The sequence below is a fragment of the Physella acuta genome, unplaced genomic scaffold, assembly GCF_028476545.2.
Source record: "Physella acuta isolate Inbredline_101_S28 unplaced genomic scaffold, ASM2847654v3 ptg000579l, whole genome shotgun sequence".
Lineage (NCBI taxonomy): Eukaryota > Metazoa > Mollusca > Gastropoda > Physidae > Physella > Physella acuta.
In genome coordinates this window covers 296,424-583,392 of record NW_026732098.1, presented here as the reverse complement: position 1 = coordinate 583,392, position 286,969 = coordinate 296,424, and the positions used below count along the sequence as shown (strand labels likewise).

The following is a 286,969-nucleotide window of genomic DNA, read 5'->3' as shown; positions in this document are numbered from 1 at the left end:
AGAAGCTGTTCAACTTACCTGAAACTTATAACATTTGACTGAGAGGCTGTCCAACTTACCTGAAACTTATAACATTTGACTGAGAGCCTGTTCAACTTACCTGAAACTTATAACATTTGACTGAGAGCCTGTCCAACTTACCTGAAACTTATAACATTTGACTGAGAGCCTGTCCAACTTACCTGAAACTTATAACATTTGACTGAGAGCCTGTCCAACTTACCTGAAACTTATAACATTTGACTGAGAGGCTGTTTAACTTACCTGAAGAGTCAGAGCTGTCGGAGCTGTCTGAGGATGAACTGCTGTCTGCCTCCTCCTCCTCCTGTTTCTGCTGTACGTTGTGTTTTGTGACTACCTTCAAATGTTCTCTCAGATCATCCCTGGAGAGAGAAAAACATTGCTGGTACAGATTCTAACATTTACCTAGAGCAAGCAGATGATTCAAACATTTACCTAGCGTAAGCTGATTCAAACAAACAATGTTGCACCAGGCCAAGACCAAAATGACCACACAGATATCAACTTACGTGAGTCCACCAAGACCAAAATGAGCAAACAGAATCCAACTTACGTGAGTCCACCAAGATCAAAATGAGCAAACAGAACCCAACTTACGTGAGTCCACCAAGACCAAAATGAGCAAACAGAATCCAACTTACGTGAGTCCACCAAGTCCAATGGTGGTGAAGAAGTTGATGGAGAACCTGGTGTTCTTGGGGTTGTCTCGTGGCATGATGCCAGCAAAAAATGGAGACAGTGTTCTACAAGAGGAACAGTTACAGACCTTTATGGCATGTTGTAATAGACAGTGTTCTACAAGAGGAACAGTTACAGACCTTTATGGCATGTTGTAATAGACAGTGTTCTACAAGAGGAACAGTTACAGACCTTTATGGCATGTTGTAATAGACAGTGTTCTACAAGAGGAACAGTTACAGACCTTTATGGCATGTTGTAATAGACAGTGTTCTACAAGAGGAACAGTCACAGACCTTTATGGCATGTTGTAATACACATAAATAGAATTGACAAATTTGTAATTAAGAAATTAAAAAAAAAACTCATTAGTTTTGTAACATATAAGGTAGAGTGAGTGGACTTACGGGTCTTTTAATCTCTCGTTCAGCTTAAACAAACCCATAAACTCCGAGAGCTCTTGAAATAAAATCTTTAAGAATATGCGACTGGCTGATGTGGTGTCCTCTACAGTAAGTTTTATAACACTCAGAACCTGGGGAGAGAGTTTACAGCATTTGTTGTCTAGATGAACACAATAATGGTCACAGGTGCTCAACGGTACATTTTATAGTTGGGCAAGGAGCAAATGTGCCAAGAATTTAAAGAAAATTGTCTTACACCCCATGAAATAGCATCAGTGTAGAGCAAATGTGCCAAGAATTTAAAGAAAATTGTCTTACACCCCATGAAATAGCATCAGTGTAGAGCAAATGTGCAAAGAATTTAAAGAAAATTGTCTTACACCCCATGAAATAGCATCAGTATAGAGCAAATGTGCCAAGAATTTAAAGTAAATTGTCTTACACCCCATGAAATAGCATCAGTGTAGAGCAAATGTGCCAAGAATTTAAAGAAAATTGTCTTACACCCCATGAAATAGCATCAGTATAGAGCAAATGTGCAAAGAATTTAAAGAAAATTGTCTTACACCCCATGAAATAGCATCAGTATAGAGCAAATGTGCCAAGAATTTAAAGTAAATTGTCTTACACCCCATGAAATAGCATCAGTATAGAGCAAATGTGCCAAGAATTTAAAGAAAATTGTCTTACACCCCATGAAATAGCATCAGTGTAGAGCAAATGTGCAAAGAATTTAAAGAAAATTGTCTTACACCCCATGAAATAGCATCAGTATAGAGCAAATGTGCCAAGAATTTAAAGAAAATTGTCTTACACCCCATGAAATAGCATCAGTGTAGAGCAAATGTGCAAAGAATTTAAAGAAAATTGTCTTACACCCCATGAAATAGCATCAGTATAGAGCAAATGTGCCAAGAATTTAAAGAAAATTGTCTTACACCCCATGAAATAGCATCAGTGTAGAGCAAATGTGCAAAGAATTTGGCCACATTCCTCAGCTTGTTGGTCTCCAGCCTATGGATGGTCTGGTACTGGTCTACAAAGATTTGCTGGAATGGGTCGATGTATTTCTTGTCTATCTGACAGAACCTCTGCAACACAAACAATCATGTTGAGTCTGGATACCACACAAGTATGTTGAGTCTGAATACAACACAAACAATCATGGTGAGTCTGGATACAACACAAACAATTATGTTGAGTCTGGATACAACACAAACAATTACGCTGAGTCTGGATACAACACAAACAATTATGTTGAGTCTGGATACAACACAAACAATTATATTGAGTCTGGATACAACACAAACAATTATGTTGAGTCTGGATACACCACAAACAATTACGTTGAGTCTGGATACAACACAAACAATTACGTTGAGTCTGGATACAACACAAACAATTACGTTGAGTCTGAATACAACACAAACAATTATGTTGAGTCTGGATACAACACACACAATTATGTTGAGTCTGGATACAACACAAAGAATTATATTGAGTCTGGATACAACACAAAGAATTATGTTGAGTCTGGTGGATACAACACAAAGAATTATATTGAGTCTGGATACAACACAAACAATTACGTTGAGTCTGGATACAACACAAACAATTAAGTTGAGTCTGGATACAACACAAACAATTATGATGAGTCTGGATACAACACAATCAAGTTGAGTCTGGATACAAAACAAATTTACAAACAAGCCATACCTGTGCCAGGAGACCAAAAAACTTTTCATAAGTTCTTAGCTGTGCGCAGCAATCCAAGATCATGTTGCATAGCTCAATCTGGGCAGAAACAAGGAGACAAAATATACAGGTGTGTAACATATACAGGTGTGGAACATACACAGGTGTGTAAGTTAATTACATGTGTTTAAATTAATCACAGGCATGTTAAGTAATGACAAGTGTGTAAATTAATCCTGTCAAACATGCTATTTATTGACAGCGCTACTATGAAATAATTGTGAAAACTTGCTTACCTCTTGCCCAGGCTTGAGATCCATCTTCAACATTTTGTGTGCACATTCATTATGGTCCAAACTGGACTGAACAGTCAGATAAATTGTCCTGCGCAAGGCAATGAGATTGGTTTCTGTTTGGTCAATGATGGTCTGTTGTTCTGCATCTGGAAGAAAGACAAACCATCTAAGCTGAGCCCTTCACCACATGCTATTGGAAGCTTGAGCAGAATTTCTATCTTCCAAGTTGACAGCTCCCTACGACGGGAACAGGGCATTTCCCCCCTGTCAATTACCCCCCGGACATTACCCCCCAGAGTAATTACCCCCCTGTCAATTACCCCCCGCCCAGTAGGATATTACCCCCCCCCCCCGAACAGGGTTAGGGTTAGGGCTAGGGCTAAGGCTAGGGCTAGGGTTAGGGCTAGGGTTAGGTTTTTGGGGCTAGGGGTAGGGTTAGGGTTAAGATTAGGGTTAGGGCAGGGGTCTCCAAACTTTTCAGTCCGAGGGCCGCATTGACTATCAAATTTCAGTTCGGGGGCCAATTTCTTCCAGTCCTGTCTTTGATTTTTCTGGGCAAAGTTCCTCAGCTATCACCAACAAACGTTTTTTCCGTGGACAAAAAGATCTCCGCGGGCCGGATGAGAGGACCTCGCGTGCCGCATCCGGCCCGCGGGCCGTAGTTTGGAGACCCCTGGGTTAGGGCTAGGGTTGTGCCTAGCGTTGGTTTTGGTTTTGTGTGAATGCTTAGGTTTTGGTGTTTTTCTTAAGGTTTGGATTAAAGTAGTATATAGGTATAGAATTCTAGTTAGAGTTAGGATTCTAACTTGAGAGGGGGGGGGGGGGGGGTAATTCCCCGGGGGGGGGGGGGTAATTGACAGGGGGGTAATTGACAGGGGGGTAATTACGGGGGGGAAATGTCCGGGGGGGAATTTTCCAGGGGGGTAATGTCATGTAGCCCCCTACGACAGGGTGGGAGTGTGTCTAGTGAGGTCTAGTCTGTAGAAAAGGTTTCACTTACTTAACTTTTCTTGGGCCTCTTCATCATCTTCACTGTCTGAGGACCCAGAGCCTGAAGATTCATCAGATTCCTCGCCAGAGCTTTCTTCATCCAGAATCTCTGTGTAACACAGTCAAACAATCAATATACAGGAATGACAAAAATAGCATAAATTCACAACAATCACAACAATAGTATAAATATATAGCAATGACAAATACAGCGTAACAGACTGATGTGTTTTATAATTGACAACTCCTGGGTTGGTAAAATGATTTACCTAAACTATGAGTCGTCTGCTGTGTTAAATGGGATGTAAAAACATTTTATACTCTGGCAGTGAATGGTTAAACTTATTACAAGTACTTTAAAAACAGAGAGTATATTAAGTAGTATGAGTAGGATTATAATTATTAAAATAATATGTGTGCAACACTTATTTTTTCTATCTTCATACCTTTCTTCAATGCCTTATATTTTTCTTCACTTTCAGCAAAGTTAGGATCTTCCTTGAAAATATCTGAAGAAAATAAGAGATTTTTGTGAGAGTCAATATTAACAAATATTATCAACACCAGGAAATCTCATGTAACCTAACAGAGCACTACATAACTCAACATTTGGATCACTAGTAAAACTCATGAAATGTAAAAAAGTGTAAAAAAAATCTTTCTGAACATCATTTAATAAAATAATTTTTTTTCCCTTTAGTAGTAAAAGCACTGGTTGTCCATGAAATCATTGAGTATCAGTACTGATTTCTCTTGTTCTCTCCTACGGCTATTAAAATTAAATATAGTATCCTGTAAATTAATTAACACCACTAATTTAATATCTAATTAGGCTGAAAGATATTCTTGCGTCGTTATCCAATACAAATTAACCTGGAAACAAAATCACTCCATTAGAAAATAGAGTGTTTGTCCCAGACTGCCATACAGAGAGAGACAGTAACAATGCACCTACAGACTGCCATACAGAGAGAGACAGTGACAATGCACCTACAGACTGGCATACAGAGAGAGACAGTAACAATGCACCTACTGAGCATCTCATCCCCTGTGACAGCGTCCTCCAGCTGCAGTAAATGTGTGAACTGCTCCTCCTCCTCCACCAGATCTAGCTCAGCCAACACAGCTGGGTGGTCCTGGGAAATGTACACAAGTCTTTAAACTCTTCTTACACCCAAAGTTACATTTATTTTTGTTGATAGAAGAAAAGTATTAACACCCTCTTGACCATGGCCCCTATTTTTGCTTCCTCACACCTGAGACATGAATTTCTTTTACATGAAGAAGACTTCATTTAATTACCTGTTAACACCCCCCCCCCCCCACCCACATAAAAAATAAATATGTTTGAGTTATGACTTGTAAATGACAAAAGTCTAAGATGAACTTACTTTAAGTTAGAATGTTAGACAAGAATAAGACTATGTTATGTAAACAGCTTACCTTGAAGCCATCTTTACGTATGGCAAACATGACTTCCACCATATACTGAACTCTGACATCTAGTACACCCTCGTGCAGGGTGTTGCGCAGGCGTTCAAATATTGCTGCAGGAGAAATTAATAATCTTCAAATACCAGGTTTTAAAAAGTGTAATAAACATAAAATTAGTAATAAAAATAATTTTTAAAATGTTGATCTTGGTAAACTTGCAGGGAATGTTACAGCATGCTCACCAGTCCACTGGACTACTATTTAACCAGTAGATTTTAGGATCAGATTTCTAGCTAGAGTAAAGCTAAAGTACAAAGAAAGATAAGAAAAAAGTGACCTACAGTTGACTCCACGAGGTGAAACTTCAGTCAGCTTTTGTCCACATTCTTTGAGAAAACCAATGGCCACTTCCACAGAATCATCCGTTGGTGTTTCCAGTAGGAGGGTTAGGATTTCAAGCGCCAACACTTCATGGGCCTGTTTAGATAAACAAACATCTCATAGAGACCACAAGTAAGTGATAAAACTACAGGAAAACTTGAAAAATATGCACAAGTCAAAGTTAACATCCATGGCCTCAAAAACATTGTGAAATTTTCACTAGGTAAGTATAATTTAAAAATTAAAACAATAAATCCGACTTGATTCAATTAATGCCTGAATGATAGTGTGTCAAAGCTTAGTTGGTCAAAGCTTTAGTTTGCTAGTTTCTCACTTCCTAATGGATGAGAGATGAAGAGTCAGCTATTACCAGGCAACTAAAGACCACTAAACTTAACAAAAATCAGTGCCTGAATGATAGAGTTGCTCTCTCTCTAATTTTCTAGTGTATGGAGATGAAAAGACAGTTGCTACCAGACAACTAGAGACTAACTAATAACACATTGGACAAAGTAGACAAATTTAAAACAGAAAATTTAAATGTATTTAGAGTGCAATCCTAGACGAGATGTGAATGTTTAAAAATGAAAGTGGAATAAAAATGATATTTTTAATCTGAGGATAACAAGGAGTAGAATATTTAAATGGCTCATTCTGTCTGTAGCTGGCCATAAAAAATTGTTTTGATTGAAACTATGGTTATTTCTGCAATATAGCTTGTGGCTAACTATAATAATAAAAAATGTTTGTAACAATACTGGTAGAATTTAACAGTCTAAACATCAAGTCAAGTATTCAAACAACTGCAACATTGACAATGTTAAATCATCTATGTACCTTACCTGCAGTGCCATTTTGCCAACCACTTTAATCAGTGACTGAAGGCAATCTTCTCATTCAGCCACATCAGCACCACACTTTTTCAAGCTTAATTATTCATAGCCTGAAGTGGTTCACGCGTGTGGCAGATTCCAGGTTGGGTTGATGACTAGCACATATTAAATAAACACACAGATGGCCACAGAATGGAGCACCCATGTGTTGAGGTGCTAGTCTGATTGTGGGTTGGTTGAAACAAGCAACTCATTCCTGAGTTCCTCAAACAGATGATCTACAAGGAAATCATCTGTAGATGAATTACGTTGGCTGAAGACAGATGAGAGACTTGAACAGTAGGCGTATGTAGCCTTGTAAAACTGACAAAGGATGTTGGTCAGTTCACAACTGTGGTCACAAGTATCTGGTCCAGCTTCACCTACAGAATTCAGCTCCTTGAATCACCAGTCTTGGTCCTGACCAAGTGTACTGATGTGGTCTGGACCAACTGGTAATTCTCTGGTCTTGACCAGCTGGTGATTCTGTGATTTGACCAGCTGGTGATTCTGTGATTTGACCAGCTGGTGATTCTGTGATTTGACCAGCTGGTGATTCTGTGATTTGACCAGCTGGTGATTCTGTGATTTGACCAGCTGGTGATTCTGTGATTTGACCAGCTGGTGATTCTGTGATTTGACCAGCCGGTGATTCTGTGATTTGACCAGCTGGTGATTCTGTGATTTGACCAGCTGGTGATTCTGTGATTTGACCAGCTGGTGATTCTGTGATTTGACCAGCTGGTGATTCTGTGATCTTGACCAGCTGGGGATCTTGACCAGCTGATGTTGCTGTGGTCCTAACCAGCTGCTGTTCTTGATCTCTGATGTGAAAGGTCAGTTTTTCCTGACCAAAACTTGATGGGTGTTGTTCCTCAAAAGGCCAGTTGCATTAACTGACCAGACGTTCCACTGGCAAGTTCTGGCGAAGGCCAATTTTTTCGCCAACATTACCAGACACAAATGTGAAAAAACATCTGCGACTGCATCCATATTCGTTCTCCATCTCCATTTAGAGGGAGAAAAACAAAGATGCCTTTCAGGGGGCATAACTCACCACTTGTTGGTTGACCAGATGAGCAATGAATCTGGTGGCTGACAAGCAAATGCTCTTGTCATTCCTGCGGTAACCGCGTCGGAACATCAAGATCAGGCGACGTAGAATTAGCTCTCCATTTTGTGGAAACTGAAATTGAATTATTACTTTTCAACAACAATTGTAACAGTCATCAGTAAAGTATGTTCAAAATTAGGGCCATTTTTTTAAAAATGTGCTTTTAAAAATAACCAATTTTAAAAATGTGAAAGTGTGTAAATTTTAAGAAATAAAGTTGACCGGCACTCAAAATTAAAGATACAAAAATAATAGATGTAAAAATAGATTTTCCAAAATTAAGTAACAAAATACTAATTTAAACAAATGTATAAATGACATTTGTTAGATGACTTAAGAAACATGATGACAATTCTTGCAATATAAAAAAATGACATATACATCTCAACAAAAAGTGCAATATTTTCAGAACTGGTAGACGTGTTGATACTACTGAGAGACTCACCTTGGTATTGATGATGGCCACTAAAGCAGCATAAACATGGGTAAATGTTGGTGAGGCCGCCTGGGCCTGGATCACAGATCGAGCCAACAGACCCCTAACAAGAGTTGGAAGTAGAATTAGCAATCAACATTCGAATATTTGTGTGGCTATAAAGCTGTTGGTTTATTATATACCTACAACCATTACAAACCTACCTTAAAGGAAAAAAATTATCTTGTCCCAAAAGCAATACATTTGATGAATTAGCTCTATCACCTATGTTTAGCTTGATTTTTAATATATGTTTTTTTTTAACACAAACCTTGACAAGTTGGTTTTTTTTTTTAAATTTCATTTTAGTTTATTATTCAACATTCAGATTAGAGCTTTACTTTTATAACTGTAATAGTTAACAAAAACAATTTTGCACCAGTTTTAAACTAAAAAAAAAACCAATTTAACTTACCGCCCACGCACAATATTTTCCTGGAAAAGTTCTTTAATAATGTTGATAAGGTTGGAAACGTTAACCTTGTTGATAAGACCATTGATGCTTTTCTTCAACGCCTCCCATGACATCCTCTGATAGGCAACACTGAGAACAGTTGGCAAGAATAAAATACCAGGTCACATGATTCCCTGTAGGATCACTATCACAACCTCACATCTAGCTTACCTGGTCTTATCGGTAATTGCCTCCTGCATCATTCGCAGCTTAGCAGGTGGGATGTAAGCACCACCTGTCCGTGTTGTTATGTCCACTTCTGCTTTCTTACCTGACTCTGCTGCCTCTTTTGATTTATCCATAGTACTGCACATAAAAACAAAGAACATTATTTAAACAAGACTACCAATAAAAAAATTTAAAGATATATTCCAGATCAACACTGTTAATTCAATTTCTAGAAATAAAAAGTAGCTAACGACAATAAAAGGCACAATATAAGGCACAATATACCAAAACTAATTTTAAATAACATTTTATTACCTTGCGTCTTTCTTGTCATCTGCATCAACTTTTCTTCTTTTGTCATCATCATTGACAACACGCCTCTGCCTTCTATCATCATCATCATTGACAACACGCCTCTGCCTTCTATCATCATCATCCCCTCGCCTGTCAAAGTGATCACGCCGTGTTCTCATGTCATTTCTATAGCTGCCCCTGCCATCATCTCGTCTCTGCCTCTCCACAGATCTGCGCTTGGCCTCTCGTCTATCATTTTCTTTTTTCACCAGAGACACTGAGCTACCAACATGGCTCCTCAGCACCGCCCTGCTATCTTCATCCTCACTGTCACTCTCTAATACAGGTCTTTTTCTTAAGCTATAATCCTCTGTTTCATCAACATCCTTATCACTGAAATCATGACTGTCTGTCCTTAACATTGCACCAGCAGGAGCTGGTTTCTCTGTACCTGTTTTTTCTAATGCTTGTTTTGACGTGGACTTATCCTCTTCCTCCTCAGATTCAGAGGTTGTGACTGGGGCTGGAGGGGTGTGGGGTGGCTCCACAAGTTCCTGTTTCACAACTACACTAACATCATGACCATCTTCACTGCTGATATCTGATATATCCTCACTGTATAGAAAAACAAACAAATAATTAGTATATTCAAACTAGATTTAGTGAAGTTTTTTTTCCCCAAAATACACATTTTTAAAAACGACTGAAGAACAAAATTACCTGAGTGCTATGATTGGTTTGACTAATGAAGGATCCTCCTCTTCTTCTGATAGTTCACCTTCTTCTTTCTCTCCACCATCATCATCTTCATCATCATCACTGTGGCCTGCAGCATCTGTTTTATTGACCTTTTCAGGTGTGTCACCAAGCTTCTCCTTGGGTTCCTCACTACGTTTGGTCACCGGGCTCTTGTTTTCTTTACCACTCTCTCTAGCATTTTTACTCGCAGCAGCATCAACACTTTCAAAAGTCTCAGATTCATCTGTGTTTTTTTTAGCATTTTTAGACACACTAGTGACAACTCTGATTGTTCTATCCTCATCTTCTGAATCATCATCATCATCATCAGAACTTTCTTTTGACTGCTTGTCTTTTTTCTTGGTCAGCGCCACTGATTGTTCTTTCCGCTTGAAGTCACTCTCTACCTCAGCTTTTGTCTGTTTACTGTCCCTACCACTGTCAGAATCATCAGAGCTGTCACTGTCCTCACTACTGCTACTGGTTGAGGTTTTCCTTTCTTTCACTTCCTTCTTGCTGCTCTTGGAAGTCTCTTCTCTGGTCCTGGAGTTCTTGTCTTTACCAGGTTGAGCTGCATCTTTTCTAGAGACGACTTTTTCTGTTTTATTCTTCTCAATATCCCCTTTCTCTCTTGAGCTTTGACGAGTTGTTTTTCTCTCTTTTTGTTTCTCAGCTTCTCGTTCACTCTCTCTCACAGCCTCATTATTTCTTGTATTTTCTTCTCGTCTATTATCTTTTCTATCAACAGAACGGCGCCCCCTATCTGAGCGAGACTCTCTGTATGGCTCATCACGATCTCTTCTATGGCTGTACCTGTCATCTCTTCTATTGTGTCTGTACTCTTCTCCTCGATCTGATCTTTTTTCTCTGTGATCATCTCTGTTCTCTCTTTTACTCACTACCTCTCGACTACTATGATGTTCATCCTCTCTTCTGTTTCTTTCTCTACCACTTTCTTTCCCTGAATCCTCCTGTCTCCTACTTTTTTCTCCATGTTGTGATGAAGGCCTGCTCCCTGAATCTCTTGCTCGACTGGAAGATGATTTGGTAGAACTGCCTGAATGATGAGCATTTTTGTTCTCTGAAGATTTCACATTTTCTGGTGGGCTTGACTTTACATTGGAAGCTGATTTTGAAATTTTATGAGAACTACGGGGGTGTGGGGAAGAGTCAGAAGAATCTGTAAAATAAATTAAATAATTAGTTAGAAAAGATATTGCTAAGAGAAAAAAATATATAGTCAGTCGATTACATACAAATTTAAAAAATGTGATTAAAGTAAAAAAAATTGTGCTTATTCTGCTTAAAGAGTAGTTGTTTGTTTTTAAAAACAACGGAGATTCAAGTTAAATGCTGCCAAGTTTAAGTGAAAACTTATTTCAATTCTGGCTTAAAATGTATGTGAAACATAATATACTAAAATGTACGCTTTGTTAAATGAATGAGGCTGAAATAAAAAATAAGTTGTCAAACAAAGGAAAAAATTATTAGCATACATAATTAAATCATCTTAAATTATAAACAACTAAGGACCTAACGTTTAAAAAAACGAATACAATTTTTATCACATTGTATAAAACATAATTTAGTAAAAAAAAAGTACTCAAAACTAATCAAATAAAGTCTTGATGATTAATCCCTGTAATAATTAGATCAGAGAACAGTACCTTCTGAAGAAGATGAATCTGAACTGCTGCTCTCATCACTGTCATGTCTTCTGCAATACAAAAAAAAATCAATCAAGCTTCACAAATAGGCCTACCTACAACACATTAAATTTGAATATATGCTAAATATAAATAGTTAAATAAAAAATAGTTGAATTAATTTCAGCTTGTTAACATTCCCAATTTTTATGGTTTTTCTTGTGTGGAGGAGGGTAAGGTTGCCAAAAAATGGGCACTTTTGGTCATAACTTGCTGTCTAGGCCTTATGGTCTATTAAGAGCTAAGGCTATGGAGCCATATTATTTTAAATTTTAACCCCTGTGACATCTGATCACTAAAGAAAAAATAAAACACCATCAATGAATGAATGGCATCTTTTCCCAAAACAGGATACGTCATGCTTTACGCTAGAGCGTGCTTATCGTAATTAAGTACCATATTTATTATTTTGTATCACAAAACTACAGCAGGGACTCATTGTATTTAAATTAAACTAAATTTAAATAGTATGCAACCAGAGATAAAAGTTTGGGCGAAGGTGTTCTTACTCGCATTCTATGCAGTCACTATTTAATTTGGCCTATTAGCCGATTAGTTAGGCCTATACTTTATAATTTTGTGTCAAATTAGAAAATAATATGATTTAAAATTAAGTAAGATATACTATCTCTGACTCTACTGATCAAAATAGGTTATCAAATTGCACTAGCTCTTTCTTTTCATTTTGAAACAGAGTGACAGTGACACACTGCAAGTGCAGTGACTGGTCTCAGTCTGAGTAACGTACTCGATGTACAAGCTCTAGCAAAGTAACAAGCCTAGATCTATCTGTATTTAATAGTGGTTTAAGATCTAAAGAAAATAATAACTATATAAAACAACTGGGAGTATGAGATAGATAAAGTAAATAAATTTGTTTACTTTCTTGGCATGGTTTTGTAGGATGAACCAACCAATTTTACAAAGGCAATACGATGAGTGGAAACCGGAAGATACCAATCTCGTAATATCTCGCGAGTTTACATACACAAGTTAAAAAGTATAATTAGTAATAGAACTGATTTTAGAGAAAGAAATCACAAATTTAATTCACTGCCTTGATTTTATTTTTCAAATAGGCATTTTTCTTGTATAAAAGAAAACTCATTTAGCGAATTTCGGGGCAACAAATCAAATAATTTAAATAAGCGATCCCCCCTCCCTTACTTTAGATACATTTTCTACCAAACATTTTTCGCTTGAAATGTATTTAAATGTAATGTACAATCCGAATTTTTTTACAGTGGTTACCACTGGGGTATTTACAAGAAATTGATTCTTTCCACCAGGAAAACACTGAGTATGCCTGGTATTTATTGTCAGACATTGTGCCATCTGTTTCAGGCTAAGGGTAAAATCCTTAACTGGTTTAAGGTGGTCAGTTGTATTTCTATAGAAACTATATATAACAATTGTCACTCCCCCCCCCCCCCCCAGGGGCGGAACTACAGTGCCGCCAGACCCCGCAATGCGGGGGGGGGGGGGGCCCAGGCCGTTTAGGGGCCCAGAGATGACCATAATCAATTTTTTTATAGTTAAAAAATAATTTTCTAGTAAAAACAAAACAGATCTATAATACAGTAGTGATGTTCTACAGTAGCTAACACATGCTATTTCGTAAAGGAAAAAAAAATATATAGGCTACATGACTTGTAGTGTGAAAGATAGGCAAACGTTCTAACCACTCCCATGACTTATTTCCCTTTTTTAAATAGTCAAATATGTGTGCTCTTAATTTTTTTTTATAGATTTGCACTAAACAAATTAAAAAGCAATTACTTCTCTTAATTATTATTTTTTTAAACACATAATAAAAATGACATAGTATAAAAAGGAAATGTATTAAAAACTAATAATACAAATACTAAAAACCTAAAAATAATCATAAGGCGAGAAACCATTACACATACAAAGCTTTTCTGCTTCATATTCTTTTGACCGACTTGTAAAAAATTGTACTTTAAAAAAAAAAAAAAAAAACATATTTTAATTTAAAATAAAAACTAAGAATTTTTACTATTTTTCGAATTTCGGTCAAGCCCGTATTGAGTATTCTATGTACGTATTTCGTATTTTCGTATATAGGATCCCATTTTATATATATATATATATATATATATATATATATATATATATATATATATATATATATATATATATATATATATATAGGGCCCAAAAAATGTTTTTGCGGGGTGGCCCATTTTTTCTAGCTCCGCCACTGCCCCCCCCCCCCCAGCTAATTGTCTGAATGAAACCCTGGAATTTAAATCCCTGAGTTAATACAATGAGGCAACAAAAACCTGAGAGGATTAAATTATACGAGCCGACCCGCGGCTTATCATATGCCGCTATTTAGTTGTTTTATTTTCTACTTTTCAGTAATTCATAATTTGTGAAATCGACAGTACCAATGCTGCCACTGAAAATATTTGCTTTAAAACACTATCAGTAGGTCGTTAAGAACGATACTACCCCCACCTTCCTTTCCCCCAACCCTACACCCCCCCCCCATGAAAGCAGCCTCCTCTTAGTTACCTCCCCTAAGTTTAAAATGGTTTCAAACTAAATTATATGCCCCTAATAGCCGTCACTAAAACCGGCTCTACGAATGTAAACATTTAGCGTGAAACACAGCTCACCAGACCATGTAGGGGTGGGGTGGTAGGGAGCGTGCTTACAGCTTGTTTTCTAGCGTCTCCCAAAGAAAATTATATATATATAGATTTTGGGGAAGTTACCTTAAATTGGGTAATTTTTTAAAATTACTTTCTTCCATTTGAATCAATGTTTTGTAAGCCTGCTTATGAAATTGTGGATCTATCTCATTACAGTGCCGACTAATTAGACCAAGAATCAGCTAAATCAGTCCTAAAGTGGACTTACCAACCAGCCCATATTAAAATAAAATATACCAAGAGCAGTCACATGACTTATAGCTATACTACCAGCTTCCAGCAAGCTAAAAATTATTTCTGACTTATACTCCATGACACAGATGAAAAATTATTGAGATATGGTCACTTCTGACTTATACACCATGACATAGGTAACAAATGAAAAAATATAACAAGACACTCATTATTTAATTTTTTAATTTACGAAAAAAAAGTTATATGTACAGACACAAATACATCAAATGGAAATAATCTCAAACTATTAACCAGATGCTGACACACACCCGAGGGAGTCTCACATTATACTGGAGGACGCTGACAAGAAATCTCTCCACACTGTCTCTAGAGGGAGTCCTGTAGAGGAGTCTGGCGGCATACCAAAAGTCTGGCGGCATACCAAAAGTCTGGCAGCATACCAAAAGTCTGACAGCATACCAAAAGTCTGGCGGCACACCAAAAGTCTGACAACATACCAAAAGTCTGGCAGGATACCAAAAGTCTGACAACATACCAAAAGTCTGGCAGCACACCAAAAGTCTGACAACATACCAAAAGTCTGGCAGCACACCAAAAGTCTGGCGGCACACCAAAAGTCTGGCGGCATACCAAAAGTCTGGCAGCATACCAAAAGTCTGACAATATACCAAAAGTCTGGCAGGATACCAAAAGTCTGACAACAACTGAGGCTGAAAGTCTCCTGACAACAGCCAGTGGAAGGTAAAAGACAACATGAACTATCACCCATTTGTGTTGAGGTAAGAATTCAATAAACAGATCTACTTCACTTGATAACTTTAAATCTATCTACTTTTCATAACGTAGTATTGTTATATGAACTATTATATGGAGCTTAGAATTGGGGGACAGATTACTTTTTGAATGTAAACATACCCCATTGTTTTTTCAAACTGAAAAAGTTATTTCCTATAAGTAGTAGAACAAAAGTTCAAAAAAGGGAGTGGTTAGCTAGTTAGTTAAACAATGGTGCAGCAATTAGTTTAATTAACAATTTCTAAGACTGAAAGAACAGCAGTTCTCAGAGAACTATTTTGTACTGTCTAGGACACCATTCGCACATACCCCATTAGGAACACCACGTTTTTAGGTCCAAAATTTTGGAACTGTTAAGGGAAGCATTTATTATCCAGGTGTTTTTTAGGTCATAAAAAAAGAAAGAATTACTGACAGACAACAGTAGATAGAAAAATATAAAATTAAACCTTTTTACATTAAAAGTTTCTTTCAAAACACAAAAGCTAATGTTTTAAAAATTGAAACCAGCCCCTAGCAAGTAGTTCTTCAATGCAGATGATACCATTTTAAATGAAAACCATGAGGCTAGAAGAAAAAATCAACAACAGACACTACCTGCCCCTATTACATCGTCAACAAGATAATGGCAGTTAAAACATGTTTTTGTTGCTCACTTTCCTTGAGCAGTAAGATTCATAGTGAACTAATGTTCACAAACACTCCTTGCAGCTAACAAATTTAAAAAGTATAAGTATAAGTGTAAAACAATTTAATAGGACAAATTATTTTTGTGGCCTATTTTTTTCATTTCAACAAAAAGTGACCTGTGGTCAGCATTTAAAACATAGGATAATTATAAAATTAATCAACTTAATTCCTTGTTTACACTGGTGGGTTATAACCAAGGCAATCTTTCAACTAAATCTGGTGATGTACCTGAACAATAAGACAAGCAGGTTGTAATTCAACCCTTCTGCCTAAACAACCAATGCCAACCTGGACAAATGGAACATCAAACTTGACCACAACAACAGCCAGTAACTCAACTTTCTCAATTGTCTTGTTTCACATTTCTGCTAGCTCAGAGCTATTTCAACACCAACATACAAACACATCTGATACACACACCATCACACCCTCATACAAAACCACTCACACAAAAATGTCACTGTACATATTGTTATCTCCTTTTGAAGAAATTTCAGACTTAATATTAATATTTACAAAAACAAATACCTACTTCTGTTTTTTAGCTGTCATATTATAATTACAACTTCATCATTATGATTAATTTAACTTTTAAATAATGGAAAGTTAAGAAATTTGTAACAAATTCAAAGAAGTTAATTTAAATTACATAGTATGATAAACATGTCAAGCAAACCTAAGGAAAAAATGCATTGATATATAAATTAATTTTGTAATAAAAAAATTTTTTTTTGGTTAGAAAAAGTCTGCTTCTTTGCAAAAAGAAATAGTAACAATATGTTGACATGACATCATCATGGCCATTCTAAAGGCATCACGTGGCATATCGCTTGGTCCATTGGCGTGCAATGCGATCATGTTCTTCTCTGTTTGTCAAATACTGCTGAGCAATGCTGCCCACTAGTGGGTCGTTGGGATTACAGTCAGTCAGCAATGAACAGATGGAGAGTAGGACCTGGAAGCAAAGACAGAAGGCATAAGACATTTACCAGCATGAGACTGTAGGGATACAGAAATTATACAATAGGCACAAGGGTCAAATATGGTAGCTTAAGTGTCACAGGAACATTTTATATTATACGTTTTTATTTCATGTATATAATATATAGTGAAATATTAGCAGCAATACAAAGTGGAGGCCTTAACTTTAAATGGACCTAATTAAATTATACAAAACATTAAGTGAAAAAACAAAACAAAATGTGTTTTAGGTCAGCGAGAGGTACATATAAAAAGTTCAACGTAAAAGACATCAGTAAGAGAATTTTGTTAAACCAAGATGAGATGTTTACCAACCTTTGAAATAGTGATCAGTAAGAGAATTTTGTTAAACCAAGATGAGATGTTTACCAACCTTTGAAATAGTGATCAGTAAGAGAGTTAAACCAAGATGAGATGTTGACCAACCTTTGAAATAGTGATCAGTAAGAGAATTTTGTTAAACCAAGATGAGATGTTGACCAACCTTTGAAATAGTGATCAGTAAGAGAGTTAAACCAAGATGAGATGTTGACCAACCTTTGAAATAGTGAGAGCTGGACTCCAATTATCTTTGAGAATATCTAAACAAATGGCACCTTGACTGTTAATGTTGCAGTGGTAGATTCGAGTTCGGAAAACAACCTAAAACATTTGGGTAAAGTTAATAATTTTTTGCTGAGTGAGACAAAGATGATACTCCCACAAACAAGAATAATGACATTACCCTTGGTGGCTTGAAAGGATAGTCTGTTGTGAACTGTATATCCAAGAAAAACACACCACCTTCATACACTGAAGCTTTTGGTCCAAGGATAGTTGAGCTCCATTCATACAAATTGTCCCCCTTAGGACCCGCACTTGATTTGAAAATATTAAAAACAATCGTAAATTTTTCAAATGAATATTTCCAACAGTTCTAAGATATACAAAATGTATTGACCTTAAACCATTAACATAAAAAGTGTCACATCACAGCCAAAATACTGTGTAATAACTCTTATAAGACAGGTCACATGAATATTTCCAACAGTTCTAAGATATACAAAATGTATTGACCTTAAACCATTAACATAAAAAGTGTCACATCACAGCCAAAATACTGTGTAATAACTCTTATAAGACAGGTCACATGGACAGATGGAGAGGTTTCTGTGCACATGTTTTGGCCAAATTATTTCACTTACATCCAGGCCCCATCACACCTGGGTGGACAGTGGATATCATACACACCTAAGTGCAGGTTGTCTTACAAACATGAGTGCCAGGTGGATGCGAGGTTGTACTACAGACCCAGGCTGAAGATAGAATTACCACTAACTTCCTCAACCCATAACTGTTACAAAATGTTACCCATTGAGCCAATAATTTAGGATAATTCAAATTACTGCAGCTGCAATTCCCCAATGTTAAAATAAATTTTCAAAAAAATTACCTGCAATTCGGTGGAGGATCTAAAGTTATCTCTGCTAACTCTCTTTGAAGTCTTAAAAAAGAAATAAATCTGTTAATAATCTGATAGTTTACATCTACGCTAAAATAAAATTTGCTAATTAAAACATTTTTTTGCAATAAAACAAACAACGGATGTATAATATAACAGAGTTAAAAGAATGGACCTTCTGCCTGATGTGCTGTGGTTTTTTGCAAATTTTGTGTTGGATTTGTTGGCACTTGGTGAGCCACTGGTACCCTCTGTAGTACCAGCCCTGGCGCGACTACCTGCCTCTGCCATCCTCTGACCTTCTAGCCTCAGGCTATGTTTCTTCTCTACAGGATACCTAGTGCAGTAACTAAGGAAACCTGAAAATTAATGTTTAACACTGGTTTGTTAACTAAGTTAAAGTGATTTTAATGTAATGAAACCAATGTTCTCAGTAATTACCATTCCAATTTAGTATTTTACTTAAAATTCATTGAAGATTTTATGCTTAACTAATGGTACAGTTCTAAACACTTTTATTGTATATTTTTTATTGTATATTGCAAATCAACAAATGCCCATAGAACTGTAAAGCAACAAGCATTTTTCTTTAATTTAACTGCTAGACCAACCATTCCAAGTACCATGGCTTTTCCCCCCATCAATACCAGATATTAGGATAGAAACACCAGTCAAAAAAAACCTGAGGTTAAATAAAATTTCTGAAAATAAATAAGCCTTAACCAACCCCTTCTCCCACAATATATTTACACAGCAAAATAGAGCCAACTCAGTCTGTAATTCCCAGTCATATAGGCCTAGATCTTGTCAGTTGTTTTACAGTCTATAGTGCAGTCTATTAGCACCAGTTCTCTATTGTATGGTCTATATCACAATGCTATACATTTGAAATTACCTTAAATTATTGATGAGAATTGAACAAAGTAAACTCATCATTTTTTTTACTTTTTAAACATTAAATACATACATTTAGAGTGTAATTGTAGTATACATGTTAAACTTTGTTAGGAGCCTAATACAAATTGATAATCATATCTAATCATTAGCCTACCCATCACAATAAAATTATTTTTCCCCAGAGTAAATTTAATTAAGCCAAGTTAATTAAGTTTAAATAAGTTTAAAATTTAAAAAAGATCTTTAAAAAAGTGGCTAAAGACTTGTGCCTTAAGGTCTGTATTTTATTTACTATTTTACTATTTATTAGTAATAATAGTAATAGTACAGGCCTATTAAAAATTATTTAACGATTTAATTGCAGTAGCCTTTTATATATTTATTATTTTATTCTTTTGTTTAGAACGTTTTTTGACAAAAGATTTGCTAAGGCTAACTAAGTCATTAAGTAAGTGACTAAAGATAAAAGAAAATAGAAAGAAGTAAAAGTGCATTCTAGACACAGCTGAGTTTGTGACAGTAGTCAAGACAGTACTACTAGATCTAGATTTCTAGATCTAGATTTAGATTCTATTCAGTAGGCCTATTCACTTTGTCAGATAAAAAGCACCCTGCTACAGTACTAGATCTAGTACAGAGACAGACAGATCAGAGAAGTTGAGCAGCAGCGAACAATGAATGAAGCTACAGAGTAAAACGGGACCTTCTTTATCCGCGTCAACAGGCAGCGTTTAATGACTAATTAAAAACCAAAACAAGAGTGTGATTTATCAAATTACATACTTAATAGACGATCAGTATTTACCAAATTGTATAGAATGCCCTAGATAGGAGGACCTAGAATGTCGACTGAAGTTCAGACAGGAAGCGAGATTTTCCAGCGATTTTGTTTCGTTTCTTACAAGTTAGCAATTTCAACCGTTTTTACTAGATCTCGACCTAGGCCTATCGTGATTTTTGTAGTAAAACTGAGCGTTTCAGTAAATTAGCCTAGCTTTAATTTGCCATTTTAATTTTTTTAAAGTTATTTTTTGTAATCCATTAAAATATATATTGCTAAAATTTAGATTCTCTACGGTGTTACAAGATTTTTGAAGTGTGGCTATCAAAGGCATACAGCGAAATAGCGAAAGCAATCTTGGTCTCTAACAAAGACTATTGCAAATCTCATGACATGATCGGTTTATTAACGGCAGTGTCGCTGTTAGGCTAACTGGCCGTAAACCGCTTTCTTCGGGAGTCGTTGACCTCTACCATTAGAAGTGGCAAAACTACTCACAACTCTCCACTACCACACAATGAACATACATGGTACATATGCTTGCTTCAACACAGAGGCGTAGCGACCCTTCCCGGCGCCCGGGGACAAACTTTTCGATTTGCACCCCCCCCCTTCGAGATTTCTATTTGCACCCCCCCCCCCTCAAACTTTCGATTTGCACCCCCTCGACCTTTTAGTTTATTTTTCCAGCCCATTTTGGCGCCCCCTAAGGTCGGCGCCCGGGGACATATGTCCCCCGCCCCCCCCCCCTCGCTACGATACTGCTTCAACAACCTTGGCGCCATAATCCATTGAAAGAAAGGGTTGGCACTGTTAATGACGTCTAGCTTTTAAAACGATTTTTACAACCTCCTCCCTTCCCCTCCTCACACATTGCCATAAAAAGCCAGCCCCCCCCCCCCTGTATTGATGTCACACCCCAGCCTACAACTCCCTAAAAATTGCATTTTTAATAGGGTTTTTTTAAAAATATTTAGACCTACTAAGCTCGGCCAGCATTGAGTAGATCCTAAATTTTAATTAACCCTTTTTTCTCCCTCGTCACCAGTCTGACCCCCCCCCCCTCCCCCCACGTCTACGAGTGTGACGTGTACGGAGGAGCCTTATATCATTATATTTTACCGTTTATTAGCAGCAGTTAACTTATCTGCCACCATCATATATTACTCACCCTACCAGTTAACTTATCTGCCACCATCATATTACCCTACCAGTTAACTTATCTGCCACCATCATATATTACTCACCCTACCGTACTGTGTCACACGAGGATGGGGGGCGGGGGGTTTCTTTCAGACATTTTTTTCTAGCACTTGAAACGTGCGTGGGAGACAGACACATTTCCGGGGACACTGATCGAAGTATATGTTATATAAGGTTTATTTTTCGTTCGACTCCCCCCCCCCACACCACGAAGAGATGCTTGAAAGAAACTTAGTCATAATCTTAGAAGAAATCTGTTACTAAGTATTAAGAATACAGAGGAACGGTAATTGTTGTTGTTGTGATACTTCCTACTCCACCTCCAGACTGTTGTCATCAGAGTTTCTTCCAGGCATCTCTTCGGGGGGGGGGGGGGGGGCAAAGCCCCACCCCCTGAAATATTTTTACCGCCCCCCCCCCCCCGAACGAAATGAAATTTATATAATTTATATAGAAAATATATACTTTTAACAGTGTCCGCCCCCCCCCCCTCCGAAGAAAGTCTACCGCCCCTTCCCCCCCCCCCCCCCCCCCCGAAAATTTCAAGTGCCCCCCGGAGAAAAAAAGTCTGGAAGAAACACTGGTTGTCATACTTGCTACTTCACCTTCAAACTGTTGTCATACTTGCTACGTCACCTACAAACTGTTGTCATACTTGCTATGTCACATTCAGACTGTTGTCATACTTGCTTCGTCACCTACACACTGTTGTCATACTTGCTTCGTCACCTACAAACTGTTGTCATACTTGCTACGTCACCTTCAGACTGCTGTCATACTTCCTACGTCACCTTCAGACTGTTGTCTACGTCACCTTCAGACTGTTGTCATACTTCCTACGTCACCTTCAGGCTGTTGTCTACGTCACCTTCAAACTGTTGTCATACTTGCTACGTCACCTTCAGACTGTTGTCATACTTCCTACGTCACCTTCAGACTGTTGTCTACGTCACCTTCAGACTGTTGTCATACTTCCTACGTCACCTTCAGACTGTTGTCTACGTCACCTTCAGACTGTTGTCATACTTGCCACATCACCTTCAGACTGTTGCCATACTTGCTACGTCACCTTCAGACTGTTGTCATACTTCCTACGTCACCTTCAGACTGTTGTCTACGTCACCTTCAGACTGTTGTCATACTTCCTACGTCACCTTCAGACTGTTGTCTACGTCACCTTCAGACTGTTGTCATACTTCCTACGTCACCTTCAGACTGTTGTCTACGTCACCTTCAGACTGTTGTCATACTTCCTACGTCACCTTCAGGCTGTTGTCTACGTCACCTTCAAACTGTTGTCATACTTGCTACGTCACCTTCAGACTGTTGTCATACTTGCTACGTCACCTTCAGACTGTTGTCATACTTGCTACGTCACCTTCAGACTTTTGTCATACTTGCTAAAGGGAAATAACCGCCACTCCATTTTTTATCATCACCACTCTACTAAAACATTTTGTCGAGTACAAAAAGGTCACTTTAATATCTCAACATTCCGCTTACTGTTTTGTGTGTGTATGGGTTGTGTGTGTGTGTCGGAAGGCGGGGGGGGGGGGGGCGTGTAAACATGTGTACCTTTGTATGTGAACACAAAACTCTTAAGCTGAGGTTGGTGTACGGTCCGGTATCGACTACAGCCAACACGCTATAACGTGCAGCCATCGACTACGTGAGATAAGCTTTAACACGCTGGTATCGACTACAGCCAACACGCTATTACTTGTTAGTATCGAGTACATGAAGCCTGATTTAAGAGGCCAGTATCGACTACAGCAAACACACTAAACTTGCTGGCATCGACTTCGCGAGACAAGCTTTAACACATTGGTATCGACTACATACCGCAGCCTGAATATCGATTGCCGCAGTGCCAGCCTGGCAGAGAGGGCTGATATAAATAGACTTGTGTACAGAGTACACTGACATTTCCACACGAAAGATTTCTACGCTTCACTTGACTACCACACCTGTCTAGTACCTGAAGGTAAGTTGCTATTTACTGCTAATTATTAGGATATATTTTTACACACAGACACACGTATTTAATATATACATACATATGTATATAGGCCTATATGTATATATACATATATATAGGTTGATATATATATATATATATATAAATATATATATATATATATATATATATATATATATATATATATATATATATATATATATATATATATATATATATATATATATATATATATATATATAGGTATACATACATAGATCTATATATTATGTCATAATATAATATATAATATCAAGTGCCCCCTCCCATCGGAGAAAAAAGTCTGGAAGAAACACTGCTCAAAACTGCAGTTTAATTTAATTTTAACAATAATTTCTCCTGCTTCCGTGGTACCGCAATAGAAATGATCTAGTAGATGTAGCCAGTATATTACCAGTTTCCCAACTCATGTCAAGTACAGATTAGAGCTGATTAGACTCGTGGCACTGGCAGACTCACTGTGTATTTCGTACTTTTGTAAAAGCTATATCACTAAAACTAAAAGCTATATCACTAAAACTAAAAGCTATAAAAGGCACTATAAGGGGGTCATCCATAAATGACGTCATGCTTTTTTTGACGATTTTTACCTCCCCCCTCCCCTCCGTCACACGTCGTCACAAAAAGCCAGACCCCCCCCCCCTTAAAATGACGTCACGCCTCAGCCTACAACCCCCCCCCCCTCAAAATTGCAGTTGAATTTTTTTAAACAGCTATTTTTTTTTTCCAAAATCTTGTCTGAACTCTGTCAAAATAGAGTATTTTAATCAATTCCTATTACAATTTATTAAATCAGTTTTCTAAAACGCAAAATAACGTCTAAGATTCGTTTTCTAACATTGCTTTTTTATAATGCAAAAGTGTGACGTCGCAGCATCTGACCCACCCCCCCCTCATCACACACCGTCACAAAATTACGGACCCCCCTCCACCCTACGAGTGTGACGTCATTTATGGACGACCCTTAAAAGGCATAAAAGCTAAATCACTAATTATAACAGATGAGTGGGGCGAGTGTATTAAAATTAGCAATCTAAACCAGTAATGTTCCTCAATTGTTTTTGTTGAAAGCTACATAATCCACTAAGATCAAAAATGATTCTGTCGATTTTATAATTTGACGTTTATGTTTATTTTTTAATGATTTTATATTAATGTTCATATTAACTGGTCGTCGTCTGAAAGTTAGATGTTTAATTTTACTGTTTTCAGAAGCCTTTCTTTCAAGATGGCGTCTAAAAGTGAGAATTTTTCTTCCATTGTCGGTTTTAAATTTAATTTCACAAAAACATTTGTGTGTTTTTCTGTCCTAACGTTTTAAAAAAAAAATAGATGTACACTCACCATGATTATTGCTCTTAAATGCTTCTTGCTTATCTCTCCTCCATCAATCCGTTTATTACCTCCCTTGAAAATAGATCAGTTGTGTTAATTAAGGCTACTATTAATAATAATTAACACAATGGACGGTTGCCAACTATTTAGTAATAGATCTTATGTCATGCAAGTTTTACTTTTCGGTAATTAGATATTCAAAGATCAATTCTGTGGTATTGAACTGCAATTACTGCTTTAAAATTCAAGATCTTGATTATACTAGATAACGTGAACGTTTTTAAATTTTGTAGGTAGATAAAGCCATAAAGGGACGTCCTTTGTAAAGCGTGGCAGGGGTGGGTGGGTTTTTTAAGTGTAAGACGAGGGGATGGGGCGTGTGTGTAATGTAAGAACCGTGATAGTACTGATAGTCGTGATAGTCATAGTTTAATAGTTTATCAATAGCTGCATAGATCTAGTAGTAGTTAAAAACAAATATTGTAAGTATTTATGATTTGATGGGTAGTAAATTTTTAAAAATATAATATTTAATTTAAGGCCTATATTGTTGATATTATTAACCTGTGGTTATTTAATATTATAAATTATGGAATGTAGGCTAATAATTAAATAATTAATTATTAATTCATATATAAATGATTTTAATATATGTATAGGTATTTATATAGGCCTATATGTAGGCCCTATTATATATTTTATATTTATATATATATATTATTATATATTAACAAACCACCCCTCTTCACAGTATATATATATATATATATATATATATATATATATATATATATATATATATATATAATATGATTAGGGCCTATAGAGAATCTATTTAACATTTAACCAACAATGTGAACTTAAAATTAGCTTTTACATTTATTATTCAGTTGACAAATATTTTCTTTGTTAAAATGTTGAGGTTGTTTAAGTGGGTTAAAAACTGCATGTTAGTTGGTTTGTAGATACAGATTTTAGCAGCTAGTGTTTGTTGTAAGTAAAAAAACTGTTAACAGTTGTCAAAGCTGCCTTAGCGTATAGTTAAAAATATTAACTGCTGTTTGTTGTAGTGTAGATAAAAATGTTAACTGCTGTTTGTTGTAGTGTAGATAAAAATGTTAACTGCTGTTTGTTGTAGTGTAGTTAAAAATGTTAACTGCTGTTTGTTGTAGTGTAGTTAAAAATGTTAACTGCTGTTTGTTGTAGTGTAATTAAAAATGTTAACTGCTGTTTGTTGTAGTGTAGTTAAAAATGTTAACTGCTGTTTGTTGTAGTGTAGTTAAAAATGTTAACTGCTGTTTGTTGTAGTGTAGTTAAAAATGTTAACTGCTGTTTGTTGTAGTGTAGCTGTACCACGTACAAGTCATGTAGTTGATGAGTGTTTGGGAGGGAAGAATATCTACTGTAAACAACGTGTACTGGGACCAGTTCCATTAGCCACGAGACTAAAACCAAACAAACTAGAATTGATTTGATTCTAGGTTCCATATTACAGTAGAGCATCATGGGAAGTTCAAATACCAGTAAGATTTTACTTTACATTTCTAGTTTTTTACTTCAGAAAAATTGTAGTATTAAAAAAAAGATTTTTTCCATGAAACTAATTGACTAAACAGTAGCTGCATGCTAATGCTATGACCCTCTCTGCAAATAACATTAAAACATTAGAATTTCAATAGTTACACATTAGTATTGATTTTGGTATTTACTGGGTGAAGTTTTTAAAAGCTTTTGCAATTTGTCTGTTAGCTTTGATGTCCAGAGCTGATCTCTTTTAGTCTGACCAAGGCACTCCCTTATTTCTCTTCTGTCATGCAATGAGTTGAATCAGGATAGTACTCTTACAGTTTACAGAATGAGAGGACGTTGTTACAAATACAATATTCTACACTGTCATTAACGTCCTCTTGTTTACTACCCCCCACACTTCTAAAAATAAAAATATTTTTTTTTTAAAATTATTATTTTGTCCTTCAGTCTTTATTCTGAAACATTACTCATTATGGAATAAAGTCACCATATTTGCATTTAGATATTTTTTTACATGAGTGAGAAAATGCTGCTGCAAGTCACACTTTTATTTTTAATCTATATATTTTTATTAATGGCTTTTCTAACACAATTATTTTTTAGAGTACATTAGTGTCTAACTATTGTTTCATTATGTTAACATTCTTTCTATTTCAGTAGTGTGAATTTCATTATTATTGTGTAATACTGAGTATTGTTAAAAAATGTAACATAATTTTAAATTTCAAATTAGAAATTTACAATATGAAATTAAACTAAAGGTAACAAATTATGATTAATGTCTTAAAATTTTATGTTGAAATTTTTAAAAAAATATTCAATTAACTTAACAATAATAAAAGGAAATAATATTGCTTAAACGATTTGTTATAGAATAGTAATTTTGTACTAAACAACCTGTCTGCTGGTTGAATATAATAATATTGCTTAAACAATTTTTTACAACCATAATAGCAGTTTTGTAGTAAAGAACCTGTCTGCTTGTTGAATAAGCTATGAAATAATTAATTTAAAATATACAATAATGGAAATTATTTTATTATTTTGTTAGCTGAAATTGTTTTAGTTGTTAAAAGTTTAAGGCAAAAGTTTTTAATTCTTAGATGATATCTCAAAGGTTTAAGTTAAATCATTATTAAAGTTTAAGGTTAAATTTGTGCAAATTTTAAGGCTAAATTACAGTAAAGGTTAAGGTTAAATAATTGTTCTATTTTTGTCTAGAATCCCAGGATGTGAAGAAAAAACCTGAAAAGAAAAAACCTGACAAGAAGAAGAAAAAGGAGTCTGATGATGGTGATGATGCAGGCGGTGACGATGGAGGCGGTGATGACGCAGGTGGTGATGATGGTGCTGGAGACTATGGCGGTGATGACAGTGGAGGCGGTGATGGTGGCGACTACAGTGGTGGTGTAGACTACAGCGGTGGTGGAGACAACTACAGCGGCGGCCATGACAGCCACGGGCATCATCATACAAGTGGGGGGTGCCATGATACTGGGGGCTCAAGCAATGACTACAGCGGCGGAGGTTATGATGGGGGTGGTGGGGGTTATGATGGGGGTGGTGGGGGTTATGATGGGGGTGGTGGGGGTTATGACGGGGGTGGTGGAGGTTATGATGGAGGAGGTGGTGGTGACAGTGGAGGAGGTGGCTGGGGTGGAGACTAAACCTCCCGTAACCACTACAAGGAGTCGACTGACTCTTGTATTTCTGTTTGCTGTGCTCAATTTCAAACATTATTTCTTGTGATAGTTGTATGTGGATAGTTTAAACCTTTTTTTTAAATTTTAGATTTAATTATACGAACATTCCTTCATATAAATTTATTTTAAAATTATTGTTCTTTTATGCATTTTATTTTATTTAACCAAATGTGATAACATAATTTTAAACATTTTAATATATTTTTCTATGAGTGGTCTTTTTACATTGTACTTAATTGATCTCTATACTGTTTACAATCAATACCAAGTAATTATATTCAATTGGTACACTTTTGTTTGGTTGTTTACAACTGTATTAAAATATTTTCTCTACTCATTTTTTTTGTTTCTCTTATTGCTAATTATTAATTAATTAATTGCTGAGTAGTGGCGTCATTAGGTGGGCGTGATGGCTCTAGTATGTTGAGCAGTGGAGTCATTAGTTAGGACGAATCCAGTGCATGTAGTCATGACACCATGAGGGTGTGACTCCTGAACTCTGTGCCACTGGGTGAGTTGATCTGACACAGGGAGCAGTGGCTGCCACTGGGGTGACAACATCCCTGACACCAACTAGGGGTGGGGTGACAACATCCCTGACACCAACAAACCAACTGGGGGTGGGGTGGCCCACACCAACATACCAAAAGAAAACAATGAAGATTTGATTAGGTGAGTTTTTATTTTAGTGATCTTAGATCTAGTCAGACAATAATGACAGCTGATCAGATTCTATTATATACGATATTAAATAATTGACATTAACAATTGACTTTACCCACTGAGTCAGTGATAGACGAATAGAGCTTACATCACTACAATCAAATCAACAACAACACTTCGTGTATAACTTCACTACTTTTATTCGTCTCACTGCATTCAAGCGTACCAGAACAGCCCTCGTCCTAACCGCTACTAACCCGCTGACTGCCCCCACAATCGTTCACTCCCCCTTTTATACCCGCATTCGACCTTGGGATTACAAGACATAAACACACAAGGGTAACTACACAGTAAGGTGAACTCCACTCACACAGGCACTCTCCCCTAGTTCTAGACTATTCTAACCTATTCTAAACTAACCTACAACTGGCCCGTAACAATCTGTAATTGATATCATCAAAATGGACCATGTAGACTACTATTTAGAAACAAATGCGATAAAATCGATCAAGGTTAAACAAATGATATGGGAGGCTACTAGCTTACGAGCTGCGAAAAGGTAAAGTTATCATTCCTGTTTTTCTGAACTAGCAGTTTGAGAAGAATATTATGAACGATTACTTCCCTTGGTATTAAGTTATACGTGTAAGGGGTCTTAATTATTAGTTGTTTTTTTTTTTTTAGTTGTTTACCGAACAACTGTTAAAATCGAATTCGGATTTAAATAGAGATCGTTACTATGAACCACATTTTACAGTGTACAGGGTTCAAGTGGGACAAAACAGCTTGATACCCTCACAAAACGTAGATCTCTATAGACCTATACAAGCCTATACAAGGTTTATACAGACCTATACAGACCTGTAGAGTATGAAGACGACGTGTACCATATGAAGATTGACTAAACCTCTGCGCTGTTGTTTGACTCGCCTTTAAACATAACGTATGTATAGATGAGTTTAGTGGTGCCAATGTTTCAGTGGCGTGCAGAAGGGGAGGGGGGGGGGGTACGGACTGGGCCTAAAACCACGGGCATCCTCTTTGGGAGGGGGGGGGGATTTAACGGGGTGAATATTTTCTAACACCCCTTTTACACTCACATTCCTACCCCCCCCCCTCCTAAATGAACACCCACCAAAAAAACCTGTTTAAGCATTTGATATTTAACCAAAAACTCTATACATACAGACAGACATAGAAATATACATACACTAACACACACACTGTTTCTTCCAGACTTTTTTCTCCGGAGGGGTGGGGGGGCACTGTTAAAAGTATATATTTTTTATATACATTCCATTAAAAAAACTTTCGAATGGGGAATAGGGCCTACGTTACTCGGGTCACATCTGTTCATTGCTGTGTTGTATGTGTTGGATGATTTCATTGGCTGACCAAGTTCACGCCTTAGAAAGCCAATAATAATGACGTCACCATGACGACGTGAATTATTTACTTCTCGCGCGCCACTCTGACGTGACCAAGGTTTGACTCTACATTTTTAAGTAGGTACGTTTTACTGTAAATCATCTTCTTTAGGCTGTTGTTAGGCCACAGGAGGGGGGGGGGGACGTAACTCCTCCATAAATGACATCACACTTTGAATGATGAATGGGGTGGGGGGGCATATTGTGTAACGTCGCTCTTATTTTTGTAATGTATGTAAAAAAAAAAGTAATGTTTAAAGCTGCATTTTGTAAACAATTGATTTAGGGATCTTCACCTAGCTCACCTTTAAGGTGAGAAGGGGATAGGGAAGGTTTGACTTTTTGTGAAGATGTAATACGCGATTCGGAGTGAGGTAGAATCACAAATAAATATATATTGGCGATCACTTCAGGTGGGCATTTTAAGAATATTGCTTTTTTAAAATTTGGAATCGTTTGTACTTTTTTCGGGGCAGGGCTACACCTAGTAAGGTGAGGTCAAGGTTAGGTTTATGGCTACTGAATTAAATTATTTTAAGTCCTCTCCTCACTTTCTGCCTCAATCCTAACCCTCACACCAACTGTAGCCTTAACCCTCACTTAGGGGAGAGCGCTCCTTTAACTGCTACAGTTTGACTCGGAACTACACACGATTGAACACACAAACGTCGACACGCAATCTATTTATTACAGTTAAAAGAAAACAAGAACGATAATAATTTTCTAGTTATAAAATCCTGGATGTTGGTATGATTTAATAACTTTTTTTTATAATATCGTTGGTTACAGTAACCGTAGTTTAGAGAGTTTCAGTAATCAACCGCTTGTTGAGAATTTATATTGGATCATTATCTAGGTCAACAAGTCACGGTTGGTTGGTCATCGTCGCGAGGTCTGGTGCCAATCAACAATAATAATCATTAAAAAAGTTTTAAAAAACCCACGTTTTCTGATTGAACTAAAAAGTAGAAAATAAATACTATACATCACAATAATGCAAGCGATCACTCTACTATAAGCGATGAAAAACGTGGGGCGCCGAAGTAAAAGTTATATTACTATTGATTAGATAATACTATTGACTTTTATTAGGGAGCTTGTAGAGAGTCAACAGTATTAGAAACTGTAAGAAAATCACGGCGCCCCACGTTTTTGATCGCTTATAGTAGAGTGATCGCTTGCATTATTGTGATGTATAGTATTTATTTTCTACTTTTTAGTTCAATCAGAAAACGTGGGTTTTTTAAAACTTTTTTAATGATTATTATTTTCTACTTTTTAGTCTTTGTCTGTTTGTTTGCATTAAAATCTTGCTATCGATTTTATCTTTTCACTTTTTTTTTGGGTAAACGAAGACAACTCGTAAAAAGACAACTCGTAAAAAGACAACTCGTAAAAAGACAACTCGTAAAAAGACAACTCGTAAAAAGACAACTCGTAAAAAACACGTTGTTTGAATACGTTACTGACTAGAACACATAGATTTGAACCCGTGTCGAGTGGGATAGCAATCGTGTGCCCAACCACTCGACCATATCGTCTCCCCCAAACTGGCCTACCTCCTGTAAGTTTAAACTCGGTTCAAGCTAAATTACCTGCCCCTAAGCCTGTGGCGACATGTGATCGTTCGCTTCACTGCGCGCGAGGTACGCGTCGCTGGTTTTTTTTCTAATGGCTAGCAGAGGAGAATTATATATATAGATTATATAGCGGTCTAAAATGCTCAATAAAATGTTTCCATTGATCAATTTAGTAATAATAACAATTGAATATTCAATGGTCATCCAAAAGAAAGCTTCCCTGAAAATTTCAGCGCGCTAGCTATCTGGGAAGTGCCAGAAATTTCGATCGCAAGATTTGATTGGAAAGACAAACAAACAGAGAAAGCAAGTTAAAGAAAACGTGGGAAAAAACAGGTTGTGACAGGGAACAACAACTGAAGCAGACGATCTTTGACAGGGAACTAGGACGTCACTGTACTATTAGCTGGCCAGTGACGTCCCATACCATCAGCTGACCAGTGACGTCACTGTACCATCAGCTGACCAGTGACGTCACTGTACTATTAGCTGGCCAGTGACGTCCCATACCATCAGCTGACCAGTGACGTCACTGTACCATCAACTGACCAGTGACGTCCCATACCATCAGCTGACCAGTGACGTCCCCACACCATCAACTGACCAGTGACGTCCCCGCACCATCCAGTGACGTCGCCGCACCATCAGCTGACCAGTGACGTCACCTCATCATCAGCTGACCAGTGACGTCCCACACCATCCAGTGACGTCCCCGCACCATCAACAGACCAGTGACGTCCTGCAACATCAGCAGATAAGCGGTTCTCACGTCCCGTACCACGGCCCACTAAGTGGATCAACAGGACCCTAACCACGGCAGAGTAAAGAGACATGTCGTGCTAGACTCTAGTTAACTTCATACAGTATTGGTTCTAGATCTTGCGCCATTAAAACATTCACCAAAAGACTCTAGTTCACATCGTACAAAATCGGCTCTAGACCTTGCGCCATTAAAACATTCACCAAAAGACTCTAGTTCACTTCGTACAATATCGGCTCTAGACCTTGCGCCGTTAAAACATTCACCAAAAGACTCTAGTTCACTTCGTACAAAATCGACTCTAGACCTTGCGCCATTAAAACATTCACCTAAAGACTCTAGTTCACTTCATACAATATCTGTTCTAGAACTTGCGCCATTAAAACATTCACCAAAAGACTCTAGTTCACTTCATACAATATCGGTTCTAGATCTAGATCTTGCGCCATTAAAACATTCACCAAAAGACTCTAGTTCACTTCTTACAATATCTGTTCTAGACCTTGGGCCGTTAAAACATTCACCAAAAGACTCTAGTTCACTTCATACAATATCGGTTCTAGATCTAGATCTTGCGCCATTAAAACATTCACCTAAAGACTCTAGTTCACTTCATACAATATCTGTTCTAGATCTAGACCTTGCGCCATTAAAACATTCACCAAAAGACTCTAGTTCACTTCTTACAATATCTGTTCTAGACCTTGGGCCGTTAAAACATTCACCAAAAGACTCTAGTTCACTTCATACAATATCGGCTTTAGACCTTGGGCCGTTAAAACATTCACCAAAACACTCTAGTTCACTTCATACAATATCGGCTCTAGACCTTGGGCCGTTAAAACATTCACCAAAAGACTCTAGTTCACTTCTTACAATATCTGTTCTAGACCTTGGGCCGTTAAAACATTCACCAAAAGACTCTAGTTCACTTCATACAATATCGGTTCTAGATCTAGATCTTGCGCCATTAAAACATTCACCTAAAGACTCTAGTTCACTTCATACAATATCTGTTCTAGATCTAGACCTTGCGCCATTAAAAAATTCACCAAAAGACTCTAGTTCACTTCATACAATATTGTTTCTAGACCTTGCGCCATTAAAACATTCACCAAAAGACTATAGAACTCATAGAAATGGCCCCAAAATATGGCATCGATGTCCTTTTTTGTTTCTGTGAGTCTTGGGTACCAAGATAGACGGCCAATAAGTCTGCGTTTTTTTATAAAGTTTGTGTTTTCTTCAGTGGCGGAATTAGAAAAAAAGGGCCACCCCGCAAAAATATTGTTTAGGCCCCCCATATATATATATATATATATATATATATATATATATATATATATATATATATATATATATATATATATATATATACGAACATATGATACACATTACTGGCCTGTTCGGGTTTTGAGGAAAACAAATTTCAATTAAATCAAATTACAACATCATGTCATGTGTGTAAGTGCGTTAGTGTGTTTTGTGAAAATTAGTTTTATTTTAACTCTGATACAAGACCTCGCTTTAGTCGGTATAAAGAATATAAAACATGAAAGCTTCGTAAAAGTAATGGTGTCTCGTGTTATATATTTTTCTGTATTTATATTATTAATTTTAAATTCATTTTCTTTTTGTACAATATCATTCTTTAGTCAATACTTTATGATAAAAAATAATTAAGAGAAGTAATTCCTTTTTAATTTGTTTAGTACAAATCTATTAAAAGGAGCTTATATTTGACTATTAAAAAAGGGAAATAAGTCATGGAAGTGGTTTGAACGTTTGCTTATCATTGATAAGTTTGATTGTCTGAGAAAGAGGACTCGGCTTTCACAGTGGTTTAAAAACAAAGGGAAAAAGAATATACATGAGCCTGGGGTGGTATAGAATAAAGATAATCCAACGGCAGCTACGGTAATCTTTTTGCAAAACAACCATCAAGTCAAAAATGCTAGAAAATTATTTGCTTTAACTATAAAAAAAATAAATTATGTTTGGCTGTGGGCCCCTAAATGGCGCGGGCCACCCCGCATTGCTGGGTCTGGCGGCACTGTAGTTCCGCCCCTGGTTTTCTTGTATGGATATCTTAGATGTTACATACAGGCAGTGGCGTAGCGAGGTCGGGTGTCACCCGGTGCGGCACTTAATGGTGTCACCCCCCAGAGGCGTAGCGACCCTTCCAGGGGATAAACTTTCAAATTTTCGATTTGCACCCCCCCCCCATCAAAGTTTCGATTTGCAACCCCCCCCCCCTCAAATTTTCGATTTGCACCCCCCCTCAAGTTTTTCTCTATATATTTTGCTATTTTTTGCCTTGGTGTCACCCCCCTAAATGGTGTCACCCGGTGCGGTCCGCACCCCCCGCCCCCCCCCCCCTCGCTACGCCCCTGCATTCAGGCACGATGGCCCGTTAGAAAACTTTGCAACAAATTTACCTGTCTACATTAATGGCGCATTTGTGTGAACGTTATCCCAGCCTAAAACATATTAGCACCCCCAGCACAGTACCCCTCGGGTCCGCCCCAGCCTACCCCGCCCCACCCCTAAACACTTCAGTACAAGTCAGCGAACAATGAATGCCATGTTCACCGACGACATCCAATGAAGCGTAACAATGTTGTTGTGATCGATCATTAGACCTGATCCAATAATTGGACTTGAGAGAGTCAGACAAAAGATGGCTGATAAGTTGCCAGGTAAATATAAAATATTTACTGTCACGATTTTGTTTGGTTGATTACACCCCCCCCCCTTACACACACACCCCACCCCACACACATACACACAACAAGTTTTGTAACGTTAGCAAAAAAAAAAAAGACCCTAGAGTTGTTCAATGATGATTGTAGCTATTCGATTAAACATGTCTGATTTTTCCTATTGATTTTACATCGATCAGGGGACAAAATGTCACGCCAGACCAAGTCAGTGCACTGTCACTGGTGTCAGGGCGCATACGGTCCAGGCGTAGTGCACTTGGGAGGGCTTATAAAGGCAGTTTGAGTGCAGGTGTTTGGTCGAGGAGGACATCCATTTAAACGTGAGTTTATTTTTTTTTACTTGAGGCGGTAATTGACTGACCTGACCTCACGTCATAATCTACCTGACCTCACGCCACGTGATAATCTCATCTATCTGACCCCAACGGATAATTTCATCTACCTGACGTCACGTGGTACTCTCACGTTTCTGACCAGACATCACGCGACAATCTCATCCACTGACCTACACAACGTTCCCTCTAACGAGAAAAAGCTGGTGGACAACGTGTATTTCGCGGTGTCCTCAAAGTCTTATAACAAGGATTATTCAAGGATATATGTATTTTACTAAAAGACTTCAAAACTACTGCGCGGCCGCGCAACTTAGAGGGAACATTGGTCAGCATTTTGATCAGCCGCCTTTATTGTCCCTAACGTGAGCTGGTTGGGCTCAGGGACGTTCTACTGACTTGAACACGGATCCGAACTCGAGACTTTCGGTGTTAGCAGTCTAGCGCCCTACCACTAGAGAACGACTAGTTTCCTATAATTTCTTTCTAACCTTTTATGTTGACTATGATCTTGTATGTATGTTTGAATGTTTGTATGACTATGTGTGTGTCTATGTGTGTGTGTGCGTGCGTGCGTGTGTGTGTGTGCGTGCGTGTGTGTGTGTGTGTACGTGCGTGTGTGTACGTGTGCGTGCGTGCGTGTGTGTGTACGTTTGTGTGTATGTATATGTGCGTGTGTGTAGGTGCGTATGTTTGTGTGTGTGTGTATGTGTGTGTGTGTGTGTGTGTGTGTGTGTGTGTGTAAACGCTTGTCCTTTTGTTGGCCCGCTAATAACATTCCCACAATGCATTTTTTCAAATAAAAAAAATCATTACCGTAAGTTTAATGAATTATTTTTAAAAAAATCAATATGTAATCATCGATATCTTTTATGTCTTTGTTCTTTAAGGTAACTGTTTTGACTTCACCGCGTAGTTATGGGTTGCGGGCTTTCTACAATGGGTAAGTAGCGGCATTAAGTTCTGTCCCCTTTACAATCGCCAGCTTTAAGTTAAGTTGTGTCCCCTTCATAGTGCCGCTGTAATTCCACAATATTCCATTAGAATTGTAATGCTAAGTTTAAGAATTGATTACACACCAATGATGGGGCATCCATTATGCCTTCTAGAAAATTGTCGAATTTTAGCTCCAAATTTTACGTCCATCATAGAACGATAGTCGTACTACAGGAACTAATAAAATTATAGATACGTTGATTTCACTACACGCTGAGCTGGAGTAGGCCTATAACACGAATACTACAATTTACCTATCGTTTAAATTTTAAATGTAAACGTGTTTAAGCAGATGAAATATTTTGTGTTTGTTACAGAATTCTCTAGTATAGTTGGTTAAGTTAGTCCGTAGCTAGAGTTGATATGTAAAGGGGAGCAATCAAAGAAATACAGAACAAAAATTAAACTTTTCAGGGCGATATGGAAAAAGGGAAACCGAAAATAAAAATGATTTTTCCATATATATATATATATATATATATATATATATATATATATATATATATATATATATATATATATATATATATATATATATATATATATATATATATATATATATATATATATATATATATATATAAATATATATATATATATATAGGGGCCTATATATATATATATATGTATATATATATATATATATATATATATATATATATAAATATATATATATATATATATATATGTATGTATGTATATATATATATATATATGTATATATATATATATATATATATATATATATATATATATATATATATAGGCCCCTATATATATATATATATATATATATATATATATATATATAGGCCCCTATATATATATATATATATATATATATATATATATATATATATATATATATTTATATATATCTTTAAGTGCCCCCCCCCCCCCCCGAGAAAAACACTGGAGAGTAGAAGTGGGTAATTCTAACCCGCTAAGGAAAAAAAATATTTGAAAAGAAAGTTTTAAGTTGGAAAATTATTGTTTATTCACAAAAAAGACCAAATAATCAAGATTTACAAAACATGCTAGCTACCAGCATCCACTATACACTCCACCGACCCGTCAGCTTGCCCTTTATAGTCCACTGTCATTCTACACTCCACCACCAGCATCCACCCCACAATCCACACACGCCATACCACCCCAGTCAACCAACCGTGTCCGTCAAGCCTGACCACACAATTTATATCGACTTTATTGATAAAGTTATCGAACGTTCCGCTCCGGTGGCTTTAGATTAACAAACGGAGAAAAACACCAACAACATTTAGGAGGGCCTGTGTATTAGGAGATCATTGAATTAGGGCGTGTCTTACACACAGATTAGAATTAACTGGGTTACTCACAAACACATAGACAAACAAACAAACACACACACACACACACACACATATATATATATATATATATATATATATATATATATATATATATATATATATATATATATATATATATATATATATATATATATATATATATATATATATATATATATATATCAATGGGTGACAATGATTTTTAAAAAAAATTATTTCAGCCAAGCCAATACATTTGTCATAATAATTTGTTAATATAACTGAGTTTCATTTTATCAAAGTTTGTGTTAGATCTATATGGTAGATTACTCATTAACATATTTGGCAGTTCTAAAATTGTAGACTTATTTTTATTCAAAAATAAAATTACAGCGAGTATGGCTGACAAGGGTCATGGCCCATTTGGGGGTCACGGTCATGGACACAGTGGCTCAAGGGGAGGTCAAGGTCACGGTCACGGTCAAGGACACAATAACAGGGGCAGCAAATAGCATCTCCACGCCCCCCCCCCCCCCCACACACACACACCTTTTGTGTGGGGTGACAAGATGTTTGTGTGGACGAGTGAGGGACATGAAGGTCAAGATGACCTTAGGAATCAACCATGGCACTGCTGTGATGACTAATTTTTAAAATTTGTGTAATTTTATATTCATCACAATCTTAATTCAACGTCTATACAGTATAAAGGTATTGCCTTAAATACATAAGCATACACATTTTAAAAATATATAAAGCTTAATACAATTATTTAATGCAAAACTGTAGTTTTACTCCAGTTAAACACATATAACTCACACACATCAAAATGTTATTGACTCTATTCTATGTTTACTAAATATGTTTTTACACTGTTCATTTCATTAAATTTTTTCTAACTACGATCCTTTAAATAAACATTGAGAATAAATCTTTACTAAAAAATTCATTAAATGTCTTTAAGTTTGTATTTAAAAACGTTGTCGTGCTGTTAGTTGTACCGAACCAGTATTTGACAATGTGAACGGCCCTTTGTCACACACATACTATAGGGATGGCACTTACACATAGACACATAAACATAGACACACACTTACTATAGGGAAGTAGTATATTAGGTCCCTTTTGGGTCGCATGGGTGAAGGAGCCATGGGTGAGCAGGAGCAGGAGCAGGAGCAGGAGCAGGATGCGGAACAAAGGATATATAGTAAAATACTCACCCACCTGGCGGAGGGTGAAGGAGCCGGCGGGACAATGAGATATAGTAAAATACTCACCCACCGGGGTGAGGGTGGGTGAGGGCGAAGGAGCAGGCGCAGGGTGAAGGAGCCGCAGGCGCAATGACATATAGTAAAATACTCACCCACCTGGGTGAGCAGGTGGGTGAGGGTGAAGGAGCCGCAGGCGCAAAGGCATATAGTAAAATACTCACCCACCCTAGGGTGGGGTGAGCAGGTGGGGGAGTAGGTCAGTAGGTCACCACCGGTGACCTTGTGACGTAATCAGTGACCTTGTGACGTAATCAGTGACCTAGTTACGTAATTTTAATGAGTTTTTTAATTAGTTTGAATTTAATTAATTTGATTTTAATTAATTTTTATTAACGAGTTACGTAATTTGATTATTTGTTTGTATTTTGTTTTGTTTAATTTGTTTAATTACTTTGTTTATATTGTGTAATTTTTATTAACGAGTTACGTAATTGGATTATTTGTTTACTTTTTAATTATTTTTATTTTGTTTATTTTTTAATTTTATTTTATTTTATAATTAGTTAAATTATTATTAACTAGTTACGTAATTTGATTTTAATTACTTTTGTTTATTTATTTATTTGATATATTTCTTTTCTTTGATGTATGGTATTTAAAATAAAAGACACTGTTTATTTGATTGTATGTATGTTTAATAGTAAACCAATAGGGGTGTTGGTGGATGAGAGGGGGAGTAATGATGGGGTTTGAGGGTAGGGGTGCGTTAGCGTGTACTTTGTGAATAACATCCATTAACCAGACATGTAACACCTGTTACGTATCGACCGCCCGCGAAGTTTTCTCGGCGCTGCCCGTTTTAATGGGAATGTATTGATCGCACCCACTGGGCCATCACAGCATGATGTCCCACCTAATTAAATTTTTGTTATGCTTCACCGAGTTTCCCCCGCTCGGTTTGAAAGGTCATGGTAATTAACGACGTACATTAAGTGGCTTTCCGCGAAGTACGTAGGTCATTATGCAACAGCTGTGTAATATCGATCGCATCCACTGACCATCACACCTAATTAAATTGGTCACGCATCGTAAGTGTAGCGACATCGGTAACTATTCGCTTATAGCGAGGTCAGCGAACACCGATCGATTTGTCAGCTCCGTGAAGCCCTTAGGTAACAGCTGGTGCTGTAATTAGTCACGGCTCTCGGCTTTTTTCATTAGATTACAGCTGTCCATGAACTATGTTCACATATCGTACGCCCGGTCATTCTTTGATCAAATTAAAAAATTTTGTTTCCACATGTCCTACGAACCGTCCCTTGCTATGTATGAAAGATTAATGGTTGTAACTATTCGCTTATAGCGAGGGTCAACGAAAACAAAATATATTTAAGGGTCGGAATTTTCTTTCAACCACCGTTAAATCAGGTTTTGAGACGAAACGAAGTCTCGGTAGGTTCATGCTTTTTAATGGGCGACAGGGGCGACTTAGTGCGTTGGTACGTAAGGTATGCGGGGGGTAGACATGTTTTTTTTTACAAGTCTGGAAAAGTAATTAAGTTTTTTATGACCGTTCCGATTTTCTTTTGATCTGACCACCATTTGACCACCCTGAGCCAGATAAATTTAACAAATGTGCAATACATAGTTGCTTATAGTAACATGGGTGAGGGGTGTAAGCAGGCGGGTGACGGTGTGAACAGGTGGGTGAAGGGGGAAATATTAACAAATGTTCAATACATACTCGCTTATAGTAACATGGGTGAGGGGTGTAAGCAGACGGGTGACGGTGTGAACAGGTGGGTGAAGGGTGAAAGGTGGGTGAAGGTGGAGAAGGTGGGTGAAGGGGGGAACACGAGTAGGAGTAAAGGATATATAGTAAAAGACTCTACCACCTGAGTGAGGTGGGTGAGGAGGCGGATTTTAATTTTAATTTTTTATTTTATTTTTTCAGCATCTGTTAACTTTAAGGTTCTATAACTCTATATATTTAAATACGTTTTTTGATTCAAATGAGTTTACTCCTCCTAACGTAAGTACATGTAAAGAGGGATTTCCTATAGTTCTGTAATGAAGTAGGCCTTCTTGACTATGACTGATTGTCCAGGTGTTGACATGATACACTTATTTTGAGATACATGTACACACACACACACACACACACATACACACACACACACACGCACGCGCGCGCACGCGAAATTCATACTAGGTCGGTAAAGGCGGAGAGAACTTATAGGTATACATTATCATGGCGACAACAAAAGCGACCCTTATTTTATTTACATGAAAGCGTGTTTTCCAAAAAGTGTCACCAGGCCATTGTCATTTTCGCAGCGGGGTTTATTTTAAGTGCACCCCGTGCACGGTTGTTTACATTTTAAAAGACGTGTTGCGTGTCTTCCCCATAGGTCTTCCCTAATAGAGAAACGAAAGGAAAGACAACTGTTCTAAAATTAGAACAGCCTTGTCTACAGACACGAGTATCGTCCCTTGTGAAAAAATTCGCGTCAGAATCCTTAACTAAACAGTCAATTTCTTTAACAAGTTAAAAAATAATTTAGGAAGACAAGGGTTAACAACATTAGACGCCACCGTTTTTGTTTCCTGTGACAAGGCTCAATACACTTTTGTATTTTATGTCTCAAGTAGAGGGGTGGGATATTTTTTCTTTGTAAGCGTGTTGTAAACAATAGGTAGAGGAAGCGATTACTAGATAAGAGACAAAGGCTGTATGACAATCCTACAGACAAATATGAACCTACCGAGACTTCGTTTCGTCTCAAAACCTGATTTAACGGTGGTTGAAAGAAAATTCCGACCCTTAAATATATTTTGTTTTCGTTGACCCTCGCTATAAGCGAATAGTTACAACCATTAATCTTTCATACATAGCAAGGGACGGTTCGTAGGACATGTGGAAACAAAATTTTTTAATTTGATCAAAGAATGACCGGGCGTACGATATGTGAACATAGTTCATGGACAGCTGTAATCTAATGAAAAAAGCCGAGAGCCGTGACTAATTACAGCACCAGCTGTTACCTAAGGGCTTCACGGAGCTGACAAATCGATCGGTGTTCGCTGACCTCGCTATAAGCGAATAGTTACCGATGTCGCTACACTTACGATGCGTGACCAATTTAATTAGGTGTGATGGTCAGTGGATGCGATCGATATTACACAGCTGTTGCATAATGACCTACGTACTTCGCGGAAAGCCACTTAATGTACGTCGTTAATTACCATGACCTTTCAAACCGAGCGGGGGAAACTCGGTGAAGCATAACAAAAATTTAATTAGGTGGGACATCATGCTGTGATGGCCCAGTGGGTGCGATCAATACATTCCCATTAAAACGGGCAGCGCCGAGAAAACTTCGCGGGCGGTCGATACGTAACAGGTGTTACATGTCTGGTTAATGGATGTTATTCACAAAGTACACGCTAACGCACCCCTACCCTCAAACCCCATCATTACTCCCCCTCTCATCCACCAACACCCCTATTGGTTTACTATTAAACATACATACAATCAAATAAACAGTGTCTTTTATTTTAAATACCATACATCAAAGAAAAGAAATATATCAAATAAATAAATAAACAAAAGTAATTAAAATCAAATTACGTAACTAGTTAATAATAATTTAACTAATTATAAAATAAAATAAAATTAAAAAATAAACAAAATAAAAATAATTAAAAAGTAAACAAATAATCCAATTACGTAACTCGTTAATAAAAATTACACAATATAAACAAAGTAATTAAACAAATTAAACAAAACAAAATACAAACAAATAATCAAATTACGTAACTCGTTAATAAAAATTAATTAAAATCAAATTAATTAAATTCAAACTAATTAAAAAACTCATTAAAATTACGTAACTAGGTCACTGATTACGTCACAAGGTCACTGATTACGTCACAAGGTCACCGGTGGTGACCTACTGACCTACTCCCCCACCTGCTCACCCACCCTAGGGTGGGTGAGTATTTTACTATATGCCTTTGCGCCTGCGGCTCCTTCACCCTCACCCACCTGCTCACCCAGGTGGGTGAGTATTTTACTATATGTCATTGCGCCTGCGGCTCCTTCACCCTGCGCCTGCTCCTTCGCCCTCACCCACCCTCACCCCGGTGGGTGAGTATTTTACTATATCTCATTGTCCCGCCGGCTCCTTCACCCTCCGCCAGGTGGGTGAGTATTTTACTATATATCCTTTGTTCCGCATCCTGCTCCTGCTCCTGCTCACCCATGGCTCCTTCACCCATGCGACCCAAAAGGGACCTAATATACTACTTAGGGATGGCACTTACACACAGACACATAAACATAGACACACACATACTATAGAAATGGCAGTTACATATAGATACATAAACATAGACACACACATACTATAGGGATGGCACTTACACATAGACACATAAACATAGACACACACTTACTATAGAGATGGCACTTACACATAGACACATAAACATAGACACACACATACTATAGAAATGGCAGTTACATATAGATACATAAACATAGACACACACATACTATAGGGATGGCACTTACACATAGACACATAAACATAGACACACACTTACTATAGGGATGGCACTTACACATAGACACATAAACATAGACACACACATACTATAGAAATGGCAGTTACATATAGACACATAAACATAGACACACACATACTATAGGGATGGCACTTACACATAGACACATAAACATAGACACACACATACTATAGGGATGGCACTTACACATAGACACATAAACATAGACACACACATACTATAGGGATGACACTTACACATAGACGCATAAACATAGACACACACATACTATAGGGATGGCACCATCGATGTTTTCGGTTTCATATACACCTAGACACTTACACATAAACATAGACACACACATACACTCACAAATAACTACACACATACATACATCGACTCCATATATCGAATAAAATGTGCTGGAATTTGCAGAATGACGACCGACCGTTTCTCAAACAATTTGCTTGAACTACATTTGATAAAAGAGAAGTCATAGATCAAGAGTAATCGACGGTTAAAAAACCCGATACCAGCGACAGACGACATCGGCTGGGTGGTAACCTACAACCTTGGGTTTCTGTGTCACGTGACTCCCGTAAGCACACATCATAAATCTTACTACTACAGTCACAATCTTAACCCCCCCCTTCCTCTCCCACCCTCCCATACGTTCCCTGTACATACTCAGGCAGAAAAAAACAACTATGAATGGCTATTAATAGAACAACTCAAATCATGTTGTCAGATTTGTCCATTTCATTCTGTACAAACGTGGGTCGGGCAGATGGGTCGGGAAATTTGATGGTGAACGTACCCACGTTTTTTGTCAGTCATCACAAGAACCTGCACAGCTCGAGGAAGCACAAAAGAAAAAATCATTTTCTACTTTTTAGTCCACAAGAAAAACGTGGTTTTTTAAAAAGTTTTTTTAAAGTATTTTATTTTGCTGTTGTTGTTGGGCTGTTGTTGTTGGACTGTTGCTGTTGGGATGTTGTTCATTATGTTGAGGTTTAAATGATGTTGATGAAAAACTCTTTGTCTCGCACGTCCAACCAGCATGTCTGACCAACATGTTTGACCAACATGTCTGACCAGCATGTCTGACCAGCATGTCCAACCAGCATGTCTGACCAGCATGTCCAACCAGCATGTCTGACCAGCATGTCTGACCAACGTGTCCAACCAGCATGTCTGACCAGCATGTCTGACCAGCATGTCCAACCAGCATGTTCAACCAGCATGTCTGACCAGCATGTCCAACCAGCACGTTCAACCAGCATGTCCAACCAGCACGTCCAACCAGCATGTCCAACCAGCATGTCTGACCAGCATGTCTGACCAGCATGTCTGACCAGCATGTCCAACCAGCATGTCTGACCAGCATGTTCAACCAGCATGTCTGACCAGCATGTCCAACCAGCATGTCTGACCAGCATGTCTGACCAGCATGTTCAACCAGCATGTCTGACCAGCATGTTCAACCAGCATGTCTGACCAGCATGTCCAACCAGCATGTCTGACCAGCATGTTCAACCAGCATGTCCAACCAGCACGTCCAACCAGCATGTCCAACCAGCATGTCTGACCAGCATGTCTGACCAGCATGTCCAACCAGCATGTTCAACCAGCATGTCTGACCAGCATGTCCAACCAGCATGTCCAACCAGCATGTCCAACCAGCACGTCCAACCAGCATGTCCAACCAGCATGTTTGACCAGCATGTTTGACCAATGTGTCTATATGTTTAAGTTAAACTATGACAAACAATTCACCTTTGAAACAAAAATCAATCGATACGACAGAAAGAATTCGTGGAGCGCCAATGATGTATGACATCAGCACGCTCGTACTATCTGCGTCACAGTTTATTGTAAACATAAATCACAAGTAGGTTATTTTTTTACCCCCATTCCTTAAAGTACCCCTTCACCCCCACCCCCACCTCCCCACCCGATCTTGCATAACCTAAAAGTGGAACAACGCCCCTAGATACCGAGCCACAACAAACACCCCCCCCCCCTTCCCCCAGCGGTGTAGAACTCTAGCGAGCCAATAAATTGTGCCAGATTTTTCTGATTGATTCCGTATCAATCAACGTGTATAAAAACGATGAAGATTAGTTAGTCGGCAACTTTTTTGGAGAGAGAACATCGTGGCTGGTAAGTAAAACAATCAAGATAGATTTACCCAATGTTATTAATTGATGTTTCTGTTTGTCTGCTTTGCTGGTAAGGTCATGATGATTTCTTCCTATATTTTACTGCCGTAGAAAATTCTAATCGATATTGTATGTGTGGCATATTTATCTTTGGAATAACATCATGATGTTTTTTCTATCCTGGAGTCACGTCAATATGTCTGGAGTCATAGTGGTTGTGTTCCTGGAGCTATATCTGGAGTCACGTCATAGAGTCTTGTCTATCCTGGAGTCACATCGTTATATCTATCACAGAAACCATCATGTCCAATCTTCTATTTTAACTCCAGCAGTCTGTACCTTCAATGTTTTGTGATTTAGAAAGCCTTTGTTGTTTAATACAAATATTTCCTGTGTCAAACTATGATTAAAGCTTTAAGCTAAAAAAATTGACTTTTAGTCTAAGCTGAATGGGTGATAGGTGTGAACATGTTTCTATATTTAACGTCGCGTCTTTAATTATTTGAAATTTGAACAAGTTCACAACAGTTAAAAACGTTGACAAACTTCTCAATAAATTTGCATGGAACAAACAAAGTAAACATTGCGACCAAGTGGCTTGGTAGGCTATTTAAAGAGTTGCGGCCTTTGCAATAGCTGTTAGTGTGTGTGTGGGGGGGGGGGGGGAATGGAAACCTCCCAGATTTACGTGGTGCTCCTTAAAATACTTTTGGACATGACTGCCCATACGGTATATGTAGGGTTCACTTGTTATTGTGACCTCAGGACAAGAAGAGATAGTGGGGGGGGGGGGGGGACAGTGGGGGGACAGTGGGGGACAGTGAGGGGGCTGTGGGAGACAGTGAGGGGACTTTGGGAGACAGTGAGGGGACTGTGGGAGACAGTGAGGGGACTGTGGGAGACAGTGAGGGGACTGTGGGAGACAGTGAGGGGACTGTGGGAGACAGTGAGGGGACAGTGAGGGGACTGTGGGGGACAGTGTGGGCTGTGAGGTCAATCCCATAACCTGCCCTATTTACCTGCCCTACTTGAGCTAAGTAAGTCACCCAACACAATTCTGCGGACATATGGACTTTCCTGTTAGTAGTCGTGCGCTCTAACACCAGACCACGCCGTCCCATATTCAAAGCGAGGCTAAAAACACCCGCACGTCTGTCTTTTGACCTCTGACCTCAATGTCTCGATACAGGTCACATGGCTATGTCTTGCTTAATTTAAATATACGTTGATCCTGTTTTCACTATTAAAATGTTCTCAGTCACAGCCCCCCCCCCCCCCCATCCTAAGACCTACATTTTTATTTACGACATAGACGGTAAAAAGACATAAGCTAACCAAGAAATCAATAACAGCCTAAAAATCGATATCTGGGATTCGATTTGAATCTGATTTTATTTTCTCTTTCAGGTGACTTTTTTGTGTTGAACTTGACCTTGACTTTTGTGTGTGTTGAACGTGACCTAAATTATTTGCTATGGGCTGTGGATCGTCAACAATGAGTAAGTTGGGTTTGTTGGTTGTTGGTCGTTGTTGTTTGTTGGTTGTTGGTCGTTGTTGTTTGTTGGTCGTTGTTGTTTGTTTGTTGGTTGTTGGTCGTTGTTGTTTGTTGGTTGTTGGTCGTTGTTGTTTATTTGTTTGCTGCTAGAGTATTGTTAGTGATTTGTTGGTTGTTATTTGTTCGTTGATGGTTGTTGGTTTGTTGTTGGTTTGTTTGGGCTTATCCTAAAATCCGCCAAAGATGGAAACAGAAAGTATCGGATCAATATAGATGAAGTGGAGAACGGCTGATCATTAGACTTAGAGGAGTGGATGATTGGCGACCAAGGGGCGACACGCTCTAGTAAACACTTGAGGAACCTATCACGTCAGTTTAGATATGGCGGGGGGGGGGGGGGTAAATATTAGGACGTTAAAATAAAAAGAGATCGCAGTCAAACCCTCAAGTCACGCTTCACCAGAGGACCGTAACGGATCCATGCGCCTACATAATGACACTCCAATCACACATTACTAATTAGGTAATCAAGCACCTGCTTCAATGCTAGCCTAGCGACGAGAAAAATACAAACAATCAGAGCGTACACGTGTATGACGTCATCAACACCAACAACGTTCTGACGCGCAAATAAATATTTCATCCAGCAAAGTCTGACAGACGCCAAACTATTTGGCCCCCCCCCCCTCCCCCGCGCCTGAGAATTTTTTTTTTAAATGATGACCGTAGTTATGTAACTGATGTTAAGTTAAAACTACACGTAACTGATTAACTGATTAATACGTCACTCCTACGCTGATCCGGATGTTGACTCGTATGATAAATGTTCCGTCTTACTTAAACTTATGCTCATAATAACATATGTCCAAAATTTAAGATTATAATTATTGAAGGCACCACATAAAAAATCACACCCTCTCTATGATAATTTGGTACATAATTTCTCAAAAAAAAAAACACAACTTCTCTTGTGAGTTAACTGTCCTGCCTTACTTAAACTTATTCTCATAATAACATGTTCAAAATTTAAAATTATATTGAACGCACTATATAAAAAACAAACATGTCCTCTATGATTATTTGGTACATCATCATTTTCTTTAAACTTCCAGAGGCTTTGGGCTGTCACCCAGGTAAAGGTCACGGCAATGGTGGAGGTCATGGCCACGGACGCCGAGGTTCAAACGACTCCAAGGGAAGTCACGGACGGGGTCATGGCCACGGTCGTAAGGGCAGCAAATAGAGGCTCCCCGCACAACTTTTGTGTGACGTCCTGCGCAGGTTGAATGTGTCGTCATGTCCGGTCACTGAACCAATCATCAAGTCTTTGACCCATTTCATTCATCACATAACGATGTCGCGAGTGTGCTACAAGAATTTGTGTGTGAAAAGGTGGTTGTCTAACGAGTAACAGATATTCATGTTAAATGAACTTTGTAGAGCTTTTACATGAAAAAGACAAAAGTATTAACTTGTGTAGAATACACTTTTGTAATTACTGTTTGTATATATTTAAAATGTAATAAACATTTTCAAACCATTTTGTTTGTTTATTGTTAAAGTCAGGGTCTATGTTCAGGAGTAGATCTTACTGTTCCTGAATTCAAAACCCTGTTTTGCCTCCCCTGTTTTCAGTTCAACATTTAAAAATAGGCTCCTGGTCCCACTTCACCCCCTCCCCCTCCTAGCAACGCCACTGCCCTGTGATCAGACTATGAACGAGCTAGCTATGCTGCTCACCTGATACAGGAATAATATCAAGAAATGTGGGGGTTTTTTTTTGCAACAAGATCAAGTAAAACTACAAGTTGGGTGACATAACAGGGCCACTCTACATATAGGACGACATGGTCACTCTTTGGGTGATATGGCCACTCAAATGGGGGGGGAGGTGACACTGTCACTCTACAGGTGGGCAACATGGCTACCTACAGGTGGGGTGACATGTTAAGTTGTAATACGTTAAAAATGTTAAAGTAATCACATTAAAAAAAATTATACTCGCTGAAGTGGCAGATGCTTTACCAAGATGGCAACGACCTTGAAAGACGGATGCCCTTGATACAGTAGATAGCTCCGTGACGTAGGTTGTGATGCGAGGGCCAAGTAGTCCCGCTGTGATTACTCGTTTGGCGTGTCACAAATGTAACGCGCTCATTGATTGGCTGCTTTGTGAGCACGGGGTAGAATTACTTCCCCTTCTCACTGACCTAGACGTCTGACAGGGGAAGACAACCCTAACAATGATAGCCTCGGCTCGGATTACAATTTCAATTTTATTCGGACCGACAGACCGACGGGTATCCTCCATCCAACAAATCTGTCTGACAGGTACACACCCATCAGACACTTTCACACGCTGTACAACAAAATAACCTCACAACTTTTGCTGGCTGTCATAAAAATGGTCAGATAACCCACAAGAATCTTTAAATAATTATACCGATTAAATCCCTTGGTACGTTTAAAGGTATCCCAGCATTTCAATAGTGCGTCAAGGGAAGTAACTCAAACATATCGCTTACACTTCACAGTAATCTCCCCTTACCAAAAGAAGGTTGGGTTCACAATTTTCTCAGTGAACTGATACAATTTAGTTCATGCTTTAGTAGAGAGGGCACGTAGGACATAGCTTGATATTAAATTAGTTTTTAAAATGTTGGTTTATTCCAGGGTGGTGTGAGGAATTATTGCGTGTTGACCTGAGATCAAATACTGACCTTTTAACTGAAAGCGTCTCTGGATTGTTGATGTCATTTAATACAATGTTTTTCTTCTTGGTGTATCCCCCTTTCCTCCGATCCATATGAACCACCTAGTAAATTTTTAGATAGGCCTACTGCACACCAACCAGGCACAAAATCTACATTTTCATGAAAATAGAAAACAAAAATGACAGTAAAGGAAGGTAATCAGAAATAATGTTTAGTGAAGAGGAGTTGCGTCCCTTGTAATACATTTAAAAAAAAAATTATAATAAAAGATGTAATTCAGCTGACATTTTTGACTGAAGAATAAAAAAAAAACCTACCCTTTTGACCTTTATATTTTAACACACAAGATGCTTTAAAAATGACTTAAAGATGACTTAAAGATGACTTAAAGATGACTTAACACCGGCATTCCTCTATTGACAAAATTAACAAATGTGCTGAAGGAACCACCAACTTAAATGTTTTACTGTACAGCAGGAGAAGCCAGCAGGAAAGTTTCAAACTAAAGCTGACATACAGTTAAAAACAGCGGGTTAAAGCAATACTGCTGGTGAGATCGTAATATTCTCTCAATATTTTAACAACACATTTCAATAAAAGGTAGTGATGTCAGCCAACTATCGGCCACAGATGACACTAAGGACAACCCCTTATGACACTAAGGACAACCCCTTATGACACTAAGGACAACCCCTTATGACACTAAGGACAACCCCTTATGACACTAAGGACAACCCCTTATGACACTAAGGACAACCCCTTATCAACGTAGCATCAACAACCACTTCTTCAGCCACCTTCCGATACAGACAACCATTAAGCCTGCAGACCTGCTAGCCAACCTACACATCACCTAAGCAACCTACACATCCAAACCAACCTACACATCACATGGCCAACCTACTCACCACCAAACCAACCTACACATCACATGGCCAACCTACACATCACCAAACCAACCTACACATCACCAAACCAACCTACACATCACCAAACCAACCTACACATCACATGGCCAACCTACTCACCACCAAACCAACCTACACATCACCAAACCAACCTACACATCACATGGCCAACCTACACATCACCAAACCAACCTACACATCATATCCCCAACCTACACATCACCAAACCAACCTACACATCATATCCCCAACCTACACATCACCAAACCAACCTACACATCATATCCCCAACCTACACATCACCAAACCAACCTACACATCATATCCCCAACCTACACATCACCAAACCAACCTACACATCACCTAAGCAACCATCACATCACCAAACCAACCTACACATCACACGGCCAACCTACACATCACCAAACCAACCTACACATCACATGGCCAACCTACTCACCACCAAACCAACCTACACATCACCAAACCAACCTTACACATCACCAAACCAACCTACACATCACATGGCCAACCTACTCACCACCAAACCAACCTACACATCACCAAACCTATCTACACATCACCAAACCAACCTACACATCACCAAACCAACCTACACATCACCAAACCAACCTACACATCACCAAACCAACCTACACATCACCAAACCAACCTACACATCACATGGCCAACCTACACATCACCAAACCAACCTTACACATCACCAAACCAACCTACACATCACCAAACCAACCTACACATCACATGGCCAACCTACACATCACCAAACCAACCTACACATCACCAAACCAACCTACACATCACATGGCCAACCTACACATCACATGGCCAACCTACACATCACATGGCCAACCTACACATCACCAAACCAACCTACACATCACCAAACCAACCTACACATCACAGGCCAACCTACACATCACCAAACCAACCTACACATCACATGGCCAACCTACACATCACCAAACCAACCTACACATCACCAAACCAACCTACACATCACATGGCCAACCTACACATCACATGGCCAACCTACACATCACATGGCCAACCTACACATCACATGGCCAACCTACACATCACCAAACCAACCTACACATCACCAAACCAACCTACACATCACAGGCCAACCTACACATCACCAAACCAACCTACACATCACATGGCCAACCTACACATCACCAAACCAACCTACACATCACATGGCCAACCTACACATCACATGGCCAACCTACACATCACATGGCCAACCTACACATCACATGGCCAACCTTCACATCACATGGCCAACCTACACATCACCAAACCAACCTACACATCACCAAACCAACCTACACATCACCAAACCAACCTACACATCATCAAACCAACATACACATCACCAAACTAACCTACACATAACATGGCCAACCTACACATCACATGGCCAACCTACACATCACATGGCCAACCTACACATTACCAAACCAACCTACACATCACATGGCCAACCTACACATCACCAAACCAACCTACACATCACCAAACCAACCTACACATCACATGGCCAACCTACACATCACCAAACCAACCTACACATCACATGGCCAACCTACACATCACCAAACAACCTACACATCACATGGCCAACCTACACATCACCAAACCAACCTACACATCACCAAACCAACCTACACATCACATGGCCAACCTACACATCACCAAACCAACCTACACATCACATGGCCAACCTACACATCACCAAACCAACCTACACATCACATGGCCAACCTACACATCACCAAACCAACCTACACATCACATGGCCAACCTACACATCACCAAACCAACCTACACATCATCAAACCAACCTACACATCATCAAACCAACCTACACATCACCAAACCAACCTACACATCACATCGCCAACCTTACACATCACCTAACACACCTACAGGAAACGTGTAGACAACATGAACCAACCCACTACCTGTCTCCACCCCCCCCCCCCCCACAACGTCTCCGTGCTGAGGGTCACGTCCGACGGGGGGGGGGGGGTGGGGGGGGGGCTAAACAAACAGTCGGACAGCCCCGGGCTACACACGAGCAACAGGGCTCAAGTGATATCCATAAACCTGACTACATCCGTCTGTACGTCTGTATGTCGGTACGTCTGTACGTCTGTACTCAATTGTACCTGACCAAGCTCGTATTGTTTTATGCTTACAGTTCACAACTCGCTAGATAGATACCGCGGATCCACTCGACAACGTGATATAAGGTGTAGACCCCAGCAACGACCCCATCCTGTTATATAACATTAGCTCCCCCCCCCCCTCCACCATAAATCATGATACAGCCCAGTAAAACGAAAAGGTTTGCCACCTATAAAATAAATTATGGGTATCACGTGGCTATAGAGATAATCTCTTCATAAGTCCTCGTGAGATGATCTCTTCATACATCCTCGATAGATTAGACGTGTATTGTGTTAAATACATGGTGTTAGCTTACACGCCAAGCCAGTCTAGAAAAACACAAAGACAAGGATAATCTTATTAATCTTATATTAAAAAAAAAACCCTGTGATAATGCCCTAACAATTTTCAATACCACTTACAAAAAAATGATAAAACATCCCCCCCCCTCATGACCCCCAACAATTAGTAGACCACTGCAGACCCCAGAATATTGTATAACATTTCTAGAAACCTCTCTCTCATCTCACACACCCTCACACCCCCACAAACAACAATATATTTTAGCACTCGACATTTATTGACAAGGGGGGGCGGGGGATGTAGTCTTGGGTTCAAATCCTGGTCTTTTTATACACGAATCCTGTTTGCTCACTCAGCTGAGATGAGTACCCTTCATTAATTGGATTAAAATAAGAGACTACTCATTCTTTTTGCCTCAGCTGTTATAATGCACTTGTTTATTAGTTAGCTCTACAGCTGACACATCCCCATTTAATAAAGTTTATCCTTAAACACATCCTAGAAACTATGGTATTTGTTTGCTATTCTCATGCTACACTTATCTCTATATCCTGTAATTTACCAAACGTGCAGGTACCAAAAATAATGTATGGAGATATTTCATTGTTTACGTGAAGAGCAAGAGGAGGAGGGTGTAATAAGGACACATTGTGTTTTTCAATACTAATTTCTATTTTGATAGAGGGATACCGAGTCGTTTGTTTTATTAGTTTAGATGATTTATAAAAACATTAGTTGTTTATACGTGTAAATAAAAATATTTTTTAAAGTTTACATTATAAACTACTTTAAAGAAAACAAAAAAAAAAACCACGAATTAAAAGATAATTGTCTCATTAAAATTGCCTAGGCCTGGTAAGCGATTCTCTGTAGACCTACTTAGCCCCGCCCATTTAACTTTCAGTCGTCAATGAATGTACTATAGACATTATGTTAACTCCATTATATTGTTTACATTATATTAAACAAATAATTCTATAAATAATATTAAATCAATTTACATTTGTTAATTTTAATTAGCCTATGTCTAAAGAGAAAAATACAATTAATTTTTTTTTTTGAGTTGGCCCGCTGTCTCCCATTTCCCCAGTTCCCTCCCCTGTCGACCTAAAAACTTGAACTGCGCGAGACGAATATTTCCACAGCCACTGCTGTCACTCTAGTCGCGCGGGCAGCAGCACACAGCGAGATCAGAGTTCACGCCAGTGTGTACTGTAAACAAAGCTAGGATTGGTTGGGACCGACACATTTTTCGCTTTTTCTAGTTTGTGTCAGGCTTCGAAAGTTTCCCAGTGAAGTTCAGCTAGGAATAACTCAAAGAAACAGACTAGCCCGCCATGTGAGTAGTTATTTTATCGTTTTTTAAATACTTGAGACAACTTTTACCCAACTTTTTAATAACGTTTCGACTTTTTCGTTGTCTCACGTTTGGCCTAGCCCGTTCGTGTCGTGTTGTGCTTCTCACACTGACACAGGCCTACGCTCATTAGGCCCCCTACTCTGCGTTTACTAACCGGGTCGACGATTTTTCTTTTTAATAATCTGTCTAGATCTAGATATAGTAGATTCTATATAGATCTAGATCTATATAAGTCTAGTCTTAGTCCTTGTCTTTTTGACACATTAAGAATTTATTATTCAACTTGACTTACAACAATTAGATCAGCAAGATTCTAGATCTAGATCTGAGTGAAATCTGATTGTGGATTTTTTTTTAGGCCTAAATTGCCCTAAATACAAAATATGAAAATAATAATATCATGGGCTAGGCATAAATAAGTCCACTTTTACAATTGGAAGTGTAGTAGGCCTAAGTAAATAGATCTAGATCTAGATCTAATCTAGATTTCTAGATCTGGGCATAACCAAACGTTTGTTACAGTTTTAAACCCGGATGGGGTGGGCACTAAGACAATTTCTAATCCCATAAAAAGCATTAGTTTAGGCCATTCTTAATTAAATACGTTAGGTCTAGCTTTACGCCCTAGTCGATATTTATTATTATATTATAGGTCTGTAGACTATGATGTTGTTATCACTAATTATTAAATTATTCTAGATTTACCTTTTTCACTGTAAGGCCTAGTCGGTTATACAATTAGGCCTATTATTATAAATTTCTAATTAAAATGTTCAACCTACAATTCACTAAGTGACTAAAGTAGATAAAAATAGCATTGATGTACCATAATTACCAGTAACGGTTTGGTATGTTTTATTGTGGGCCTCGATAAGTGTTGCGTAGTTTAATGATGGGGAAATGCAGAGGGATGTACTCACCCATGCGTGACGTTATTAAAAACAACTTACAGACAACGCCCACTCTTTACTACTAATATGTCGGATCTGTTTTTGTCACCTAACACACAACTTTCTAACCAATAGTAACAATTGTAATGGGCCATTGTAGTAAGTTATTTTAAACCTTGTGGAATACCCCACATTAATATCTATCAAATGTAATGCTCTCCTGAATGTGGTATTTCTGCCATCCTTCAACACATTATCTCCCAATCGCCTGTTTAATTTTTGTCCAATGTCTACCTTGTAATGTCCATCTTAGTAAACACTGAACTTTATATGCGTGAATAATAACAATTTGATATGGTTCATCTTTATTGTATGTGAATGTACCTTCTTTGTATCAACATATGTTAGCCAACGTGTGTCGATTCCCAACATACATACATTTGATATTCCCCAGCGTCCCTCACAGAGTAGCGCCTATTGTTCTATTATAAAGGCTTCCCACATACCCTCGAAAGCTGTCACATAACATGAACATTTTCAATGATAATCATGGGGTGTGGGGAAATTGCGAGACGCGAAAAGCGAAATGGCGAGGCGGGAAAATGCGAGAAGGGCGCGAAAACGGTCGGTCACGTGACTTTTTGTCTCGCATTTTTCCACAACCCGATACTAACGCTGGATGGTGTTGAAATGCTAAGATTTCTGCGAAAAATTTACCGCACCCGATTTTCAGTGGTATTTGGTCCAGACTTCAAAGACGTTTCGTTTACATTGTTAAAACTTCCGATTTTTCCGTCGCTAGACATACTGATGATTTGTCAACTCCCCCCATCTTTTGTGTCGACTTAGAATACCACCTTGTTCGAAACAGATGGAAATACCGCCGACTTCTGTCTTTTGTGTGGAACGCCGAGGCCGCCTGATTTACCGTCTTTGAAGATCGCCGTGCCCGAATCCGCTGCCGCCGCAAACATATTTTGTATTGTTGCATAAAAATGTGTGATGAGGGGGAGGGTAGATGTTGTGACGTCAGTTTAAAAAAGCAATGTTAGAAAAAGAATTTTAGACGTTATTTTGCGTTTTAGAAAACTGTTTTAATAAATTGTAATAGGAATTGATTAAAATACTCTATTTTGATAGATATCAGACAAGATTTTTGAAAAATATCGATGTTTAAAAAAAAAATTCAACTGCAATTTTGAAGGGGGTTCTAGGCCGAGTTGTGACGTCATTTTAGTGAAAATGTGTGACGGAAGGGGGGGGGGGGGTAAAAATCGTCAAAAAAAGCGTGACGTCATTTATGAATGACCTCTTTTAGCTATTAAATGGTAGTTTTGTCGATAGCGGACTTTATTCAGATTATCTACACACGCACATTTTTTTTCTTTCTGTTCATATTCGTGTTCTGTGTTAGCGCAGTATAAATGGGAGTCTAATGAACTGAATATATCTGCTGCTGACAAGATTATACCAATTCACAATGATACAGCTCACATTTGTAAAAACATGAGCGGGCTAGATTTTTAAAATTAATGCCGACTGAGACGGGATTTTCCTCTCGCTAACGAGAGCGGGCGATGACAGTAGCACAGCAACGATGTTAGGATTTTTTAAATAGATAGATCTAGATATAGATCTATCTTCTTAGTATCTATCTAGATCTATATGTATAATAAAATCTAGATACAAAAATAACAACATACAACCTCGTGTTAAAGGGTATGGCTACATGCTTGTTTGCTTTAAAACAAAAAAATAATTTAAATAAATAAAGATGAAGAAAGTATGATAAAAAACTTTTTTTTCGCAAAAAGGTGTCTCGCTATTTCCCTTGATTCCGCAGGTATGTCTCGCATTACCTTCTCGCATTTTCCCGCCTCGCCATTTCGCTTTTCGCGTCTCGCAATTTCCCCACACCCATAATCATGGCCTATCATAAGCTCGCCATACAAGCCAGCCTAGCCTAATTAGACACCTCAGTGTTTTATCTCCGCCATTATGACAAGTGTGAAGTGACCAGCTTAACTTGACCTCTGTCACGTGATGCTGATTGTCAGGATGTATCTGATGTGTGTAGTAGGCTCTGGGGTTAGTAGTCTACCCGGCTATGACCAGTTGTTTAAAACAAGTTTATGTAGCCCGTGTTCTGCCAACCGTTGTTTGAACAGGTTAGGCGTGTAGTTGTGGTAGACCAAGGTCTGGGTGGGGTCGAGTGATCCTGAAATCTGATGCAACTCGGGACGGAGTTGCGAGCATCAATGATTTCATCAGTTTTTAGACCTAGCGAACACGGGATTTCGTTTCTCAGAGAAGTTTTGAGTGGCGTCAGTTCATGCGTGAAGCGTTAACTCACTCCATGCCTGAACCACTCATCTGTCAAGCTTCACCCACTGGTCGTATGTCGGTCAAGGTTGAGTTGGGTTAGGACAACCTTGACTTTGTGTGGATGGTTTAACCAGTTGATTCCATAACGACGTCGATCTCGTAGGCCCGACGTGAAAATAGTCCACAGTTAGCTTGGTCGTAGGGTCGGGACAAACTTTTTTGATAGGTGTTTCTAGTATTATGACCACGGTATGCCGCAGTTCACTGTTAACTGATCATTGTATGTCTAATCTTTCAACGACTCATCTATCGAGAGTTAAATTTTTACAGGAATTAACATCTTCCCTCTAGTTGTATCAAGTAACATTGTGTACACAATTTGTACGCTAAGCGTAATGTGATGTGTACAAACCGCCTCGCTCTCTGAAATCTTAGCCTCTAGAGCTCGAGTATAAAGTGGTGAGGGGCGGTAACTCCTCCTCCCTGTTAGGTAATAAAGCCCCCTGATTTTTGCTTTTTCTAAATATTTTTCTGCTTGTTCTTTGGTGGGTTGCACGAGATTTACTAAAAGAACACAGCGGTTACGCTACATGTGAAGTTCTTATAAATCTGGCGGCGGGGAGATGTGTTGGTTTGACTACCCCTAACTTGTATGTAGATGTATTGTGTATGTCGATTTTTTGTATGGGTAGTGGATGTTGTGATTGTTCTGTATGAGTACGTCTACAACAGGACATACCCTGAGGTGTGCAAATGTTGGTACATTACGTCCAAAAGAAAGTATTGAAAGTACGTTTCCATTTAAAAAGTTTCAGCCTCATACATGCGATATTCCAAACGATTGTAGGTAAAAAAGTCACAGGAAAAAAAAAAAACACAGGAAAAAAACACAGAAAAAAAGTCACAGGAAAAAAAGTCAAAAATATATATTTGCTTGATATTTGGTAATACTTTTGTGTATTAAATATTTAGAGAGTGCACATTAACTTAGGATTAATTAAATTTAATGTAATGTGTGTAGGCTGTATACGCATAGTAATTTTTATAATTCATCTAAAAATATTTAGTAAGAAGTATGAACATTGTAATTATTTTAAACTTAAGATTAGTAGCATTTAATAGAATGCTCCAATGTCCACGGTTTTCATCATGTTTTTTTTAAATACCAACATTAAATTACCGTGAAATGGTAAGTTCATCTGACTTGCTGTCCTCAACTCACGGCAACAATAGTTACGCTCAGTTCAACCACCTTTACTGCCCACATTTATCACGCTCATTACATAACAAAACTTAGGATCAAACAGAAAGCCGACAAGGTTCAAAGGCTGTCATTGACGCATAACGTCAACAACACAAAATATGTTCGGACAATGCCTACTGAGGAGAGGCCGACCAGGTGAATAGCCTACGGCAAAATTTGCTTAAATTTCTTTTATAAACTTTTCTACCGCGTATTTAACTAAATACGTAGCAAAAGTTGAGATTGTTGTGTAAATTATCTTAGAGTATTTTTTACTTACAATTGTTATAAACCATAATGCTTTTAACGTCTATAAATAATTTATGCTATCAAAAATACAACCCACAAAAATAAACATACAAAATTATACAATTCCTAACAAATAAATCAAAATATTTCTAAAAAGATTTTTGTGACTTTTTTTCTGTGACTTTTTTTCCGATAAAATTTTTCCACTGTGACTTTTTTTCTGTGACTTTTTTTCTGTGACTTTTTTTCCGTTTACCAATCCAAACACCTTACATCACACGTATCAACATCTCAGTGTACAATCTAGCTTTTAGACCGTGGATGGTGGTTTATGATAATTAGGACCACGTGGTCTGTCGTGTTTCACGTGCGTGTGCTAAGTGACGTCATTTCGGATTTTAGAATGGCCGTTATTGTTTATGCAAACGATTTTATAGACGACAACAAAGTCGCACCGAGTGGCTCCCCGTATGTTTACTTAGTGTTTGGTGATATCGTCACAAGGACCTCATTCATCGCGGTATCTTCATTAAAGGTGGCATTCATAATTGGGGCGCGTTGGTCTAGACCTGTGTTAGACCAGGGGAGGGTCGGGTTAGTGTGTCCTGTATGTCCGTGGTGTGATTGGTCAGTTTGGGGCTAGACAAGCATCCTGTAGGCCTATGACCGTGATATTTGTTAGGGTCTAGGCTAACGTATCCGTGATGTATTTGGTATTGTGTGATGGTCGACTAAGTCTGGGCCGTTATGCAGACGTTATGTTATTTATTGGCGACGATCGGGCACACCTGTCATGTTCTATTTTGTCTTCTAATGAGTAGACCTACCAGATAGAAGTTGATTAAATATTGAAGCGCTCGTAAGCCGCGAGCATGGAATGTGTGTTACACGGAATGTGTGTTACATGGAATGTGTGTTACGTGGGATGTGTGTTACATGGAATGTGTGTTGCGGGGTCAGGTTTAGTTGGTGAGGTAGATTGATCGGGCGTGTGTTGTCAATACTGGCGTGACACGGGTTTGTTGTGACACTGCTCGCTCGTGTTGATGTTACAACACGTCTGGTGTTGTCATTGTACTCGTCGTCACCAGCACACGACTAGACGATACCAGCACATGTGTCGGCTGCTTCTACACAAACATCTGTGTTCGGGACCTTAATTAGCACGGCCCTAATTAGACCTGACGATAGATGTAGTGTTGTTGTAGTGTTCTAGACCTGACGATAGATGTGGTGTTGTTGTAGTGTTCTAGACCTGACGATAGATGTGGTGTTGTTGTAGTGTTCTAGACCTGACGATAGATGTGGTGTTGTTGTAGTGTTCTAGACCTGACGATAGATGTGGTGTTGTTGTAGTGTTCTAGACCTGACGATAGATGTGGTGTTGTTGTAGTGTTCTAGACCTGACGATAGATGTGGTGTTGTTGTAGTGTTCTAGACCTGACGATAGATGTGGTGTTGTTGTAGTGTTCTAGACCTGACGATAGATGTGGTGTTGTTGTAGTGTTCTAGACCTGACGATAGATGTGGTGTTATTGTAGTGTTCTACGTGTTATAGGCTATATATATATTATTTAAAAAGTTAATGACAACGTGGGGGGGGGTGGCAAAGTTGTTGTAAATGTGTCAAGGTCACTCTCTTCTTGTAGTAGGCCTTCATGAGCACGTGGGTTTGGTACGCTGTGTTAGGCAAGTTTTGAGGCGTATCCCTCCCCCCCTCCCAACATGTCTGATGGCGTACCCCCGCCCCAACCCCTGCACTCGTCTTGAGAATACTCCGTCTCTTTGGCCTCTTCACCGCCCCTCCCCCTCCCCTGGGGACTGACAAGAAATCGTGCCGCACACATGGTGTCCATTCAGCGAGCCGTAGCTTGACCGCCCCTCCCCTCGCTACACGGTAAGTGTAAGCATCGCCTCACCGCCTAGTTTGTAGATGGTGTCACGCTCAACCCTCGCTTGTTAGCCTGAGGTGTGGGGGGGTGATACCTCTTGTACTCAGGGATGGTAATTCCACCAAGATGGCTACTGTTTCAGTCCAGCAGACAAGTTTTCATCACGATTGGTTTAGTTGAAAGAGTTAATAGAATTCACTGACCATCAAACTCTCACGGCTAGGGAGAAAACAAACGCTACCATTAACCCTACAGATATCAGAAACTTGAACAATTACACAAATCTATGTTTACAATTATCATCACGTGTATTAACTGTTTATCACCGACTAAGCAACGCCATCTTTATGCTGCTAGATGTACATCTTTAACCTCACATATACTTGCAAATGATTCTCTAGCAGCACAAAGTAAACATAAATACAATATTCAGAAGCATTCTCGATACTTTTTTTCTTGTCAACGGTAAACGGTAGGCTATGGACCAAAAACTTGATTGCGCATGTAAGCTTACTAACAAATACATAATTTGTAGAGTTGATGTCTACAATTTCTCCATCTTTATCGTGGTCTCCATGACAACGGCGACCTGTTTTCACTGGAGAGGTCAATGTCACCCACTTGACACGTTCACACTGTGATAACGTTCCACCACCGAGTGGATTGTTCACACTGTGATAACGCTCCACCACCGAGTGGATTCATTGGATATCTCAGACACCGTGGATACCATCTTGACGTGCCGGCATCCACATCAGTCCAGCGGATACGTTGTTACAGACATCCGTGTGGATACAATGTTTACAGGCCGTCATCCACACCACAGACACAACACCGCATCCACACCACAGACATAACACCGCATCCACACCACAGACATAACACCGCATCCACACCACAGACACAACACCGCATCCACACCACAGACATAACACCGCATCCACACCACAGACATAACACCGCATCCACACCACAGACATAACACCGCATCCACACCACAGACACAACACCGCATCCACACCACAGACATAACACCGCATCCACACCACAGACACAACACCGCATCCACACCACAGACATAACACCGCATCCACACCACAGACATAACACCGCATCCACACCACAGACACAACACCGCATCCACACCACAGACATAACACCGCATCCACACCACAGACATAACACCGCATCCACACCACAGACATAACACCGCATCCACACCACAGACACAACACCGCATCCACACCACAGACACAACACCGCATCCACACCACAGACATAACACCGCATCCACACCACAGACATAACACCGCATCCACACCACAGACATAACACCGCATCCATACCACAGACATAACACCACATCCACACCACAGACATAACACCGCATCCACACCACAGACATAACACCGCATCCACACCACAGACATAACACCGCATCCACACCACAGACATAACACCGCATCCACACCACAGACATAACACCACATCCACACCACAGACATAACACCGCATCCACACCACAGACATAACACCGCATCCACACCACAGACATAACACCGCATCCACACCACAGACATAACACCGCATCCACACCACAGACATAACACCGCATCACGTGGACACTGTAACTCTATCAGTGGTCAGCTGACCTGATGAGCTGTTATGGCGAGGGTTTCTGGTATGTCATTGTCCGAATGTTTCAGAGCTCTGTTGGATGTAACCCTCCCCTCCCCTCCACACATGCTCCATATCTAAACGTCTCGTCCCGCTCCCCGGGCAGGTTTATCTCTAGCCCCGGGGGTGACCGGCGGCACAAGGACTCCACAGCCTGTGGGAGATCAGTAGGGCAAGTGTGTATGTACCGGCCCGTGGTGGGGATCACATGAGAGGGGTAGTGCTAGAGGGACTGGATGAGGGGGGTAGTACCAGAGGGACTGGATGAGAGGGGTAGTACCAGAGGGACTGGATGAGAGGGGTAGTACCAGAGGGACTGGATGAGAGGGGTAGAGCCAGAGGGACTGGATGAGAGGGGTAGAGCCAGAGGGACTGGATGAGAGGGGTAGTGCTAGAGGGACTGGATGAGAGGGGTAGTGACAGCCCCTCTTTGTCTACACTCCAACACAACAATTAATTTGCCATCTTTTGAGTACAGTGGACAGACCTAGGTCTACGCGTCGTAACTTTCATCGTCACTCAGGGGGTGGTGTGGTATGGGGGCAGGGCGGGGTATCGTTCTCGTGGGGGGTGGGGGGTGTGTCGGTGAATTATCCCGCCGACAGGTGGAAGATGTTTACCTCTCCCCGCCGGTCCCGCGTCTGTTGAGTGACGTGTAGGTATTTTCTTATCACCCCAACCCGGTCACGTGATGCGGACAGCGGTCAGCCCTTGTTGGCAGACGACATTCCATTCACGCCGGCTGGTCAGTTTCCCGCCTCTCGTGGCCTTGTGGGCTGACCTAGTTTGATACGGTTTGTTGGCGGGGATACAAGAGGTGTTTGCTGTGGTGGTGGACGACTGGCTAGTTGCTGGAAGACTGGCTAGTTGCTGGACGACCGGCCAGTTGCTTAACGACCGGCCAGTTGCTGGACGACTGGCCAGTTGCTGGACAAGCTCGCCTGACACGAATGATGTAGTGCAACTTATCTGTTGGACGTGCAACTTATCTGTTGGACGTGGCTTATTAAATCAGTGACTGGCGTAGATTATGATGGATGAAATCTCGCCGGATTAGCCCACAGCGTCGGCTCGTGATGTATCGGCTAGCGAGATCAACGGATGAAAGTTCAATCTAGGCTCTACCTGTGTCAGGTGTATGCTGGGGGGGGGGCGTATAATGTAGGATTTAGAAGCTGAGCATGTCTAGACGGTGTCAACTGAGACCTGTGTTTGTGGTGGGACACGAGTCTCACGGTGGTACACGCCTTTGTGGGACAATTCTATCAACCACCAAATCATAAGATAAAAAAGTTCCTACTTAGTAAAGGCCGATACAGCGGTTAGTTCAAGATCTGTCAACACTATCTTGGCAAAACAAACAGTTAACACACATTTACGTGTCATGTTGTCCAAATATTGAAAAAATAAAATGGCAATACTTTTCTGTGAATAGATGAGTACTTGCACTGATGGACTGTAGCAGACGAGAGCAGATGGTATCAACTGGACACTGGCGCCACCTGACTTGGGTTTCATCAAGGGTGGGGGGGGGGGGGGGTGGGGGGGCACCGTCCAGTCTGATCTGTATCTCATTGGTAGCGTCCGGACAATGATGCAACTCTACCCCTCCAACCCCCACCCCCTGATATCGTCAGTACCACGAGGCCTACTCCCTGGTCACGTCCATCCCATGATGCAAGGCGTAACTCCCCCCCCCCCCCATAAGGCGTCCAGCTTTGTTTGGGCCTATCTGCCGGTCCATCCTATGATGTAACTGTTACCCCCCCCCCCCCAGATGGCGATGGCGCTTGGTCCCGTCCGGCCCATCAGCCTATGAAAACTATGATGTAACACTTGCCAGCCGTTTGACCCGAGTCACGAGACAACAGATAAGGCACCACGAGTGTCGGAACTACATCACGACCCGTTACGTCATTGACGTTAGTCTTCCGACTGGAACTGTTGGGGGGGGGGGGGGGGGAGCTCGTGTCGTCATCAGCAGCTGGGGGTGTGGTGGGGGTGGGTCAGTGAGGAGATAATTAGTCAGCCGATACAAGTCTGTAACTTACCGAGTTTGTCCAGTTAGTTTCCCTAAAAAAACCAATCGTCTGCTCGCACGATCCACGTAGGTCAGTGGCCTGTATTCCCAGTCTTCACTTCTGCTTCTTATCTGTGTTTACAGTTTTTTTATTATCTGTTTCTCTTTTTTTTAATGTCCTGTTTTCTTAATAGTAGATAGTACTTCTCCACGATTACACTAAATCTGGTGTTTGGTTTATAGTAACCTTAAGACCAAGTCCAGAAAACGTTTTTTTTTTACCACAATAAAGCAGATATATGTAGCGCGATATAATAACCTTCTGGGGTGGGGGATGTGAAGGGATTTTATAAATTTAAGGGGGGGGGGGGGGGGGTTCGCTGAGTGAGAAATCTGAATGACGCTGTGTGATCACCCTAACGGCTGTGTGATCGCCCTAACACGGCTGTGTGATCGCCCTAACACGGCTGTGTGATCGCCCTAACACGGCTGTGTGATCGCCCTAACACGGCTGTGTGATCCACCGTGTGATCGCCCTAACACGGCTGTGTGATCCACCGTGTGATCGCCCTAACACGGCTGTGTGATCGCCCTAACACGGCTGTGTGATCGCCCTAACACGACCAGGTATTTGAACCATAATTTTCTCACCACAACCGGGACGTCGGTGTTAACGACTACACCTAATTAATGATGAGAGCCCACAACTGCCTGTCGTATCATTAGTTCTCACCTGTATCATTAACCTACGACACCTGTCTCGCGTGTTATCCCACCTGTCTCATTAGCTTACCCCACCTCCATTACCCACACAGCTAATTAACATTGCGTCATTGTTTATCTTAAGTCTCTTACATTTAATTACACGACTTCGATCCCCCACCCCACTCCGATGGTCAGCCGATTAGACGACAATAATCAGACAGATACACACGGTATGGCTGTTTGACTCATTAACTTGCTGAAGGCTAATTGGGCCTGACACCAAGACCGGTCTAAAAATAGCTTATCTGTTCCGTACTCTTTGGCCGATTCTTCAGATGGGACGTTGATGATGTAAGATGTTTGTCATGTTACGTCATCGGACAGTCACGAGGTCCACGTCACGTGAACACGCAATGGGACAACAATCACGTGAAGACGGTGGTCAGTAGCACGTGGTGGACGTTAGCCACTTCAACACTGGTCACACACCGTCAGGGTACAGGCTAGCCAGTCAAATAATGACCAGACACCGTCAGGGTACAGGCTAGATAGATATGGGAAACTGGTATAATTACATCAGATTTCTACATCAGTAACCCCACCCCCCCCCTCCCCTGATTTATCCCGGGAGAGGACGTCATCCACTCTGATATACGTCATAATTTACATCATTCTGCTTTGGCGTCATATTTCCCGCTCTAACTAATACAACTGCTGTGTTGTTTGACTGGTGTGTTGACTGGTGTGTTGTAACACCCGTGTCAAGAATGGAAATCCATTGACACCTGTTGTCACCTTGACCATACGTGTGGGGGGGGGGGAGCATACGTAAATGTCACAGCATCAACTTGAAAACTTGTCAAAGTTGACACCTCAAGCTTTGGCCGGGTGCTGAACTAATGAATGGCTAATCAACAAAAATTAATTATAAATCTTTTTTTACAGTTCGAAAAATCCATTTTTGAAACATTGTTAAAGTTAATTCAAGGTTAATATAAATATTCCGTCTCTTCTGAAGTGATAGGGTTTTTTTCCTATTACTTTTCCATGACTTTTTACTCTGATCAGCTTAAATGTCCACCTGCCGTTATTTTTTATTGTGCTAGTTTTTAAACTTGTAGTTTTAAACCTACCCTAAAAACCTACCCGCTCCTCAGTTCAAACTAACCCAGTTGTCCCTGGCTGTATGCAGACCTGTTTTATTACCTCCCTTTAAAGTCTGATTTACGGTTTACCTACCTGTCTGATCTACGTTTTAATTGAATTGATTCTATTTTTAGACTCCTAAAGTGTGTGAACGATTGTCACCGATTCGTGTTTTTTTTTTCGACTGGTAGGCCTAGAGGGAGAGTAAGAGATTCTGGTTGTAATCGGTTGGCTGGTGGTATATGAAGGGATGTAGGGGTGGGCTTTCTAGAACATTGTAACGTTTTGTGATCGATTTTTGTAGCAATGTGTAATTAGTGAATGTTGATGTTTAACTACCTGTAAATGTTGATACTGTGTCATTTGACTACCTGTAAATGTTGATACTGTGTCATTTGACTACCTGTAAATGGCCACGTCCATCCCATGATGCAAGGCGTAACTCCTCCCTCCCCCCCCCCCCCCCCCACACAAGGCGTCCAGCTTTGTTTGGGCCTATCTGCCGGTCCATCCTTTGTAACAGTTACTCCCCCCCCCCCCCAGATAGCGTCTGGGCCGGTCCATCCTATGATGTTGATACTGTGTCATTTGACTACCTGTAAATGTTGATACTGTCATTTGACTATCTGTAAATGTTAATACTGTGTCATTTGACTACCTGTAAATGTTGATACTGTGTCATTTGACCACCTGTAAATGTTGATACTGTCATTTGACTACCTGTAAATGTTGATACTGTGTCATTTGACTACCTGTAAATGTTGATACTGTGTCATTTGACTACCTGTAAATGTTGATACTGTGTCATTTGACTACCTGTAAATGTTGATACTGTCATTTGACTACATGTAAATGTTGTTAATTTTGACTACCTGTAAATGTTGATACTGTGTCATTTGACTACCTGTAAATGTTGATACTGTGTCATTTGACTACCTGTAAATGTTGATACTGTGTCATCTGACTACCTGTAAATGTTGATACTGTGTCGTTTGACTACCTGTAAATGTTGATACTGTGTCATTTGACTACCTGTAAATGTTGATACTGTGTCATCTGACTACCTGTAAATGTTGATACTGTGTCGTTTGACTACCTGTAAATGTTGATACTGTGTCATTTGTCTACCTGTAAATGTTGATACTGTGTCATTTGACTACCTGTGTCGACCAGGTGAACCTCACACCTGAGCTGTGTTGACTGTGGGCGTACCTGTAGTTGTGGACTTTCATCTCCTCCGTCCCAACAAATCTCTAGCCCAGAGTTCTCAACATTTGTCTCATGTACCCCATACTAATATCCACACGAACCCCATACTGGTTATCCATATGTGTGTCTTTAAAACCCTCCCAATTGCTGTTAACAAAATTTTCTTCCTCGGTCGTTGTCTGATTTCTCACTAGACCCAGGTCTATTGTTTTGTTATGAAGACCCCCCCCCCCCCATGTTCTCCGCCGAGCTAGTTTGAGAAGCGCTGACGAGTTGGTCACGTATGACGTCACCAGCTATTATCTGTGAACAAGTTAGTCCTGAAGTGCTGCAGACGACGACCCACCAAAGCTGTGGTGGTGATAGAAACCAAATACCTGGTCACTTGCTGAACACCTCACATCGTTATCTGACCTTTTTTTTTTACACCTGGCCAGGTAGAGAGTGAGGAAGTGGGATCTGCCCACGATTTTTGATAGGTGTAAAAAACAAAACAAATAGCGATGATTATGGTGATAAACCCAACTTTTCCTTAAAATTAGATTACCAAATTTGTACACATAATCCTCACAAGAGAGGCAGGTTGCGTATTAGACTAGAGAGCCCAAACCTGGAGGTTTAGGTTGCCTTATAAACCTGTGCATCGTTGTTGCATGACAGGTTTGTAGGTGTGTCACCGCCTTCAGATATGTTACAAAACAGCTGCCTTTTACAGTTAGGATGATAGAAACATTTCTAGTCTAGCAAAATGTAGGTATATACAAGCCTAGCTAAATATAGGAATACATTTTTTTATTTACAATTCATTTAGCTCCGTTGTAAAAAAAGTGTACTCGGTGACTTAAGTGTAGGTTTTGACATGTGGACTGGACAGTGTGACATGTGTGTGACATGTGCTAAGTGACATCAACTCTATAAGGTTTTAGTCCCCCCCCCCCCCCCTGAAAGTACAACCCTAATCACACAAACACCTTGCGTCTTCTGTTGTTGTTGTAGCCCAACTAGACGGTAGATAGTGTAGCAACTACCTGTAACGTAGGACCAGCTATCACTCAGTGTAGCAACTACCTGTAACGTAGGACCAGCTATCACTCAGTGTAGCAACTACCTGTAACGTAGGACCAGCTATCACTCAGTGTAGCAACTACCTGTAACGTAGGACCAGCTATCACTCAGTGTAGCAACTACCTGTAACGTAGGACCAGCTATCACTCAGTGTAGCAACTACCTGTAACGTGGGACCAGCTATCACTCAGTGTAGCAACTACCTGTAACGTGGGACCCGCTATCACTCAGTGTAGCAACTACCTGTAACGTAGGACCAGCTATCACTCAGTGTAGCAACTACCTGTAACGTAGGACCAGCTATCACTCAGTGTAGCAACTACCTGTAACGTAGGACCAGCTATCACTCAGTGTAGCAACTACCTGTAACGTAGGACCAGCTAACACTCAGTGTAGCAACTACCTGTAACGTAGGACCAGCTATCACTCAGTGTAGCAACTACCTGTAGGACCAGCTATCACTCAGTGTAGCAACTACCTGTAACGTAGGACCAGCTATCACTCAGTGTAGCAACTACCTGTAACGTAGGACCAGCTATCACTCAGTGTAGCAACTACCTGTAACGTAGGACCAGCTATCACTCAGTGTAGCAACTACCTGTAACGTAGGACCAGCTATCACTCAGTGTAGCAACTACCTGTAACGTGGGACCCGCTATCACTCAGTGTAGCAACTACCTGTAACGTAGGACCAGCTATCACTCAGTGTAGCAACTACCTGTAACGTAGGACCAGCTATCACTCAGTGTAGCAACTACCTGTAACGTAGGACCAGCTATCACTCAGTGTAGCAACTACCTGTAACGTAGGACCAGCTATCACTCAGTGTAGCAACTACCTGTAACGTGGGACCAGCTATCACTCAGTGTAGCAACTACCTGTAACGTAGGACCAGCTATCACTCAGTGTAGCAACTACCTGTAACGTAGGACCAGCTATCACTCAGTGTAGCAACTACCTGTAACGTAGGACCAGCTATCACTCAGTGTAGCAACTACCTGTAACGTAGGACCAGCTATCACTCAGTGTAGCAACTACCTGTAACGTAGGACCAGCTATCACTCAGTGTAGCAACTACCTGTAGGACCAGCTATCACTCAGTGTAGCAACTACCTGTAGGACCAGCTATCACTCAGTGTAGCAACTACCTGTAACGTAGGACCAGCTATCACTCAGTGTAGCAACTACCTGTAGGACCAGCTATCACTCAGTGTAGCAACTACCTGTAACGTAGGACCAGCTATCACTCAGTGTAGCAACTACCTGTAGGACCAGCTATCACTCAGTGTAGCAACTACCTGTAACGTAGGACCAGCTATCACTCAGTGTAGCAACTACCTGTAACGTAGGACCAGCTATCACTCAGTGTAGCAACTACCTGTAACGTAGGACCAGCTATCACTCAGTGTAGCAACTACCTGTAACGTAGGACCAGCTATCACTCAGTGTAGCAACTACCTGTAACGTGGGACCCGCTATCACTCAGTGTAGCAACTACCTGTAACGTAGGACCAGCTATCACTCAGTGTAGCAACTACCTGTAACGTAGGACCAGCTATCACTCAGTGTAGCAACTACCTGTAACGTAGGACCAGCTATCACTCAGTGTAGCAACTACCTGTAACGTAGGACCAGCTATCACTCAGTGTAGCAACTACCTGTAACGTAGGACCAGCTATCACTCAGTGTAGCAACTACCTGTAGGACCAGCTATCACTCAGTGTAGCAACTACCTGTAACGTAGGACCAGCTATCACTCAGTGTAGCAACTACCTGTAACGTAGGACCAGCTATCACTCAGTGTAGCAACTACCTGTAACGTAGGACCAGCTATCACTCAGTGTAGCAACTACCTGTAACGTAGGACCAGCTATCACTCAGTGTAGCAACTACCTGTAACGTAGGACCAGCTATCACTCAGTGTAGCAACTACCTGTACGACCAGCTATCACTCGATATTTTTAGAAACCGTTACCTAATCGCCTCGCACTTATATCGGTGAACAAAAGGAAAGATGCTACGTTTGTCCTAATACGACGAATGACCATGCACTACATCATCTAGAATTTCCTATGTGTCGGATAGAAACGTCTGACCGTATCATTTAACCGGCTATTGGTGGTTATTCTGATTGAGATAGTTCAAACAAGTGGTAGTAGATTTACATATTTTAGCACCAGGAGTTAAAGGATTAATAAAATATTTTAGCCCTAAAAGTCGATAGTTGAACTAAACTAAGCGAGACAACTCAAGCGATGGAGACGAGTCAAACAAGGGCGCTAACTGTTCACGGACGTGACTAGCCAACGTTTCGTTGAATTTGTCCAATCTGCTGCAAGCTTTGTACATCACGTGCCGAGGTCTTGCCAGACTTTTTTCTTTTTTTCTGTCGTATTGTCTTTTTTTTCTGTAGTATTGTCTTTTTTTTTCGATCTACCACGAGGAGATGACTCTATACAAACCTCGAGATGAGGCGATTGTACAGTCAGTGTAATCTTACATAGGTGTAATGTCGGTAATCTTACATAGGTGTAAGGTCGGTAATCTTACATAGGTCGGGCTAACACCACATAATCACCAGGTCAAGTTGTCCTCTAACCTGAGTGCTCACTGCTCTAATCCAGGCAGCAAAGCCTTGTCACTTTAATGTCCATACCAAATTATGTAACACCATTCACCCTACATCCTCACCATTCACCCAACCTCCACACCATTCACCCAACCTCCACACCATTCACCCAACCTCCACACCATTCACCCAACCTCCACACCATTCACCCAACCTCCACACCATTCACCCAACCTCCACACCATTCACCCAACCTCCACACCATTCACCCAACCTCCACACCATTCACCCAACCTCCACACCATTCACCCAACCTCCACACCATTCACCCAACCTCCACACCATTCACCCCCACCCTCCACACCAGTGACCCCCACCCTCCACACCATTCACCCCCACCCCCAACCTCCACACCAGTGACCCCCACCCTCCACACCAGTGACCCCCACCCTCCACACCATTCACCCCCACCCCCAACCTCCACACCAGTGACCCCCACCCTCCACACCAGTGACCCCCACCCTCCACACCATTCACCCCCACCCCCAACCTCCACACCAGTGACCCCCACCCTCCACACCATTCACCCCCAACCACCACACCATTCACCCCCCTCCCAACCACCACACCATTCATCCCCCTCCCAACCACCACACCATTCACCTCCAACCACAACACCATTTACCTCCAACCTCCACACCATTCACCCCCACCTCCTCACCAGCGACCCCCACTCAATCCAACCCCCACCACATATTTTAAATCCCCTTTATTCAAGCCCACCGCCCTCTATTTCTAGCTGAGAATATCCTAGGCTTGCATCTAAAGAAACGCGTCAACCCCCCCCCCCCCTCTCCCCATCACCTCTTTGTTTTAACGGCCAAAAGTGTTAGGCCACAGAGGACCTACAACCTGTTGCGTAAGGCTCTCTAGGGCCCTTGCAGGGAGGAAGTTTGGGGGGGGGGTGCCTGGACAAATTGAGTCAAGGCTTGCCAGTGTTTGACCACGTCGTCAGCCCTCATCCCCCAGCTTGTTTGATCACAGGCTCCCCCCCCCCCTCTCTGTCCCCCCTCTCTGTCCCCTCTCTGTGCTGATCACGTGATGACCGTACTAGGAGTTGCCTTGAGCTCAAGTTTTATGTTCGCGATAGTTTCATTGTTATCTCTACCATCTCACAGCGTCTCACACTATCGTATACCTCCAACTTATTCAGATCTCAAACACGATATTTGATATTTGAACTTGCAATAGATTTTTTCAAGTCATAAGTTAGACTTTTGCACCCTAATATGTCTGAAAAAGAACGTCGGCTTTTTCATTTAACAATACATTGCATGCACCTCAAATGATGGAACATTTTTTTTTAATTTAAATTTCCAAAAGTTCAAATCGCAGCCCCATTAAATTGGATTGTTTGTGGGACTTTAAATTTGCGGGTGTGGGTAGGATGGTGTACTGCAATCACAAGGACAGGAAGGTTTTTTTTTACCATGTCACCATGACATTCAATGGTCTGTCCACCCCCCCCCCCCCCCACCCCCCAGGTCTACTGTAGGACGACGAAAATCTCGATGTTGTGGGCTGACGTTTGACCTCCGACCTTCTCACAGCTTCGGGAGCTGTTGACACCTAAGGTAAAACCACATGACCTTTACACTCGCGGGGAAGGGGAAATTATCACGTGGTTGTCGGAGTTTAAACTCTGGTTGTCTGCAGGTTGTTGGTACCTGGTAGTCTGCAGGTTGTTGGTACCTGGTTGTCTGCAGGTTGTTGGTACCTGGTTGTCTGCAGGTTGTTGGTGATTTAAATCCCACTCACATTCAAATTTGTCATTTAGACGCTGGAGTCTATAAATAACGTCTCAAAATGTTTAAAATTTGTATTTATTTTCGGGCTGATTATTTAGATTAGGATTAAAAATAGCACGCGTTTAAGTAAGTCCATTGCGCTTGCACTCAAGAAACAGGCGATCAAACATAGACTGTCGAATCTTTTAAAAAGCTGTCAGTCTGCTGTAGTGTAAGTCGCCGTGTCGGGTCTCGTCTGCTCCGTGACCCACAGGTCACCGTTTGTCTGATCTGATAGGTATGTTGGTCAGTAGGTTAGCCAGGTCAATAGGTGGGTTGGTCTCGTGGTTTCGTAGCCCTGACACATATTGACGAAATGTTGTCCTTAAGTTGACCGCTGAGACATACGTTAATAACCTGCCGAGGTCAAGATATACTGTATGGAAAGCTGACCACATTACCTGTAGTAAAAAGTTGTCCTGAAGTTGACACATTGGACACACATTACCTGCAGTGAAAAGTTGTCCTGAAGTTGACACATTGGACACACATTACCTGCAGTGAAAAGTTGTCCTGAAGTTGTATAGACACATGGGACACACATTACCTGTAGTGAAAAGTTGTCCTGAAGTTGACACATGGGACACACATTACCTGTAGTGAAAAGTTGTCCTGAAGTTGACACATGGGACACACATTACCTGTAGTAAAAAGTTGTCCTGAAGTTATATGGACACATGGGACACACATTACCTGCAGTGAAAAGTTGTCCTGAAGTTGACACATGGGACACAAATTACCTGTAGTGAAAAGTTGTCCTGAAGTTGACACATGGGACACACATTACCTGTAGTGAAAAGTTGTCCTGAAGTTGACACATTGGACACACATTACCTGCAGTGAAAAGTTGTCCTGAAGTTGACACATGGGACACACATTACCTGCAGTGAAAAGTCCTGAAGTTGTATAGACACATGGGACACATTACCTGTAGTGAAAAGTTGTCCTGAAGTTGACACATGGGACACACATTACCTGCAGTAAAAAGTTCTCCTGAAGTTGTATGGACACATGGGACACACATTACCTGTAGTGAAAAGTTGTCCTGAAGTTGTATGGACACATGGGACACACATTACCTGTAGTAAAAAGTTGTCCTGAAGTTGTATGGACACATGGGACACACATTACCTGTAGTGAAAAGTTGTCCTGAAGTTGTATAGACACATGGGACACACATTACCTGCAGTGAAAAGTTGTCCTGAAGTTGACACATGGGACACACATTACCTGTAGTGAAAAGTTGTCCTGAAGTTGACACATTGGACACACATTACCTGTAGTGAAAAGTTGTCCTGAAGTTGTATGGGAACATGGGCGCCTTCAGGAAACGATAAAGTTTTGTTGAATTTTATGTTGATAGATGTTTCAAAAACATTAGCTTACAATACACACGCTTGGGCTTACATTTGATTGGTTGTTATCTTTTCATTTTGTTGTGTCTTTTTCCCTGTGGAAATAACACATTTCGAGCAAACTTTTATTACCTTTAATTTTTTTCTAAATAATTTTATTTCCCCATATCTTGCAGCGGTATATGTATTATTTGCTGGGGGAATCTCTCTCTATAAGAATTTAAGATGTAGGATGTGATGTATGTTGTTGTGGTTGGTATTCTGAAGATTCACATTCACATCGGCAGTGACCCCCGCCCTCGCTAGGATGTCGTTCATACACCTCATTGTATCCTAGTCTCGTAATACCATCCCTAAATCTATTTATAACACCGGGACACAGGTCTAGTGTGGCTGTAAGTACAAGCTTGACGTGTATTTTGTGACACAGGGTTTCTTTCATTGGATCTGTTTTGTTTTGAATTTTTATGTTTGATATTCGTAAATAAGTTACCCCACATATACTTATACAATCTGCCTACGTATAACTGGGCTTGGTGTGTAAAAAGATATTTTCGGCGACCAAAATATTAGTCGGGCTTAAATCCCTTTGTCCCCCAACAAGGGACATAACTTATCCTCCAAGGTACATAACTTATATTAAAAAGTGAAAAAAACTTTTAACACAGCCGAAAGAGGGACTGCGCTCATGGAAAAATAAAATCTACCTTTGCAAAAATGGCAAAAAAAAAAAAAAAAGGCATGCCACGAATACCTGTCGGATTTGAGCAGTTTCATCTATTGTAATTTCCCGTGTACGACCCGCATGTTTGTTTCCGTGTGTCACACGCTGTTGTGCTATTTTTAGACCAACTTCCGTTTAGCTAACTCAACACAGACCCGGCTGTACGGCGTAACAAATTATTTATCTCGCGTCCGGGTGGCGTTCTATAGGGCAGCGCTTCTATAACTGGTGACCGGTGAATCTGTTGTGTAGTCCGGCACTGACCGGTGTCTAGTCCGGCACTGACCAGTGTCTAGTCCGGCACTGACCAGTGTCTAGTCCGGCACTAACCGGTGAATCTGTTGTGTAGTCCGGCACTAACCGGTGAATCTGTTGTGTAGTCCGGAACTAACCGGTGTCTAGTCCGGCACTGACCAGTGTCTAGTCCGGCACTAACCGGTGAATCTGTTGTGTAGTCCGGCACTAACCGGTGAATCTGTTGTGTAGTCCGGCACTAACCGGTGTCTAGTCCGGCACTAACCGGTGAATCTGTTGTGTAGTCCGGCACTAACCGGTGAATCTGTTGTGTAGTCCGGCACTAACCGGTGAATCTGTTGTGTAGTCCGGCACTAACCGGTGTCTAGTCCGGCACTGACCAGTGTCTAGTCCGGCACTGACCGGTGAATCTGTTGTGTAGTCCGGCACTGACCGGTGACTAGTCCGGCACTGACCGGCGTACGGTCGTGTTGGTGGTCAAACACTGACCCCTGTACCCAAGGAGCCTTTGAGAACCTCTGACCCATATACCCAAGGAGCCTTTGAGAACATCTGACCCATATAAACACGGACATAAATAGTTTGAGATCCTCTGACCCATATACACACGGACATTAATAGTTTGAGAACCTCTGACCCATATAAACACGGACATAGTTTGAGAACCTTTGACCCATATAAACACGGACATTAATAGTTTGAGAACCTCTGACCCATATAAACACGGACATAGTTTGAGAACCTTTGACCCATATAAACACGGACATTAATAGTTTGAGAACCTCTGACCCATATAAACACGGACATAGTTTGAGAACCTTTGACCCATATAAACACGGACATTAATAGTTTAAGAACCTCTGACCCATATAAACACGGACATAGTTTGAGATCCTCTGACCCCTGTAGCCAGGGACAATTATCGCCCGGCTTGCCTTATATCGCCCACACTAGACGATATCCCAGTCTACCTACTGCCTTATATCGCCAGGCTTGCCTTATATCGCCCACACTAGACGATATCCCAGTCTACCTACACGTGAAAAATGTGGTGATAGGACTACAGATAAGTGGACAATAATCTCGACTAGTTCAGTGTTTGATACAGCTGTGTCACCTGTATCTTACATGACCTGTCGGTAGAAAACTTGATGTGTATTGAACTAGATGTTGTGATTGGCTATGGTGTATCACCTGTATCTAACATGACCTGTCGGTACAAAACTTGATGTGTATTGAACTAGATGTTGTGATCATCTATAGTATATCACTTGTATCTAACATACCTCTGTCTGTATTGAACTAGATGGTGTTTTGAACATTATCGGTCATTTAATTTCCACGAAATTCGTACAGATTTTATTATTTAAAAACTGAATACATTCTTGTAAACTTAACGCAGTTGTTTAAAAAAAATGTAGTCTAATGAAATAATTGTCCAAAAATAGTCTTACATGAACAGACAATTAAAACAAAACGTCGAATATTGTAAAAGATGAAGCCCTGGATGAAATTGTTTCCACCAAAACACGATAAGCCGTGCACTATAGCTTGTAGATGTGTAGGCTACTTAGTACACCTACTAGTTACAGTACACTAGGTTTAAGTACTACACAAGTAGGTTCTGCGTACTGTTATATTGGGAATGCACTTTTTAAGGATACATGAAAAGTACACTCAATGTTGGATTGGAAGGATAAAATATATTGAACTTGTAGTACTCTGAACTTACAGTACAATGTATAGTGCAATGTAAAAATAGTACTATAGTACACAGTAGAAGCTACAATACAATGTAACAAGAAGTTACACAGAAGTTACAGTACTTTGTAAAACAAGTACTATAGTACACGGTAGCAAAAAAAAGTACTAGAGTACACGGTAGCAATGAAGGCGTGTCTGTGGCTGGAATGTGCAAATAAACGTCGGCTTTTGTCGACTTACGTGTGTAGATAGACGGAGGTTAAATATAGCCATGCATCTATGTGACATAACATTTGTAGTGGGGTATTTTATCACTGCTTCCAGTTTACATCTATGTGACATAACATTTGTAGTGGGGTATTTTATCACTGCTTCCAGTTTACATCTATGTGACATAACATTTGTTGTGGGGTATTTTATCACTGCTTCCAGTTTACATCTATGTGACATAACATTTGTTGTGGGGTATTTTATCACTGCGACCAGTCCACATCTATTTCAGTTGTACTACATTATAAACAGGTCCAGACAGCTGGGTACATTGGGCAGAGGAAGTAGAGTTTATATGTTTCTAGGCATATACAGCGATATTGCGGTGAGCACTGTCCAGCCACCTTTCCCTGGTTTTATTTGTGCTGACAGTTGATAACGTTAACCTGTGGTAGAAACGTCGATCTGACTGATGGAATAATCTGTCCAGCCTACATAGCCTGTTGTCACATGTGTCATGACACACCCAGTGTGTCACTGACAACTCAAGTTGTGCTACCTCCACCAGCTGACATGTATGCCACTGACAACTGACGTTGTGCCATGTCGCATACAACTAAAGTTGTGCCGCCACCACCACCAGCTGACATGTACGCCACTGACAACTTGTGCCACCACCACCAGCTGACATGTACGCCACTGACAACTTGTGCCACCACCACCAGCTGACATGTATGTCACTGACAACTGAAGTTGTGCCACCACCATCAGCTGACATGTGTCACTGACAGACCATCAGCTGACATGTGTGCCACTGACAACTGAAGTTGTGCCACTACCAGCAGCTACGGGCCACCCAATGTTGCTGCAATTATCAACTCACAACAGGCGTCAATTATCGCACCTATTAGCACGTGTGGTTGCTGGCTGGCTTGATGGAAGGTTGTGTGTACACATGCAGTTTTTCATTGTGTGTACGCATGCAGTTTTTCATTGTGTGTACATGCAGTTTTTCATTGTGTGTACATGCAGTTTTTCATTGTGTGTACACGTGTAGTTTTTCATTGTGTGTACATGCAGTTTTTCATTATGTGTACATGCAGTTTTTCAATGTGTGTACACATTTATGCAGTATATTTTGGTTGTGTACACAGTTTTAGACTTGACTATAGCTCCATACACCATTGTAACACGGTCTCTGAGAAAAATCAAGTAACCACAGACAAATCTACAAGTACACACTGGTTTAATGTACACTCTCAATAGGTTGTCATCAAAAGTAAAGGGAAGGAATAGAACGATACATTAGTGGGTTGTCGTTCTTGGTGTGTTTTCGTTTTGTTTTTCTTGCTGGCTTTAAACTTACCCGCTCGCCCCCCCCCCCCCCCACCCCCCCGCACGTTCAACCTCACACCCATATCTACAGTCACCCTATTACAGTAAATATTTGAGAGAGATATAAATTAATAAATTAGATAAGATATAAATTAATAAATTAGATACATGTTTTGGAGTCACCGCAAGCATCGTCCTAACTTCAACATCACTAAATTGCTCTTGGGTTGGTTTTTTGTTTTTAAGCTGACTGGGCTATTTTTATTGTTTTAAAACCAAATTTAAATCAACCTGCCGTCCATTGTTTGCCTGTGTTTTATTGTGGTATAAACTTCAACTCCTCTGGCTGGGAGGCGCCACTCCAACGTGCATGAAACAATAGGCCATTAAGCTGGGAATGGGTTTACGACTTCTTGGGCTGATCTATAAATTAAGAAGGCGCATAGGTTGGGGCTGAGGGTTCCAACGGTTCTGTGTGTGACAGGTAGCACTGAGGCTCTAGGTCGCATCGAGGCTCTAGGTAGCCGGTAGCACTGAGGCTCTAGGTCGCATCAAGGCTCTAGGTAGCCGGTAGCACTGAGGTACGAGGTAGCAATCATTGCAAGGAAATTACTCTCGTCATTGTCGGTGACCTTTAGCGAGCCAATTAAAAATAAATTTAGATCTACTGCCCAATTTAGCAGACGTACGTCTATGTGCCTTATGTCATGTCGACCATGATGGCATGACATCCGCCATGTCGACCAAGATGGCCGTCATAAATTAGGTCTAGCGTCTTGTTTGGTGTTGGGAGGTTGGAGTGACTTCCCCTTCCCCCTGCCTACGTTACGTTAGCGTTGTTGACAGACGTAGAGTCTTACAGTGCAAGGACATGGTGACCCCATGCGTGACCTTAGTTTCTCGAGTTATCTAAACCTGTCTTCATATTTTATACATACATCAGACATTAAAGTAGATTGTCTTTATCTTCATGGCGGTGGTTCAGAAATTTTGAGGCCTGTGGGCGTAGCCCAATGGTTTTTACATTAGACATTATTTTAGAATCTCATTAATATTATAAGCCTATACGTTCGTTGTATTGCAACTTTCATTATCGCTTTCCGGATATCCCAGGTATAGGGGACATAATCGTAGCCTGAATAAATTTGTTACGTCCCATGGGACCAGTAGTTAAAAAAAAGTTAAGATAAAATACGATTGATCTTGGACTTAAAAAGAAATGAAAGCACAATATTATTAAATTATATTTTACAGTATAACAAATTATATTCACAATTGTGCAGAAGAAAATGGTTAATATAATTTTTCTAGGAGGGCTTAGCAATTACAACTTAAGTTGCATGCAATGACAGACGGTAAGTGAACACTGAAAATCAGGAGGAACAAATTTGATGTAGCAGTGGTTTATGATTCAACTTTAAGTATTCAAAACAAAATATTTATAAGCCATTTTTTTTTTCATTTAAATTTTAAGTTTTTATTTCTGTATTCTTTTGTTCATGATCTTTTGTCCCAAATCTTGAAATAAATCTAAGTAAATCTGTACAATACTAGCAATAGCCAGTCACCGCCAGGCTCCTAAATGATGATTTATTTATGACCACAGGTCTATCGGGGCTATTATAGGCGGCGTGCCGTCACTCAAAAAACTTCAAGGAGCAAGTAACGACGACTGGGTGGACAGGCTAAACCATGTATGGACAGTCTTTCTTCTGGCTCTGTTCGCCATTGTGGTCAGCACCGGTCAGTTTGTGGGTGACCCCATCCACTGCTGGTGCCCCGCAGAGTTCACTGGCGCCTATGTGGACTACGCCAAGAGCTACTGTTGGATCAAGAACACGTACTACATCCCCATGGACACGCCCATCCCTGTGGAGCACTCTAACAGGGAGTCAGAGGAGCTGACGTACTACCAGTGGGTGCCACTCATCCTCCTCTTCATGGTGAGTACTGATGTGTGACATAAATGGCTCACGTTATGGGCTGATGATTTACTTCATTATTGTGGTTACCAGTCTTGTACAACACTTACAAGTACCATAGATATTGAAATTAAAGGTATTTTGTGTTTGTTTGATTTTGATATGTTCCCGTTTAGGTTTTTGATATCTTCCTGTTTAGGTTCAAGTATCTGTTACTTGTCTATCATTTTGATTGTTCCCTCTGTTCAGATTTTGATTGTTCCCTGTGTTCTTGCCTTTGTTCCCTGTGTTCAGATTTTGATTGTTCCCTGTGTTCTTGCCTTTGATTGTTCCCTCTGTTCTTGCCTTTGATTGTTCCCTGTGTTCAGATTTTGTTCCCTATGTTCCAGGCCTTCATGTTCAAGTTCCCCAATATCCTGTGGCGCCTGTTTAATGGTGGGTCTGGCATAAACTTGGACAAAATAGTGGACATGGCAGAGAAAACCCAGCTCGGATCACCCGATGACCGGGACAAGACCATTGACCACATCTCTAAATATATGGACAGGTCAGTCTATATAACATAATCTGTATGACAAGACCACATCTCTAAATATATGGACAGGTCAGTCAATATAACATAATCTGTATGACAAGACCACATCTCTAAATATATGGACAGGTCAGTCAATATAACTTAATCTGTATGACAAGACCACATCTCTAAATATATGGACAGGTCAGTCAACATAACATAATCTGTATGACAAGACCACATCTCTAAATATATGGACAGGTCAGTCAGTATAACATAATCTGTATGACAAGACCACATCTCTAAATATATGGACAGGTCAGTCAATATAACATAATCTGTATGACAAGACCACATCTCTAAATATATGGACAGGTCAGTCAACATAACATAATCTGTATGACAAAGACCACATCTCTAAATATATGGACAGGTCAGTCAATATAACATAATCTGTATAACAAGACCACATCTCTAAATATATGGACAGGTCAACAATATAAACTGGTTTTATAAACAATTCTAACATGATCTGTATATTGCTTAGATCTATGATGTATGCGGATAGCGTTTGAGAATAATAAATAGTGTGGTACTACCTTTAAACATGGAAACAAATTACTTTTAAATTAGCAGTAAACATTTGTCACATTTTTTTTTACAAACTTATTTATATGATCATGGATAAAACACTTAACTTGAGTAGAACTGACTGAATTGGACCAAAAATGACTGAATTGGACCAAAAATGACTGAATTGGACCAAAAATGACTGAATTGGACCAAAAATGACTGAATTGGACCAAAAAATGACTGAATTGGACCAACCGTGACTGAATTTGACTAAAAAATTTTTTACTGAATTCAACCAAAAATGATTGAATTCAACTAAATGACTGAATTTGACTAAAAATGACTGAATTAGACAAAAAAAATTTACTGAATTCAACCAAAAACCACTGAATTCAACTATAAATGACTGAATTTGACAAAAAATGACTGAACTTGACCAAAAATGACCAACCGTGACTGAATTTGACCAACCGTGACTGAATTTGACAAAAAATGATTGAATTTGACAAAAAATGACTGAATTTGACCAACCGTGACTGAATTTGACCAACCGTGACTGAATTTGACCAACCGTGACTGAATTTGACCAACCGTGACTGAATTTGACCAACCGTCAATTAATTAGACCAACCGTGACCGCCTGTGTTTGTGCCTGCAGATGGCTGGAGACACACAGGGAGTACCACTGGAACCGACTGGTCAGGGCCAAACAATTCCTGGCCAAAATTTGCTGCTTTTTCTGCAACAAGCGTGCCGGAACTTACCTGACAGCATTTTACCTGTTCATCAAGGTCGTCTACTCCGCCAATGTCATCGCCCAGTTTTTTATTCTCAACGCCTTCCTCTCTCAGGACTACAACCTCTATGGTTTCGAGGTAGGTTTGGTTTTAATCTCTTCACGCTTATTAAAAAAATTGGCCTGTTAATTATACTGACATTTTTGACTTGTCAAATTATTTTTTGAAAAACAAATCCATTTTGTATATTAACTTTAAATTAAAATTATTATTTTTTTGCTTTAAATAAATGTAATATAACAAGACATTTGTCTGCTTGCTAGTCAGAAAATATGATACGCTGATGGATAAACTTAAAAAAAAAATAACCAGGAAATTGACACGATTTAATTGCCTTGTTTTGGCATCAGAGATATAAGAAAACTAAGAGATTTATGTAGTTACACTTTAACTGGTCAGTACATGGGTCAGATGAGGTGCAGATGAGGGGACAAAGTGGTCAGCATTCAGGTTCTAGAGATGTTGGCATGAGCTAATGGTGTAAACTTTGCTCAGGTTCTAGAGATGTTGGCATGAGCTAATGGTGTAAACTTTACTCAGGTTCTAGAGATGTTGGCATGAGCTAATGTTGTAAACTTTGCTCAGGTTCTAGAGATGTTGGCATGAGCTAATGGTATAAACTTTGCTCATGTTCTAGAGATGTTGGCATGAGCTAATGGTGTAAACTTTACTCAGGTTCTAGAGATGTTGGCATGAGCTAATGGTGTAAACTTTACTCAGGTTCTAGAGATGTTGGCATGAGCTAATGGTGTAAACTTTGCTCAGGTTCTAGAGATGTTGGCAGGAGCTAATGGTGTAAACTTTGCTCAGGTTCTAGAGATGTTGGCATGAGCTAATGGTGTAAACTTTGCTCAGGTTCTAGACAGCATGAGCTAATGTTGTAAACTTTGCTCATGTTCTAGAGATGTTGGCATGAGCTAATGGTATAAACTTTGCTCATGTTCTAGAGATGTTGGCATGAGCTAATGGTATAAACTTTGCTCATGTTCTAGAGATGTTGGCATGAGCTAATGGTGTAAACTTTGCTCATGTTCTAGAGATGTTGGCATGAGCTAATGGTATAAACTTTGCTCATGTTCTAGAGATGTTGGCATGAGCTAATGGTGTAAACTTTGCTCAGGTTCTAGAGATGCTGGCATGAGCTAATGGTGTAAACTTTGCTCAGGTTCTAGAGATGTTGGCATGAGCTAATGGTGTAAACTTTGCTCAGGTTCTAGAGATGCTGGCATGAGCTAATGGTGTAAACTTTGCTCAGGTTCTAGAGATGTTGGCATGAGCTAATGGTGTAAACTTTGCTCATGTTCTAGAGATGTTGGCATGAGCTAATGGTATAAACTTTGCTCAGGTTCTAGAGATGTTGGCATGAGCTAATGGTGTAAACTTTGCTCAGGTTCTAGAGATGTTGGCATGAGCTAATGGTGTAAACTTTGCTCAGGTTCTAGAGATGTTGGCATGAGCTAATGGTGTAAACTTTGCTCATGTTCTAGAGATGTTGGCATGAGCTAATGGTGTAAACTTTGCTCAGGTTCTAGAGATGCTGGCATGAGCTAATGGTGTAAACTTTGCTCAGGTTCTAGACAGCATGAACTAATGGTGTAAACTTTGCTCAGGTTCTAGAGATGTTGGCATGAGCTAATGGTGTAAACTTTGCTCAGGTTCTAGAGATGTTGGCATGAGCTAATGGTGTAAACTTTGCTCAGGTTCTAGAGATGTTGGCATGAGCTAATGGTATAAACTTTGCTCAGGTTCTAGAGATGTTGGCATGAGCTAATGGTGTAAACTTTGCTCAGGTTCTAGAGATGTTGGCATGAGCTAATGGTGTAAACTTTGCTCAGGTTCTAGAGATGTTGGCATGAGCTAATGGTGTAAACTTTGCTCAGGTTCTAGAGATGTTGGCATGAGCTAATGGTGTAAACTTTGCTCAGGTTCTAGAGATGTTGGCATGAGCTAATGGTGTAAACTTTGCTCATGTTCTAGAGATGTTGGCATGAGCTAATGGTGTAAACTTTGCTCAGGTTCTAGAGATGTTGGCATGAGCTAATGGTGTAAACTTTGCTCAGGTTCTAGAGATGTTGGCATGAGCTAATGGTGTAAACTTTGCTCATGTTCTAGAGATGTTGGCATGAGCTAATGGTGTAAACTTTGCTCAGGTTCTAGAGATGTTGGCATGAGCTAATGGTGTAAACTTTGCTCAGGTTCTAGAGATGTTGGCATGAGCTAATGGTGTAAACTTTGCTCAGGTTCTAGAGATGTTGGCATGAGCTAATGGTGTAAACTTTGCTCAGGTTCTAGACAGCATGAGCTAATGTTGTAAACTTTGCTCATGTTCTAGAGATGTTGGCATGAGCTAATGGTATAAACTTTGCTCATGTTCTAGAGATGTTGGCATGAGCTAATGGTATAAACTTTGCTCATGTTCTAGAGATGTTGGCATGAGCTAATGGTGTAAACTTTGCTCATGTTCTAGAGATGTTGGCATGAGCTAATGGTATAAACTTTGCTCATGTTCTAGAGATGTTGGCATGAGCTAATGGTGTAAACTTTGCTCAGGTTCTAGAGATGCTGGCATGAGCTAATGGTGTAAACTTTGCTCAGGTTCTAGAGATGTTGGCATGAGCTAATGGTGTAAACTTTGCTCAGGTTCTAGAGATGCTCGGCTCCAGTAACAGTGAGTGGAAGGAGTCTACACGCTTCCCCCGTGTCACCCTGTGTGACTTCAAGATCAGACAGCTACAGAACGTACAGACGTGGACCGTCCAGTGCGTCCTGCCCATCAACCTGTTCAACGAGAAAATCTTCATCGTCATCTGGTTCTGGCTTGTCTTTGTGGCCACACTGACCTGCATCAATCTAGTCAGGTGGGTGACCTTTTGGTTTAATTAGTTCATCTAGGTGACGTCATAGTACAGTCAGTGTATCTAAAGATGCTCATCTGATTGCATGTTTGATACACTAAAAAAAAAACAATTCTAGAGAAGCAGGAAGTATAAAAAAATGTGTTCAGACCACCAGGTCTTCCCTGAATAAGGTCCCAAGTTGTCTGGGTGCACTCTCTGCTTTATAAGGCAGATCTTGCATTCAAATTTTTTACAAAGTTTAGAGACAAATAGTCAATTAAAAAGCTGGTCAGCAGATGTTTCATGGCATTAGTTGAGTAGTTGAGCAGGTCCACAAACCATTTGTTATGTGATGCAAGTGAAATATTTAAATTTTCAGTCTTTGAGCTGAAATAGTTCAGCTGTAATTAGTAGTTCTAACATCATTCATGTAAACAATTATTTGAAAGTAGCACTCAAGTAACACAAGACATTTTGTGCCTGTAATCAAACATCCCATTCATTAAAACATATTCTAAAAAGTATTATAATTTTATAATTAATCATCTTAATCCTCAGTAATCAAAATATAGACATAAGACATATAAAAAAATTATTAGAATTATTGAGTTGTAGAGTATTGAATTTATTGGTTATTACCCATTTATAAAATATTGCATTTTAAAAATTTCCACCTTTTACAATGTAGTCTAGTCACAACTAACACAAGGCGTTACCGTTTATTTCCAGCTGGTTGTATCGAGTCATCTTCAAGAGAAACCGCGCAGGCTACATCAAAAAATACTTGAAGATCAACAACGAAATCCAGTCAGGTTTTGACAAGAAGCTGTGTCAAAAGTTTGCTGACGAGTACCTTCGAGATGACGGGGTTTTCGTGATCCGCGTCATAGCTAAAAACTCAACCGATCTTGTGGCCATGGATCTTGTGGATAAACTGTGGAAGCTGTACAAAAACAAGCGGATGAAGCGTGACGAGGAAGAGCCGCCCGCATTTGACGCTTCAACTCTTCCAGTCTCAGATAAAGAAAGAGAAGCGCTGAATCCAAAATAGTCCATGGCTTTTATACTTTAGATTTTAAAAGTAGCTTAGCTACAGCTAAATGTCATTCTGTGCACAAAAAACGTAGTGGTTTGATTCAAACAATTTAGCAAGGCACAAATCAATTAGGTTTAATATTTAAAGTTGAGACAGCTAGTGCCTGTCTTGTATCCTGTCTTCAACCTCGGCATTATTCTTGCAATTAGTTTAGTGGGCATTTCTGTGAGAGATTTTTTCTAGCTTCAGGGCTGATCAATTTTAAACCTAACCTATCTAGTCTAGGCTAAACCTACATCTCAGTTGTTTAATTCTCAGGCATTAAATAGACTGGCATTCAATTATAATTTTATTAGAGTGACAATCAAAACACAATAAACCACCTATTTAATGAGTCAGCTGGCTAACTGGTCACTGTTAATTAATCACCTATTAACTGTTTAATTGGTAACCTGCCTGGTTAATTAGTCACCTATTAACTGGCAACTTGGTTGACTGGTCACCTGGTTGATGTTTAAAATAAGCCGCTGACCAATTAGTAATTAGTTACTTAACTGACCACTAGAACAACTCAAATTTTGGATGTCTTGTCCATGATTAGTGTAACAAATAATTAATTCAGATTCTTGTTTTATCAAGTTTTCAAATAGCCAAAGGTTGTGACTACATCAAATTGCGATGCTGAATCAAAACTTGTACAATCTTCTTCCGAAAACATGAAATTTCATTGTTAAATCAAAATTTGTACAGTCCTTTTGCGATAACATGAAATTTCACTGTTAAAGTTAAATAAAAAGTTGACAATCTTCCTGATCCATATTTTATACTGCAGCATATATTACCCATAGTGCCTTAGTTTTTCAGGTGTTTGAAACTGCTGAACTTTACATTACCATTAATTTAGAACATAATACTCTGGTTCACATTTTGATGGTGCCTAGCGTCTTCATTTTAAAAGACAGAATGTTAATCAAATGTTGTAAAGCCTAAGTGACCTTCCCTCTCATTTGTGTAAATATCCATTGAATAATTACAAAATGTGGTGGACATTTTTTTTTGTATAGGTAAAGGGTTTTGTTATAAGAAATAATATATTTGTATGTTGCCTTGCAAATTTCAAATGTTATTTTATTTTTTTTTTTAAAGTTTTTCTCATACACATTCTTGTAACATTTTTGGTTGTAAATGTTGTAACATTTTTTTATACACCAGTAGCAATTATGGTGTCTGTATAAATAGATTTTTTGTCACATTTTAAATATGCAATAGGGAACAAAATGCCATTGTCATAGATTTAATTAATTGGACATACTGCTACCATGGAATGGACATAGAGCTGTCAGTCATTGAATGGATGGACAGCGGTCAGCCTTAGACTTGCCTATGACTGGACACGCAGCTGTCATTAAAGGGTGCAATAAAAGAATTGTAAGAAGACACAATTTTTTTTTTCTAAAAACTTGTATTCAGTATGCCAAGCTGCACTTGTGTAAAACAATGTCTTCAGCTTGACAGAAAATTTTTCAATATAAATTGTTAAAAAAAATTAAATGTAGATACAAAAAACGTTTTAATTTAAATATAGGTTAGAACAATGCTTTAATTTAAATAAAGCTTAGAACAATTTTTTCATTTAAAGGTTAGAACAATGTTTTCATTTAAAGGTTAGAACGTTTTAATTTTCACTGCCAATGTCTTGCTACAGAGGATTAAGATTTTTTTAGAGAATTTCTTCTGCACCATTTTGAGTTCATTGATAGTTCTAAGGCATTATTTGAGCTTTTGTATGTAGTTAGTTTAAAAGTTTTAGTGTAAAGTAGTTAAAAAGTTCACTAATTTTAAGTGTATAGAACAGATTTATCTTATTACATTAATTGTCCTACAAATTTTGTAACTTTTAAGTGACACTAGAAAATCCTTACGTTGTAGATACAATTTCACATGTCAAATACTCCTATTTATCATTTTCTAATGCATTTTGATTATTTAGTTTTTCAATTTAGTAATCAGTTGCTTTTTAATCAGTCTTTCTGAAGTTGCGAAAGGAGGTAAGATTTTTTAGTATATCAGACAAAAAAAAAATCAAAAGTTGCGTAGGTCAAGAATGTATGTTATGGTCTAGTGACTTAACAAACTTGGTGTTTAATATCTAGTCTCTGTCAATCACCTGATCATCCTCTGTGCGTCTCACTCACCCATGAATAAATTCATGTATTTATTACTCACTCATCACATCTACCCACCTGTAATTTCTGGACAGGCCAGTTATCTGTTATCTCTCATGTTATTCTGTCATTCCAATTTTCAGAAATTATGAATTTTTCCGTCAACATTTCCCATACATTCAAATACATTCAAATTTGTAATGAGCCAAGTTAAAAATGTTTCTAAGTAGAGCAACATTCCACTGAAGTATTTTTAAATTGTTAAAATCCACAAATAGAACGAAGCTCAACTGTCCTCATTCCAGATCCGTGGACCAATTTTTTACTGTTTTTGTGAACTGTCACAATCAGGTTTTAATTTTTGTACCTTTTTAAAATTTTTATGATTTACAAAATGTAGATGTAAAACATAATTTCTAGGACTGTACTTAATCCATTTATTCATTGCCTGTTGCTTTTCATTATTTAGTTTTATGAAGTAGATTGTAAAAATGCTGAAAAATATTTTACAGGGTAAAATAATTTTCCCAAAAACTTAGAATCTGGTTTACTTATAAAAGAAAATACATTCTAAAACATGTAGATCTATACCTGTTTCTTTTTTTATAAAATGTAAAAAAAAATGTTTTGTAGTTTATCTTTTATCTAATTTGAATTTGTTACTGATTAAATATAAATCATTGATGATGAACTGTAATTAGTAAAAACATTATATTGCATGAATATTGTTGACTTCAAATGTTGGACTGTTTTTGTTGTGTTGGTAAGAAGGTTTTCCATATTGTGGATGTTCAGCTGTGTTTGAGTCTAATTTGAAAATGTTTGAATGAATTTCACTGGTGTGGCTGACATTCATTTGAGAATATTTTGTCCCATGTTTGTCTCTGGATTTCATACGTGTGGGCACAAAACAAGTCTAGGCTGTTTTGGTGCTGTTTTTTATTAATAAAACAAATCTTTGTAAACATGTTCTTTTTTTTTTCTTCAATTAAAAAGAAAATTTTGATTCAAGATACACTTTTACAAACATCATACTTAAAAAAAATTATAAATGCTACTTTGAGAAATATAACATTAATTGAATACAAATTGTTTTATTTTTGTCCAGTCTAGATTTATTTTCTGTTAATTTAATTGTGCAACTGGATTTCCTCAATACTTTCATTCCCTAATGTACATTGATTCCAACATTTTTACAAACTAAATGTCGTGAGACCTGGTCTAGCATTACTAAGAGCACATAACTCTTGATTACTTTTTATATTTTACCTGCATTACCTAATCAAAATGATTGTGTCTTCATCTCTGGTCTCATCAAAATACAATCACAGATATTTTTATATATTCTTTCATATTTGTTTATTTGTTCAAATAAATCATCTGTCCAATTAACGTGTGTTCTATTTGTATTACAAATATTGATATGCAGCTGGGGTTAAAGAGTTAAATAATAAGTGGAATTACTACATTTGGAGCAAAATTAATTAAATTAAATTGTCTAAACAAATATGACCACATTTGGAATAAAAATCCTTTAAGTTATGGCCAAATTCAGAGCTAAATGATGTAAAGGCATATTTTTGTTTATTTATTTTCATTTTTTCCCTCTGTGGGGGTGGGGGGTACTGTGGGACACGCGCAGGAGAAATTCCTGAAAGTTGTTCTAATAATTTGTTACACAAGGATACAGCAAGGGAAACAACCGATAAAATGTAATTTTTTTATGCATGTGCTGAATATTAAAATTGACCTGTAACGTTATTAAAATACACAGAAAATATGAAACTAGACTGCTGCTCTGTTTAATTTTTTTTTTTTTAAATCATACACTTTCAAAATTGTGCGTTTATAAAAGAAATATAAAGTTATATTTAGATTCCAATACAAATTAATGTAAAATGTGTACGCAAATGCTTCAGCAATAGGTCTACATGCTGTCTGTCACAAACTAGATCGAATGCAACTTTTTTCTTCGACGGTACGGGCCACACACATTTGTGCCAAGTTTATAGATCGTAAGAGATCGATTTTAAACCAATCAGAAGACGCCATTTCTGTGTCTAGCGTTCATTATCATCCGTGTTAACCCATCACTGGTCTGATAAAAAAAAGGCAATTAAACTTTAGTCCAAGTGTACTGGTACAAGCAATAGCAGTTTAAAATTAAATATGGTTTCTCCATATAAAAAAGAATCTTGGATGCGATTCACGTTTTGTACAGTTTCATCGATCTCTGGTCTCGTGTCCCCCCCCCCCCCCCCCCTACCAGCCTGAACGAAATAAAGAAATATCTAATTTAAATTTAAAAATAATATATATCCTACCAGTGTCGACCCCTCCCCGAAAGTTTCAATCACCCTTCCCCACCCCCAAGAGAGAAATATATGCATTTTAGTTTTAGCTCAACTCGATGGAGGATAGCCTAAATAAAATAATGAACGTATGATCACACGCTGTAATAACATTAAAATGTTAAACGTGAAGTTCGTGGCTATGAATAAAACAAGAGAGTCCCATTGAAAGCATATAGGAGCCTAGATAATTTAAAAAACGAATATTTATTTATTTGGTTTGACAATATCAAAGCGGATGTTATCGACGTTGAGGCGGGGTGGCGAGCCCACGTGTTCAACCGGAAACGGGCCGAGCAGACACAATGAATGAGCATTCACGCAGAAACAGTGACGTCAGTGTATTACTCGACCGATAGCCAGGGAAAATATTGAAACCTGTCAACATGGCTAACAGAGGTTTTGTGAGCGCTGAAATGCTGGGGGGGGGGGGGGGGGGGGGTAGATTGTGGAAACGGCTAAAGGGATTGGTGGTTTCATAGAGGGAGCGGAAAGTGGAGGCTAATGAGGTTAGATACAGGGTTTCTTTCAAACATTTTTTTCTCTCCGGGGTTTCTTGAATTTTCCGGAGGGGAGGGGGCGCCTTAAAACACTCCCGGGAGGTGGGGGCATCTGTGTTGGGTATTGTTGCAAGGCATCATCGTTAGGTGGATTGGGTTCACCATAGCTAGGGCACTAATATAATGGAAGGGCATCGTATCTATGTTGGGGGGTGGGAGCACTAAGTAAAGTAAAGTTCCCTTTTCAAACCTGACGGTCTATAGGGCAAGTGAAGGAGAGTTCACTTGTTTCTGTGACCTCGGCATATGAAGAGATAGTGTGGTCAGCACTATGCCCAGCCGCCTTTACTTTCCCTAACGTGCGTTAGGTACCCATCAGAGTTGGGTGGACTCAGGGGCGTTGTACGGACTTGAACCCGGATTCGAATTCGAGACTTACGGGTTAGCAGTCCAGCTCTCTACCGCTAGACCACTCCAGGGGGGGGGGGGCGGTACTGGGGCACAATATTTTACATCTTATAGCGAAAGGGGGTGGGGCAATCAACATTTGTGTATTAAAGTCATGTTTCTACCTCTCGTTTTCAAGTTATTACCGGCCTAATTCTAAGATTTGACTACACACGTCACAGACTTGAAATGCCAGATTTTTTAGAAATCAGCTGCCATTTTTTGTTTTGTTTGCTATTCTTGGGATCTCTTCTATAGGCTAACTGAATTTGTATTGTTGACATTCAAAGTACCGGAACTCTGTCCCTGATAGAACCATCTTCTCACATGGACTTGGCAGACGTGACCTCTGACCCGCGAGATAGCAGGTTTGTATGTGCCAGGTTGCCTTGAACCAACCGGCCACAGTGGACATCGTTCATCCGCCATCAGGTTCAAATCTTGTTTTTCTCAGACATTCTTCACATTTTTCACGGCTTAGGATGGATGCGAACATCCGATTAATTAATTAATTATATTTACAAAGCGCGTGTCATTAGATAAAACTACCAGTACTAAGTACTAATTTAAATCTTTCAACCTCATGTAACTATATAACAAAAACAATAATTGTTGTGCCTATAATATAAGTAAATCCAGATAGAAAAGCAGACTAAAATCGAAGTCAACAGACCCAATGGCGCATAGATTGTTGACACAAAATACTCAATTCACAATTAAGAACGAAATAGAAGAGCCAAGATTCATCTTAAAAGAATTTTTTTTTTCGTTAAAAAACTGAGCAAAAATAAATAAATAAACCCCAGTAAACTATACAACAACATAAATCACCACGCACAATAAAGTTACCGCCCTTGAAAAAATATGGGGGTTATTCTAGTGTCAAAGGTCGTTATAATAGGTCAAGGTCTTGCGTAACGACGAAGCAACGTGCCGCTTGCAACTGACGCACATTACCTTAATCACCGTCTGGCTCATTTATACACGCGTACTGCACAGTTCTGCAATGAAAGCACCTAATATAACATCAACACGTTTTACTTTCAACAAATGCTGATATCGCTGATTATCTTTGAAATTAATGACGCGGCATGGAAGGCAGAACGAGGTGCTTGGAAAATAAATGTACCCCAAAACTGATGACGTCACTATAATAAGCACTGCTTATGTGGTGTTAAAGCGGAATCAGTATGGTCTTTTAGTGTTTTATTTCATGCTTAATTAATCATCGCTTCTGGGATGATTTTAATTAAACTAAACTGATGTTGGCTAAAATTAAAATAATTCAGTCACAACCGATACATTTGAAAGTTTGATATTCAGAATGATTTTTTCTAACACTAGCATTTTAAAGTCCTACGATCTAAAACAAAAACAAAACCATCTACTCCATACCAACACAGAGATTTCATATAATCCACACCCAACACACAGACCCCCTATAATCCACACCAACACACAGACCCCATATACTCCACACCCAACACATAGACCCCATATAATCCACACCCAACACACAGGTCCCATATAATCCACACCCAACACACAGGTCCCATATAATCCACACCCAACACACAGGTCCCATATAATCCACACCCAACACATAGACCCCATATAATCCACACCCAACACACAGGTCCCATATAATCCACACCCAACACACAGGTCCCATATAATCCACACCCAACACACAGACCCAAATAATCCACACCCAACACACAGACCCCATATAATCCACACCAACACACAGACCCCATATAATCCACACCAACACACAGACCCCATATAATCCACACCCAACACACAGACCCCATATAATCCACACCAACACACAGACCCCATATAATCCACACCCAACATACAGGCAACATATAATCCACACCCAACACATAGACCCCATATAATCCACACCCAACACATAGACCCCATATAATCCACACCCAACACACAGGTCCCATATAATCCACACCCAACACATAGACCCCATATAATCCACACCCAACACACAGGTCCCATATAATCCACACCCAACACATAGACCCCATATAATCCACACCAACACACAGACCCCATATAATCCACACCAACACATATGCCCCACATAATCCACACCCAACACATTTACCCATTATAGACCTATAATAAAATTGATGTTGGTATTAAAACAAAGCACTCACTGTTTTCAAGAATTACCTATCTGTGATGTCACTATGACGTCAAGATGTTGCCCACACGTGACCTTGTGTGCCAGTGGAAATGACCTTCGTTTTGTCATGTTTCAGTTTATCTCTTACAATGTTACATGAATGGTCTAGAAATCTCCATCATAAATCACACGTTTTACCTCACACTTTCCGTACAAGGATTTCAGCCTAACTTTAATTATAGAAGCGAAATTCAATCTTTTTTAGCGCAATTTCCATACGGACAATTGCGATTATTAACTCGTCATTTCTGGATGGATGAATGAATGAATGGATGGATGGATGGATGGATGTGTGTCCGCAGCTTTAAGTCGTATCTCCTCCTCAATGAAGCAATATCGAGGACTAGTTCCAAAGCAAATATGTTAAGCAAGTTCCGAGGATGATTGTGGGCCAAAAACAATTCCCGGAATTCCTTCCTGGTTTTCCCGGAAAAGCCAAAAAAAACATCGAAAAAATGCAGTTTTTGTCCCATATCTCGGCAACCAGACAACTTAGCGACTTGAAACATTTACCAATCGATTCCTGCCATAATTTTGAACAATATTGCCGAAGAAAGTTTTCAAAAATATATTTTCGTTCGGTCACAAAATAAAAAAAAATTACATTAACACCTACAAACCGATCGTTCTCCTAGCTTGAACGCACCCCAGCATTATACGTCTTGTGTTTTGTCCCCGTGTGTGCTTTACGCTACGACAGAGCTACGGGTTATGAACATAATACACTACAGTACTATATAGCAATATATAGATATAGATCTATGGGGAAAGGGATGTGTCAAAATAATCTATTTTTCGCTGTCTTTTAGATCTTGCTATAAGTTTAATTTTTACCTATTAATTCAAACGTTATTTTTGTACCCTATTAATTTATTTATAATTTATATGAGAGTGATAGGGAGTTACAATTACAAGGTTTTGTTTCGCTAGGCCTAATCATTTTTTCACATTTTTTAAAAACAAACTTGATCACTATCTATTTTTAGATAACATAAGGAAAGTGCGCTTAAATTGTCACTAGACTTTTTATTAACTTGTTTTAATAATGAGACAGTTCTTTTAATAAGTATTGGACCAAAATAATGAAATAAACCGTGCATTTCGAATTAAAAACATGTAGATTTGCAGCAAGAGAAATCTGCCGCTCTGTCTACCACAAAGTAGACCTACTGCCTGTGTTTCGGTGGTAAGGGCGCCCCTGTCTTTTAATCCCATGGACATTACGGCCCCTAGCAGATCTGTTACGTCACTGCATGGTTGCCATAATGCATTTTGTGTGGCAAAAGTTCCAAATAACTATTTAGTCAGTCCATAGGATAATGCGCGAATCGGTTAATTATTTATTCATGAACAATCATTTAAAAAATTGACGTTAATTTTATTAATGAAAAAAGTATAGCCCATAGTAATGATGAGTTGCTTGAATATAACTCAGTATAGATCTAGTATTATTCACAGCTTAGGGCCTTAGGCCTACCTATTTTTAAAAACCTGGTCCTTTCCGGGTGATTTCCTGTAGGCTTGTGTGAATGATGCTCAGTCTAATTTCGTTATTTGAAAAATTCTTTGGATTAGAACAAATACAGGTAAGCATTACATTCTTTTCATTAATTTGAATAAATAATTAAATATAGATCTAGATTCTAGAATCTAGATCTTCTAGATCTAGATCTAGCAGTAGCTAGATCTAGACTAGATTTTCTAGATCTAATCTAGATCTAGATTCTAGATCTAGATCTAGCTCTAGAATCTAGATATCTAATCTAGATTCTAGATCTAGATATCTAGATCTAGTCTAGATCTAGATCTAGATTCTAGATCTAGAACTATCTAGACTTAGATTCTAGAGGCCCTGACCCTAGGAAAAAATCTCTAGATTTCACATTAGTCCAGCTGAAAGATTCTAGAATCTAGATCTAAATCTAGATCTAGAATCTAGAATCTAGATTCTAGACTAGACTAGATCTAGATTCTAGCTAGGGTTAGCTAGATACTAGATCTAGAATATAGATCTAGATCTAGATTAGATAGACTAGAATGCTAGATCTAGAATCTAGAACTAGAGGTAGAATCTAGATCTAGTCTGATCTAGATCTAGATTCTAGATATTAGATATAGAATCTAGATCTAGATCTAGATAGATATAGATCTAGGTCTAGAGTCAAGACTAGATCTAGACTCTTAGACTCTAGATTCTGGTAGATCTAGATTCTAGTAGATTCTAGATCTAGTAGATTCTATAGATCTAGATCTAGTAGATTATTCTAAAATATGATTTACTACTTGATCTAGATCTAGAATAGATCTGTTATATATTACACATATATCATATATATAATTAGATTATAGATCTAGATTTCTAGATCTTGAGTCTAGAATCTAGATCTAGATCTAATTCGTAATTCTAGATTTAGAATTCTAGATCTAGAATCTAGACACTTCTATCTATATAGATCTAAATCTAGATCTATATCTGGTCTAGAGTTTTAGTCTAGAATCTAGATATCTAGATCTAGATCCAGATCTCAATTCATTATTTAAATCAAGTTAGAGTAGATCTATAGCTTGATCTAACTACACTAGATCTAGTCTAGTTCTATATCTAGATTCTATATAATTATTAAATAGAATTTAATAGAATAATATAATCTTACTACTAGATCTAGATACTAGATCTAGAAACTACTACTAGATCTAGATCTAGTACTGGCTACTACCACAACTTTAAAGTAAATTACTAGATTATATAGTCTGGTCTAGTCTAGATTTACAATTTAGTCAGATTATATTCAAGATCTATATATACATCTCTATCAGTGGCGTAGCGAGGTCGGGTTTCACCCGGTGCGGCACTTAATGTTGTCACCCCCAGAGGCGTAGTGACCCTTTCGATTTGCACCCCCCCCTCAAGTTTTTCTCTATATATTTTGCTATTTTTTGCCTTGGTGTCACCCCCCTATATGGTGTCACCCGGTGTGGTCCGCCCCCCGCTCCCTCCTCGCTACGCCTCTGGTCCTATCCAGTGGCGTAACGAGGTCGGGTGTCACCCGGTGCGGCACTTAATGGTGTCACCCCCTCAAACTTTTGATTTGCACGTCTTAAAAGACTATTTAACACTCGAATTATTCACTTAATTAAGTGGAATTATCATTTTTCTCTATATATTTTGCTATTTTTTTTGCCTTGGTGTCACCCCCCTAAATGGTGTCACCCGGTGCGGTCCACCCCCGCCCCCCCCCCCTCGCTACGCCTCTGGTCCTATCTATTTCTCACGTCCAATTATACAGTTACAGTTATAATGTGCTATTTGTTATAGGCCTACTTACCCACAGCGTAGGCCTACCTAATTATACACTGGTGACTGACAAAATAATTTATTATTTTATTATTTTATTTTGTTGTGCTAACATCTTAGTTTATTATGCAACATGTCGTTTCTATTTATTAGGCCTATTCGAAATTCTCAAGGTGAAATGTTAGCATTTATGCCACCCCCCCTCCCCACTTAAGACACTTCGACTGTAAGATTGCCACGAACGGAGTTACTCCGATTTTCCCTGATTGTCTCCTCTGCGCGCTCTCTCTCCCCACCAGCGCGCGCTGTGTAAAGAAAACTACACCAACTTTCTCATCTATGACCTTATCTTTAACAATTTCACTTTACACATGTTATTATTACTTTAATCTCAGCTACTAAGATGTTTACATTTTTTCCCCAATTGATAGCCGTAAGTTAATTAAAAAAAAAATCTTTACACCAGAGTAGACGGACCTAGATTGTGTGACCTGATTGTCGCCATTGAGTTGGTTGTATCGGCCGGAGTCAGTTGTCGCACACGGATATCGTCCGGTGGATCACCAGCATAACAAGCAAGCATGTCGTGAGTACACATTTCACTTGCCTTGTCAAGGCTGAGTTTATTTGTTTTCAAGTTGAGTTTTACTGTTCTTTTCAATCGTTGTTTTGATTTTTTGATTTTTGAAACTTTCAGCCCCAAGCCTCACCTAAATGTGATCAATTAATTTTTCAAATAAATTTTAAATACTAGTTAATTGATAATTAACAAAAATTATAAATTAATGAAATTAGAATATTTAATGTTAAAAATAACAAATTAGATAAATGTTAGCGTATGTTGATGAACATATAACATGGGTCTCTCAAAGATGCACGTCCACCATATGTTTACTTAGTTAATAATAGTAACAAAATCCATGAGTGTGGGTTTTTGTAGAAAATGTCAACTACTGGCCACATTCCGTGAAAATCTTATCTGATAAGACAGAACATGGCAGCAATAGGAACCTTGGCTGTTCTAGAGGAAGATGACGAAATCATTTACCTGTTTGTTGACGTCCATTGCTTTTACTTTGTAACTTTCACTTTTAGTTGTAAAACAAAATGGCTTGTAAAAATTATTCTACTATACTATAATATAAAACAGTCTGAAGATTTAATAAATGCAATTAGAACATACAGTACCACCCCCCCCTCCCATCTTGACTTACCCGTGTATCGACTCAGCATGACCGCCCTTTGTTTATTTATTGACGCCGAGTGTACGAGTGTACATACGAGTGTCCCGAGTCAACAGATTCACCAAAATCTATGTCATGTTGACACCACATATTGAGTGTAATATTGGACGAGAGACTTGTTGGTTTAACAAAGATGAGTACGTTAGTTATGTAATCAGTGGTGATGACGAGGGAAGCCACGTGACTGTGTGGTGATCAGAAATAAGATTTGACTGGCTTTTATTGGAATTTCTTTCTTCACCTTTTTAAAAAGTCTCAAGATAATGATACATTTAAAAAAAAATATTAAAATATTTAAATATAGGTATAGCCTGTTCTGTACACTATGTGAAACAGAAGTGGGAGGTTATTGGCTACATCTTACTTTAGCCTTGGCACTTAGTAGGATAGACAGCTAAACCTGCGTGGAAAAGATGTTAGTGTCTTATATATCACAATGGTAACAATTCAGTATGACCGTAACTGGCTTTGGTAGTGGGGATGGAGGTCGAATTGTTGAGCTTTCGACTGCTCACCCAAAAGTCTATAGAGGTCCAAGTCTGCGACGTCCCGAATCCACCCGGCTCTGATGGGTACCCGACTCTCGTTGGGGAAAGTAAAGGCGGGTGGGCATAGAGGTCACCTGTCTCATGGATCTTAAGAGTACTTTAGTTTTTGTTTTATAAGTCACTTAGTGTGTGACACCATCAGCCTTATACAGTGGTCCAGGGGGGCTCTTCACTATTTCCTGTCATGGCCATTATTTTACTGGCCTGCTTAGCAGTGAACTTTCCCCTGCATTTATTGGTTACCATCAGCAGCTACCCAACTCCTAGCTGGGGTAACATGCCACATTATCTTAAGAACCACTGGGCTAGACTATGTACTGTATCGTATATTGACATTCTTGAGACGTCAGCCTCACAAAGTGAATCTATCCATTATCTTAAGAACCACTGGGCTAGACTATGTACTGTATCGTATATTGACATTCTTGAGACGTCAGCCTCACAAAGTGAATCTATCCATTATCTTAAGAACCACTGGGCTAGACTATGTACTGTATCGTATATTGACATTCTTGAGACGCCAGCCTCACAAAGTGAATCTGTCCATTATCTTAAGACAACCTTCAGCGTTGGTCTCAGCTTTTAAACATTAAATCCACGAGTGACGGCCAACCACAGGTCGGAGCTTGTTATCTATACACTAACTGGGACATTGCTCTTCTATCAATACAACTCTACAGCCGTCTATCTATACACTAACTGGGACATAGCTCTTCTATCAATACAACTCTACAGCCGTCTATCTATACACTAACTGGGACATTGCTCTTCTATCGATACAACTCTATAGCCGTCTATCTATACACTAACTGGGACATAGCTCTTCTATCGATACAACTCTACAGCCGTCTATCTATACACTAACTGGGACATTTCTCTTCTATCGATACAACTCTACAGCCGTCTATCTATACACTAACTGGGACATAGCTCTTCTATCAATACAACTCTACAGCCGTCTATCTATACACTAACTGGGACATTGCTCTTCTATCGATACAACTCTACAGCCGTCTATCTATACACTAACTGGGACATTGCTCTTCTATCGATACAACTCTACAGCCGTCTATCTATACACTAACTGGGACATTACTCTTCTATCAATACAACTCTACAGCCGTCTATCTATACACTAACTGGGACATTGCTCTTCTATCGATACAACTCTACAACCGTCTAACTATCTGCTTCAATATAACGCTATACAGCCGTCTATCTATACACTAACAGGGACATTGCGCTTCTATCGATACAACTCTACAGCCGTTTATCTGCCTCAATACAACGTGATACAGCCGTCTATCTATCTATCTGCTTCAATACAACTCTACAGCCGTCTATCTATACACTGACTGGGATATTGCTCTTCTATCGATACAACTCTACAGCCGTCTATCTATGCATTAACTGGGCCATTGCTCTTCTATCGATACAACTCTACAACCGTCTAACTATCTGCTTCAATATAACGCTATACAGCCGTCTATCTCTACAACTATATCTAGCTGTCTACATACTTGATTTAATACTGCTTTAATATCTGCTAACACGATAGGTTCGAGTATGATGAAGCAACACCAATAGTCAACAATAGAGATGTTAAGATCCAGATCATTAGCTCACTTCTTCATGTTCTTGTCGGTTTACATTGTTCAAAGCCTATCAGCCCCAATACGTTAGGAGTGTGTTGAGAATTTCCTTTTTATAACTGGAAGTAAAATTCAAGAAAAAGACAAAGTTATACATTAAAATGTTAGTCATAAATACTGCTCACACACTAGTGCTAATCTCAGACAAGAAATGTATGATAAATAGGCCTACTACAACTGTAAAAACCATTTCTATAGAAAGTTGATATAAAATATATTTTCTTGGGAAACGGTTGGTCGAGGGGTAGAGCGAACGGTTATTAGCTGGAAAGGCTAGAGTTCGAGAAGTTGTAAGCTAATAGATGCAGCCGTGACTAGCCTCGAACGGTTAATTGAATATTTCAAAAATCGAGTGCGATGTAATTAAAATAAGTTGTTTATAAGAGCCGGATTGTTAAGTTTGTTTTATTTATCAGACTTTATCGGAGATTGGATGTGGCTGATGTTTTTGGTATTTTTGGTAACTAAACAAAAATCAATTAATACAAAAACAATTTGGTTGTTTACATTTTATCACATAAAATGTAAACAAACATGGCATAACTAGGTCATGTAGTTTGAAAAAGTTTAGTTTTGTCAAAAACTTGTCTGCAAAGTTTAGAGTACAGATTACTACAAAGTTAGGTAGGTCGATCACCGAGTTACTGTACAGCCAATCAACACTTGTCTTACGAAAGGGAATCTTCAGGTTATAACTTATGCTTCATGAAAATAAATAGAAATGCAGACTTATACACACACAAACATTTTCAAGCTCCCTCCCGGCATTTGCAGCTTTTATATTACTGATTCTTAAAATTTTAAATTTTTGAAGGAAAGAATGTCAAAAAACACGATTTTTGTCCATGTCTAGAATAATGGTCGAACCCAACTGATCAAACTCGGCTGTTTCCATTTTTTACTATGCTCGGGATGTGCAGATCTAAAGCCAGGGTACAATGTTCCTATAAGGTAGCGAAAGAGATAGATATTGTTTCTAAGGAGACGTACAAGAAACGTGTTGAAGCTAAAGTACTTTGTAAATGTGTTTTGAGCGTCTGGTTTAATCCATGCAATGAACTGACGTAGCGGAACATCAGCCCCGCCCCAACCACAATATAAAGGTAGCCACACCCGATACACAACTCTACACAGAGAAAAAGTTTGATAAAATGTCAACACTTTAATACAAACCTGTCCTAGTAGAACAAGTTGGAGTAAATGTCAACACTTTAATACAAACCTGTCCTAGTAGAACAAGTTGGAGTAAATGTCAACACTTTAATACAAACCTGTTCTAGTAGAACAAGTTGGATAAAATGTCAACACTTTAATACAAACCTGTCCTAGTAGAACAAGTTTGATAAAATGTCAACACTTAGATACAAATCTGTTCTAGTAGAACAAGTTGGGGTAAATGTCAACACTTAGATACAAACCTGTTCTAGTAGAACAAGTTTGATAAAATGTCAACACTTTAATACAAACCTGTCCTAGTAGAACAAGTTTGATAAAATGTCAACACTTAGATACAAACCTGTTCTAGTAGAACAAGTTGGAGTAAATGTCAACACTTTAATACAAACCTGTCCTAGTAGAACAAGTTGGAGTAAATGTCAACACTTAAATACAAACCTGTTCTAGTAGAACAAGTTGGAGTAAATGTCAACACTTTAATACAAACCTGTCCTAGTAGAACAAGTTTGATAAAATGTCAACACTTTAATACAAACCTGTCCTAGTAGAACAAGTTTGATAAAATGTCAACACTTTAATACAAACCTGTTCTAGTAGAACAAGTTGGAGTAAATGTCAACACTTTAATACAAACCTGTCCTAGTAGAACAAGTTTGATAAAATGTCAACACTTTAATACAAACCTGTCCTAGTAGAACAAGTTGGAGTAAATGTCAACACTTTAATACAAACCTGTTCTAGTAGAACAAGTTGGAGTAAATGTCAACACTTTAATACAAACCTGTCCTAGTAGAACAAGTTTGATAAAATGTCAACACTTTAATACAAACCTGTTCTAGTAGAACAAGTTGGAGTAAATGTCAACACTTTAATACAAACCTGTCCTAGTAGAACAAGTTTGATAAAATGTCAACACTTTAATACAAACCTGTTCTAGTAGAACAAGTTGGGGTAAATGTCAACACTTAAATACAAACCTGTTCTAGTAGAACAAGTTTGATAAAATGTCAACACTTAGATACAAACCTGTTCTAGTAGAACAAGTTGGGGTAAATGTCAACACTTAAATACAAACCTGTTCTAGTAGAACAAGTTGGGGTAAATGTCAACACTTTAATACAAACCTGTTCTAGTAGAACAAGTTGGAGTAAATGTCAACACTTTAATACAAACCTGTCCTAGTAGAACAAGTTGGGGTAAATGTCAACACTTTAATACAAACCTGTTCTAGTAGAACAAGTTGGAGTAAATGTCAACACTTTAATACAAACCTGTCCTAGTAGAACAAGTTTGATAAAATGTCAACACTTAGATACAAACCTGTTCTAGTAGAACAAGTTGGGGTAAATGTCAACACTTTAATACAAACCTGTCCTAGTAGAACAAGTTTGATAAAATGTCAACACTTAGATACAAACCTGTTCTAGTAGAACAAGTTGGGGTAAATGTCAACACTTTAATACAAACCTGTTCTAGTAGAACAAGTTTGATAAAATGTCAACACTTAGATACAAACCTGTTCTAGTAGAACAAGTTTGATAAAATGTCAACACTTTAATACAAACCTGTTCTACTCATCACCTGAGATACCCATCTGCCTCACAGCAAATCTACCTCAGGTACACATAACAGAAATCATCACACAGCATCAATTAAATTTAATTAAACACGCTTACATAATCTCTAATTATTCTAGTAAATAAAATTTCCCAAAAATTTGTTTAATCTCATATAGTAATTATCGATGAACCAAAAATACATTTTCTCAAAAAAGAAAATGATTGGGTAATCTTGCACATATGTTTGAATGACGTATTTCTGAGAAACGTTTTACACAAAAAGCTGAGTCAGACTTGACGTGGCTGTGGATAGAGAAAATATTTCCTCACTGACCTAAAGACAGTTGGTGTGGTCAGTGTGGTGACAGTCACACGATCACTGACCTAAAGACAGTTGGTGTGGTCAGTGTGGTGACAGTCACACGATCACTGACCTAAAGACAGTTGGTGTGGTCAGTGTGGTGACAGTCACACGATCACTGACCTAAAGACAGTTGGTGTGGTCAGTGTGGTGACAGTCACACGATCACTGACCTAAAGACAGTTGGTGTGGTCAGTGTGGTGACAGTCACACGATCAATGACCTAAAGACAGTTGGTGTGGTCAGTGTGGTGACAGTCACACGATCAATGACCTAAAGACAGTTGGTGTGGTCAGTGTGGTGTTAGTCACACGATCGCCACCAACATGGCAGAGGCAAGGTATTTCAGACTTTAGTATCTCATTGTAGCTAGCTTTTTGTCAAACGTTTTGTTAACTACGTTGTCAACATTCTCAATTGGTGATTTAAAATTGATAAATATTTTTGTTCGGAGCACATCGGTCGATATTAATTTCAGATGTTTGGTAACAAAATAAATAGAATAATTTGTATTACATTTTTCCACCAGTCATTTCTTTTGGCTTATTTGTCTGCTCCATTCAGCATCACTGTAGATCTTTAAGACAAGGCCGATGTGACATAGTTGTCTTCGTCTGGTGTAGATTTTTGTCTTTAAGGCCGATTTGTCTTGATGTCGTGTAGATTTTTGTCTCTAAGGCCGATTTGTCTTGATGTCGTGTAGATTTTTGTCTTTAAGGCCGATTTGTCTTGATATTGTCTAGATTTTTGTCTTTAAGGCCGATTTGTCTTGATATTGTGTAGATTTTTGTATTTAAGGCCGATTTGTCTTGGTATCGTGTAGATTTTTGTCTTTAAGGCCGATTTGTCTTGATATTGTGTAGATTTTTGTCTTTAAGGCCGATTTGTCTTGATATTGTGTAGATTTTTGTCTTTAAGGCCGATTTGTCTTGATATCGTGTAGATTTTTGTTTAAGGCCGATTTGTCTTGATATCGTGTAGATTTTTGTCTTTAAGGCCGATTTGTCTTGATATTGTGTAGATTTTTGTCTTTAAGGCCGATTTGTCTTGATATCGTGTAGATTTTTGTTTAAGGCCGATTTGTCTTGATATCGTGTAGATTTTTGTCTTATAGCCGATTTGTCTTGATATCGTGTAGATTGTGTGCCTTCAATGTCGTTGTGACAAGTCTTTGTAGACCATCCCCTGTGAGTCAATTGACCAACTTACCCGCTCACCCAACCGACCACAACATAAACCTATGTCATCTGTATGTTACCCAGTCATTGTTCCCAGTCGACATGAGTTGACTACACGACCCTACACAGATATGACTAACACACGTGATGGTACTTGCTGTCTCATGCCTCACCCCACTACAACAACTCGCCTTTGTGATACTCGCTAAAGACACGGACACAAAGAGCGGAAATAAAGAACAAAAGAAAACATCGGCTATTTCTAGATCAGGTCGTGTTTAATGAACTCACAAGATAATGGGATCAGTGTATGTTTGCAGTAAACAAAGTACACTACATTATTATACACCGTGGTATTCGATGGTTTATTCATTGTCTGACAAATAGTGCCCATATTATACATTCAGCTCCTAAAGGCGTTACTAAATATACTGCGAGACAATAGACACAGCTAGACAATAAACACATCTAGACATTAGATATTTGACCTAAAGCGTGTTGGACTTGATGAAAACAAACTGATGACGTCAACATTGAACTACGACCATCTCTACTTATACACTGTTACCTCGAAATACGAATTGAATTCGATCCGTAACTTAGCTCGTCTGTCAAATTGTTCGCATCTCGAAGCAATTTTTACCATTGAAATGAAAGGAGATGCCATTAATCATTAATCCGTTCCCGCCACTAAAATGTTACCCCAGCTATATTTTTTTCGTGTTTTAAATTTGAAAATTGTATTTATAAATAACATATTTTGTATAAAAACACAATATCGGAGAATGTAAAGAAATAAACTGGCTTTATTAAGTGTATATTTGGAAATAAGCCGACTAGAGCTTGCAGAATATCTTGGCGGATGTGTCGGGTGTAGGGGATGGGTGGAGGGGCGTTACTTCTTTCACTTACTACACTGTTAATGCTAAACTCTTTCGGACTCATTAATTGACTTACTCCTAATAATTTAAATGCTACATTTTATCCCTAAACTGAATGGAAAAAAATAAAATTCCATGAACACGGTTGAACTTAAATGCTACTTGATAATTTACTATTACTTTCGTTTAATTTTAGTTACTATTTTTTACTTCACGTGTCTTTGCCGTTTTTCCCCACACTCTACCCACTTTCACGTGCATGCGGTTTAAAACTAAACATGTCAAGGTCATTTGTTTCTTCATCCTTTGTCAGTGTTGAACCAATGAGCTAGAGAAGTGTCGTTATAAATAGCAGTAATGCACGATCAGTTGCAACTATTTCCTAGGTTTTTCTCTTCCATGAACTGTGAAAATCTCAGATCCAGTTCCTATTGTCTCAAATTTTGCTCGTAACTCAAAACGACAAAAACAAATAAAATAAATGGCCCGCTCAACTGCTCGAATCTTTAAAACATGTATGTCGAGGCTCTCGTATGTCGAGGCACTCGTATGTCGAGGCTCTCGTATGTCGAGGCACGACGATCTCTTATTTGTATTACCATCGAGGTACGACCATCCCTTTAAACCGTCAGAATAAAAGCAAACTTTTCTTGTATGTGTGAACTGAAGCCTAGATAGGATCAATACAAAGACATAGTTCTGTAATCCCCAGGTAATTAAGATAGCCCTTAATTCAGTGACATTCCCCAAGTTGGGTCAGTGCTCTATAATCTGCCCCCCTCCCCCGTGGATTAAATGTCGGGGTATCAAAGCTCCCCGCGAGTCCCGGGCCTGAGATCACATTGACGGCTGACTAGAGGCAAAGGTTAACGAGAGCATTAAGAGACTTGCACTCAGCTTATCTCGAATGTTACATAAATACCACACTTTTTCTAGGGGCCGGTCACGTGGCTGGTTTGGGTGACGTCACTCGTGTCAGTGTCCACACCTGGGATATCTTACCCGTTCCACGCCTACCTGTTTGTACACAACCTTTTTACATCTACCTGTTTGTACACAACCTTTTTCCATCTACCTGTTTGTACACAACCTTTTTACATCTACCTGTTTGTACACTTTTTTAGATCTAAATGTTTGTGTACAACCTTTCTACCTGTTTATGTACAACTTTTGTACTTGTTTGTATGCATCCTTTCTACCTGTTTAGATATAACCACTTCCTGTTTGTACACAACTACTACCTGTGTGTATTCAACCTTTTTGTTTGTACACATTTCCACTTGTTTGTATACAACCTTTGTACCCGTTTGTACACAACCTTTGTACCTTTTTGTATACAACCTTTGTACCTGTTTGTATACAACATTTCTATCTGTTTGTATACAAACTTTGTACCTGCTTGTATACACCATTTCCACCTGTTTGTATACAACCTTTGTACCTGTTTGTATACAACCTTTGTACCTGTTTGTATACAACCTTTGTACCTGTTTGTATACAACCTTTGTACCTGTTTGTAAACACATCATTTATCAGTCTGTATTAGAACCCTATCTAACCGTGTAGATGTGTGTGATGTACCGACATCTGTAGCCACCAACCTATCTCTACCTACAGATAACACGAAGCTCTGCACAGACTTGTCCTATGGTGGCCATACACAGACTTGTCCTATGGTGGCCATACAAAGGACGTCACCGATAAGATCGATATACAATTTTTACTATCAACACCCTCGCTGATATAGATAGCCTAGAAGAATTGATTTATCATTCGATTATGTTTAATTTGACTTTCAAACTTCCATCGTCACTTAACTGACATTCATTTGCTGCCTGTTTCAATAGGTCACCTTACAATTTTGTCTGTTTCAATAGGTCACCTTACAATTTTGTCTGTTTCAATAGGTCACCTTACAGTTTTGTTTTGTCTGTTTCAATAGGTCACCTTACAGTTTTGTTTTGTCTGTTTCAATAGGTCACCTTACAGTTTTGTCTTGTCTGTTTCAATAGGTCACCTTACAATTTTGTCTGTTTCAATAGGTCACCTTACAGTTTTGTTTTGTCTGTTTCAATAGGTCACCTTACAGTTTTGTTTTGTCTGTTTCAATAGGTCACCTTACAGTTTTGTTTTGTCTGTTTCAATAGGTCACCTTACAGTTTTGTTTTGTCTGTTTCAATAGGTCACCTTACAGTTTTGTTTTGTCTGTTTCAATAGGTCACCTTACAGTTTTGTTTTGCATGTTTCAATACGTCACCTTTCAAATTGGTTTTGTCTTAGTTTCTTGTCTGAATGCAAGATTTGTCTCTGTTTATAGCGAAGACTTGTCTCTCTTTATATCGAAGATTTGTCTCTGTTTATATCGAAGACTTGTCTCTCTTTATATCGAAGATTTGTCTCTGTTTATATCGAAGATTTGTCGCTTTATATCGAAGATTAGTCTCTCTTTATATCGAAGATTTGTCTCTGTTTATATCGAAGACTTGTCTCTCTTTATATCGAAGACTTGTCTCTCTTTATATCGAAGACTTATGACTGCTTTGGGTGTTTCTGAACCGTTAGTTTTGGTGACTTCTTACTGTTTAATTTAAAAGATTTGTCATGTTTGTTTAGGTGTTTCTGAAAAAGACACATGACAATGAAACGTTAGAGGCTTTAACAACAATGTTGGTATCATCCTTTCTCTTCTTGAAACCTAGCTTATGAAATGAAGCCTCCATCATTATGTTATTCTGACGACATTCAAACCTAGCTTATGAAATGAAGCCTCCATCTTAATGTTATTCTGACGACATTCAAACCTAGCTTATGAAATGAAGCCTCCATCTTTATGTTATTCTGACAACATTCACCTCACCTTGTCCCTCACTAACCCACATCGTCCTTCAAATACCCCCCCCCCCCCAGTGACGTCTATGTTATCAAATAAAAGCCAACAGGTGTGCTGTATTGATTACCTTATAATTGAAACCGATTATCTTGTCACCTTAAGTTCAGTTATAAAGCGGCTTGTACTAACACAGGCACGTCCTTAGCTTGTATTGCTAGGGTTTCTGTGTACACTATCGTTACACAACCTCTACAATGGACACTAAATGTTTACCACCCCCCCCCCCACCCCATCTTAACGTGGTATCATCATAAAACAGAGCACACCCAAAAGACGTCTAGCTACTAGACGTGTTAAAGTGACAGACCCCCCCCCCCCCACATCTTAACGTGGTATCATCATTAAACAGAGCACACCCAAAAGACGTCTAGCTACTAGACGTGTTAAAGTGACAGACCCCCCCCCCATCTTAACGTGGTATCATCATAAAACAGAGCACACTTAAAAGACGTCTAGCTACTAGACGTGTTAAAGTGACAGACCCCCCCCCATCTTAACGTGATATCATCATAAAACAGAGCACACTTAAAAGACATCTAGCTACTAGACGTGTTAAAGTGACAGACCCCCCCCCCCCCCCACATAACGTGGTATCATCATAAAACAGAGCACACTTAAAAGACATCTAGCTACTAGACGTGTTAAAGTGACAGACCCCCCCCCCCCATCATAACGTGGTATCAACATAAAACAGAGCACACTTAAAAGACGTCTAGCTACTAGACGTGTTAAAGTGACAGACCCCCCCCCCCCCCACATAACGTGGTATCATCATAAAACAGAGCACACTTAAAAGACGTCTAGCTACTAGACGTGTTAAAGTGACAGACCCCCCCCCCCCCCATCATAACGTGGTATCAACATAAAACAGAGCACACCCAAAAGACGTCTAGCCACTAGATGTGTTAAAATGACAGACCCGTGGAGCCCCACAGCACGACTAATCCATTTCACCACGACCTACCATTGTTCTGCTCGGTTCTAGAACATTAGTGTCTTAGTAGACGCTGTTGTAGACAATCAGGGTTGATTAAGACATTTTTCTTCGGCGTGAAAATTCCGGGGCTGTGGGGGGGGGGGGGACCGGTTAAAGTATAATATTATCTATATGGAAAGGGTGGGAAGGATTGACGTTCTCCGGGGAGTAGTGCCTCCCCTCCACGGAGAGATGCCTGAAAGAAACATTAGGCCAGTACCGTGAATATGCCGGTGTCTACAGGTATGAAAGGTCAAGCTGTTAAAACCTCAGCAGGGTTGGCCTGACCACACGAGTGGCTGAAACTTTTCTTTTTTCTCTTGTAGTTACGCGGCGACAATTTTAGGCAGCTGGGCATCCTACAACAAGTTGGTGTCCAGCAATGATGACGACTGGGTGGACAGACTGAACCATCTCTACACGGTCATCCTGCTGGCCATCTTCGCTGTCTTCGTCACCGGTGGTCAGTATGCCGGCAACCCCATCGAGTGCTGGGTGCCGGCACATTTCACGGACGCCTTTAGGGCGTACACCAAATCCTACTGCTGGGTCAAGAACACGTACTACATCCCCATCGACACACCCATCCCGACGGTGAAGGGTGAGAGGAGCCAGGAGGAGCTGACCTACTACCAGTGGGTGCCGGTCATCCTGCTCTTCATGGCCTTCCTCTTCAAGTTCCCCGCCCTGATCTGGAGGATGCTCAACGGCGCTTCCGGCATCAACATGGACAAGATCGTCACCATGACAGCCGACACGCAGTACGGCGACCTGAAGAAACGTGACGACACGCTCAACCACATCACTTCCTACCTGGACAGGTGGCTCAACACCCACAAGCAGTACCGCTACAACATCATGGTGCGCATGCGCCAGAAGTTCTACCGCTACTTCTGCCTGTGCTGCGCCAAGCGAGACGGCACTTTCCTCACTGGCCTCTACATCTTCGTCAAACTTCTCTACGTCACCAACGTCATCGTTCAGTTTTTCTTGCTCAACGCTTTCATGGGCGACTGGTACCACGTCTACGGGTTCGAGGTTCTGGAAGGTTTGACCACTGACCGGACGTGGACCGACTCTGCGCGGTTCCCCAAGGTGACGATGTGCGACTTTGAGATCCGCCAGCTGGCCAACATCCAGACGTACACGGTGCAGTGTGTCCTGCCCATCAACCTGTTCAACGAGAAAATCTTCATCTTCCTCTGGTTCTGGTTTGTCTTTGTGGCCGTCTGCACATCTGGCAACTTCCTGTTCTGGATCTGGCGGGCCTTGGTCAAGAACAGCCAGGCCGCCTACATCAAGAAGTATCTGTCCATCCTTGACCAAGTCAGGACCACAGAAGACAAGAAGTTGGCCCGCAGATTTGCTGAAGAATATCTGCGTGACGACGGCGTCTTTATCCTGCGTCTGATTGCCAGGAACACGAGTGACATCCTGATAGGGGACTTGATCCTCAAGATGTTCAACAGGTTCAAGGACAAGCCGGCCATCAAGGCTAGCAGGACCAATGATGAGGAGGGAGGCTATATGTACACCTCAGAACCAGACATGAAGAAATAAAGTTTTTAACGCACAGAAAGACAGGGTTTAGATGGAGTTCAGAATTACAAATTAAATAAAAATTGACATCACAAACATTTGAATGTAGTTTGTGCTGAGTTGATGTACACTAAATCAAATATCATTCCAGATTTATTGGGAAAATAATTTCAGTGTCTCCCCATAATGGGTGATAGACTGACCGTACCTAGATTATATTTAATGAGTGCCGCTGTAGCTGCCTCAGCGGTTGAGATGTTGATCAGTGTCTTTCTTGTCAATTATTTATTGGGGTGTTTTATAAACTTTTTCATGTCATTAAGTAGTGATGTACATACTCGACAATTGCTAGCCAGTTATGTGCCTTTTTATACTAGTTAAATACATAGTTTTACACTATACATGTTTGTAAACTAAGTATTCATGTAATGGGGTTCTTATGTGATCCTGTGAAGGTTTTGTTCATTGTTTCTGTAATGTCATGCCTAATTAAGTGTTGTCAGTGAGCACTGAATGATTGTGTTGTGCCATCAGAGCCGGCGTTAGGGGGTGGCAAACGGGGCGGTCGCCCCAGGCCCCGCGCTTGAAGGGGCCCCGCGCTTCAGCAACGCCATTGTTGCCTGAATTAGTTTGTAAACTTAAATAATCTTTGCTGAATTAAATTTAAAAAAAAACAACTAAATGGCCGAAATGGTTGGATGTTAAAACTGAGGCCACGGCTGATGTTAGTGAGTTATCCTCTACATGGACTGGGACAGACCGTTATTCTAAAAAAATACATTAGGGTCACACATCGCTGACACGGTCGACTCGCTATTGTCCTGAGGTGACTGGATATGGCGGTCGCGAATTAGCCCCCGACCTGACATTGGAGGTAAAATCGGGAAAAACGTAAACAGATACCCTATTGTTTGTGGACCGTTGAAGACGTTTTTTTTAGTGAGCAGGCGGGGGTGCCTGTAGTAAACAGTCAGTGACCTGATAATGGCTTGCAGAGGAGGAGGGGGGGGGAGCGGATGGGGACATGCCCCTTCCCGGGAAAAACTTTCAAATTTTCGATTTGCACACCCCCCCCCCCTCTAACTTTCAATTTGCACCCCCCTCCTCAAACTTTCGATTTGCACCCCGCTCGAGTTTTCGATTTTCACCCCCCCCCTCAAACTTTCGATTTTCACCCCCCCCCCCCTCAAACTTTCGATTTGCACCCCCCTCAAGTTTTTCTCTGTATATTTTGCTATTTTTTGTCTTGGTGTCACCCCCCTAAATGGTGTCACCCGGTGCGGTCCGCACCCCCTCCCCTCGCTACGCCTCTGTGTAGGGATATTCAGTATAATAATTAAGGCCATAGTGATTCTTGTTTTAAAATAGTGTCGGCACACTAAACAAATTATAAAGTCTATACTGTTTGATACATCGGGCCGAGACTGTTTTATGGTTAAGTTCTCCTGATTTCTAAAACGTCTAAATTACCGGCAGTCCGAGCATACCATCGCGAAACTCATAAATAACATGAAGCTGGCTGTCACATAGTTCACTTTCTAATTATAGACACGGACCTTCTCTTGTGAGAACGCGGTCTTAATCTGTAATGTAATACGCGGACGCTCTATAAACACGCACCTTCTCTTGAATGGCTGCGGTCAGAGATCCAGTAACGTAGTACCCGAACTGATTTTTTTTAGGGTTTGGCATCCCATAGATTTAAATGTACTGTTATCCTTTACCTCACCCCACCAACTGTCACCCCCCCCCCCCCCAGTGTTCCACCTTACTGAGCGTCCGTGATTACATTTGAGAGTCATTTCATTTGGATATCTATAGCCGTAAACAGTGTTTTTCACGATTCGAGCTTATTCCGAAATCTATCAATGTTTTGCTATTTTCCCCGGCATCCACACACTTTGAATGCCACTGTTAACACTCGATAAATTGAGAAAATATCGATACTATCACCCGCCACTGTGGACCGATTTAACGTTGCTTCAAAGTGATTTCACCATTTTTCCTCTACACCATGGCTACAAGAGACAGAGATAGATTTCGCAAGTATGAATCAGGTGCATCAAAAGCGAGGATAGAAAAATAGAAAAAGACATAGCCTCCAGTTTGGACTATGATGATATAATCATGGAATTTTCCTCACGAAAGGCAAGAAAAGTAGATCATCGTTTGTGAACGTACTGGTAAGATTTTCATAAATAAACATAAATGTAAAAAAAAAATCAGGTTTGAAGCTGACGTTCATCGTCTCTTTAATGCGTGTCTCAAACTTATATCTGTTTTATTTTTTACTTTTCAAACAAAAAGCCTTAACAGAAACAAGCAACGTTTCAAAAGCACTTCTAAGTATTAACACATTATTTGTTAATCAGTGTCTTAATGTTAAAACGACATTGATAAGCAGCTTAAAAACACCATATATATCGTTATAAATATTAATTCGCGTTGAGAAGAAGAAAAAAAAACGCCTCACTGTACATGTTTTAATTATACACCAATGAAAAAAATATAAGGCCCCGCGCGGATGGTGGCCATAGGCCCCGCGTACCCCTAACGCCGGCTCTGTGTGCCATATTGTATCTGTAATGTCACGCATGTTGTGAGTGAGTACTGAATGATTGTGGCGTTGTGCCATATTGTATCTGTAATGTCACGCATGTTGTGTGTGAGTACTGAATGATTGTGGCGTTGTGCCATATTGTATCTGTAATGTCACGCATGTTGTGTGTGAGTACTGAATGATTGTGGCGTTGTGCCATATTGTTTCTGTAATGTCACGCATGTTGTCAGTGAGCAACCAAACCACAAGCTCTACTTGTGATCTACTAGCATGTCAACCATTGTGTAAAGCCCACAAGTACATTGAGCTCTGTGAATCAGATACAAATCACAGTTATATTCAAATACTAATCATATATAAAGAGTTATGTATCAGAGTCTTTCTTTCATTTTATCAGTGATAGTGACTTACTAACATGTTTGTTTCTTGTTTGTTATGCTAGAATTTGTAAACAAAGAAAGGATGAATGGCTGGATGTTATTGAAAAATGTACTTCTCTTGTTTATGCTAGAATCTGAAAACAAAGAAAGGATGGATGAATGTTATTGACAAATGTACTTCTCTTGTTGATTCTTAGATAACAGGAGAAATAACTGCTGCTTGATTCAAACTCAGGTCACATTTGATTATCTCTTGAAAGTAAACTTGTCAAAATTCTTGTTTAGATTAGACATTTATTGAATCTATGCAAATAGTTGTCTGATTACAGTAAACTATGCAAATAGTTGTGTGTTGAACATAAACTATGCAAATAGTTGTCTGATTACAGTAAACTATGCAAATAGTTGTGTGTTGAACATAAACTATGCAAATAGTTGTGTGTTGAACATAATCTATGCAAATAATTATAGTTTGCAGTAAGAAAATCTTGTCTTAATAAATTTGAAGTGCACTTTTTTATACTTTATAAATTTGTAAAAATTATGGCACATATACATTATCATTTTTTAAAAGCATTAATGTATTACTGGGCTATTTGTGTAGGAAATACAACTTTTTTTGTTTGTTGAAATATTGTAGCATTACTTTGTTATTTGTGTATAAAATACCAGTTTACCATTTGTTGAAAGCATTATTATAGTATTATTTAACTATACGTGTAGAAAACAGAACTTTATTGTTTGTTGAAAGCATTACATTACTTAGCTATGAAGTGATTTATCCCACTGATTATTATATGGTCCTTGTATTGTTACTGTAATGCATGTGTAATAAACATTCAATTTATTGAATCATCCTCAGGTTTATTTTTTGTTGTAAGCTGATAAAGTTGAACATAGTTTTTCTGTTGGACTAAACAAAAGCTTTTTATTAAAGAAAAGAGCTAACTTTCTTCTCAAATGTTTTATGTTTAAAAAAACTATTGATTTGTCAGTGCAGACTCCATTGACTAAAACAGGGGTCTCCAAACTACGGCCCGCGGGCCGCATCCGGCCCGCGAGGTCCTCTCATCCGGCCCGCGGAGATCTTTTTGTCCACGGAAAAAACGTTTGTTGGTGATGGCTGAGGAACTTTGCCCAGAAAAATCAAAGACATGCCCGGAAGAAACTGGCCCCCGAACTGAAATTTGATAGTTAATGCGGCCCTCTGACTGAAAAGTTTGGAGACCCCTGGATTAAAACAAAAATAATATTTATTTTCATTGCTATACAGTGAAGATTGTCTTGAGACAAATGCAACTTTAGACAGCTATTCTATGATGTCTAGACATGACAATCTTACGTGCTTTTTAAAGCAGCCATAACGCAATAAATGCAGTTTATCGTGAACAAACAAATTTTTGTACGTTATTAAAAATAATCTAAAAGATAAAGTTAAATAACATACTTGCAGTTTATCATAAACCAATAAATTTGTGCAAGTTATTAAAAATAATCTGAAAGATAAAGTTAAATAACATACTTGTTGAAAAAATGAAAAAATAAAAAAATACAAAAAGTACAACTAGCATTCTCCATGCTGATTGCTTTAAGTAGATGAAAGCACTTGAGTACAAAAACAAAGTTGCTTCCAAATGTATATGTCAAGTTTTAACCACATCGCTTGCAGTTGACTTACACCAAACATCATTTGACTTTAAAATATTTGAACTGAAATGGAATGAAACAATATATGTAGCTCATCAAGCAGGGAAGCCATACATTCAAGTTTCAGTCTTTTGAAAGACCTGGATCAAGTAAACCAACTGATCCCATCAAACAGTAGCATGTCAGGAGTTTAGACCAGTGACCTACATATGTGTTTCTGATGGACTCAACTCTGTCACCCTAGTGTGGTGAGGTGTAAGTATTTCAAGCAGTTCTCTCCCATCTATCACATACATCCATATTGGCCTTAACCATTGCATAAGTTTATCCATACTGGCCTTAACAATTGCATAAGTTCATCTATTTAGTCATTTACCATTGCATTGATTAAGTCTCACAAAATCATTTTAGCGTAATCCTTAGTTTTTTCATTGGCTATGGTTTAATTAAGGAATAATTTTAAAAAATCAAAAACTTCTTTCTTCTGTCTATTGTTAATTTCTTCCATTTTTGTTGAGCATTTTGTATTTCCATTTTTGTTTTTTATATCATACTGTAACACATTAAAAATAACTTATATATTTGTAAATAATTTGAAAATATTTTAATTGTAATGTTACATTTTTCTAAATAAATAAATAAAAAATTTAATTCTGCCTTAATCAAACAAACATTTAATTAGATGATAATCATCTCAGTAACAAAGTAATGTTCTACTAAATTGACAAGCTAATTAGTACACTTATTGAACACTTTATTTAAAGCTGTTCTTTCTATTGTAGTAATGTATTGCACTTGCTAGTGTAGAAATTATACATCAATATTACTAGGGTTATTAGTAACACGATCATTCAGTTTTTAGTTTTACATTTTAAATTGCTTATCATAAACAGTTACCCTCATAACTTCTGTTGACTTAAGTTGTAATATTTGCAGTAAATAATGTCATATTTTAACTCAGTGAAAGGCACTTTTTAAGCTTTCATTAGTCTATTTATGATCTAGTGTCCATGCATGATGTTTTAACATCTGTTGATGCCAGAACTTCAACAATCCAATCCATGGTTTCAATTATCCATGGATTTTGTTGTCCATCTTTACTTTGTAGCATCTTTCATGTAAGGGAAATAACTTTCATTTTTCAATGAAAATGGTTTTCTTGTCAGATATCCAATCTATTTAAAAGTTGCCTGAAGATTTGAAAATAAAATGTGCTTGGGTACTGTTTAAGACTGTAAAGTTCCACCCCACTGTAGAACACACGAATCTCATCTTTTTTATAGAATATCCATCCATCCCAGTAGCCAGTGTAGACTGAACTAACATGTCCCCGTCCCCACCCCCTCTGTCTACAGCCTAGACTACATCATTGGAGGGTTTGCCCGCTACCAGCGGCTGCAGTCATCCAACGACGATGATGCTGTGGACAGGCTGAACCACATCTACACCGTGACCCTCTTGGTGGTCTTGTCAATATTTGTCAGTGGGAAACAATACGTTGGTGAGTGATGGCAACACACAGGGGAGGTAACCAATAAAAATAAATTAACAATAGTCTTCAAGAGTTACAGTTCTTGTTGAATTTTTTCATACCATTGTGATTTCTGTTTACTTTGTTCCCCTCACCACAAGGTAATGCCATCGAATGTTTCTGTGAGTGCGGGGAGTTTGCTGCCTCTAAACGGGACTACGTGGAGACCTACTGCTGGCTGAAGAACACATACAAGGTGAACTCTGACCTGCAGATACCCAAAGACAGGGAGGATAGGAAGAAGGAGGAGATAGCCTACTACCAGTGGGTCAGTACACATTTTGTACCAGTGGGTCAGTACACATTCTGTACCAGTGGGTCAGTACACATTCTGTACCAGTGGGTCAGTACACATTCTGTACCAGTGGGTCAGTACACATTCTGTACCAGTGGGTCAGTACACATTCTGTACCAGTGGGTCAGTACACTAACCAGTGGGTCAGTACACATTCTGTACCAGTGGGAGTGGGTCAGTACACATTCTGTACCAGTGGGTCAGTACACATTCTGTACCAGTGGGTCAGTACACATTCTGTACCAGTGGGTCAGTACACTAACCAGTGGGTCAGTACACATTCTGTACCAGTGGGTCAGTACACATTCTGTAGCATTGGGTCAGTACATATTCTGGACCAGTGGGTCAGTACACTAACCAGTGGGTCAGTACACATTCTGTACCAGTGGGTCAGTACACATTCTGGACCAGTGGGTCAGTACACATTCTGGACCAGTGGGTCAGTACACTAACCAGTGGGTCAGTACACATTCTGTACCAGTGGGAGTGGGTCAGTACACATTCTGTACCAGTGGGTCAGTACACATTCTGTACCGGTGGGTCAGTACACATTCTGTACCAGTGGGTCAGTACACATTCTGGACCAGTGGGTCAGTACACATTCTGGACCAGTGGGTCAGTACACATTCTGTACCAGTGAGTCAGTACACATTCTGTATCAGTGGGTCAGTACACATTCTGGACCAGTGGGTCAGTACACATTCTGTACCAGCGGGTCAGTACACATTCTGGACCAGTGGGTCAGTACAGATTCTGTACAGTACACATTCTGTACCAGTGGGTCAGTACACATTCTGTATCAGTGGGTGAGTACACATTCTGTACCGGTGGGTCAGTACACATTCTGTACCAGTGGGTCAGTACACATTCTGTACAGTACACATTCTGTACCAGTGGGTCAGTACACATTCTGTACCAGTGGGTCAGTACACATTCTGTACCAGTGGGTCAGTACACATTCTGTACCAGTGGGTCAGTACACATTCTGTACAGTACACATTCTGTACCAGTGGGTCAGTACACATTCTGTACCAGTGGGTCAGTACACATTCTGTACCAGTGGGTCAGTACACATTCTGTACCGGTGGGTCAGTACACATTCTGTACCAGTGGGTCAGTACACATTCTGTACAGTACACATTCTGTACCAGTGGGTCAGTACACATTCTGTACAGTACACATTCTGTACCAGTGGGTCAGTACACATTCTGTACCAGTGGGTCAGTACACATTCTGTACCAGTGGGTCAGTACACATTCTGTACCAGTGGGTCAGTACACATTCTGTATCAGTGGGTCAGTACACATTCTGTACCAGTGGGTCAGTACACATTCTGTCATTGTACCTATAGACCTACTTGTTACATCCAACAGGTCCTTATAGACCTACTTGTTACATCCAACAGGTCCCTATAGACCTACTTGTTTCATCCAACAGGTCCCTATAGACCTACTTGTTACATCCAACAGGTCCCTATAGACCTACTTGTTACATCCAACAGGTCCCTATAGACCTACTTGCAGGTCCCTATAGACCTACTTGTTACATCCAACAGGTCCCTATAGACCTACTTGTTACATCCAACAGGTCCCTATAGACCTACTTGCAGGTCCCTATAGACCTACTTGTTACATCCAACAGGTCCCTATAGACCTACTTGTTACATCCAACAGGTCCCTATAGACCTACTTGTTACATCCAACAGGTCCCTATAGACCTACTTGTTACATCCAACAGGTCCCTATAGACCTACTTGTTACATCCAACAGGTCCCTATAGACCTACTTGTGATGTCCCTATAGACCTACTTGTTCCATCCAACAGGTCCCTATAGACCTACTTGTTCCATCCAACAGGTCCCTATAGACCTACTTGTTACATCCAACAGGTCCCTATAGACCTACTTGTTACATCCAACAGGTCCCTATAGACCTACTTGTTACATCCAACAGGTCCCTATAGACCTACTTGTTCCATCCAACAGGTCCCTATAGACCTACTTGTTACATCCAACAGGTCCCTATAGACCTACTTGTTACATCCAACAGGTCCCTATAGACCTACTTGTTACATCCAACAGGTCCCTATAGACCTACTTGTTACATCCAACAGGTCCCTATAGACCTACTTGTTACATCCAACAGGTCCCTATAGACCTACTTGTTACATCCAACAGGTCCCTATAGACCTACTTGTTACATCCAACAGGTCCCTATAGACCTACTTGTTCCATCCAACAGGTCCCTATAGACCTACTTGTTACATCCAACAGGTCCCTATAGACCTACTTGTGATGTCCCTATAGACCTACTTGTTCCATCCAACAGGTCCCTATAGCCCTGCTTGTCATGGCCGCCATGTTTAAACTCCCCAACCTGCTGTGGAGAGTGTTCAGCTACAACTCCGGGATGGATTTGAACCAGGTAGCGTCTCTAGTGATCAACAGTCAAGTTGGACCTACAGACAAAGCCAAGGAGACCATGAAACAGGTGGCAGGTCAGTGGTCAGGTTTATATTCTAATGGTGGGTAGTTGGCAGGTAATGTTGTATTGCCACGTAATGTTGTATTGCCAGGTATTTGTCAGGTAATGTTGTCAGGTATTTGGCAGGTGTGAAGTAACTTGTCCCTGTATCAACAGAGTACATTGACAGATGGCTGGAGGGTCACCGCCAGTTCAACTGGAACGCTGTGGTGCGCACCAAGAAATATCTCTCCAAGCGTTGTTGTTTCTTCTGCTTCTGGGGCAAAAGGTAAGGTTTACATGTTTGTTTACATGTTTGTTTACATGTTTGTTTACATGTTTGTTTACATGTTTGTTTACATGTTTGTTTACATGTATCTACCCTGCTGACCTTCCTACCCTGCTGACCTACCTACCTACCCCACTGACCTTCCTACCTACCCACTGACCTACCTACCCCACTGACCTACCAACCCCACTGACCTACCTACCCCACTGACTTACCTACCCTACTGACCTACTCCAATGAACTACCTACCCCACTGACCTACCTATCCCACTGACCTACCTACCCCACTGACCTACCTACCCCACTGACCTACCTACCTTATAACCTACCTACCCTACTGACCTACCCCACTGACCTACCTTACCCCACTGACCTACCTACCCAATGATCTGTCTACCCAATGACCTGTCTACCTGCCCAATGAACTACCTACCCCACTGACCTACCTACCCCACTGAACTACCTACCCAATGACCTATCTACCCCACTGACCTACCTACCCCACTGACCTACCTACCCCACTGAACTACCTACCCAATGACCTACCTACCCCACTGACCTACCTACCCCAATGACCTAACTGCTCCAATGACCTGTGACCTATCCTCCAGGTTTGGGACCTACCTGACTGGGCTCTACCTGTTGGCCAAGTTTCTTTTTGTCCTCATTGACATCTTCGTCTTCCTCATCCTGCAGAAAGTTCTGGGAGATTGGTAAGTGACCGTATCTTTGTGTACATCTAGTTTAAACTGTGGTTGTATCTTTGTTTACATCTAGTTTAAACCTGCAGTGTTTCTATCTTTTAAAACATATGTGTTTGGTGTGGAGATATCTTGTGGTTTAGAGATTTAGTATGTGGGTTGGGCAGGAAGTCTTTGTATCTAAGTCTGGTAGAGTTGCCAGATCTGTATGTGTATTTTTATGTACATGTAGTTTATCATGTCATCTAGACTAGCTGTTAAATTGACATGTCTATTGTTTCTTATGTTATTCTGTTACATAGCCTGTCATCTAACCTGTCATCTAGCCTGTCATCTTGCCTGTCATCTTACCTGTAATCTTGCCTACCTTGTCTGTCATCTAACCTGTCATCTAGCCTGTCATCTTGCCTGTCATCTTACCTGTCATCTAGCCTACATTGTATGTCATCTAGCATGTCATCTAGCCTGTTATCTAGCCTGTCATCTAGCCTGTCATCTAGCCTGTCATCTAGCCTGTCATCTAGCCTGTCATCTAGCCTGTCATCTAGCCTGTCATCTAGCCTGTCATCTAGCCTGTCATCTAGCCTGTCATCTAGCCTGTCATCTGTCCTGTCATCTAGCCTGTCATCTAGCCTGTCATCTGTCTTGTCACCTAGCCTGTCATCTGTCCTGTCATCTAGCCTGTCATCTAGCCTGTCATCTAGCCTGTCATCTAGCAGGTCATCTAGCCTGTCATCTAGCAGGTCATCTGTCCTGTCATCTAGCCTGTCATCTAGCCTGTCATCTGTCCTGTCATCTAGCCTGTCATCTAGCCTGTCATCTAGCAGGTCATCTAGCCTGTCATCTAGCCTGTCATCTAGCCTGTCATCTGTCCTGTCATCTAGCCTGTCATCTAACCTGTCATTTAGCTGTCATCTAGCATGTCATCTGTCCTGTCATCTAGCCTGTCATCTAGCCTGTCATCTAGCAGGTCATCTGTCCTGTCATCTAGCCTGTCATCTAGCCTGTCATCTAGCAGGTCATCTGTCCTGTCATCTAGCCTGTCATCTAGCCTGTCATCTAGCAGGTCATCTGTCCTGTCATCTAGCCTGTCATCTAGCCTGTCATCTAGCCTGTCATCTGTCCTGTCATCTAGCCTGTCATCTAGCCTGTCATCTGTCCTGTCATCTAGCCTGTCATCTAGCTTGCTGTACTTGCAGGTACAGCCTGTATGGCTTTAACCTGTTGGCTGGTGTGTTTGATACCACTAGAGATGACTTATGGAACGAGTCACCTTACTTTCCTAAAGTCACATTTTGTGATACTGATATTGCTCAACAGACAAACAAACAAGCGTAAGTTACACAAGAAATTATATGAGATAACTAGATTTTTATATCTTCACCACTTCTCAATTAGGTAAGTTAGACAAGGATTTATACTTGATAACTAGATAGTGATATTTTCACTAAGTTATGTGCTTTGTTATGTAGAGGTCTCTGTAGTACAGTAAGACAAAAAAATCCAGACACTATAGGACAATATGGTAAAATTGTTGGTTGGGTTGATGTACATAGCTGTCATTTATTGATGTTTGGATGCCAGACTGAAGGATGATAAAAATTTTTCTAGAAAGAATCTCTTTTAACCAAGATGTCTCTGTACTTGACATCCCCCCCCCTCCCCCTCCCTAGACAATGCAATACACCATTATTCTGGAGAATCTTTCCCCACCCCCAGGTTCACAGTCCAATGTGCCCTCCCCATCAACATGTTCAATGAGAAAATCTTTGCCTTCCTCTGGTTCTGGATGTTCATGGTTTCCGTGGTGACGGTCATCAATTTTCTCTACTGGGTCTACAAGTGGGTGTTTGGGGTAAGTCGTTGGTCCCTTATTTCATCATTTGGCCTTAAAATTTGTTGTAAGCTGAACACTGACCTCTTATATCATGCTCAGAATTCTTCTCAAATACAGAATTTTCAGTGCATTTAAAAGCTTGTTGCTCTAAAGGCTTTTTATATTTGTTTTGATCATTGTGTCTTGTTTTATTACAATATCGGGCACACACAAGTAACTAAACTTCCTTGCTAAAGATTTTAAAAATTAAATGTTTCATCCTGGGAAAACTTTTATCAATAAAGAAAGGCAATGATATTATTAATCAGATATCAGAAACAAAGTGTCAGGCACTTGACTGATGCTAACCCAAACAGTTATCTTCTCAAGTAGATCTAACCCTAAATCTGACATCAATTCCTCTGTCCATTAAAGCCTCAAGTACATCTAACCCTATAGCTTACATCAATTCCTCTAACCACTAATGCCTCAACTGTCCATTAGGGCCTCAAGTACATCTACAATGTGAAAAAGTTTCTCAAGGCCAAAGGTCTCCTGGTGACAGAGTACGACCGCCTGCAGGCCGGTCAGTTTGGTCGTCAGTACCTGCGACGTGACGGCGCCTTTGTCCTGGCCGTCATTTTGAACAACTCCAACGAGGTGGTGATGGGGGACCTGGTCAGTGAACTCTGGAAGATCTACAGGAGTAAGCCCATGAGTAAGAGGGACAGATGTCAGGGAGACGTCATGTACATTTAGGAGGGAGGCACATTGCATGCAGATGTCATGTAGAATTTGGATGGGGGAGCATGTCATGTAGATGACAATTGTATGGAAAAGGGGGGAACAAGCAGATGTCATGTACATTTAGGAGGGAGGCACATTACATGCAGATGTCATGTAAAATTAGGATGGGGGACCTAGAAGATGTGACATTTAGACGGCAGTTGTATGGAGAAGGGGGGAGCAAGCAAATGTCATGTACATTTAGGATGAGGACATTGTCATGGAGATGTCATGGAAGTTTAAGATGAAGCAAAATGCAGATGTTGTGTACATTTAGGGTTCATGTGCATAAGGGTAAAATGTACATTTAAATGTCAGCATTTGATGTGTTGCAGTTAACTCACACATTCAGTTTTTTTCTATTAAGTAGTTGAGTACTAAACATTCCTTATTTTGGAATATTTAGCTAATGTGGATGAAATTAATGTCAAGCTTTTGTTTAGCTCATATAGATGTCATTTTAGATTATTAGATGTCATTCAAATGTCAGCTACAAATTTTTGTGTGTGGTAAATGTCAAGAGAATTATGAAACTGCTTTAGTAAGTTGATTGTTAACTTGAAAATATTTTTTTCATAAGAAATAAAGTGCTTTAGTTACTGGATTGTAAATTTGTATATTTTTTTTTAAAGACAACCATTAAATTGCTTTAGTAAGTAGATTGTAAACATGTAGTGATATTTTTTAAAGAAAATATTGAAGTTTCTTCGTATGTTCATTGTAAACTTAAATATTTTAGTTTTAAAAGAAAAATATTTTAAATCACAAGGACATGAATTTTTATTTCAAATTTATTTGTTATTTTATTTATAAATAAAAAATTATGTTTTGTTGCATTTTATTATAATGTTCTATTGAAATTTTTAAAAATTTGATTTTGTTGTAAAAAATTCTCTCTTTTGAGGTAAATTAAATATGTTTTGTTTATCAAAGCTGTATTCATTTTGTTTTTTGTCTCTCTGAGAAAATGTTAAGCATATGTTGCACTATTGAATATATGCCAAAGAGTTATCAGTCAGTTGTTTTGTAAATCATAGAGCCTTTGTAAGGTGACAATCCCAAAGTTATGTAAGGGAGGAAGTGATCCTAAAATGGGATCCGGACAAAAGGCCGACACGGACAAAAGGCCGACAAGTTTTATAAAACAACAAACTACAATTACAGACATGTTTAATTTTTATTGAAAACCAGTTACATAATAAAGGTATATTACAATCTAGAAAAAAAATAGGGCCTAGTATGATAAATTATATGCCATGCCACGTAAAAATTCAAGTGTTGTATTTTCTAATTGTTATCATGTCCTCTTTCTGTAAATATTGTTTTTTTTAGTGTTTTTTTTTTCGCTAACCAAGCAATATTGCCTTCATGTCTACTTCAACTCTTCCTTTTTCTTGTTTTAGTTTTTTTTTTAGCAAACAATAGACTCCAGGGTGATCTTTTACCTCCCACCTCCTGTGCCACCCCTCAACTGTGTTTTGGGTCCTTGGAATCAAATGCAATTCGCAATGGACGAAACTAAAATTCAAAGTTTGTCGGTATTTAACATGTAGTCCAGTCAAGGCACGTGATCGTTCTACTTCATTCGGTTTCTTTGATTTCTTGGCGAAATATGGTGGTAACCAACACTACCTATCTGTTTATCCAGCTATGCAGTAACACATTATTTTTTATGCTTGTCGGCCTTCTGGTCTGCCGGCCTTATGGTCAGTCAGCCTTTTGGATGTCTTCCTTATGGCTGTCGGCCTTGTGTCCTGTCGGCCTTATGTACTATCGGCCTTTTGGCTGTCTGCCTTATGGCTGTCGGCCTTATGTCCTGTCGGCCTTTTGTCCATGTCGGCCTTTTGTCCGTGTCGGCCTTTTGGATGTCGGCCTTTTGTCCTACACCCCCCTAAAATATGTCAAAGCTACTGTAAGGGAGATGACTCTAAAATATGTAAGAACCAAGGGAAATGACCCTAAAGTATGGCAGAACTATGGGAGATGACCCTAAAATATGGCAGAATTAATGTAAGGGAGATGACCCTAAAATAGGACAAAACTAATGTAAGGGAGATGACCCTAAAATCGGGCAGAACTAATGTAAGGGAGATGACCCTAAAATCGGGCAGAACTAATGTAAGGGAGATGACCCTAAAATCGGGCAGAACTAATGTAAGGGAGATGACCCTAAAATCGGGCAGAACTAATGTAAAATGAAACAGCCTTTTCCCACATTAAAGTAAGAGCGATAACACATTACATACCTCCCAACATAAGGCGATCTGGCCAAACACACGGTCAAATGTTTACATCAGAGAACAATAAAAATGCTGTTAGGACATGAACTGTGCTAAATACTAATTACTATGATTTCATTGATTTGCCGATCATTAAGCTTTATATAATTGTAACCGAAGGTTACCAAAAAAATATTATCTAAACAATTAGGGCCGTATATAGGCCTAAATATAAACATAAACAAACAAATAATCATAAACTTTTCTTCCGTAGTAAAGGGGTAGGGGCCTGTAGACCGACTGCCCCCCCCCCCCCCAACCAGAGAGATGCCTGAAAGAAACACTGACAGTAAACGGGTCGGATGTAACAGACACATTTCCCCTACACATCCCATACATACATATCTACACCAGGCGCCAATAAATCTGCTGGCCAGATTATTTATTGCTGGAAGTCTGGAAGTGGAGAGGAGTGTGAATGGGTGGGGGGGGGGTCCAACTGGCGCCCTGAAGTTGCACCAAAAAGGGCGGTAAAAAACTGCGAACGTCTGCCACCACGACATGCCTGGCTAAATTTGGCCGCCATCGCCGTGATCTGTGTGACGTAGCTAGCGATAGCAGACGATTAAGTCTTGTGACATCATTAATTTTGCCTGACCCACCCCCAGCAGACGTCTTAAGATTTCCATATCTACACATCTCGCTTACTGTATTTTAACACTTTCTTTAAAATAAACTTGTATGCATTTCTTTAAGTATTGGCCTTGTAAAACACAGAGTAGAAAGTGTTTTGATTTCTCTTTTGGAATTTGTATGTGATAATAGGGTCACGTGATTTTGTAGGTTATCATCTCAATTAGATTTAATTAGTTCAATGTAGAGCTGCTGTGATACACGGGCATTGACAGGACTAGAGGACTTCAGAAGGACAAGAGGACACCAATAAAATGTCGTGAGTATAGCAGTTTGATGGCATTGTCCTGTTTGAATGATGGACATTTAAAATAAATATTTCTGTTCCTCGTGCGACTAAAAAACTCAACCGTCAATTCAGATAGGCTGACTAAAATTTACAATGTACAAACTAATAAATTAAATTAAACAAAAACATTAAATAAAAGAAAAATAGAACTTTCTAGAATATGATTTGATTTATGGATTGTTGACAAAAACAACAAGCATGATTGTTGACAAGTCTGCACCATAAGTTAACGTCCGCACCCATCCAACAAAGTTTCTAATTTTCACATCATAAATCTGGAAGCTTTGACCTCGTTAGTCATGTCGACAGTGTTGTTCTATCTTCTGTGTGCGCAGACTTAACGAAATGCTGAACACAAGATATAATGGTCAGCTGGTCAACTATAGACGGTTTCTGGGTGCTAACTTTAGTCTGAAAGTCTTGGTGCTTAGCTGCACGGGTTGCTTTTGTACTAATCCTTAATCTATTCGCTGCCCTATTTTTTGGTACTTATCATCAGCTCGAGTGCTGCCTGTTTCTCTAAGATTTTCCTATTTAATTCCTGACGTCAACCTAATCACATAAGTGGACTGACGTAGTCTTTCTGTGTATGACGTAGGTCTGTGGAAGATTTGATCGAAACACTACACTTTCAGACATGGGGATGATGTAATTCGTGTCTCGGTATGTAGATTTGACCTGTGAAAATCAGTATAGAAACTAAGGAATTTGACCACAACCTACATGGATACATAGATACATAATCTGGCCAGAGGAGTAGCGACCCTTCCCGGCGCCCGGGGACAAACTTTTCGATTTGCACCCCCCCTCAAACTGTCGATTGATTTGCACCCCCCCCCCCCTCAAGATTTCGATTTGCACCCCCCCTCAAGATTTTGATTTGCACCCCCCCTCAAAATTTAAATTTGCACCCCCCTCAAGCTTTCAATTTATTTTTCCAACCCATTTTGGCGCCCCCTAAGGTCGGCGCCCGGGGACATATGTCCCCCCCCCCCGCCCCCCCCCCCCCTCGCTACGATACATAATCTGGCCATACCACTTTAAAACGCCTGGCTACTTACCTACACAAGCTGCCATATGATTTACACAATATGGCCAATTTTATCTACACAACCTGGCCACATTACCTACACAATTTGGCCACACGATGGCCACATCATACCCACACGACAGACAGACACTGTTATGTTGTCAGAGTGTCTGAATATTTGACATAGAGAGTCAGCAATATGGAACCTCTCGGCTAACCCTCCAAGGGTTCTGTAGAATGGAACTTTCTCGAAAGTTCCACAACTGGCCAGCAACACGTCATAGACAAACCTCAAGTCTGACCCAATATGTGCCACGTGACCCTCAAGTTTTTTTTTTAGTTCTTTTCAATGAACAGATAAAAACTGAACGGTTTTTAAAAAACTAAACCATTTTAGGATCTCCGAATTAATACCAAACTAAAAACTTAACGGTTTTTAAAAAACTAAACCATTTTAGGATCTCCGAATTACTACCAAACTAAAAACTTAACGGTTTAAGGATCTAGGAATAAACTCCAGGAAAAACTAAAAACTTACCAGTTTTAGGGTTTTGAATATAAACATCCATTTCTTACTTGACCTCACCTATCTGAAAGTAAAACAAAACTCTGTGATTTTGTCAAGATTTTGTTGAGTTTTGTCACATTTTATCAGATTTTTTATCTTTTAATGTTCGAACCTGTGATAAAACAGCTTGAAAGATTGTCGATTTTCCTAAAAAGAAATCAGTTTCCTCGAAAAATGAAGGTAGTTTTCAAAGGCGTGTCTATATAGGGGTGCAGGGGTGTGTTTTGTTCCTTGCGCCACGGTCAAAGGGGGGGGGGGTGATTAAAGTATCAATGAAGTTTTTTTTCTATATTCTGTACTGTAGCTGTCGCGAAGTTGTGTTGATGTTGTTTGAAGACTTGTAGTGTTGAATGTGACAACTTGTCACATAAGTCACATACGTCACATAAGTCACATAAGTCACATAAGTCACATAAGTCACATAAGTCACATAAGTCACATAAGTCACATAAGTCACAAATCTTTTGTGTAAATTGACACCAACGATAATAGTCTCGGAAATCCCAATTAAATATTTAAAAAAAAATCATGTACGATGTAATTAAATTAATATGATTATTAAAAAATCTGACTTAGTTTATTGATGGAATTCACTAAAAATCGGATGAATGAAATGTTTTTAGTATTTTCGATAACTAAATAAAAAGCCAAAATCAAATTGGTTTTCAACTTGTCGTTGAAAATGTAAATAAACATGGCATAGCTAGGCCATATGGTTTATAATAATTTTATTACAAAAATATATCGGCAAAGTTTTGAATACCAATTGCCACAAAATGGGGTTTACAAAAGATCGATCACGGAGTTTCTGTACAGCATTCAATACTTGTCTTAAGAAAGTGAAACTTCGGGTTAAACTAAGGCTTGATGAAAATAAATAGAAAAGTATCCTTGAAATATTGAACTTTTGAATTATTTTCAAGCTACCTATTTTAAATATATATACTAACACTAGTGTGATCCACGTCAACAATAATGATGGGAGATTTTCGTCTACTTGTGATGTCCATTGTGACACAAGGAATCGTAAACCACGGTGTAGATTCGTTCTCACCCACCGTGTCCCCGCCCCTGTAACAGATACAGCAATACAACTTTTTTCATCGCAAGTTGATTGAGTGAAACACATGACTATTTCAGTATTTCTTGTTAGGGAATAGTGACACTTACACCATTGTGTCTGACCAAGCTGGTATTTTAACCTAGGGATTACAGATCTCATACTAACACCATTGTGTCTGACCAAGTTGGTATCTCAGGATAAGGATGGTTGGCGAGGACAAAACAGCTCCAGTGTTGGTTTCTTTTGTTGTAGAATGTTTATTTTTTAGTTTTATTTAGTTTATTATTAGTTTATTTAAGTTTACTTTTAGTTTTATATTGAGTTTATTTTTAGTTTATTATAGACTATTTTTAACACGTTTTTCTTAACTCAGCTTCGCGTTTGTGGATGTGTGGATTTGTTTGTTGTTAAAATTGACATCGAAAATTAGCCCACTTCTGATTGTTCTATAGTTCTGAAATTTGGCATGCAGGCTACTTTCGCCTAACAATTTCAGATGCAATCATAAAAACTAGCAATTAGAGACCGTAATTAGCTTAATTTAATTACGCCCAAAGGACCATAAAATTGAGGACATGATTTCTAAAGATACCGACAAGACTGGAGGCTTATAGACACAGTTACTTCGGCCCCAATCGATGTGAGCGCGCTGGCCGTGATCGTATAGTGGTTAGTACTTCGCGTTGTGGCCGCGACAACCCAGGTTCGAATCCTGGTCGCTCAAGATTTTTTTAGTCCGTGTATTTATAAACACTTAGTCAATTCATACTTAATCAAGTCATTAGATAAAGTAGAAAATAAACTATATAAAAAACTTTTTTAAAAACCACGTTTTTCATGTGTAGCAACGGACTAAAAAGGAGAAAATAAAATACTTAAAAAAAACTTTTTAAAAAACCACGTTTTTCTTGTGGACTAAAAAGTAGAAAATAACTATTTACATACATTTGATGAAAAAAAACGTGGGTCGGGCAGATGGGTCGGGAAATTTGATGGTGAACGTACCCACGTTTTTTTTCATCAAATGTATGTAAATAGTTATTTTCTACTTTTTAGTCCACAAGAAAAACGTGGTTTTTTAAAAAGTTTTTTTTAAGTATTTTATTAGTTTTATATTTAGTTTCATATTTTTTTATTTTAGTTTCATATTTATTTTGCTATTAGTTTATTTCTAGTTTAAAAGGGTAAAGTTTCTCTTTCAAAACTTGACAGTCCGTGGTGCAGATAGGTTCTCGCCAAATCTTTTAACTCATTTTTAATCCACTTCTAACGCACATTCATCTCCGATGACAATGCAAGAATCAATACTTTTCAATCTAATAAGACATTAAGCTAGTCATTAAATTTGAAATCGCCCATAAGTTCTCCTAAATGTTTCGGCGATCAATGCTTTTATTAAAGAAAGCAAATAAATTTGTTTTATTTTCTTATTTTTAATGAACTTAAAAGCTTATTTTTATAGAGGATTTTTATATTAAACTATAAACTATGTTATAATTTATGAATCAAATAAATAGTCATTACCAAATTTACGATATTAATGTACTTTGTGTATTTTAGCTTCCAGAGAAACCTCTAAATTTTTAAAGACTTTACAAAAAGTAGAGACTATAGTACTTGATGTATTCCTTTAACTTTTTGTTGTATTTCCTAAAATACAATTTTATTCAACATCGAGACTTGACTTGTTCTATTCGCCTACTTTACACGTTTGGTTGACAAAGTAGGTAGTCTGATGTCCTACTTTATTCAATTGTAACTTTAGTATTTTATTTTCCAAACACAAACAAGCCTCGTTTCTTTTAACCCCAAATTTAATGGTACTTCCAGGCCTAATTTTTCAAATTCAGCGGCTGTATCAGCGTGATTTCAAATATAGAGACGAATTTTTTTTTCTATTTTTTTTATCACTTTCTGCTGTCCTCTCTAACAATGTCAGTGTGGCAGGAATATTTGATTCAGTGTTGAACCTGTTTCGAACTAAAAGGTCAATAGTGCAAATGAAGTAGTTCACCTGTTTCTGCAACTTCGGCATATGAAAGGATGTTATGGTCGGTGCCCATTAAAGTTAGGTGGACTCAGGAATGTTGTACCGACTGGTGCCCGGGATCTGAACTCGAATGATAACTTTGTCTCCAGTAGCTACCCTTGACACCATTAGCTACCCTTGACCCCCAGTAGCTACCCTTGACCCCAGTAGCTACCCTTGACCCCAGTAGCTACCCTTGACCCCAGTAGCTACCCTTGACCCCAGTAGCTACCCTTGACCCCAATAGCTACCCTTGACCCCAGTAGCTACCCTTGACCCCAGTAGCTACCCTTGACCCCAGTAGCTACCCTTGACCCTAGTAGCTACCTTGACCCCCAGTAGCTGCCCTTGACCCCAGTAGCTACCCTTGACCCTAGTAGCTACCTTGACCCCCAGTAGCTGCCCTTGACCCCAGTAGCTACCCTTGACCCCAGTAGCTACCCTTGACCCCAGTAGCTACCATTAACCCCATCTACAGCTTGAGAACCACTTCAAGTCAAATATTCCCATGCTAATTCAAGTCAAATATTCCCATGCTAATTCAAGTCAAATATTCCCATGCTAATTCAAGTCAAATATTCCCATGATAATTCAAGTCAAATATTCCCATGATAATTCAATTCAAATATTCCCATGCTAATCAAGTCAAATATTCCCATGCTAATTCAAGTCAAATATTCCCATGCTAATTCAAGTCAAATATTCCCATGCTAATTCAAGTCAAATATTCCCATGATAATTCAAGTCAAATTTTCCCATGATAATTCAAGTAAAATATTCCCATGATAATTCAAGTCAAATATGTCAATGATAATTCAAGTCAAATATTCCAATGATAACACTACTGTGGAAAATTTACCACTTCAAGTAATCGATTACGATAACCGATATCGTTTTTTAGTAATTAGCATAAACTGCCACGCCCCAATTCGACCCACGCTTGATTGACAAGCTATCTGTTATATCACGTGTTCATGATTGTGGACGAGATGTAGACATGATATTAGCCAGCTGAAGTACACAATCAATTATCATTTTAACACATCGGGTAGACAAAGACACATGCTATTTATAGATGTGTTAGCACGGCACAAAGCCTTTCTATCGTAGAGATAAAGTCAGTTTGGTATTTGTGTACACCGGCGAAAACAAACTGATAGGAAACAAATTGATGGGAAACAAACTGATGGGAAACAAATTGATGGGAAACAAATTGATGGGAAACAAATTGATGGGAAACAAACTAATGGGAAACAAAATTTAAGTTTTACAACAAAGTGAAGGGGAGGTAGTTGCCTCATCTTATTAGTTGTAATTATGTAATGTAATCATGTAATGTAATTAAGCATGTCTAGGTTTATGTCTTTGTTTAGTCGGCTGAGTGACTATGTATATATGTGTATACATATGTGTGTATGTGGGGATGTGGGGTGTGGGGGGTGGTACTTTATTTTGTTGATCTATACAATTAAATTGTTCTTTTTTCTCTTGTAGTTACGCGGCGACAATTTTAGGCAGCTGGGCATCCTACAACAAGTTGGTGTCCAGCAATGATGACGACTGGGTGGACAGACTGAACCATCTCTACACGGTCATCCTGCTGGCCATCTTCGCTGTCTTTGTCACCGGTGGTCAGTATGCCGGCAACCCCATCGAGTGCTGGGTGCCGGCACACTTCACCGGCTCATACAGGTCCTACGCCAAGTCCTACTGCTGGGTCAAGAACACCTACCATGTCCCCATGGACACGCCCATCCCGTCGGTCAAAGGTGAGAGGAGCCAGGAGGAGCTGACCTACTACCAGTGGGTGCCGGTCATCCTTCTCTTCATGGCGCTCTTGTTTAAGTTCCCCGCCTTGGTCTGGAGGGGGTTAAACGGCTTGTCAGGTCTCAGCATTGACAAGATCGTCACCATGACAACCAGTACACAATACGGGGACGAGGCCAAGCGTGAGGAGACGTTAGAGCACATCTCGACATTCCTGGACCGCTGGCTGGACACTCGGGTCAAGCGATGCCTTAGGAGGAACCTCATCAGTCGTCTGTGTGCTTGCTGCGCCGACAGGGGAGGTAAGATCCTGACCACCATCTACCTGCTCGTCAAGTTCCTCTTCCTACTCAACGTCATCATCCAGTTCTTCCTGCTCAACGCGTTCATGGGCGACTGGTACCACGTCTACGGGTTCGAGGTTCTTGAAGGTCTCAGCTCGGATGAAAACTGGACCGACTCAGCGAGGTTCCCCAAGGTGACGATGTGCGACTTTGAGATCCGCCAGCTGGCCAACATCCAGACGTACACGGTGCAGTGTGTCCTACCCATCAACCTCTTCAACGAGAAAATCTTCATCTTCCTCTGGTTCTGGTTTGTCTTTGTGGCCGTCTGCACATCTGGCAACTTCCTGTTCTGGATCTGGCGGGCCCTGGTCAAGAACAGCCAGGCCGCCTACATCAAGAAGTATCTGTCCATCCTTGACCAAGTCAGGACCACAGAAGACAAGAAGTTGGCCCGCAGATTTGCTGAAGAATATCTGCGTGACGACGGCGTCTTTATCCTGCGTCTGATTGCCAGGAACACGAGTGACATCCTGATCGGGGACTTGATCCTCAAGATGTTCAACAGGTTCAAGGACAAGCCGGCCATCAAGGCCAGTAGGACCAATGATGACGAGGATCATCTTTAGAACTGTGTCAACTAACAGATTGAACAAAAAATACATTATTAATAATTTTTGTTTACAATTATTGAATCGATCATAAACAAATGGCTAGACAGCTCGTGTTTGATGCTGACACCAATTGTTATCTTGGTTTGCAATCAAGTATGGTCAACTCGCAGCTGTAACACTGTGACAGGCCTAGGTTCCCTCCAACATTGACTAGACTCATAGGCTATCTGTGGAAAACCTGACTGACAGTTCGACAGTGCATAGTGACAGGGATAAGGATGTCAGTGACAGAGACAGATACGGATAGTAGATTAGGATATCTTAGTATCCTGAGAAAGTATTACGAAAAGCTGACTTAAACAGGGCATTAATAGAAAAAGTACTTCAGGTTTTAAGACGTTATTTATAATCAGTTTCAGATTTCAACAGTATCTGCGAGTGTATTTCAACAGTATCTGCGAGTGTATTTCAATACATTGTTTTTAAGGTGAGCTAAATTCCAGATATTTGCCATTCATCAGCTGATAGAATGTATTCGCATCTTTAAATCACAAAACTAGGCGGCGAATAATATTATATGTATATTAAAATATTTCGCTTTAATTGCACGCATTATTTTTTTTAATACAATGAAAACAGCTTTTAAATCATTTGGTTACTATTACTTGCGTATATTTTTTATTGAATACTAGCCGTCCCGGCCAGGCCGTGCACTGGCCTCTGGGAAAACCTATCTGTAAAGTACTATGACATGCAGAGTTTCTTCGCCCCCGAACGAAATGAAATTTATATAATTTATATAGAAAATATATACTTTTAACAGTGTTTTCGGCCCCCCCCCCCCGAAGAAAGTCTACCGCCCCCCCCCCCCCCCGAAAATTTCAAGTGCCCCCCGGAGAAAAAAGTCTGGAAGAAACACCAAAATCGCATCATGCTTGGGCGCCGGCGTAACCGCCTGATTCAACTTAGTAAACGACTATAGTACCCCAACTTATTCATAGTCTTTTGCACTCACTTAAACGAAAGTATGCACCAAACGCTCACAGAATAACCCAGGGCGCCAAATTGAACCCTACCGGGGTGCCAATTTAGTGAACGATTATAATACCCCTAGCTTATCTGCAAACGGAAAGATAGAAGTAAACATAGAGGACATTTAGGAGCTGGCTTCTTAACTGTTATTGATCAAAATTTTTTTTTTTAGTTTTCGTTTTTTTTAAAGGGAAGTAATTGTGTTTTCCAAATTTATCAAGGGACGCAAAGAGTGCTAAAGAACTAAATGTAAATAATTTACAGACACAATAAGAACTTTTGTGAAAGGTGATAAAATTTTAAAATTTTGTTTGATGGACATGCCGAAAATTATTATTTTAAGTTTAAAAAATGAAAATTGTTTCACAACACTTTCAATATTAATTTTTTAAATAATTAATTTAGACGATAAGCACTTTAGATGTATAACACTATGACGAAGAAGTCTTTTTTCCCCCTTTTTTTTCTTTGTAATCTGCTGTCCGCGGTCACATAAATACAGAATTGAACTTTATATATTAGATTTTATCAAACTCAGAAATTTTTAGATAAAAACCGGTGAAATTATGGGCCATAGAGATAAAAACAGATTGACAAGAGATAAAAAATCTTCAGGTGTACAGTTCAAACTGTCATCGCGAATATTTTCAGGTGTACAGTTCAAATTGTCATCACATCGTCGTAAAATAGATGCAGCTATCTGACGGGTGTTATCTGATAGATACTCGTTACCTATCTATCAATATGGCGATATCTGAAGTGTGCTCTAAGCTATTCCCTCCAGCTCATTTAAACACGTTAATGATATCTGTCTACACGGCATGATAATTAATCAGTAGCATGCATTATATTTGGCTACAGTTACAATAATTAGCTTTATAATATAAAAAATGCATAAAAACGTTTAAATAACAAGCTTTAATGTTATAATGCAGTAAAAAGGAGAAAATAATTGATTTTCTTTAAATATGTATGATGAACTACTATTTAAATAACTAAAAATAAAAGTGTGGTCACTTTATTATCTGTTGGATACCTTTACTAATATTAAAGAGGAGGCCCAAGCTTTTCTATATAGTTATTTAAAAAGTAGTGTATTATTATATTTTTTAAGGAAAATAGTTTATTTTCCTCTTTTTTGTTCATTATTACATAAAAGCTTGTTATTAAGTTTACGTATCACCCCAGTGTATCATAAAAAAGCACATTTTTAGCTTTTGTTTATTTAATTAAATAAACCTATTATGATCATTTATACCAATTTTTTTTATTGTTGATTTAGAGTGACGTAATTTTTTAAATAACCATGGTTACACGAAATTTCATCTAATTAAAAATGCTAAACTTTAATTAATTAATTATTTTTTAAAATTAACTATTCAATTTTAATAAATTTTTCAGTACTATATTCAAGTGAAGTTTGGTTTTAATCTTTGATTAAATATTATTTTCACTATAATACCACGTTATTTTTAATGTGTTAATAAACTTCCTATGACATAGTACAGTTTTAACCAAACCGAGAGCTCACAATATATGACAGCCCAAACATATGTTCCCACAATATATGACAGCCCAAACACATGTTCCCACAATATATGACAGCCCAAACACATATTCCCACGTTATACGACATTTTGACACCTCAAAAAGTTGCAAAGCTATGTGGCTGAAATTTGATATGCATATTTAGCATGTACCATTCTTTAAATCGATCCACTTTGTTAAATATTCCAATAACTGTTGACGAAATTGATGACCTCTATTTTTTTCTCCTATAAAAGTAAAAAAAAAATCATAAAATATTGAAAATTTTCAGTTCTTACATTTTTCCATTAACTTGAATATAAATAGGTTAAAAATATAGTAACAGTTGCCATTTTCAAGGTCATCTCAAAGTCATAACAATTTTAAACTATTATTTCTTACTCTTATCCATAACTTTATAAAAAAAAGAAATTTCACTTTTGGGGTGATACCTATTGCTAAAACGTGTTTAATGCATTTTTTCAGTACTTACATTTTTTAAATACTATAGAGTTAAAACTTTTGCGCACTCAATAAATATGAAAATGCGAGTATAACAGTTACTTAAATAGTAAGAGGACCACTTACTTAATTTAGTAAATTTTAATTAATTCATAAAAAAATGATGTCAGATTGCCTTGCCATTGTGTCTTGACCTACGTGTCAAGTTTAAAACGAATATGTCACTTAGAAGTGCTCGAAATTTCGCTCTCCCGTTTCGATCTATGAAGACAGAAAAACAGACAAAACCACGACAGACAGACAGAGGAAGCAAGATCATAAAAGCTTGTAATAAAAGCTAATAAAAAAAGATAGACGGAAAAGACGATCGGCGAAAGCACAGCTATATTTTTCTGTCGGACAGGTTTCCGATAATATAATGGAAAAAAGCGGAGTTGTGTAAAAAAAAACAACAAAAAAAAAAAAAAAAAAAAACCCAACAAAATAAAAGTTACATCTCTGCTTGAGAAAGTTGAGATAATCCAATAGTCTTAGACCCATAGTCCATATATATATATTGTACAGTCTACAGGGCCTTCGTAAATGTCCTCACGTTAATTAGCCGGATTCCCCCCCCCCCCCATCAGAATCGTCACTGTGTACCACACATTGCACGGCAACAGCCGTAGGCCTAGATATTTTAATTATTTTATTTTATTTTTAAAATATCTTTATTGTCTGGTCAAGGGGAAACAACAATGAGATTTACTACACGACACAGAAAGTTTAGTTACTTCCCTTGTATGGTCTTACAGTAACATACATACTATCAGTGGTAGGCCTATATATTTACAGGAAAATGAGACACTTAAAAAGAAATCATTGTTGAATATCCGTTTATCATTTTTCTTATTTCTATTGAAAATCAAACTGGTACTATACTATAATAAAATATACATGGTCGTTATTTTATTGAATAAAAGATTATAAATATATTGTCAAGGGAAGTAACAAAACTTTTTGAGTTATGAAGTAAGTTTCATTGTTGTTTCCCCTTGACCGTAGTTTAACAATAAAATTAAAAACAAATGAATTCTTAACAGTTTCAGCAACAAGACGAGACTAAGGCGTAGATCATTGGTGGAAATAAACAAAAAAGTGCATTAAAATGTTTTATGTAATAATGAAATAAAAAGGGTAAAATAAATTATAATAATACAATAATATTTAAATTACTACAAAGAATATCGTTTGTTACGATATTATCTATTGGATACTTTAACTAATATTTACATTAAAAAAAAAAAATTAAAAAATTATTTATGGATGCAGTGAAATTAGTTGTAACTTATTTTTTTTTTTAAAAAACGCGTACCTCCGAGAAGACTCTTGAATGGTTAAAAAAATATATTATGGCCTAGTTTATACTCATGATATTTTCCTCAGAATTACCACAAGAAGAAACTAGCCGACATAATATCTAATAATTTCTAAATAATATACAGTAATGTCTATGAATCATATTTATAAACAAACAATGTACCAAACCTTTGAAACGGTGGAATGTATTGCCGATGTCAAGATACCGTGGCACGCATCGGAAAACTTCAATCTCTAAGCCAGGACAGACTTAGTTCCGCTGAGGCCGCCAACTTGTCTTAGAAGTTCAAGGTTAATCTCAGCCAAGACGACCTTGTTCCGCTAAGGTCAGCGTGTCCCAGAAGTTCAAGGTCCATAGAGTTCCTAGAGACGCAAGTATCCATGCAACAGTACCAGTCATCAGGTGCCCGGAACACCCTAAGCTGAATATCAGTCGGCGGCTACTGAAGACTCAAGCGGACGGCTAAGCCGACTAGATTCTTCCTATTGGAGAACAACGCCATGGAACTACCGCCTAAAGTTTCTAGAAGCTCTTAGTGCTCAAGTGTCCAGCGCAAGGGAGCTTATCCAGATTAGGGTGACAGATGAAATACTCGACATAAACGAGTTACTCAAAGACCTTAGCAGGCTGAGTTGTACAGCGCTCCTCAGATCTCCGTCAGTGAGGGTTAGACATGTCCCCTCTGTACATCGGTGTGTAGGTGACATCGCCTCGAAGCCACCTACGACCCCGAGTACCTTGAGGGTCGATGCGCTCCTTGACTGCTGGGACTTAATAGACTGCACACTCAGTGCTACAGTCTTGTATTGCTCCCAGCAACGCCAAGTACCATCATTTTGACGAGCGATTTCTTTCACGCACCATCGAAGCCTAATGTTATTTGCACGGACGCCCAGGAAAGCAAACTGTTTTCCCGCGCTTTTTAAAGTGGAAAAGACAACATGTGCCAACGTCCAGGAGAGCATTAGTTTTTGTCAACATCAAATTTCCGTTACTTCTTCACGGACGATTTGAATCTTCAGTAATTATTAAATCTAATTCTTTGTTTCGCTGCATTACTGTAGCGCGTGCTTTTTAAATTTTCACTCAATCTATTTATAACGCCGCTTGTTCTTTTAAACATTAGTCAACTTTCTCCCGTTGATAATTTTCACTTTCTCGTAAATCTAATATATAAAGCTCAATTCTGTAACGCATATGTTTGTTTGTCGCTGGTTATCGATGGATTTAAGTGTTAGAAAATTATCGAGCGCATTTGTCTAAATTTATGAGTTAAAAAATTACTATTGAAAGTGTTGGGAAATCATTTTCATTTTTCAAATTATAGTAATAATTGTCGGCATGTTCATTAAACACAAGTTTTAAAAAAATATCATCTTTTACAAAAATTCTAATTATGTTTTTATTTAGTCCAATAGCGCTTACTTCCCTTTGATAAATTAGGCAAAACACAATTACTTCCGTTTATGAAACCATTGCATTAGTTGAAAAGCATTTACTTTTTAATTACTTTGTTTTGGTGTTGGGAAAAAAATAATTACATAATTAGCGGGGATTGATCAAGTGCAAATGTTTTAGGTATTTTACGGATAAGCTTGGAGTATTATAATTGTTCATTAAATTGAAACAGGCGCGTTCGTTTAAGTGAGTGCAAAAACTATGAATAAGTTGGGGTACTATAGTCGTTTATTAAGCTAAAACAGGCGATTCTGCCCCGGGCATTTATGTTCGCGTTAGTGTTTTCTTTGTGTTTAGGTGGGTTTGCGTTAGTGGTTGCGTTTTGATTTGGTTCGTTTTTGTTCTTTCTTTTTTCGTTTTTGTTTGTGTTTTTTTTGTTTGGGTTTGTATTTGTGTTTTTGGTTGGTTTTGCGTTTGGATTTGGTTTGTTTTCGTTTGCTTTTTCGTTTTTTTTTTTTTTTTGGTATTGGTGTTTGTGGTTGGGTTTGTTGTTAGGTTTTTGTTTTCGTTTGTTTTTTCTTTGTGTTTGTATTGGTGTTTGTGGTTGTGGTTGGGTTTGTTGCTAGGTTTTTGTTTTCGTTTGTATTTGTAATTGTGTTAGCGTTATGTTTGCGTTTTGTTGTTTTGGTTGGTTGTGGTTTGGGTGGGCAATGCCGGGTTTATGATGATTACTAAACACACAGGTAATGGTCTTTAACGGAAAGGTTTTTCACAGAAGCCAGAGCAGGGCCTGGCCGGGACGGCTAGTCTAATATATAAAGCTCAGTTCTGTATGTAACGCATATGTTTGTCGTTGGTCTTGGATGGATTTAAGTGTTAGACAATTATCGTGCGCATTTGTCTAAATTTATGAGTTAAAAAATTACTATTGAAAGTGTTGGGAAATAATTTTCATTTTTCAAATTATAGTAATAATTGTCGGCATGTTCATTAAACACAAGTTTTAAAAAAAATATCATCTTTTACAAAAATTCTAATTATGTCTTTATTTAGTCCTATAGCACTTACTTCCCTTTAATAAATTAGGAAAACACAATTACTTCCCTTTATAAAACCATTGCATTAGTGGAAAATAATTTACTTTTTATTACTTTGTTTTGATGTTGGGAAAAAAATAATTACATAATTAGCGGGTATTGATCAAGTGCAAATGTTGTAGGTATTTTACGGATAAGCTTGGAGTATTAAAATTGTTCATTAAATTGAAACAGGCGCGTTCGTTTAAGTGAGTGCAAAAGACTATGAATAAGTTGGGGTACTATAGTCGTTCATTAAGCTAAAACAGGTGATTCCGCCCCGGGCGTTTATGTTCGCGTTAGTGTTTTCTTTGTGTTTAGGTGGGTTTGCGTTAGTGGTTGCGTTTTGATTTGGTTCGTTTTTGTTCTTTCTTTTTTCGTTTTTGTTTGTGTTTTTTTGTTTGGGTTTGTATTTGTGTTTTTGGTTGGTTTTGCGTTTGGATTTGGTTTGTTTTCGTTTGCTTTTTCGTTGTTTTTTTTGTTGTTGTTGGTATTGGTGTTTGTGGTTGGGTTTGTTGTTAGGTTTTCGTTTTCGTTTGCTTTTTTGTTTGTTTTTTCTTTGTGTTTGTATTGGTGTTTGTGGTTGTGGTTGGGTTTGTTGTTAGGTTTTTGTTTTCGTTTGTATTTGTAATTGTGTTAGCGTTATGTTTGCGTTTTGTTGTTTTGGTTGGTTGTGGTTTGGGTGGGCAATGCCGGGTTTATGATGATTACTAAACACACAGGTAATGGTCTTTAACAGAAAGGTTTTTCACAGAAGCCAGAGCAGGGCCTGGCCGGGACGGCTAGTACTGAATATAGAGAAAGTCTTTTAATCGTGCAAAAAAAAAAAAACCAATCGAGATTTTTGCAAATCTCGACGTTTTACACCTCCCTGAGTCGGAAAAACTTAATTTTGCAATCGTGTCCGTATGTCTGTATATATATATATATATATATATATATATATATATATATATATATATATATATATATATATATATATATATATATATATATATATATATATATATATATATATATATATATATATATATATATATATTTATATGTGTGTGTGTGTGTGTATGTCTGTAAACACGATAACTTGAGTACCGTTACAGCTAGGTTGATAAAATTTCATATACAAGTATAATATCAAATTTATAGATCCGTATCAACTTTCCAGCGATTTTCGATAACCGGAAGTGGAACTTTTTCTACTTTCAATTTTTTAAAAGCCTATAACTTTTTAGTAATTTCCGTTGACTGGGAAGTAGTAATTTCCGATTTCCCAAAAAACGCATGTGAATTTATAAAGTACTAATAATAACCCGTACTATTATGCACCTCTTGTTTGGCGTTCACTTGGTGTGCAATTCTTTTTTCTACGAGATTCTTTCTATTATAAAAAGTTTAAGTAATTAAAAATGGATTAGAAATATTGTTTATATCCCGAGTTGCCATCCCCAGTAGTGTTATATAAGAATGTTCGAGAAAGTTTAGGGGAGATCACTCCCAGTTTATTGAATGACGATTCAAATTCTCGAGTCCATGTACAATTCTACGGACGATATTCTCGATCTAATGTCACCTCCCGCCAAACGTACACTACCCATCATCCAACGTCCTTACCCCCCCCCCCCCCGACTCACCCAAATATTTTCAACTCCACCCCTACCCTCAAGTAACAAAAATTGGACCCAGACGTTTTCTTCACCTAACGTTAACTCCCCCCCCCCCCCACCTACTCACTCAACTCCTAACTTTCTCACTCGAAGCTAGTCACACACACAAAACCTTTTGTATCTTAGATATTGGGAGCGGGGGTGTCCACACTTCCGCCCTAGCGCCCATTGGCGTGCTGTATGAGTAACCTTATGTAATAGTGAGGTAAAACACACCTTGGCACCATATATATGATCTTGCCTGAAGGAAACTCTGCAGGACTAGAACTGAAACTAAACATTGTAAAATCTCTAGAGAAAACTAAGTAACGACTAATCCAAACTCAAACGTAAACTTTTATCATCAGGCAGAATATTCTCATCCAATCCAGCTTCGTTAACTTCTACAACCACATACTGAACAGAATGTTGATCACTCATTAATACAGCAGCACAACATCTTCAATTAAAATACAACATCTTACACATCAACACAACATCTCCACAGGAACAACACCATCTTACACATCATGAAAAATCTCAACTTAAATAAGATCATCTAACACACAGCACACCATTGCCATGTTACTTTGGTTCTACACAGTGTGCACACAGCTTGCTGAAAGACACCTAGGTGCACAGCTAACCGATTCAACAGTATTTAACATTGGAACACATGGGATTTACATAATGAAACAAATGTATATACTATGACGGGGTGTAACCAACTATAGATTAATTAAATACATTTAAAATATAGTGTAGAAAACATGAAAATGGAGTATTTTACATTGAAAGAAATGCCACTTAATGAACCCATTTCTAGTTTTTTACGCAAAAATCGTCAGTTTTCAACACAATTTTTCTCCAAAATTGTGGAGTTGATTGATACATTTAAAGGCCAACTACAACTTGTAGATTATCTCTGATGAAGGCCTTTGGTAGGAGGTCATCATGACGACTTCCGGTCGTGTCTTCAAACTGTAATGGCTGCGCTGGTCACGTGGGGTATGGACGGTGAAATTATGGGATGGCCTGTTGGGTGACGAAGCAAAATTGAAAGTTGAATTTTCGTTTGGTTTGTTACGTCCGATATTTGCATACTCGGTTATCTGCTCCTGTTTAGCCTCATTTCTTTTTCTGTAGGATAAGGTGGCGGGGGGGGGGGGGTGGTGGTTAAAATGGCAAGGTAACAATATTTGCTCAGGTAAAATAATTTGGTCAGGAAAAAATATTTTTTCGAGTAAAAACTATTTGTTGGTAAATTATTTGGTTATTTAAGTTTGTGGCCGAGTATAACAGTTGGTATTGTACTATGAAGTTTCGTGCTAGAAAATTTAAAAAGTTGTTTACATAAGTGGATTGTCGGCCATTTTGTCGGTTGGTCATGACAACTGCGTGTTTGTCGCTGTTTGCGTTGTATTAAGAGCAGTCGTCTGCTAATAAATGTTTTATTGCGAGAAGTCGTCTGCTAATGAACGTTGTCTAGTTGTTCTCCTACATTCCACGTCTGCTTCACTTACCGTCGTTTGAGGCAGACGATCAGAGCGATGATGACGATGATGACGACAACAGCCCCACCCACCCCAGCACCAACAGCGACGATGTGTGTGGTCGTCAGACCGGATGTGCTCCCAGCAGACGAACAATCGGCGCCATCGCTACACCTATACAGGGTAAAGGTTGAAACCATTGTCATAAATCTGACCCTTATATAGTCAAAGGGACCCTAACAACATAAAACTGACGTCCGCAACATAACGTGACCCTCACAACATAACGTGACCTACACAACATAACGTGAACCACACAACATAACGTGACCCACACAACATAAACCTGACCCACACAACATAACGTGACCCTCACAACATAACGTGACCTACACAACATAACGTGAACCACACAACATAACGTGACCCACACAACATAAACCTGACCCACACAACATAACGTGACCCACACAACATAAGCGTGACCCACACAACATAAACCTGACCCACACAACATAACGTGACCCACACAACATAAGAGTTAGAAGTGTGGTGTGTATGTTTAACAGGGAGCGGTTAAACATGATAAGATCTCCCTACATTAAGGATTAAGGAAAAGGGTTTAGGCCCCAAAAGATGGAGACAATAAAGGCACCCTTTAACCCCTAAGACAGAACCCCGAGGTTAAAGTTCCCGTGTTCCTTAATACACAAGTAACACAAGCTTAACATTCTCAGTAGCAGTCTCAATAGCAGATTTTTTGTGTGATGTCTAAGTCTAGCATGAAATGATTGCATGTTTGTGTGATGTCTAAGTGTAGCATGAAATGATTGCATGTTTGTGTGATGTCTAAGTCTAGCATGAAATAATTGCATGTTTGTGTGATGTCTAAGTGTAGCATGAAATGATTGCATGTTTGTGTGATGTCTAAGTGTAGCATGAAATGATTGCATGTTTGTGTGATGTCTAAGTCTAGCATGAAATGATTGCATGTTTGTGTGATGTCTAAGTGTAGCATGAAATGATTGCATGTTTGTGTGATGTCTAAGTCTAGCATGAAATGATTGCATGTTTGTGTGATGTCTAAGTCTAGCATGAAATGATTGCATGTTTGTGTGATGTCTAAGTCTAGCATGAAATGATTGCATGTTTGTGTGATGTCTAAGTGTAGCATGAAATGATTGCATGTTTGTGTGATGTCTAAGTGTAGCATGAATGATTGCATGTTTGTGTGATGTCTAAGTCTAGCATGAAATGATTGCATGTTTGTGTGATGTCTAAGTCTAGCATGAAATGATTGCATGTTTGTGTGATGTCTAAGTGTAGCATGAAATGATTGCATGTTTGTGTGATGTCTAAGTCTAGCATGAAATGATTGCATGTTTGTGTGATGTCTAAGTCTAGCATGAAATGATTGCATGTTTGTGGCATCGCTTGATGGTTTTGTTGTCCATGGAAACAGTGCCGACGTACAAGACACCATCAGTACTTCAGTTTGTCGTTGTCAAGGGTAATGTGGAATAAATTTTACTTTATCTATGAGAAATCGACTTATAAACTTGTTTCAATCAATAATTAAAGCAAAAGCGTTAGTTTATGAAAATGGCGCATTGCTTCCTTGGACGTCCGCCTAAAATTTATGCCGTCAACAAAGCTCAGACTAAAATACTGAGGACTGAAACACTACCTAGGGGCTTATATTAAAAGCAAAGTAATAAAAATTAAAAACAAACAAACAAACAAACAAACAAAACAACACGTAATCAACAAACACAGTGTACTGGTCAGTGGGTGACCTTGTGTACTCACCTACACTGTGGGATGTGCTGGTCAGTGACGTAACACTCGGCGTTGACTGGACACCGGAAGTTGAAACATTTGTGATCACACACCTGGCTGGTTGAGTTACACACGTACGTGTCATTACAGATGTGCTTACTCCTACACACGTCACGGGAAAACTCCTCCAGCACGTGCAAGGCTGGAAGTCATGTTTGATTGGATGATATTTTAAAACTAATGGAGTCGAGAGTATAACGATGTTTAACACTATAATGCTATTTTAATAGAGATAATACTAAAATTTGAAAGTAATACGAACTCAAACATTAGAGTAATATGTGTATTAAAAATAAATAAACACAACCTACAATCATCCAGATTTTGGTTGAAGGTGCTGTTGACGTAGGTTTTGTCCACGTTGTCCAAATCAAGCAGACGTTGTTTGGTGTCTGCTAGTTGTTGGCTGACCTTGATGACGTCAACTGGCTGTTGGTGACTGAAGGCTTTCAGGTGTACCTGGTAGTCGATGCCGATACTTCCCGGCCTGGGGGATAGGAGGGGGGGAGGGGAAGGGGGGAGGCAGTGGTTAGTTTTGGCAGTGTAAGACATCCATGTGTCTAGACACGTTAGTCTATGTCTATAATTACCTAGTACAGTATGTCTGTAAACCTAAGGGAAATAACCAAAGAAATACAAAACACACAACAAGCCAGTGAACCGTGACTGACAGGCGTAAAGGAGGTACAGATATATTACAGTTTTTTTTAGTTCACCACTTCCATTTGTTTGTTTGTTTGTGTGTTACAAATCTTGCAATTCACTTTTGACCCACTTCTAATGAAGCGATTTCGTTTAACCCTTTCCAGAGTCGTCCACGTAATTTTAAATCTAATTAGATATTAAATTGGCCGTTAATGAAATTTAATTACAAGATTATTAAATTAAAAAGCGAAAAGGGGAGCTGACAAGAGCAAATATTTGCTGACGACTGTGAACTGCTTGAGTAGACCACGGACAAAGAAAGGGCAGATAATTATCTTTTAAAATATTTTAAGTCGTATGGAATGCAAAACAACAACAAAAAAAACAAACAAAAAACAACAACAAATAAAAAGTAAACTAAATATAAATAAAATAAAGTAGACCAATGCTTCTATGATAGAAAGTAAGTTCGTTTTATTTTCTTATTTTCAGTGCATTTAAAAGCTACCCATTTTAACTGTTTCTAATATTTGTTTGATTTTCATACTTATACTATAGTTTTTTCGTTTCTGAGCTTGTCGTGTAATGGAATTTTCGGCTAGTTAGTCTATGTTCGTATTGACATTCGTAAGCACAGTTAACTCTCCCATTTGATATGAACTTATCGCAATAAATACTTAGCTTAATCCTCCAACAGATGTAAATCATCCTACAGAAGCCATTCAGACAAAACAAGCTGCCAGGAAAAGTTACACTATGTTTTTCTATTGTCTTGAATCTTTGAATTGAAACTCTAAACTCGAGTGAATGTGTTAACTTACCAGAAATTCGTGATCACAATTTTGTCAAAGTTTAAAACATCTTTGTACACTGGAGTCAGCTGAAAATAAAAATAAAATGAAATGGATAATTTCTGGAATATTGCACACTACAAACTCAAAATTTAAATAACAAAAGTTTTTTTTAGTTCGTTTTAGAATGTAGAAAAAAACCCGGCAAGGAATATATATAACGGCGTCTTTTTTAACATATATTTTAGTATAAAGTCAGGTAGTGTCGTGTTTTGTATGTTCAAGTTTCACATTAAGTTCCAGACTTACACACTACAACAGACACTAAACAACTCACCACAGCCGTGTAGTGTCGCACTGTGTCCATATAGATAGTTGTTTCAGGGGAGACAAGCGAGGGGTTAAAATCTTTGTTGAACTTGATGGTGAACACTACGGCGACCCGACTGTTTTCTGGATTATATTTTAAAACAATTGCTGTTATTAATTAATTAATTATTATTTTAAACGTAACGTTAAATCCTTGGGGATCCATGGAATAATTTTTAAATACAATTAAACACAACATATTCAACATTAAAAATATTCAACAAATAAATTGTAAGTTATTGAGTAAAATACTTAAAGAAAACATATTTGCTTCTAAATGAAAGGGTTTGTGTGTTTTTCTAAATAAACACTTTGTAGTTTTTCAGAATATTATATATGTTTTGTACTATGAAGTATTTTAAAACTTCTTAACGAAATGTTAATATACATGCAAAATATTTTTTTATTTAATACTTTAGTACTTGATAAAATAAAAAACAAATTATAATAATTTATAAAAAAAGAACAGAAATTTAAACAAATGAAAAGAAAAACAAATCCAACAAGTGGGGTACCTTTGTCGAAAGATGTATAATTAGGTTGAGATGTTGTTGGTTCTTTTGTTGATGGTACAGCCGCAATAGCTGACTGGAGTGTGGTAGGTGTAGTGTCTTTTGAGGAAACAGTCGAACGGATGGTAGACATTGGAGTGGTGGTAATATCCGGTGTAGTTGTATTCATTATTGTTGCAGTGTTGGTTGTTGTTGGAGTGGTTATTGTTGTTGGTGTAGTTGTTGTCGGTGGTGATGTTGTTGTTGTCGGCGTAATTGTTGTTGTCTGTGTAGTTGTTGTTGTTGGTGGTGTAGTTATTGTTGGTTTAGCAGTTGTTGTTGTCGGCGTAGTTGTTGTTGTCGGTGTAGTTGTTGTTGGTGCAGTTGTTGTTGGTGTAGTTGTTGTTGTTGGTGTAGTTGTTGTTGTCGGTGTAGTTGTTGTTGGTGTAGTTGTTGTTGGTGTAGTTGTTGTTGTTGGTGTAGTTGTTGTTGTCGGTGTAGTTGTTGTTGTTGGTGTAGTTGTTGTTGGTGTAGTTGTTGTTGGTGTAGTTGTTGTTGGTGTAGTTGTTGTTGTTGGTGTAGTTGTTGTTGTCGGTGTAGTTGTTGTTGTCGGTGTAGTTGTTGTTGTCGGTGTAGTTGTTATAGTTGGTGTAGTTGTTGTCGGTGTAGTTGTTGTTGTTGGTGTAGTTGTTGTTGTTGGTGTAGTAGTTGTTGTTGTTGTTGGTGTAGTTGTTGTTGTTGGTGTAGTAGTTGTTGTTGTTGTTTGTGTAGTTGTTGTTGTCGGTTTAGTAGTTGTTGTTGATGGTGTAGTTGTTGTTGTCGATGTAGTTGTTGTTGTTGGTGTAGTTGTTGTTGTTGTTGTTGTTGTTGGTGTAGTTGTTGTTGTCGGTTTAGTAGTTGTTGTTGTTGGTGTAGTTGTTGTTGTTGGTGTAGTTGTTGTTGTTGGTGTAGTTGTTGTTGTTGGTGTAGTTGTTGTTGGTGTAGTTGTTGTTGTTGGTGTAGTTGTTGTTGTTGGTGTAGTTGTTGTTGTCGGCGTAGTTGTTGTTGTCAGCGTAGTTGTTGTTGTTGGTGTAGTTGTTGTTGTTGGTGTAGGTGTAGTTGTTGTTGTTGTTGTTGGTGTAGTTGTTGTTGTTGGTGTTGTTGTTGTTGGTGTAGTTGTTGTTGTTGGTGTAGTTGTTGTTGTCGGTGTAGTTGTTGTTGTTGGTGTAGTAGTTGTTGTTGGTGTAGTTGTTGTTGTTGGTGTAGTTGTTGTTGTTGGTGTAGTTGTTGTTGTTGGTGTAGTTGTTGTTGTTGGTGTAGTTGTTGTTGCTGGTGTAGTTGTTGTTGTTGGTGTAGTTGTTGTTGTTGGTGTAGTTGTTGTTGTCGGTGTAGTTGTTGTTGGTGTAGTTGTTGTTGTTGGTGTAGTTGTTGTTGTCGGTGTAGTTGTTGTTGGTGTAGTTGTTGTTGTTGGTGTTGTTGTTGTTGTTGGTGTAGTTGTTGTTGTTGGTGTAGTTGTTGTTGTTGGTGTTGTTGTTGTTGTTGGTGTAGTTGTTGTTGTTGGTGTAGTTGTTGTTGTTGGTGTAGTTGTTGTTGTCGGTGTAGTTGTTGTTGGTGTAGTTGTTGTTGTTGGTGTAGTTGTTGTTGTCGGTGTAGTTGTTGTTGGTGTAGTTGTTGTTGTTGGTGTTGTTGTTGTTGTTGGTGTAGTTGTTGTTGTTGTTGGTGTAGTAGTTGTTGTTGGTGTTGTTGTTGTTGTTGGTGTAGTTGTTGTTGTTGGTGTAGTTGTTGTTGTTGGTGTAGTTGTTGTTGTCGGTGTAGTTGTTGTTGGTGTAGTTGTTGTTGTTGGTGTAGTTGTTGTTGTCGGTGTAGTTGTTGTTGGTGTAGTTGTTGTTGTTGGTGTAGTTGTTGTTGTTGGTGTAGTTGTTGTTGTTGTTGGTGTAGTAGTTGTTGTTGTTGGTGTAGTTGTTGTTGTTGGTGTAGTTGTTGTTGTTGGTGTAGTTGTTGTTGGTGTAGTTGTTGTTGTTGGTGTAGTTGTTGTTGTTGGTGTAGTTGTTGTTGTTGGTGTAGTTGTTGTTGTTGGTGTAGTTGTTGTTGGTGTAGTTGTTGTTGTTGGTGTAGTTGTTGTTGGTGTAGTTGTTGTTGTTGGTGTAGTTGTTGTTGTTGGTGTAGTTGTTGTTGGTGTAGTTGTTGTTGTCGGTTTAGTAGTTGTTGTTGATGGTGTAGTTGTTGTTGTTGGTGTAGTTGTTGTTGTTGGTGTAGTTGTTGTTGTTGGTGTAGTTGTTGTTGTTGGTGTAGTTGTTGTTGTTGGTGTAGTTGTTGTTGTTGGTGTAGTAGTTGTTGTTGATGGTGTAGTTGTTGTTGTTGGTGTAGTTGTTGTTGTTGGTGTAGTTGTTGTTGTTGGTGTAGTTGTTGTTGTTGGTGTAGTTGTTGTTGGTGTAGTTGTTGTTGGTGTAGTTGTTGTTGTCGGCGTAGTTGTTGTTGTTGGTGTAGTTGTTGTTGTTGGTGTAGTTGTTGTTGTTGGTGAAGTTGTTGTTGTTGGTGTAGTTGTTGTTTTTGTTGTTGGTGTAGTTGTTGTTGTTGGTGTAGTTGTTGTTGTTGGTGTAGTTGTTGTTGTCGGTTTAGTAGTTGTTGTTGTTGGTGTAGTTGTTGTTGTTGGTGTAGTTGTTGTTGTTGGTGTAGTTGTTGTTGTTGGTGTAGTTGTTGTTGTTGGTGTAGTTGTTGTTGGTGTAGTTGTTGTTGGTGTAGTTGTTGTTGTTGGTGTAGTTGTTGTTGTTGTTGGTGTAGTTGTTGTTGTTGGTGTAGTTGTTGTTGTTGGTGTAGTTGTTGTTGTTGGCGTAGTTGTTGTTGGTGTAGTTGTTGTTGTTGGTGTAGTTGTTGTTGTTGGTGTAGTTGTTGTTGTTGGTGTAGTTGTTGTTGTTGGTGTAGTTGTTGTTGTTGGTGTAGTTGTTGTTGTTGGCGTAGTTGTTGTTGGTGTAGTTGTTGTTGTTGGTGTAGTTGTTGTTGTTGGTGTAGTTGTTGTTGTTGGTGTACTTGTTGTTGGCATAGAACACACTCTGTCAGATGGTGTTATGTAAATTCCATCAAGTGAAATCGTAGCATACCCAGCAGCCTTTGAACTCTCAAAGGAAATCTGAAATTTTATAAAACGCTTATAAAATTTATAATGCCTTAGTAAAAGTTATATGAAAATAATTTCTATTATTATATTTTTTTGTCAATTGTTTTTTGCCACTATAACCGATTGTTACTTTGTAATCACTCACATAACGTCTGCCATTGACACAGGTAGAAAACGTGGCATTTTTCCAGGTAAAAGCTGCACTGATGTTGTCTAAACTAAAGACGACGTCATCAGTTGTGTAGCCTGGACCATAGCCTGGTGTAGACTGGACATAGACTTTCAGGCTGTACTTGTCCGTACTAGAAATACCATAATGAAACTGGACATTGATGGCAGTGACGTCACTTCCTATCTCAGCACTCAACATTGCTTTACTTCCCATGGGGGCGCCGTGTCTGACATCCAGGTACACGTAGGAGGTTTCTGTGAAGGAGCGTGTTATATCAAACAACATTGTGTCACTAGTAACTTACAAGCTGAAAACTTTAAAGCCTTATGCTATTAAATAGCAGGGAAGTTCGGCTTTGTTAAGTAGGTTTCATTTAATTATTTATTATCTTAGTACTGTAAATATTGTAATGTGCTATATACTAATGAGTGGTGACATTTTGTATAAAAAGACACATACAATTGTTTTGTGAACAAAACCTATTTAGACTGCATATACTCAAAAAACAGATTTTTGTTTACGTACGTGAAAGAAAAGCAACGTTTTCAGATTTCGAAAATTTTAAATTTTATATTTAATTCATTGAAATATAAAACAGCCAATGGCGCTATGCTAAGACTGTCCTCAAAAATGAAGGTCGCCATCTTGTTTTTGAGATCAGCAATCTTAGCGTCAATACTATTAGTAAATAAACAGACGATGGTATGCAAAGGAAATGGCTTATACGATATCATACACAGAAACGTCTGAGAAACAAGACATACCAGTGAATGTTTACAAAAAATATAGATGAGAAGAAAAAGAGGACACCTACGTTCAGCGGCCTGAGGATCCCATGCTGTCGACATTGGTTTGTTCACCCCACTAGCCAATACCCAGCTGATGTTGGTGTGGTCGTCATGGTAACTGGTGTAGTTACATAACGTTTTAAACTCACACGACGGCAGGACAGTGGACGAGATATGGCGAGATGTTGATGGTATAGGACCAGTCACGTGGGCCGGAAGTGCTGTGGTCACTGGACTGTCTGCGCATGTCAGGTCAGCTGGTGTTACTTTGATACCGTCTAGTGACATCGTCTCAAATGTTGAAAATTTGCTGGTCTCAAAGGAAAGCTGACAATATTAAAGTTAATTTTTTACTTAATAAAGTGAAGGCTGTAAATAATATTTAAAAAAATGAAAAAACAAAGAAAGACACAAAAAATTGCTTAGAAAAACCAACGTACATAACGTGACCCATTTAGACAAGTAGAAAACGTGACGTTTTTCCAAGCATAAACTGTAGTCTCGTTCGTAAGAGTAAAGACCATTGGGTCAGTCTTGTAGCTTGGACCATACCCAGGTGTAGACTGCAGGTAAACATTCAGGTGTTGTTTAGACATTCCGTTAGTTGCGTAATGGAACTCTACATGAATTGACGTAACGCCTGGTTGAATTTCTGCACTTATTAAAGCTTTACTTCCTACAGGTGCGTTAGTTTTATGGTCTATATACACGTAGTAGGATTCTGAAACATGAAAATATTGTTCTTGTTGTACACTTTTAGAAAATTACTTAAAAAGAAGAAATGATTGTTTATTTAAATTTTAAAAATCAAAATATTATTATAACTTTCTTTTAATGTTTCTTTAGTTTTTGCTTACTTATTCGGATTTAGAAGTCAGCATGTCTTCAAAAAGAGTTGAATGCAAAATATTTATTTTATAAGCCAATCATCCTTCTAATCAAAGGCAAATATAGCTCAAATAATTATTACAGCACGTTTTGCAAGTAAAAAGTTTAATTAGTAAGTGATTATTGAATTAATTTCTTTTTAAGGCGTATAATACGTTACATATGAAACAAATATTTGTCTTAAATATCAATTTGTTTTGAAATAATCAGAGATTACTTTTAATTGTGTTTAATGCATTTTTTCGTTCAAGTATCGTAATGGGTTAGGTGAAAAGAGGGGCGTCGTGCAAGTATTAATCATAAGGTCGAGTTAGAGGGCGCACCGGAGCAGTTTGGTAATGGGGAAGTGGCAGTAGATGAATCGGTGTGGTCTTGGAATAATTTTGTGCTTGCTAACCTGCAGAAAAACATATTAATCAAACGGACTGATTATTTAACGCCAAAATGGTTTTAAATAGCATGTAACGAGCGTCTTGCATAGCGGATGTTTTTGTAGGGGGTGGGATTGCAAAGGCGATGCACGTGTTAAGGGGTATAGTAGAGAGGTTGTGAAGGTGGATATGAAGTGATGATCATGCTAAAAGGTTTGGTTTGGTGATGTGCACTGACATAAGAATAGTTGTTTTTTAGTGTGCTTTTCTGAAGAAAGACCATTATCTAAAGGTTGTTAACACTTTCCTATGGCGAACCAGCGACAGTGTTGATTGTTAAAAAATAAATATCTCATAAAGTGCTGGAAACCATTTAATGTTATGCATCTTTACTACAAAGCTGTTTATCTCCCATTAAAATTGAATTTCTTTTTTTTTTCGGCTTACAATGTGTACATTGCAAACACACATACTAATACAATCTTTGAATAAACAATTTTACGATCGTTAGATCCTGGAGGTTTCCACGGGATCGCTATAGGTTTGACCGTCCCATTAGCCAGGACCCAGTTGATGTTTGTGTTGCCTTCATGGTAACTTTTGTAGCCACACAGTGTTGAGAAATCACACGAAGGGGAGATAACTATAGAACATAAAATTTGGATTAAATATGTATAATAGCGCAGAAAAATAAATATAATAACAAAGACACATTTGTCAATAGAATGTAATTAAGTATATAAGACAAATTTATTAAAAAAACTTGAGTTCTTGCCACCATATTATTATTATAAATACGAAAACAAATCAAGTTTATGAAATGCTTTCTTAAAGTTGATCAGCTCTAATGTAGACTCGCAGCTTAATACAATTAATTAAAAATTGCTTTCTTTACAGATAACTGCAATACATTATATCATTTGACTTAAATCAAGGCGTATAAACAAATTTTACCTATGTATAAATAAAATCTAACAAAATATTTTAATATTAACTATGAATAATATACAAAACCGTAATCAACATAAAGTTAAATATCGGCAGGTTACATTTTTCGCCTTAAACGTTTAGTAGAAGAAAAGAATAAGATTTTAATTAAAATATTTAGCTGATTTACCGGGTAAAATCTACAGAAGAAATGATTTACTTTAAACATGTTTCGCAGTTGTGGCTGATTGAGTTGCTGATCAACCGAAAAATTACTTTTTGAGAACTGTACACGCATCCACGTTATTACAACAAAGTATTGATTACTTATTGAAATAATAGGGCTAGTAAGTAGGTCACCAACCAGTTCTATGGCTCATGCAGGTTTTATTGAGCCGTAGAACTGGTTGGTGACCTACATACCAGCCCTATTATCTCACTCACCTGTGCCAAGTGGTATTTTAGCAGGAGTAGCTACAGTGGTTGTTGTAGTCAAGCTTGTCGCGGTGGTCTGTACAGTGGTAACGCTGATTTGTGTTGTTGTTGTACTGGCTGTTGTTGCAGTGGTTGGTGATGTGATGGTTGTTGCCGTGGTCTTGGATGTCGGCGTCGTCGTGGTTGATGGGGTGGATGTTAGCGGGGTGGTAGTTGTTGAAATGGTCGTGGTTGATGGTGTGTTACAAGTTAGATCCGCCTCAGTTATTTGAATGCCATCAATGGCCATAGCAGTAAAAGTAGCCACCTTAGTACTTTCAAAAGAAATCTAAAATTTGAATAACAAGACATTCTAGCAAAAAATGTTTGTCATTATTTTTACAAACTAATAAAACATACTAGTTCAGAAAACAAAATAAATATATAATGAAACACATAGGTCTACTACATCACTCATTGCTAATTCTACTCAGTAAAGTACTAAATAGAACAATGAATATATTTAAAATTTTAATGACCTTAGTAGCAAACTAATCAACGGTGTAAATACGACCATTAATCGCTAATTTATGTACATTTTGAGAAAATATTTAAATTATATTTTTGTGAAGATCGAGTTGTTGCTCTTACGTAATGTTTTCCATTCAAACACGCTGAAAACGTTGAGGTGTTCCAAGTAAAAGATTTAATGACGTCAACACTAAAGACGACGTCATTAGTTGTGTAGCCTGGACCATAGCCAGGTGTAGACTGGAGATAGACTTTCAGGCTGTACTTGTCCATACCAGAGATTGCGTAATGGAACTGGACATTGATGGCAGTGACGTCACTTCCTATCTCAGCACTCAACATTGCTTTACTTCCCATGGGGGCGCCATGTCTGACATCCAGGTACACGTAGGAGGTTTCTGTAGGTAGAGATTAAGTAAATCGTTATTGTTGCAGGTTGTCGTACATGTATATTTTAAAACGCTTATTTATAAAAAAAATGCTAAAATAAATATGTAGAGACAGATTGATTTGAAATCTACATTATTAGACAAATGGAACGATAATGTATAGCGTAATAGAAAGTGTAAACTATTGAAGTAAAAATAATCTCCTCACGTTCAGCAGCATGAGGGTCCCAGTATGATAAGATGGGTTTGTTTGTGGGTGTAGCAAGCACCCAGCTGATGTTAGTGTGGTCGTCATGGTAACTGGTGTAGTTACATAACGTTTTAAACTCACACGACGGCAGGAGAGTGGACGAGATATGGCGAGATGTTGATGGTATAGGACCAGTCACGTGGGCCGGAAGTGCTGTGGTCACTGGACTGTCTGCGCATGTCAGGTCAGCTGGTGTTACTTTGATACCGTCTAGTGACATCGTCTCAAATGATGAAAGTTTGCTGGTCTCAAAGGAAAGCTGAGAATATTTAAGTAATTTCATGTTACATGGTTTTTTTTTCAAACATTTTAAATTGTGCTTCAGTAAGACGATGTAAAAAAATAAAATTCCGATTCAGTTACAATAGTTTAACGCTTGAGTAACTTTTTAAAAGTACAAACTTACAAAGCGTGAGCCATTAAGACAAGTAGAAAACGTGGCGTAATTCCAAGCATACGTTGTGCTGACATTGTTAAGTGTCAAGACGAGTGGGTCAGTCTTGTAGCTTGGACCATACCCAGGTGTAGACTGCAGGTAAACATTCAGGTGTTGTTTGGATAGACCGTTAGTTGCGTAATGGAACTCTACACAGATTGACGTCACATCCGGTGCTATTTCTGCACTCATTAACCCTTTACTTCCCACAGGTGCGTTAGTTTTATGGTCTAGATACACGTAGTAGCTCTCTGAAATATTAAAATAATTGTGTTCGAAAATGTTTTAAAATACTTGTAATGAATGTTTTGTTTAATGTCTCTTAAGCCTAGAAAAATCCAAATTGTATTGAAATTATTATAAGTGGTTATCCACAAGGGTCGTAACACAGCTATTAGTGGGGTGGATGGGGGGGGGGGGTGTGAGTGTTTCTCCCAGGGACATAGGGATTGAGACAGGGAAAGAAAAAAATTGTTTAAAAAAATGTTCAACCAAAACTCTAAGACGGAAACAATCAGAGCTGCGTCGTCTGGGATTAAAGGAAGTTGTTACTTCTACGCGAAGTTTGCGTTTTATAGTTTTACAGAGGCATGAAATCTTTGTTACTGGAATAAGGGATCGTCTATAAATGACGTCACACTCGTAGGGGTGAGGGGGTCCGCAATTTTGTGACGGTGTGTGATGAGGGGGAGGGGGGAGTTCAGATGGTAAAAAAGCAATGTTAGAAATTGAATTTTAGACGTTATTTCGCATTTTAGAAAACTGTATTAATAAATTGTAATAGGAATTGATTAAAATACTCTATTTTGACTGAGTTCAGACAAGATTTTAGAAAAATATCAATGTTTAAAATAAATTCAACTGCAATCTTGAGGGGGGGGGGGGGGTTGCAGGCTGAGGTGTGACGTCATTTTAGGGGGGGGGTCTGACTTTTTGTGACGACGTGTGACGGAGGGGAGGGGGGGGGAGGTAAAAATCGTCCAAAAAAGCGTGACGTCATTTATTGATGACCCCTAAAATGTAGGACATGAACTGTATTTGGCGTTGAAAAATTACTGTGTGACTAGTATTGCCTTTATATTAATAAGTTTATGTTTAAAAAAGAACTAAGTTTTTATTTTTTCGATCGAATTTTTTACATTTTAAAATTTAACCACATGGTAAAATAATATATTTTATCTAAAATTGTATACATGTTTTTATATTTATAAATTTAAAGTGTTGCTGTATGCAAGTTAAAATTATAAAAACTTACGCTCAGTAGAACCTGGAGGTTTCCACGGGGCCAGTATAGGTTTGACCATCCCATTAGCAAGGACCCAGCTGATGTTTGTGTTGCCTTCATGGTAACTTTTGTAGCCACACAGTGTTGAGAAATCACACGAAGGGGAGATAACCGGGGAATTTTTACAACCCGTGACTGTCGCTACTGAATCACTTCCCTGGACTAACGATGCTAAAAACAAAATTAACTTTGATACATTGGCAATAGTGGACTGGCCTTACAATAAACTAAATCTGAAAAATGAATTAGCCTTCTATAAGACGGTATTTAAATAACATTTTTTAAATATATAATTTAAAAAATAATTCATCATATTAAACGTTCTGAAAAAAACATTATATTTCTATAATCACCGTCTTGAAAACGATATTAACGCCAAAAAAAATAATTGTGGATAACAGTTTTTGGGCTGCACACCCAGCCGAATAGGACTCATCTGTGGATTATTTTCAAGCCCTAAAACTTATAAGGATGGTGATATGGTTAAAGTTAGATTTAGTTATACCGATAGGCTTAAAGTTGCATGAAAAATGATAGAGATGTGTTTGGGTTAGGGATAGGGTCAGGTTTAAAGTTGAGGCTAGGGATAGGGTCTAAGCTTGTTCTGCACTTTGTTTGAAAAGCTTTAGGAAATTCGATTTATTTTGTACGTCAGCCAATTAATATATAATGCCTAGCAATGTTTAAAAAATGCCGCCTTTCTCACTTTACAGATATTGTGTATACAGGGTATTACCAAAATTGATTGAGGGAGGGGGGATAATTCATAGTGTGTAATGTCCCAGGCCCAAGCACAGATATAAAGCATAAACTAGAAACAGCAGATTGGCATTACATAATTAACGCGGGATGGCCGTGTTTATTTTCTTGCAAGAAGAGTTGTGTAGATGAATAAAAATAAAAAGTCTATATAGACCTATAAAATACAGTTTGGTGCGAATTCTATGGTTATTATATATAAACTAAGGCTGTCGTTGAAAATTTATTATGTATTCATTCGGGTATCGGCCTTATTCCAGGAGCCATTGTAGTCGGCTTTTGAAAATGTCGGCATTAAATCCATTTTTTAAAAGTGTTAACTAACTGAAATACATTTTAATTAATACTCACGTAAAGTGTGTATTTAAATCAGATTAATTTAGTTCAGCTCATTTTTCGCAACATATTAGGTGAAAAAATATACGTGGGCTGATATTATGAGAGAGGTGACATCGTATCGTAAGCCACGCAATCTACACCAACTGATAACAATGTTAGATTAGGTTGTGGCGCCTAGAATCTGGATATGACCGTTATCACTTATCAAATAAATAAAAAAACAACTCAAGGATTCGTAGATCGACTTCTTACGATAAAGTTTGCAATAAAATAGTAATTTTTTTTTATTTTACTGGTACATTCAACAACTTAAAAAAAAGATTTTGAAACATCAAAAAAAAAAATAATAATAAAAAATCCTGCAATAAATGTGGACAGTATCCAGTGAACGAAAACATAATAATGATAATCAAACCACAAATGTGATCAATAGTTTGGATAAAAAGTTGATACCATTTGCCTACAAGTACCAGCATTTATGATATTTCTTTGAAATAAATTATATAATAAATTATATTATTTGCTTAAGTTGTAATAGATATGCCATTTTGTACGGAGAATTGAACAGCGAATCAATGCAACCGTGGCACATGTTGCCCAGAGTGTACAAGTTTTCATACTTTTAAGATTTGTATCAGGTTATTTAGGTGTCTCCGTCATGTTCTGTTGGTCCATGGTCAAGTGTCCAGTGTGTTACAGGATCCTGCACTTGACGCTGGGTATAGTTTGTTTGACAGGGAGGGTGTAGTTTTTGTCAGCGAATGTATGTTTGTTTTGTCACTAATGGTATCATTTTTGTTTGTGATAGTAAAGTTTTTTTTTTCAGTAATGCAGGGCAGGCGCTACCTATAAGGCGAACTAGGCGGGCGCAAATCGAAAGTTTGAGGGAGGGGGGGGGGGTGGGAGGTTGCAAATCGAAAGTTTGACCCCTGGCGCCGGGAAGGGTCGCCACGCCTCTGATAACACGGGGGCACGGAAAAAAATTGCGGGGGGGGGGGGGACGCTTTTAATAAGTTTTGCCTAGGGCGCTAAATAACCTGGCGCCGGCGCTGCAGTAATGGTATTGCATTTTTATCCGTGAATATGTATATTGATTTTATGATAGTCGTAGAACTATTAACCTACCTGCTATAGCCATTTGTACGTTGATCAAACATAGAACAAGTAAAATACTAGAAGACTCCATGTGACAGAAATCATCCATGCAATAACACCGCACCACTGTGGGGAAACAAGCGAGTGGAAAAAATGATAACTTTTTTGCCTGTTTCCCTTATCACAATCTATCAAAAGATAACATTTAACCAGTGTTATCCTTTAAGGATAACATGACTTGATCTAGGGCGAGCGAGGGCGTCTAAAGTTGCGTGATATTTTGATTCGGGCCTTAGAACGTTGGGACCGTACAGTTTTTTGTTGTGATTGTTGAAGTTATCTAACGGTAGTGACGAATTTTCTGCGATTACCTATCAATACGATTTTTGGATAGATGACCTACTTCTATTTATAAACTCTACGTCAGATATTTATATACTTAATTAACATAAAATAAAAAAAAATAGTCGTTCGGTACTGAGGCTTATCCCTGCTGGTCGTTTGTCGACAGGTCTAGTACACAGAGGTCGATGGTCGATTGTCCGGAGGCCGATAGACAAATAACTAACCAGAGGCCAATAATTAGACAAGTAAATGACCAGAGGCCAATAATTGGACAAGTAATTGACCAGAGGCCAATAATTGGACAAGTAAATGACCAGAGGCCGATAGTTGGACATCTAACTGACCAGACAGCTAAGTGAGAGGAAAAAAAAATCACTGTTTAACTTAATGGACTGACTTGGTACATTCATTTGAACCCCGTAAGAGGCAAAACGCTACAACCACACATCTCCACCAGAATTTGGTTTTAGCAGCTCTCTTTAGTTGGGCCCACGTTAGCCCAGCAGCCCTTGCATCTCTTTCTATCGTCCTTCTCCAGGATTTCTGTGATCGGCGTAGTTTTCTTTTCTCCTGGAGGTTCCGGTCCAACGCTTGTCTCGCGATGTTGACCTCCTCCCTCCCCAGGGCTTGCTCGATCCATCCTATATGCAGGCTGTCACTTTGTGGTTTTCCACAGGACATAGTTGGACATGTTATCTGGCCATCTCCTGGTCTCCCAGCCATAAAATTCCATTAAAAGATGACAATCAGATCAAATTAGTTGCACACCATCACGTGTGTTAGTAATATCTGTGTAGGGTCGTGTAGTCAACTCATGGGAACAATGGCTGGGTAAAATACAGCAAGTACCATCACGTGTGTTAGAGATTTCTTGTTTACAGAGATAGACTGGCTCGGTCCAAACGGCCCGAGAAAACAAGAAAACTTGTATTGCGCACATTTTCTAATTAGCTTCTTTGCTTGTTTATTTGTTTGTGGTTCTGAGGCAAATATAGTCAGTCAATTTTAATCCACTTTTAAAGCAGCGATTTCTTTTCCATATATTCTCGTCTCCGATGACAATACAATGTCTAATTTTTAATCTAAGTGGACTTTACATCGGTCATTAACATGTAATTAAAGATTGTTATAGTCAATAAGAAAAGGGAAAGAACAAGATTAGGTACTTGTGATTGCTCGACCTACTAACTAACGACGGTGAACTGTTGGTCATGGTTGGTTGGTTTTACGCCAGAGGAACCACGGGCTCAGCAGAGGCCGATAATTGTCGCAAGCTGCTCATCTGGTTTTATAGTGAATATGTTTAGCTAGGTGTCATGTCAACCTTATTAAGGATAAACTGCTAAAATGTAGGAAAACACGTATTACAAATATTTATGATAATACGTTTTTAAGTACCCTGAAAATGTAAACAAATCCAACAACACAAAACATAACAATTTGCTTTAATTAACTGTTGCTGTGGTTTTTCCAATGAGATCTAGTGGTTGTGAACGATTCGCATCGATTTCGTATTGATACGGAGATTGAATGTCAGACTTCTATTTATAAACTCTACGTCAGGTATCCACAAAGCTTAACATAACAATACCTAGTGTATCAGTACTGAGGGCTGTCTGGGATGGTCGTTTGCCAGCAACTCTAGTACACAGAGGTCAATTGGTGGGGAGCTAAGTACACAGAGGTCAATTGGTGGGGAGCTAAGTACACAGAGGTCAATTGGTGGGGAGCTAAGTACACAGAGGTCAATTGGTGGGGAGCTAAGTACACAGAGGTCAATTGGTGGGGAGCTAAGTACACATAGGCCGATTGGTGGGGAGCTAAGTACACAGAGGTCAATTGGTGGGGAGCTAAGTACACATAGGCCGATTGGTGGAGAGCCTACTATGATAAAATTAAAAATAACGTTGTAGCTCCAGTGAAAGGTGTACAAACAAAGTCGTTCAAAATTAAATGCTTGTAATTTCAGATTTATGAACAAAAGAAAAAACACGGAATCAACAACTTGTTTTATTTTTAGGTAGTAAAGCATCATTCTCATAACAATAACTCATTAGATACGGCTTTATTAAAGATACGCTTCACAAGACCAAGTTAACATTATCATATATAGGCCTAGTTTGGAGAAATTTTAATATTATCACATATACTATGGAATTATGTTAACATAATCACATATACTATGGAATTATGTTAACATAATCACATATACTATGGAATTATGCTAACACTATCATACAATGGAGGAATGTTAAAATTATCACAAATGCTATGGTGGCATGTTAACATTATTACATAAAATCACTTAGATCCTAATTAGAATATCACCAAGTGTGAAACTTTCACCAACAAACATGACATTGATCACTTTCTAATTCAGTCATGTCAGAACACTTCTAGAAAACTTCCCTGCATTGACTTAATTATAAAAGGCGTTTATTTCATCTTATAAGAACCAAAAAATGTATTCAAAGTAATATTTTACAGCATTCCAAATTGTTCTTTTCTAAAATAAAACACCTTTTCATAAACCAAGGCAGTAACAATTTTACATAAATTATTATCGTGGTTGATTACTGTGAGTCACAAGCACACTATGAGATTAGCTACAATTTAAAGCGGACTTCTGCTGAAGGCCTTTGGTAGGAGGATAACATAATGGCTTCCGGTTGACCATCGTGGACCAGTCGAGGCCTTGGGATCTTGAACCTATAGGGGTCAGCAGACGTCTCCATTCTGACGTCATCGGCCGGGCTGTAGGTTGACCAGCCTGCTGTCGAAAAGCGCGGGAGTTTCTCCGTTAGTTTGTACTGCATGACGTCATCAAAGATGGCCGCCTGGTCGTAGGCTTTCTTGCTGAGTTTGCTGGATATAAATAGAATTAAACAAGAATTAAAAAAAAAAACAAATATTTCCAAAGAAAATAAGAAAAAAGAAAAAAATATCCAGTTTTGTAGAAATTAGCCAATCTCGATATCAACAAAGATAAATTAAAAATAATTTATCCTTATCAAATTAAACACCCTGTTTCTTCACAAAAACACGAACATAAAAGAACAAATAGATGATTAGTTGAATGGGTTCATGTAGTTGATACAACAAAGGAAATAAAAACATTTACTGTTCAGGAGGCAGGTCTAGGTGCCGGACAAATCTAATGGAGAAATTCTGCTTCACCTACCGTCGTTTGAGGCAGACGATCAGAGCGATGATGATGATGATGACGACAACAGCCCCGCCCACCCCAGCACCAACAGCGACGATGTGTGTGGTCGTCAGACCGGAAGTGCTCCCAGCAGACGAACAATCGGCGCCATCGCTACACCTGTACAGGTCAAGGTCAAATTAATTATATATAAAATTATAATTTTTGATATTTAACCTAGTTATTGCTGTGATTTTCAATATGTTGTAGAGTGGGGGGGGGGGGGGGAGTTAAAGTCAACGGCGACATGGTGTCATGTCACACAACTGACATTGATCTGGAGAGGTCACGTGATATCGAGTGGAGTACAAAGAAAAGTGTACCCGTGTTTACATAGAACAATAAGTTATGGTAAAAGTAATATAGGTAATGACGGCTTTATACAGCGCTCAAATTAATTTGGGTTATACAGGTGAACAGCTTTCTATGATTTTCTTGATCATGCTTACATGCTCGTGTTTTGATCACTGTGGGGTGTGCTGGTCAGTGGGTGACCTTGTGTACTCACCTACACATTGGTGTGTGCTGGCCAGTGACGTAACACTCGGCGTTGACTGGACACCGGAAGTTGAAACATTTGTGATCACACACCTGGCTGGTTGAGTTACACACGTGCGTGTCATTACAGATGTGCTCACTCCTACACACGTCACGGGAAAACTCCTCCAGCACGTGCAGGGCTGGAAGTTTGATGAGCTCATACAAACAGGGAAACTTGCGGTCAAAGTGTCAGTAAATACAACAAAACTCTCAATCTCTAAGTGTCCTAATTTCAGCTGACTTTTAAATTCACACATTTCCCATTATTTGTTATGTTAAATAGATAAAACTTTTAAAGTTATTTTTATGAGCTAGCAATGGAACACTTAGTCAATCTGTTGACATGCACAAGTCATTCCTTTACTGAGAATTGTTAGAATTCGGCATAAAGGGACCGATAAGTAAAGTAGTATTTGGCAGCCACATTTCAACATCAATATTCAAATATGCTTAGGTAGCCATTGTTTTTTAATATCAATGTTTTACCAATGTTGAAGGCCTGCTAGATTAAATCGTAGGCTACATCCATGCTGACAGTCAGACTGACAGTCAATGACAGTGTGACAGTGATGGACAGTCTGACAGTGACCGACAGTTAGACTGACACCAACAGGTATAGTGAAGATAAAAATGTTAGCGCCTGTTCTGTTTGGGTTAGCCTAAGGTGAGCTGTTTTATTTAAATATTATGTCACATGTTTTTGTTGGTGCCTATTAGCATATAGACAAGACTTACCCTCGCCCAGATTTTGTTTGAACGTGTTGTTGACATAATCTGTGTCCACATTGTACAGATCCATCATACGTTGTTTGGTGTTTGCCAGTTGTTTGCTGACGACTGTGACGTCAACTGGCTGTTGTTGACTGAAGGCTTTCAACTTCACGTCATAGTCTATGCCGATACTGCCTGGCCTGGGGGAGGGGAGGTGGGAGGAGGGGGGGGGGACAGTAGTTAGTTTTAAATGTATACGGCGATATCTGTAAATCTTAAACTTTTCTGAGAAAATTTTAGTTACACCTTTTGTGAATTATTAAAACTGTACAATTAAAATTTAATGCATTAGTTTGTATAGCAAAATTTTATATAAACCATGCAGTTATATTGGAAGATGTATTTCTATCCTGCAGTTTTATTGGAATGTTTACAATGTCATTCTGTGATATTGAATGCTAACTTATGTCTTGTGTTATATGAAGCACAAATATGAGCTAATCTCCTTGATGACGCGGCCCATGGCCCGTGTGCTATTATCTAACGACTCACCAAAATTTTATGATGACAATTTTGTCAAAATTTGTCACATTTCTGTATACCCCTGTCAACTGTGAAAGAACAAGTCAAAACATGGACTGCCAAGTTTAATTACTTGTCACACCAACACATGAGGAGTTTAAAACTAACTTTAAGTAATTGCTAATTTTTTTAGCATATTTTAACAATTTTGTTTTCACTATTTTTTAAACAGTAACCAAAAATGTTTAACCGAAGAATTGAGGTTAAGAGAATTGGCCCGTTACCCAAAATAGCTGCGTGTAATATCTAAATCCCCCAAACTTTCTCGATTAGGTAAATAATATGATCTTATGTTCATTATAGGAGTTCGTTTAGGATATATTGATAAAAACAACTGCTAATAATTGTAGTTTGAGAGTTTTGAATTCGATTAGTGGTGTTGTAGTTTGAGACTTCCATGCCTTGACACTATTTGTAATGTTAAAATCACACTGAAACTATGATAATTTAGATTTTATAACCAATACGAATAAGTACTAAACTTTAATTTCAATAAAAAGCGTATTGATTGTAGGACACTGAAAGTTTGCGACTGGCAGTAATCTTCTCATGGGGGGGGGGGGTTCAAATTTGTTCCATCATTTTATACATATATATATATATATATATATATATATATATATATATATATATATATATATATATATATATATATATATATATATATATATATATATATATATATATATATATATATTGGGAAACCAACTCAGAATGAACATAGCGTCAGTTTTTAGATGACGGTTCTAAACATACATAATACATATACAATTATACATATATACTGATTCAGAAATAGATTTAAGTAAGTAACAGTGGTATTATGACAGTAAAAAAAAATTACAGAGGGCCCCCTAATTCCTCCTCTGCCTACGCCACTGGCGACAGGAAAAGGTAATATAAAGTTGTTGGATAAAGTACCTAGCACAACAGTATCGGACACAACAGGACAAACTAAGATGGATATTCATAAGCCACACGTAAACAGCAGCTAGTTTTTGCAGGATAAAGCCTATCATGGAATCCAGAAGATCAAGAAAAAGGAGACCCAAAAATTGATTTGGATTGTTGCAAATGTTGGAAGAACAGAAACACATACCAGTTGTGTGTAGCGTTGTGCTGTAGCTTTGAACATCTTTGTGGTAGAGGACAGAAGCGATTGACTAAACGGTTCGTTGAATTTGACGGTCAATTGGATGTTAATCACGCTATGTTCTTAAAAAACAAAACTGAATTGTGAACCTAATATAACCAATCATCCTCGACAATAAAATTTTAAAATAATTGTTTAGGAGATAAATACAAATTTTTTCTTTTTGACTAAAAGATATACATTTATTATGAAACTGTACGAGACATTTTCTGTTTCTAAATAGCTGCACAGTGGTATACTTACCTTTATCTAGTGGTACAACACTCGGCACAGTGGTGGTTGTTGTAGCCGTGGATCTTGGTTCGCTGTGTAGATCCGTTGTCAAGGTTGTCGGTGTTTGGGACGGTGCTGTTGTTACTGCTGATGTGGTTATTGTTGGTGTTGTGGTGTCTGATGAAGTGGTTGTTGTTGGTGTTGTGGTGTCTTCTGAAGTGGTTGGTATTGGGGTTGTGGTGTCTTCTGAAGTGGTTGGTGTTGGTGTTGTGGTGTCTTCTGAAGTGGTTGGTATTGGGGTTGTGGTGTCTTCTGAAGTGGTTATTGTTGGTGTTGTGGTGTCTGCTAAAGTGGTAGGTGTTGGTGTTGTGGTGTCTGCTGAAGTGGTTGGTGTTGGTGTTGTGGTGTCTGATAAAGTGGTTATTGTTGGTGTTGTGGTGTCTGATGAAGTGGTTATTGTTGGTGTTGTGGTGTCTGATGAAGTGGTTGTTATTGGGGTTGTGCTGTCTGCTGATGTGGTTGGTGTTGGTGTTGTGGTGTCTGCTGAATTGGTTGGTGTTGGTGTTGTGGTGTCTTCTGAAGTGGTTATTGTTGGTGTTGTGGTGTCTGCTGATGTGGTTATTGTTGTTGTTGTGGTGTCTGCTGAAGTGGCTATTGTTGGTGTGGTGTCTTCTAAAGTGGTAATTGTTGATGTTGTGGTGTCTGCTGATGTGGTTACTAATGATGTGGTGTTTAATGAAGTGGGTATAATAGGCGTTGTTGTAATGTCTGTTGCTGTTGTGGTAATTTTTGGCGTAATATTGGCAAATGCGGTTTTAGTAGTTACAGCAGTGGCTTTTGCTGTTGTAGAAGTGATGAAAGTTGTTGTTGGGACTGTTGTGGTGGTGGTAGTTATCGGTATGGTCGTAGTTATTGTTGTTATTGGCGTGGTCGTCGTTGTTGTTGTTGCTTTGTTTGTAATTGGTGATTTCATTGTATTTATTATTGGTTTCGTAGTAGTTGATGTAAGAGTGGACATCTTTCTTGATGTTGTAGGGGAAGTTGTTGTTGTAGTTAAAGTGGTGGGAATTGATAGTATGCTGGTAGTTATTGGTGTGATTGTTTTTGTTGGTGTTGGTGTGAAGGAAATTGTTGTTGTAGGTATAGTGGTAGTTTTTGTTGGAGGTGTAGTGGTAGTTGTTGTTGTTGGTGTGGTGCTAGTTGTTGGTGTTGTAGTAGTTGTTGTTGTCGGTGTGGTAGTAGTTGTTGGTGTGGTGGTAGTTGTTGTTGTTGGTGTGGTAGTAGTTGTTGGTGTGGTGGTAGTTGTTGTTGTTGGTGTGGTGGTAGTTGTTGTTGTTGGTGTGGTGGTAGTTGTTGTTGTTGGTGTGGTGGTAGTTGTTGGTGTGGTGGTGGTAGTTGTTGGTGTGGTGGTGGTAGTTGTTGTTGTTGGTGTGGTTGTAGTTGTTGTTGTCGGTGTGGTGGTAGATGTTGTTGTTTGTGTGGTGGTAGTTGTGGTTGTTGGTGTGGTGGTAGGTATTGTTGTCGGTGTGGTGGTAGAAGTTGTTGCTGGTGTGGTGGTGGTAGTTGTTGGTGTAGTGGTAGTAGTTGTTGGTGTGGTGGTAGTTGTTTTTGTCGGTGTGGTGGTAGTTGTTGGATTGGTGGTAGTTGTTGGAGTGGTGGTAGTTGTTGTTGTTGGTGTGGTGGTAGTTGTTGTTGTTGGTGTGGTGGTAGTTGTTGGTGTGGTGGTGGTAGTTATTGGTGTGGTGGTGGTATTTGTTGTTGTTGGTGTGGTGGTAGTTGTTGTTGTTGGTGTGGTGGTAGTTATTGGTGTGGTAGTAGTTGTTGTTGTCGGTGTGGTAGTAGTTGTTGGTGTGGTGGTAGTTGTTGTTGTTGGTGTGGTAGTAGGTGTTGGTGTGGTGGTAGTTGTTGTTGTTGGTGTGGTGGTAGTTGTTGTTGTTGGTGTGGTGGTAGTTGTTGTTGTTGGTGTGGTGGTAGTTGTTGGTGTGGTGGTGGTAGTTGTTGGTGTGGTGGTTGTAGTTGTAGTTGTTGTTGGTGTAGTGGCAGTTGTTGTTGGTGTGGTGGTAGATGTTGTTGTCGGTGTGGTGGTAGATGTTGTTGTTTGTGTGGTGGTAGTTGTGGTTGTTGGTGTGGTGGTAGGTATTGTTGACGGTGTGGTGGTAGAAGTTGTTGCTGGTGTGGTGGTGGTAGTTGTTGGTGTAGTGGTAGTAGTTGTTGGTGTGGTGGTAGTTGTTTTTGTGGGTGTGGTGGTAGTTGTTGGATTGGTGGTAGTTGTTGGAGTGGTGGTAGTTGTTGTTGTTGGTGTGGTGGTAGTTGTTGGTGTGGTGGTAGTTGTTGGTGTGGTGGTGGTAGTTATTGGTGTGGTGGTGGTATTTGTTGTTGTTGGTGTGGTAGTTGTTGTTGTTGGTGTGGTGGTAGTTGTTGGTGTGGTAGTAGTTGTTGTTGTCGGTGTGGTAGTAGTTGTTGGTGTGGTGGTAGTTGTTGTTGTTGGTGTGGTAGTAGTTGTTGGTGTGGTGGTAGTTGTTGTTGTTGGTGTGGTGGTAGTTGTTGTTGTTGGTGTGGTGGTAGTTGTTGTTGTTGGTGTGGTGGTAGTTGTTGGTGTGGTGGTGGTAGTTGTTGGTGTGGTGGTGGTAGTTGTTGTTGTTGGTGTGGTTGTAGTTGTTGTTGTTGGTGTGGTGGTAGTTGTTGTTGTTGGTGTGGTGGTAGTTGTTGGTGTGGTGGTGGTAGTTGTTGTTGTTGTTGGTTTGGTGGTAGTTGTTGTTGTTGGTGTGGTGGTAGTTGTTGTTGTTGGTGTGGTGGTAGTTGTTGGTGTGGTGGTAGTTGTTGTTAGTGTGGTGGTGGTAGTTGTTGATGTGGTGGTAGTTGTTGTTGTTGGTGTGGTGGTAGTTGTTGTTGTTGGTGTGGTGGTAGTTGTTTTTGTCGGTGTGGTGGTAGTTGTTGGTGTGGTGGTAGTTGATATTGTTGGTGTGGTGGTTGTTGTTGTTGGTGGTGTAGTGGTAGTAGTTGTTGGTGTGGTGGTAGTTGTTGTTGTTGGTGTGGTGGTAGTTGTTGTTGTTGGTGTGGTGGTAGTTGTTTGTGTGGTAGTAGTTGTTGGTGTAGTGGTAGTTGTTGTTGGTGTGGTGGTAGTTGTTGTTGTCGGTGTGGTAGTAGTTGTTGTTGTTGGTGTGGTGGTAGTTGTTGGTGTGGTAGTAGTTGTTGGTGTAGTGGTAGTTGTTGTTGGTGTGGTGGTAGTTGTTGTTGTTGGTGTGGTGGTAGTTGTTGTTGTTGGTGTGGTGGTAGTTGTTGGTGTGGTAGTAGTTGTTGTTGTCGGTGTGGTAGTAGTAGTAGTTGTTGGTGTGGTGGTAGTTGTTGTTGTTGGTGTGGTGGTGGTAGTTGTTGTTGTTGGTGTGGTGGTAGTTGTTTTTGTCGGTGTGGTGGTAGTTGTTGGTGTGGTGGTAGTTGATGTTGTTGGTGTGGTGGTAGTTGTTGGAGTGGTAGTAGTTGTTCGTGTAGTGGTAGTTGTTGTTGGTGTGGTGGTAGTTGTTGTTGTCGGTGTGGTAGTAGTTGTTGGTGTGGTGGTAGTTGTTGTTGTTGGTGTGGTGGTAGTTGTTGGTGTGTTAGTAGTTGTTGTTGTCGGTGTGGTAGTAGTAGTAGTTGTTGGTGTGGTGGTAGTTGTTGTTGTCGGTGTGGTAGTAGTTGTGTGTGTAGTGGTAGTTGTTGGTGTTGTGGTGGTAGTTGTCGGTGTGGTAGTAGTTGTTGGTGTGGTGGTAGTTGTTGTTGTTGGTGTGGTGGTAGTTGTTGGTGTGGTAGTAGTTGTTGGTGTAGTGGTAGTTGTTGTTGGTGTGGTGGTAGTTGTTGTTGTCGGTGTGGTAGTAGTTGTTGGTGTGGTGGTGGTAGTTGTCGGTGTGGTAGTAGTTGTTGGTGTGGTGGTAGTTGTTGTTGTTGGTGTGGTGGTAGTTGTTGGTGTGGTAGTAGTTGTTGGTGTAGTGGTAGTTGTTGTTGGTGTGGTGGTAGTTGTTGTCGGTGTGGTAGTAGTTGTTGTTGTTGGTGTGGTGGTAGTTGTTGGTGTGGTAGTAGTTGTGTGTGTAGTGGTAGTTGTTGATGGTGTGGTGGTAGTTGTTGTTGTCGGTGTTGTAGTAGTTGTTGGTGTGGTGGTGGTAGTTTTTGGTGTGGTGGTAGTTGTTGTTGTTGGTGTGGTGGTAGTTTTTGTTGTTGGTGTGGTGGTAGTTGTTGGTGTGGTAGTAGTTGTTGTTGTCGGTGTGGTAGTAGTAGTAGTTGTTGGTGTGGTGGTAGTTGTTGTTGTTGGTGTGGTGGTGGTAGTTGTTGTTGTTGGTGTGGTGGTAGTTGTTGGTGTGGTGGTAGTTGTTGGAGTGGTAGTAGTTGTTGGTGTAGTGGTAGTTGTTGTTGGTGTGGTGGTAGTTGTTGTTGTTGTTGTTGTTGTCGGTGTGGTAGTAGTTGTTGGTGTGGTGGTAGTTGTTGTTGTTGGTGTGGTGGTAGTTGTTGTTGTTGGTGTGGTGGTAGTTGTTGGTGTGGTGGTAGTTGTTGGTGTGGTAGCAGTTGTTGATGGTGTTGTGATTTTTGTTGTTGGTACATAACATTCCTTGTCAGACTGTGTAATGTTTATTCCATCAATTGAAATTGTAGCATAGCCGGCAGCTTTTGAACTTTCGAAAGAAATCTGAAAATTTTTGTAAGATAATCTCATTAGCGTTACACTATCCAAGACACCTATTTTGTATATTAAGCAGCCAATGGTGATTACACGGCTTTCATTATACCAGAAGCTGCAGCATAAACACATTGCGACAGGAGCTTTTCTTTGAAGAGAAGCTTGAAGCTGACATAATGGTCAAGGATGACAGCTATATATTGACATATTTAAAAGACTAACTGACTGTTGATTTAAAAAGTACGCCCTGTGTAAACATACGCATTATTCTGAGGGCAAACCTTTCACATATTAATCTCTAAGATATACCTGCCAACTAACGTAGTATAAACTGTATATCCGACTCACTGATTTAATAAGTGTATGAAAGTGTTGTGGGCTAAAGGCGGGTGTGGGGGTAGTCAACAGGTGTTAGGCACTACTAAAGTTTTTTTCTAAGATATAGATCCATATGCGAAGTAAAGGGAAGTGTGCGATCGCCGCCCCTTAGGTAGAAAATTGAAGACCTCATTTAAAACTGCAAATACTGAATTGTACACAGTCAAAATGTAGAAGATAGACTGCAACAAATAGACGACTTAATGACTGGTTTAACGTTTTTTTTTTTAAAATATAGATTATGTAAACAAAAAAGCCATCAACAGTAACAAGCGTTCATCGCGTCAAATAATAAAAACAATTTAAAAATAATTTACATAACTTATCCATTAATAAAACATGTTGTCAAATTTAAGCAGTGCCGAAAAATGCATTTGTGAAAATGAATAGCTCTTTTACTTTCTCGTATACGAAGTATAGAGGAAGTATTTTAATCGTGCAAAAAATCGAATCCGACGCTTTACATGTCCTGCGTCGGAAAAAACATAATTTTGCATTTTTGTCCGTATGTCTGTATGCGTGTGTATGTGTATCTCTCTCTGTGTGTGTATCTGTGAACGCGATAATATAAATACCGTTACAGCTAGGTTGATGAAATTTCATATACAATTATTATATCAAATTTGTAGTTATTTTTCAACTTTACAGCGATTTCCAGTAAACCGAAGTGGAACTTATTTTACTTTTGGTTTTCAAAAAGCCTATAACTTGTGTACTGTTTCACATAGATGAACGAAATATCACATATAATTAAAAGATCTTATTCTCTGGCTTCTGTAAAATTTTGAGTAATTTCCGTTGACCGGAAGTAGTATTTTACGCTATTTACAATTTCTAAAAAAACGCAAATGAATTTATAAAGTACTAGTATTGCGCACTATTACACATATTTTGTTTGCTGTTCATTTGGCGCGCAATTCTTTTTTCTTCGATATTCTATTCTAGTTTTTAAAAGTCGAAGTTTATAATATAGATTAAAAGTCAAGTCTATATCTCGAGTTGCCATCCGCTAGTGTTATAAAAGAATATTCGAGAAATTTTAGGAGAGATCACTCACGATTTATTTTTGTAGTGAAACCAGTGTGTCATTCAATTGCGTTAGGAATCCAACAATGGACCCAATCGCGAATAGTCTCGAAATTATTAGAAAGGTCTCTTCAATATTTAAAAAAATTAAGTGCGGTGCTTTTAAAATAAAAATGACTTTTAGATCTTTGTTGGACTTCACTTACGATGTATCTGATTCGTTTAATATTTTCGGTAATTTAAAAAAAAAATACCCCCCCCCCCAAAAAAAAAAACAAAAAAAAAACAACAACAACAACCCAGATTGGTTGTTTTTATATTTAAAATTGTATTTTTCAAATTTTGAAAACAAATTACTGACTTTTATAAGACGTGGTTGTCAGAATATCAATCACAGAGTTCCTCTACAGCTTTTTTGATGGCAAAACGTTAAAAAAACCCCACGATTTTTTAAAAGCCATGTAAACAATAACAATGGAGATATTTTCGTCAACTCCTTGAAGGTCATTAACACAAAATGGAATTCATTTCTCAGAATAATTGAAAAATACTTACGCATTAAAAAGTTGCATAAGACCTTCTATTGGAAAATAGAAAAGGACAGGACACAAAACCAACCTACCAATGGTAGATCTAATCAGATTAAAACAGAAGATGTATTAGACAGTGAGTGTCATCGGGGAGAGAACACCATTCGGAAAACCACCACCCAATGATCGTGCCATACACGTTACAGAGGGGAGCCGCTCAGCAGAGTGCAGACAGAAAGACAAATATGACAGAGCCATGATCAGTCGATGAATTGATGGGAGTATGCAAGTATAACGTAAGACGTCTACAGAGAATAGGATAAAGACGAATGAAGTAGTTCGTTAAAGTGTGATGCCATCACTTTGCTCAAGAGATATAGGGGCTGGATTTGAACAGTATTTAATTTTAGTATTTTTGTGAAAATATAAATAAGCGATTTTTTTTAATATAAACAAGTATCACGAGCACATCAGTTTAAATATTACTGATGTTTAAGTTCCATTACTCACATAACGTCTGCCATAGACACAGGTAGAAAACGTGGCGTTTTTCCAGGTAAAAGCTGGACTGATGTTGTCTAAACTAAAGACGACGTCATCAGTTGTGTAGCCTGGACCATAGCCTGGTGTAGACTGGAGATAGACTTTCAGGCTGTACTTGTCTATACTAGAAATACCGTAATGGAACTGGACATTGATGGCGGTGACGTCACTTCCTATCTCAGCACTCAACATTGCTTTACTTCCCATGGGGGCGCCGTGTTGTACGTCCAGGTACACGTAGGAGGTTTCTGGAGGTAGAGTTGACAGTGTTGATTATCTATACAGCTTGTAATACTTTGGTTTACAAATATGTTTGTAACAGATAGTATTTTATTATACTTTATTTGTTGAACAGACTCTGTGTTGAAGTAAAAACGACTAACGGAAGTAAATATGAGCAATAAATCACATTGTTTCTACGATGTCGTTCACTGGGAAACTGAAGTGGATAGGAACTGAAAACCTACGTGAAACGTGTCAGAACGTCAGGATGACGAAAGTATGCGCGCAAAAATAGTCTTACAATCAATCGGTGTACTTTAAAGTAAAACGGTGTTTTTTTACAAGCTTTAATTAGTTCGCAACGTATGTTTTTTATTTGTTTGTTTGTACGTTTGTTTGTTTGTGGGTTTGTGGCATATCTTGTAACACAATTTTCACCCACCCTTAATGCACCGATTTAGTTCAAACTTTCCAGATGAGTTTCACTTCTATGACAATACAAGTCCATCTATTTAAATTTAATTAGATGCTTAATTAGTCATTAAAAATTATTTAAACGGTTTCGAAATGAAGTGGAGATAACAAAATTAAACAGCTCGATAGATTAATATATTCAATAACAGAAGGGAATGTCTGATGAGCTGTGGTTGTCGCCGAATATTTACAATCGCAGAGTGAATGTTATAGGTGGCAGAATATAAAGTTTTTAAACGTTTTAAAACAAAGGGAAGGTAACAAGATTTTGAACTTCCTGTCGTCTGTAAAATATGGTCACAGTTGTTTTTTAAAGCAAGTATTTTTAGTCGCGTTAACGTCATAAATTAGGAATCACTAAAAAATAGAAAATAAAACAAATATAATAATCCCTAACCAAAAGTAGTCTGTTACAAAAGCAATAAGCTAATAAATGCAGTGAAAATAAGAAAATAAATCTAATTTGCTTTCTTTTATAAAAGCTTTTGCCGCTTATAAGATCGTTTACATATTTTAGCAACCAAAGCTTTAATTAAAGAAACCAGATTAGCTTTATTTTCTTATTTTCAGTGCATTTAAAAGCTTGCTGATCTAAAGGGTTTTTCTCATTTATTCTATTTAGAAATAAAATTCAGGACGATTGATATTACCTTGATATAAATGCAATGTGTAATAATATTCGTGCTGAATAATGGCTAACCTAAACGATGGATGTATGAAGTAACATCTTATTTATTTACTATAATTAAAGCTGTTCAAGTTTTTATTTACCTACTAATATATCCACAGGCCCACATAGAGAGTGTAATTAGTCAGTTTATTGACACATCGTGAAAAGTTGATTTAAAATTCGATAACAAAAGTAAGAATTGATATACGCCAGATAATTAAAATATAAACCAACCCTTGAGAAGTTGGGAACACTATTGAACTTAATAGTCGCTAAGTTATTGAACTGTGTGTATGTAGATCAATTATGTAAGAAACAATTAAAAACCTACTCACGTTCAGCAGCATGAGGGTCCCAGTATGAAAAGAGTGGTTTGTTTGTAGCTGTAGCCAGGACCCAGCTGATGGTAGTGTGGTCGTCATGGTAACTGGTGTAGTTACATAACGTTTTAAACTCACACGACGGCAGGACAGTGGACGAGATATGGCGAGATGTTGATGGTATAGGACCAGGCACGTGGGCCGGAAGTGGTGTTGTGGTCACTGGACTGTCTGCGCATGTCAGGTCAGCTGGTGTTACTTTGATACCGTCTAGTGACATCGTCTCCGCCAATGTCGACATCACAGTTGTTTCAAATGAGAGCTGAAAAAAATATTAATGCTGTGTTATATTGATACACGATAGCATGCCTTTGTAAGCTTAATGGTTTGAGGGTAATAATTTCTTACTACAAACTTACATAACGTGATCCATTAAGACAAGTGGAAAACGTGGCGTTTTTCCAAGCATAAAACGTGCTGACATTGTTAAGTGAAAAGACCAGTGGGTCAGTCTTGTAGCTTGGACCATACCCAGGTGTAGACTGCAGGAAAACATTCAACTGTTGTTTGTTCATACCATTTGTGGCGTAATGGAACTCTACCGTTATGGCCTTCACGCCTGGTTGTATTTCTGCACTCAATAACCCTTTACTTCCTACAGGTGTGTTAGTTTTATGGTCCAGATACACGTAGTAGCTTTCTGAAAGAGAACATCCATCTGAATCTTTACGCTTAAAATAATTTATTAAATAGTTTTTTTTAATAAGTTAGCGCTTTTTGCCCAACAGTCGCCGGGCACATTGGACACAATATGAGACACAGGTAGGTATTTAAAGCCGAAAATTGAGGGGGATTAGGGTAACCATTTTTGTAACGTTTAAAATGTTTTAACCTTAGCTAATATTTTGTTATATTCACAAAAATAATATCCAATTAAAAGTGATCTATTCACTTACGGTCGGTAGACCCTGGAGGTCTCCACGGGGTCGCTATAGGTTTGACCATCCCATTAGCCAGGACCCAGTTGATGTTTGTGTTGCCTTCATGGTAACTTTTGTAGCCACACAGTGTTGAGAAATCACACGAAGGGGAGATCACTACATTTGAAACAGTTAATACTTTTCTATTGTGTATTACATAATGGGATATTAGCGGCTGAATATATCATTCACTACTGGTCTACACTCGTACACCCGTTAATATTTGTTAGAGAGAGAGAGGTGTCCAAATAATAACAATAGGCGAGAGAAAAAAAGTTATTTTCTTGCCCTAATAATAAGAAATTAAATATAAATTACCTTAACTATTGTATAAAAGCGTTGGTCGCTAAAATGTATTGAAAAGATATCTTAGTCCACTAAGGAATTTACTGATATATTATAAAAATATCTAATTTTATTTTTTCCCAAATTCATTTGATTACACATCACCAACTACCAGTGTTTCAATGGATACTTTGTATGTCCGCTGCCTATTTTATATTTTCCCATGCAACTGTGTGTATTTATAAAATAAATGTCTTAAGAACCAGCAACCCAGAAAAGCGAAAACCATGGATAATCTTAACCAAATTGTATTGAATAAAGAAATGGATTCTGCATATGGGAGCTTCGGAAATAATTGATGGGATTTTAAATTGATGAATGGACATAAACAAAGAAGTGCTTGTGTATTTTGATATATTTGAGTCCACTGACAGAAAATTAGTAGAGATATCCTAGGTTTAATTTTTTAATCGCATAAGTTCCTCGACATCTTAATTTTCGCTCTCTTTATTTAAAGGCACACATAAAACTTCGACTGCAACACTTACTGAACACAACACATGCTGCTAACATAGTTTAATTACGTGCAACTCACTTGTGCCTAGAGGTATTTGGCTAGGCGTAACCAAGGCAGATCTTGTGCTTAAGGCCGTCTTCGTGCTTGTCGATTTGTTTATGGTAGTTGTTGAAATTGTTGATGTTGTAGATGTTCTGGGTGTTGGCTCAGATGTAGTTGATGAGATGGTGGTTGGGGTGGTCTTTGATGTTGCCATGGTGCTTGTTGTGGGTGTAGAAAAGACTGTAGTGTTTGTTGAAGTGGTCTTAGTTATTGTTGGTGTAATGGTAGCTGTTGGTATAGTTGTAGATATTGCCGTAATAACAATTGCTTTTGTAGTGACAGTTATCGTTTGCTCACTAGTAGTTGTTCTAGGCGTGGAGGTAGTTGTTGTTGCTGTGGTGTTAATTGTTGGCGTGGTTGTAGCTGGTGGTGTCGTGATTTCTGTTGGTGTGATTGTAGTTGTAGGTGTCGTAAGTTTTGTTGGTGTGGTGGTAGTTGTTGTTAGTGTTGTGGTAGCTGATGTCGTAGACGTAGTTGTTGGTGTGGTGGTAGTTGGTGTTGGTGTACTGGTGGTAGTTGTTGGTGTAGTGGTGGTAGTTGTTGGCGTTGTGGTAGTTGTTGTAGGTATATAACATTCCATGTCAGAAGGTGTTATGTTTATTCCATCAATTGATATTGTAGCATAGCCGGCAGCTTTTGAACTTTCGAAAGAAATCTGAAAGTGTTTGTAAGATAATCTCATTAGCGTTACGCTGTCCAAGACAACTTATTTTTGCATACAAGGTACTCAATGGTGTTAAGCACTATTAGGAAGTAGATGAGAAGAGAACTTAGCTTTGAATTACACCGCTTTAATTACACCAGAAACAGCAGCATAAACACATGGTATTAGGAGCATTAAGATCTAGTGACAGAAACTCAATGCGAAAAAAAAGGAAAGATCGCTCAAATATTTCTTTGACGTGAAACTCGAAGCTGAGATGAAGGTCAAGCATGACATTTAAATATAAGCATTGCTAAAAGACAAACTGATAGGTCATTTAAAAATACGCCTTATAAAAACATACGCATTAATCTGAGCACGGTAGTTTATTTCATTTATCTCTGATACATAACAGCCAACTAACGTAATATATCTGAATAATAGCTTTTATAAATGTGGGAAAGTGTTTGTGGAAGTGGGGGTGTAAGAGTAGTTAACAGGTGATAGGCACCACTTAAGTGTTTTTTTAAAAGATATATATGCATGTGCGAAGTTAGGGGAAGGGGTGCGGTTGCCGAACCTTGAGTGCTCAAAAACGGGTAGCAGAAAATTGAAAACCTCTTTTTGAACTGCAAAAACTGAATTGTACAAAAAGTAGACGACTTAAACCTTGTTTAATGTTTTTTTTTAATATTAATTATGTAAACGAAAAAAGCCACCAACAGCAATAAGCGTTTATCGTGTCAAATAATGAAAACAATTTAAATATTTACATAAATAAGCCACCATAAAACATGGAGTCTAATCTAAGTAGTGCTGAAAAATGCATACGTGAAAATTGACTATCAAAAATTCTTTTTTGTTAGAAACCAGTGTAGAATTCAATTACGTAGAGACTCCAACAATGGACCCAATCGAGAATAGTCTCGACATTTTGAGGCCTATTCAATATTTTTAAAATAAACCAAGTGCGGTGTTTTTAAAATAAATTTATGACTTAAAATTTTGTTGTATTTCACTGACGATTGGATATATCTGATACTTTTAGTATTTTCGGTAACTTACAAAAAATTAATAATCCAAAAACAATTTGGTTGTTTACAATTAATGACTGAATATCAGAATAAAATGTCAGAATTAGGTGATGTTGCAAATTATTTTTACGTTGAAAATTGTTTTGAAAACACATTACTATGAGATTTATAAATAAGTGGGGTTTTCAGAATATCGATCACGGAGTGTTTGTACAGTTAAGCAATGTTTGTCTTACGAAGTGAAACTTCAGATTATAACTTAGGCTTGATGAAAATAAATAATGAATAAATAAATAAAATAAATAAATAGAATTGTAGCCTTAAACTTAAACTTAAACATTTTTCTTTCATATTTTATTGTTTTTCAACTTTTATAACATTGATTCTAAAAAATATAAAATTTCTGCAGTATTTTCAGGCTTAAGAGTTTTTTTTTTAAATTTTGGTTACGCTGCATTGATGGCAAACTATAAAAAACCCACGATTTTTTAAAGGCACGTAAACATTAATAATGAAAAGATTTTGTCAACTTGTTGAGGGTCATTAATACAAATTAAAATTCATGTCTCAGCATCATGGATAAATGCTTATGCATTGAAATGTTGCATAAATCCTTCCATTTGAAAATTGAAATGGTCAGGACATAACACCCACCCACCTTATTGTAGATCTAAAACATTCAAACTATGTATTAGACAGTGAGTATCATCGGGAAGAAAACACCGATGCGAAAGACACCCAATGATCATGGTATACACGTATCAGAGGGGAGCCGCTCAGCAGAGTGCCGATAGAAATTCCTAATAAGACAGAGACATGATCAGTCGATGAATCGATGGGAGTATGCAAGTATGACGAATGACCTCTACAGAGAATAGGACAAAGACTAATGAAGTACTTTGGTAAAGTGTGATGCCGTCACTTTGATAAAAAGATATAGGGGCTGGAATTGAACGGTGTTTGATTTTAGTGACAATATAAATAAGCGATTTTTTTTATAAACACGTATCACGAGCACATCAGTTTAAATATTACAGATGTATAAATTACATCACTCACATAACGTCTGCCATGGACACAGGTAGAAAAAGTGGCACTTTTCCAGGTATAAGCTGCACTGATGTTGTCTAAACTAAAGACGACGTCATCAGTTGTGTAGCCTGGACCATAGCCTGGTATAGACTGGAGATAGACTTTCAGACTGTACTTGTCTATACTAGAAATACCATAATGGAACTGGACATTGATGGCAGTGACGTCACTTCCTATCTCAGCACTCAACATTGCTTTACTTCCCATGGGGGCGCCATGTCTGACATCCAGGTACACGTAGGAGGTTTCTGGAGGGGGGCGGGTAACACTTACAAGTTTAGAGAGGAAGGTCATATAATATCGATTTTAGTGATAAGTTCAGTGTAATAAAAGTTCTTTTTGAATCATATTTTAGCTTGTAATATAAACAAAACCTACGTTCTGAGGCTTGAGGATCCCAGGGACTGAGCATTGGTTTTACTGTGGCAGTAGCCAGTACCCAGTTGATGTTAGTGTGGTCGTCATGGTAACTGGTGTAGTTACATAACGTTTTAAACTCACACGACGGCAGGACAGTGGACGAGATATGGCGAGATGTTGATGGTATAGGACCAGTCACGTGGGCCGGAAGTGGTGTGGTCACTGGACTGTCTGCGCATGTCAGGTCAGCTGGTGTTACTTTGATACCGTCTAGTGACATGGTATCCGCCATCGTCGACATCACAGTTGTTTCAAATGAGAGCTGAAAACAATCTTAATGCTGTGTTATATTGATACACGATAGCATGTCTTTGTAAGCTTAATGGTTTGAGGGTAATAATTTCTTACTACAAACTTACATAACGTGATCCGTTGAGACAAGTAGAAAACATGGCGTTTTTCCAAGCATAAAACGTGCTAACATTGTTAAGTGTAAAGACTAGTGGGTCAGTCTTGTAGCTTGGACCATACCCAGGTGTAGACTGCAGGTAAACATTCAGCTGTTGTTTGGACATGCCGTTAGTTGCGTAATGGAACTCTACCGTTATGGCCTTCACGCCTGGTTGAATTTCTGCACTCAATAACCCTTTACTTCCTACAGGTGTGTTAGTTTTATGGTCCAGGTACACGTAGTAGCTTTCTGAAAGAGAACATCCTTCTTAATCTTTACGCTTAAAATAATTTATTAAATAGTTTTTTTTTTAATAAGTTAGCGCTTTTTGCCCAACAGTCGCCGGGCACATTGGACACAATATGAGACACAGGTAGGTATTTAAAGCCGAAAATTGAGGGGGATTAGGGTAACCATTTTTGTAACGTTTAAAATGTTTTAACCTTAGCTAATATTTTGTTATATTCACAAAAATAATATCCAATTAAAAGTGATCTATTCACTTACGGTCGGTAGACCCTGGAGGTCTCCACGGGGTCGCTATAGGTTTGACCGTCCCATTAGCCAGGACCCAGTTGATGTTTGTGTTGCCTTCATGGTAACTTTTGTAGCCACACAGTGTTGAGAAATCACACGAAGGGGAGATCACTACATTTGAAACTTTAATAAGAAACAGTTCATACTTTTCTATTGTGTATTACATAATGGGATATTAGTGGCTGAATATATCATATACTATTGGTCCACACTCGTACACCCGTTAATATTTGTTAGAGGGAGAGAGGTGTCCAAATAATAACAATAGGCGAGAGAAAAAAAGTTATTTTCTTGCCCTAATAATAAGAAAATAAATATAAATTACCTTAACTATTGTATAAAAGCGTTGGTCGCTAAAATGTATTGAAAAGATATCTTAGTCCACTAAGGCATTTACTGTTACATTATAAACATATATAATTTTATTTTTTCCCAAATACATTAGGTAATACATTTTACAATTCAGATTTTGACAGTAGTTATAAGGACCAATATGTATTTCGGTCATTAAAAATGAACGACATTTCATTCGACGAGTGCCAAAAGGAATAAAATAATACATTGTTTAAGACACAATTTCATTCAGAACTTCATTACATAAAAAAGGGTTAAATCACAAGAAGTGAGCTCAGTCTTCTATAGATTTAAAGTACCTTAGATTTTTAAACTGAAGTGTACTAAACCATGCCTGTTTGTCGGATCAGGTGCTTTGCGTGTGTGTAGTTTACTGAGCCAGTTTTCACAAAAATGGTTCTTATTCAATAAAACTGGATCACAAAAGTGAACACATGTTGAGTTTTGTGATAACTAAGTTCGGTGTGCTTGGCATCGATCTGTAGCTGGTCGATGATCAGATTGTATCTTACCAGAGTTTTACAATGCCCTTAGACGTACAAATGCTTAATTCTGTTGTATCATACACGTTATGAATTTTATTTAATTATTTGTGATTATTTGCATTTTATAGCCATTTTAAAACTATTAACTTACCCTCTAAAGCTGCGTGTACATAACATAATATACACAAAACTAAACATACACGAATAGAGAAGGAATACGTGTAGGAAATTGAATCCATGATTGACGGAAATAATACAATCAGGGCATCATTGACAGGAAATAAATTTCGTCAACTGGTCGCAGTGATATATTTTTTATTGGCGCTCTATCTAAAGGGACGTGCCCAAAATAGATAAAGTTATCTGTACAAGATAACAATGCTAGATACTGGACGAGATAGGCTAAAACAATCGAAAGGTGGAAACAATGACAGTTATTTTAGATGGAAGAAACTTTTTGGCACTCTTGTGTGTGGCTGTGTTGTGATGAATAAAGGAAATTTCTCTCGTTTAATTTTAGTTGAAATTAATCAAAACAAACATTGTAATATAATATTTTTTAAAATTTAAGATTTTATTTATTTTGAAAACATTTTAAACAGACATCAATTATTTAATATTTCATACCGGATATTAAGACAACGTTCGTTAATTCACTATATATATATATATATATATATATATATATATATATATATATATATATATATATATATATATATATATATATATATGATCCAGGTAATCACATATCCACATTGTTCTTAAACTTGGACAATGATTTATTTTGCCGTAATTTTATTTTTCCATTTGTAAAATTTTCCCATTAAATTCTTGATATAATTATAGTCTGCAGCATGTGTGGAGTCTTGCCTGCAGGCCACCATGTCACATGTTAATGGTAAGTTTCTATTTGCTTATCTTATTTGTTCGTGGTTAAGACATATCTATACACACCGTAACTAGCACAACATCTGTATACAACAGTGAAAGTTTTAAAATATTGAACTGATTGACAGCCATTATCAATCTATTCATTACTACCAGCATGGGACGGCGTAGCATAGCGGTGGAGCGCTAGACTGCTAAACCGATAGTTTCGAGTTCGAATCCGGGTTCAAGTTAACGGAACGTCCCTGAGCCCACCCAACACTGAAGGGTACCTAACTCAGGTGAGAAACAGTAGAGGCGACTGGGCATAGTGCTGACCATATTATCCCTTTATAGCTGAGGTCAAGAGACATTAACTCCACTTCATCTGCCCAATGAATCGCTAGGACTGAAGAGATATCATTACTATTACTCTCAGCACAAAACGAAGATATATTGACTTTAAAACAATGAACTGTACAAGGAAACATTTTTAATTTCCTAAAAAAAAACCTACATTTCTAACATTCTTGAGCAAAATATTAGCAAGTTTAGTCCAAATTTTAAATCTAGTTTTTTTAAGATCATTTACTTTTTGACATTTTAAAATATTATTTACCACATTCTTAGATATACTACTTTCTATTAGATTTTGAGAAGAAATGTTATATTCGTATAACCATCAAATGAGCACCACTAAGAATTAACAGAAACGTTGAGTTATGTACACTGTTTCTGAGTTATGTCCCATATATTTACTGCTAGATGTTTTATGACCCCTGACCTTAAGCATAGTTAACCAAGGGACAGTCCTCATGTAACATGTAATGGCAATTGTATGCACACATTTTAAAACACTGTGTGAATATCAGTTACTAAAGTCACATTCACATTCAAACGTATTCACTAAAGTACAAACAAATTACAACTGATTTGTAAACACGTGACAACGTGACCTGTTGACCCTTGGTATTAGCAAGTGATAACAGCTGGTCTATCAGCTGATGTTTGTATCACCATGAAGGCCACACATTTTTTAAATCAATGGAAGGGGAGGTGACCGGATAATTTTTAATACAAATAACTGCTTTAGGCGAGTTGTTTCCCTTGTATTATAGGCATAGGTACAGTTGTGTCTACGTATAAAAAATAATTTATTTCGTAAAAACATCAAAAGTATAATAATATGACTATTTTTGGTTTAGCAGGACTACGATATAAAAGTGGACACAACACCACATTTAAATGAAGAAAACCAGTGGCCTAGGTTGTCGTGTATTAGGTCACGTTTAATCTCGACCCTCGGGATCCCTAAATAAAAGAAAGCCTCATTTACGGCTGTTGAAGACACTACAGTGGTATCACTTTACGTAAGAATTTTTTAAAATTATGAATATTTGCTATTAAATAATTCTACGTAAATCCTCGATTAGGGGAATGGGGGTCCTAAATAAGAATAAGGATCGAGAATGAAAAAAAAAAACCACCTTTCATTATCTTTGATTTTAAATTGTTTGCGAAGAAGAAGAATAGTTTAAAGAAAATGGCCTGCCGCTTTTGAATCTCTAAAATCATCTCCATGTCGAATACTAGGTGGCCATATATATATATATATATATATATATATATATATATATATATATATATATATATATATATATATATACATATATATATATATATATATATTTATACATACACACACACACTCACCCCCACACACACATTATATATATATATATATATATATATATATAAATATATATATACATATATATATATATATATATATATATACTTATATGTATTTAACAATTTAACAATCACAGTCAACACAGTAGAAGTTTAAAGATAAGACTTTAGAGTTTTCTGATTTTATTTACTTTCTTTCATCAACAAAGACTTATTATCTCTTCAAGATACGTAACAGGTTTTTAAGCAAGACACATATAAACTTTTAAATATACGACGAATATTTCTAAAGCTGATATAAACAAAATCAGAAACAAGGTAGAAACAAATACAAACAATAACAAATTATAATATACACTTAAAAAAACAACACACAAACATGTGCAGTTAATAATGTAAACTCCTGATTAATAATTTCCACTACTACATACAACTATGTCGTGCACTAATGTTATAAAGGTGAAAACAGTATTATTGTTGGCAATGTTGTCATACAACTAGAGTTTTGTAGGGGTGTACTATAGTTGTGGGTAACAAAGATGGGTGGTTTAGTGGTTGGTGGTTTTAATAATTATGGTCGATGTTGTGGTTATGGTTGTGGCATTGGTGGTTGTTTTATCGTCTGTTGTGATTGTAGTAGTGGTGGTGGTTGTGGTCGTGGTCGTTGTGTTGCCTGATGTTGTCGTAGTGGTTGAAGTTAATGTGGTGGTGTTGGTGGATGGTTTAGTGTTGTTTGGCGAAAACAGAAATAGATTAGAATAATTGTCTGGTGATGGGGTAGAGGGGGATGTACGTATGGTGGCATTTGTTGGAAAGGTGGTTTTTGGTGTGTTGGTGGTCATTATTGAAGGGGTATGATTTATTAATGTAAACATAGTTGTTGATGTGTTGGTTGTTGTTGGTGTAGTGGTAGTGGTCACTGTGGAAGTGATGGATGGTGTTGTTACTAAATCTGATTGGACTAAATCACATTCCATTTTAGATGGTGTAATGTCAATACCATCAATCGATACAGTGGCATAACCTCCAGCTTTTGAACTTTCAAAGGAAATCTGAAAATTTAATAAATGGTTTACTCAATTTTATGCTTACTTACACAAAACTGTAAATCACAATCTTAAATTGCGATTAAAATAGTTAATACACCTGGGTATTTTAATACATATATATATATATATATATATATATATATATATATATATATATATATATATATATATATATATATATATATGTATATAAGCGGCTTTGTTTTTAAAGTTAAACTGTAAACATTTAAGGTATGGAGTTTGTTCTGTGTAGTTTCTTCGTAAATTTAAATTACTCACATAACGTCTGCCATTGACACAGGTAGAAAACGTGGCATTTTGCCAGGTAAAAGCTGCACTGATGTTGTCTAAACTAAAGACGACGTCATCAGTTGTGTAGTTTGGACCATAGCCTGGTGTAGACTGGAGATAGACTTTCAGGCTGTACTTGTCCCTACCAGAGATTGCGTAATGGAACTGGACATTGATGGCAGTGACGTCACTTCCTATCTCAGCACTCAACATTGCTTTACTTCCCATGGGGGCGCCGTGTCTGACATCCAGGTACACGTAGGAGGTTTCTGGAGAAGAAGATAAAATGAATCAAAATACGAATTACCTCTAAGTAAGGAAATTGTAAAATATTAAGAAGTGGATTTCTCTTGCAATTCTTCCTTTCTTACATAACTTGCTGTCGAAGCATTAGAGTCAAATGACTTTAAAAAAAGGATCTATCATCTTTTCGTCCGTCTGTCTACGCTCACGAGACGAAGCATTGTCAGCTTTTTGTATTCAATTGTAAATATCGGTGCAATACTAGAATACATTTGAAGAAACTACACCAGAACTTTATAACAAATTTAATTAATTTACAATTTATTGTAGGGAATACAACAGAAAATAAAAACGTAGGATCCATTTATTATGTATTATTATGATATTGATATTGTTATGATAATAAAAAGCAATATCAGATTTACACAAAACACCTACGTTCCAAAGCATGGGGGTCCCAAAAGTTGCTCATTGGTCTGTATGAAGCATTAGCCAATACCCAGCTGATGTTAGTGTGGTCGTCATGGTAACTGATGTAGTTACATAACGTTTTAAACTCACACGACGGCAGGACAGTGGACGAGATATGGCGAGATGTTGATGGTATAGGACCAGTCACGTGGGCCGGAAGTGGTGTGGTCAATGCTGACAGTACCTGGTTTCCCTGTATTAATTCAGCTTAAAAAACAAACAAATATTTATATTGGCACTGGTTTCTTTGCGAATTCTTTTTAAAACCACGTGTTTGTAAATACTAGATCTATATCTAGCCAGTTATTTCCATTACTTTTATTTCACGGAACTTTGTACATTATCGTTTTTTTTTCTAAAATTCATAATCGGAAATTTATTTAATTGTCTCATTATGGAATTTTAGAACAAATATTATTTATAAATTTGAAGACACCAATTCTACTTTCACTATGTGTTAAGGATGTTTTCCTGATCAAGTGTAACCGAATTTAACATTTTTTGAACTTATGTAAAAATAGTCATCGTGTTGATATCGTATTTATATTTGTTGGTGTTTTGCGATTTGTATTGCACGATATTAATAAAAATGAATGTAAAACTATTTTTAATAATACGCTTTTAAATGCTTTAAAAATAAACAAAAATAAAAATAATATAAATTTGTTCTTTAATAAAAGCTTTTGTCTAAACCTATGCAAGGGATTTCGTGAGCGACATAACATAAATATAAGAAATACGCAATGCATTTAAATATGTTGGATTAAATTTGATAGAAGCTGTTTTTTCCAGCCAAGTGACTAGTAGGCTTACTTTGTTTCAAACTCATTTGTCAATGAGCAAATTTTAAATAAAACTTACAACCTGAAGTGACTTGTTGAGCGAGGAAATACAGACACATAAACCATATCAATGGAGCCATCTTAGATCCGGGCATGTGTGAACGAAACTCAGGAACAAAACAAATGCTAGCCACACAAGTCACGCAAACAAGATAAGTTTAAGATAATGAAATGCTTTACAATTACATTAACTTGACATTATCTAACAACACCACTCAAGTAATGAAGGTGCACTTAAGTACCCAATTAAGATAACCACTAACTTATTATTATACACATTTAAGACAGGTTGAAGAAATAACCACAAGTTTTGAAATAGAAGGACTAAAAAGGGTAGGTTAGTAGCCAACTTTAAGTTGTGTTTTATTTGTGAAGTTACAGGCATCAGATCTATCTGGTTATCTAGCAGGTCATTAAAGATGATTGACCTTACTGCGCCGTGACACTCTTGTAGCGTGATCGATGTGGCATTACCTGCCAAATGTATGTAACGTGATCTATGTGACATTAGCTGTCATATGCTTGTAACGTGATCTATGTGTGACATTAGCTGTCATATGCTTGTAACGTGATCTATGTGTGACATTAGCTGTCATATGTTTGTAACGTGATATTACATGTCCCAGTTGTATTACTGTGGCCTGACTTAAATCTATAATATGCAACAGCAACATGACTACCCCTCCCTCATACACTAAAAATATCAATCATTCAGATTTTAGATATTTATCTTTTTATTTTTGGCGACGTTGTCATCAAAATTGTATGTTGCATATTTAAAAAAGTGAATGAACAGTATCCACATACAATCTTGTTCGAATTCAATTTTATAAGAGATTTATATGGAAATCCTTATATACATTATATATCTATTGAAATCACAAACTTTTGATCTGATTAAACGAAACAAATTGCTGGTAGATTCTTTTTAATTTAAAGTAGTCTCGGCTAGTTTTGAAATGCCAGACAAACAATGATAAACATGTAACGTATCATTCTTCAATTACATTAAATTTAATGAAATGTATGCAATAATGAAAAGAAAATTAAACAAATGATTGAGTACACCGTAGATGCAGCGTTTTAATGCTATCCAGTTTCAGTTTAAAGTCTGCTGAAATTTATTTTCAAATCAAGTAAAAAAACTTTTAGTTTATAATTGTTATTCTAAGTGGCGACAATTGTTGTACTTGAACAGTAAGATTTATGCAACAAATAGAACATTCACAGAAAGGTTAAAATGTATCTATAATAATAGTTTCGCTGTCTGTGTATCTATCTATCTATGTATCTATGTATCTGTCAAGAAAGCTATAGAGAAAACACAAGGGGCAAAGCCCCTTCTCCCCCACCCTACCCCCCCCCCCCGCGGTAGAACGACTAATTCCCGCCCCCGCCCCCCCACCCGTCCAAAAAAAAAAAAAACGAATTATAATTAAATAGAAAATATATACTTTTACCAGTGTCGGCTTCCCACGCCCCGGACAATTGTTTTCGCCCCTGGAAAAATTCAAGTGCCCCGCCCCCGGGAAAATGTCCGAAAGAGACACTGTCTGCGAGAGTGAGGTTTATCGGCCAAAAGTAGGAAACGAGTCTATATTATAGAAGTAGGCTCTACCTTTAGTTTGTATAATCTACAAATTAGATAATTGCTTCTTTCAGAATTTTCCTCCCCGGAGGAGGGGGTGCTTGAAATTTTCGGGGGTATGGGGTGGACTAAATTTTCTGGCAGGGAGGAGGGTGCGACACTGGTAAAAATATTTTTTCTATATAAATGTGTGTGAAGGAGGGTTGGGGCGGAGCCCCCTTCCCCAAGTAGAGTCGCCTGAAAGAAACTCTAAATGCAACCTTTGTCATGTTTAAGATTAGGTGCAAGGTTTAGGGGTATGTCAACGACTAGATTTAGTATCAATGTGAAGTAACTACGTGCAGATCAAGCTTAAATCCGATTTAAATGCCGATTCTGGATTAAAATCCGTTTTAAATTACATTTTTCGTTTCGCTTTAAATTTGAAACTTTTTGGTTTTGGTTTAGAGAAAAGATACATCACTGTCAACCTAGCGCCCGTTGTATCCTTCCGCAACTGGCAATTTATCTCGTAAGTTGATGTGTGTTAATGATTAAACAAAAAGAGAATTGAATGAGATCGAATGAAAAAGAAGATAGGCTTATTAAATTTCCACGTGTCTCATATTTATTTTATTAATGAAAGAAGTGTCTGAGGGGTAAACAATTAGATGTTGTTGGTTGTTGTGACGATGGTCCAGGTAGTGGTTACAGTTGTGGCATTAGTTGTTTTTATATCGTCACTTGTGATGGTTGTAGTGATGGTTGTTGTAATTGTGGTCATGGTGTTGGTTGTTACAGAAGTTGTGGTAGAAGTTGATGTGGTCGTGTTTGTTAGTGGCTTCTGTGGAAAAAGTAATGCGTATAATGGATTTGTTGTTGTTGGTGTTTTAGTTGGTTTGTAAGTTGGCGAGGTTGAAGCTGTTGGTGTAGTGGTTGTTGGCAAGGAGGTTGTTGTTGGTGGTGTTTTGGTAGTTGTGGGTGTGGTAGTTGTTGGTGTTGTGGTAGTTGCTGGTGTTAATGTAGTTGTTGGCGTTGGCGTTGTAGTAGTTGTTGGCGTTGTGGTAGTTGTTAGTGTTGTGGTAGTTAATGTGGGTGTGCTGGGGGTAGTTGTTGGTGTTGTGGTAGTTGTTGTTGTGGTTGTGGTAGTTGTTGGTGTTGTGGTAGTTGGTGTTAATGTAGTTGTTGGCGTTGGCGTTGTAGTAGTTGTTGGCGTTGTGGTAGTTGTTAGTGTTGTGAAAGTTAATGTGGATGTGCTGGGGGTAGTTGTTGGTGTTGTGGTAGTTGTTGTTGGGGTTGTGGTAGTTGTTGTTGGGGTTGTGGTAGTTGTTGGTATTGTGGTGTTTGTTGCAGTGTTGGTAATAGTCGGTGTGATGGTGGTTGCTGTTGTTGGTATAGAACACACTCTGTCCGACGGTGTAATGTAAATTCCATCAAGTGATATCGTAGCATACCCGGCTTCTTTTGAACTCTCAAAGGATATCTGAAATTAGAGACAATAATTTATACTATACACTGGAAGAAAGATTTTAGTAAATAGGGAAATAAAATAGGAATTAATTATAATTTAATATATACACAATTAATATTGTTGGACACCTCCAAAAGTTAATGATTTAATTAAAGAAAAAATACACTCACATAACGTCTGCCATTGACACAGGTAGAAAACGTGGCGTTTTTCCAGGTAAAAGCTGCACTGATGTTGTCTAAACTAAAGACGACGTCATCAGTTGTGTAGCCTGGACCATAGCCTGGTGTAGACTGGAGATAGACTTTCAGGCTGCACTTGTCCATACCGGAAATACCATAATGGAACTGGACATTGATGGCAGTGACGTCACTTCCTATCTCAGCACTCAACATTGCTTTACTTCCCATGGGGGCGCCGTGTTGTACGTCCAGGTACACGTAGGAGGTTTCTGTGTAGAGAGCAACAAAACACTGTCGCATCTTCCATTCAAAACAGTAAAAAACGTTCAGATGTTTTTTTCTACTTTCAAACACGAGTTTGCTTGTTTACCCTCTATTCTGTGTCTACTCAGCGCAAACAAGTACCCTTCTAGCGTTGGGGTAAAAAACTTCAAGTCTACTTAAGGCAATGTATTTGCTGCTAGGTATCGAAAAATTACAGTAAAATATTATAGCCCTATTATACTGTTTAACTTTATCCAAACGATTAACACACATACAGAAGCACTACATCTTAAAGTAAAGCACATAATATTTTAGCATTTCAACTTATTTTCATGATAATCGAGCTGAATGGGAAGCTCGCTGATTTGATTCATTTCATATAAAACAAACCATTACATGAATTTAAGTGTCTTAGGATCTAAGGTTGTCGCAATGATATATAATTAATTATACTTTATATTATCAATACAAAGAAAAAAATGGTCAGAAATTGTAAAATTCATCGTGGATTAATTTACAAAAATATGAATACTACAGCAATGATAATAAAAGCTGTATGCAAATTAAAAAAAAACTGCCAATAATTTGTATACAAGTAATTTTAATTTGAAAAAGTATTAGATGTATATAAGTTATGTGTTTAAAGAAAAAATCTTGAAACAATAAAGAAAATCAAACAATGGATAGGAAACTCACGTTCAGCAGCATGAGGGTCCCAGTCTGAAAAGAGTGGTTTGTTTGACCCACTAGCCAGCACCCAGCTGATGTTAGTGTGGTCGTCATGGTAACTGGTGTAGTTACATAACGTTTTAAACTCACACGACGGCAGGACAGTGGACGAGATATGGCGAGATGTTGATGGTATAGGACCAGTCACGTGGGCCGGAAGTGGTGTGGTCACTTTACTGTCTGCGCATGTCAGGTCAGCTGGTGTTACTTTGATACCGTCTAGTGACATGGTCTCCATAGTTGAAAATTTGCTGGTCTCAAAGGACAACTGAGAATATTTTTAATATATCAGTATATTTTTTTCTCCAGTAATAACAAGAAACTTTGAAAACGCTTCATTTTGCGTATTACGTTAACCACGCTAGAGGCGTAGCGACCCTTCCCGGCGCCCGGGGACAAACTTTCGATTTGCAACCCTCTCAAGATTTCGATTTGCACCCCCCCCCCCCACGTCAAACTTTCAGTTTGCACCCCATCTCAAGATTTTGATTTGCACCCCCATCCTCAATTTTTTTATTTTCACCCCCCCCCCCCCTCAAGCTTTCAATTTATTTTTCCAACCCATTTTGGTTCCCCCTCAGGTCGGCGCTAGGGGACATATGTCCCCCCCCAGCCCCCCCCCCCCCCCCCCCTCGCTACGCCTCAGAGCCACGCTGGCTTAAAAATCAGATCAAGATGTTTGATGGAATGGGAGAACACAAAAATAGGATTACCCAAAATATAAATCACAAAGCAATAGCTTGAGATAATCACTCCCATATTGCTCACGTGTTGAGAGAGCTAGATTAAGAGAGAATGGCCAGGACAGAAAACTGTGGGAGAAGTCAAATTAAATGAGTTGTTGTAAGTATTTGTATTTTGTTGAGTAATTTTTAAAGAGTATCACCTGAGTCAGTGTAATGGGACAATTTGAAGAAAAATAATTGACATTGGTAGAGGATATGAGAGGCTCAAATCAACGTACATAACGTGATCCATTAAGACAAGTAGAAAACGTGGCGTTTTTCCAAGCATACACAGTGCTAACATTGTTGAGTGTAAAGACGAGTGGGTCAGTTTTGTAGCTTGGACCATACCCAGGTGTAGACTGCAGGTAAACATTCAGCTGTTGTTTGGACATGCCGTTCGTTGCGTAATGGAACTCTACACAGATTGACGTCACATTGGATGCTATTTCTGCACTCATCATGCCTTTGGTACCCACAGATGTGTTAGTTTTATGATCAAGGTACACGTAGCAGCTCTCTGAAACACAAGATATATACATTCATGAAAAGTAATGCAGGTCTATATTTTAAGTGACATTAAATTCAGTTAAAATTATATCCCTTATTTTCCGGATTAGTTATTTATGCTCAACATTGGACACTTTATTTCCTACTCATAAAAAAAAAAGAGCACTAGTTAGAGCATATCTCCCACATAGCGTGTTGTGATACCACTTCCTAAAATTACATGACCAAACTAAACCATTAATTTTAGGCTGTCTTGGTTTGGTTTAACCACTTATAATAACTAGCTAGTCTTGCTTTGTTGTATTTTGTATGTATTGGATAATTAGTTTACGCATTGGGCATATTTGTATTTCATGTTATATTAAAAGTGATCATTTAACCTACGGTCAGTAGACCCTGGATTTTTCCACGGGGCCAGTATAGGTTTGACCGTCCCATTAGCCAGGACCCAGTTGATGTTTGTGTTGCCTTCATGGTAACTTTTGTAGCCACACAGTGTTGAGAAATCACACGAAGGGGAGATAACCGGGGAATTTCCACAACCTAAGGCTACCACCAGAGAGTTGCCGCCCATTACTGAAATAATGTGAGGTTATGAATATACGTTAATTGGTTGAAATAATAATTTTTAATAAACAGTATAAAACATCGCAAACTGTATCAAAGAGAGACAACATTGACAATATTGAAAAGTTTTCCATAGTTTCGTACGATCATTTCCATGTGTTTTAAGTAAGTAATTTACTGCTGCATACTCAGTTAAAAAAATAAATACTTGGTTGTACTGTCTTTGGTGTTCTACTGAAATTTTTAAATACAAGTCATTTGCATTCAGTTTTATGTTTTCTACTAACCCCTTCAAGTACTATCTGTTTACCGTAGTTTGAGTGTCACAAACAGGTAATATCTGTTATTAAATTGTTGCAATGTTTTTTAAGTACACGCACTTAGACATACAGATATTTTTTTCTACCATGACCCAGTCTCATAGTCTAAAAACTACAACTACACTTTTTGCAATTAAAGTACTACTATTTCCTGTTCACTATACTTTCTTTTGTTCTATTTAGTCTGCTATGTATGTGTTCTGGTACTTCAGCTAGGCTTATTGAAAACTAATAGTATCCATTATTGAGTTTCAACCTAAAACAGATTTTAGGTACTTGTTTAATACCCATGCTTTACCACGGTTAAAGTTGTCATATATAGAGTTAGCTCACGCATGTATTAGTGGATACTATCATTATTTATACAACACAGTTTAAAAATTCATCCTAACATATCAGACAGTTCTAAATCATATATTGTCTGTTGACCCTAACAGAGAAACAACAAAAAACATACCTGTTAACGATGTTAGGACAATCAGCCACATGTGTGATGTGTGCGTCAGGTCAAAGTTCATGGTGAGCAAGAAATAAAACCATCAGCTGTAGAATGTGGGGACGATCGAACACAAGATACAAGTAAACACGGCTGAGATAGCTGAGGTAAATCTTGTCAGTGAGATATGTTAGACTAAGGTAAGTTGTGCAACCAGTGGCCAGACTTAGACAAGTCTGATCCTGTATCCCCCCCCCCCCCCCTCTTTTAAAGATAACACTACGAGACACAGCTTGTTATAAAAGGTTGATTAAAGCAGTTCTGACCTTCAATTATATTTTGTACATGCCTGTAATCGTTACAATTATGAGCCTAATATTCATAGAATAATTTGTATTGTTGACATTATTAAGTCTTTAAAAAATAAATGCACGTCTCATGAAAAAAACTGCAGTAACCTTTACAAATTCCGTATCAAATATTAAAAATTGCAAAAAATAAACGAAAAAGTAGAAAGAAATTTTATTTAAACATACACAAATAAACAGCTTTTCACAAAATAAAAATCGAAATATAATCATCTAGATAGCCTGAATGATCTTACTTTAAAAAAATAAATAATATAACACCTGCTCCAATTGGCAAACAGTAGTTTCACAAAACTGACACTTTTAAGCACAGTTTAAAATATTTCCTACTCGTAAATCTTAATGGAAGTAATTTCGCATCACAAATTAATTACAGTGACATGATTTAACAATCCAAATCAGTACTAGATCTAGATCTGTTTGTGAGGGCGTGTAATGAACCTCCTACAACACATGTATAGAACACACCAGCATACAGCGTTGAAGGTAGGGTTCAACAAGTATGTTTTGTATCATCAACTTAGGTTGTCTTATTAACAACTATCCGCGACCTCCAACTGCCATCCACATCCATCCCTACACACCTCCTTCCTCCCGCTCACAATACACCCGCTGTCACTCGACCAGTCGCTTCCCTTGTTACCCTCGTTCACTCCGTACAACAACATACACGTCAACACACCCGGCCTCCCCCAGTACTACCTTAAACACACACACGCAGTGATCTGTCCCACATACACACCTTTCATAAACAACACATCCCCCCACACTATAACTGAAACACAAACCTAGTTCTACAGCCTGTTAGCCTAGAGCCAGATTCAACCGTAGAACAGCAACACAGCAACGTTACGGAGTTCGATCGAGAATTGCAATTTTCAATCAATTTGTAAAACAGTCCATTTACAATAAAACCCAGGTATGTACATTAAAAAGGTAGTAATTAGAACAAGCGGAAGGGGGGGGGGGCGGGGGGGGGGGGGAAATATGTCCCCGGGCGCCGACCTTAGGGGGCGCCAAAATGGGTTGGAAAAATAAATTGAAAGGTTGAGGGGGGTGCAAATCGAAAGTTTGAGGGGGGGGGGGGGCGCAAATCGAAATCGTGAGAGGGGGGGGGGGGGGCGGTGCAAATCGAAAAGTTTGTCCCCGGGCGCCGGGAAGGGTCGCTACGCCTCTGAGAACAAGTAATCAGTATAGTGCTATACTATACAGTCGTAATTAGCTGATTCAGGTTTACGGAATACGCTGGTGAAAGTCGCTTAACATCCTCCAACTTTCAAAACTTCACCCAACCGTTGGGAGGTTCAACAACTATTGTTATGTCATCACTCTAGCCTTATGACGTCACTGACTTGAAGAATTAGCAGCCTGATCTTAATAGAGACATTTTGTTCGGCGGATTCACTATTGACGTCATCCTGCTATAACTTAGTCACGTGAGGTGTGGGAGTCGCTGGTCTCGTGACGTCACGTGATGACGCAGCTGCTGACAGATGATGACGCTGCACCTCAGCTGACGCACCATCCTCTTGACCACCCGCCTCCACCATCTTCACATGTCGCGGTGTCCTGTAGAGCGGAGTCAGATAATTTTCTAAAGATGCGTATGCAGATTTTAAAACTTAGAGCAATATTTGTTAATTGGATTACTTAGAAAGGAGTTTCAAATATTGAACTTCCAAATAGGCTGTACAAATGTGAGAGATGATCTTGATTCATTGTGCTTAATTTATTTTTAATATCAAATTTAATGAAAACTAAAATATTGTTTGTTCCAACTCTCGCTCTATCCAATTTGAATTTGAACTATCATCAACAAAAATTAATGCTGTGCACAATATATATATATATATATATATATATATATATATATATATATATATATATATATATATATTTATACGTATGTATATAATCTATTGTTTATGTTCGTTTGACTTGTTTCTCACTCTCAATTGATCCTAGTTTTTATGGTAGTATTAAGTTCAAAGGTTAAAGGTTAACAAGCTGCTTTCACTCACCCACGTCTAGCCCGTATGATGACCGCAGCGATGATGACGACGGCCATGACGACAACAGCCCCGCCCACCCCCGTGCCTATAGCGATGATCTGTGTGGACGTCAGCGCCATTTTCTCGGCCACCTCAGAACAGTCGGCACCGCCGTAGACAAATTTATCGTCTGTTTTACACCTGAAACACGAGGTTGGAGGGAGGTTGGATGTGACTAACCCTCCCCTCTCCGCTGTGATGACAGAGCTACTGAGGCACTGTCAAGGCAGTAATTTGTCTAGGTCACGTCATTCAAGTTTAATCTGGCCATTAACAAAATCTGGTAAAATGTTTGTGTACTCACCTACACATTGGGATGTGCTGGTCAGTAGGTGACCTTGAGTACTCACCTACACATTGGGATGTGCTGGTCAGTGACGTAACACTGGGCGTTGACTGGACACCGGAAGTTGAAACATTTGTGATCACACACCTGGCTGGTTGAGTTACACACGTGCGTGTTGTCTGGGCAGATGTGCTCACTCTTACACACGTTGTGGGAAAACTCATTCAACAGATCCTCGGCTAGGGATAGAACTCGTTTGTTGGGAATTGTTTCACTCGTGTAATACACAGATACACTAGTGTCAGGATATGTAAGCAGTTTTTAGTGTAAGTGTAAGATGATGCAAGTGTAAAACTATGTAAGTTTAAGTCGATGAAAGTGTAAGACTATTTGAGTGTAAGATGATGCAAGTGTAAGATTATGTAAGTGTAAGATGGTAAATGTAACACGACCAAATCAACAAATACATACAATAAAGATAAGCAACACATTTGAACATTGAACCATTAACACGCGTAACAAACAAACAAACAGGGACACAGATTGAACCTACAATCGTCCAGATTTTGTTTGAAGGTGCTGTTGACGTAGGTTTTGTCCACGTTGTCTAGATCAAGCAGAAGTTGTTTGGTGTCTGCTAGTTGTTTGCTGACCTTGATGACGTTCACTGGCTCTTGTTGACTGAATGCTTTCAGGTTTATATCATAGTCGATGCCGATACTACCCGGCCTGGGGGGGGGGGTGTTTCGATTACTGTATTTTTAGACTGGTTTGATTTAAAATTACGACTGTTGCATATGTAGATTTGTGGTGATTACGAATTAAATATAAACAGCTGTTGTGTCTGAATCTTGCGGTAATGAATCTAATGTGTACTAGTCCAGGTGTGTACTACTTTATGTACAAGGTGTATACTACTTTATGTACACGGTGTGTGCTACTTTATGTACTAATTGTGTACTACTTTATGAACACGGTGTGTACTACTTTATGTACACGGTGTATTTATTATGATCTACCGGGACTTACCAGAATTTTGTGATGACAACTTTGTCAAAGTTTGAAACATCTCTGTACACAGGAGTCAGCTAAGAATATAAAACAGCAACTTTTGTACAAAGACTATCCAAATTTGACAGCTGGGTGACATTGTCACGTCATTTTACATATCGTGAGCTTATAGCTAGAACTCCTGTCGTCCCTTAAAATCAGTGCCAGCCTGCCATAACCCATACACAGGATGTGAGGACGTCTTGTAAAATTTTTCCTGTCTATATCAATAGACTGGCTACCTGTTCGGGTGTGTGTGTGTGTGTGTGTGTGGAGTGTGGGGGGGGGGGAGGGGTGGGTAAGTGTTATAAAAGTCAAATCATTACGTTTTTACATCCCTTGTTAATCCAATTCTGTTAAAGACAAGATATCTTGAGTGCTATCACATATTTATGTTCATATTTCTCCTTAGATATGTAGCTAGTTGAAAATAATAAGAATAAGTAAACTCTTAACATACCATAGCTGTATAGTTTTCGACTGTACTGTTGTAGATCATTGACACAGGGGAGAGCAGCGATGGACTAAACTCTTGGTTAAATTTAATACTAAACGGGATGGAGATCAGGCTATGTTCTACACAAAAACGGAGCTTAATTAGTAACTCATATATGCAGGTCTTCATTACCTCAACGAATTACTAAGAAATGAACTTAAGATAGTAAACATTTTACTTTATTTTTAAGCATAAAAACCTCAATATTTGTAAGAAAAAGTAACGTAGGTCCTATAATTAACATTACAAACAATAAATATTTAACATGTCAGTTCATAGACTAGAAAATAATGGTCAAGCAAGCATAGAATCTCACCTTTATCTACAGGTATATGGTCAGATGGAGATGATGTGCCTGTTGTAGTAGTCGAGCGAGGTGTACTTGTTGCTTTAGATGTGGTGGTTGCGATTGTTGAATCTGTAATTGGTATTGTGGTAGTTGTTGTTGTGGTGGTTATGGTTGATGGCGTGTTGGTAGCTGTTGTGGAGAGGGTGCTAGTAGTTGTTGTATTAGCAGTTGTTGTTGTGGTCGTGTTTTCTGGTTCTGTGGTGTTTGAGTCTGTGGTACCATTTCTTCTAGCCGGACAGGCAACATCAGCAACAGTTATCACGATCCCATCAACAGCAACAGACGTGTAGGCGTCATCAGAAGGTTTGGAACTTTCAAAGGAAATCTGGACATTATGGTGAGTTAAACATTAGAGTGGAACTTTCAAAGGAAATCTGGACATTATAGTGAGTAAATCATTAGAGTGGAACTTTCTAAAGAAACTTAGACATTATAGTAAGTGAATCATTGAAGGAACTATTTCGATAACTTCTAATCCTGCTCAAGAGTTGTCTTTTACTTTCAAGAAATTTGTTAGTAATTTTAATTATGGATGTATTTATTTAAATTTTCTTGGTAAATGTATGATTGGTGACTAATTTGAAGAGTTAAGAGTTGTACACTAATGTTCACATTTAAAATTAAATTAGGTAGGTATGGCCATGTCTTTTGTTGCATTGTCTTATTACGGATAGGTCAAGTGTGGATGGTATTAAGAAAATATTTATATAACGCTTGTTTGGTTTCATTGATGTTTATTTTCGAAAATATATTTAGACAAGATAAATGGATAGAAATGGTTTTTAAAGAAGATGAATAAAGTTGTTTCATCTATAATTATAAATTATTATAATGTATTTAGAACACCTCCAGCATTTATATAGTATATCATATCATACTGCGCTAAAGCTTAAAGAGGTGTTGTAGTTGCTAGAAATATTACCTGATATTAGGGTTCTATGGCAGTGTTATGTTCAGTTTTAAATGTCGTGTGTTGCGAGTCCAAATATCATTTAATTGCGTTATAGCTCAGAGTAAGATACTCGAGTCAACATTTTATAAACTTTATACTGACTCAAGCCGACTATAGTTGCCAAGCTTTATTCAACCTTTGATCATGTTTCTGAACATCTGAAATACACACCTGAGAAAAAGTTGCTGGTATAGAAAGTTAACAAGTCCTTACGTAATTCCTGCCCAGCAGGCAGCATGTGAAGTTGGCTGCCATCCAGTCCATGTTAGTTGTAAAGTTTTCCAACCGGAACATGACGTCATCGGGCGAGTAGCCTGGGCCGTAGCCTGGTGTAGACTGGAGGTAGACGCGCAGGTTTTGAGCCTCCACACCCGTCGTGACGTAATGGAACAGGACGTTGATGGCAGTGACGTCACTTCCTATCTCAGCGCTCAGCATGGCTCTACTTCCTCTGGTGCCGCCATTTTTAACATCAAGGTAAGCGTAGTATGTTTCTGGTGATGAAATATATAGTGTGTACACTGGTGATGAAGTTTATGTAACTGTTGTTTGTAAATCTATAGTGATGAAGTTTATGTAACTGTTGTTTGTAAATCTATAGTGATGAAGTTTATGTAACTTTTGTTTGTAAATATATAGTGATGAAGTTTATGTAGCTGTTGTTTGTAAATCTATAGTGATGAAGTTTATGTAGCTGTTGTTTGTAAATCTATTGTGATGAACTTTATGTAATAGGAATATCTCTTATATGTTCTAGATCTAGACACACTTATATTTAGAGAGAAACAAACACATGCACATAGAATAAATTAAAACAACTCACGTTCATCAGCGTAATTATCCCAGTAATTAATGATCGGTTTAATCCCTCCATCAGCCAGCACCCAGCTCAGGTTACTGGTGTTGTCATGGTAACTGGTGTAGTTACATAAGGTTTTGAACTGGCACGCAGACAGAACGGTGGGTGAGTGGAAGAACGGTGTCGTTGGTTCACACTCTATAGCAAATCAAGTCAGCTCAGTCGATTTTAGTTTTTACTACATTTTTATTTTTTAAAGACAAAAAGCTAAAGAGTTTGATCGACGAAAGAGAGGTGATTTAGTTAAAAGGTTAAAAAAAGTCACCGTTTTCATTTAGCAATACATTTCTGAAATATTATAGTATTCATTTTAATATTTTAATAATAAAGCAGACTTCTTCACTACTGTAAGTTTATAGGGAGGAAAAACATTATTTAACTCCCTTTTATTTTAAAACAAATGAAAATATGGCGATAGTTTAAATTCCTACAGTTTTTAAGATTAAAATTGAAATTTAAAAGTAAATTAATTTTTAAAGTGACGTTTGTTAACTTAGTAATTAATCACACGTAAAACATAATAGCCTAATTGTATATCTAATTCACAGTGATGTGGAATAAAAGGCAACTTTAAAAATATGTTAGCATAAATACGTACCTACTTTCAAATGATGCAAAATAATTAAGTCTCAAAAATGTATTAGTCAAATTACACACTTACTATATTAGTATAATTACACACTTACTATATTAGTATAATTACACACTTACTATATTAGTCTAATTACACACTTACTATATTAGTATAATTACACCAGTACTATATAAGTCTAATTACACACTTACTATATTAGTCTAATTACACACTTACTATATTAGTCTAATTACACACTTACTATATTAGTCTAATGACACACTTACTATATTAGTCTAATTACACACTTACTATATTAGTCTAATTACAAACTTACTTCCTAGTGATGTGAAATACAGAATGAACCACACTACTATCAATACACGGCATGGCCTTGACATGCTTGTAAGGTCAGAGGTCATGAAGGGTTTACAATTATAAAAACTAAACCAAAACAACAGAGTAGTCTAAACCAGACCTACACAAAAACATCTGAGATATCTCATCGATACACTTGTCAGTGAGATACATTTGACTGAGGTAGGAGAGGTAATCAGTGAACTGAGTCATTCAGTCAACTTCATACGATAAAAGATAAACTTTGTCTGATTAAATTCTCCTGACCTTCGTTGTTATCTCTTGTTAGATTAGGCCAATGAAAACAATATTATAAGACAAACAAGGCTGCAAGGGACGTAACTGTTGGCCGTCACCAGGGTAGATTATCATTTAAATAGATCAAGAAGTAAATAAAAACAAATTATATGCTTATCTTATTGTTTTATTTCTGATGGCATCAATATTTAAACAGAATATAATTATAAATTTAATTTTATGTTTCTTTAAATAGTTGCTGATTAATTAAAAAGTAAAAAAAATATTGTAATAGTAAAATTAAAAACTAGCAAACCGTAAGTACTACTACTTGCATTTTACTTTAATTAAAATGTTTAACACATAATTACATTCTGATTCGCTTTCAATATCGTCTATTTAAGTTTCTGCCAAAACATAGGATCACACAAATTCACACGCTGTATGTAGAACACCACAGAAGGCAGGTGACGCAACGTTGCTCCTGATGTATGGGCCGCACCCAACCAATCCCCACCCCCTTTCAACCCATGCCGCTACGACCCCGCCCGCCCCACCGATACAGTGCAACATTCTGATAGAATGCAGTTTTTTAAAATTATATTATTGTATTAATTTTATATGCTGCCAGTCCTGATGGTTTCCTTTATCTTATACATCTGCTGTTTATACATGTATCAATTTTTAAAAAATGCTAGGCATTGAAGATGTACACCACTAAGCAGAATACCCTTTAAAATTTATTATGTGAGTATTGGGGATTCTTTCCCTTTTTTTTGGAAGTGATCAAAAAGTTAAATTGTAATCTGGAAATGTTTTTTTTCTTAGTAAATTGTGACAGGATTGTAAACCTCTGACAACAGACTTCAAATTGTAAACCTCTGACAGGAATATCAAACCAGCTCATTGCCTTCTAAAGTAAAAATATCACTTAACAAATCGGAAAATGCCTGAACATCCGTTTTGATGTGGTCACTCTAGTGAACTGGCGTGGCCACTATAGTGAATTGACGTGGTCACTAGTGAATTGACGTGGTCACTCTAGTGAACTGACGTGGTCACTCTAGTGAACTGACGTGGTCACTCTAGAGAACTGACGTGGTCACTCTAGTGAACTGACGTGGTCACTCTAGTGAACTGACGTGGTCACTATAGTGAATTGACGTGGTCACTAGTGAATTGACGTGGTCACTAATGAACTGACGTGGTCACTCTAGTAAACTGACGTGGTCACTCTAGTGAACTGACGTGGTCAGTGAACTGACGTGGTGTATCGTCTGCTAACGCTGTCAAACACCAACGTGGAATTTCTGTTCTGGATTTCCAAGATGGCGTCATGGTGTAGTCTGTCTACCCGAGGTCTGGGTATCTCAAGCCGGAAACGGTGAAAGTCTGGTTTCATGACGTCATGGGATGACGCGGCAACAGACTTCTGCTGACGCTGCTCTTCAATGGACGCGTCATCAGTCAGGCTGTCGGCATCTGTCGTCTGCTCATCTGGTACCCGCCTGGTGGGAGGAAGGTCAGATGTTTATTTACGGTTTTTCTTACTGACTTTTTTCTCTGGGGGAGGGGGCTCTTGATATTTACACTAGCTTGGTGCGGCATGGGCGATTAGTTACCCCCCTATAAACTTTTAATACTTGTTATAAATCTAAACGGACCACCATCATATCAATAGGGACTACCAAAAGGCTTGGACAGACTTAACACAATTAGATAGAGCTTTTACAATTTAAGAGTAACGGTTGTGGGGTGTGTTCAGTGTTGTCTCTTCCAGACTTTTTTCTCCAGGCGGGGTGGGGGTATTTAAAAAAAATTCGGGGGGGGGGGGGGGGGGTGAAGTGTTGGCGGACTAAAATTTCGAAGAAATGCCTGGAGGAAACACTAATTGTTTTTTTTTCTTATACAACGTGACTACGTAACAGGTGTTTGACGTGTAACAACCAGTTACAGAAAAGTGTTACGTGTATAAAATACACAAAAAGTTGAAAGATAAAAACTTTGACATGAAACGGCCTGGAAAGATAAAAGGACAATGTCCTGTTCACTGACCGGCGCCTGGTCCTCAGGATGACCACAGCGATGATGATGACGGCCATGACGACAACAGCCCCGCCCACCCCCGTGCCTATAGCGATGATCTGTGTGGACGTCAGCGCCATTTTCTCGGCCACCTCAGAACAGTCGGCACCGCCGTAGACAAATTTATCGTCTGTTTTACATCTGCGACAAGAAACACAAACATTTCATTGTCGTTAACCCAGGCCATTTGTAAACTGTTTTAGAAACTTTTTATTAACACGTACACATACATTTCTGCCATGCCGCAAGGTACAAAAAGTATAATAAATGATAAAAATCAGGTTTGGATGAACGCACACAATTTTTGTATTGAGTGGGTACTCACCAACAATGTGCTCAGCGGATAGCCTTGAGTACTCACATGAGGTACAACTGTCAGCCGTTGACGGTCATTTAATGACCTTGCATACTCCCTACACTGAGCTGGTCAGTGGTTGACCTTGAGTAGGCCTACTAATCTACACTGGGGTGGTCATTGGATCAACTTTGATACTTAAGTACATTTAGGTCAGTCTATGACTTTGTGTACTCACCTACACTGGGGCGGTCATTGGATCAACTTGGATATTTAAGTACATTGAGGTCAGTGGGTGACCTTGTGTACTCACCTACATTGTGCGGTGTGCTGGTCAGTGACGTAACACTGGGCGTTGACTGGACACCGGAAGTTGAAACATTTGTTATCACACACCTGGCTGGTTGAGTTACACACGTGCGTGTCATTACAGATGTGCTCACTCTTACACACGTCACGGGAAAACTCCTCCAGTACGTGCAAGGCTGCCAGATGAGAATCGTGAAGTAAATTGGTCTTTATGAAATACCACAACATGATCGCATGTAACCCCGCTATGCCTGATAAACCAAATACATCCAGCATACACCATAGTCCACTCATCTCCCCACCATCTCTTCGCTACCCCCTTTTATTTACATAACATTTCCATAGCTATTCTTGGTCAAATGTGGTTGATATTCCACAAATTATTACGTTATTCGTTATTAGTGCTCATGCTTCTAACATTTTTTTTGAACCCTAACATGCGACAGTACCGTCCCCATCAAAACAATGTCACGTGACAATACTAGTGTCATCTATAATGTAAAAGACAATCTATAACATTTAAATTTGTGTTTTGATTTATAGTTTATATTTAAGCTTAATGCTTAGTCCATTTTTGAAGCTTAGCGAGAATTTAGAATTATGTTTAGCTTCAAGGCTGAGTGTTAAAGTTAAGTATTCTGTATAAGTGTTTAGGCTAACCTACCTTCAGATAATTTATCGTCGAAGGTCACGTTGACATATGTCTGGTCAACTTTGTCCAGTTTCAGCAGCTGAGTTTTAACGTCCGACAACTCGTTTTTAACCAGGGAACTGTTGATTGGCTGACCTTGGTGGAAGGCCTTCAACTTTACATCGAAATCGACTCCAACACTCCCTTCCCTAAAACAAACTGAACATGTCACGAAACCAATTTTTTCAATGATTGAAAGATGGATACTTTAATCGAACGACGTACGTAATATTTGCATTCCTAAATGTAGGTATAAAGATGTACGTGTCCGTATATTGTTTACAGCAGAACAAACCATCATACTAAAATGTTACTAAATTAACGTCATCATCTTCAGAGTTTCTTCCAGGCATCTCCGAAAAAAGTCTACCCCGCCTACCCCGAACGAAATTGGTTTTATATAGAAAACATATTGGCCTTCTTTTACCAGTGTCCTTCCCCCCCCCCCCCCCCCCCCGGAAAATGTTGTGTCCCCGTCCCCCAGGAGAAAAAAATCTGGAAAAAAACACTGATCATATTAAACCTCACCAGAACTTTTTAATGACGACTTCATCAAAATTGGTGACGTTCATAAACAGAGGCGTCAGCTGTAACAACAGAACATGAACAAATGGATCAGTAACACAATGGTTAAAAAAAATGTTATTATTTATCTAACAAAATTTATTGTTTATTTTTATTTCTTATTGATACATAGAAAGAAAGTTGATACCAACAGCTACACTGTTACATTCAGTGAAATAAAACGACGAGCTATTCTTTTTTAGGGCTGGTGTGGTCTAGTGGTAGGGCGTACGATAGTGCCATACTATAGAATCTACTCAATTCGGGATTTCTCTACGATAAATTCTCAACAGGCACTTGACCGAATGCCTTTTGTCCGTAAGCTGTTTTTCCGAATGGACAATTGCCTGAATACGACTAACGCCCAAATGGACTTGAAGAATGGAACAAATCCCCAAATTGCCATAAGCTCGAATGCCGTTTGACCGGAAAAATTATTAATATTATATTTTCTTAGGTAAAGATAATTTTATTTTTAATATCAATATTTTTAACAACTTATTATTTTAGTTTGCTCGCATACGGCTCCATAATTAAAATTTCTTTATATAATTCCCAGTCTTTATATAAGCTAATGTAAAACTATTAAAACACACCGTTTTGCTATAGTTTAAAGCAGTTTGGTTAAACTTGGATGACGTCGGGATGAGCAGACCCTCATCAAAGTTTTGATTGAATTTGATCGTTAATTCTATGGAGATCCGACTTTGCACTGGAATAGACAAACATAACGAAGGATTTCTGGACAACTTTTAGTATGCACTACCTCAAAGTCTAAACTGGGGCGTATTGAGAGTAAAAGCCAAGCCTAGTTAAATTTTTAAAAACATGAGAAATGAATTTAAAAAAAAACAACAACTTAAATGCAAGAAAAAAAAATTACCTTTGTCTATTGGTATAGTTGGAGGTGCTTGAGATGGTATAGTTAACTTAACTGAAGGGGGAGGAGATGTATTAAAGATATTTGTTGGAGTTTTAGTGTCTGCCAGTATTGTGGACTTGTAAATTACAGCATCAGTGGACGTTTGATAAATTATGGTCGTTTGTGTGATTGTACTAGATAGTGTAGATGTGGGTGATGCGAAATATTGTGTTATTGTAGGTGTGGTAGTTGTTGGTGTGGTAGTTATAGGTGTGGTAGTTGTAGGTGTGGTAGTTCTAAGTGTGGTATTTGTGGGTGTGGTAGTTGTAGGTGTGGTAGTTCTAAGTGTGGTATTTGTGGGTGTGGTAGTTGTAAGTGTGGTAGTTGTATGTGTGGTAGTTGTAGGTGTGGTAGTTGAAGTTGTGGTAGTTGTAGGTGTGGTAGTTATAGTTGTAGGTGTGGTAGCTGTAGGTGTAGTAGTTGTTGTTGTGAAAGTTATTGTTTGTATGGCCGTGGTTATATCGTCGGCTGTGTTTGTTTCTGTGATCGCGGTTGTAGTTTTGGTGGTTGTTGCATCTAAGACCGTGGTTGTTATAACATCTGTGGTTGTAGGTTTGTCTGTGGTTGTAGGTTCGTCTGTGGTTGTGGGTTGGTCTGTGGTTGTAGGTTCGTCTGAGGTTGTAGGTTCGTCTGAGGTTGTGGGTTGGTCTGTGGTTGTAGGTTCGTCTTTGATTGTAGGTTGGTGTGTGGTTGTAGGTTGGTGTGTGGTTGTAGGTTGGTGTGTTGTTGTAGGTTCGTATGTTGTTGTAATTATGACCGTGGTTGTCGGTTTGTGTGTGGTTGTGGGTTCGTCTGTGATTGCAGGTCCGTCTGAAGTAGTTGTATGCTCGTTTGAGGTTGTAGGTTCGTCGGTGGTTGTTAATTCGTCAGTGGTTGTAGGCTCGTCTGTTGTTGTAGGTTCTTCTGTGGTTGTGGGTTGGTCTGTGGTTGTAGGTTCGTATGTTGTTGTAATTATGACCGTGGTTGTCGGTTCGTGCGTGGTTGTTGGTTCGTCTAAGGTTGTAAGACCGTCTGCGGTTGTAAGCTCGCCTATGGTTAAAGTTTCGTCTGTGGATGTAGGTTCATCTGCTGTTGTATATAAGACACTGGTTGTGGGTTTGCCAGTGGTTGTAGGTTTATCTGTGGTTGTTGATTTCTCTGTGGTTGTGGGTTCGTCTGTGGTTGTAGGTTTATCTGTGGCTGTTGATTTCTCTGTGGTTGTGGGTTCGTCTGTGGTTGTAGGTTTATCTGTGGTTGTTGATTTCTCTGTGGTTGTGGGTTCGTCTGTGGTTGTAGGTTTATCTGTGGTTGTTGATTTCTCTGTGGTTGTGGGTTCGTCTTTGGTTGCAGGCTCGTATCTGGGTGTAGGTTTGTCTGTGGTTATAGGCTCGTATGTGGTTGTTAATTCGTCAGTTGATGTAGGCTCGTCTGATATTGTAGGTTCGTGTGTGGTTGTTGATTTCTCTATATTAGTTTGTTCGTCTGTGGTAGTAGGTTCGTCTGTGGATGTAGGTTCGATTGTGGTTGTTAATTTGTCAGTGGTTGTAGGTTCGTGTGTGGTTTTAGGTTTGTGTATGGTTGTAGGTTCTTCTGTGGTTGTAGGCTCGTCTGTGGTTGTTAATTTGTCGGTGGTTGTAGGTTCGTGTGTGGCTTTAGGTCTGTGTGTGGTTGTAGGTTCGGGTAAGTTTGAATCTGTGGCCATGGTTGTTTCTTTAGTCGTTGTATATCCGGCCAAGATTGTATGGGTGCTCTCTGTTTTAATTGCTGTCTTATTTGTTGTCACAGACGTCGATGTAATATTTGGTGGTGCAACCATGGTAGTAGTTGTGGTAGTTGTTGTAGGTATCGTGGTTTTTGCAGTTGTTGTAATTGTTGCGGCTGTTAGATCTATCTTGCTTGTAGGTATTGGTTTATTAACAGATTCAATGTTGTTTTCTGATTTAGAATATAACTCTGTCTTACTATTTATAACATAGTTTGTTTGCTTTGTTTTTGCATTTAGTCTAGTTATTGAAGCTAATGTAACGATAGTTGCTGTCATCGTATTTCCATAAAAGTTTAATAATTGTGTTAACAACATGTAATTTAGCAAATTCATTTTGAAAACCCTCTGGAGACTTTCATTGATTCCAATTCTGAAAATAAATGTTTTGATGAGACTTTTCTCCTCAACATGCTTGCTTCTACCATCAAAATATAATATTTATTGCTCTAGTAATACAACTTTGGTTTGTTTAGAAATCTTATATTTCATTTTTTAAAATATTTTTTTTTTAAACATTGGATTGATTTTATTTTCATACTTTATTTATTATCACATCAACAATGACACCGCAATAAGGTATGTTTAAAAATTTTTTTTGCAGTAAATTAACAATTAATTAAAAAGATATCCTGTTTGGAAACTGTAAACATTATTAAGTGGAAAAAACAAACAGTTTACTGTTTCACTTACTTTTATTGTAAAATTTTCAAAATCCAGCTTTTGTTTAGTATCCAAATGTCGAAGTCATTTCAACAAAAATATAAAATTCGTTTCATTTTTAGATTTTATTAGTCTACACATCTGATGCTTATTAAGGTTGCTTAGTGCTTGTTATAAACTTGCTGATTGTAGTTGAGTAGTCTGACAACCTTGAATTTTTAGCAGAAGATACGGTAAAAATTACACGTTAAGGATGAGAACACAGCGTTAAAGTACAACCAATATATGTCACATGACATAATAGACAAACAACTGGTAATACCAATACTAGATCTAAATATGTAAACAAGGGCTCGTGATAGTTATACAAAAATAAACAACTTTAATCAACAAGCTACGCTGAAATTAAAAGAGAATCACGGTCTGTTCTAAGTAACAGGACACACACACACACACACACATAATAAGCGAGAAACAGGAACGCAGATATAAATCAAATGTTGGTTTTAAGCTGGTTATACAGGGTGAAAGTAACAACAATATTAAATTTAGGCTGAGTTCATGATTACACACGTTTTTATATTCTGGCACCAGCAAGTGGAACAAACTGGAGGGCTGGACAATACCAACCTGAGGGCAGATAACTTACAACACGGGAAGTGAACAATGACGACAAGTACAAGAACGTAAAAAGATCAACCCAATTAGATCATATCACTCTTTCACTAATGTTAAACATTTTAAAATCTTCTTTATCTGTTCCATCAAAGTATGGTACCGTCAAGAGAAAATTTAAATGCACATTTGTTCTACACACAATTTCATCAATAACAATTGAATAAAGATAGGAAAAAGGTATATTTATAAAACATTTATTTGAACAGGGTAAAGTGCAACAGGACGTCAGATTGAAACATTGAATAACAAGCACTTTACATTTGTTTCTTGTTTACTGATTTACGTTTATAGTTGAAAATGGTTTCAAATTAAATAAATATTAGCACAGAATTTTAGCCATTTCAGATAAAGAAATTTAAAATCCCATGTCACCCCCTCCCCCCCCCCCGACGAAGATATTCATCAAAGAAACTGCTCTAAACTGTGCTACTTAAAAAAAACAACATCAAACATCAACTTAATATTTGTACATCTCACAATCTAAACAGTTAAAACTAAAACAAGCTTCATCATGTACTAAAAATAATTTTAAAAAACTATTGTTTCTTTTGACTGATATGAAAAGCTTTTGTCGCTTACAAAAGATTTCACGAGTAAATGACATATGGTCTTCATATTTTGAGTATTTTTACAGAAGTTGTGTTTACACTAATAAAAGTCGAAGCTTGTATAAACTGTAGCCCCAGACGTTTACATTTTTCTTTATTTAATTTTACATTCTCCATTTATATCAGTTTCACCTAATCATAGGTTAATTTAATCTGAACACCACACGGGAATAACGAGAATATAGTAGCGAACACAGAATAAATTAAATCAACGTAAATTACGGCGAAATGATATTAAAAAAAATGTTTTTTTTTCTTTCTGATTGAACCATTTGTGAATTTTTTGCATACAAGTCGTGTGACAATCCTGCTCGTTGTTTAGGTAAAAGTTAACTGTTCAATATACGTTTCACTGTGTTTCTGTTTCTAGTCATCTTGTCATATCACACGTACTGAAGGCGTGTCAACTCGCTATCAACATGTTTGATATAACCTCTGCTCGTTGTATTATGCAGGTCCCCGAGTTTCATTAGTTAAACACAATGATATTTCAGCTGTTTGATAATCTAACACTTGTTACATGCGTGTTTTGTTTGGTTACCTTTACAACTCATGTTTTATATAGGCTTATGTACGCGAATCAAAACCGCAATTTCTGTCTCATTTAAACCAAAATATCGTCTAGTCTTCATTTAAAAAAATGACAAGAACACTAGTTAAACGTTAAAATACATCAGACAAAAGAAACAGAACTTACGTCTGTATTCCTAAGGTACTAGAACCATTTGTTTCCAGTAATCCAAAGACGTCTAGGCATCGAAAATCTAAGTTTACAGAGCTCGTTATACTAAAGCAATAGATCTAAGCTCATTAAGAAATGTTAATCAAATCTCAGACGATTAGCTGAGATCCTCTCCTCAGTTTAGCGTAATACATTAGTCCATCTACCATTAGGGTAACTATAATGTTATAAACACAATGTTCTGGGATAGCCCTTACATCACACAACTGCTGTCTTAAACTTGGCAGAAAACGACTGAAACAGCATAAATGACATAGAGTATCGAGTTTAAAAAGAAATAAACTAAATTTTAGTTTTGTTAACTTAAATTAAGAAAATAAACTAATGTTCACATTAAGTGTTTTCTGGAACATGCGATCGATAAAGATAACACAGCTGAAGTCTGTGTAGTAGTTCTAAAGCTTGGAGATTACAAGCTTTGAGTTAATTACACGGAGGTTGAGATAAGGTAAAAGTTTAGTTGCTAGTTCATGACATTGTTTTCAATGACTTGACATTTCTATCTACCAGCATGGAGATAATTAACATTTGAGCGAAGTATTTTATATGCCCTTTTAGGAAGGGCATTTTTTTTTCAATCGGCGAACTGGTGATTATGTCAGTAGAAGCAAAATATACTTCTAACAGTTCCACTAGCGTTAATTCAATCTAATGCTAGTTTAATACTACCAGCACTTCAATCATTTACTTGTTAGCTTTTTATAGTACGTCACATATAACATAATATCATAAAAATTAACAGGCAATGCTAACTTTTATCGTTTAAATACATTACATATCGTGGTGCACTTTGCTAGACAGATAAGACACTAGACGTCCTCACTATATTTTACTGTCAACAGTCGACATCGCCGTTGAAAAAAAACTAGACTGTTAGAATATTTCCCCCCCCCCACCCCGACCTTGCACGGAGCGGCTAGTGTGTCACCGTCCATCACTATCTTCTGTCATGCCAGGGGTAATGGCAGTAATTTCAGTGGATTACTTTGGTCAATATGATGGTCAGTGGATTACCTTGGGGGTCAAATTGATGGTCGGTGGATACCCTAAGGGGTCAATATGAAGGACAGTGTTATGAGCTTGTGGGTCAATATGATGGACAGTGGATGACCTTGGGGGTCAATATTATGATGGTCAGTGTAATGACCTTGGTAGTCATTATGATAGATGACAACCTTGGAATTTAATATTATGGTCACCGGATGATCTTGAGTGGATAATTATATTGTTATTTCATTTGTACAATAGAATTGTATCCCGACTATAACAGTCGAGGTGAATATTCAAGGTCATGAACTTGACACAAGTTAGTACTCAAGGTCACTCTAAGACAGCAGTATCCTCCATCTACCATCTGTCATCATCTACCTGATTCTTATCTACCCTGTCAGTCAACATAAAACGATGACGTTTAATTTTCAGTTTATTGATATAATATATCACAAAATATGTTTAAATACACTTAGAAATGATGTCTAAAATGATTGTTGAAGAAATGTTTTACTTGTAAAATCGACTAATTAATATATTGAATCAAAATACACACTCATATGTAATATGGACATAGAAGAAATATACCGTTTGTCTATCACTCGCACTTTTTAACGAACCCAAATAGTCCACATCTAACACACTTTGTTTTATACAAAATTATCACATGCGTTCTAATTTAACCGAGTGCGATACAACTAATTTTAATTAATTCAAGATACATTTCAAGTTTACTTTAAAGAACGGTAAAGGAAAGAGGCAGTTAACTAAAGCCAACAACAGCAGTGTTTCTTTAAGACATTTTTCTCCGAGACGGAGGGGGGTGCGGGGACTTGAAACTTTCTGGGGGATGTGGATACTGGTTTAAATGATTTTTCTATATAAATTATATTTTATTTCAATTTTGTCCAGGGAAGGGGCCTTGGACGTGCATCGAGTAAGGGAGGTAAGGAGGGGGGGGGGGGTGAGGGGGAAGGATGGTGTAGGGTGGGAGTGCTAAACACGAGAAATGCTTGAAAGAAACTCTGAGCAACAGTTAGAACTCGGACATGTGGCAGGTCTGACAGTGATGTGAAAGTAGAAGAGTTGGGTGTTTAATGACGATATCAGGTGGGTAATGGGCAGTTAGAGTTCTGTCTTTGGTATATTCGTTAGCCTGCAGTCATCAAATTAGCATTTTAGAAAATAAACAACATAATTACACAATTGAAAGATTTATAAATACAAGTCAAATATATGTATACATTTCAAATATAAAAAAATAAATATCAATTTTATAATAAGCACTTTTTTTGTGTTATAACCGCTTGTAGCAGGCGGGCGTCCGACTGTTTATCCGTTGGTGCATCAAGTATTCCTTACATCTGAGGAAGTGTAATTAAACCTTGAGTAACGGAGTGACGTGATTATACGTCCATGTGGTGGGACGTGACTAGACGTCCATCTGGTTGGACGTCTTACCGTGCCAACTGCCCCTGCTGTCAAACACAAGCGGAAGTGTTCTGTTCGGGAATTTCCCGATGACGTCATGCTGATGTCTGTCTAAGCGAGGCCTGGGTATCTCGAAACGAGGCCGGTGAATGCCTGGTTTCATGACGTCATGGGATGACGAAACGGTGGACTGTTGCTCAACATTGGACGCGTCATCACCCAGGCTGTCGTCATCCGTCGTCTGCTGGTAGCGGTACTTCCTGTTAAGAGAAAGTTCGAGATTGTTTTTAATATTGAGAGACGCTGGTGAGTCTAGAATGTTCTATTGCTCTCACACGCCTGTGGGACATGACTCCGTGTCAGGTAACAAGACTTGTGAGTTTCTCAAATGACATTTTGTCTTTTGATAACGCTTTATTTAGTTTACAAAGCGTTTTTGTGTGCTTGTTTGTGAGTTTGTAGAAAATCTTGTAACCCACTTTGATGTAACTCTAGCATTCGTCTCCCAAGACATCTCCTACATATTTTGAACGACCAATGCTTTTATTTAAAAAAGCAAATGGGTTTTATTGCCTTAATTTCAGAGCTTTTAAAACCTAAATATTGTAAATGTTTTTATCTTTGTTTTATACATATTATCCTACCACACTAACGTCAGAATTCATTTTGTTGATGGTTTTCACGAACAGAACGACATGTTGTATATTAAAAATATTGGTGTAACCTAACTAGAAGAAGCCAGCGAGGTTTAAAATCATGTTTAAAAACTTCTCTGAGTCCACCCAGCTCTGATGGGTACCTGACTCACTTTAGGGAAAGTAAATGCGGCTGTACTGACCACACTATCTTTTTTTATGACGAGGCCTTTGAAACAGGTGAACTCTACTTTAATTGACCCAAGGACTGCCAGGTTGGCTCTAAAGGAAATTTAATGTTTACAAGCCCAAATTTAATAAGAAATATTTATCAGGAATGACTTTTTATAAACATTGAGAAAAAAAAACCATCAATAAAATTACACAAAAGGTTATAGATGTACGAACGTATTTTTTTTTTCTTAATTTTTATCTTTCACAACATTATAAATAAACCGCTTAAACAATCAATGTATGAAGAATTAACTAGTTATGGTCTACCCTAGCCATGATACTTTTACGTCAGCGTATTGCGGGAAACAGCCTAGATCTAGAACAGACTATCTTAGGTCCGTGTCGTTATCTTAAGTGGGAGCCTTGAAACACAAACAACATGGTATCGCCCACTCCAAGCAGACGTCTAGTGGATGTAGCTTCAACAAAGTACAACTTTACCAGACGGATCAACCTTTTAAAGCTAATCTTCACTTCATGTATCATGTTGTCTAGTGATTGTGGTGAGCACACAATCTCAGTATTTGGTATAAAAGAAATATTGATGTATATATATATATATATATATATATATATATATATATATATATATATATCCTCTATTAGGTCTACATTACAAAACGGTGAGGTTTGTATTTTACTGTAATTTAAAATGTCGTAAAGCAGTGAGCTATGGAAGGCTTTAACTTGTAGTAAATCCAGTCAGTTTAAACAGTATGTGACCACAATCAACAGAAAAAAAAAATCTCATGTCTTTTACTAGCCTATGGACAAGAAACGTCCTGGAAAGATAAAAGGACAATGTCCTGTTCACTTACCGGCGCCTGGTCCTCAGGATGACCGCAGCGATGATGATGACGGCAATGACGACAACAGCCCCGCCCACCCCCGTGCCTATGGCGATGATCTGTGTGGACGTCAGCGCCATTTTCTCGGCCACCTCAGAACAGTCGGCACCGCCGTAGACAAATTTATCGTCTGTTTTACATCTGCGAGAAGAGACGAAAATTAATTGTCTTAATTTTGGTCAAATGGTGGGGGCCTTTTAACTTCAATTAACACCCCCACCTACACCTCCAGTCATGTCCAAACTAGTTGTTGTTTTCATCACATTTTTAGCTGAACAATGAAAATAAGTGAAGGCGCCTCAACAAACTCTCAACCTGCATAGAATGATCTTCGGCACCTACAATGTGAAGGTCAGTCAACGACCTTGTGTACTCACCTACACTGTGGAATGTGCTGGTCAGTGACGTAACACTGGGCGTTGACTGGACACCGGAAGTTGAAACATTTGTGATCACACATCTGGCTGGTTGAGTTACACACGTGCGTGTCATTACAGATGTGCTCACTCCTACACACGTCACGGGAAAACTCCTCCAGTACGTGCAGGGCTGCCAGATGAGAATCGTGTAGTAAATTGTTCTTTAAAAATTCTAGGAAACATTCAAAACTGTGTTGGTTCTAACAAGAGATGGGTATTACTAAGGCTGCATAAACCACGCCCTAACCAATAGATATCAGACAACCCATCGCATACATGTGCCGTATAGTAGACTTTATCCCCCTAACACCGACTACTATGATTACATTTCACATTATTTCATCATTGCTTTTATAGCAATTTAAATTGATCTGCCAATTATCAATAAATTTACTTTTTTTAAAAATAAATGATAGCCATGCTGTCTTTGTTAATTCAGACAAAATGAGTACGTGAGTGTATTATCGAATTATTATTCTTTACTTGTGTGTGTAAATTGAAACTAAAAATATAAAAATAAACCCACCCCTTCTCAGAAATACAACAGTTTCAGTGTAATCTAATAAGGTTAAGGGTCATTCATATCTCTTATATGTTTAAGCTAATGTGTAATGTATAGAGGCAAAATGTGTGTTTTAGTTTAATGGTGTATTTAGTGTGAATGCCTAGCTAGTTTCAGTTTTAGGTTTAGCTTCAATGTTTTGTGTTTTTGTTTAGTACTCTGACTGATGTTTACTGTAGTGAGTTTATGTTTAGTTTTAAGGTTTTTTTTTAGTGTTCAGAATTAGTATATAGGTTTACCTACCGCCCGATAATTTATCGTCGAAGGTCACGTTGACATATGTCTGGTCAACGTTGTCCAGTTTTAGCAGCTGAGTTTTAACGTCCGACAACTCGTTTTTAACCAGGGAACTGTTGATTGGCTGACCTTGGTGGAAGGCCTTCAATTTGACATCGAAATCAACTCCAACACTCCCTTCCCTAAAACAAACTGAACGTGTCACGAAACCAACAGAATTTATTTATAGGCTTATCGTAACAAGACTTGCCGATGTTTTAAACTCGTATGTGTATAACACAACCATCCTTTTCATGTAAAATATATGCAATCGTATGTGTAGATGTGTAGATGTACGAGTATATTTTTTTATAACAGAACAAACAATTATATCACGTTTCAAAATTAACATCATCAAACCTCACCAGAACTTTTTAATGACGACTCCATCAAAATTGGTGACGTTCATGAACATAGGCGTCAGCTGTAACGAAAATAAAACAAATGATTCAGTAACAAAATGGTTGAAGGTGTTCATGTAATGTTTGTTTATAGGACCTATTACTCTATTGTTTTTCTTTTTCGTATATTTATAGAGGAAGAATTATAACCGTGTTCATTTTTATTTCCAGTCTTCATAAAGTAAAACAGTTGGTACCACTAACTACATTACTAAATATTTTTTTATTTCCAGTCTTCATAAAGTAAAACAGTTGGTACCACCAGCCACATTACTAAATATTTTTTTATTTCCAGTCTTCATAAAGTAAAACAGTTGGTACCACTAACTACATTACTAAATATTTTTTTATTTCCAGTCTTCATAAAGTAAAACAGTTGGTACCACTAACTACATTACTAAATAGTTTTTTATTTCCAGTCTTCATAAAGTAAAACAGTTGGTACCACTAACTACATTACTAAATATTTTTTTTATTTCCAGTCTTCATAAAGTAAAACAGTTGGTACCACTAACTACATTACTAAATATTTTTTTTATTTCCAGTCTTCATAAAGTAAAACAGTTGGTACCACTAACTACATTACTAAATATTTTTTTATTTCCAGTCTTCATAAAGTAAAACAGTTGGTACCACTAACTACATTACTAAATATTTTTTTATTTCCAGTCTTCATAAAGTAAAACAGTTGGTACCACTAACTACATTACTAAATATTTTTTTATTTCCAGTCTTCATAAAGTAAAACAGTTGGTACCACCAGCCACATTACTAAATTCTGTGAAATAAAACCTCGGGATAGTCCAAGAGGCCCGGGAAATTTTTAAAGGGGCCTCAAACCCAGATTTTAATTTTCATAGTTCATTTTTCCCCATCAGAATCAGCCTGATAGAAACTCATGCGATAAATGATTTAAAAATAAATAAATCAAAGCACTAATAAGCCGAGGACAGCACCATTCCTGTGGGCCTACCAGGATTTCCGATGAACCGGAATTTTTCCTGGTAGACTGGGGGGGGGGGGGGGGGGGGCGTTCCACCCCTGTGCAAACTATAGAATCCACTCATCTCTGAATTGAAGATAACGGGAGTCATGTGATTAAAAGAGGCCACAGACCGCCCACGAAAGGCGAGGTTACAGTTAGGTTGATGAAATTTTATATATGAGAATTATATAAAATTGGTAGTTCTGTATTAACTTTTCATCTTTTTCAAGTAACAGGAAGTGGAACTTATTCCACTTTTGTTTTTCAAGAGCCTATAACTTGAGTACTGTTTCACATAGATACACGAAATTCCAAATTTAATTAAAATATCTAATTCTCTGCCTTCTATCAAATTTTGAATGATTTTCGTTGACCGAAAGTAGTACTTTATTCTGTTTTATATTTCTAAAAAACGCATATGAATTTTTTAAGTACTAGTATCTCGCACTATTATACACATATTGATTGCAGTTCACTTGTTGCGCAATTCTTTTTTCTACGACACTGTATTCTATTTTTAAAAGTTTAAGAATTGTAAAAGCTGAATAATTTTCGTTGACCAGAAGTAGTACTTTATTCTGTTTTATATTTCTAAAAAAACGCATATGAATTTTTAAAGTACTAGTATCTCGCACTATTATACACATATTTTTTGCAGTTCACTTGTTGCGCAATTCTTTTTTCTACGACACCGTATTCTATTTTTAAAAGTTTAAGTATGTAAAAACTGAATAAAACTCATGTCTATATCCCGGGCTGCCATCCCCGTACTGTTATATAATAATATTCAAGAAAGTTTAGGGGAGATCACTCCCGCTTTATTTATAACATTTTAGTTTTTTTTAATTTGTAAGACAATTGCAAGCCTGACGGTCCGTTAGACGAATGAAGTAGAGTTCGCATTAAAATTTCTGTAAACGCTGGGTTAGTAGTGTAAAACTTAAATTTCACTAGAGCCACTGAGGTGCCTTACTTTAGCCATATTTACTTACCGTGAAAGAATGTTAACAAAACTTATGTTGATACATTAAAACAATGTAAACAAACCTGTTGTTGATAGTCTGAAGCGGCTCTGGTAAACTCTGATGACAACGGGTTAAGCAGCTCAGAGTTGAAGCGTTGGTTGAATTTTAACGTGAAATCTATGGCAATCCGACTTTGATCTAAAACATAATCGACGAAATGTAATCAGGGGTTCATATAAATTAAACAATATATCCTACTTTTAAAAACAGTAATCTATTGGAAATACAATATGCGAATTTTAAAACATTAGTGTTATATATTTTGTATCTAATTTAAATCTAATCGAAAAAATAAATTACCTTTATCCAGTGGGACAGCAGTAGGGACTTGAGATGGTGACGGTCTTGTGGTAACTATGTGTGTGGACGTTTGTGTTGGCGTAGTTCTTGATGTTGGTGTGTAAGTTGTTGTTGGTAGGGTAGCTGTTGTGTTTGTGGTAGTTGTTGATGGTGTGGTAGTTGTAGTAGCCGTGGAAGTTGTTGTAGGTGTAGTAGTTGTTGTAGGTGTGGTAGTTGTTGGAGGTGTGGTAGTTGTAGTAGGCGTGGTTGTTGTTGTAGGTGATGTAGTTGTAGTCGGTGTGGTAGTTGTTGTAGGTGTAGTGGATGTTGTATGTGTGGAAGTTGTTGTAGGCGTAGAGGTTGTTGTAGGCTTGGTGGTTGTAGTAGGCGCAGTAATTGTTGTAGGTGTGGTAGTTGCTGTAGCTGTTGTAGTTGTTGTAGACGTAGTAGTTGATGTATGTGTAGTAGTTTTTGTAGGCGTGGAAGTTGTTGTAGGCGTGATGGTTGTAGTAGTCGTAGTTGTTGTTGTAGGTGTGGTAGTTGTTGTAGGCGTGGTAGTTGCAGCAGGCGTGGTAGTTGTTGTAGGCGATTTAATTGTAGTAGGCGTGGTAGTTGTTGTAGGTGTGGTAGTTGTTGTAGGTGTTGTAGTATTTCTAGGCCTGGTAGTTGTTGTATAAGTGGTTGTTTTAGTAGGCGTGTTCATTGTTGTAGGCGATGTAGTTGTTGTATGTCTGGTAGTTGTTGTAGGTGTAGTGGTTGTTGCAGACGTAGTTGTTGTTGTAGGTGTGGTAGTTGTTGTTAGCAATGTAGCTATTGAAGGTGTGTTCGTTGTTGTAGGTGTGGTAGTTGTTGTGGGCGTGGAAGTTGTTGTAGGCGTGAAAGGTGTAGTAGCTGTAGTAGTTGTTTTAGGTGTTGTAGTTGTTGTAGTCGTGGAAGTTCTTGTAGGTGTAGTAGTTGTTGTAGGTGTGGTAGTTGTTATAGGAGTGGTAATTGTAGTAGGCGTAGTTGTTGTTGTAGGTGCGGTAGTTGTTGTAGGCGTAGTAGTTGTAGTAGGCGTGGTTGTTGTTGTAGGCGATGTAGTTGTAGTCGGTGTGGTAGTTGTTGTAGGTGTAGTGGATGTTGTATGTGTGGTAGTTGTTGTAGGCGTGGAGGCTGTTGTAGGCTTGGTAGTTGTAGTAGGCGTAGTAGTTGTTGCAGGTCTGGTAGTTGTTGTAGGTGTGGTAGTTGTTGTTAGTAATGTAGCTGTTGAAGGTGTGGTAGTTGTTGTAGGTGTGGTAGTTGTTGTGGGTGTGGTAGTTGTAGAAGGTGGGGTAGTTGTTGTAGGTGTGGTAGTTGTTGTAGGCGTGGTTGTTGTATTAGGCGTGGTAGTTGTTGTGGATGTGGTAGTTGTTGTAGGTGTAGCAGTTTTTGTAGGTGTGTTAGTTGTTGTAGGTGTGGTAGTTGTTGTAGGTGTGGTAATAGTTGTAGGCGTGGTAATTGTAGTAGGCGTGGTAGTTGTATTGGGTTTTGTAGTTGTTGTAGGTGTGGTAGTTGCTGTAGGTATTGTAGTTGTTGTAGACGTAGTAGTTGTTGTAGGTGTGGTAGTTGTTGTAGACGTAATAGTTGTTGTAGGTGTGGTAGTTGTTGTTAGTAATGTAACTGTTGTAGGTTCGGTAATTTTTGTAGGTGTGGTAGTTGTTGTAGGCGTTGTAGTTGTATTGGGCGTGGTAGTTGTTGTGGGTGTGGTAGTTGTAGTAGGCATGGTAGTTGTTGTAGGTGTGGTAGCTGTTGTGAGCGGTGTAGTTGTAGCAGTCGTGGTAGTTGTTGTGGGTGTTGTAGTTGTTGTAGGTGTGGTGGTTGTTGTAGGTGTTGTAGTTGTTGTAGGTGTAGTAGTTGTTGCAGACGTAGTAGTTGTTGTAGGTGTGGTAGTTGTTGTTAGTAATGTAGCTGTTGAAGGTGTTGTAGTTGTTGTAGGTGAGGTAGTTGTTGTGGGTGTGGTAGTTGGAGAAGGTGTGGTAGTTGTTGCATGTGTTGTAGTTGTTGTAGGTGTGGTAGTTGTTAAAGGTGTGGTAATAGTTTTAGGCCTGGTAGTTGTAGTAGGCGTGGTAGTTGTTGTGGGTTTTGTAGTTGTTGTATGTATGGTAGTTGCTGTAGGTATTGTAGTTGTTGTAGAGGTAGTAGTTGTTGTAGGTGTGGTAGTTGTTGTAGACGTAATAGTTGTTGTAGGTGTGGTAGTTGTTGTTAGTAATGTAGCTGTTGTAGGTTCGGTAATTTTTGTAGGTGTGGTAGTTGTTGTAGGTGTGGTAGTTGTTGTAGGCGTGGTAGTTGTATTAGGCGTGGTAGTTGTTGTGGGTGTGGTAGTTGTAGTAGGCGTGGTAGTTGTTGTAGGTGTAGTAGTTCTTGTAGGCGTGGTAGTTGTCGTAGGCGTGGTAGTTGTTGTAGGAGTGGTAGTTGTAAACGTAGTAGTTGTTGTAGGTGTGGTAGTTGTTGTTAGTAATGTAGCCGTTGAAGGTGTGGTAGTTGTTGTAGGTGTGGTAGTTGTTGTGAGTGTTGTAGTTGTAGAAGGTGTGGTAGTTGTTGTAGGTGTGGTAGTTGTTGTAGGCGTGGTTGTTGTTGTAGGTGTAGTAGTTGTTGTAGGTGTGGTAGTTGTTATAGGAGTGGTAGTTGTATTAGGCGTATTTGTTGTTGTAGGTGCGGTAGTTGTTGTAGGCGTGGTAGTTGTAGTAGGCGTGGTTGTTGTTGTAGGTGATGTAGTTGTAGTCGGTGTGGTAGTTGTTGTAGGTGTAGTGGATGTTGTATGTGTGGTAGTTGTTGTAGGCGTGGAGGTTGTTGTAGGCTTGGTAGTTGTAGTAGGCGTAGTAGTTGTTGCAGGTCTGGTAGTTGTTGTAGACGTAATAGTTGTTGTAGGTGTGGTAGTTGTTGTTAGTAATGTAGCTGTTGAAGGTGTGGTAGTTATTGTAGGTGTGGTAGTTGTTGTGGGTGTGGTAGTTGTAGAAGGTGTGGTAGTTGTTGTAGGTGTGGTAGTTGTTGTAGGCTTGGTTGTTGTATTAGGCGTGGTAGTCATAGTAGGCGTGGTAGTTGTTGTAGGTGTTGTAGTTGTTGTAGGTGTGGTAGTTGTTGTAGGCGTGGAAGGTGTAGTAGCCGTAGTAGTTGATGTAGGCGTGGTAGTTGTTGTGGGTATTGTAGTTGTTGTAGGTATGGTTATTGTTGAAGGTGTGGTAGTTGTTGTAGGCGTGGTAGTTGTAGTAGGCGTGGTAGTTGTTGTAAGTGTGGTAGTTGTTGTAGGTGTGGTAGTTTTACTAGGCGTGGTAGTTGTTGTAGGTGTTGTAGTTGTTGTAGGTGTGGTGGTTGTTGCAGGTGTTGTAGTTGTTGTGGGTTTTATAGTTGTTGTTAGTAATGTAGCTGTTGAAGGTGTGGTAGTTGTTGTGGGTGTGGTAGTTGTTGTAGGCGTGGTTGTTGTATTAGGCGTGGTAGTTGTTGTGGGTGTGGTAGTTGTAGTAGGCGTGGAAGTTGTTGTATGTGTGGTGGTTGTTGTAGGTGTTGTAGTTGTTGTAGGTGTAGCAGTTTTTGTAGGTGTGTTAGTTGTTGTAGGTGTGGTAGTTGTTGTAGGTGTGGCAATAGTTGTAGGCGTGGTAGTTGTAGTAGGCGTGGTAGTTGTTGTGGGTTTTGTAGTTGTTGTAGGTGTGGTAGTTGCTGTAGATATTGTAGTTGTTGTAGACGTAGTAGTTGTTGTAGGTGTAGTTGTTGTAGAAGTAATAGTTGTTGTAGGAGTGGTAGTTGTTGTTAGTAATGTAACTGTTGTAGGTTCGGTAATTTTTGTAGGTGTGGTAGTTGTTGTAGGCGTTGTAGTTGTATTAGGCGTGGTAGTTGTTGTGGGTGTGGTAGTTGTAGAAGGCATGGTAGTTGTTGTAGGTGTGGTAGCTGTTGTGAGCGTGGTAGTTGTAGCAGGCGTGGTAGTTGTTGTGGGTGTTGTAGTTGTTGTATGTGTGGTGGTTGTTGTAGGTGTTGTAGTTGTTGTAGGTGTGGTAGTTGTTGTTAGTAATGTAGCTGTTGAAGGTGTGGTAGTTGTTGTAGGTGTGGTAGTTGTTGTGGGTGTGGTAGTTGTAGAAGGTGTGGTAGTTGTTGTAGGTGTGGTAGTTGTTGTAGGTGTGGTAGTTGTTGTAGATGTGGTTGTTGTTGTAGGCGTGGTAGTTGTAGTAGGTGTGGTAGTTGTAGTTGTTGTAGGTGTGGTAGTTGTTGTAGGTTTTGTAGTTGTTGTAGAACTAGTAGTTGTTGTAGGTGTGGTAGTTGTTGTAGACGTAGTAGTTAATGTAGGTTTGGTAGTTGTTGTTAGTAATGTAGCTGTTGAAGGTTTGGTAGTTGTTGTAGGTGTGGTAGCTGTTGTAGGTGTGGTAGTTGTTGTAGGCATGGTAGTTGTAGTAGGCGTGGTAGTTGTAGAAGGTGTAGTAGTTGTTGTAGGTGTGGTAGTTGTTGTAGGCGTGGTTGTTGTATTAGGCGTGGTAGTTGTTGTGGGTGTGGTAGTTGTAGTAGGCGTGGTAGTTGTTGTAGGTGTTGTAGTTGTTGTAGGCGTGGTAGTTGTTGTATGCGTGGTAGTTGTTGAGGGAGTTGTAGTTGTTGTAGGTGTGGTAGTTATTGTAGGTTTTGTAGTTGTTGTAGAACTAGTAGTTGTTGTAGGTGTGGTAGTTGTTGTTAGTAATGTAGCTGTTGAAGGTTTGGTAGTTGTTGTAGGTGTGGTAGTTGTTGTAGGTGTGGTTGTTGTTGTAGGCGTGGTAGTTGTTGTGGGTGTGGTAGTTGTTGTAGGCGAGGTAGTTGTAGTAGGCGTGGTAGTTGTAGAAGGTGTAGTAGTTGTTGTAGGTGTGGTAGTTGTTGTAGGTGTGGTAGTTGTTGTAGGCGTGGTTGTTGTATTAGGCGTGGTAGTTGTTGTGGGTGTGGTAGTTGTAGTAGGCGTGGTAGTTGTTGTTAGTAATGTAGCTGTTGAAGGTTTGGTAGTTGTTGTAGGTGTGGTAGTTGTTGTAGGTATGGTTGTTGTTGTAGGCGTGGTAGTTGTAGTAGGCGTGGTAGTTGTTGTGGGTGTGGTAGTTGTTGTAGGTGTGGTAGTTGTAGTTGGCGTAGTAGTTGTAGAAGGTGCAGTAGTTGTTGTAGGTGTGGTAGTTGTTGTAGGCATGGTAGTTTTAGTAGGCGTGGTAGTAGTTGTAGGTGTGGTAGTTGTTGTAGGCGTGGTAGTTGTAGTAGGCGTGGTAGTTGTAGAAGGTGTGGTAGTTGTTGTAGGTGTGGTAGTTGTTGTAGGTGTGGTAGTTGTTGTAGGCGTGGTTGTTGTATTAGGCGTGGTAGTTGTTGTGGGTGTGGTAGTTGTAATAGACGTGGTAGTTGTTGTAGATGTGGTAGTTGTTGTAGGCGTGGTAGTGGTTGAAGGCGTGGTAGTTGTTGAGGGTGTTGTAGTTGTTGTAGGTGTGGTAGTTGTTGTAGGTTTTGTAGTTGGTGTAGAACTAGTAGTTGTTGTAGGTGTGGTAGTTGTTGTAGACGTAGTAGTTGTTGTAGGTGTGGTAGTTGTTGTTAGTAATGTAGCTGTTGAAGGTTTGGTAGTTGTTGTAGGTGTGGTAGTTGTTGTAGGTGTGGTTCTTGTTGTAGGCGTGGTAGTTGTAGTAGGCGTGGTAGTTGTTGTGGGTGTGGTAGTTGTAGTAGGCGTGGTAGTTGTTGTAGGTGTGGTAGTTGTATTAGGCGTGGTAGTTGTTGTGGGTGTGGTAGTTGTAGTAGGCGTGGTAGTTGTTGCGGGTGTGGTAGTTGTAGTAGGCATGGTAGGTGTTGTAGGTGTGGTAGGTGTTGTAAGTTTTGTAGTTGTTGTAGAATTAGTAGTTGTTGTAGGTGTGATAGCTGTTGTAGGTGTGGTAGTTGTTGTAGGCATGGTAGTTGTTGTAGGTGTGGAAGTTGTTGTGGGTGTGGTAGTTGTTGTAGGCGTGGTAGTTGTTGTAGGTGTGGTAGTTGTTGTAGGCATGGTAGTTGTAGTAGGCGTGGTAGTTGTTGTAGGTGTGGTAGTTGTTGTAGGCGTGGTAGTTGTAGTAGGCGTGGTAGTTGGAGAAGGTGTGGTAGTTGTTGTAGGTTTGGTAGTTGTTGTAGGTGTGGTAGTTGTTGTAGGCGTGGTTGTTGTATTAGGCGTGGTAGTTGTTGTGGGTGTGGTAGTTGTAATAGACGTGGTAGTTGTTGTAGATGTGGTAGTTGTTGTAGGCGTGGTAGTGGTTGAAGGCGTGGTAGTTGTTGAGGGTGTTGTAGTTGTTGTAGGTGTGGTAGTTGTTGTAGGTTTTGTAGTTGGTGTAGAACTAGTAGTTGTTGTAGGTGTGGTAGTTGTTGTAGACGTAGTAGTTGTTGTAGGTGTGGTAGTTGTTGTTAGTAATGTAGCTGTTGAAGGTTTGGTAGTTGTTGTAGGTGTGGTAGTTGTTGTAGGTGTGGTTGTTGTTGTAGGCGTGGTAGTTGTAGTAGGCGTGGTAGTTGTTGTGGGTGTGGTAGTTGTAGTAGGCGTGGTAGTTGTTGTAGGTGTGGTAGTTGTATTAGGCGTGGTAGTTGTTGTGGGTGTGGTAGTTGTAGTAGGCGTGGTAGTTGTTGCGGGTGTGGTAGTTGTAGTAGGCATGGTAGGTGTTGTAGGTGTGGTAGGTGTTGTAAAATTTGTAGTTGTTGTAGAATTAGTAGTTGTTGTAGGTGTGGTAGTTGTTGTTAGTAATGTAGCTGTTGAAGGTTTGGTAGTTGTTGTAGGTGTGGTAGTTGTTGTAGGTGTGGTAGTTGTTGTAAGTTTTGTAGTTGTTGTAGAATTAGTAGTTGTTGTAGGTGTGGTAGTTGTTGTTAGTAATGTAGCTGTTGAAGGTTTGGTAGTTGTTGTAGGTGTGGTAGTTGTTGTAGGTGTGGTTGTTGTTGTAGGCGTGGTAGTTGTAGTAGGCGTGGTAGTTGTTGTGGGTGTGGTAGCTGTTGTAGGTGTGGTAGTTGTAGTAGGCGTGGTAGTTGTAGAAGGTGTAGTAGTTGTTGTAGGTGTGGTAGTTGTTGATGGTGTGATAGTTGTTGTAGGCGTGGTTGTTGTATTAGGCGTGGTAGTTGTTTTGGGTGTGGTAGTTGTAGTAGGCGTGGTAGTTGTTGTAGGTGTGGTAGTTGTTGTAGGCGTGGTAGTTGTTGCGGGTGTGGTAGTTGTAGTAGGCGTGGTAGTTGTTGTAGGTGTGGTAGTTGTTGTAGGCGTGGTAGTTGTTGTATGCGTGGTAGTTGTTGAGGGAGTTGTAGTTGTTGTAGGTGTGGTAGTTATTGTAGGTTTTGTAGTTGTTGTAGAACTAGTAGTTGTTGTAGGTGTGGTAGTTGTTGTTAGTAATGTAGCTGTTGAAGGTTTGGTAGTTGTTGTAGGTGTGGTAGTTGTTGTAGGTATGGTTGTTGTTGTAGGCGTGGTAGTTGTAGTAGGCGTGGTAGTTGTTGTGGGTGTGGTAGTTGTTGTAGGTGTGGTAGTTGTAGTTGGCGTAGTAGTTGTAGAAGGTGCAGTAGTTGTTGTAGGTTTGGTAGTTGTCGTAGGCGTGGTAGTTGTTGTAGGTGTGGTAGTTTTTGTAGGCATGGTAGTTGTAGTAGGCGTGGTAGTTGTTGTAGGTGTGGTTGTTGTTGTAGGCGTGGTAGTTGTAGTAGGCGTGGTAGTTGTTGAAGGTGTGGTAGTTGTTGTAGGTGTGGTAGTTGTTGTAGGTGTGGTAGTTGTTGTAGGCGCGGTTGTTGTATTAGGCGTGGTAGTTGTTGTGGGTGTGGTAGTTGTAGTAGGCGTGGTAGTTGTTGTAGATGTGGTAGTTGTTGTAGGCGTGGTAGTGGTTGTAGGCGTGGTAGTTGTTGAGGGTGTTGTAAATGTTGTAGGTGTGGTAGTTGTTGTAGGTTTTGTAGTTGGTGTAGAACTAGTAGTTGTTGTAGGTGTGGTAGTTGTTGTAGACGTAGTAGTTGTTGTAGGTTTGGTAGTTGTTGTTAGTAATGTAGCTGTTGAAGGTTTGATAGTTGTTGTAGGTGTGGTAGTTGTTGTAGGTGTGGTTGTTGTTGTGGGTGTGGTAGTTGTAGTAGGCGTGGTAGTTGTAGTAGGCGTGGTAGTTGTTGTGGGTGTGGTAGTTGTTGCGGGTGTGGTAGTTGTAGTAGGCATGGTAGTTGTTGTAGGTGTGGTAGTTGTTGTAGGCGTGTTAGTTGTTGTAGGCGTGGTAGTTGTTGAGAGTGTTGTAGTTGTTGTAGGTGTGGTAGTTGTTGTAGGTGTGGTAGTTGTTGTAAGTTTTGTAGTTTTTGTAGAACTAGTAGTTGTTGGAGGTGTGGTAGTTGTTGTAAGTTTTGTAGTTGTTGTAGAATTAGTAGTTGTTGTAGGTGTGGTAGTTGTTGTTAGTAATGTAGCTGTTGAAGGTTTGGTAGTTGTTGTAGGTGTGGTAGTTGTTGTAGGTGTGGTTGTTGTTGTAGGCGTGGTAGTTGTAGTAGGCGTGGTAGTTGTTGTGGGTGTGGTAGCTGTTGTAGGTGTGGTAGTTGTAGTAGGCGTGGTAGTTGTAGAAGGTGTAGTAGTTGTTGTAGGTGTGGTAGTTGTTGATGGTGTGATAGTTGTTGTAGGCGTGGTTGTTGTATTAGGCGTGGTAGTTGTTTTGGGTGTGGTAGTTGTAGTAGGCGTGGTAGTTGTTGTAGGTGTGGTAGTTGTTGTAGGCGTGGTAGTTGTTGCGGGTGTGGTAGTTGTAGTAGGCGTGGTAGTTGTTGTAGGTGTGGTAGTTGTTGTAGGCGTGGTAGTTGTTGTATGCGTGGTAGTTGTTGAGGGAGTTGTAGTTGTTGTAGGTGTGGTAGTTATTGTAGGTTTTGTAGTTGTTGTAGAACTAGTAGTTGTTGTAGGTGTGGTAGTTGTTGTTAGTAATGTAGCTGTTGAAGGTTTGGTAGTTGTTGTAGGTGTGGTAGTTGTTGTAGGTATGGTTGTTGTTGTAGGCGTGGTAGTTGTAGTAGGCGTGGTAGTTGTTGTGGGTGTGGTAGTTGTTGTAGGTGTGGTAGTTGTAGTTGGCGTAGTAGTTGTAGAAGGTGCAGTAGTTGTTGTAGGTTTGGTAGTTGTTGTAGGCGTGGTAGTTGTTGTAGGTGTGGTACTTTTTGTAGGCATGGTAGTTGTAGTAGGCGTGGTAGTTGTTGTAGGTGTGGTTGTTGTTGTAGGCGTGGTAGTTGTAGTAGGCGTGGTAGTTGTAGAAGGTGTGGTAGTTGTTGTAGGTGTGGTAGTTGTTGTAGGTGTGGTAGTTGTTGTAGGCGCGGTTGTTGTATTAGGCGTGGTAGTTGTTGTGGGTGTGGTAGTTGTAGTAGGCGTGGTAGTTGTTGTAGATGTGGTAGTTGTTGTAGGCGTGGTAGTGGTTGTAGGCGTGGTAGTTGTTGAGGGTGTTGTAAATGTTGTAGGTGTGGTAGTTGTTGTAGGTTTTGTAGTTGGTGTAGAACTAGTAGTTGTTGTAGGTGTGGTAGTTGTTGTAGACGTAGTAGTTGTTGTAGGTTTGGTAGTTGTTGTTAGTAATGTAGCTGTTGAAGGTTTGATAGTTGTTGTAGGTGTGGTAGTTGTTGTAGGTGTGGTTGTTGTTGTGGGTGTGGTAGTTGTAGTAGGCGTGGTAGTTGTAGTAGGCGTGGTAGTTGTTGTGGGTGTGGTAGTTGTTGCGGGTGTGGTAGTTGTAGTAGGCATGGTAGTTGTTGTAGGTGTGGTAGTTGTTGTAGGCGTGTTAGTTGTTGTAGGCGTGGTAGTTGTTGAGAGTGTTGTAGTTGTTGTAGGTGTGGTAGTTGTTGTAGGTGTGGTAGTTGTTGTAAGTTTTGTAGTTTTTGTAGAACTAGTAGTTGTTGGAGGTGTGGTAGTTTTTGTAAGTTTTGTAGTTGTTGTAGAATTAGTAGTTGTTGTAGGTGTGGTAGTTGTTGTTAGTAATGTAGCTGTTGAAGGTTTGGTAGTTGTTGTAGGTGTGGTAGTTGTTGTAGGTGTGGTTGTTGTTGTATGCGTGTTAGTTGTATTAGGCGTGGTAGTTGTTGTGGGTGTGGTAGTTGTTGTAGGCGTGGTAGTTGTAGTAGGCTTGGTAGTTGTAGAAGGTGTAGTAGTTGTTGTAGGTGTGGTAGTTGTTGTAGGTGTTGTAGTTGATGTAGGCGTGGTTGTTGTATTAGGCGTGGTAGTTGTTGTGGGTGTGGTAGTTGTAGTAGGCGTGGTAGTTGTTGTAGGTGTGGTAGTTGTTGTTAGTAATGTAGCTGTTGAAGGTTTGGTAGTTGTTGTAGGTGTGGTAGTTGTTGTAGGTGTGGTTGTTGTTGTCGGCGTGGTAGTTGTAGTAGGCGTGGTAGTTGTTGTGGGTGTGGTAGTTGTTGTAGGTGTGGTAGTTGTAGTAGGCGTGGTAGTTGTAGAAGGTGTGGTAGTTGTTGTAGGTGTGGTAGTTGTAGAAGGTGTTGTAGTTGTTGTAGGTGTGGTAGTTATTGTAGGCGTGGTAGTTGTTGTAGGTGTGGTAGTTGTTGTAGGCGTGGTAGTTGTAGTAGGCGTGGTAGTTGTTGTAGGTGTGGTAGTTGTTGTAGGCGTGGTAGTTGTAGTAGGCGTGGTAGTTGTAGAAGGTGTGGTAGTTGTTGTAGGCGTGGTAGTTGTTGTGGGTGTGGTAGTTGTAGTAGGCGTGGTAGTTGTTGTAGGTTTGGTAGTTGTTGTAGGCGTGGTAGTTGTTGTAGGCGTGGTAGTTGTTGTAGGTGTGGTAGTTGTTGTAGGCATGGTAGTTGTAGTAGGCGTGGTAGTTGTTGTAGGTGTGGTTGTTGTTGTAGGCGTGGTAGTTGTAGTAGGCGTGGTAGTTGTAGAAGGTGTGGTAGTTGTTGTAGGTGTGGTAGTTGTTGTAGGTGTGGTAGTTGTTGTAGGCGCGGTTGTTGTATTAGGCGTGGTAGTTGTTGTGGGTGTGGTAGTTGTAGTAGGCGTGGTAGTTGTTGTAGATGTGGTAGTTGTTGTAGGCGTGGTAGTGGTTGTAGGCGTGGTAGTTGTTGAGGGTGTTGTAGTTGTTGTAGGTGTGGTAGTTGTTGTAGGTTTTGTAGTTGGTGTAGAACTAGTAGTTGTTGTAGGTGTGGTAGTTGTTGTAGGCGCGGTTGTTGTATTAGGCGTGGTAGTTGTTGTGGGTGTGGTAGTTGTAGTAGGCGTGGTAGTTGTTGTAGATGTGGTAGTTGTAGTAGGCGTGGTAGTTGTAGTAGGCGTGGTAGTTGTTGTGTGTGTGGTAGTTGTAGTAGGCGTGGTAGTTTTTGTAGGTGTGGTAGTTGTATTAGGCGTGGTAGTAGTTGTGGGTGTGGTAGTTGTAATAGGCGTGGTAGTTGTTGCGGGTGTGGTAGTTGTAGTAGGCATGGTAGTTGTTGTAGGTATGGTAGTTGTTGTAGGCGTGTTAGTTGTTGTAGGCGTGGTAGTTGTTGAGGGTGTTGTAGTTGTTGTAGGTGTGGTAGTTGTTGTAGGTGTGGTAGTTGTTGTAAGTTTTGTAGTTGTTGTAGAACTAGTAGTTGTTGTAGGTGTGGTAGTTGTTGTTAGTAATGTAGCTGTTGAAGGTTTGGTAGTTGTTGTAGGTGTGGTAGTTGTTGTAGGTGTGGTTGTTGTTGTAGGCGTGTTAGTTGTAGTAGGCGTGGTAGTTGTTGTGGGTGTGGTAGTTGTTGTAGGTGTGGTAGTTGTAGTAGGCGTGGTAGTTGTTGTAGGTGTGGTAGTTGTTGTAGGCGTGGTAGTTGTTGTATGCGTGGTAGTTGTTGAGGGAGTTGTAGTTGTTGTAGGTGTGGTAGTTATTGTAGGTTTTGTAGTTGTTGTAGAACTAGTAGTTGTTGTAGGTGTGGTAGTTGTTGTTAGTAATGTAGCTGTTGAAGGTTTGGTAGTTGTTGTAGGTGTGGTAGTTGTTGTAGGTATGGTTGTTCTTGTAGGCGTGGTAGTTGTAGTAGGCGTGGTAGTTGTTGTGGGTGTGGTAGTTGTTGTAGGTGTGGTAGTTGTAGTTGGCGTAGTAGTTGTAGAAGGTGCAGTAGTTGTTGTAGGTGTGGTAGGTGTTGTAGGCGTGGTTGTTGTATTAGGCTTGGTAGTTGTTGTGGGTGTGGTAGTTGTAGTAGGCGTGGTAGTTGTTGTAGGTTTGGTAGTTGTTGTAGGCGTGGTAGTTGTTGTAGGTGTGGTAGTTGTTGTAGGCATGGTAGTTGTAGTAGGCGTGGTAGTTGTTGTAGGTGTGGTTGTTGTTGTAGGCGTGGTAGTTGTAGTAGGCGTGGTAGTTGTTGTAGGCGCGGTTGTTGTATTAGGCGTGGTAGTTGTTGTGGGTGTGGTAGTTGAAGTAGGCGTGGTAGTTGTTGTAGGTTTTGTAGTTGGTGTAGAAGGTGCAGTAGTTGTTGTAGGTGTGGTAGGTGTTGTAGGCGTGGTTGTTGTATTAGGCGTGGTAGTTGTTGTGGGTGTGGTAGTTGTAGTAGGCGTGGTAGTTGTTGTAGGTTTGGTAGTTGTTGTAGGCGTGGTAGTTGTTGTAGGTGTGGTAGTTGTTGTAGGCATGGTAGTTGTAGTAGGCGTGGTAGTTGTTGTAGGTGTGGTTGTTGTTGTAGGCGTGGTAGTTGTAGTAGGCGTGGTAGTTGTAGAAGGTGTGGTAGTTGTTGTAGGTGTGGTAGTTGTATTAGGCGTGGTAGTTGTTGTGGGTGTGGTAGTTGTAGTAGGCGTGGTAGTTGTTGTAGATGTGGTAGTTGTTGAAGGCGTGGTAGTGGTTGTAGGCGAGGTAGTTGTTGAGGGTGTTGTAAATGTTGTAGGTGTGGTAGTTGTTGTAGGTTTTGTAGTTGGTGTAGAACTAGTAGTTGTTGTAGGTGTGGTAGTTGTTGTAGACGTAGTAGTTGTTGTAGGTTTGGTAGTTGTTGTTAGTAATGTAGCTGTTGAAGGTTTGATAGTTGTTGTAGGTGTGGTAGTTGTTGTAGGTGTGGTTGTTGTTGTGGGTGTGGTAGTTGTAGTAGGCGTGGTAGTTGTAGTAGGCGTGGTAGTTGTTGTGGGTGTGGTAGTTGTAGTAGGCGTGGTAGTTGTTGTAGGTGTGGTAGTTGTATTAGGCGTGGTAGTTGTTGTGGGTGTGGTAGTTGTAGTAGGCGTGATAGTTCTTGCGGGTGTGGTAGTTGTAGTAGGCATGGTAGTTGTTGTAGGTGTGGTAGTTGTTGTAGGCGTGTTAGTTGTTGTAGGCGTGGTAGTTGTTGAGGGTGTTGTAGTTGTTGTAGGTGTGGTAGTTGTTGTAGGTGTGGTAGTTGTTGTAAGTTTTGTAGTTTTTGTAGAACTAGTAGTTGTTGTAGGTGTGGTAGTTGTTGTTAGTAATGTAGCTGTTGAAGGTTTGGTAGTTGTTGTAGGTGTGGTAGTTGTTGTAGGTGTGGTTGTTGTTGTATGCGTGTTAGTTGTAGTAGGCGTGGTAGTTGTTGTGGGTGTGGTAGTTGTTGTAGGCGTGGTAGTTGTAGTAGGGTTGGTAGTTGTAGAAGGTGTAGTAGTTGTTGTAGGTGTGGTAGTTGTTTTAGGTGTGGTAGTTGATGTAGGCGTGGTTGTTGTATTAGGCGTGGTAGTTGTTGTGGGTGTGGTAGTTGTAGTAGGCGTGGTAGTTGTTGTAGGTGTGGTAGTTGTTGTTAGTAATGTAGCTGTTGAAGGTTTGGTAGTTGTTGTAGGTGTGGTAGTTGTTGTAGGTGTGGTTGTTGTTGTAGGCGTGGTAGTTGTAGCAGGCGTGGTAGTTGTTGTGGGTGTGGTAGTTGTTGTAGGTGTGGTAGTTGTAGTAGGCGTGGTAGTTGTAGAAGGTGTGGTAGTTATTGTAGGCGTGGTAGTTGTAGAAGGTGTTGTAGTTGTTGTAGGTGTGGTAGTTATTGTAGTCGTGGTAGTTGTTGTAGGTGTGGTAGTTGTTGTAGGCGTGGTAGTTGTAGTAGGCGTGGTAGTTGTTGTAGGTGTGGTAGTTGTTGTAGGCGTGGTAGTTGTAGTAGGCGTGGTAGTTGTAGAATGTGTGGTAGTTGTTGTAGGCGTGGTAGTTGTTGTGGGTGTGGTAGTTGTAGTAGGCGTGGTAGTTGTTGTAGGTTTGGTAGTTGTTGTAGGCGTGGTAGTTGTTGTAGGCGTGGTAGTTGTTGTAGGCGTGGTAGTTGTAGTAGGCGTGGTAGTTGTTGTAGGTGTGGTTGTTGTTGTAGGCGTGGTAGTTGTAGTAGGCGTGGTAGTTGTAGAAGGTGTGGTAGTTGTTGTAGGTGTGGTAGTTGTTGTAGGTGTGGTAGTTGTTGTAGGCGTGGTTGTTGTATTAGGCGTGGTAGTTGTTGTGGGTGTGGTAGTTGTAGTAGGCGTGGTAGTTGTTGTAGATGTGGTAGTTGTTGTAGGCGTGGTAGTGGTTGTAGGCGTGGTAGTTGTTGAGGGTGTTGTAGTTGTTGTAGGTGTGGTAGTTGTTGTAGGTTTTGTAGTTGGTGTAGAACTAGTAGTTGTTGTAGGTGTGGTAGTTGTTGTAGGCGCGGTTGTTGTATTAGGCGTGGTAGTTGTTGTGGGTGTGGTAGTTGTAGTAGGCGTGGTAGTTGTTGTAGATGTGGTAGTTGTAGTAGGCGTGGTAGTTGTAGTAGGCGTGGTAGTTGTTGTGGGTGTGGTAGTTGTAGTAGGCGTGGTAGTTGTTGTAGGTGTGGTAGTTGTAGTAGGCGTGGTAGTTGTTGCGGGTGTGGTAGTTGTAGTAGGCATGGTAGTTGTTGTAGGTATGGTAGTTGTTGTAGGCGTGTTAGTTGTTGTAGGCGTGGTAGTTGTTGAGGGTGTTGTAGTTGTTGTAGGTGTGGTAGTTGATTTAGGTGTGGTAGTTGTTGTAAGTTTTGTAGTTGTTGTAGAACTAGTAGTTGTTGTAGGTGTGGTAGTTGTTGTTAGTAATGTAGCTGTTGAAGGTTTGGTAGTTGTTGTAGGTGTGGTAGTTGTTGTAGGTGTGGTTGTTGTTGTAGGCGTGTTAGTTGTAGTAGGCGTGGTAGTTGTTGTGGGTGTGGTAGTTGTTGTAGGTGTGGTAGTTGTAGTAGGCTTGTTAGTTGTAGAAGGTGTAGTAGTTGTTGTAGGTGTGGTAGTTGTTGTAGGTGTGGTAGTTGATGTAGGCGTGGTTGTTGTATTAGGCGTGGTGGTTGTTGTGGGTGTGGTAGTTGTAGTAGGCGTGGTAGTTGTTGTTAGTAATGTAGCTGTTGAAGGTTTGGTAGTTGTTGTAGGTGTGGTAGTTGTTGTAGGTGTGGTTGTTGTTGTAGGCGTGGTAGTTGTAGTAGGCGTGGTAGTTGTTGTGGGTGTGGTAGTTGTAGTAGGCGTGGTAGTTGTTGTGGGTGTGGTAGTTGTAGTAGGCGTGGTAGTTGTTGTAGGTGTGGTAGTTGTTGTTAGTAATGTAGCTGTTGAAGGTTTGGTAGTTGTTGTAGGTGTGGTAGTTGTTGTAGGTGTGGTTGTTGTTGTAGGCGTAGTAGTTGTTGTAGGCGTGGTAGTTGTTGTGGGTGTGGTAGTTGTTGTAGGTGTGGTAGTTGTTGTAGGCGTTGTAGTTGTATTGGGCGTGGTAGTTGTTGTGGGTGTGGTAGTTGTAGTAGGCATGGTAGTTGTTGTAGGTGTGGTAGCTGTTGTGAGCGGTGTAGTTGTAGCAGTCGTGGTAGTTGTTGTGGGTGTTGTAGTTGTTGTAGGTGTGGTGGTTGTTGTAGGTGTTGTAGTTGTTGTAGGTGTAGTAGTTGTTGCAGACGTAGTAGTTGTTGTAGGTGTGGTAGTTGTTGTTAGTAATGTAGCTGTTGAAGGTGTTGTAGTTGTTGTAGGTGAGGTAGTTGTTGTGGGTGTGGTAGTTGGAGAAGGTGTGGTAGTTGTTGCATGTGTTGTAGTTGTTGTAGGTGTGGTAGTTGTTAAAGGTGTGGTAATAGTTTTAGGCCTGGTAGTTGTAGTAGGCGTGGTAGTTGTTGTGGGTTTTGTAGTTGTTGTATGTATGGTAGTTGCTGTAGGTATTGTAGTTGTTGTAGAGGTAGTAGTTGTTGTAGGTGTGGTAGTTGTTGTAGACGTAATAGTTGTTGTAGGTGTGGTAGTTGTTGTTAGTAATGTAGCTGTTGTAGGTTCGGTAATTTTTGTAGGTGTGGTAGTTGTTGTAGGTGTGGTAGTTGTTGTAGGCGTGGTAGTTGTATTAGGCGTGGTAGTTGTTGTGGGTGTGGTAGTTGTAGTAGGCGTGGTAGTTGTTGTAGGTGTAGTAGTTCTTGTAGGCGTGGTAGTTGTCGTAGGCGTGGTAGTTGTTGTAGGAGTGGTAGTTGTAAACGTAGTAGTTGTTGTAGGTGTGGTAGTTGTTGTTAGTAATGTAGCCGTTGAAGGTGTGGTAGTTGTTGTAGGTGTGGTAGTTGTTGTGAGTGTTGTAGTTGTAGAAGGTGTGGTAGTTGTTGTAGGTGTGGTAGTTGTTGTAGGCGTGGTTGTTGTTGTAGGTGTAGTAGTTGTTGTAGGTGTGGTAGTTGTTATAGGAGTGGTAGTTGTATTAGGCGTATTTGTTGTTGTAGGTGCGGTAGTTGTTGTAGGCGTGGTAGTTGTAGTAGGCGTGGTTGTTGTTGTAGGTGATGTAGTTGTAGTCGGTGTGGTAGTTGTTGTAGGTGTAGTGGATGTTGTATGTGTGGTAGTTGTTGTAGGCGTGGAGGTTGTTGTAGGCTTGGTAGTTGTAGTAGGCGTAGTAGTTGTTGCAGGTCTGGTAGTTGTTGTAGACGTAATAGTTGTTGTAGGTGTGGTAGTTGTTGTTAGTAATGTAGCTGTTGAAGGTGTGGTAGTTATTGTAGGTGTGGTAGTTGTTGTGGGTGTGGTAGTTGTAGAAGGTGTGGTAGTTGTTGTAGGTGTGGTAGTTGTTGTAGGCTTGGTTGTTGTATTAGGCGTGGTAGTCATAGTAGGCGTGGTAGTTGTTGTAGGTGTTGTAGTTGTTGTAGGTGTGGTAGTTGTTGTAGGCGTGGAAGGTGTAGTAGCCGTAGTAGTTGATGTAGGCGTGGTAGTTGTTGTGGGTATTGTAGTTGTTGTAGGTATGGTTATTGTTGAAGGTGTGGTAGTTGTTGTAGGCGTGGTAGTTGTAGTAGGCGTGGTAGTTGTTGTAAGTGTGGTAGTTGTTGTAGGTGTGGTAGTTTTACTAGGCGTGGTAGTTGTTGTAGGTGTTGTAGTTGTTGTAGGTGTGGTGGTTGTTGCAGGTGTTGTAGTTGTTGTGGGTTTTATAGTTGTTGTTAGTAATGTAGCTGTTGAAGGTGTGGTAGTTGTTGTGGGTGTGGTAGTTGTTGTAGGCGTGGTTGTTGTATTAGGCGTGGTAGTTGTTGTGGGTGTGGTAGTTGTAGTAGGCGTGGAAGTTGTTGTATGTGTGGTGGTTGTTGTAGGTGTTGTAGTTGTTGTAGGTGTAGCAGTTTTTGTAGGTGTGTTAGTTGTTGTAGGTGTGGTAGTTGTTGTAGGTGTGGCAATAGTTGTAGGCGTGGTAGTTGTAGTAGGCGTGGTAGTTGTTGTGGGTTTTGTAGTTGTTGTAGGTGTGGTAGTTGCTGTAGATATTGTAGTTGTTGTAGACGTAGTAGTTGTTGTAGGTGTAGTTGTTGTAGAAGTAATAGTTGTTGTAGGAGTGGTAGTTGTTGTTAGTAATGTAACTGTTGTAGGTTCGGTAATTTTTGTAGGTGTGGTAGTTGTTGTAGGCGTTGTAGTTGTATTAGGCGTGGTAGTTGTTGTGGGTGTGGTAGTTGTAGAAGGCATGGTAGTTGTTGTAGGTGTGGTAGCTGTTGTGAGCGTGGTAGTTGTAGCAGGCGTGGTAGTTGTTGTGGGTGTTGTAGTTGTTGTATGTGTGGTGGTTGTTGTAGGTGTTGTAGTTGTTGTAGGTGTGGTAGTTGTTGTTAGTAATGTAGCTGTTGAAGGTGTGGTAGTTGTTGTAGGTGTGGTAGTTGTTGTGGGTGTGGTAGTTGTAGAAGGTGTGGTAGTTGTTGTAGGTGTGGTAGTTGTTGTAGGTGTGGTAGTTGTTGTAGATGTGGTTGTTGTTGTAGGCGTGGTAGTTGTAGTAGGTGTGGTAGTTGTAGTTGTTGTAGGTGTGGTAGTTGTTGTAGGTTTTGTAGTTGTTGTAGAACTAGTAGTTGTTGTAGGTGTGGTAGTTGTTGTAGACGTAGTAGTTAATGTAGGTTTGGTAGTTGTTGTTAGTAATGTAGCTGTTGAAGGTTTGGTAGTTGTTGTAGGTGTGGTAGCTGTTGTAGGTGTGGTAGTTGTTGTAGGCATGGTAGTTGTAGTAGGCGTGGTAGTTGTAGAAGGTGTAGTAGTTGTTGTAGGTGTGGTAGTTGTTGTAGGCGTGGTTGTTGTATTAGGCGTGGTAGTTGTTGTGGGTGTGGTAGTTGTAGTAGGCGTGGTAGTTGTTGTAGGTGTTGTAGTTGTTGTAGGCGTGGTAGTTGTTGTATGCGTGGTAGTTGTTGAGGGAGTTGTAGTTGTTGTAGGTGTGGTAGTTATTGTAGGTTTTGTAGTTGTTGTAGAACTAGTAGTTGTTGTAGGTGTGGTAGTTGTTGTTAGTAATGTAGCTGTTGAAGGTTTGGTAGTTGTTGTAGGTGTGGTAGTTGTTGTAGGTGTGGTTGTTGTTGTAGGCGTGGTAGTTGTTGTGGGTGTGGTAGTTGTTGTAGGCGAGGTAGTTGTAGTAGGCGTGGTAGTTGTAGAAGGTGTAGTAGTTGTTGTAGGTGTGGTAGTTGTTGTAGGTGTGGTAGTTGTTGTAGGCGTGGTTGTTGTATTAGGCGTGGTAGTTGTTGTGGGTGTGGTAGTTGTAGTAGGCGTGGTAGTTGTTGTTAGTAATGTAGCTGTTGAAGGTTTGGTAGTTGTTGTAGGTGTGGTAGTTGTTGTAGGTATGGTTGTTGTTGTAGGCGTGGTAGTTGTAGTAGGCGTGGTAGTTGTTGTGGGTGTGGTAGTTGTTGTAGGTGTGGTAGTTGTAGTTGGCGTAGTAGTTGTAGAAGGTGCAGTAGTTGTTGTAGGTGTGGTAGTTGTTGTAGGCATGGTAGTTTTAGTAGGCGTGGTAGTAGTTGTAGGTGTGGTAGTTGTTGTAGGCGTGGTAGTTGTAGTAGGCGTGGTAGTTGTAGAAGGTGTGGTAGTTGTTGTAGGTGTGGTAGTTGTTGTAGGTGTGGTAGTTGTTGTAGGCGTGGTTGTTGTATTAGGCGTGGTAGTTGTTGTGGGTGTGGTAGTTGTAATAGACGTGGTAGTTGTTGTAGATGTGGTAGTTGTTGTAGGCGTGGTAGTGGTTGAAGGCGTGGTAGTTGTTGAGGGTGTTGTAGTTGTTGTAGGTGTGGTAGTTGTTGTAGGTTTTGTAGTTGGTGTAGAACTAGTAGTTGTTGTAGGTGTGGTAGTTGTTGTAGACGTAGTAGTTGTTGTAGGTGTGGTAGTTGTTGTTAGTAATGTAGCTGTTGAAGGTTTGGTAGTTGTTGTAGGTGTGGTAGTTGTTGTAGGTGTGGTTCTTGTTGTAGGCGTGGTAGTTGTAGTAGGCGTGGTAGTTGTTGTGGGTGTGGTAGTTGTAGTAGGCGTGGTAGTTGTTGTAGGTGTGGTAGTTGTATTAGGCGTGGTAGTTGTTGTGGGTGTGGTAGTTGTAGTAGGCGTGGTAGTTGTTGCGGGTGTGGTAGTTGTAGTAGGCATGGTAGGTGTTGTAGGTGTGGTAGGTGTTGTAAGTTTTGTAGTTGTTGTAGAATTAGTAGTTGTTGTAGGTGTGATAGCTGTTGTAGGTGTGGTAGTTGTTGTAGGCATGGTAGTTGTTGTAGGTGTGGAAGTTGTTGTGGGTGTGGTAGTTGTTGTAGGCGTGGTAGTTGTTGTAGGTGTGGTAGTTGTTGTAGGCATGGTAGTTGTAGTAGGCGTGGTAGTTGTTGTAGGTGTGGTAGTTGTTGTAGGCGTGGTAGTTGTAGTAGGCGTGGTAGTTGGAGAAGGTGTGGTAGTTGTTGTAGGTTTGGTAGTTGTTGTAGGTGTGGTAGTTGTTGTAGGCGTGGTTGTTGTATTAGGCGTGGTAGTTGTTGTGGGTGTGGTAGTTGTAATAGACGTGGTAGTTGTTGTAGATGTGGTAGTTGTTGTAGGCGTGGTAGTGGTTGAAGGCGTGGTAGTTGTTGAGGGTGTTGTAGTTGTTGTAGGTGTGGTAGTTGTTGTAGGTTTTGTAGTTGGTGTAGAACTAGTAGTTGTTGTAGGTGTGGTAGTTGTTGTAGACGTAGTAGTTGTTGTAGGTGTGGTAGTTGTTGTTAGTAATGTAGCTGTTGAAGGTTTGGTAGTTGTTGTAGGTGTGGTAGTTGTTGTAGGTGTGGTTGTTGTTGTAGGCGTGGTAGTTGTAGTAGGCGTGGTAGTTGTTGTGGGTGTGGTAGTTGTAGTAGGCGTGGTAGTTGTTGTAGGTGTGGTAGTTGTATTAGGCGTGGTAGTTGTTGTGGGTGTGGTAGTTGTAGTAGGCGTGGTAGTTGTTGCGGGTGTGGTAGTTGTAGTAGGCATGGTAGGTGTTGTAGGTGTGGTAGGTGTTGTAAAATTTGTAGTTGTTGTAGAATTAGTAGTTGTTGTAGGTGTGGTAGTTGTTGTTAGTAATGTAGCTGTTGAAGGTTTGGTAGTTGTTGTAGGTGTGGTAGTTGTTGTAGGTGTGGTAGTTGTTGTAAGTTTTGTAGTTGTTGTAGAATTAGTAGTTGTTGTAGGTGTGGTAGTTGTTGTTAGTAATGTAGCTGTTGAAGGTTTGGTAGTTGTTGTAGGTGTGGTAGTTGTTGTAGGTGTGGTTGTTGTTGTAGGCGTGGTAGTTGTAGTAGGCGTGGTAGTTGTTGTGGGTGTGGTAGCTGTTGTAGGTGTGGTAGTTGTAGTAGGCGTGGTAGTTGTAGAAGGTGTAGTAGTTGTTGTAGGTGTGGTAGTTGTTGATGGTGTGATAGTTGTTGTAGGCGTGGTTGTTGTATTAGGCGTGGTAGTTGTTTTGGGTGTGGTAGTTGTAGTAGGCGTGGTAGTTGTTGTAGGTGTGGTAGTTGTTGTAGGCGTGGTAGTTGTTGCGGGTGTGGTAGTTGTAGTAGGCGTGGTAGTTGTTGTAGGTGTGGTAGTTGTTGTAGGCGTGGTAGTTGTTGTATGCGTGGTAGTTGTTGAGGGAGTTGTAGTTGTTGTAGGTGTGGTAGTTATTGTAGGTTTTGTAGTTGTTGTAGAACTAGTAGTTGTTGTAGGTGTGGTAGTTGTTGTTAGTAATGTAGCTGTTGAAGGTTTGGTAGTTGTTGTAGGTGTGGTAGTTGTTGTAGGTATGGTTGTTGTTGTAGGCGTGGTAGTTGTAGTAGGCGTGGTAGTTGTTGTGGGTGTGGTAGTTGTTGTAGGTGTGGTAGTTGTAGTTGGCGTAGTAGTTGTAGAAGGTGCAGTAGTTGTTGTAGGTTTGGTAGTTGTCGTAGGCGTGGTAGTTGTTGTAGGTGTGGTAGTTTTTGTAGGCATGGTAGTTGTAGTAGGCGTGGTAGTTGTTGTAGGTGTGGTTGTTGTTGTAGGCGTGGTAGTTGTAGTAGGCGTGGTAGTTGTTGAAGGTGTGGTAGTTGTTGTAGGTGTGGTAGTTGTTGTAGGTGTGGTAGTTGTTGTAGGCGCGGTTGTTGTATTAGGCGTGGTAGTTGTTGTGGGTGTGGTAGTTGTAGTAGGCGTGGTAGTTGTTGTAGATGTGGTAGTTGTTGTAGGCGTGGTAGTGGTTGTAGGCGTGGTAGTTGTTGAGGGTGTTGTAAATGTTGTAGGTGTGGTAGTTGTTGTAGGTTTTGTAGTTGGTGTAGAACTAGTAGTTGTTGTAGGTGTGGTAGTTGTTGTAGACGTAGTAGTTGTTGTAGGTTTGGTAGTTGTTGTTAGTAATGTAGCTGTTGAAGGTTTGATAGTTGTTGTAGGTGTGGTAGTTGTTGTAGGTGTGGTTGTTGTTGTGGGTGTGGTAGTTGTAGTAGGCGTGGTAGTTGTAGTAGGCGTGGTAGTTGTTGTGGGTGTGGTAGTTGTTGCGGGTGTGGTAGTTGTAGTAGGCATGGTAGTTGTTGTAGGTGTGGTAGTTGTTGTAGGCGTGTTAGTTGTTGTAGGCGTGGTAGTTGTTGAGAGTGTTGTAGTTGTTGTAGGTGTGGTAGTTGTTGTAGGTGTGGTAGTTGTTGTAAGTTTTGTAGTTTTTGTAGAACTAGTAGTTGTTGGAGGTGTGGTAGTTGTTGTAAGTTTTGTAGTTGTTGTAGAATTAGTAGTTGTTGTAGGTGTGGTAGTTGTTGTTAGTAATGTAGCTGTTGAAGGTTTGGTAGTTGTTGTAGGTGTGGTAGTTGTTGTAGGTGTGGTTGTTGTTGTAGGCGTGGTAGTTGTAGTAGGCGTGGTAGTTGTTGTGGGTGTGGTAGCTGTTGTAGGTGTGGTAGTTGTAGTAGGCGTGGTAGTTGTAGAAGGTGTAGTAGTTGTTGTAGGTGTGGTAGTTGTTGATGGTGTGATAGTTGTTGTAGGCGTGGTTGTTGTATTAGGCGTGGTAGTTGTTTTGGGTGTGGTAGTTGTAGTAGGCGTGGTAGTTGTTGTAGGTGTGGTAGTTGTTGTAGGCGTGGTAGTTGTTGCGGGTGTGGTAGTTGTAGTAGGCGTGGTAGTTGTTGTAGGTGTGGTAGTTGTTGTAGGCGTGGTAGTTGTTGTATGCGTGGTAGTTGTTGAGGGAGTTGTAGTTGTTGTAGGTGTGGTAGTTATTGTAGGTTTTGTAGTTGTTGTAGAACTAGTAGTTGTTGTAGGTGTGGTAGTTGTTGTTAGTAATGTAGCTGTTGAAGGTTTGGTAGTTGTTGTAGGTGTGGTAGTTGTTGTAGGTATGGTTGTTGTTGTAGGCGTGGTAGTTGTAGTAGGCGTGGTAGTTGTTGTGGGTGTGGTAGTTGTTGTAGGTGTGGTAGTTGTAGTTGGCGTAGTAGTTGTAGAAGGTGCAGTAGTTGTTGTAGGTTTGGTAGTTGTTGTAGGCGTGGTAGTTGTTGTAGGTGTGGTACTTTTTGTAGGCATGGTAGTTGTAGTAGGCGTGGTAGTTGTTGTAGGTGTGGTTGTTGTTGTAGGCGTGGTAGTTGTAGTAGGCGTGGTAGTTGTAGAAGGTGTGGTAGTTGTTGTAGGTGTGGTAGTTGTTGTAGGTGTGGTAGTTGTTGTAGGCGCGGTTGTTGTATTAGGCGTGGTAGTTGTTGTGGGTGTGGTAGTTGTAGTAGGCGTGGTAGTTGTTGTAGATGTGGTAGTTGTTGTAGGCGTGGTAGTGGTTGTAGGCGTGGTAGTTGTTGAGGGTGTTGTAAATGTTGTAGGTGTGGTAGTTGTTGTAGGTTTTGTAGTTGGTGTAGAACTAGTAGTTGTTGTAGGTGTGGTAGTTGTTGTAGACGTAGTAGTTGTTGTAGGTTTGGTAGTTGTTGTTAGTAATGTAGCTGTTGAAGGTTTGATAGTTGTTGTAGGTGTGGTAGTTGTTGTAGGTGTGGTTGTTGTTGTGGGTGTGGTAGTTGTAGTAGGCGTGGTAGTTGTAGTAGGCGTGGTAGTTGTTGTGGGTGTGGTAGTTGTTGCGGGTGTGGTAGTTGTAGTAGGCATGGTAGTTGTTGTAGGTGTGGTAGTTGTTGTAGGCGTGTTAGTTGTTGTAGGCGTGGTAGTTGTTGAGAGTGTTGTAGTTGTTGTAGGTGTGGTAGTTGTTGTAGGTGTGGTAGTTGTTGTAAGTTTTGTAGTTTTTGTAGAACTAGTAGTTGTTGGAGGTGTGGTAGTTTTTGTAAGTTTTGTAGTTGTTGTAGAATTAGTAGTTGTTGTAGGTGTGGTAGTTGTTGTTAGTAATGTAGCTGTTGAAGGTTTGGTAGTTGTTGTAGGTGTGGTAGTTGTTGTAGGTGTGGTTGTTGTTGTATGCGTGTTAGTTGTATTAGGCGTGGTAGTTGTTGTGGGTGTGGTAGTTGTTGTAGGCGTGGTAGTTGTAGTAGGCTTGGTAGTTGTAGAAGGTGTAGTAGTTGTTGTAGGTGTGGTAGTTGTTGTAGGTGTTGTAGTTGATGTAGGCGTGGTTGTTGTATTAGGCGTGGTAGTTGTTGTGGGTGTGGTAGTTGTAGTAGGCGTGGTAGTTGTTGTAGGTGTGGTAGTTGTTGTTAGTAATGTAGCTGTTGAAGGTTTGGTAGTTGTTGTAGGTGTGGTAGTTGTTGTAGGTGTGGTTGTTGTTGTCGGCGTGGTAGTTGTAGTAGGCGTGGTAGTTGTTGTGGGTGTGGTAGTTGTTGTAGGTGTGGTAGTTGTAGTAGGCGTGGTAGTTGTAGAAGGTGTGGTAGTTGTTGTAGGTGTGGTAGTTGTAGAAGGTGTTGTAGTTGTTGTAGGTGTGGTAGTTATTGTAGGCGTGGTAGTTGTTGTAGGTGTGGTAGTTGTTGTAGGCGTGGTAGTTGTAGTAGGCGTGGTAGTTGTTGTAGGTGTGGTAGTTGTTGTAGGCGTGGTAGTTGTAGTAGGCGTGGTAGTTGTAGAAGGTGTGGTAGTTGTTGTAGGCGTGGTAGTTGTTGTGGGTGTGGTAGTTGTAGTAGGCGTGGTAGTTGTTGTAGGTTTGGTAGTTGTTGTAGGCGTGGTAGTTGTTGTAGGCGTGGTAGTTGTTGTAGGTGTGGTAGTTGTTGTAGGCATGGTAGTTGTAGTAGGCGTGGTAGTTGTTGTAGGTGTGGTTGTTGTTGTAGGCGTGGTAGTTGTAGTAGGCGTGGTAGTTGTAGAAGGTGTGGTAGTTGTTGTAGGTGTGGTAGTTGTTGTAGGTGTGGTAGTTGTTGTAGGCGCGGTTGTTGTATTAGGCGTGGTAGTTGTTGTGGGTGTGGTAGTTGTAGTAGGCGTGGTAGTTGTTGTAGATGTGGTAGTTGTTGTAGGCGTGGTAGTGGTTGTAGGCGTGGTAGTTGTTGAGGGTGTTGTAGTTGTTGTAGGTGTGGTAGTTGTTGTAGGTTTTGTAGTTGGTGTAGAACTAGTAGTTGTTGTAGGTGTGGTAGTTGTTGTAGGCGCGGTTGTTGTATTAGGCGTGGTAGTTGTTGTGGGTGTGGTAGTTGTAGTAGGCGTGGTAGTTGTTGTAGATGTGGTAGTTGTAGTAGGCGTGGTAGTTGTAGTAGGCGTGGTAGTTGTTGTGTGTGTGGTAGTTGTAGTAGGCGTGGTAGTTTTTGTAGGTGTGGTAGTTGTATTAGGCGTGGTAGTAGTTGTGGGTGTGGTAGTTGTAATAGGCGTGGTAGTTGTTGCGGGTGTGGTAGTTGTAGTAGGCATGGTAGTTGTTGTAGGTATGGTAGTTGTTGTAGGCGTGTTAGTTGTTGTAGGCGTGGTAGTTGTTGAGGGTGTTGTAGTTGTTGTAGGTGTGGTAGTTGTTGTAGGTGTGGTAGTTGTTGTAAGTTTTGTAGTTGTTGTAGAACTAGTAGTTGTTGTAGGTGTGGTAGTTGTTGTTAGTAATGTAGCTGTTGAAGGTTTGGTAGTTGTTGTAGGTGTGGTAGTTGTTGTAGGTGTGGTTGTTGTTGTAGGCGTGTTAGTTGTAGTAGGCGTGGTAGTTGTTGTGGGTGTGGTAGTTGTTGTAGGTGTGGTAGTTGTAGTAGGCGTGGTAGTTGTTGTAGGTGTGGTAGTTGTTGTAGGCGTGGTAGTTGTTGTATGCGTGGTAGTTGTTGAGGGAGTTGTAGTTGTTGTAGGTGTGGTAGTTATTGTAGGTTTTGTAGTTGTTGTAGAACTAGTAGTTGTTGTAGGTGTGGTAGTTGTTGTTAGTAATGTAGCTGTTGAAGGTTTGGTAGTTGTTGTAGGTGTGGTAGTTGTTGTAGGTATGGTTGTTCTTGTAGGCGTGGTAGTTGTAGTAGGCGTGGTAGTTGTTGTGGGTGTGGTAGTTGTTGTAGGTGTGGTAGTTGTAGTTGGCGTAGTAGTTGTAGAAGGTGCAGTAGTTGTTGTAGGTGTGGTAGGTGTTGTAGGCGTGGTTGTTGTATTAGGCTTGGTAGTTGTTGTGGGTGTGGTAGTTGTAGTAGGCGTGGTAGTTGTTGTAGGTTTGGTAGTTGTTGTAGGCGTGGTAGTTGTTGTAGGTGTGGTAGTTGTTGTAGGCATGGTAGTTGTAGTAGGCGTGGTAGTTGTTGTAGGTGTGGTTGTTGTTGTAGGCGTGGTAGTTGTAGTAGGCGTGGTAGTTGTTGTAGGCGCGGTTGTTGTATTAGGCGTGGTAGTTGTTGTGGGTGTGGTAGTTGAAGTAGGCGTGGTAGTTGTTGTAGGTTTTGTAGTTGGTGTAGAAGGTGCAGTAGTTGTTGTAGGTGTGGTAGGTGTTGTAGGCGTGGTTGTTGTATTAGGCGTGGTAGTTGTTGTGGGTGTGGTAGTTGTAGTAGGCGTGGTAGTTGTTGTAGGTTTGGTAGTTGTTGTAGGCGTGGTAGTTGTTGTAGGTGTGGTAGTTGTTGTAGGCATGGTAGTTGTAGTAGGCGTGGTAGTTGTTGTAGGTGTGGTTGTTGTTGTAGGCGTGGTAGTTGTAGTAGGCGTGGTAGTTGTAGAAGGTGTGGTAGTTGTTGTAGGTGTGGTAGTTGTATTAGGCGTGGTAGTTGTTGTGGGTGTGGTAGTTGTAGTAGGCGTGGTAGTTGTTGTAGATGTGGTAGTTGTTGAAGGCGTGGTAGTGGTTGTAGGCGAGGTAGTTGTTGAGGGTGTTGTAAATGTTGTAGGTGTGGTAGTTGTTGTAGGTTTTGTAGTTGGTGTAGAACTAGTAGTTGTTGTAGGTGTGGTAGTTGTTGTAGACGTAGTAGTTGTTGTAGGTTTGGTAGTTGTTGTTAGTAATGTAGCTGTTGAAGGTTTGATAGTTGTTGTAGGTGTGGTAGTTGTTGTAGGTGTGGTTGTTGTTGTGGGTGTGGTAGTTGTAGTAGGCGTGGTAGTTGTAGTAGGCGTGGTAGTTGTTGTGGGTGTGGTAGTTGTAGTAGGCGTGGTAGTTGTTGTAGGTGTGGTAGTTGTATTAGGCGTGGTAGTTGTTGTGGGTGTGGTAGTTGTAGTAGGCGTGATAGTTCTTGCGGGTGTGGTAGTTGTAGTAGGCATGGTAGTTGTTGTAGGTGTGGTAGTTGTTGTAGGCGTGTTAGTTGTTGTAGGCGTGGTAGTTGTTGAGGGTGTTGTAGTTGTTGTAGGTGTGGTAGTTGTTGTAGGTGTGGTAGTTGTTGTAAGTTTTGTAGTTTTTGTAGAACTAGTAGTTGTTGTAGGTGTGGTAGTTGTTGTTAGTAATGTAGCTGTTGAAGGTTTGGTAGTTGTTGTAGGTGTGGTAGTTGTTGTAGGTGTGGTTGTTGTTGTATGCGTGTTAGTTGTAGTAGGCGTGGTAGTTGTTGTGGGTGTGGTAGTTGTTGTAGGCGTGGTAGTTGTAGTAGGGTTGGTAGTTGTAGAAGGTGTAGTAGTTGTTGTAGGTGTGGTAGTTGTTTTAGGTGTGGTAGTTGATGTAGGCGTGGTTGTTGTATTAGGCGTGGTAGTTGTTGTGGGTGTGGTAGTTGTAGTAGGCGTGGTAGTTGTTGTAGGTGTGGTAGTTGTTGTTAGTAATGTAGCTGTTGAAGGTTTGGTAGTTGTTGTAGGTGTGGTAGTTGTTGTAGGTGTGGTTGTTGTTGTAGGCGTGGTAGTTGTAGCAGGCGTGGTAGTTGTTGTGGGTGTGGTAGTTGTTGTAGGTGTGGTAGTTGTAGTAGGCGTGGTAGTTGTAGAAGGTGTGGTAGTTATTGTAGGCGTGGTAGTTGTAGAAGGTGTTGTAGTTGTTGTAGGTGTGGTAGTTATTGTAGTCGTGGTAGTTGTTGTAGGTGTGGTAGTTGTTGTAGGCGTGGTAGTTGTAGTAGGCGTGGTAGTTGTTGTAGGTGTGGTAGTTGTTGTAGGCGTGGTAGTTGTAGTAGGCGTGGTAGTTGTAGAATGTGTGGTAGTTGTTGTAGGCGTGGTAGTTGTTGTGGGTGTGGTAGTTGTAGTAGGCGTGGTAGTTGTTGTAGGTTTGGTAGTTGTTGTAGGCGTGGTAGTTGTTGTAGGCGTGGTAGTTGTTGTAGGCGTGGTAGTTGTAGTAGGCGTGGTAGTTGTTGTAGGTGTGGTTGTTGTTGTAGGCGTGGTAGTTGTAGTAGGCGTGGTAGTTGTAGAAGGTGTGGTAGTTGTTGTAGGTGTGGTAGTTGTTGTAGGTGTGGTAGTTGTTGTAGGCGTGGTTGTTGTATTAGGCGTGGTAGTTGTTGTGGGTGTGGTAGTTGTAGTAGGCGTGGTAGTTGTTGTAGATGTGGTAGTTGTTGTAGGCGTGGTAGTGGTTGTAGGCGTGGTAGTTGTTGAGGGTGTTGTAGTTGTTGTAGGTGTGGTAGTTGTTGTAGGTTTTGTAGTTGGTGTAGAACTAGTAGTTGTTGTAGGTGTGGTAGTTGTTGTAGGCGCGGTTGTTGTATTAGGCGTGGTAGTTGTTGTGGGTGTGGTAGTTGTAGTAGGCGTGGTAGTTGTTGTAGATGTGGTAGTTGTAGTAGGCGTGGTAGTTGTAGTAGGCGTGGTAGTTGTTGTGGGTGTGGTAGTTGTAGTAGGCGTGGTAGTTGTTGTAGGTGTGGTAGTTGTAGTAGGCGTGGTAGTTGTTGCGGGTGTGGTAGTTGTAGTAGGCATGGTAGTTGTTGTAGGTATGGTAGTTGTTGTAGGCGTGTTAGTTGTTGTAGGCGTGGTAGTTGTTGAGGGTGTTGTAGTTGTTGTAGGTGTGGTAGTTGATTTAGGTGTGGTAGTTGTTGTAAGTTTTGTAGTTGTTGTAGAACTAGTAGTTGTTGTAGGTGTGGTAGTTGTTGTTAGTAATGTAGCTGTTGAAGGTTTGGTAGTTGTTGTAGGTGTGGTAGTTGTTGTAGGTGTGGTTGTTGTTGTAGGCGTGTTAGTTGTAGTAGGCGTGGTAGTTGTTGTGGGTGTGGTAGTTGTTGTAGGTGTGGTAGTTGTAGTAGGCTTGTTAGTTGTAGAAGGTGTAGTAGTTGTTGTAGGTGTGGTAGTTGTTGTAGGTGTGGTAGTTGATGTAGGCGTGGTTGTTGTATTAGGCGTGGTGGTTGTTGTGGGTGTGGTAGTTGTAGTAGGCGTGGTAGTTGTTGTTAGTAATGTAGCTGTTGAAGGTTTGGTAGTTGTTGTAGGTGTGGTAGTTGTTGTAGGTGTGGTTGTTGTTGTAGGCGTGGTAGTTGTAGTAGGCGTGGTAGTTGTTGTGGGTGTGGTAGTTGTAGTAGGCGTGGTAGTTGTTGTGGGTGTGGTAGTTGTAGTAGGCGTGGTAGTTGTTGTAGGTGTGGTAGTTGTTGTTAGTAATGTAGCTGTTGAAGGTTTGGTAGTTGTTGTAGGTGTGGTAGTTGTTGTAGGTGTGGTTGTTGTTGTAGGCGTAGTAGTTGTTGTAGGCGTGGTAGTTGTTGTGGGTGTGGTAGTTGTTGTAGGTGTGGTAGTTGTAGTAGGCGTGGTAGTTGTAGAAGGTGTGGTAGTTGTTGTAGGCGTGGTAGTTGTAGAAGGTGTTGTAGTTGTTGTAGGTGTGGTAGTTATTATAGGCGTGGTAGTTGTTGTAGGTGTAGTAGTTGTTGTAGGCGTGGTAGTTGTAGTAGGCGTGGAAGTTGTTGTAGGTGTGGTAGTTGTTGTAGGCGTGGTAGTTGTAGTAGGCGTGGTAGTTGTAGAAGGTGTGGTAGTTGTTTTAGGCGTGGTAGTTGTTGTGGGTGTGGTAGTTGTAGTAGGCGTGGTAGTTGTTGTAGGTTTGGTAGTTGTTGTAGGCGTGGTAGTTGTTGTAGGTGTGGTAGTTGTTGTAGGTGTGGTTGTTGTTGAGGGTGTTGTAGTTGTTGTAGGTGTGGGAGTTGTTGTAGGTTTTGTAGTTGGTGTAGAACTAGTAGTTGTTGTAGGTGTGGTAGTTGTTGTAGACGTAGTAGTTGTTGTAGGTTTGGTAGTTGTTGTTAGTAATGTAGCTGTTGAAGGTTTGATAGTTGTTGTAGGTGTGGTAGTTGTTGTAGGTGTGGTTGTTGTTGTGGGTGTGGTAGTTGTAGTAGGCGTGGTAGTTGTAGTAGGCGTGGTAGTTGTTGTGGGTGTGGTAGTTGTAGTAGGCGTGGTAGTTGTTGTAGGTGTGGTAGTTGTATTAGGCGTGGTACTTGTTGTGGGTGTGGTAGTTGTAGTAGGCGTGGTAGTTGTTGCGGGTGTGGTAGTTGTAGTAGGCATGGTAGTTGTTGTAGGTGTGGTAGTTGTTGTAGGCGTGTTAGTTGTTGTAGGCGTGGTAGTTGTTGAGGGTGTTGTAGTTGTTGTAGGTGTGGTAGTTGTTGTAGGTGTGGTAGTTGTTGTAAGTTTTGTTGTTGTTGTAGAACTAGTAGTTGTTGTAGGTGTGGTAGTTGTTGTTAGTAATGTAGCTGTTGAAGGTTTGGTAGTTGTTGTAGGTGTGGTAGTTGTTGTAGGCTTGGTAGTTGTAGAAGGTGTAGTAGTTGTTGTAGGTGTGGTAGTTGTTGTAGGTGTGGTAGTTGTTGTTAGTAATGTAGCTGTTGAAGGTTTGGTAGTTGTTGTAGGTGTGGTAGTTGTTGTAGGTGTGGTTGTTGTTGTAGGCGTGGTAGTTGTAGTAGGCGTGGTAGTTGTTGTAGGTGTGGTAGTTGTTGTAGGTGTGGTAGTTGTTGTAGGCGTAGTTGTTGTATTAGGCGTGGTAGTTGTTTTGGGTGTGGTAGTTGTAGTAGGCGTGGTAGTTGTTGTAGGTGTGGTAGTTGTTGTAGGCGTGGTAATTGTTGTAGGTGTGGTAGTTGTTGTAGGCGTGGTAGTTGTTGTAGGTGTGGTAGTTGTTGTAGGCGTGGTAGTTGTTGTAGGTGTGGTAGTTGTTGTAGGTGTGGTAGTTGTTGTAGGCGTGGTAGTTGTTGTAGGTGTGGTAGTTGTTGTAGGTGTGGTAGTTGTTGTAAGTTTTGTAGTTGTTGTAGAACTAGTAGTTGTTGTAGGTGTGGTAGTTGTTGTTAGTAATGTAGCTGTTGAAGGTTTGGTAGTTGTTGTAGGTGTGGTATTTGTTGTAGGTGTGGTTGTTGTTGTAGGCGTGTTAGTTGTAGTAGGCGTGGTAGTTGTTGTGGGTGTGGTAGTTGTTGTAGGTGTGGTAGTTGTTGTAGGTGTGGTTGTTGTTTTAGGCGTGTTAGTTGTAGTAGTCGTGGTAGTTGTTGTTGGTGTGGTAGTTGTTGTAGGCGTGGTAGTTGTTGTAGGCGTGGTAGTTGTTGTTGGTGTGGTAGTTGTTGTAGGTGTGGTAGTTGTAGTAGTCGTGGTAGTTGTTGTAGGTGTGGTAGTTGTTGTAGGCGTGGTAGTTGTAGTAGGCGTGGTAGTTGTAGAAGGTGTGGTAGTTGTTGTAGGTGTGGTAGTTGTTGTAGGTGTTGTAGTTGTTGTAGGCGTGGTTGTTGTATTAGGCGTGGTAGTTGTTGTGGGTGTGGTAGTTGTAGTAGGCGTGGTAGTTGTTGTAGGTGTGGTAGTTGTTGTAGGCGTGGTAGTTGTTGTAGAACTAGTTGTTTTTGTAGGTGTGGTAGTTGTTGTAGACGTAGTAGTTGTTGTAGGTTTGGTAGTTGTTGTAGGTGTTGTAGTTGTTGTAGACGTAGTAGTTGTTGTAGGTGTGGTAGTTGTTGTTAGTAATGTAGCTGTTGAAGGTGTGGTAGTTGTTGTGGGTGTGGTAGTTGTAGAAGGTGTGGTAGTTGTTGTAGGTGTGGTAGTTGTTGTAGGCCTGGTTGTTGTATTAGGCGTGGTAGTTAATGTGGGTGTAGTAGTTGTAGTAGGCGTGGTAGTTTTTGTAGGTGTGGTAGTTGTTGTAGGCGTGGTAGTTTTTGTAGGCGTGGTAGTTGTTGTGGGTGTTTTAGTTGTTGTAGGTTTGGTAGTTGTTGTAGGTTTTGTAGTTGTTGTAGACCTAGTAGTTGTTGTAGGTGTGGTAGTTGTTGTAGACGTAGTAGTTGTTGTTGGTAATGTAGCTGTTGAAGGTTTGGTAGTTGTTGTAGGTGTGGTAGTTGTTGTGGGTGTGGTAGTTAATGTAGTCGTGGTAGGTGTAGTAGGAGTGGTAGTTGTAGTAGGCGTGGTAGTTGTGGGTGTGGTAGTTGTTGTAGGTGTGGTAGTTGTTGTAGGTGTGGTAGTTGTTGTAGGTGTGGTAGTTGTAGTAGGCGTGGTAGTTGTTGTGGGTGTTGTAGTTGTTGTAGGTGTGGTAGTTGTTATTAGTAATGTAGCTGTTGAAGGTGTGGTAGTTGTTGTAGGTGTGGTAGTTGTTGTAGGTGTGGTAGTTGTTGTAGGTGTGGTAGTTGTAGTAGGCGTGGTAGTTGTTGTGGGTGTTGTAGTTGTTGTAGGTGTGGTAGTTGTCGTTAGTAATGTAGCTGTTGAAGGTGTGGTAGTTATTGTGGATGTGGTAGTTGTTGTAGGTGTGGTAGTTGTTGTAGGTGTGGTAGTTGTTGTAGGCGTAGTTGTTGTATTAGGCGTGGTAGTTGTTTTGGGTGTGGTAGTTGTAGTAGGCGTGGTAGTTGTTGTAGGTGTGGTAGTTGTTGTAGGCGTGGTAGTTATTGTAGGTGTGGTAGTTGTTGTAGGCGTGGTAGTTGTTGTAGGTGTGGTAGTTGTTGTAGGTGTGGTAGTTGTTGTAGGCGTGGTAGTTGTTGTAGGTGTGGTAGTTGTTGTAGGTGTGGTAGTTGTTGTAAGTTTTGTAGTTGTTGTAGAACTAGTAGTTGTTGTAGGTGTGGTAGTTGTTGTTAGTAATGTAGCTGTTGAAGGTTTGGTAGTTGTTGTAGGTGTGGTATTTGTTGTAGGTGTGGTTGTTGTTGTAGGCGTGTTAGTTGTAGTAGGCGTGGTAGTTGTTGTGGGTGTGGTAGTTGTTGTAGGTGTGGTAGTTGTTGTAGGTGTGGTTGTTGTTTTAGGCGTGTTAGTTGTAGTAGTCGTGGTAGTTGTTGTAGGTGTGGTAGTTGTTGTAGGCGTGGTAGTTGTTGTAGGCGTGGTAGTTGTTGTAGGTGTGGTAGTTGTTGTAGGCGTGGTAGTTGTTGTAGGTGTGGTAGTTGTTGTAGGCGTGGTAGTTGTTGTAGGTGTGGTAGTTGTTGTAGACGTAGTAGTTGTTGTAGGTTTGGTAGTTGTTGTTAGTAATGTAGCTGTTGAAGGTTTGATAGTTGTTGTAGGTGTGGTAGTTGTTGTAGGTGTGGTTGTTGTTGTGGGTGTGGTAGTTGTAGTAGGCGTGGTAGTTGTAGTAGGCGTGGTAGTTGTTGTGGGTGTGGTAGTTGTAGTAGGCGTGGTAGTTGTTGTAGGTGTGGTAGTTGTATTAGGCGTGGTACTTGTTGTGGGTGTGGTAGTTGTAGTAGGCGTGGTAGTTGTTGCGGGTGTGGTAGTTGTAGTAGGCATGGTAGTTGTAGTAGGTGTTTAGTTGTTGTAGGCGTGTTAGTTGTTGTAGGCGTGGTAGTTGTTGAGGGTGTTGTAGTTGTTGTAGGTGTGGTAGTTGTTGTAGGTGTGGTAGTTGTTGTTAGTAATGTAGCTGTTGAAGGTTTGGTAGTTGTTGTAGGTGTGGTAGTTGTTGTAGGTGTGGTTGTTGTTGTAGGCGTGTTAGTTGTAGTAGGCGTGGTAGTTGTTGTGGGTGTGGTAGTTGTTGTAGGCGTGGTAGTTGTAGTAGGCTTGGTAGTTGTAGAAGGTGTAGTAGTTGTTGTAGGTGTGGTAGTTGTTGTAGGTGTGGTAGTTGTTGTTAGTAATGTAGCTGTTGAAGGTTTGGTAGTTGTTGTAGGTGTGGTAGTTGTTGTAGGTGTGGTTGTTGTTGTAGGCGTGGTAGTTGTAGTAGGCGTGGTAGTTGTTGTAGGTGTGGTAGTTGTTGTAGGTGTGGTAGTTGTTGTAGGCGTAGTTGTTGTATTAGGCGTGGTAGTTGTTTTGGGTGTGGTAGTTGTAGTAGGCGTGGTAGTTGTTGTAGGTGTGGTAGTTGTTGTAGGCGTGGTAATTGTTGTAGGTGTGGTAGTTGTTGTAGGCGTGGTAGTTGTTGTAGGTGTGGTAGTTGTTGTAGGCGTGGTAGTTGTTGTAGGTGTGGTAGTTGTTGTAGGTGTGGTAGTTGTTGTAGGCGTGGTAGTTGTTGTAGGTGTGGTAGTTGTTGTAGGTGTGGTAGTTGTTGTAAGTTTTGTAGTTGTTGTAGAACTAGTAGTTGTTGTAGGTGTGGTAGTTGTTGTTAGTAATGTAGCTGTTGAAGGTTTGGTAGTTGTTGTAGGTGTGGTATTTGTTGTAGGTGTGGTTGTTGTTGTAGGCGTGTTAGTTGTAGTAGGCGTGGTAGTTGTTGTGGGTGTGGTAGTTGTTGTAGGTGTGGTAGTTGTTGTAGGTGTGGTTGTTGTTTTAGGCGTGTTAGTTGTAGTAGTCGTGGTAGTTGTTGTTGGTGTGGTAGTTGTTGTAGGCGTGGTAGTTGTTGTAGGCGTGGTAGTTGTTGTTGGTGTGGTAGTTGTTGTAGGTGTGGTAGTTGTAGTAGTCGTGGTAGTTGTTGTAGGTGTGGTAGTTGTTGTAGGCGTGGTAGTTGTAGTAGGCGTGGTAGTTGTAGAAGGTGTGGTAGTTGTTGTAGGTGTGGTAGTTGTTGTAGGTGTTGTAGTTGTTGTAGGCGTGGTTGTTGTATTAGGCGTGGTAGTTGTTGTGGGTGTGGTAGTTGTAGTAGGCGTGGTAGTTGTTGTAGGTGTGGTAGTTGTTGTAGGCGTGGTAGTTGTTGTAGAACTAGTTGTTTTTGTAGGTGTGGTAGTTGTTGTAGACGTAGTAGTTGTTGTAGGTTTGGTAGTTGTTGTAGGTGTTGTAGTTGTTGTAGACGTAGTAGTTGTTGTAGGTGTGGTAGTTGTTGTTAGTAATGTAGCTGTTGAAGGTGTGGTAGTTGTTGTGGGTGTGGTAGTTGTAGAAGGTGTGGTAGTTGTTGTAGGTGTGGTAGTTGTTGTAGGCCTGGTTGTTGTATTAGGCGTGGTAGTTAATGTGGGTGTAGTAGTTGTAGTAGGCGTGGTAGTTTTTGTAGGTGTGGTAGTTGTTGTAGGCGTGGTAGTTTTTGTAGGCGTGGTAGTTGTTGTGGGTGTTTTAGTTGTTGTAGGTTTGGTAGTTGTTGTAGGTTTTGTAGTTGTTGTAGACCTAGTAGTTGTTGTAGGTGTGGTAGTTGTTGTAGACGTAGTAGTTGTTGTTGGTAATGTAGCTGTTGAAGGTTTGGTAGTTGTTGTAGGTGTGGTAGTTGTTGTGGGTGTGGTAGTTAATGTAGTCGTGGTAGGTGTAGTAGGAGTGGTAGTTGTAGTAGGCGTGGTAGTTGTGGGTGTGGTAGTTGTTGTAGGTGTGGTAGTTGTTGTAGGTGTGGTAGTTGTTGTAGGTGTGGTAGTTGTAGTAGGCGTGGTAGTTGTTGTGGGTGTTGTAGTTGTTGTAGGTGTGGTAGTTGTTGTTAGTAATGTAGCTGTTGAAGGTGTGGTAGTTGTTGTAGGTGTGGTAGTTGTTGTAGGTGTGGTAGTTGTTGTAGGTGTGGTAGTTGTAGTAGGCGTGGTAGTTGTTGTGGGTGTTGTAGTTGTTGTAGGTGTGGTAGTTGTTGTTAGTAATGTAGCTGTTGAAGGTGTGGTAGTTATTGTGGATGTGGTAGTTGTTGTAGGTGTGGTAGTTGTTGTAGGTGTGGTAGTTGTTGTAGGCGTAGTTGTTGTATTAGGCGTGGTAGTTGTTTTGGGTGTGGTAGTTGTAGTAGGCGTGGTAGTTGTTGTAGGTGTGGTAGTTGTTGTAGGCGTGGTAGTTATTGTAGGTGTGGTAGTTGTTGTAGGCGTGGTAGTTGTTGTAGGTGTGGTAGTTGTTGTAGGTGTGGTAGTTGTTGTAGGCGTGGTAGTTGTTGTAGGTGTGGTAGTTGTTGTAGGTGTGGTAGTTGTTGTAAGTTTTGTAGTTGTTGTAGAACTAGTAGTTGTTGTAGGTGTGGTAGTTGTTGTTAGTAATGTAGCTGTTGAAGGTTTGGTAGTTGTTGTAGGTGTGGTATTTGTTGTAGGTGTGGTTGTTGTTGTAGGCGTGTTAGTTGTAGTAGGCGTGGTAGTTGTTGTGGGTGTGGTAGTTGTTGTAGGTGTGGTAGTTGTTGTAGGTGTGGTTGTTGTTTTAGGCGTGTTAGTTGTAGTAGTCGTGGTAGTTGTTGTAGGTGTGGTAGTTGTTGTAGGCGTGGTAGTTGTTGTAGGCGTGGTAGTTGTTGTAGGTGTGGTAGTTGTTGTAGGCGTGGTAGTTGTTGTAGGTGTGGTAGTTGTTGTAGGCGTGGTAGTTGTTGTAGGTGTGGTAGTTGTAGTAGTCGTGGTAGTAGTTGTAGGTGTGGTAGTTGTTGTAGGCGTGGTAGTTGTAGTAGGCGTGGTAGTTGTAGAAGGTGTGGTAGTTGTTGTAGGTGTGGTAGTTGTTGTAGGTGTGGTAGTTGTTGTAGGCGTGGTTGTTGTATTAGGCGTATTAGTTGTTGTGGGTGTGGTAGTTGTAGTAGGCGTGGTAGTTGTTGTAGGTGTGGTAGTTGTTGTAGGCGTGGTAGTTGTTGTAGAACTAGTAGTTGTTGTAGGTGTGGTAGTTGTTGTAGACGTAGTAGTTGTTGTAGGTTTGGTAGTTGTTGTAGGTGTTGTAGTTGTTGTAGACGTAGTAGTTGTTGTAGGTGTGGTAGTTGTTGTTAGTAATGTAGCTGTTGAAGGTGTGGTAGTTGTTGTGGGTGTGGTAGTTGTAGAAGGTGTGGTAGTTGTTGTAGGTGTGGTAGTTGTTGTAGGCCTGGTTGTTGTATTAGGCGTGGTAGTTAATGTGGGTGTAGTAGTTGTAGTAGGCGTGGTAGTTTTTGTAGGTGTGGTAGTTGTTGTAGGCGTGGTAGTTTTTGTAGGCGTGGTAGTTGTTGTGGGTGTTTTAGTTGTTGTAGGTTTGGTAGTTGTTGTAGGTTTTGTAGTTGTTGTAGACCTAGTAGTTGTTGTAGGTGTGGTAGTTGTTGTAGACGTAGTAGTTGTTGTTGGTAATGTAGCTGTAGAAGGTTTTGTAGTTGTTGTAGGTGTGGTAGTTGTTGTGGGTGTGGTAGTTAATGTAGTCGTGGTAGGTGTAGTAGGAGTGGTAGTTGTAGTAGGCGTGGTAGTTGTGGGTGTGGTAGTTGTTGTAGGTGTGGTAGTTGTTGTAGGTGTGGTAGTTGTTGTAGGTGTGGTAGTTGTAGTAGGCGTGGTAGTTGTTGTGGGTGTTGTAGTTGTTGTAGGTGTTGTAGTTGTTGTAGGTGTGGTAGTTGTTGTTAGTAATGTAGCTGTTGAAGGTGTGGTAGTTATTGTGGATGTGGTAGTTGTAGAAGGTGTTGTAGTAGTTGTAGGAGTGGTAGTTGTTGTGGGTGTTGTAGTTGTTGTAGACGTAGTAGTTGTTGTAGGTGTGGTAGTTGTTGTTAGTAATGTAGCTGTTGAAGGTGTGGTAGTTATTGTGGATGTGGTAGTTGTAGAAGGTGTGGTAGTTGTTGTAGGAGTGGTAGTTGTTGTAGGCGTGGGTGTTGTATTAGGCGTGGTAGTTGTTGTGGGTGTTTTAGTTGTTGTAGGTTTGGTAGTTGTTGTAGGTTTTGTAGTTGTTGTAGGTGTGCTAGTTGTTGTGGGTGTGGTAGTTAATGTAGTCGTGGTAGGTGTAGTAGGAGTGGTAGTTGTTGTAGTTGTGGTAGTTGTTGTAGGTATCGTCGTTTTCACAGGTGTTGTAATTGTTGTGTCTGCTATATTATTTTTAGGACTAGGGTTATTAACAGATTCAATGTTGTTTTCTGATTTTGAATATAACTCTGTGTTACTATTTATAACATAATTTGTTTGCTTTGTTATTACATTTTGTGTAGTTATGGTAGCTGCTGTAACGATGGTTACTGTCATCGTATTTCCATAAAAGTTTAATAATTGTGTTAACAACATGTATTTAAGTAAATTCATTTTGAAAACCCTCTGGAGACTTTCATTGATTCCAATTCTGAAAAATGAATGTTTTGATGAGACTTTTCTCCTGAGCATGCTGTCTTCTACTACCAAAATATAATATTTATTGCTCTACTAATAAAACTTTGATTGGTTTAGAAATCTTATATTTCATTATTCTGTTTTTTTTAAATATTTTTTTTAAAGATTGGATTGAAATTTTATTTATTATCACATCAACAATGAAACCGCCATAAGGTATGTTTAAATATCTTATTTTCAGTAAATTAACAATTAATAAAAAGATACCCTGTTTGGAAACTGTAAACATTATTAAGTGGAAACAACAATTCTGGTGGGTAGATATCACTCGTATGGGGTAATTGTATAGTTAACTAATTACTCATTAAATTTTAAGCAGATACATTTTTGTCGCTTGGGTCTTGCCTAATTAGAACGAATGGAATGGAAAGACTAGATTTTAAATTTAATGTCTTAGGTTATTTTTTCACTTACTTTTATTGTAAAATTTTCAAAGTCCAGCTTTTGCTTAATATCCAAATGTCGAGGTCATTTCAACAAAAATATAAAATCCGTTTTATTTTTGTATTTTATTTTTCTACACATCTGACGCTTAGTGCTTGTTGTAAACTTGCTGGTAATAGTTTTGTACTCTGGCAACCTTGTGTTTTTAGCAGAAGATAAAAGTGACTCGTGAATGTTGAGAACACGCTAAGAGTTTAAGTTCAGCCAATACACGCAACATTATATATTTCCACAAAAACTACCTGGTAACACCAAGATGTCCTGTGTGTGAGTGCATTAGTCTGGTTTTGAAAATCAGTTTTATTTTATCTCTGCCACAAGACCTTTTAAACTCTAGTCGGTCAAAAGAATATAAAACATGAAAGCTTTGTATAAGTAATGGTGTCTCGTGTTATGTTTATTTTATGTTTTTTTAAATTTATATTATCAATTTTAAATACATTTCCTTTTTATACAATGTTATTCTTTGGTAAGTACTTTAAAAAAAATTAGTAATTAAGAGAAATAATTGCTTTTTAATTTGTTTAGTACAAATTTATTAAAACGAGCTTATGAACACCCCTATTCGACTATTTAAAAAAGGGAAATAAGTTATGGAAGTGGTTTGAATGTTTGCCTGTCTTTCACACTACTGCTCATGTGTATATTTTTTTTACGCAACAGCATGTCTTAGCTACTGTATAGCATCATTACTGTAGTAGATCTGTTAGTTATTTACAAAACCACTATCAATGTGCCAGTGGCGTAACTATAAAAATAAAGCCCCCCCCCCTTCTCGGCGGAGGTCCCTAATGCAGCGAGACTGATGATTTAAGTAGTACACCTATCCCCCTGTGCAGTACACACAATTAGCGGACCCCGGGTGCTAAGATAGCGCCTAGGGATCTCAGGATGCTCAACTACACATTTCCGTAGGAAGCCGTCACTCCAATGCTTTTAAACAAATATTAGGCCTATGACTAAAACCTTACTTAAACTTTTAATAATAGAATAGAATCTCGTAGAAAAAAGAATTGCACACCAAGTGAACGCCAAACAAAATGTGCAGAATAGTGCGGGATATTATTAGTACTTTATAAATTCAAATCCGTTTTTTGAGAAAACGGAAATGGCGTAAATTACTACTTCTGTTCAACGAAAATTACTCAGAATTTGATAGAAGGCAGCAAAATTATATATTTTACATATATGTGAAATTTCATTTATCTATCTGAAATAGTACTCAAGTTATAGGCTTTTGAAAAATTGAAAGTAGAAAAAGTTCCACTTCCGGTTATCGGGAATCGCTAAAAGGTTGATACGGATCTACGATTTTATATAATACTTATATATGAAATTTCATCAACCTAGCTGTAACAGTAATCTAGTTATCGTGTTTACAGACACACATACATACACACACATTCATACACACACATACATCCAATATTGCAAAATAACGTTTTTCCGACTGTGGGAGGTGTAAAATTTCGAGATTTGTAAAAATCTCGATTTTTTTTTTTTTGCACGATTGCAATACGTTCTCTATACTCTGTTTATACGAGAAAGTAAAAAATACGACTACACGACAACCCCATATAGGCACGTGCCATATGTTTGAACATGGTAAAGTGTAACATGACATTACATTGAAGCCGTTTAAAAACAAGCACTTTAATCTTTTTCTAGTTAGCTGATTTACGTTTATAATTGAAAATGGTTTTGAATTTAGGAGTTTAAGCGCTCATGGTAGTTGATGTGTTTGTTGTAGGTGGTATTGTATTTGTTGTACTTAATGATGTACAAGTAGTAGGTGTGCTTGTTAGGCGATGGTGTGCTTGTGTTAGGTGATGGTGTTTTAGTTTTAGATTATAGTGTTGGCGTCGTAAGTAGTGTTGGCGTCATGGTAGTTGTTGTCCTCGTGATAGGTGCTGTTGTACTTGTGGTGTCTGAAGATGTGCTCGTGGTAGCTGATGGTGATGGTGTTATCGTAGTAGGTGATGTTATGCTGATGGTTGCTGATGTTGTGCTGATGGTTGCTGATGTTGTGTTGGTGGTTGGTGATGTTGTGTTGGTCGTAGGTAATTGTGTGCTCAAGGTAGGTGATGGTGTAGTAGTGGTAGGTGATTTAGTGCTAGTTACAGAAGCTGGTTTGCCATTGGTTGGTGATGCAGTGTTGGTGAAAGGTGTTGGTGCGCTTGTCTTAGATGATGGTTGGTAAAGGTATATAGGTGCTTGGTGTTTCGGTGTTGAATTGAGGAGTTTAAGCGCTCAATGTAGGTAATTATGTTCTTATGGTTGGTGATGTTGCGCTGATTGTAGGTGATTGTGTGCTTGTAGTAGGTTTCGCACCCTGACTAATTGTGTTAATCTGAGTGTATTTTAATGTTAAATTGCTTTCAATTAACGTGGTGTTTGTGGTAGTATCTATTGGAGCTGCTATCATTGTTCTGTAGAGCTTTAATATTTGTATCAAGAAGATGTAATTAAGCACTTTCATGTTTACAACGTTTTCTTAGAAAGCTTACTGGAACTTTGTGCCAAAAAAATGTAATTATGATTATATTTTCTAACGTCAGCACCACTGCTGTTTTTACAACCACGGAAAGAGATTTGTTCTTATACCACAAGTTGGGCTTGTTTTCAAATCGTGTAAATATTCTGTTTTATTGCATCGGCCGCTTCTATCCGACCAATTTCTTTGAAACTTGGCGTGTGGTTCAAGAACCGATGACAATACATTATGACATCAAATTTTGCATTAACTTGATGACTAATGGTTCTATGAATTAAATAAATTTTCCTAAATAAAGTACTTTTTTCGGCGCTATTTCACTCACATTGTTTGTGTTTGGTGGTTTATGATTATTTTTAGCCATGTTATTCGATTGCATTAGACTTGAAATATAAAGAAAATAATAAAAAAAAAACACGTTTTAATGACAAGATTTTAAATAAAATAGAAAATAAATAAATTTCCTGAAATATATAATAATACACCAATATTTACAAAATTTAAAGAAGCAGCTTGTGTCACTATATTATTCATTACATACCCATAAATATTTATGGAAAATTATTTATTGTTTACTTGTTAATGCATTTTATATACAAACTTGTAATTAAAACCTTTTAATTAATATTTTTTATGTTGTGGTATACGGAATAATTATGTAAATTTAACGTTTTGCACCTTCCTTTGTCACATGTGATAAAAATGTGCACTGCGGAGTCATTGTGTAAGGAGAGTCTTCGATTTAGCTGGAAGTGCTTTGTTAGCATCGCTAGTAGTAGGTTCATGATCTAATTAGAATTAATTATTGATGTTTTTAGTTCATCTTTTATTGAGACATAACAGATCAATTAGTCACTTGATATAACTGTAAAACATACACAATCGAAACTTACGAAGTCTATGTAGATGAGATGGTTTTGCTCCTAAATCCAAAGTTCTACAAGTATATTGTTTTGCTCTGTTGATCCCGATGTTACTCATGAATTTCGCGATTATCAAAAAAATCTGAATATCCAGAATATTCCAGATTGCACCATTCAGTCACAATAAACCAATAAAAACTCATAAGATTAGCACAAACACTTTGTTTAGGTAGATGAACATGAAAATCAACTTGAGAAAAAATAAAGTAGAGTCCCCAATCGTTTCGGTACAAAAATGTGAACCAGTGGTACAATCTTTTTATCATGTCTTAAAACAACACGTTGATAACAAGCTCGGTGTATGTAGAAATTCTTAGGTCACATATACGGTTACACGGGTGGGTGCGATAAGACAAAAGTTCAGTAGCTGGTTACATGCGGTTGGTTTGTCTTGTATCTTGCTGTGTCGTTACAGGCTGGGACTTTAAACGCTGTGGTATGTGGTGATTGATAATCAGATCAATGCATGTATCACAAACTTGTGAAGATGCATTTATAGATAAAGATACGCTTCAAGTAATCCGAGGTGTAGGGGGTTCGTAGTTTGGTGTGGAGGGGGGAGCTGGAGGGAGGTTAGTCGCACAAAGACATTTCAAGAAATTTCAACTACTCCAAACAAATAATTTAGTCGACATCGCTTCATGTAGAAGCCACTGGGAAAATGTGCTTGTGGGATGGTGAGCGTGTTTGGTGAGGTGTGTTGTGAGGTGTGTGGTGAGGTGTTTGGTGATGTATTTTAGGATGCCGCTTCTAGTTAAACGTTTGGTGGGGTATTTTAGGATGCCGCTTCTAGTTCAACGTTTGGTGAGGTATTTTAGGATGCCGCTTCTAGTTAAACGTTTGGTGGGGTATTTTAGGATGCCGCTTCTAGTTCAACGTTTGGTGAGGTATTTTAGGATGCCGCTTCTAGTTAAACGTTTGATGGAATATTTTAGTATCCCCCCCCCTCTCTCTCTCTCTCTCTCTCTCTCATATATATATATATATATATATATATATATATATATATATATATATATATATATATATATATATATATATATATATATATATATATGTGTGTGTGTGTGAATATAATGAAAAACATTCAAGAACAATTTTCTCATTTGACCAAATTAACATTCGAGTTTAATATTCAACAAACAATAAGCCAGACCTTGATGTTTGATTCCATTTATTTACAGATCAGGTATATGGACCAGCCAGTGATCGATAGAACATAAAGGACAACATTGGTAGACGAGTAATAAATAGTGCTCACGTTGCAAGTCTGAAAAATTTTATACGTTGATGCATTTATACGTTATCACATAATAAAGCGTGTGGGATAACAGAAGATTAAGATGTCAAAAAATAAATAATATATATAATATAAAAATATAAGTCTAGAGTACAATTGTTATGCAAGCCGTGTACCAATAATTTGTCGTTAACTAAATTTATAACACAGGTTTCCAAATAACGTGGTATATGTCTCTGGGGTGTTGCTTCTACCTGGGTCGTATAACCTCCCTGGGTCGTACACCTGCCTGGGTCGTACACCTCCCTGGGTCGTACACCTGCCTGGGTCGTACACCTCCCTGGGTCGTACACCTGCCTGGGTCGTACACCTCCGTGGGTCGTACACCTCTCCGAGTCGTACACCTCTCTGTGCCGTACACCTCCCTGGGTCGTACACCTCATTGGGTCGTACACCCCCCTGGGGTGGTACAATGATTATGAAACTAGACCTTCCTATCTAGAAACATGAAGTTGGTGGAGATCTTCAGAGTGAAGGCTCTTTGATAGTGACAAATGTTTGGATACCAAATTTTTCACAATTTGTGAGTTTATACGTGTTATACATCCAATATGTTGCTTACAATGACATTTTTATGTTTAAACATGATTTTCGCTTATATACATACATATTAAGTCTTATACACTTATTGAAGACATTTTTTATACAGGAGTATGCATTTTAAAAGTCTGGTTATTTTGTGACTTGCATTCAAAATTTGCTTTCACGCTTTATTTAAACACGAACTCAAAGAAAAAATTTTGGATCAGTCTCACATGTTTTTGAACACACATATTATTATCCACTGTTATTGTGTGCTCACTTTCTCTTTACGTGTGTCGTTTATTCCTTGTCTCTGACGTCATTTGTCGTCTTCGTCGCTCCACGAGGAATGTTGCGGCCATTTTGCTTTGGAATTGTAGGCCGTTGGCGTCGATTTGGTGGGGAAGACAGGAATATCCTGGGGCGTGGCTTGTTGGCCGATGTGGTCGTCACGTGGTTCGACCGAGACCTTGAATGGGGGGATTCTGAACTGGTCGTCTGCGGTGTTGTCGTAGTGACCCCTGCCCAGGTAGGTGGAGCCCTGGTAGGGTGAGTAGAGACTCCCGCCCGTGGGGTACACGGCCAGTTGCTCGGAGGAGGACATTTCATACAGCTCGTCTTTTCTGAGATCAGAGGACAATTTTAGGACAATTTTAGGATAAATTTTTGAGAATCTTAGGAGAATTTTACGATAATTTTAAGGAGAATTTTAAGAACAGCTTTAGGACAATTTTAAAGACATGAGTATGATAGGCTGCGTGTTTGTGATAACATTCTGATTGTATTTCTTTAAGCCTAACAAGGGAGATAAACAAATCAATGATTTAAAAAAAAAATCACCTCAGATTTTAACTAAAACATTAAAAGAATAAGAAATAAAAGGGCATCAAAATTGAGATTTTGAAAATTAAAATAAACTAAAACAAAATAAAAAGATCAAATTGTAAAGCAAAAAAATTAAATAATGAATTCATTAAAAAAAATAAAAATATCAATAATAAATAAGAATGTCTTAAATAAAATTTGGGAGTCATAAAATAAAAGGTCAATTGTTCAAAATTATTTTTAAACTACAAAAAAATATTTGTACAACTAAAGATAACGCAAAAATAAAAAGAAAATGACAAGATTTCAAAATGATGTAACGTTTAATTTCTACCTGTGTCGTCTGCGGTGCATGATGCAGACGGTGAGAATGACGGCTATGATAATGACAGCGCCACCTAGGCAGACGGCCAGGGCGATGATCTCACTGGAGCCGAGGGCCAGTTTCTCACCAACTTGAGTGCAGTTGGCGCCTCCATACACGAACTTGTCGTCTGCGTTACATCTGCTCAAAGTAAGGGACATAATCTCATAACATAGCTCAAATTAAGGGACATAATCTCGTTACATAGCGCAAACAAAGGGACATAATCCAATTTTATATGCTACTTGTGATTGATTGATTGATAAAGTTAATTTTAATTTTAACCAGTAGAAAATGAAGAAATGACAAGTTTAATGTTGCCAGGAAGAGCTGGTAGGATAGAACCTGACCTGGTTGCATTCATCAACTTAAACTGTTAGAGGATAGAAGCTGCACCTAGCGTTGTTCAACTCATCAACATATCACGTGACCTGGGTTAACTGACCTGCACTTGGGGTTGTTCAACTCATCAACATATCACGTGACCTGGGTTAACTGACCTGCACTTGGGGTTGTTCAACTCATCAACATATCACGTGACCTGGGTTAACTGACCTGCACTTGGGGTTGTTCAACTCATCAACATATCACGTGACCTGGGTTAACTGACCTGCACTTGGGGTTGTTCCCCTCATCCAGATAGCAGGTAGCCTGAGGCGGACACACGTGCAGTGAGCACTTTTCCCGACACTGTCCTCTGTTGACGTCACACACGTAGTTGGCTGGGCAGATGCTGTCTGCCATACAGGGGTCACTGGCCACCAGAGCTAGGGTCTGACCAGCTGTCATTAGATGACATATGACATGTACTGACAAGTGATATTGGTTATAAGTGTTGCTATTTATAATTGTATTATTTTAAACTTAACGTATTTATAACAAAAGTTTTTTCAGCTTTTTAACCGTGGAACCGTTATTATATATTAGGTGTCATCCATAAATGACGTCACGCTTTTTTGGACGATGTTTACCTCCCCCCTCCGGTCCGTCACACATGGTCACAAAAAGCCAGACCCCCCCCCCCCTAAAATGACGTCGTACCTCAGCCTACAACTCCCCTCAAAATTGCAGATGAATTTTTCTAAAAACATCGATATTTTTCCAAAATCTTGTCAGATCTCAGTCAGCATACAGTATTTTGATCAATTACTATTACAATTTATTAAAAACATTTTCTAAAACGCGAAATAACGGCTGAAATTTGTTTTCTAACATTGCTTTTTTATAATGCAAAAGTGTGACGTCACACCATCTGAACTCCCCCCCCCCTCCCTTCCCCCTCATCACACTGTCACAAAATTACGGACCCCCCTCCCTACTACGAGTGTGACGTCATTTATGGACGACCCCTTATGGCACATCCTTAATTAATGATCTTAAGTTACTGCATATCCTCAATGAAAGCAGGATCTAATGTTATTGACATCACAACCGCTACGCTATGACTTTAAACAAAAACCTTAAAAAGTAAAACTAGCTCTTGAGCTAAACCGTCGCACTGGATATAGCATAGGGACGCGAGGAGGGGGGGGGGAGGGACTGCGCCAAACCTCTGAACATGCATTTATTAAAATAATAAATTAAATATTTTTAAGTACTTTTTTCAACATAAACTCAAATCTGGATCGATTTTGATCAATATTTGAAAGACACGAGTTCGAGTTCACAAGCTGAAGTCAAGCAAACACTTTTAGTCTATATAATGTCTTCAGAGTCGTTTATTCTAAATCCTTAATTGTTGAAAAGATTCTCAATCCGTTAAATTATAATAGTTAAAATCGTGCAATCTATCAAGAGCAAGGACAGGGGAATTTATCAGAATAGTTTTCCCACCCCACCCCACCACACCCTACCCCTCTAAGTTGTCACAAGGTGCGACTTGGGTGCCATCTAGCGTACCTTTTTCAACGCTGCTGTTGTAGGTCAAGGCTAGGTAAGCCGTGTCCATGTCCGTGACTTTCTGCAGCGCTGGGTACAAGTCTACCAGTGCTTGTGTAACCTCCGTCGCGTTCAGCGGATTGGCGGACGTGTTGAAGACAAGCAGTGTGACGTTATATAGCACTATAACACTGCCGGGGCTGTAGAGAAAATATTTTATACATCACTACCTGGGCTGTAGACAAAATATTTTTATACATCACTACCTGGGCTGTAGATAAACATCTTTTTATACACCACTACAACACTACCTAGGTTGTAGACAACTATTTTTTTACAATAATACGACAATACCTAAGCCGCTGACAAACATTTTTTTATCAGAAAACCACGCCTTCCCCATACAAAACAGATACAAACACAACAACATGTCCCATGTACCCGGATGTTACCGCGCTTGTCATGACGTCATCTAACCCGTGATCAAGAAAGATTAGCCGTGGCGTCATTTAAGACCTGTTTACCCCCCAAGGCAGAAAGGATCGACCCTAGAACAAGACTTCCTATAAAATGTTGACAGAATACCCAGGCACCCGTGGGGCTAGCATGGTAGGTCGATCCCTGTGGGGGGGGGGGAGGATCAAGGAGCAACATAATCTATAGATAACAAACAGGGTTGGGTGTTGGCGTCACAGACTTACTGCTTTTATTGTTGACAGAAATAAAATAATGTATGCTCTATCTTTGGGTTATATTGTCTGGCAAATAATAGATTTACAGATAGGGGAAAAGTACATTAGGGTGACGTGTAGCAGTGTGTGTACATGTAGGTATATGTAGGGGTGTATGGGCATACAGGTAGATTTCTGAAGGTGTATGGGCATACAGGTAGATTTCTGAAGGTGTATGGGCATACAGGTAGATCTGTGAAGGTGCATTGGTGTACACGTAGTTTTTTAGAGGTGTATTGGTGTTTATGTACAATCATATACACAAGTTATATCGTACTTTGATCTTTGGTCACTGCCCATAGTGTAATGATGTACACGTGGTCAAATGTAAAGATGTAGTAGTGTACATTAATTTACTGTAAGGTTTTATAATAAGTAATTGTAAGTATGTAATATATACAGGTGTGTAGCTAAATTAGTGTAAGTAGATAGAGCTAGTGAAATGTTGGTGTAAATAAATATTGGTGTTAGGTTTGTGGGATTAAAGGTGAATTGGTGTAAGATGTACATGTGTAAATATAATTTACTGTATGGTAGATGGGTGTAAAGATATACTGGTGTAAATGGTACAGGTGTAAGGTTATATTGGTGTAAGGTGTACAGGTGTAAGGATATATTGGTGTAAGGTGTACAGGTGTAAGGATTTATTGGTGTAAGGTGTACAGGTGTAGGGATATATTGGTGTAAGGTGTACAGGTGTAGGGATATATTGGTGTAAGTGGTACAGGTGTAAGGTTATATTGGTGTAAGGTGTACAGGTGTAAATATATATATTGGTGTAAGGTGTACAGGTGAAAGGATATATTGGTGTAAGGAACGCAAATGTTCCTGTCTAACATTTTACGAAGCAACAAAATCTTTTGTCAACAGCCAGCATGGGTTTAAAACACACCTCTTGTGGGGACTCAAAGAGGTGTGTGTGGGATTGTGTGGGATTGTGTGTGATTGTGTGTGTGGGGGTGGGGGTTACGTAAACCTTAGAACGTTCTTACAATGGGCCTGTTTGAAAGCTAATCCCTACTGCGCTGCAACAGCTACTGAAAATTACAGGCTATGCTATAAAACGAGTGTATTTACTTCTTGAAAGGACGGACTAAAAAGCTTTTAAAAAAGTTTTATTATCAATTTACGCATAGAAATTCTGACTACAGTTTGTAGCGATAAGTTTCAGGCTCCAGAATGCCATAGATGAAGTGTAAATTTAGTCTAACATTAGAACATGCATACAATATCACAAGCCAATGTATAAACATATGTTTGTAACACAGCCTCAGTGGGGGATAGGGTGCGATGGTTATCCACTGTGGTGCGGTTACAGGCTTACCCTGAGACACAACAAAAAACAAAGCTGCTTCTTTCTTGATCAATTTCACTACTTCATACAGACTTCCTTAGAATTACAATATCATAAAGCCCTTCACTAGGTCTATATACATTACTCTAGTTATTCTATACCCCTGTCAGCATACTGTCCTGATCACCCTCAGACTGAGGTTTGAATCCAGTTGACACATTCACAACTACACACAGAGGTCACATGACATGGGAAACACGGGGAACATTGCTCACCGAAGGGCACAAAAATAACATCAACAGTTGCGGTCCCACAGGGGCCGCAAACGAAATAAGATCTAAACTATCCCCCATGACTGATGACACATGTAATGTGTTTCATGTTCTATGGCACAACCCACAATAAAGATAAATTTGGTCATTTGGCTACTACTTTGGTCATCTAATGACATGACACAACTCACGATAAAAATTCACACATCTGGTGATTTCTCTAGTCAAGAATTGTAATTTCAGGTAAACTCTACTTCAGCTACGATGAATATATCGATAATGTTAGTTTAGCAAATGAAAAACATGACGTCACTTACATGAATTCCTTGATGAGGATTTCTCGAAAGTTCCGTACGTTGGCGTACAAGTTAGTCAACTGTAAAACAATAAGAGACGTTTATCAAATAAGACAACTATATCAAAGACAGGTGAGATGGGTAGGGACACCATTCAGGATATGTTATATGTGTTGTTATGTTAGTCAGTCAACTATATCAAAGACAGGTTAGATGGGTGGGACAACATTCAGTAAATATTTTAAAAACATTTTCTTATAGTTTGTAAGAAAAAAACGTTATTTTACTTTTTAATATTCGCTACATTACTTTACTGACTGACTGAAATAATCCCTTATATAGACTTTTGTGTATTTCTAAAAAAAAACAAAAAAAAAAAAAAAAACAAAAAAAAAAAAAAAAAAAAAACAATAGTAGCATAGTAATACGAGGTCGTGACAGACGAAGTCGTGACGGTAAGACAGTTATGTGCTTGATTTAAATGATAAAAATACAATATTTAGATGTTAGTTGAATTTTTTTTACTATAGCTTAGGTTAAAATTGAAAACAATTCTATGGACGGTCTCAGTCAACAATTCTGTGGACAGTTTAAGTCAACAATTCTGTGGACAGCTTCAGTAAACAATTATGTGGACAGTTTAAGTAAAAAATTCTGTTGACAGTTTAAGTCAACAATTCTGTGGACAGTTTAAGACACAAGAACTTTACATTTTGCTTGTACTCCTTCAGACTTGACTGGAATATCTCTGATGATCTGTTCAGGAGCTGGGGGTCAAACGTCCGGCTAAACTTGAGACCAAACGGCACTGACACGACGCTGTTCTCTGCAGAGGTAGAATTTCAACGGAATAAAGTTCAGTTTCAACGGCATAAAGTTCAATTTCAACGGAATAAAGTTCAGTTTCAATGGAATTAAGTTCAATTTCAATCAAATAAAGTTCAATTTCAAAGGAATAAAGTTCAATCGAGGTAAATTTTCATTTAGGAACTTTTATAAAATAAGGTTTGAATTTGCAATTATTTTCTAAATTATTAATTAGTTGATGAATTGTTTTGTAATGAAATGTTTCCTTTGAATTCTTTTGGTGGGTCTGTGTGGTTGAAGGGTAGAGCCTTCACCTGCTAATACGAAGGTATCGAATCAATACCACATCTGTGAGTTCACCCAGCACTAATGCGTACCTGACTAACGTTTGGGATAGAAGAGGCGGCTGAACATAGTTCTGTGTGTCTAGATCACTGTAAAGGTGAACTCCTCGAACTTTTTTTTTTTTTACATTTCTTAAGATTCCAACCACAATTAATCACTAATTGTTTGCGCCGATAATGTTATATAGTTTAAAATCGCAGCTGTTTTAAAATTTCCATCATATTAACTTTCATGTGTCTAACAGTAGTGAACAATTTTCTTGCTAACTAGTAATTTAACCCATCCCTTTGTACTGTAAATTTTTAAACTCAGCTTAATCCGGCGTGAAATATAAACAATTTGTGGTGGTTTCTTGACCTTTTAATCTCCCCTTGTTGGTAGTCAGTGTTAGTACAGATGTAACCCCGAGGGGAGACAATAAAAAGTTGTCCCCCTTCAATTGTTGCCCCTCCCCCCCCTCCCCCACACTTGTTGATAACTATTTATTTCAAGACCCCAGGTAAAGCTAGAGTTAAATCACGTGACTTCTAGGATATCTAGTAGGATCTCAAGCAAACATTTAGAGCGGTAACTTTAACAGGGCGAATTATTATTGTGAACAATGTGGAGTGTGATACAATGTGGAGTGTGATACAATGTGGAGTGTGATACAATGTGGATGGTGATACAATGTGGAGTGTGATACAATGTGGAGTGTGATACAATGTGGAGTGTGATACAATGTGGAGTGTGATACAATGTGGAGTGTGATACAATGTGGAGTGTGATACAATGTGGAGTGTGATACAATGTGGAGTGTGATACATGCTAGGCTTGATCACGTGATATATTTACCTTTGTTCCATGGGCGGGAGAGGGACGGCGAGGGTGTGGTTGTGGGGTTGGCAGTTAGACGGGTTGTTGGTGAGACAGTTGTAGGTGGGAGGGTTGTTGTTGGGGTTGTTGTGGGCGGGGTTGTTGTGGGCGGGGTTGTTGTGGGCGGGGTTGTTGTGGGCGAGACTGTTGTGGGCTGGATGGGTGTAGATAGGGTTGCTGTGGGTAGGATGGTTGTGGGTAGGATGGTTGTGGGTGGGATGGTTGTGGGTAGGATGGTTGTGGGTGGGATGGTTGTGGGTAGGATGGTTGTGGGTGGGATGGTTGTGGGTAGGATGGTTGTGGGTAGGATGGTTGTGGGTGGGATGGTTGTGGGTAGGATGGTTGTGGGTAGGATGGTTGTCGCTGCTTGTGTCGCTGAAAATGTGGACGATGTTGATAAATCCGGTGTTGAACCGCTGGTTGATGCACCATGACTTGAAGACGAGGGTGTGACTGTTGAAAAACTTGGTATGGAGTTTGGAGAAGTTGATACGGTTGTTGATGATACAACTAATGATGTTGACACTACAGCTGATGTTGACACAGCTAAAGTTGCAAGTGATGATGTTGATAAAGTCAGTGTTGATACACCAGGAAGTGTTGATACAGTTGATGTTGTCACATCCGCTGATGTTGAAAGATGCGATGATGAAACAGATAATGTTGGCACAACAGATGAAGACGTCGATGACGTGGGTGATACATTAAGTGATGTTTGTACGTTGGATGCAGCGCTGAGTGATGTTGTCAAGGATGTTTGTGATACACCAGACAATGATGTGGTAGAGAATGTTGATAAATATGGAGATGTCGAAAGGGATGTTGACACTACGGATGATGTTGTCATGGTGGATGCTGATACTCCAATTGATGGTGTGCCATATGTTGATACAGATCCTAAAGTTGCCACGGATAATGTTGATACCCCAGAGGATGTTATGTAAGAGATTGTGGATACAACTATTGCCGCTGTAGTGGGTGATGATGTTGCAGTCGCTGAGGTTGAAAATACAGATGTGGATTGTAGCATTGATGTTGATAAAGGTATTGATGTCTGAAGAAAAGTTGAAATGAGAGGTGCTGTTGTTGATAAGCTTGAAGATGTAGTTGCTGATATAATATGTACAGATGTTGATACAAGTGTTGATAAGGCTGGTGTAGATGTTAATAAGGTAGTTACATGAGGTGTTGATAAAGATGATGTTGTTGAAACTGATGTTGAAACAGTAGCAGGGACAGCCGAGTTGTAAATAGTTGCTGTTGATGTCAGAGTTGTAGATGTTGTTACAAAAGTTGCTAATGTTGATGTGTGTGGATACGATGAGGTTATTGATGTTGATAACGTGCTGGTAACAACAGATGTTGGGGAGACTGTTGTAGATGTTGATAAAGACAAAGCTAAAGGTGTTGATAATGATACTGATGTTGCTAAGATAGATGATGGTGTTGATAAAAGAGATGAAATGTGAATTGATGTTGATATTAGAGGTACAGATGTTGATAAGGAACTGGAGACAACAGTTGCTGATACAACAGGTGTGGATGTTGATAAAGGTAATGATGTTGATTGAGATGTTGAAACGGTAGCTTTGGAAGAAAGAAAAACGCTACTTGTTAAAGCTGTAGGTAAAACAGATGTAGTTGTTGATACAGATGTTGATACGGGTGTTGATGAGGCAATGGATGTAGGAATGATATTTATGGATGTCGGCAGCGTGCTAGAAACTAGAGTCTGAGATAATTGAGGTGTTGATGTTGATACAAGTGTTGATAACACTGTTGATGTTAGTGTTGAACTAGCAGATAAAGTAGACATCAGTGCACTGGATAATTTCGTTGTTGATGTGACTGGAATGGATGTTGATACCTGTGTTGATACGGATGCTGGTACAGTCGCTGATATAAGAGTTGATGCAGGTGTTGATACCTGTGTTGACAATGGTGTTGGTAGTGTTGCTGATACAAGTGTAGATAAAGGTGTTGATACCAATGTTGATACCATTGGTGTAGATGTTGAACTGAGCATTGATGTAGATGTTGAACTAAGTATTGGTGTAGATGTTGAACTAAGTATTGGTGTAGATGTTGATGAAGGTGTTACTGAGGATGTTGATGCCTGAATCGATGTTGAAACAGTAGCTTTAGATGTAAAATGTGTGCCTGAAACGACTGGTGTTGATACTGTCAGTGTGGATATTGATGAAGATGATAAAGATGTTGATAAAGATGTTCCTAAAGGCGACAATGAAGATGTTGCTAAGGGTGTTGAAAAAGTTGTTGTTGAAGGTGTTGATGAAGATGCTGTTAAAGGTGTTGCTACGAATGTTGATAAAGTTGTTGAACCTAGATTGGAAGTTCCAATCGTAGCTTTGGACGAGAAAATTGAAGTCATGGATGTTGATGAAATTTGCGTGGTTGTTGATAAGACCGGCGTCGCTGTTAATACGACTGACGTGGAGATTGATAAAGTAGTTGATGATGGCATTGATGTTGTTATAGCTGGTGATGCTGTTGGAGTGCTTGAAATAGCTGATGTTGATAAAACGGATGTTGAAGTTGGTGTTGCAAGAAGTGTTGAGACAGGTGTTGATAATGAATTTGATAATGACGTTGATGTTAGAAAGGACGTTGAAAGTGTAGCTTTAGATGAAATTAACGAGTTTGAAACTGTACTTGTTGATAAGCCAAGTGGGGAAGTTGATAAATGTGTAGCGAATAGTGTTGATGTTTGAAGGGGTGTTAATAGTAAGCTTGAAGGTATAGCTGTGGCTATAACAGGTGCAGATGTTGATACAGATATTGATGTTGTTAGTGATGCTGACACTGTTGATAAAGTATGTGAACTGGAGACTACAAATGTTGATGGAGAGGTAATTAAAGATGTTGATAAAAGCACTGATGAAGGTGTTGATGTTGAAAGAGATGTTGAAATCGCAGATACTGATGTTGATAGCGAGCCGATGGCAACAGGTATTGATAATACAGGTGTGGCTGTTGCTGTTGGTGTTGATAAAGCTGGTGAGGTTGATAGAGATGTTGAAACTATAGCTCTAGATGAAAGAATGGAGCTAGAGGTTGTTGATGTCGGGAATACGGTTGCGGATGTTGAAAACAGACTTGATGTTTGAAGTGATAATGAAAGTACAGTTGCTGTAGTTGATAGCAAACTTAAAGATGTAGTTGCTGGTAAGAGAAGTGTTGATGTTGGTAAAGATGTTAATGTCGGATGTGATGATGAAACTACAGGTACTGATGTTGAAAGAGAGCTGGTGGTAATAGGTGTTGTTGATAAAATAAATGCAGATGTTGATGAAGGTGTGATTAGGGGCGTTGATGCTGATCTTGATACTGATGTTGATGATGATGTTGATACTAATGTTGATACTGATGTTGATGCTAGTATAGATGTTGAGGCAGTAACCCTTGATGACAGAACTGAGGTAAGTGTTGCAGATGTTGATGAGGCAGGTGAGATTGGTGAAAGGAGTGTTGATGCTACAGGTAACGGTGTTGATAAAAAGCTAGAGGACACGGTTGTTGATAAAACAGGTGTTGATGTTGTTACATGTGATGATGATGTTACAGGTGTTGTAACTACAGGCACTGATGTTGATATAGTGCTTGTAACAATAGATGTTGATAAGACTGAATTGGATGTTGATAATGTTGTAGCTAATGGTGTTGATAAGAATGTTGATGTCAGAAGAGATGTTGATATTGCAGGTGTAGATAGAGAACTGGTTGCAGCAGACGTTGATAATACAGGGGTAGATGCTAGTGTAGGTGTTGATAAGGGTGTTGATGTAATTGTTGAAACTGTACTCCTAGACGAAACAGTCGAGCTAGGTGTTGAAAATAATTGTGATGTTGTTGATGATAGTGTTGATATTACAGGTAATGTTGTACTTATAGAAACAGATGATGACGAAATACTGAGAGAAACAGGTGTTGATAAGACAGTCGTTGTTGATGTTGGATGTACTGATGTTGATGGTGAGCTTAAGCCTGCAAGTGTTGATAAGACCATTGATATTGTTGATGTTTGAATATATGTTGATGTTGGATGTATTGATGTTGATAGCGAACTAAAGCCTGCAACTGATGGTGTTGGTAGAGGTGTTGATGTTGGAAGTGATGTTGACATTGAATGTATTGACGTTGTTGGCGAGATGGAGCTTACAACTGTTGATAAAACTGGTGTAGATGTTGATACATGTGTTGATGTTATAGTGGATGTTGAAACTACAGATGCTGACGTTGATATAGAACTGGTAGAAGCAGGTGTTGATGTTTGATGTACTGATGTTGATAGCGAGCTAAAGCCTGCAACTGTTGATAAAGGTGTTGATGTTGGAAGAGATGTTGATGTTGCAGTTGTAGATGTTGATAGAGAGCTGATGGCTGCAGAAGTTGATAACACAGGGGTAGATGCTAGTGTAGGTGTTGATAAGGGTGTTGATATAATTGTTGAAACTGTACTCCTAGACGAAAGAGTCGAGCTAGGTGTTGAAAATACTTGTGATGTTGTTAATGATGGTGTTGATATTCCAGGTAATGTTGAACTTATAGGTACTGATGTTGACGAAATACTGAAAGAAACAGTTGTTGATAAGACAGTCGTTGTTGATGTTGGAAGTGATGTTGACATTGAATGTATTGACGTTGTTGGCGAGATGGAGCTTACAACTGTTGATAAAACTGGTGTAGATGTTGATAAATGTGTTGATGCTACTGTGGATGTTGAAACTACAGATGCTGACGTTGATATAGAACTGGTAGAAACAGGTGTTGATGTTGAATGTACTGATGTTGATAGCGTGCTGGAGCCTGCAAGTGTTGATAAGAAAACTGATGGTGTTGATAAAGGTGTTGATGTTAGAAGAGATGTTAATGTTGGATGAACTGATGTTGATAAAACAACTGATGGTGTTGTTGTTGGAAGAGATGTTGATGTTGCATGTACTGATGTTGATAGCGAGCTGGAGCCTGCAACTGTTGATAAGAAAACTGATGGTGTTGATAAAGGTGTTGATGTTGGAAGAGATGTTGATGTTAGATGTACTGATGTTGATAGCGAGCTGGTGGCAACAAATGTTGCTAACGATGGTGTGGCTGTTAAAGAGGACATAGTTACAGGTGTTGATACAACTGTTGATGTCAAGAGAGATGTTGAAACTGTCACTTGAGATGCAACTGACGACGAAACAGCTGGTATCGATGTAGTAGGTGTTGGTATCGATGTAGTAGGTGTTGGTATCGATGTTGAAATAGTTGACATCGATGTAGAAATAGTTGGTATTGATGTAGAAATAGTCGGTATCGATGTAGAAATAGTCGGCATCGATGTAGAAATAGATGGTATCGATGTAGAAATCTTTGATGTCGATGCCGAAACTGTTGGTATCGACGAAGAAATAGTCGGTATCGAAGATGTAGATTGAGCGGATGTCTCCTGGTACAGTGTTGTCAAAAGGCTGGTAATCCAGACGAAGTGAAAACAGATTGAGATTAAACTTGCCATTGTTACAGATTGTAACCTCTAGTAAGTGTTGATGGAATCCAAATTATGTTACAAGTTCATGGTTCAGCTACAAATTGTAGGTCGGTGTAAAGTTTTGTTGAGAAACTTTGTTAAGAAACTTTGTTAAGGAACTTTGTTCAATAACTCACTTGTATGTCGTTGCTTTATGCTGATCAACTTAGTACTCTTGGTTTATCCGGGGCAATTAATAAAACTGAAACAATCAGAAATATTTGTTTTTTAACAGCGATAAGTCCACTCATACGCAGATGAATATGATACACTATTATATGCGGTAAATAATTCTAACATGTAGTTCACAAATATTATTACAAAATATGTTACAATTATATTTAGCACTTAAATGACTTGACTAGAAAATTTACGAAAACCTGTTTTATAAATGTGTTATATTAGACGTATGTATTAGCAACGTACTGTAGTGAAATATAATGACATCTGTTGTAGCCGCTTTTACTAGTCACATAAACAACTAATTTTGTTAACACATATGCTTGCCACTTATAATAAGAATATAGAGTCCGCCTTGCCACGTATAATTACCACATTCGAATAACCACATAAACCACATAAACCACAACCAGTAGAACAAAACTATGACAACTCTGTTATAATAAAGACACAACATTCTTACAGGTGAAATAACACGTCAATTTTAGAAATAAAAACACAGCAACGTAACAATCATGTTATTATGTATGTTGTCTGTATCCTTAATTCAACAACGACTAACTCATCATAGGAAAGCCTGTTAGAACTAAACCAATACAGTCCAAATAGATTTAGATGCTATTGTAAACTTCGTTTAGTGCAAATAATATCTGGACTGGGAAGTAAATAAACGTTTTCACAACTGAGGTCTCTAAAGCCAAAATTTACCGCCCATATTAATGACTAAATCAATCACTTTATGATAGAAACAATCACATTCATATAAAATATATTATTTTATGATAGAAACCATCACATTTATATAAAATATATTATTTTATGATAAAGAAAATCACATTTGTTTAAGAAATATTGCCTTATGATTAAAGAATCACATTTATTTAAGAACTTATAATTTTATGATAAAGAAAATCACATTTTTTAAAGAAATATTGCCTTATGATTAAAGAATCACATTTATTTAAGAACTATAACTTTATGATGAAAACAAATGTATATAAGAAATATCACGTTATGATAAAACAAATGTATATAAGAAATATCACTTTATGATAAAAAAATCCTATTAACCAGCGATCACCTTATTCCACAGAATCAATACACCAAACCATTGTCTATTGGCCCGCCCCAAGGGCACCTAACTCCCACCTCTGTGATATTAATGCTAAGCTGATTAGGATTAAACTTAATGCCACATAATCTTGCGTGGATTGCCGAATTAATTTTATTAAAAAAAAAATTGCCGATAAAATTGTCATTACTGAATTTATTTATACAGAGTCACAATTAATAGATTTTACCACCCTGAGCCGATGTAAGTAGTATAAAAACTATAGAAGACAGGATAATAGGGACAATAAACAGTGTTTAGTTTTAAGATGAACATGGAGAAAGTTGGCCTACGTAATAATTTAGACGGTTATTTTCATTGGGCACTTCTGCCTTGTTGGCCATTGGGCACTTCTGCCTTGTTGGCCATTGGGCACTTCTGCCTTTTTGGCCATTGGGCATTTCTGCATGGACCAACGCTTTGCGTAGGAAAAATAACTTATACTGCCAAATAGGGCTGATATTCAAAATATGTTTTTAACTGACAGCTATCAATATTTAGACAGACAGCTTTTGTGGTTAATTTAATGTATCAGATAAATGATTACTTGAGCAATTAATTATTAAAATATAGGTGATCTACTTACAAAGCAAACCAGGCACTGTATCAATAGGTATGGAATCCAGGTAGTGCCGGTATTAATCAGAACACCTTGTTATCTGTCTAGTGCTGACGTTAGACGTGTCTGTGACAGACGACTCTTGACTCAGGTAACCTGCGGCAGTTGACGCTGCAGTATCCTGCGGCAGGCTAGGCCACAGTATCCTGCGAATTCTAGATCAGAGTTTCCTACGACAAGCTAGACCGCAGTTTCCTGCGGCAGGCTAGGCCACAGTATCCTGTAATCAGGCTAGGCCACAGTTTCCTGCGACAGGATGGACCACTGTTTCCTACGACAGGCTAGACCACAGTTTCCTGCGACAGACTAGACCACAGTTTCCTACGACAGGCTAGACCACAGTTTCCTACGACAGGCTAGACCACAGTTTCCTACGACAGGCTAGACCACAGTTTCCTACGACAGGCTAGACCACAGTTTCCTATGACAGGCTAGACCACAGTTTCCTGCGACAGGCTAGACCAAAATGTTACGTCTTGTTACTGTGAAGTCCCCAGTAAATGAACGAGCTGCTCCCCTTGTCAAACCACCTAACCCCCAAGTTAGGGCGAGGCCGACTCAAAATTAATTTCGATAATCCCACCCCAGTAAAAGCGCTAACCGTCAGTCTTAAAATATTTTTCGCTTGGTTGACTTCGTGCCTACAGCCTTGAAATCTCCAACGAGGCGTACGTGAAATAAAAATGGTGATGTTGTTGGCAGACACAAAAGTGTGGTTAGGTGAAGACACGCCCTTTTGTAAGGAGAAAGTGGTGCGGGTGGGGAGGGTATCCTGGGTGTTGTCGTCTGCTAATGTCGTGTCAACATTTGAACAAAAAAAAAAGGGGAGGGGGAGAATGAAAGGTAACAAAAGTTATAAATACGTCCTGGTATTCTTTTCTTGGAATTTCTAGGAAGGGAGATAGGACGTGAGGGAAGATACTTTACTTACATGGTTGTTGACTGGCTGTAAACTTTACTTACATGGTTGTTGACTGGCTGTAAACTTTACTTACATGGTTGTTGACTGTAAACTTTACTTACATGGTTGTTGACTGGCTGTAAACTTTACTTAGATGGTTGTTGACTGGCTTTAAACTTAACTTGGATTGTGGGTATGTGTTTGGTGGCTTTAAACTTAACTTGGCTTAGATGTGTGTTGACTGGCTTTTAAAATAAAAATCCCGAATCAAAATTTTAAAAAAAAGTTGATAAACCTAACATTATGCATCAAAAGCTTTAAAAAAGTGAAAAATCTAACATTATGTTTCAAAAGCTTTAAAAAAAGTGAAAAATCTAACATTATGTATCAAAAGCTTTAAAAAAGTGAAAAATCTAACATTATGTATCAAAAGCTTTAAAAAAGTTGAAAAACTTAAAATTATGTAACCTGTTTGAACGAAAAGATTGCTGGCTAGACAAAAGAATTGATTTATCGATGCGTCACAGTGTCCCCCTCCCCCCCCCCCCCAACCCAATCAGCGATACTAATCAGTAAATCGTGTCAGACGAGAGACAATGCAGGTCTTTCTTGTGACTCGTGACTCAACAGCTTAAGGTGTGTTTATGTTAATAGGACAAAGCCCCCCTCCCTTACACATGCACCTTTCACAGCATGCTATGTGTGGTTTAAAAAAAAAAAAAAAAGTAAAGTTTCCCTTTCAAACCTGACGGTCTATGGGGCAAGTGAAGTAGAGTTCACTTGTTTCTGTGACCTCGGCATATGAAGAGATAGTGTGGTCAGCACTATGCCCAGCCGCCTTTACTTTCCCTAACGTGAGTTAGGTACCCATCAGAGTTGGGTGGACTCAGGGACGGTCTACTGGCTTGAACCCGGATTCGAACTCGAGACTTACGGGTTAGCAGCCCAGCTCTCTACCGCTAGACCACTCCGTCCCACCTATGTGTGGTTTAGTTTCGGTAAAAATATACAAGCTCTATAGAAATCCAAATATACTTAAAAAAATTCTTATATGTACGTCCACCTTTTCATAAATGGCAAAACAAATTCTGTCAGACACAGCCACATAACGTATTGTCAAAACAATTAACATACTGAACATAAGACAATACTACACAATACAACATAACCTACAACACTACCCCACACTACCACACAACATACCACACTACTACACAATCCAACATACAACTCTACCAAGCAATCCAACAAACATAAAACTAAACAGACACCACTAACCCCCCCCCCCCTACCTCCCCAGAAGACGTACACCAACAAACCATGTACACAACCACCTTGACTTAGACACAAAGTGGTTCCGCTTAGACGAAACCCTAATCCCTACACTAAACCTTTCACAGATTTAAATTATTTCTTTTTCAACCCCACCCTTAGTACTTCATCAAAAGTAAGCCCCCCCCCCCCTTCCTCCGAAATCTAAAACATAACTCGAGTAGTTCCCTATCTCTTCTCCCTTTCTTCAGGTATTAAACGAACTTTAGAACGCGACCACCGCCTTATCCCCCCCCCCCCCACAGGTATTAAACGAACTTTAGAACGCCACCGCCGCCGTATCCCCCCCCCCCCACCCCAGCAGCCCGTGACGGTCGATGAAAGAAGTCACGGCGACTAAAAACCTTCGATTGAGATCTGGATGCGGTGCACACATAGAGAAAACCCATTCATCTCAGCTAGACCAGGTTCACTCAGGCGAGACCTGGTACACTGTGGTCGCTACATCACGGCTCTCTTGGTATGACGTCACACTGTCATGTAACATTTTGCACTTTCACTATTTCACGAATGTAACATTTTTGTTATTATTATAATTTGTGTAATATAATATTTGTTATTTATTTATTTACGTAATGTAACGTTAGTTCATATTATTACAATTTGTGTAATTAGAATGAACCCTGTTTAGGCAGATGAAGTAGAGTTCGTGTATTTTTTTTACTTGGGCATATGAAGGTAAGGTGCGGTCAGTACTTTGCCCATCCGCCTTTACGCTCCCTACCATTGGGAAGTTCTACCGACTTGGACACAGATTCGAACTCTAGACATTCGCGTTTGCAGCCTAGCGCTCTACCCCTTAGGCCACGCCATCCAATAATGTGTGACCAATTATAAATGCAGTGTATTCGGTGTTATAGGGAAGGTTGTTTTTGGCCCTGTGTTGTTTTAGGTTTCTGTTTTAGTTGATGACAAGTGTTCGTGAAAAACTTAGTGTATAAGTTGTGATCAGTAGGATATGTCATCTGTAGGGCCTGTCTTTGTACAATGTCATCTGTAGGACCTGTCATTTTAATATGTCATCTTTAGGACCTGGCATCTGTAGGACCTGGCATTTGTAAGATGTCATCAGTTTGACCTCTCATTTGTAGAACCTTTCATTTGTAGGACGTCATTTCTATGACCTGTCATTTGTGGGACCTATCATTTGTAAGATGCCTAATGTAGGACCTGTCATTTGTAAGATGTCATCGATAGGACCTGTTATTTGTAGGACCTCTCATCAGTCTGGTGTAGAAGGGGAGGGGAGGGTAATCAACTATATAAAGATCGAGAGTACATTGTGTAATACAATATAAGTGGCTTTTCAACCCACCCCATTGTGTGCTTGTGTACATTCCACAATGGTGTTTACGTGTCAAGCGACCAACCCCGCTTTGATCCGTATAACCGTACCATCACGCCTTATATACCGCCTATTTTTGGGTGCACATATCCTGATTGCTACATAACTTCCTCCCCACCCATCCCCCTCACACCGCACCAGTAAAAAACGACACCCGTTCGGCCAGATCAGACGGCTTAACTGGGGGATTTTCTTTTACCCGTTTGATCATGTGATTCAGACATTAACGCACTTCTTTGTTACGTTTTTAAAAGATGTATACAATAAACACAGAACAATTTGAGAACATAGTATCAAGCTATCAAGGATTAAAAAAGGGCTATGTTTAATCTTTATTTTTATAAGCTTTTTTTTGTTCACAATGGCGGTTTGATTGCTCGTGGGTTTGTGGCCAATTTTGTAACTCTATTGTTTACTTTTTAATGCAGCCATTTCGTTCCAAGTTATATCCGTCTTTGATGACAATGCAGGAATATTTAATTCTTATTCCAATTAGATATAAAACTAGTTAATAAAATTTAACTTAAAGATTACTAAATTAAAAAACAATCAAACAAACATGAAAAAAATTGACTTCTGCTTTCTATAATAAAAATATTGGTCGCAAGAGATCCTAATAGCGATAAATGCTTTTATTTTAGAAAGAGAGTCGGTTTTATTTTCTTAAATTCAGTGAATTTAACGCATAGCTCAATTCAGGGTTTAGCACTGTGTATTACTTTGACAGTTATTACAATCAGTGTTCAATCCTGGCCGCGCAGTAGTTTTTAACTGTCGCGCAGCCATTTTGTCCAACACATATAACCTTGTATAAGAACACCGCGCGCACAAAATTCCTGTTGCACACTAACTTTTATCCCTTGATTCTCTTTGTGTTTGGTGCCAACGTTTGCTTCCCTATATACACAAACCAACGCTAAATCAAGTTCGTAGCAAATGCATTACAAAATTGATTTACCTAAAATCTAAATACATAATCCAGAGACACCTTTTATACAGGATTTATGCCGCAAAATAAAAACACAATATCTAACGAAGATTAAACAACTATAAAATATTTATTAAATATATCATCAAATGCAGAAAAAAAACACTTAGGTTTTAGAAGGACAAAGAATACCATAAAGTACTACCATCGCGGTCAATCCACTTCTCAATCTTGGTTTGACTTCTGTGAAACTTTTTAAATGTGTGTTTGCATTTCACAGATAAGTGATCGCCTAGCTTTATTATACATTAGACTACCCGTTATTCTTGAATAACCGTGTGTTTCAATGGTTATCCATTATGACGTCATGTTTATTTGATGATTTGTATCTTTTCCCTCCCTTCCATACTGTTAATTATTATCACAAAAAAAACAAAAACAATTAGACCCCACATTGAAAAAAGACGTCACACATCAGACGTTTTTGTCCCTTTAATAACACCGATTTCGGCTGAGCATAGGTCTGACCACACAATCCCTTCACACGCTGACGTTACAGGTCAACTCTACACCTACCCAACTCTACTTCAACGGCTCAGTGTCACATCAAGTCTCAGGCAACATGTTTTTATCGTTTTTAAACACTGATTTCGGCCAGCATGGATCTGATTACACTGTCCCTTTAAATGCAAAGGACACAGAAACAGGTAACTCTACTTCACCTGCCCTGTGTTCCGCTAAATCCCGATAGGCAACTTTATCATTCACATCTAAAAAATAAACCGGGAGTGATCTCCCCTAAACTTTCTCGAATATTCTTATATAAAATAACAGGGGATGGGAACTCGGGCTATAGACATGATTTTTAATCCATTTTAAATACTTAAAGTTTTAAAAATAGAATAAAATCTCGTAGACAAATTAATTGCACACCAAGTGAACGCCAAATAAAAAAGCGCATAATAGTGCGCAATATTATTAGTACTTCTAAAATTTACATTAGTTTTTTGAGAAATCGAAAGTAGCGTAAATTACTACTTCCAGTCAACGGAAATTACTCAAAATTTAACAGAAGGTAGAGAAATAGATCTTTTACTTACATGTGAAATTTCATGTATCTATCTAAAATAGTACTCAAGTTATAGGCTTTTGAAAAATTCAAAGTAGGAAAAGTACCACTTCCGGTTATCGAAAATCGCTCAAAAGTTGATACGGATCTACGATTTTGATAAAATACTTATATATGAAATTTCATCAACCTAGCTGTAAGGGTACTCAAGTAATCGTGTTTACACACGGACACACAGACACACAGACACACACACAGACACACACACACAAAGACATACGGACAAGATTGCAAAATTATGTTTTTCCGTATCAGTGAGGTGTAAAACGTCGAGATTTGTAAAAATCTCGATTTTTTTTTGCACGATTACAATACTTTCTCTATACTTCGTATATACGAGAAAGTAAAAAAATGAAAAGAAAAACTTTAAGAACCCATACCACCCGCAGGGTAACTATTACACTATCATCTTACCTATAAGAGCATTACAGTTAGTGCAGAATTAGTTCTATAATTTACTGCAAAGTAAGAAACTTCAGTTACGCGAATAGGCCCTATTATTTCAAATTAAATTATGTTCCACATTAGCCAATTCCAAAACTAAACAAAGATTTATATAAATAAGTAAGGCCTGAAATAATTTAGTATAGAAACTCTTTATTGGCATAGATTCTAGATCTAGATTGTGCTAGATCTAGATGTATAATCAACGGCTGTCTTCTTAAGTCTAGTTTTTCCGTAGCTCTAGATTCTAGATCTAGATCTAGAACCTGGATAAATAAATCCCATGTATTCTCGTATTAGATGATCATTGCAGCTAAAAAGCAAAGATTTATATAAAATATTTAAGGACTAACATAGTTTAATAAACAAACTCAATAATTTATTGTGATTTTTTTAACTAATTAGTTTTGATTTGTTTGACCTAGATTCTAAAGTTTAGATCTAGGATTGAATTTCCATTACTCCTACAGCTTATCTGTAGATCTAGATAAATTTATTGTAAACTCAAATTGATAATAATGTTGGAACCTAATAGAAATAGCAAACGGACGAATCGTTAAAGCTTTATCCGACACAATATTAGCTTTATAATTCATTAAACGTTTGAATGGGCAACAAAATCTTCGATGGAAGCCGCCATTACTGCTGTAAAAAAACAATCATGTATAAGTATAGTCATTGTTCTGAACTTTTATAATTAAAGTGGTGTATCTACAAATAAATATATCAAAACATTTATCAATGTCTTTAAATGAATTTGTGATTAACAGTTTGGTAAAATAGAACATTATTATCTACCTAAATACGTATTTTACAGCTCTACACATAGTGCAGATTCTCTCATGTAACAAAACAGAAAAACACAAAAACAAAAATACACACAAAAACAAAATATTAAAATAAATAAATATACAAATATGTAACCATATTTAGTAGTATATAGATGGATAGAAGATAGATGATAGTAGAATTTTATGAAAAAAAAATTGCATGTACTTTTAACACAATTGTTTGATATTTAAATTTCAATTAATTTAAAGGTCTGATTTTCATTTCGCAGTTCTCCACACTGGCTGCTAAACCAGTGAGGTCATACCAGTTCAAACCGTCACCGTATGCATTACTTGCCCACCTGCCGTTTAGGCTTGTCTTATGGCAGTTATAGTACCACCATGCACCATGGTAAGTAGATGCACAATTTGCAGGGACTAAATCATTATCAACATCATAAGTTGAGAACTTCATGTTGTTGTTGTAGGAGTGTGAATCCCCGGCCGTGCCTGAATAGCCACCAACAGACATTTTATAACCCTGACTTTCTGAACCAAAGCTAAATGTAGAATAATGGGCGTAGTATTTGTTTCCCTGATACGACATATCGAAACGAATCTCGTATGAATATTTTAAGCCAAGACAGTAAATGTTTTCATTGCCCAGATAGAAATCACCAATGCTGTAATCTCCAAAGCCGTTCTTGTACTCCGTCCAGTTTCTGTAGAAGTCGACGATCCCAGTGACACGACGTTGAAAAATTGTCCAGCCCCCTCCATCTGTCACTGTGTCACACATGACGACAAGGCCAGACGACAGTTGGACCAGTTGTCTTGGTTTTGTGGAGTTCTTGACATCTTTACAGGATCTGTAGACGTCTGGTCTCTTGGCTATAAGAACCGATTGGTTTCCTAAATTTACTGAGCCTGTGAATTATAGACACGAGATTAAAATTTCTCAGACATAAGTAATGATTGTCACATATTGTCACGGGATACTTCGCCTACAATCAATAGAAGGTGAAGTTCATTGAATTATCCGTCCACGAAACAATTCAATAAGCAAATACCCAAATGTACAAAGCAAATAATAAGCTGGGGTGAGCTCTCTTAAACGATTTAGTATTCTGATGTAACAATAAGATATGGTAGCGGGCTATTGAAATGTTTTGAAAGTGCGTATAAAAAAAACCTCGTTTCTGAAAAATAAAACATGGTGACAAAGACTCAGAATATGTTGATTGATGGGAATATGAGATAAAACTTATCAAACTCTGAAGGCTTTTGAGAAATTTAAAAATGAAGTGCCATTTAAAAAAGATATCTGTATACTACTGTATAGATACTACTACTAAAACTCAACACAACTTTATAAATTTATATATTTAAATATTTGTCATTTAGATATATATTTTTTCTAAAATAGCTGATTCACAATGGGAATCATCCCATATCACAGCGATTGTTCTAGT

At 39.0% G+C, this 286,969-nt stretch overlaps 16 protein-coding genes and 3 long non-coding RNA genes across 26 annotated transcripts in view; 6 read left to right on the top strand and 13 right to left on the bottom strand.

Annotated features, from left to right (window-relative positions):
- The window catches only part of LOC131946982 (pre-mRNA-splicing factor CWC22 homolog), a 15,128-nt gene extending 2,429 nt beyond the window's left edge, over positions 1-12,699 (bottom strand). The window contains exons 1-19 of the mRNA XM_059308046.1: positions 12,603-12,699; positions 11,682-11,731; positions 9,997-11,194; positions 9,298-9,891; positions 8,986-9,120; positions 8,776-8,904; positions 8,331-8,424; positions 7,829-7,957; positions 5,860-5,995; positions 5,528-5,631; positions 5,118-5,220; positions 4,531-4,593; positions 4,095-4,193; positions 3,095-3,240; positions 2,820-2,897; positions 2,042-2,194; positions 1,107-1,234; positions 663-764; positions 265-383 (exon numbers count right to left, since the gene is read on the bottom strand). Of these exons, the coding sequence (XP_059164029.1) occupies positions 265-383; positions 663-764; positions 1,107-1,234; positions 2,042-2,194; positions 2,820-2,897; positions 3,095-3,240; positions 4,095-4,193; positions 4,531-4,593; positions 5,118-5,220; positions 5,528-5,631; positions 5,860-5,995; positions 7,829-7,957; positions 8,331-8,424; positions 8,776-8,904; positions 8,986-9,120; positions 9,298-9,891; positions 9,997-11,194; positions 11,682-11,731; positions 12,603-12,613 (3,571 nt within the window). The 5' untranslated portion in view covers positions 12,614-12,699. The remainder of the gene's footprint in view (positions 1-264; positions 384-662; positions 765-1,106; positions 1,235-2,041; positions 2,195-2,819; positions 2,898-3,094; positions 3,241-4,094; positions 4,194-4,530; positions 4,594-5,117; positions 5,221-5,527; positions 5,632-5,859; positions 5,996-7,828; positions 7,958-8,330; positions 8,425-8,775; positions 8,905-8,985; positions 9,121-9,297; positions 9,892-9,996; positions 11,195-11,681; positions 11,732-12,602) is intronic.
- A 2,099-nt stretch (positions 12,700-14,798) lies between these two features.
- Positions 14,799-20,320, bottom strand: LOC131947003 (ubiquitin-conjugating enzyme E2 E1). Of its 2 annotated transcripts, none has more exons than XM_059308087.1 (6): positions 20,203-20,320; positions 18,676-18,859; positions 18,492-18,542; positions 17,784-17,916; positions 17,597-17,701; positions 14,799-17,033 (listed from the first exon to the last, which is right to left on the bottom strand). In XM_059308087.1, the coding sequence occupies exons 2-6, from the start codon at positions 18,789-18,791 to the stop codon at positions 16,893-16,895; spliced, it is 546 nt and encodes a 181-aa protein (XP_059164070.1). In that variant the 5' UTR covers positions 18,792-18,859; positions 20,203-20,320; the 3' UTR covers positions 14,799-16,892. The 2 variants fall into 2 exon arrangements, with proteins under 2 accessions (XP_059164070.1, XP_059164069.1); XM_059308086.1 differs by having other exon boundaries at positions 20,181-20,284.
- A 2,929-nt stretch (positions 20,321-23,249) lies between these two features.
- LOC131947012 (keratin, type I cytoskeletal 10) lies at positions 23,250-28,543 on the top strand. Its single transcript, XM_059308094.1, has 4 exons — positions 23,250-23,365; positions 24,611-24,639; positions 27,485-27,805; positions 28,497-28,543. The coding sequence occupies exons 2-4, from the start codon at positions 24,627-24,629 to the stop codon at positions 28,541-28,543; spliced, it is 381 nt and encodes a 126-aa protein (XP_059164077.1). The 5' UTR covers positions 23,250-23,365; positions 24,611-24,626.
- A 6,752-nt stretch (positions 28,544-35,295) lies between these two features.
- On the top strand, positions 35,296-38,282 carry LOC131947006 (uncharacterized). Its single transcript, XR_009387816.1, has 3 exons — positions 35,296-35,439; positions 36,342-36,394; positions 38,151-38,282. It is a non-coding gene; the product is annotated as an uncharacterized LOC131947006 (long non-coding RNA).
- Positions 38,283-45,578: 7,296 nt separating this feature from the next.
- Positions 45,579-48,734, top strand: LOC131947005 (uncharacterized). The gene is made up of 3 exons (XR_009387815.1): positions 45,579-45,700; positions 47,107-47,198; positions 48,307-48,734. It is a non-coding gene; the product is annotated as an uncharacterized LOC131947005 (long non-coding RNA).
- A 5,670-nt stretch (positions 48,735-54,404) lies between these two features.
- On the top strand, positions 54,405-90,334 carry LOC131946995 (innexin unc-9-like). Of its 2 annotated transcripts, XR_009387814.1 has the most exons (7): positions 54,405-54,657; positions 80,705-81,041; positions 81,410-81,567; positions 82,766-82,982; positions 85,545-85,762; positions 86,471-88,362; positions 88,417-90,334. XR_009387814.1 is itself a non-coding variant. In XM_059308071.1 (6 exons), coding segments are annotated over exons 1-6 (1,254 nt in total). In that variant the 5' UTR covers positions 54,405-54,655; the 3' UTR covers positions 86,793-90,334. The 2 variants fall into 2 exon arrangements, 1 of the variants encoding a protein (XP_059164054.1); XM_059308071.1 differs by having other exon boundaries at positions 86,471-90,334.
- A 7,733-nt stretch (positions 90,335-98,067) lies between these two features.
- LOC131946996 (innexin unc-9) lies at positions 98,068-125,083 on the top strand. Of its 3 annotated transcripts, XM_059308074.1 has the most exons (9): positions 98,068-98,327; positions 117,688-117,833; positions 117,965-118,131; positions 120,486-120,654; positions 120,798-120,909; positions 121,521-121,622; positions 122,810-122,944; positions 123,330-123,465; positions 123,931-125,083. In XM_059308074.1, exons 1-9 carry the CDS (start codon positions 98,323-98,325, stop codon positions 124,183-124,185), a joined length of 1,227 nt encoding a protein of 408 aa, XP_059164057.1. In that variant the 5' UTR covers positions 98,068-98,322; the 3' UTR covers positions 124,186-125,083. The 3 variants fall into 3 exon arrangements, with proteins under 3 accessions (XP_059164057.1, XP_059164056.1, XP_059164055.1); XM_059308073.1 differs by lacking the exons at positions 117,688-117,833; positions 117,965-118,131; positions 120,486-120,654; ... (3 more) ...; positions 123,330-123,465; positions 123,931-125,083 and adding an exon at positions 110,533-112,895 and having other exon boundaries at positions 98,226-98,327; XM_059308072.1 differs by lacking the exons at positions 98,068-98,327; positions 117,688-117,833; positions 117,965-118,131; ... (4 more) ...; positions 123,330-123,465; positions 123,931-125,083 and adding exons at positions 104,532-104,621; positions 110,533-112,895.
- Positions 125,084-127,076: 1,993 nt separating this feature from the next.
- Positions 127,077-135,371, top strand: LOC131946997 (innexin unc-9-like). Of its 2 annotated transcripts, none has more exons than XM_059308076.1 (2): positions 127,077-127,383; positions 133,598-135,371. In XM_059308076.1, exons 1-2 carry the CDS (start codon positions 127,379-127,381, stop codon positions 134,781-134,783), a joined length of 1,191 nt encoding a protein of 396 aa, XP_059164059.1. In that variant the 5' UTR covers positions 127,077-127,378; the 3' UTR covers positions 134,784-135,371. The 2 variants fall into 2 exon arrangements, with proteins under 2 accessions (XP_059164059.1, XP_059164058.1); XM_059308075.1 differs by lacking the exon at positions 127,077-127,383 and adding an exon at positions 130,223-130,306.
- A 7,970-nt stretch (positions 135,372-143,341) lies between these two features.
- On the bottom strand, positions 143,342-149,311 carry LOC131946999 (uncharacterized). Its single transcript, XM_059308080.1, has 7 exons — positions 148,919-149,311; positions 148,372-148,487; positions 148,065-148,123; positions 146,910-147,085; positions 146,569-146,740; positions 144,790-144,933; positions 143,342-144,301 (listed from the first exon to the last, which is right to left on the bottom strand). The coding sequence occupies exons 1-7, from the start codon at positions 149,082-149,084 to the stop codon at positions 144,172-144,174; spliced, it is 963 nt and encodes a 320-aa protein (XP_059164063.1). The 5' UTR covers positions 149,085-149,311; the 3' UTR covers positions 143,342-144,171.
- Positions 149,312-150,350: 1,039 nt separating this feature from the next.
- On the bottom strand, positions 150,351-161,658 carry LOC131947011 (mucin-2-like; the record flags this gene model as incomplete). Its single annotated transcript, XM_059308093.1, has 7 exons — positions 161,471-161,658; positions 161,322-161,328; positions 156,677-156,977; positions 156,200-156,477; positions 155,579-155,897; positions 152,134-152,414; positions 150,351-150,896 (listed from the first exon to the last, which is right to left on the bottom strand). Coding segments are annotated over exons 1-7 (1,920 nt in total), but the record flags the coding sequence as incomplete, so codon positions are not given.
- Positions 161,659-162,975: 1,317 nt separating this feature from the next.
- Positions 162,976-202,795, bottom strand: LOC131946990 (mucin-5AC-like). Of its 2 annotated transcripts, none has more exons than XM_059308063.1 (10): positions 202,581-202,795; positions 201,634-201,807; positions 201,024-201,304; positions 199,826-200,183; positions 199,474-199,589; positions 198,993-199,051; positions 198,517-198,692; positions 164,691-164,862; positions 164,159-164,302; positions 162,976-163,842 (listed from the first exon to the last, which is right to left on the bottom strand). In XM_059308063.1, exons 1-10 carry the CDS (start codon positions 202,663-202,665, stop codon positions 163,584-163,586), a joined length of 1,824 nt encoding a protein of 607 aa, XP_059164046.1. In that variant the 5' UTR covers positions 202,666-202,795; the 3' UTR covers positions 162,976-163,583. The 2 variants fall into 2 exon arrangements, with proteins under 2 accessions (XP_059164046.1, XP_059164047.1); XM_059308064.1 differs by lacking the exons at positions 162,976-163,842; positions 164,159-164,302; positions 164,691-164,862 and adding exons at positions 196,803-197,195; positions 197,648-197,818; positions 198,028-198,202.
- Positions 185,803-188,619, bottom strand: LOC131946998 (uncharacterized). Of its 2 annotated transcripts, none has more exons than XM_059308077.1 (4): positions 188,507-188,619; positions 187,613-187,852; positions 186,920-187,200; positions 185,803-186,643 (listed from the first exon to the last, which is right to left on the bottom strand). In XM_059308077.1, exons 1-4 carry the CDS (start codon positions 188,580-188,582, stop codon positions 186,140-186,142), a joined length of 1,101 nt encoding a protein of 366 aa, XP_059164060.1. In that variant the 5' UTR covers positions 188,583-188,619; the 3' UTR covers positions 185,803-186,139. The 2 variants fall into 2 exon arrangements, with proteins under 2 accessions (XP_059164060.1, XP_059164061.1); XM_059308078.1 differs by having other exon boundaries at positions 188,510-188,619.
- On the bottom strand, positions 189,952-195,465 carry LOC131946989 (mucin-2-like). Its single transcript, XM_059308062.1, has 6 exons — positions 195,280-195,465; positions 194,320-194,511; positions 193,665-193,945; positions 192,668-192,968; positions 191,696-191,976; positions 189,952-191,537 (listed from the first exon to the last, which is right to left on the bottom strand). The coding sequence occupies exons 1-6, from the start codon at positions 195,338-195,340 to the stop codon at positions 190,722-190,724; spliced, it is 1,932 nt and encodes a 643-aa protein (XP_059164045.1). The 5' UTR covers positions 195,341-195,465; the 3' UTR covers positions 189,952-190,721.
- A 671-nt stretch (positions 202,796-203,466) lies between the features above and the next one.
- On the bottom strand, positions 203,467-207,558 carry LOC131947001 (uncharacterized). The gene is made up of 6 exons (XM_059308083.1): positions 207,378-207,558; positions 206,746-206,804; positions 206,191-206,366; positions 205,531-205,702; positions 204,893-205,063; positions 203,467-204,345 (listed from the first exon to the last, which is right to left on the bottom strand). Exons 2-6 carry the CDS (start codon positions 206,787-206,789, stop codon positions 204,090-204,092), a joined length of 819 nt encoding a protein of 272 aa, XP_059164066.1. The 5' UTR covers positions 206,790-206,804; positions 207,378-207,558; the 3' UTR covers positions 203,467-204,089.
- Positions 206,801-209,628, bottom strand: LOC131947010 (cell surface glycoprotein 1-like). Its single transcript, XM_059308092.1, has 3 exons — positions 207,665-209,628; positions 207,412-207,493; positions 206,801-206,804 (listed from the first exon to the last, which is right to left on the bottom strand). Exons 1-3 carry the CDS (start codon positions 209,496-209,498, stop codon positions 206,801-206,803), a joined length of 1,920 nt encoding a protein of 639 aa, XP_059164075.1. The 5' UTR covers positions 209,499-209,628.
- A 3,923-nt stretch (positions 209,629-213,551) lies between these two features.
- Positions 213,552-233,331, bottom strand: LOC131946981 (mucin-2). The gene is made up of 9 exons (XM_059308045.1): positions 230,181-233,331; positions 226,047-226,727; positions 220,242-224,423; positions 219,964-220,079; positions 217,896-217,954; positions 217,498-217,673; positions 216,651-216,822; positions 216,244-216,414; positions 213,552-214,816 (listed from the first exon to the last, which is right to left on the bottom strand). Exons 1-9 carry the CDS (start codon positions 233,284-233,286, stop codon positions 214,558-214,560), a joined length of 8,922 nt encoding a protein of 2,973 aa, XP_059164028.1. The 5' UTR covers positions 233,287-233,331; the 3' UTR covers positions 213,552-214,557.
- A 2,683-nt stretch (positions 233,332-236,014) lies between these two features.
- LOC131947009 (mucin-2-like) lies at positions 236,015-247,023 on the bottom strand. Its single transcript, XM_059308091.1, has 4 exons — positions 246,986-247,023; positions 240,746-243,742; positions 236,806-236,809; positions 236,015-236,020 (listed from the first exon to the last, which is right to left on the bottom strand). Exons 1-4 carry the CDS (start codon positions 247,021-247,023, stop codon positions 236,015-236,017), a joined length of 3,045 nt encoding a protein of 1,014 aa, XP_059164074.1.
- A 10,443-nt stretch (positions 247,024-257,466) lies between these two features.
- LOC131947007 (uncharacterized) lies at positions 257,467-261,981 on the bottom strand. Its single transcript, XR_009387817.1, has 3 exons — positions 261,687-261,981; positions 258,270-258,435; positions 257,467-257,808 (listed from the first exon to the last, which is right to left on the bottom strand). It is a non-coding gene; the product is annotated as an uncharacterized LOC131947007 (long non-coding RNA).
- Positions 261,982-262,873: 892 nt separating this feature from the next.
- LOC131946991 (mucin-17-like) lies at positions 262,874-276,754 on the bottom strand (the record flags this gene model as incomplete). The annotated part of the gene is made up of 8 exons (XM_059308065.1): positions 262,874-264,161; positions 264,698-264,868; positions 265,338-265,509; positions 266,627-266,805; positions 269,220-269,278; positions 269,909-270,024; positions 271,185-271,832; positions 276,340-276,754. Coding segments are annotated over 8 exons (2,064 nt in total), but the record flags the coding sequence as incomplete, so codon positions are not given.
- Between the last annotated feature and the right edge of the window lie 10,215 nt (positions 276,755-286,969).

Excerpts from the sequence above, each read along its gene's own strand:
- LOC131946981 (XM_059308045.1), bottom strand. The coding sequence starts at position 233,286 with ATGCCTACTACAACTACCACACCCGCAAGAACTATCACGCCTACTACA. Across the intron at positions 226,728-230,180 it reads CACAACAACTACCACGCCTA|CTACAACAACTACCACGCCT; the intron begins ATACAACTAACA and ends CAACTACCACAC. Across the intron at positions 214,817-216,243 it reads ATCCTGAGGACCAGGCGCCG|GAAGTACCGCTACCAGCAGA; the intron begins GTAAGTGAACAG and ends TTCTCTTAACAG.
- LOC131946997 (XM_059308075.1), top strand. The coding sequence starts at position 130,278 with ATGGTTGGCGAGGACAAAACAGCTCCAGT. Across the intron at positions 130,307-133,597 it reads GAGGACAAAACAGCTCCAGT|TTACGCGGCGACAATTTTAG; the intron begins GTTGGTTTCTTT and ends TTTCTCTTGTAG.
- LOC131946998 (XM_059308077.1), bottom strand. The coding sequence starts at position 188,582 with ATGCCCGGATCTAAGATGGCTCCATTGATATGGTTTATGTGTCTGTAT. Across the intron at positions 187,201-187,612 it reads GGACCCCCATGCTTTGGAAC|AAACCTCCTACGTGTACCTG; the intron begins GTAGGTGTTTTG and ends CTTCTTCTCCAG. Across the intron at positions 186,644-186,919 it reads GTGTCAATGGCAGACGTTAT|ATTTCCTTTGAAAGTTCAAA; the intron begins GTGAGTAATTTA and ends TTAAATTTTCAG.
- LOC131947012 (XM_059308094.1), top strand. Across the intron at positions 27,806-28,496 it reads CGGAGGTTATGATGGGGGTG|GGAGCAGTGGCTGCCACTGG; the intron begins GTGGGGGTTATG and ends GATCTGACACAG.
- LOC131947001 (XM_059308083.1), bottom strand. The coding sequence starts at position 206,789 with ATGAACGTCACCAATTTTGATGAAGTCGTCATTAAAAAGTTCTG. Across the intron at positions 206,367-206,745 it reads GTCGTCATTAAAAAGTTCTG|GGAAGGGAGTGTTGGAGTCG; the intron begins GTGAGGTTTAAT and ends AGTTTGTTTTAG. Across the intron at positions 205,064-205,530 it reads CAGCACACCGCACAATGTAG|ATGTAAAACAGACGATAAAT; the intron begins GTGAGTACACAA and ends TTCTTGTCGCAG.
- LOC131947003 (XM_059308087.1), bottom strand. The coding sequence starts at position 18,791 with ATGGCAGAGGCAGGTAGTCGCGCCAGGGCTGGTACTACAGAGGGTACC. Across the intron at positions 18,543-18,675 it reads CACAGCACATCAGGCAGAAG|ACTTCAAAGAGAGTTAGCAG; the intron begins GTCCATTCTTTT and ends TTCTTTTTTAAG. Across the intron at positions 17,034-17,596 it reads CAGCTCTCACTATTTCAAAG|GTCCTACTCTCCATCTGTTC; the intron begins GTTGGTCAACAT and ends CTTTGCTTCCAG.
- LOC131946990 (XM_059308063.1), bottom strand. The coding sequence starts at position 202,665 with ATGACCTCTGACCTTACAAGCATGTCAAGGCCATGCCGTGTATTGATA. Across the intron at positions 200,184-201,023 it reads GCCTGCTGGGCAGGAATTAC|ATTTCCTTTGAAAGTTCCAA; the intron begins GTAAGGACTTGT and ends CATAATGTCCAG. Across the intron at positions 199,590-199,825 it reads CCATATACCTGTAGATAAAG|AACATAGCCTGATCTCCATC; the intron begins GTGAGATTCTAT and ends GTTTTTGTGTAG.
- LOC131946995 (XM_059308071.1), top strand. Across the intron at positions 82,983-85,544 it reads ACAACCTCTATGGTTTCGAG|GTTCTAGAGATGCTCGGCTC; the intron begins GTAGGTTTGGTT and ends AACTTTGCTCAG. Across the intron at positions 85,763-86,470 it reads ACCTGCATCAATCTAGTCAG|CTGGTTGTATCGAGTCATCT; the intron begins GTGGGTGACCTT and ends GTTTATTTCCAG.
- LOC131946989 (XM_059308062.1), bottom strand. The coding sequence starts at position 195,340 with ATGAACTTTGACCTGACGCACACATCACACATGTGGCTGATTGTCCTA. Across the intron at positions 193,946-194,319 it reads AAATCCAGGGTCTACTGACC|AGAGCTGCTACGTGTACCTT; the intron begins GTAGGTTAAATG and ends CTTGTGTTTCAG. Across the intron at positions 192,969-193,664 it reads GTCTTAATGGATCACGTTAT|TTGTCCTTTGAGACCAGCAA; the intron begins GTACGTTGATTT and ends AAATATTCTCAG.
- LOC131947010 (XM_059308092.1), bottom strand. The coding sequence starts at position 209,498 with ATGGTTGCACCACCAAATATTACATCGACGTCTGTGACAACAAATAAG. Across the intron at positions 207,494-207,664 it reads AACTATACCAATAGACAAAG|TGCAAAGTCGGATCTCCATA; the intron begins GTAATTTTTTTT and ends TGTCTATTCCAG.
- LOC131946999 (XM_059308080.1), bottom strand. The coding sequence starts at position 149,084 with ATGAATACAACTACACCGGATATTACCACCACTCCAATGTCTACCATC. Across the intron at positions 148,124-148,371 it reads TGCGACACTACACGGCTGTG|CTGACTCCAGTGTACAAAGA; the intron begins GTGAGTTGTTTA and ends TTTTATTTTCAG. Across the intron at positions 147,086-148,064 it reads ATTGTGATCACGAATTTCTG|GCCGGGAAGTATCGGCATCG; the intron begins GTAAGTTAACAC and ends CCTATCCCCCAG.
- LOC131947009 (XM_059308091.1), bottom strand. The coding sequence starts at position 247,023 with ATGCCTACTACAACTACCACACCCGCAAGAACTATCAC. Across the intron at positions 243,743-246,985 it reads ACACCCGCAAGAACTATCAC|TTCTACAAAAACTACAAAAC; the intron begins GCCTACTACAAC and ends AACAACTACTAG.